At 43.8% G+C, this 288,358-nt stretch overlaps 1 protein-coding gene and 1 long non-coding RNA gene across 2 annotated transcripts; one reads left to right on the forward strand and one right to left on the reverse strand.

Annotated features, from left to right (window-relative positions):
* The first annotated feature begins 7,000 nt into the window (after positions 1-7,000).
* SDC3 (syndecan 3) lies at positions 7,001-164,455 on the forward strand. The gene is made up of 5 exons (XM_068269146.1): positions 7,001-7,397; positions 128,312-128,432; positions 135,627-136,153; positions 155,306-155,600; positions 161,898-164,455. Exons 1-5 carry the CDS (start codon positions 7,329-7,331, stop codon positions 162,062-162,064), a joined length of 1,179 nt encoding a protein of 392 aa, XP_068125247.1. The 5' UTR covers positions 7,001-7,328; the 3' UTR covers positions 162,065-164,455.
* LOC137544387 (uncharacterized) lies at positions 36,974-39,066 on the reverse strand. Its single transcript, XR_011025851.1, has 3 exons — positions 38,991-39,066; positions 37,480-37,586; positions 36,974-37,027 (listed from the first exon to the last, which is right to left on the reverse strand). It is a non-coding gene; the product is annotated as an uncharacterized lncRNA (long non-coding RNA).
* Positions 164,456-288,358: the final 123,903 nt, after the last annotated feature.

The following is a 288,358-nucleotide window of genomic DNA, read 5'->3' on the forward strand; positions in this document are numbered from 1 at the left end:
GTCAAAGTTCACACACTCAGAGATTTCACATTCAGTTGCTTTATGTACTGAGACATTAAACTGATTGTCACACTGAATGGTTTTGCATGGAAGGAATAGAACAGCTGACTGATTAGCAGGTACACAGTCCTCAAGAATAGGTGGTAAGCAAGGCAGCTTAAACCAGTGGGAAAAAATCAATGTAAGAAACTGATAAGGATTATCATTCCAGGAATTGCCTTTCAAAATCTCATGAGCCCACGAAAACAGATCTCTCTGCAATAGAATACAAGCCAATTGGAGAGCCCACGTGGACGAATCAGTAATTTGAAAGGTAGGATTCAGAAAAAATCTTACACATTCAGAAAGGAAGTCCTCTTTGGTTTCAGAGTCTAGTTTTTTAAACCTCTTAAAGGTATAAGAACCCTATTAGACAAAATCGTACAAATCAGAAATTCCCTCTACACTGGGAATTTTGGTTTGGCTGGTCATACTGTAATGAATGGGGAATTATCTCCATGGTCAGCGCACAAGATGTGCGCTGACACTGCGGAAATCCTCCACAAGCATTTAAATAACAGAACCCAGCTTTGGTGCAATGCACCTGTAGAGAGGAGTTCCCACCGGCAGGTGGAGCTGTGGAGTGCAGAGGAATAAACCCTCTGCACTGCCACAGATGCCAGATGGAAATTGTACGAGGTGAAGCAATACAGGGCAAGACAGCCCCTAGAGAGAGAGTGAGCACAGAGACAGAATGTATGTATGTCCACCAATCCAGTTGCCACCCGGCGACGGTTGACATACAACAGCGAAAACCGAAGTGAGAAAACAATCGCAAGAATGGAGATTGCTAGATTGCTAATAGAGACACAAGACTGAATAAGACAGAGCGTGACTGAGTAGGGAAGACACAACAAAGAACCACAATCTGAATGTCAAAGAAAATAACAAACGAACTACCTAAACGCGGTCCCCGCACAATATGCGCAACAGAGACAAGCGCGTTAACGATATGGTCACCGCACGAAAAGCGCAACAGTGACAAAACGCACCAACCCTAACTAACACATGAACCTAACAATGTCGATAGACAAATAACGCGAACGCTTGCTAATCGGTTGCCTCCCACCAGACAACAGCAAGCGTTCGTGCTGGACAAGACAGACTAAAGGAGTAACCAGTAGCAACCGCAGCTAGGGGTATACTCCAAGACAGACAAAGGAGATCCACCGCCTCTACCGCCAGGGCGAATGCGATCTAGGAACGAGACCAAACGATTTACTGCCAGCCGCCGCAGGCGACAATACAATCGGAGGGACCAGACAAAACAGCACAGGAATAAACAGTACAAATAATACAAAGCCTGACTGCACTATAGAGAATGCAAGATGCACTCCCCAATAATTAACTACACTAGAATATTCGCAAACAATCAGCAGAGGGGCTGAAACTCAAGGTAAGTCCAGCAGAACCAAACCTTTATGACCAGCAGGGAATTCTGGGAGGAAATGGTATTTATACTGCAAGCCTTCAAAGGCTGCAGCTAGGCAATTTGCATGACAAGTGGATGCAAATCCCACACCAGCACAGCAACTCTGAAACTTGCAGAAAGAAGACAGGCTTCTTTTTCAGGGACCTGCAGCAATCAGACCTAAAAAATGGTCAAAAAGCTGCCTGCCTGTGCAGACAGCAGAGCAGATCATTACATTTCCCTAGTTCAGGCATGGACAAACTTGGCCCTCCAGCTGTTGAGCAACTACAAGTCCCACAATGCATTGCAGGAGTCTGAAAGCCACAGTAATGACTCATAAAAGCAAATGCATTGTGGGATTTGTAGTTCCTTAACAGCTGGAGGGCCAAGTTTGCCCACGCCTGCCCTAGTTCAATGTATGGTGGCAATATTTTATTTGGAAATAAAGGTGTATTTTTTTTTCATTTTGTACTCGGTTTTCTCATTGTACTCTACAAGCCCTTATTTGCAAAAATAACAGTAATACATTCTTATAGCATACATATTTAAAAAGCTAAGTTTCTAAGGTAACAATTTATGTATTATCATTCAAATTCTCTCATTTAAGCTTTTTTTTTTTTTTTTTTTACAAGTGTTTTATATGGGGTAGGGAGCAGGAAGAAGGGGTTAATAGGCTTGTTATAGGTATACAAAATTTATTTTGTAATATTCTTGTAATTTTGGGGTGGCCACTAAATGTCCGCACACAGTCTCCTGTCTGGTTACAATGCTGAATCGCAGCATTCTTTTTTTTCAATTGAATGATCACTCTTGCTCATTGCGACAGTGATCATTTGTTAGACATATTGTTTGGCTTTGGAAACTTATGTTCCCATTCACCAATCTGTGCACTACCGCGTGATGCCGCGGGCGTGCATGCCACTTGTAAACAGTAAGGGACAAGTACAGTGTATTTATATAGCAGTGACATCTTCTGCAGCACTTTACAGAGTACATAGTCATGTCACTGACTGTCCTCAAAGGAGCTCACATTCTAATCCTACCATAGTCATAGTCTAATGGCTCTACCATATTGTTATAATATATTTTTACAGCGTTGACATCTTCTGCAACACTTTACAAACATATAGTCATAATGAGAGACAGCCAGATAGGGCAAAATGACAAGCTACGTGAAGGACAGAGACAACTTCTGAATGGGCCGGCTGCCAACACATACACAAAACTAGAGGATAATCTGGACCTGCCTGGTCCTATGTCCACCCCGCCTCTGTTGCCTGCTTCGTTTCCTGTTCGCAGACTGAGTTCTTGCTCACCACCAACTTGTGAATTGCAACTACCATCTCCTCATGTAAACACATTGGTTCTCTTAGAATGCAGGGTCACTGGAAAATGTAGTCATCTAATGTTACTAATTTGGGTGTCACATGGTCACACATGACTCCCTCACCAGCTGAATCTAAAGAGGAGAGAAACCCGTGAACGCCAAAATCATCTGAACAATAAAAGTTACAGACGGCGACCGACCTTGGAGTCCGCAGTAAACATACATCTGGAGGAGCTGGAGGAACTTGGGGAGCAAGTGGGGACGCCCATGTGCTTCAAACCTCGCTCCTTGCTACAGCAGAGGTTGGTAAGACTGTTATGCATGTGATGGATGTGGCGGAAGGAACTCTGAGCAATATATGACCCTAAAGCAGACTACGGTTGGCAAATTGTTTTAATGGACACTGTCATTCCCGCTATAGATAATGCCTTATGAGGTCAATGAACGTTGTTATATTGAAGTGCAATAATTTAAGTGGAGACAGAATCTGTAACGGACTGTTTTGATGGCCAATCAGTAATTTAAGAGTCTTAAAGGTTCACCAGCGCTGATTCAAAAGACTTGTACATTATTCAGGCCTGCAGGCATAGGTAGCAGGGGTGTAATTGGGGCGAGTGCAATGTATGTGGGTTTTCATGTGTACAGTATTGGAATAGACATATAAATGCACTTTAGACGATGACTACCTGTCTCATAGTGGTTATTATTTAGAAGATGACTACCTGTCTCATAGTGGTTATTGTTAGAATTTAAGTAGGCCTCAGTTACTTGGCCTGAGTTTAGGGAAAAGGCTTGTCCGCAGTGTATACCTTTAAAATAAATAGAGGTTTTGTGATGCAGGCAGAGGCATCTCAGTGTCTGCTTGAATAAACAAGCAGATACTGAGAACATCGTAGAACATGTTCCTGAAAGAAGGCCACAGGCCTACACTGACCTCAACATGTACACCACAGGAACAGTAAACATAGGCCATGTTTTCTAAATACCAAATTCTTGTAAGTATGTCAAGAGCCTCATTAAATATTAATCGAGTAGGTGTGTATTATGACACCACGAGGGGGCTAAGCCAATAGTCGTGGCGAAGATGATGTCACATTTAACTCTTTCCTATCCGCTATTAAAGATGCGGGACGGGCGGACAGAGGGCATTCTCTCTCTGATTCCTGCTATGCTTCCTACTTTAATGCTGACTGGAACCTCTAAGTATTTCATTCCTTGCTGTAATCTGATATAATGTATGCTGTACAAAGGTAGTCTAGAGTAACGTAGTCTAGAAAGAAGGTAACTGACTAACCCTCAGAAGGAGGGTTAGCCACGAGCTGAAACGCCAAGACCTTAAACATGAGGATCTGCTTTGCTAGGATATGATGAACTATATCTGTATATATGTTTCCTGAATAAATAACGTGAATACTGAAGAAGCCTGAGAAAGTCTATCTCCTGCTTGCTGTGATGAGTCGTGTGTGCAACTCTTGCTGATGAGTTTGCTGGTGCCGGAAAAAAGGTGATTTATAACAGTTTATAACAGTTATTATTTAGAAGATGACTACCTGTCTCATAGTGGTTATTATTTAGTCCACCCCGCCTCTGTTGCCTGCTTCGTTTCCTGTTCGCAGACTGAGTTCTTGCTCACCACCAACTTGTGAATTACAACTACCATCTCCTCATGTAAACACATTGGTTCTCTTATGCGTGCGATCTATTAGCCATTTGATCCTCTGCTCAATTCTCTTATCTTCTGCTCGTTTTTCTTATCTTTTTTCCATTCACTTCTGTGAGAAATCGAGCGGAACAGAATCGAGCGGAGAATAGGACATGTCGGAATTTTATCATCGAAGGCATCTATCGGAACGATTCTCCACAAAAAATTTAATGTGTATTCCCAGCATTATAATGCAGGTTCACTGGAAAATGTAGTCATCGATTGTTCCTAATTTGGGTATCACATGGTCACACATGACTCCCTCACCAGCTGAATCTAAAGAGGAGAGAAAGCAAGCTGTACTGGAGTGCCAAGTATATGACCCATGAAAAGTTATTCTGTCCACTCCTTTGCTTCTACTTGCTACCTATGTTCGGTTATCATCCTGGTAGATAATAGGACTAGTGTTGATCATAAAGTGAATGAAATTTTGCAATTACAAGTAATTTTGATTTCAAAATGTAATTGATTTTGCATTAACCATTTGTAAGTTTTGCATTTTACATGAAATTACAAACGCAACAGACTCCAAAATCTGGCTATTACAGCCTGCATGAGTGACAAGGGGTTAAAGAGGCTTAGGAGAGTGGACCTCATGCTGTCCTTTTTCTTTATATGTATTGATTGTGTATACAGAACTCAGAACTCGCTATGTATTAAAGTTTACTGCAGTAAAATGTTATTAGTAATGTTATAAGTTTAAAAAACATTTTTCTTTAAATTTTGTTTAAATCAATTTTCTCAGAATTAAGCAAATTCAGCATTTTTGAGTAACTGCAAAATTACAGAACATAATTACAGTTATGGCTTGATAGTGTACTGGTTAAGGGCTCTGCCTCTTAGGGCCAGTGCACACCAAAAAGAGCTAGCATGAAAGCAAACGCTAAGTGTTTTTTTTAAAGGCAATTCTAGGCACGTGCCTAACGATTTTCTAAGCCTGCCTAGCGATTTTTGAAGCATTTTGGTGTAGATTTTTTATTTTTTGTTACAGTAAAGCTGTAACTGAACAAAAAACGCTTGGAAAATTGCTCTGATCTAGCAGTTTTCCACTTTCCTATACTTAACATTGAGGCTGAATTGCCTCATAAATCAGCAAAAATGCTGCAGGACCCGCATTTGCGTTTGGGGAAAAAAAAGCACATCGCTCTGCTGTGCTCCATCCCATTCAAATACATTAACCAAGCGCTTTTTGAAGCACAAGCATTTTAACCTTCTGCCGCCCGCGTCACGCCAGTAGGCGTGGCCGCGGCAACAGCCCCAGGACCGCCTAACGCCAATTGGCGTAAAGTCCTGGGGCTCTGTTTTGCATGAGATCGCGCGCATGGTGCGCGCGCATCTCATGCTCGGAGGGCGGAGCTCCGCCCCGCCTTCAGTCTCCGAGCGGCTATTGCCGCTCGGGAGACTGTTAGACGGCGATCACGCCGTCTATTTACTAGGTGCAGCGCTGCGATCAGCAGCAGCGCTGCACTGGGGACAGCCGTGTGACACGGCTGTCCCCATGGGGGACAAGAGAGCGATCGGCTCTCATAGGCAGAAGCCTATGACAGCCGATCGCCATAATTGGCTGGCTGTGGGGAGGGAGGGAGGGAGGGTGGGGATATATTTAAAGAAACAGTTTTTTTTTATGAAAAAACGAAAACAATAATATTTATACAAATAAAAAGAAACAATGTGGGAGCGATCAGACCCCACCAACAGAGAGCTCTGTTGGTGGGGAGAAAAGGGGGGGGGATCACTTGTGTGCTGAGTTGTGCGGCCCTGCAGCTTGGCCTTAAAGCTGCAGTGGCCAATTTAGCTAAAAATTGCCTGGTCACTAGGGGGGTTTAGCCCTGCAGTCCTCAAGTGGTTAAAAAGCACTCAGAAGCGCTCTTGGTGTGCACCAGCCCTTACATTAGAAACCTGTGTTTGGCTCTTCCTAATTCAGTAAGCCAGCACCTATTCAGTAAGGAGTTCTTGGGTGATACTCCCTAATACTGCTACTGCCTACAGAGCGCGTCCTAGTGGCATCCTTGCAAGCGCTTTTAACTTACTGGAAATGTAGCAATATGATTTTGCATCGTAAGTGTGAACTTTGGTGCGAAATTGCGATAATGTGAAATTCAAGCTCAACACTAATTAGGACATGTCTAGTTCTAAAGCCTATGGACCCATTCTCATTGAACTTCCTGCATTGTTTTCTTCAACACTCACGTGATATAAAATGTAAGGGATAAAGAAGTACAGTGAGCACAAACTGCAGAAATATCGCCTGTTATACACCATTTGTGCCATTCTATTTCTAGACTACCCCCAGCCTCAGTGAACATGAAATGCCATTTTAAGAAGCTTGTTTCCCTTGAGGGCCGCGATCTTTTATATCCTGGGGATGAGGTCAACCTAGTGAGGGACAGGTATTGTATCATGATGAGTAATGACTCGCAATATAACAGCATCCCCTTCTGTTGTAGCTCTGCTAAATGTCCACAAGATGGCGCGGCGCTCGCTCTGCCTCGCCTGTACCTTCTTCCCATCGATCTAGGGAGGGGAGACGTTTCCTGCTGAAGGGAACAGAGGAGAGCAGCGAGGGGTGTCAGAGGAGAGGGGAGAAGGCGATAGCGGCTAGGAGAGGGTGATCGCAGTATAGGAGGAAAATAGGAGGGACGGAGAGGAGCAGGAGAAGGCTGCAGGCTATAGGCAGAAGCAGGAGACAGCAGGGTGGAGTAGAGAAGAAGGTGGGGAGAAAGGATTTGTCATAGCAAGGAGGCTAGCCTGGCCCTATGGAGGAATAATAGGGACCCGGGGCGAGCAGCACGAGACAGGAGGGCTATATAATCGGGTTATTTGTAGGGAGATCTTCAGCCAAAAGGAGGATGCATTTTGCCTTTGGAATTATACATGGTGCGGGGCTGCTGCTGCTTCTCATCACACAGGCTGCTCTGGTAAGATCATAGAAATCCTCATTTATCAAGTCATATTCACGCTCTGAGGTTCACCCCTAACCCTCCATCCCATTAACCTTTCCATTGCTGCGCGGGGCATGCAGACCTTCCCGAGAGCTCCTTCCCATCAGCAGCATTGCTGGCATCACAGTGTGATTGGAATCCACAACACGATCTCTCTGCTCTAAAGTGCATTTTCATTATTTCTTTCCTCTGTGGGTTGCCTCGTGTCCTGTGGAACACGCCAATCTATTTGTTATAGTGCATATTTACATTGATGGCTATTGTGCTGTTTCATGTGATGAAATCGTCCTATCTCTGTGGGTTCTTACTGATATTTTAATGGCTATTCTTACTTCATTCAGAAATGTGTATGAAAATAAATCAGGGCTATTGTGTGGCATAACAGTGATTTAATGAAGCAGGTGCTGTACAGTAGTTGGGCGTGTGGTTATAAAACTGCAGTTAAATAAATGCATACTGTGGTTATGATATTGTAACAAAAGGTCAATTCCCCACATCAATATTAAATTGGATTATTTGCACATGGTTGGGGGACCGTTATTTCTTTTTCTTCACAGGAGAATTTTTTTAATGCTTCACACACTGACCATTAACGGCAAGAAAACTGCATATAGCGTATTTGCAAACGCATGTAAACCAATAGTGAATTGGTTATGAAGTGGTTGTCAAGCTCTCGTAAAATGCCCCTCTTCGATGCAGAAAATTCCACCATGGCCTGTACACATGTATGCGGTGTAGTGAGGTTGGCGCAACTTGGACGTTGCATGTAGCTTTCATATCACCACGCTCAACTCCGCCATTCTCTATCTTCATAGCTGTGTACAGGCCCTAGTGGTTATAGAGGGTGTGAAATGCTGGGTTGCTGCCCTCAGAACCGCCAGTGTGGCCTAAGCCTGAGCAGGTAGCTTTTTTTAATATCATTTTTATATATTGAACGGCAGCAGTTTACATGTTTATGGGTATTAGTGAATTTCTTATGTAGGGTACCAGGAGAGGAGAATGAGTAGCCGCAAGCAGTAATTCTCTACATCCAGCAGTGTTTCATTTTTCTATAGAAAAGATAATGCAGCCTTAGGTGTTGGATTGATTGTACACCCTGAGCATGGTAGGAATGGGTGCACATACTTTTCTTACAGCTTCCATTTCAGTATTGGCGGAAGAAGTGATATTGGGCCTCGTGTATAAAAATGCCTGATGGAACTGTCTTTGTTGTCCTTAGCAACTAACAGAGCATCTGTTTTAGGTTTGCAGAGATTTTTTTTTAAGAAAATGTGAAAATGTTGTTGCAGTAAAAATACAGATGGTTCAGTTTTCAGATACTTGTTATTACCGTGTGCTTAACATGATTAATATTTGCTGTTAAATTAGTATCACATAACTGGACAGTTGTGAGAATAGCATGAAAAATATTTCATGTCAGTTCATAGATCTCTATAATTTGAGGCTCAGTTACCCAGTGGCCTCATAGCTCCATATATACGGTAAATAGTTTATTTATGATTCTGTTCTTTTTGGATAGGTGTGGTGGTTGGGCCTTGTTTTTCTATGCTTTCTGTGCTACATAAAGGTACTGTTGCTGGAATCTGATTGGTTGCTGTGGGTAGCAGATCGACATTCCTCACTCACATGGTCCTATACGATTGTTCAGCAATTTAAAACTGTTTGATAAAATATCATCTGTACTGAGTTCATCTGCCAACACTTAGATTGAGGATGGCTGGGAAGAGGTATGCAACACAGATCTACAAGGTGAGACTTTTCTGTTGTAGGTTGGCACTGTTTCTTTCAGGCTTCTTGCACACGGCCTGTACACACTGCTGCGCTTGCGTTGCGTTTTTAAAAACGCATGCGTTTTTAAAATCGCAAGGTCTTTTGAAAAAGAATGAAAATCGTGATGACTTGTACACACTGGTGCGATGCGTTTTTAGAAAAACGCAATTGCAGTGCCTGCTGCGCTTTTTTAAGCGCAGCGCATGAAAAACGCATTAAAAATGCGCTTGCGTTTTGCCTGCGTTTTTCAGAAGTCAGTATCCCAGAAGACTCTGCAATCTCCTGATTCCTGTTGAAATGTAAACTAGAAAAAAAACAAAGGATTCTTTAGCCAATCAGCAATTACAAGGAAAACGCAAACGCACAAAAAACGCAGGCAAAAGCGCATGCGTTTTTAAAACTACAGGCACTTTAAAAACGCATGCGATTTTGCTTGCGTTTTTCAGTGTGTACAGGCCCTATGGAGACTTGCACACTTCATGTGATGCGTCGCAGTGCGCTGGAAGTATCCAAATTGCCACAATGCCAAAGAAAAGGCACGTTATCGCATGATCGTTGCCTACCGCACAGATTATGCAGGAATGCAAGTCAATGGGCGACACGGTAAGTGTGCATGACGGGAGCGCGGTGCAACGTGGCATGCATGCACAGAAGGAAGGGAATTACATTGATGTACTTCCTACCCAGCTACGTACTTCCTGTTGCCGCATTCTGGCACAAGGTCATATAAAGGCTGATTTATACAGTGCAACCACAATTAAAAGGTGTGCAACCGGCCTCAAGGTAAGAGCAATCTATGGAAGATGCTGATGTATGTTTGGGAAACTTTTTCTAGGAAGTGTGGTGCAAAAACACTGCAAACGTGCAATTCAGTTTAGGGTTTGCTCCTGATGCTGCTCGTTGTCCTCGGGGTCACCCTAGTTCCTTGTGCCTGGAAATCCCCCCAAGCGGTGCTGCGCAATTTAGAACTACGCAGGTGCAAGCTCCAAACCGCGCACACATCGATAGTAAGTATTTATCCACGACCCCTTTCTTTCATTGCATATGTGCAGTGTGAAACGCGCACATGCACAGTTCAGAATCACTCTGTGCCACTTGGGGCAATTCCGGGAGGCTGGGGCAATAAGAGGATCAGGTGCGGGAAATTGGAGGACCCCAAGGAAAATGAGCAGCATCTGGACACTCAGGAGAAGGTAATCAAGCCCACCATGGGCTTCATTCTGTATGCTTTCCCTGATTCAGGGATACTGTAAAACAGTGTCACATTCAGAGAGCATTATAAGGCGTAATAATAATAATAATTATTGAGTATTTATATAGCGCCGATATCTTCTGCAGCGCTGTACAGAGTCTATTGTCTTGATACTAACTGTAGTGACATATGTTTATGTTCTCTCTGCCTGCATTCCATCTTTGAAACCTTGCTAAAGTTATATGTAAATAGTGATCCCTCTGTGGTCTCTGTTTGCATAAGCACCAGTGATTGAACCCTCAGAGCCCTATACAAACACTATGGAGTGAAATGCAAAATGCACAGGAAAATGCAACGCATTTGTATGCATTTTTCTGTGTGTTTTCAGATCTTTTACAGTTACTCTGGATGAGAAGCACATGGAAATAGAAACAAATGCATCAATCGGTGCTTTTGAACATTACAGTGAAAATGGACTTTAGCATATAGTGGGAAAGGTACAATGAAAGTCTATGGCAAATCACACATATATAATGCAAAAATAATGAACCCCAAATGCATTAAGAATGTGCAAAAGCTTCAACCAGAAAGCTCATGCCTGTAGCTGGGGATTGTATCCTATGCTGTGCTAAGCCCATTTGAGGCCTTCTGCAGACAATGATAGTGTATGTCCTAGCAGCAGGTCTTTATGTCAGAGCAGGGATGGGCCATAACCATTTTAAGATATCGGTGACATTCGTAATGTCTGGAGCTGTATATCATTTTGACGATTGTCTAATTAGGAACTGGCATTGGTTTCCTCAAAGAAACGTCTACGGTGACCCTGAGAAAACTGTGCGCTATAGAAAGTGATCATATAATGATAAATGATGTCATTCCAGATTACTATCACTGAAAACTGCACATCTAAATTTACAGCAATTCAAATAGATTTGAGCTGATGTAATTGGAAGTGAGAGTGGCGCAAGATGAGTATCCCTGTTGGCAAATGCAACATTCTATCACATTAAAGGACCAATAGGGAGGCTTGAAAGGTCAAACGGAAATGAAGTCCTCCTGATATTGGGGTACTCCCTCCTGAGAGTCTATGCATCTGCAGTTCTTCCTTTGGCAGGGCTGGTTTTCTGGAAAGGCCCAGGTCGTGAGCGGCTGCCATCCAAAGGAGTGGCTGGACATGGAAGAGGGTTAGCTAAATATGGAAGAGGAGGATGCAAATGGGGAACAACACATGGAAGAGGGGTGCTGCTGAGCAAGGTTGCTGTACATGAAAGAGAGGAGCTGCTGTATATGGATGTTGCACATGGATAATTGGTCTGCTCATGGATGGGAGGGGCACTATTGCACAAGTATGGGGAGCAACAAGAAACTTGCCTTGGGTGGAAAAAGTATAACTCTGACCTTGTTCTTTGAGCATACTGTAGTTCGGAAGCAAAAGAGTGTTGAGTTATGTCGTTTTCACTGAGGAGAACTTTTGATCATGTATTTTAGCTATGTATGCTACATTTATATTGCCCGATTTTAGCTAAGGGTTACTTTCGAACAGAAATCCAGCAGACCAGCAGAACACTTGTACATCTGTGCAGCTTTTCTGAGGATTTGTTAAGCTGTCTGCCACAGCACATAGCTAGAGGAGCCACCCATCGTACAGAACTCTCTACTTCCTGAGCCTACTCCATGCATTCTGCTCATTGGACTATGAATAAGCATCAGCAAACTGTAGAGGTCCTCTCTGTTTTCCCTCCCTTAGTGCTGATTCACATGGATGCGCCGGTAAACGACAGCCCCAGCGCTCGTTGTTTAAACGTTGTCAATTGAGATGAATGGACAGATGTCGGTACAATTGCTTACTGGTGTTTACCGTTGTTTGCACAAAAGCCGTGTTTTGATCCCGGTTTTTGCCTCTGTCCACCTGGCACCTACCCAATCCTGGAAGCAACATGTAGCTTTCAGGAATGTTTACCCCAATGCTTCCGTGTCCCCTGCGGGGATGAAATATGCTTCTCGCTGGGAAGAGCCGCTGAAAGACGACAAATGCTTTTCTGCACGCTTGCAGGAAAGCATTCGAATAGAGATGCCGGGCTGCCAAGGACGGCTGGTTCAGGTGTCGATCTGAACCAACTCTTGCTATAATCCTAACCATCAGCTCCTGGGTCTAAAACATGTTAGCATTGGATCACTGTGCTGTACTGTAAGCCTGATTTCCTTACTGTGCCAGCACTTCCTCTTTCACCCTATAATCCAACATTCCAGTGGATTATCTATAGATAGGCGGTTTTTATACTAGCTCTATTTAAAAAACGAATTTACAAGTTTTCATTTAATAAATAGCTACATTGTACTGCATCAATCAGTACCTATCATATAGTAAGTAGCTAGCATAATGCCTATGACTGATACACAGGCCATGTTATAAGCATTGTAGAAGCAAGCCTGGCAGCAAGCAGACTGTGGGGAAAAACTGTTGACTGCTGTAGCTCTAAAGAGAGTCACATGATCAGGTGATTCTCTAGACCTGTAAATTCCTTCTATGCTTCCTCCCAACCAGTCAGGTTAGGGAAACACTAGTTTAGTATTGAAGCCCCTTTCCACTTTCAAAATTTCTGTCCTCCTTTCCAACCCCCACCTCAGTAATGTTTCAGACTGTGAATGGATATGTTAAGTTTTTATAGTTACTGTAAATATCTGTATCTAAAAGAGAACCTGAGATGTTAAAATAATAAAGTAAATACTTACCTAAGGAGAGGGATTCCCCTGGATCCTCCAGAGGCTTCCCACGCTGTCCTCTGCTACTGCCCAGGACCTCCCTTAACATTAGAGCTGTGCTCCTCTGTGTGATTTTTATACCTGCGCTTCGGCTCAGGTACACTTTAACACTCAGCAGTGAAGTCATGTGATTGCTGCTGTGCCTTGTTGTCTCTGTCTCCTCCTCAGTCAGAGGAGCTTTGCCTTCTGGGAGACTACTGACCAGTCCTTATAGAAGCTGCATCTCAGCCCCCTATTGGTTGAAATGAATGGAGGGGGTAGTACCAGCATGTTCTCAGTGGCAGGCTCACAGCAAGTGTCAGAGCCTGCCAGTCTTCGGGAAACAGGAGGCTGCAGCGGCAATCACATGAGTGCGTTGCGTCAGTTTAAAATACAGATATTTTCAGCAATACTTTTATATTAATAATCTGTCTGTTGTTAGACCTCGTTCACATCATCACACGCAGAGGGCCGTGCGATCGGAAAGCAACGCTTACGATCGCACGGCATCTGCGTTTCCATGCGTCACGTGGCTAATCCCATTCACTGTAGTGTATGGATCAGCTGCGCATTTGCCAAAAAATGCGTGCAGCATGTGTTTGCGCACTGGTATGCAACACATGCAGTGTGAACATCAGGCAGTGCAGTCTATGTACTTCTGATGTTCGTGCGTGTCTGCCTCCTACACATGTTGCCGAAATACGGACAGCAACTCGTGTAATGTGAGGCCTAAGGATGGGGAGTTGGACTGCATAAAGGGGATTTAATAGAAGTCTTTTGATGATGATTGTCCTTGTAATCTGCAGAACATTTTGTTACAGTAAAATACCAAATTTCCTTTGTGCAGTTTTAGCCGTACTTTGCTCCCTCTTATCTGCATCCTGTCACGGTGCCAACAAAAATTCCACTTGATGTACATCATTATCCATGATGTAATAGCATATTCTTATATCATGAATGACTTTGGATTTGAACTGGATCCAGATTCATCACCTGCTTGTGTATAAAGTGGGAAGAGACTCGTGAGCGACACTGCTGAGCATCTTGATGAGGCACTTATGTGGCATCGCAGTATATGGAGTACAGCTGACATCAAATTATATATTTGGAATACCAGCGTTGCTAACACCTTCATGTGACAGCTTAGCAGTAAATAAACATTCTGCATTGGCTGGTTACTTAGCGAGCACTTACATCTTGGATATTAAGTCTGGCTTGGTTTTGTATATTCATTGCAAACTATCTCTATGCGATACAAGAAGTAACTTATTGCTTCTAGCTTTTAATTAGGCCTTATTAACACGGCCTAAATAAAAAAAAGCTGGAAAAAATGCATACAGAGTTTGAATGCATTCATCCAGGCTTTTTTCCAGGGCTGTGGAGACGGAGTCTGAGCAATTTTGGGTACCTGGAGTCGGTGGTTTTATAAACTGAGGAGGTGGATGTACCAACTCCACAGCTCTGGGAAGTATTAGACTAAGGAGTTGGAGTCAAAGAGTCAGAGTCGGAGCAATTTTGGATACCTGGAGTTGGAGTCGGAGGTTTCATAAACTGATGAGTAGGAGTCGGAAGGTTTTTGTACCAACTCCACAGCACTGCTTTTTTCAGGTTTTTACTGTGCATTTGGTAATTGTTTTCTACGCATGTAAACCAGCTGTTTTAAAGAGACACTGAAGCGAAAAAAAAAATATGATATAATGAATTGGTTGTGCACTATAAATAATTACTAGAAGATTAGCAGCAAAGAAAATATTCTCATTCTTTTATTTTCAGGTATATAGTGTTTTTTCTAACATTGCATTATTCTATAATATGTGCAGATTACACAACACTCTGCATTCAAAATGAGTCTTTCAGAGCAGTCTGTGAAGTAATGACCTCTCCTCTAGCAGAGAGAAAGTAAATAGTCCAGGAACAGTTGAGATAATAAAAGTCAGATAACAGCCCTCTCCACGACTAACTTAGTCGGAGAGCTTAATGGCTTGTTTGCATAGAGATAACAACTGGAGTTTCTTAACTCTTCCTGTACTGGAAACAATTAGACTGATGTATCTGATCTTAATGTTTTATTTCTTAGCTGTACTACACATACAAATCATAATATCATAATTTTTTTTTCGCTTCAGTGTCTCTTTAACGCCTGAAAAAATGCTATGGATATGCATGTGCAGAAGTGACACTTGCACACATTCATCTGTGTATCCCTGCATGCCGTGTTCACATGACCGCCCTCAAATCGGACTAATGTACAAGTTCACTTCTACATGACTGGAAACTTCACACAAGAACGCTGGTGGGATGTTAAGATGCTGCATTTTAGTATAGGCACCATCTCTTTACATGTGGCCTCTGAGCAGCTGCCATTCTGATAAACATTTTCTTGTCTGCTCAATGGTAAAGCCGGGAAAGCTAAATACAATCTATTGCACTAATGGAGAAACAAAAAGCTTGCTGGCAGAAATGGTCAGGTGAGCTAAACTAAACTTAAAGGGGAACTGAAGTAAGAGGTATACGGAGGCTGCCATATTTATTTCCTTTTAATCAATACCAGTTGCCTGGCAGCCCTGCTGGTCTACTTCTCTGCAGTAGTATCTGAATAACACCAGAAACAAGCATGCAGCTAGTCTTGTCAGATCTGACATTAATATCAGAAACACCTGATCTGCTGCATGCTTGTTCAGGGGCTATGGTTAATAGTATTAGAGGCAGAGGATCAGCAGGGCTGCCAGGCAACTGGTATTGCTTAAAAGGAAATATACATGGCAGCCTCCATATACCTCTCTCTTCAGTTCCCCTTTAACTGAAACATTCCAGCAGTTGAGATGTGTCAGGATAGTGTCTTGCTGTACCATGTTGCAAGAACGTGGACCAGCATGTAAAGCAGCCATGCCACATGCTCTTAACAAAATGTCCCAATGTGATCATATCCCTGCATTTCATGAACAGAAAATCAATTGATAGAAGAATATTTAGATAATTCCTTAAAGTGGTCCTCCGCTTTTAATTCCAAAAAAACTGAATGACACTTACTATGGTGTTTTTTTTTTAAAACCAATGCAGCACTGGCTGACTACTTCATTAAACAGCAGGGAAGCACTGTGGCACCACACACAGTAGATGCCTGGAGAACACATGTAACAGGTCAACTGAACCTGTATATTTTGCCAGTGCCTTGTCTCAGTGGCACCTCTGGAATGGAACATACCGGTACTTTGACTGGTGCTGCACTACTTCTCTCTGTCTTCACCTTTCCTATCTGAGATAGGCTGCCTCAGTGGCACAGGTACAAACAGAGTACCCCTCAGGCCACACTATGAGGCTCCGCCCACCCACATATCACACCAATTTTTCAGATAAGGGTATAGACAACCAACAAAACCTGGGTTTTATGGCACACGTGGTCAGTTTTCAGCCATTTTTTCCTGCTACTCTGTTATTACTTCTGAAGCCTGTGCTGATAGCATGGATTTTATTTTTACATCGAAAGGTCCACTTTTTAAGGGTCTTTGATATAAATGCATAGATAAGCCTGGTAAATGGATCCAGCATGTCAGAATATTAGGTTTAAATCTATCAGGTGACAATAATATCTCTCTGTGATGTGATTCAGTATGTAGCCGCTGTGTGGCCGGAATCACTGTGGGTCATTCTGGGTCTCGGACGTTTATTAATCAGCATAGTCATTGTCAGCAGCTACCGGATTTCCCCACCTGTACAAATATTTCAGTCATGTTTCCATCCCCTCCCTCGTCTGGTCAGTTTTCTACACACAACACCATTAGACCATTATCTTCTGTATTTTGTCAGGTTTTCCTGCAGTTATTTCATTCCCAACAACTACTCATTTCCACTGGTGGAAAAAGTGTTTTAGGAGCACAAATGCAAAGGAAATGTCACACACAGGTGGAAGCTAAGCTACAAAACAATATATAAAGCTAGGGATACACTAGGCAATATTTATCTTTTCTAAATTACCGGTATGTCTGGAAATATTGATTGATTTACTGGCTTTTAGCACTCAGCTTTGATCAGATATCAGCACAAATGTGCTGTAAACTGAGCAGGAGTTTACTGCTGCTAGGCTGGTGCAGCTTTGTGCAGTACGAAGCTATGCCAGTATTGATTGCCTACCACTCCCTGCTGTGCCCTGTCTGCACTCAGTCCATTTAAGGATGCACACTCTTATTAATGTTTTATCAGCATGTTTTTGAAATGGATTAAGAGAGCCCTGGTTATTTTTACTTTGTATTTATCGATTTTTTTAATGAAATTTAGTTTGATAGATTTTTTTTAATCAAATCCCAGATTTGACCTATTAACCCTTTAGCAGCCAATTTATTTAGAGGCTTGCAAGTGCTCCAGGCCAATTTATTTTAGCACATTTTTTTTTATTTCTTCTTTGTTACAGTTTCTTGCTTCAAATTAGTACTGCTTTAATGTGTATTTATGGCCACTTGTCACTAGGGGGCAGTGTGAGACAATAACAGAGGACTTCTGCTTTCAGTTTTTATATTTTCTGCTAGTAGAAAGAGATCAAAGCATTCAGAGAATTTACAGCATATTGAGTTCTGCCGACTGAGGTAAAAAGCAGTGCACGTATCTCAAGCGAGATAACTCTATTGAAGCTGCTAATAGATGCAATAGATTGCATAGTGTACACCAGTATTTTCAGATAGAGAGAAGGAGGGCCAGAACAAGCACTGGTAAGCACGCAGCTGGTATTCAAGAACAGCTGACAGGTGGTGGTTTTACCGCCTTCAGCCTCCAGTGTGAAAGAGGCCTAAGTCTAGTTATTTGCTCTTGGGTAACCGCACCGTGTGTCAAGCGCTGACATGTGTGATTACAAACGCTGCGATTTGGCTGCATCAAATTGCAACTGGAAAGCATCTGCTAGCGAGCAGAAAAGCATTTGGCAACCTTCTGTGGCTTTTGGCAAAGGTGTCACTTTTTAACACCCGCAGGATGACATGGAAAAGTCACAATTAGCTGATCCTGGACACTACTACTAGCATCCAGGATGAAATGAGATGACGGGATCAAGAGCGGTATTTGAGTGAACAGCAGTAAATGATCGTGCTGGCGGCTTTCCATTCACTTGAATGGAGAGCGCTTAAACGAAAAGCACCACGACCATTGCTTCACGACCTCCGTTTGAACTGGCCCTTAGCTGCTAAATAAATAAAATTCAGATTTGTTGCTCTAGGAAACGTGAAGTTCACTTCACATTAGCCACATCTCCTTACCTTATTGGATTGAGGGTTGCCATACTTTCTGAAGATGAGAACGGTTTGATCAGTATATGCATGACATGGCCAGTTGCAAACACAATTAATGAGGTATTTGCATTATTATTTTAGTGTGCTTTATGTCTTGATTGTTTGAATACGTGTATTTCTGGTGGGAATATGATGTCATAGTGGGTGATAGATAAACTTGTACATAAACATTTAGGCTGCTTTCACAGTGCGACGCACAGCAACACAAAATATGTTTGACATTCACAGTGCTCACGTTGTGTTGTGTGTAACGTGTAGCAATATTTAGAAAGTGCTGCATGCTGTGCGTTAGAAGCGTTATTAGCTGCGTTGGACTGTTTGCACATGCTCAGTAATGTTCAGTTTTAAAAAAAAAATGTGACGCATGCGCCGTTTTCGTTCCATCAGTATGTGACGAAAACGGCGCACCGTGATACACATAACGTACCTTAAAACAACATCCAACTTCAAAACCCACATGCGTTGCATTAGGGGCACGTTGTGCGACCATAACGTTGCATCAAACGCAACGTCTAAGTGTGAAAGAGCCCTAAATCTTGCACTATTTTCTTATGGTTTTTTTTGTTGACTTGACTTGACAAAGGGTAGCCTCTGTGACTCTGGAATGATCATGGGTTACATAGGTTTGACAAAGGTTATGACACCCATAGTCCTATATTGGTAAATGGGGGGGGGGGGGCACTTTTTAGTGTGGGGGTTTCTGGTTTGGGGCAGTTTGATCAGTGATGAAGAGGCTTTGAGGATTGTGGTTACCTGCCCCTTCGACACCTATTGAAGCAAGAGTAGGTAGAAAGAATTAGAATATTTATTTCTGGAAAAGGGCATTGAGACCCTTGGGTAGTTGATTTCATATGAGCCACTTTAAAGTACCCAATCAGGAATCCCTGCTCACTCATTTCCTGTACTATGGACTTTAGATCTTCAGAATGCTGTGTTCTCAGAAGCTACGGGCTCTTCCCTGGCACCTTGTAGGCTAAATATTATGATGATGCCCAGACATGGTTTTCCTTGATAATGCCAACCGATCATTGCTGTATTAATTTGTCTTATATTTAGTGCCACATCTCAGCATTTTCCATTTTGATGCACATAATAGATTTTTGAGGATTTTATTTATGTGTTTCTTGGGCTACTGCTATTTATAATTCTTATCTCAATTGATAAAGTTGAGTAGTTTTTGCCTGTAGAAGAAGGTTTAGAACAAAATGAAAAAGCCATAAATCTTAAAAAAGTTATATATTTTTAAACTGATAATGTCTTTGTTATATATTATTATTATTATTATTTAGTATTTATATAGCTCCGACATATTACGCAGCACTGTACAGTGTATATATATATATATATATATATATATATATATATATATATATATATATGTATATATATATATATTGTCTTGTCACGAACTGTCCCTCAAAGGAGCTCACAATCTAATCCCTACCATTGCCATATGTCTATATTATGTAGTGTGAGTAGTGTAGTCTAGGGCCAATTTTTTTTCTTTTTTAGGGGGAGCCAATTAACTTATCCGTATGTTTTTGGAATGTGGGAGGAAACCGGAGTGCCCAGAGGAAACCCACGCAGACACGGAGAGAACATACAAACTCTTTGCAGATAGTGCCATGGCTGGGATTTGAACCAGGGACCCAGCGCTGCAAGGCGAGAGAGCTAACTACTACGCCACCGTGCTGCCCAATATATATATATATATATATATATATATTATATAATTTTAGGGGCTTGTTGACACAGTTAGGTGGTGTCATTATACAGGGGTAAAATTGCTGGGTGCAGAGAGGGCACATCTTTGCCGGTACTTCCGTCAGGTAGGCAGGGAATGTTGCGCAATTAGCAAGACTTGAGTTGTCTATGTTGCCATGGTACTGTGCTCTGCATAATGTGCAGTGTATAAGAGATTTATTATTATTATTGATTTATAAAGTGCCAACATATTCCATGGCGCTGAGATTGCATGGAAAGCAATGTCTGACATGTCCACTTATGTGTGGCAGTGATGTACTGCTGTATGCTGCCAGAGGCTCACCTACAGGATCCAGCGCCGTGACCGTGGACGGGTTCCTGCACTCCCTGGTCTGCGTGGTCCTTGCGTGCGTCGACCCCAGCGCTCTTCTCATTAGGGCTGTCAGGATGGACGCACATGATCAGACATCCATTCTATACACTGAGTGGAGGTAATGTCATCTGACCCAGCTACCTCTTTACTGGATTGGGTGAGTGTGTGTGGCCGGCCACTGATTAGATTGTATTTAAAGCCTGCTATGTCATTCATGCTTTGCCAGTTATAGCGTTTGTTGCCTTAGGGCAGTGATCTGCAAACTTGGCTTTGCAGCTGTTAAGGAACTACAAGTCCCACAATGCATTGCAGGAGTCTGACAGCCACAGTTATGATTCATAAAGGCAAATGCATTGTGAGACTTGTAGTTCCTTAACAGCTGGAGAGCCAAGTTTGCAGATCACTGCCTTAGGGTACTGCTGGGTGCTCTCATACTACAGTATATTGGATTCCTGTGTTTAACCCTTGCTTGTGATTGACCTCTCTTAGGATTGCTGCCTGTATGAACTTGGGTTGTATTGACCTTGCCTTGCCTACTCTCTTGTACCATATTTCTGATCTACCATGTATAACCCTCGATTGTTACTGAACTTGCTTACGGCTCTGTGGTTCTGTACCTTGCAACTTTGATCTATCGTGTATGACCTTGGATTGTCTCTGGCTTAACTTACTACCTCTTCATGTCAGGTTATCAGTTGCTGCTTAGACTGTCCTACTCCTGTAGTGCCCAGCGTGGTCCTGTTGGTACCTCCTCCTTGCCCATTTCAGTTTCTATACCCTGTGCGCATGAAGGCCTGAGTGTAATTGGGTGTTGGGACGACGCACTTTGTCATCCCTTGGCTGACCGGAGACACGCCATACAAGGTGAGGACAGTGTAGGAGATTAAATGGGGTCAGCATCACAGTGGACAGCAGGGCAGGTGACGACACATTGTAGTGTACCATAAAGCCCCATATAAGCCTAGTGCGAACAAGTCCTTGTTAATCTCTAGATGATACAGTATTTGCTAATTTAGCCTAAATGAGGCTTGAAACTTTATGCTGGTAGCACACTTGTCGCTGCAGGAAAGGAAGCCACAAGTTTTCTGCCATAGACGGTTCTACGTTGTTTTTCTTTCTGCATTTGCGTTTTTCGTACGTGTTTTATGTGCTTTTTATGTTTTTGCATTTTTTTGTAAAGGTTTGTGTTTAATTAGTGAAAAAATGCATTATCAAATCATTGTTTTCTGTGATTTGACAAAAACTGATTCTCCATAGAAAACCATTATGTGCGGGTTTGTTGTGGTATCATGTTTTTTTCCATTTGAAAATGATGGATTGATGGTGCTCTGAGGCATGTTGAAAGCTTTGGATTTCTTTTTATAACCCAACCCTGACTTGTACTTCTCAGCAACTTTGTCCCTGAGTTGTTTGGAGTGCTCCTTGGTCTTCATGGTGTGATGCCTCTTGCTTAGTGATGTTGAAACCTCTGGGACCTTTCTTAAAAGGTGTGTTCATACTGACAGATCATGTGACACTTCAACTGCACACAGGTGGACTTCATTTTACTAATTATGTTACTTTTGAAGGTAATTAGTTGCACCAATACATATGCAGATGCCAATTTTCCCTTTTTTTTTTTTTTTAATTTGTTTTTACATTTATTTTTTTCATTTCACTTCACCAGCTTAAGATTATTTTGTGCGGATCCATCATATAAAATAAGGATATGAAATATTAAAATTACTGGATAAAAAGTAACAAAATAGGTAGAAAGCCTAGAAGGGTGAATACATTTGCAAGGCACTGTGTAAGACTGGTAGTTTATAAGGCTGTCAGCGATGACCAATTATTAACATCTGGGAGACAAGGATGCAGCATCTATCAAAATACAAAATGGATTCCATTATGGAGATTGTCTAGTCTTGTGGTTTTGCTGCGCTTTTCATTTACCACATGGATGTATAAAATCCTGTTATGCTCTCTAGCATATTATATTCAAATGATATAATAATCAATTTAATATGTCTACATTTGAAACGTTGGTATTGTCTTTTTCTGTTCCGTCCTCTATAAACATTTGGCTTGCTGTGAAGTAATCCTTATTGTAAAGATTGCAGCACAAGCAGCTAAAGCACGGCAAGCTCAGACAATGCTCAGATCAATAACATGATGGGCTGATAATACAGCATGAGAAGACTTCTGTAATGCTATGTTTATGTGTTCTCAGACATTGCTTCATATACAGCACAACATAAAAGACCTAGGTAACGTCTGTGACTGATTTTACACATAATAATGATGCTTCAAGCAAGACTGCTACCTCAGCTAACAGAATGTGACAGCAGTGGATATGATAGGCTGTAATTTCTTCTCTGTATGTCCAAAAGAAAACATGTAGTTGCTTTATGAAAAAGGACTTGCATTCAAAAAACGAGGAACTGGAATGCTATTAGTATCACAACTTTGTAGAAAAACTTTATTGACACGTATTACAAAAACATTAAAAGAGATTCCTCAATTCCACATAATTAGTTTCCAATAAATGGTACATCAAAATACATCCAAAAGACTGGAGCTGATGGAGCTGATAGGAATTGTAGCTGATAGGAATTGTATTCTGGCTTGATTTAGTTGTAACTTTAAATGAGCATTGTGTCCTTAGAGGCAACGACACATGTTCGTTTCGGGCCTTTTATACAATACATATGCCCTTCATCAGGCCGTAACACAAAATTCTGTATGGCTCAGTCAATATGGAGGCCAGAAAAAAGTAGAAATGGCATCTGACCCACCAGATGCACAAATTGGCCTTTCCACAGCGTAGTATGAAGAGAACGCTGCTATGATGGATATGATAGGCTGTAATTTCTTCTCTCTATGTCCAAAAGAAAACATGAACAGCACTAGCATCAGGGAGCCACAAAGCATAAATTACTATATGTAAAAGACTGCGTGACAGAATTCACAGAGAAATAATGTTAACATGGATTTTTTCTACATGGAACTACAGGTACATTTTTTTTATTTTGGCTAGCTTGGGGAATAGTCAGGTTAGAACCTCTGTTAGGATTTGCTGTCTGGATTCCAGCTGAGGAGATTACCTTTTGTCTCCTATTCCAGTGACAAAGTAAGGCAAAATCTCCTCAGCCTAGGCAGATGTAAAAAAACCTATTAGATGTTATAATCCTTAGATCCTTCAAGTGCGCTCATAAAGGACAATTGAAGTGAGAGGGATCTGGAGGCTCCCATAATTATTTCCTTTTAAACAATGCACATCACCTTGCTGTACTGCAAGTCCTCTGTCTGTACATGCAGATCAGATGCTTGACAAAAGTCTGACTAGATTTGCCTCCAGGTCTGTGGAGTCGGTACAAAAATCATCCGACTCTGACTCCTCAGTTTATGAAACCACCGACTCCAACTCCAGGTACCCAAAATGGCTCTTACTCCTCGACTCTGACTGCTTAGTCCAATACTTACCAGAGCTGTGGATTTGGTACAAAAATCATCCGAGTACTGACTCCTCAGTTTATGAGACCTCTGACTCCAGGTACCCACTCTTGACTCCACAGGCCTGTTTGCCTCAAACTTGTTTCGGGAGGAGGGTGATTCAGACACTACTGATGCATAAGATCAGCAGGAAGACAGGGAACTAGTATTTAATTGTAAGGAGATAAATATGGCAGCCTCCATATCTCTCTCACTTCAGGTGTCCTTTAAAGTCCCAGTTCAGCCACAGCTTTTGTAATTGCATTGCATTTTAATTCATTCAAACAAATGTACTGTACTTAAAGAGGTCTGAAAGTCATCATTTCTACTTAGCTCTTAACGATTCCTCACAGCTTTAAACCTACTATCCCAGATTTTTTCTTTAGCAGAACATCACTGAAATGGTTAAACAAAGCACTTTGTCCTGCAATTCAGCTTCAAATCCGCATCCAACTGGAGATAACAGTAACTTTGTTTGCATTCTAATGTTGATACATGTGTGTAAACACAGTGTAACAAGTGAAAAGGAGCTCTCTGTGAAGCTCTCTGTGCTTCAAGCACACAAACAGCTCAGAACAGCTAATTAGAAGATGTTGATATATAATAAAAAGCAGTTTGAATAAAATACAATGGCAGGTTTCAGGGCAAGATAAACTATACTTTGGAGACTTGTAATTTGTAAACAGACAATATTACTTATGCACAAAAGCAAATATGATAACTGTATAAATAATAAAAAGTAGGAAAACATTTTGATTCAATGTTATGCCGGAATGTTATGTTATTGAATGTTATGTTTCAGACCACTTTAAAATGTAGTCTTACTGAGTCATTGGATACCATGTGGCCATGTTGTGATAGAGAAGTCGGAGATCCATATAATTGGGGAAATAATAATATTGAGTAAGTATTTGTATAGCACCAACGTCTTCTGCAGCGCGTTACAGAGTATATATAATATTATTATTTAAATGTCCCTCAGAGGAGCTCACAATCTAATCCCTACTGTAGTTATATGTCCATCGTAATCTAGGGCAAATTTATGGGGGAGCCAACTAACTTATCTGAATGTTTTTGGGATGTGGAAGGAATCAGGAAAATCCACTCAGACAAAGGGAGAACATCCAAACTCTGTGCATAGAGTGCCCTGGCTGGGATTTAAACTGGGGACCCAGCACTGCAAGGCGAGAGTGCTATCCAATATGCCACCATGCTGCCGTAGTGGTGACAGTAATTATGAATGCAAAGTGAGGACTAGGTCTCACTCCTCTATTCAGATAAGCAACCAAGGACATACAATTCAGCCTATGGGAAAGCCCTGCTCCCTGAAGAGTCAGATGCAGTATGTCTGATTTACTGAGGCATCCCCAGAGGTCCCCAAGCATCCTCAATGGGAAACAGTGACCCAGCAAACCTGGGCCGGATTATTATTTGTATTGTCTTCTGTTACATTGCAAACAAGTTACAGTTCATGCCTGAGTTATACTGAAACACGGGAACAATTGCTGAGATGTTAGTAAATTTGCAATTGTGTGACATTTTATTTATTTATTGTATTTCTAAAGCGCCAACATATTACGCATCAGTCTCACAGTCTTTTCCTTTTGTTTTAACCAACCCAGGCAATGTTAGTTTTACTAAACAAAAACTCTTGCGTTGTGCACAGCATTTAGCTGCAATCCCACAGCCACTAATTCACAAACCACTTAGCAATCCTGACTGTGATCTGATGTGACCCACATGAGGGTGGCAAAGCCTTAATAGCAGGCAGTACGGGTTTGATGAATCACTTATGATTTCATCTCTGGAAATACTTTAGAGATGCCTTAGTAAAACTGGCCCATCAACCTGCATTCAACAGATAAACAGCTTATTCACTGCCTTACCTCTTGTGTCTTCCCCCATCCTTTTAGGTATTACCCTTGTTGGGGTGGGGTCCTTTTCCTGTGAGTTATTGTCATTTCTGCGTGTTTTATTAGAAAAGGGTTTTATTGCTGGAATCAGGTAAAAAGGGCGCTAAGAGTAAACATTTTAACCGACACAAATGAGCACAAAGCACAACATATGCTAATATTCAAGACCTTCTGAGGTTCAACACAGGCAAAATATACACTAGAAAAAAAACGCCTATGGTCTATAATATTAGAGTCATCATTACAATCCACACGTCCATAGTGAAAAATGTCAAAATGTATTGATGGACCGTACCAGTGGAGAAATAAAACATTAAAATCAATAATAAAATATCCCTGGTCACACTGAATGTAATCAGCAACCTCGGTTCCAACAAGAAAATTCTAATGGTATATCATCTGATCAGGAATAATAGCTTGAATCAGGTAAGTAGCAGGAAAAAAGAAAGAACAATCCTGTGCTGTAAAAAAAAACGTATTCAAAAACACATGAAAAATCCATAACAGTGCTAAAAGGAGGCCCCCTTCAGAAGCAGCCGCCCGCTGCGACCACGTCAGGCTGTCTCCCGGTCCTCCAGTTTCCCATTCCTTGGGTAAGCTAGCACATTGCACACAGCACTTTACCTTGGTGCAATTGGTTACTACCTCATCTTGTATTTATGACCACTATTGGGAACAATTTTGTCTGTGTGTGTATGTGCCCTCCCATGTGATTTCATATGGGGATGCATATGCACACGCCCTCCATTGTTGCATTTGGCACTTTTTTTGATTGTTATTTATTATTGGGGCATGTTTTAGCACTGTTATGGATTTCTCATGTGTTTTTGAATAAGTTTTGTTACAGCCAGGGCTGTGGAGTCGGTACAAAAATCCACCAACTCCGACTCCTCAGTTTAGGATTCCACCGACTCCACGACTCCGACTCCTCTAATTTGCATATTACAATCTTGTTTATTAAAAGTATGTAACATGAAATTTGTCTCTTAACTGCCAACGCTTAGGAATTTTAAAAGACAACTGAAGTGAAAAGGATATGGAGACTGCCATATTTATTCCCTTTAGTCGTAGACAAAAACTAGTCCTTGGTAAGAGTACTTGTAAAAGGTACAGACCAGAACAAAGAACATGGATCAGGCCCTAGGCAATGTAACTGTGGGTACATGTAAGAGTGATGTGCAGGTACTCTGCAGGGGAATAAGGGGATTCTTCCTCTATTACACATTCTTCATGCACAATCTGAACAAGGTTTATGGGTGATATACAACACCTCTGTGTTCAATGTGCACAACATTCTCAGTGGATTCCCTGCAGCTCTGTGTGGAGTGCATATGTAGAGTATAGTACTACTGTGTAACAAAGTAAACCTGAGACAGATGAAATTAAAGTTTTATACATACCTGGGGCTTCCTTCAGCCCCCTTCAGGCTAATCAGTCCCTTGCTGTCCTCCTCCACCACCTGCATCTTCTGCTATGAGTCCAGGTACTTGAGCCAGTCTGGCATAGTGCACATGCACACACTCCGCCGCCGGAAGCGTACTACACCTGCGCAGCACTATTGCGCAGGTGCAAAATGTTCCTGGCTGTGGGAGCGGCATGTGGCTGGACTGTGCTGACTGGCTGAATTACCAGAACTCATAGCAGAAGATCCAGGTGGCGGAGGAGGACAGCGAGGGACTGATTAGCCTGAAGGGGGCTGGAAGAAGCCCCAGGTACCGTATGTATAAAACTTTTCTTTTCATCCTTCTCAGGTACCATTTAATTTGTAGTCACCAAACCAAATTTTAACAACGTATCAAATTATTTGATTTCATGAGCAAAGTACATTTGCATAAATCAGAATCAACACAGAATTATTTCCATCTCATTGACCATCTCTATTAGTGGCATGGCTACACATCGGGCTTTATTCTTACAGCATAGATGTTATTTAGTATATATAAGAGATTCCTGTGTACACATCATATATACAGTCACAATCAGATCTGTATATCTGACTTTAAAAACACGGGGACTGCTTTATTGAAGCATCACAAGTAACTAATTTTGATTGGTTTATTTCTTACTGTATATATAAATTACTTATGATGACTATTATCTGAGAAATAGAAAATTTTATCATAATTTCTATTTTAATTACAGTTTAAATTCATTGGGAATCGGAGTCGGTGCATTTTTTCCCGACTCTGACTCCAGGCACCCAAAATTGCCCCGACTCCACGACTCTGACTCCGACTCCACAGCTCTGGTTACAGCACAGGATTGTTCTTTCTTTTTTCCTGCTACTTACCTGATTCGAGCTACTATTGCTGATCAGATGATATACCATTAGATATTTCTTGTTGGAACAGGTTGCTGATTACATTCAGTGTAACCAGGGATATTTTCTTACTGATTTTAATGTTTTATTTTTCCACTGGTATTGTCCATCAATACATTTTGACATTTTTCACCTTGGACGTGTGGATTGTAATGATTACTCTCTATAGACCATAGATGGTTTTCTTTTTCTAGTTTATAAGATAAAAAATGTTGACGCCAGGAGACAACCTATTAGTTGCAAGCAGGTAAAAATGTCTGCATCTGGAGGCTCCTGAATGTAGCCGGGGGTTCGTGGAAATGCAGATTGCGGCATTGCATAGTGGGTGCGGAGAACAACTGTCTTGCCCGAGTTTTTTCCAGCATGTGTAAAAGCCTTTACTTTAGTTCCTGTGCACACTGATAATGCCATAAATAATGCAGACCTGTGGCAGGGTGTAAAATTTACATACTTACCTCAGTAGTGTGACACCTCTGGATGGTCCAGAGGCTTGCAGGCTCCTCGATGAGCCCACAGCTCCAGCACAGGACCCTCTTCCTTTCCTGGCCGTACTCCCAGCTGTGGAAGAGTGCATTCCTACTGGGTGTTAGTGAGTAATGTCTGCTAATGTTCAGTAGAAGGAAGTCCATCGTACACAGCTTTTTTTCTCCATGCAGAAGTGCTTTGTTCTACTGGGCATACGCAAACCTTACTCACGCATGCTAAGTCTGGATGTGCTCATACGCATCGGGAGCAGACACCTATGTGACTAAGCTTTTGTGGATCAGGTTTATAGGGACCCAGCACTGGAACGGTGGAGTAAAAGGGTCAGGGAAGCCTTTGGACTATCCAGAGGCTTCCGATATTACTAAGGTAGTATCTAACTTTTTCTCTGCCTCAGGGTTAGAGGCAGTGTTCACAACATGCAGGTCATTCCATCATGCCTTGTAAGCCAGGTATACATTCAGAGGAGCTGGTTTATAGCATACATGGCTAACCATTTTGCAGAGTCGAAAAACCCAAAATGTCACATACATTTTCAAAAATACTAAAAAAAAAAATGGTAACATGGGACTGTGATGTGCCTGTTATCAGGATCATCAGTCCAGTTATATCTTGTTATAATTTCGCAGAATGTGGGTTACCATGAGTACTACCAATAGTGGGCAGCTCTCAGATTTATATTCTTGGATGGCACATCAGAATGCAGGAAACAGTGAGTAAAAAGCGTAATATTTTATCTGCACGCCTGAAAGATATCTTCATGAGAGGCTGGGGGATTACCGTTAGTCTTTATTGAGCTGTAAATAGCTTTATATTGCTACACAATCACTAGGAACCTGTCTATAAACACTACTGCTGGCATTATAGTCTAGCAGGTGCTACCTAGCCATGTTTAGAGTCGTAGTGATGAGATATCAAGCCAAATCTGACCCTTTCTGACCTGAAAGGGGAGGGCGGGGGGGGGGGGGGACATCCATCCCAGCCCATCAAGTGTCTTTCATACACATCTTCTTGGCATTAGTGACAACTATCATCAGATACATCCCATCTATTCTGCCTACATTCTATTCTGTCACTGGATATTACAATTGCTTCCAGTCATAAATGTATGTCATTGTGTTGTAACAAGTCTGACTGTAATCCAACCTATGACTTTCCTGCTTTCTGTGCTAATGGAAGAGCAGCATTGACTAAATGATGCCATTGGTATATTACAGCACATGATCCTCATGATGCTAGACATGCTTGGCTCTGTAGTGTTATCTGTAGCAAGAGTACTACTATTGTACAGTACGGTCCAATTCTCACTATATGCGTGTATCCAGAGATAGGTTGAGAGGTTTCCTTTACATAGATAGTCAATGATGGTCATGCTAATAAATTCGACTGGTATGCAAATTGCATGCAGCTTGAAATTAAACCAGTACAAATTGTCAGGAAGGGTATTTTATTGGTCAAATTCCAAGCTGCATACAAAATCCATTGAATTTGCATGAAGACTGGAAAATGAGCATCTTATTGAACATTTCTATTTTTTTATTTATAAAACACCAACATATCCCACGTATGCCCAATAAACAGAAGGGTTATTATGCTTAAGATTGGCAGGAAGTTGAAGGAAATAAGATATTTTCTTTCCATCCTCTTTTGTGAAAATGTGGCCCTAATCTCTCATTATTGCATTACAGTGGTTTGCAAAAGTATTCTGCCCCCTTGAAGTTGTCCACATTTTATCATATTACTGCCACAAACATGAATCCATTTTATTGAAAGACCAATACAAGTGGTGTAAACGTGAGAAGTGGAACAAAAATCATACATGATCCCAAACATTTTGTTTTACAAATAAATAACTGCACAGTGGGGTGGGCATAAATATTCAGCCCCCTTTGGTCTGAGTGCAGTCAGTTGTCCATAGACATTGCCTGATGAGTGCTAATGGCTAAATAGAGTGCACCTGTGTGTAATCTAATGTCAGTACAAATACGGCTGCTCTGTGACGGCTTCAGAGGTTGTTTAAGAGAATCTTGGGAGCAACAACACCATGAAGTCCAAAGAACACACCAGACAGGTCAGGGATAAAGTTATTGAGAAATTTAAAGCAGGCTTAGACTACAAAAAGATTTCCAAAGCCTTGAACATCCCACGGAGCACTGTTCAAGTGATCATTCAGAAATGGAAGGAGTATGGCACAACTGTAAACCTACCAAGACAAGGCCGTCCACCTAACCTCACAGGCCGAACAATGAGAACGCTGATCAGAAATGCAGTAAAGAGGTCCATGGTGACTCTGGACGAGCTGCAGAGATCTACAGCTCAGGTGGGGGAATCTGTCCATAGGACAGCTATGAGTTGTGCACTGCACAAAGTTGGCCTTTATGGAAGAGTGGCAAGAAGAAAGCCATTGTTAACAGAAAAGCATAAGAAGTCCTGTTTGCAGTTTGCCACAAGCCATTTTAGGGACACAGCAAACATGTGAAAGAAGGTGCTCTGGTCAGATGAGACCAAAATGGAACTTTTTGGCCAAAATGCAAAATGCTATGTGTGGCAGAAAACTAACACTGCACATCACTCTGAACACACCATCCCCACTGTCAAATATGGCGGTGGCAGCATCATGCTCTGGGGGTGCTTCTCTTCTGCAGGGACAGGGGAGCTGGTCAGAGTTGATGGGAAGATGGATGGAGCCAAATACAGGGCAATCTTGGAAGAAAACCTCTTGGAGTCTGCAAAAGACTTGAGACTGGGGCGGAGGTTCACCTTCCAGCAGGACAACGACCCTAAACATAAAGCCAGGGCAACAATGGAATGGTTTAAAACAAAACATATCCATGTGTTAGAATGCCCCAGTCAAAGTACAGATCTAAATCCAATCGAGAATTTGTGGCAAGATCTGAAAACTGCTGTTCACATACGCTGTCCACCTAATCTGACTGAGCTGGAGCTGTTTTGCAAAGAAGAGTGGGCAAGGATTTCAGTGTCTAGATGTGCAAAGCTGGTAGAGACATACCCTAAAAGACTGGCAGCTGTAATTGCAGCAAAAGGTGGTTCTACAAAGTATTGACTCAGGAGGCTGAATAATTACGCACACCCCACTTTGCAGTTATTTTAAAACGTGTTTGGAATCATGTATGATTTTTGTTCCACTTCTCACGTGTACACCACTTTGTACTGGCCTTTCACATGGAATTCCACTAAAATTGATTAATGTTTGTGGCAGTAATATGACAAAATGTGGAAAACTTTAAGGGGGCCAAATACTTTTGCAAACCACTGTAGTAAACCATTGCAGGAATTGCAGGAAAGTGGTCTGTTAAAACCAGAAGCCTGATTTACTAAAATTCTTCTTAGATTGAGAATGTTATGAATCCAAAAAACCTGTCCTGGGTATATCTATATAAAAAAATTTGCTGGTAGGGCCGGTTCTGCCGAATGGCCATCGGTGATGCCAAAATGACAAAAACCAATATCAAACGCTTTTCTGCTTGGCAGCATACCAAAACAACCTGCCAGCAGCTGCCCGTGTGAACTGGCAATTAAACGGCAAAAGGTATTTCACCGTCCCACATCCCCCTTGGGCATATCAGATCATCGTGAGACTTGCTGAAAAAGTAGAGAATTAGCAGGTTGAGATTTTTTTAAACAAATCTAAGCTTTCAAAACACAGCCTTCTCACTGCTTTGGACTTTGTGCTAAATCACTAGCCTTTATAATGTGGATATGACCCAGGCAAGGGTTACAAACCTTTGTCACCTAATAAATCCAGGCCGGTTTTATAGGAGGACATATGTTTGCTCTCTCGTGTACACCAGTGTTCTTATACTCTGTTCTTCTGAATCAAGCCCAAAAGACTTTACACACAAAACAGTGACACAAGTACAACAAGCATAAAACCCCAAATGGGCCCAACCATTAATCAGAGTCACAGATCTTGCTGCTTAATTAAACAATGTTTGCCAGAACAAAACAAACAAATACAAGAAGGCAGAAAAAAAGAGCACAATGACACAAGCAGAGCACTAGAAAACTGGAAAGTGCTGTATTCCTGCCAGTTTGGGAGATAAATGTTCAGAAAATTCACAGATTTAAAATATATACTCACTTTTTCTAAAAAAAAAACAAAACGGTCACGTCATCACTAGTTCAAGTAAAGACAGTACCTTTACTTATAAACGACTCGAGTTACAATGTTTCATACATACAAACAAAGTTGTCTTCGTAGCAACCAAAAACGTAATAACAGAAAATTGGAAAACTTCATATATACCTACTGAACAAGAAATAATCAAAAGAACTGATTTCCAATTACATGCAGAAAAAATATGGTCAATACGTTCTGATAACATAATCTCTTTCCTAGATAAAGCAAAACAATGGTCTTCTATATACCCGAGTACCAAACTCTTTTGAAATACACTCTCACATTCATATTGGTAACAATAATAGGATTACTTGTTCTCTTCTCCTATAAGCTTTAAGAAACCGCTACAGTCATTTAACTATATAAGACCTCTATGTTTAGCTACCCAGGTAATAGTTCTTTTCTTGTTCTTGTTTCTGTAGTTTCTTTACATTGTTCATTTATGACAGCCATTAGGCTCCACTGAAATTGGGTAACAACATTGCATTTTATCTAAACTATCGGAGTAGTATATCTAGATTATTACAGATACATTCTACTATATATAGGATGCGACTTTTGGGGCTTAGCAGGGGGTCTCCTAGGCCCCAGGCTCCAATAGGAATCGCTCCTAGTTAACCTCTGATTGTGCATAATTGCTCCTACTCAATATACTACTAAAATATGATGTTAAAAAACCTGATACCCAAATATCCATGTATACTTTTTCTTGGTCCATTATATGGAAAGATCACAAGCTTTATTGTATACAATTGTACTTATGAATATATTACAATTATTTGTTATTTATTTTTCTCAAAAACCCAATAAAAATTATTGAAACACAAAGCTGTCTTTGTGTATAAAATATACAATACTGTTTTTTGTTTTTACATATTACTGTTGTTACATGATACAGTATTGTATACATTGTTAAAAGTAGTTAAAACCAAGTAAAAGCACATTGAAAGCATCCAGAAAACATTTATTATACTATATGTCTAAATTCAGAGTTGTCCAAAAGTAAATTAATTATCCAAGTTTTACTATTTATAACACATGATTTAGGTTACAGCTTCAGCTTACAAGCAAGCTTCTGGAATGAACCTTTTTGTAAGTAGGGAACAGTAGGTCATTGCTCTTTAGCTCTGTTGGCTTCATTGGGAAAGCTCCCCTGCTTAGCTGTTAGCTGTTAGTGAGATAGGAGTGAATCGCAGATGTGTTTAATACTTCCTTTATGTGCAAAGGTACTTTTTGTGTCACCATTGTGGTGTGGAGTAACGATCTCTTTAAAGTGTACCTGTGTGAAAATATAGATACTTACCTCAGGTAGAGGGAAACCATTGGATAGGGCAGAGGCTTCCCGCATCCTCCTAAACCATGCTGACCCAGTGCTAAGACCCTCTGGACATATTTGAAGAGCCTTGTCGAATATGGTCTCGCAGCCGGGCTTCTGTCCGTGTACAAGTGCATGCCGCACTGCACAGGTGCAAGTAAGGACCTACCTGCACATTAGAACCAGTTGTGCACAACTTTTTCCTCTGTGCATGAGTGGCTTTGTGCTACTGTGCAGATGCAGGCCATACATGTGCCTGTTTAATGCGGCCGCACGTGTGCACGGAGAGGAGTGCGGCTGCAAAGAAGAAGAAAGTCCCAAAAAGCAGCAGTGGAATAGAGGAGGAACGGAGAAGCTTCTGGACCATCCAGAGGCTTTCCTCAACTGAGGTAAGTACAGTAGAATCTTGTTATAGTAAACTCTGATATAGTAAACCTCTGGATATAGTAAACTCAGTCCCCAGGTTCCAGCAAATGCGTCTGTATAAATATTCATTGTATGACCAATTCTGATATAGTAGACTTCTGATATGGTAAACTATTTTTCCTCGTCCCTTGGAGTTTACTATAAAGGAATTCTACTGTGTTAATTTTTTTCTCCAACACAGGATTGCTTTAAAGAGGAACTGTTGTGAAAATAATGTAATTAATAAAATTGCTTATTTTTTTTACAGTATTGATTTATAGATTATTTAGTCAGTGTTTGCCCATTGTAAAATCTTTCCTCTCCCTGATTTACATTATAAATGTATCACTGGTGATGGCATCTTTAGTTTTGCCAGGTGATCTGTACGAAATGTTCTTTACTGAAGGTTCTATGCACAGCGGGAGATATTGCTTGCTTGACAGTTGGAAGAAGCCATTATTTCCCACAATGCAATGATATTCACAGACAGCAAACTGTCAGGACCATGGTCATGACATCACACTGTGGGAGGGGTTTCACTACAATATCAGCCATACAGATGTCCTTGTTAATCTATTAGAAAAGGCAAAGATTTCTTGTGGTAAAGCGGTTGTCAGTTACTGATTGGAATGATGATCAATCCTGGATTAAAGTTCCTCTTTCAAAGCCTTGTTACATTGTATTGTTAGGGCAGGAAGCAAGGACAAGTTTTTGCAACAATGAAGCAAACAACAAAAACACCTTTTCAATGTTATGTTGTTACTGAATTAGTGCTTACTCTTAAAGGAGTTCTGTGTAAGTAAAAAAGTAAAACAAGCTGACACTTAACTGGGGCTTCTATCAACCCCCTGCAGCGGTAATGTCCCGTGCCGTCCTCTCCCGATGCGCCGTTCCCTGCCGCCGGTCCCCATGTAATCATGCAAGTGATTACACTTCGGCTGCGCGGCCGAGCTCTCTCTTCCGCACGCGTCATCAGAGGAGAAAAAAACTTCGTCCTGCGCAGTAAGCTCCTGATGACCCGAACGGGAGCATGCATTATTCGGCTATGCCAGATGAATAATGCCCGGTGCCGGCGACGGGGAATGGGTGATCAGAGGAGGACGACGTGGGACATCACCGCTGCAGGGGGCTGATAGAAGCCCCAGGTAAGTGTCAGCTTATTTTACTTTTTGACTACCACAGAAACCCTTTAAGTTGCAATGTTTACAGAAACAATAGCAACGCCGACCAGCACAGTTTATGTAACAAGTATTATAAAGCTTCGTAAATTACAAGCTAATATTTAGTGAATCTTACGAGAATAGCATCTAATCCTCCACCGTACTATTAAGCAGTGATGAGGCCTATATAAAGTGCAAACAGCAACCTTAGCAGTAAAATCATGTATCGGTTCAGTGATCCCATCCGGAATTCTCATAAAAATAATTATGCAAGTAATGTGCCAAAAATTAACCTTCACAACTGTTAACTTAAAAAAAGTCTATCACCAAAAAATAATTTCTAAAAACACGTACTAAAATTCAAGCTGTTTCTTCCCAATGATTGGAGAATTTGTGATGCTTCTTTTGGCAAGTGGGCGGGCTGTAAGTTGGATAAGAGACATGAGACATGCTTTGTAAATTCTTGCTAATACTGCTCCTCACCTCCACTGGGATGATATGTGTATACATAGTCCAAGTCAGCAGCTGTTAATGAGTTTCTGCGCGGAAGACACCGTCACGCTCCCAGGAGGGCTGAGCAGCCTTTCCTTTATGGATATATATGGTAAGCTCATAGTGTCTTATGCACACTTGTGTAGAAGCACTTAGCTAGCTGGCAGGATTCTTTCATATTAGAACACAAGGCTGAATGTCAAATGCATTGCTACAGGAAGCAGAATTACACAGCAGCTTCCTGGCATGCATTTCTTGTTGAAGGTGGCAATATAATCTGCTTTTACTGGGTGACACAAAATCCAAACTATTTACTACTTCTAGTAAAATAAAAACTCTGAGCTGCTGACATTAAAGTAAAATTGACCTAAAATAAAGTAATAACAATAACTTAACCTGCTCTAGTTAATGGGGGTCAAACACTTAGCGTTTCCTGTACCTCTGGTTCATTTCTGTATTAGTACCTTGGTATCCCCAGAAGCTTGTGGCACTGTGTGTGCAAGTACAAATCTTCCTCAGGAACGGATCAGACAAAACCAGCGGATCAGTCAAAACCAGCCTTATCAGTCTTACGACAGCTTGTATTCAGGTGTAACTGTCGTCAGAACGACCGTTCCCGCAGGCGGATCTGACAACCTGTAGTTTGAAAAAGTCCAGTGTGTGTACGCGCCTTTAGGACAATTTTGGGGGTAGCCAATTAACTTATCTATATATTTAGGTTCATTAACAGTTAAGTTCATTAATTCTTGCTTTATGTGCCTGTGAAACAAAAAGAAGTAGTGAAGCTCTCCTCACCTGTGTGATACTGGTAATTTATCTGGTCAAGCCTCCTTATTGTTATCCTGCTTGCTGAAAAATAAAGAAAAAAGTTGAATCTTTCTTCCACCAGAAGACGGACAGTATGAGATGAGGACAGGTATTCCCTAATGTAATAGAGAGACAAAGTACCCACGGTATCTGACAGCACTTTTAGTGGCTAGAAGATATAAGGGCCTATTTATAAAGAGTGGGGGACCGGATTACAGGTGGCTGTCAGAATGCCCCTTTATAACTGTTATATTTTAAAGGGACAATCTATTGTTTTACAGCAGTGATCAGTGCATTGATCACCTACAATGATTACCCTAAAGTTCTCCAATGAGAGTGGAGATTAGTGCTTGAAACACTGAGAGCGATCAGCAGATCAACACATAGGTACTGGTATTTCTGCAGCAGATGCCCAGCAAGTTGATTTAGAGAATTAGGGATCCATTAATGTACACCTCAATCTATTACACGAGGCCCATGGTGGGTGCGATTACCTTTGTAGAAGTGTCCTGGTTGTGCTCGGGGTCCCCCCGTTCCCTGTCCACAATCCTCGTAGCACCTGCGCCTCTCTAAAGGTTCCTCCAAGCTGTGCAGAGCTATTCTGAAGTGAAAGAAAATGCTTATGAATGAGCACTTGCTTTCTCTGTGCTCGTGCAGTTTGGGGCTAAGGCTAAAAAATGTTTTCTATACTGTATAAACTTGAACATTAACAAATTCCAGTATAAACCAAACCTTCATTTTTACCTGATGGAACAGGGAAAAGAGCTAAATCAACTATAAATCGAGGGCGGTCCCCTCACACTGCTCCACTGTCACTACTGCAGTTACCCAGTTCCCATATGCAGGCATGCTGGGTGCAATAGAACACATTTTGCTCTCCTGCAACTGATTAAACTGCTGAATCCCCCTATGGCGTTCCCCATAGTGTGGTGATGTTCCCCATACTACCAATTCTAGGGCAGTAGAGTGTGCTAGAGAGGTGGGTTATAGCTACTTCTCCTAGATTCTGAGTTACTGTTCTTTCCTAGGTTCTTAGTCTGCTCTTCAGCCAAAGCCTCCCTCTCATCCTACATCCACCACTGTGTTTCTGTGCCTGTAGCCATTGTGTCCCCCAGCTTCATTCTGGATTGGCAGTGAAGAGCGGGACTGAGAGTAAAGGCTGGACTACACAGTAACAACAGACACAGCAGGATACAGCAGCTTCAGGCAGCGCAACAGACAGAGCTTGTTTGGGGAAGGGGAAAAATATTTGGGGATACAGTATTCATAACTGAGTCAGAAAGCCTCAGCAATTCTTGGCATTGCTCTTGTGTATTTGAGGATGCTTGCCTATTAGCATAGCCATAGCAGCTATAGTGAGTGCTAAGGGGCCCTGTGGAAAGAGATCTCAGTCCACTATCCTTTTACTGTCTATGTCATTCCTCCATGTAACCACTTGTGGTATTCTTCAACATTGAGATTAGAGGATGCACTGGATAACACAGGTTCAGAGACTGAAAAGGAACTATGATTGGTACTACAGCATGTCTAACAAATACACTGATTGAATAAAATGGAACCTTGCATCTTCCATGAAGGGAGTGATGTCACTAATGCTTTGAGGTCCATCATATTTTGTATTCTGAAGGCTACTGCAGTATCTAGTGCAGCTTCCCTGCAGCCTTTGCATCTGTGGGCAATGCCCATTGGTTTTAGCAGTGCCCATACTACACTCACTTGTGAATTGGACTTGGACCTGTCAGGGTTGAGGAAATTACATTACTATAGTCTTTATTCACATGCTGCATGCATGAGGGAGGACCGTATGTTGTCCTGTCCATTTGCACCCTCAGGGAAAGGAATTTGAGAGGTCATTACTGTCAGTGTACTTGGGCACAATGAGTCCATCAAAAATGTTACCATGCAGTTCCCCAATTTGAAATTAGAACTCTGTGTCTCTCCGAAGGTCTATCTAAGTGACACATATGTCCATCTACTCTGTATTGCCAGTTGGTATGTAATTTACCTTATATCATTTAGTGTTAGGCTGTCTGTCTGCAAGCTGCCTGATGGAGGAAGGAGGAGGAGAGTTGGATGAGGCTGCAGAAGAAAATAAAAACTGTTGCCAGGCAGGGTTTTCCAGTATGTCCACTCGGTAAAGCAACCGCTGTGTGGACACCGGGGTCCAGGGACTCCTGTACACACACTGGATAATCACACGTAAACAATCTTAATCAGTCCTCATTTTTTTTTTGGGGGGGGGGGGGGAGAGGGCAACAAAAGTTTAGGGACTATATGGCTGATGTTATCAATATCAACAACAAACAAGCAAACAAACACAGAACATTTATATCGCGCTTTTCTCCTGGCAGACTCAAAGCGCCAGAGCTGCAGCCACTAGGACGTGCTCTATAGGCAGTAGCAGTGTTAGGGAGACTTGCCCAAGGTCTCCTACTAAATAGGTGCTGGCTTACTGAACAGGCAGAGCCGAGATTCGAACCCTGGTCTCCTGTGTCAGAGGCAGAGCCCTTAACCAATACACTATGCAGCCACCGCCACATCACAGTCATGGCTACCCCCTTCCCCCCCAGCTCCAGAAATCTCTACTTTAAGACTCTAGCTTTATGTTGAAATGTACCACTTCCTCTAGTATAGTTCACAACTCACAGTCAAGGCCATGCACCCCATGGCCCCTGTGGAGTAGAATCATTAATCAGGAGGCAGCGGCAGCCTGATGCATCAGCTTTTGTGTCATTTCCTTGTTGACTCTGATCTTTTTCTGAAAGAAAATATAGGAACCTTTTCAAAACTAGCATAGGCTGACTAGCTTATTTCTGCTTTTTGCATATTTTTCTTTTAGAAAGGAAGATTGTTTTCTGTAATGTAACTTTGAACTGTTTTGTAACAAATGAACAAATTTGTGTGTTTGTAAAGAACTGAATTAAGGCCATATTGAGCCCTAGGAAAGGTAGCAGCTTTGGGACCTCTGCAAAAACTATTTTCAAAGCACTATTGACTTGCTTGACATCTCTGCTACTTGCCTATCTGTCTTCTGTTTCATACTTGATACGGCGTAATGTACAGTATGCTTTTGAGCTACTGTATATAGTGCCAGCATTGCACTCAGTGTTTGAACCGGTTCAAAGAAAACTGGTGCAAAAGTGATGCAGTTGTCCCGAGCAACAAGTCCGAATTTTTCACTTACAGTATGTAAAAGCCTGATTAGTTGCTTTCAGCAAGGCTGAATGTTACTTGTTTACTTGTTTCTTGCATATATGCAGGCAATGGTTAGTAGTGCAGTACTAGCGATTTGCATATATGCTGACCATTACTACATGTATGCAAATCACATGCACTAACCATTAGCGCAGTGTTGATGGGAAATGCATCAGCCAGTGGGTAACGGATGCAGGTGGTGGCTGTAATTAATTATATGGAAGGGAGGAGCACAGGTATGCGCCAGCTTTACATAGGTGATCTTATGTGCCAGGTAGGGATGCTCAATGATCAATGATAGGCAATTTTTCCCAAACTGATGCAAATTTATGCTAATTTTTATGCAAATACATGCAGTTTGAAAATGGACTAATTAGTTTAAACCCATGTTTAAATTGATAAACTCAGAACTATTTACATCTCTTTGATCATCCCTAGTGTGTGGGTCTGAACTTGGCTACACCAGCCAATTTGTTGCTTGCTTACTGTGTGTCATAAGGGAGCCTTTGAGAATGTGCATTCAGGTGGGGGTAGTAGAGTCTGAGAAATCAGCGGATTTGCTGTCTTGACAGTTGCCAGACAGGTGTCTTTGTTGCCTAGTCTATAATCTGGCTCTGTTGGAAGAACAGAAATTACCAGATTTAAAGTGAAAAAAAACAACAACACTATTTCATCCAGTAGTGCACTCATTTTTAGTCAGTAAAAGATCTTACACTAAAATACACCTTTTCAGACAAGTCTACAAGTTGCTATAGGTAGCATTGGAAGTTCACTGCCTCATTCACTAACCCTTGTGTCTCCTTCCCCATTGTTTTTAACCCTCTACTCTCTAGATTGTAAGATCGCAAGAGCATCACTTTGATCACCGGTGGCTGAATGACACAGTTCAGCCACCCATGTGAATTAGTCCCTTACATTTCCACAGAATGCTGACTAGACAGCTGCTCTGCACGGCATCTGAACATGACAGGTAGCAGAAAGCCACAATACTAAATTGTTTTTTATGAGGGCTGCTGACCATAATAGACACAAACAGGGAAACCAACCATGCACCTGAATAGTGACACTCATAAAGTGATGATGGTCAGCTAAGACCATGATGTATTGTTGGATATAACTACAGATGTTCTCTTTCTGTAAGCGTGACATCATCAGTGCCTATCCAGCTAAATGTAGAAAATGATGGAAATAAACTTAACACTACTAAGGAGCTAATTAAAATAATACACCTACACACAGCATATGCACAGTTTGCAGCATATGTTGTGTAGTCAGACTCACATACTGTATATAGCGTCATTTGCAGCAAATTTTACAACCTTATTTGGTTAACTGTTGTCACTACGTTGAAGTGCACACACCATTATATAGCTATTACTGTATGATACACCTTTTACTCTGTTATCATCTAATGTTCAACTGCAATGATGTGATGGCAGTGGGCACAATTGTGTATTTGAAAAGCTGTTCCTTTGTTTTATTGGATAGGATATAAAAGCTCTCCTTACACTTCATCAGTCAATTCTCTCTGATAAGAGCAGGAGCTGATATGGTATCATCTGAATTAGTGTTTCCCAGTCACAGTCCTCAGAGACTGAGCTGTGCATGCTCTCAGCTTTTCTCACAGAATAAAGGTGCCCATACACTCGTCAGATTGGCAGCAGACAGATAAGAAATGCATCTGATGATCTATCTGATGCGTTTTTAGAACATTTTTTACCAGGATAGAATTCCAACAGATTTCAGTTTGAAATCTGTTGAAATTCGATCTGATGGCATTTTTTTGCCATCAGATTTCCATTAAGGCCAATGCAAACTGATAAGCAATCTCATCAGATCGACCTAAATTTTCCACCCTGCTAGTTCGATGGAAATCCATCGAAATCGATCGAAATCGGCCGTCGATCGGTCGATCGGCCAACCGATTTGCGATCGATCGATCGATCGATCGACCGCGATCGATCGATCGTCCAGAAAATCGGCTGAGTGTATGGGCTGCTTAACAAGTGAAAAATGTCTGCTACTTTTTGGTATCAATTCAGTAGTGGAAATCTAACTGAAATGTCAAACAATCAACTTATAGTCCTGCAGTAAAATCAGAGTAGCAAAGAAAATAATAATAAAAATGAAAGACTGACTGCAATGTATCCTATATTCTTCTTTTAGCTAAGGCAATAGTGGCACTGCCTAATGCTGGTTGTGCAGTGTGCCCTAAAGCAAGGAGCAATTGTTGTTCTAAACCAGCAGTGCAGCGTTTCACTTAAATGCTTTTCTGCTAACGAGCAGAAAAGCATTTGGCAACCTTTGGCTGCAATTCTTGTCATTCGGCTATTCTCGTCATGGCGCCCGCAGGGAGACACGGAAGCGCTTAAACGATCTTAAAAGCTACGTGTAGTTTCCAGAACTAAACAAGATCATAGGAAACAATGGGATCGAGTGTGGCCTCTTACCAACGACGGTAAATGATGCTACTGAGCACTACTGAGTACTATGGTACCGTCTTTTAATGCCAGTTCAGTGCGCATCTCATCCGGCAGAAAGGAGCAGAGTGCCTGTTGTTGTGCATATTAGGGAAGTGTACATTATTTCATGTTTACCTGCATAAGAACTTAATCAAGTTACTTCAGCTTATTTACCCACTCATCACTCTATACTCTTTTTAAAGCCCACCTGACCCCAGGCAAAGCTACTTAAGGTAAACACAGAGGTATGTTCATACTAGATCCACATCAGTGTTCTCCCCAGGCACTTTTAGCCGGGTGCTCCACCTGGCTAGTTTTGGTGAGCAACCGGCTGTCATCGGCTCACCTCCTCTGCTGTAAGCAGAAATGTGCAGAGAAGCACCAGCCCTGCATTCTCTCATCTCACCCCCACCTGGCTACTTTTTCATGCCACCCGGCTTGAAAAAAATTGTGGGGAGAACACTGCACATATGGTAACTCTGTATGTTGTTCGTTCCTTTCCTCATTACTCCCAGCCCCTGTAATCACTCCTTAAACATTTTTTTAGACAGGAAGAGGCAGGCTTTCTGTGATGTTCCCTCTTATTACCTTTGAGAAAAGAGACGGTGGCTTACCTCAAAAATGGCAAATTTGTTTAAGAAATTACAATTTATTATGCAGTCTAGTGTTGAGAAACTGTTGCCTGACTTTCTATTATGCTAGTAAATGCAGGTTCTGGAATATAACCTAGATCCTTTTCCATCATGTATTCTCACATTTAACATGTAGGTTGTATAGTTCATACATAATTATAATCCTCAGGTGAATACCCTCACATTTGTCAAAACTGCAGCTTGCTTTGTGTGTAATTGCCTGAATATTTATTATGCCTAGATCAGCTTTTATGTTGGCATCTTCTTAGGAACATATTACACTATGAAGATTAGTTCCATTTGCAAACACAGAAACCTCACTTCGAATAGTAATAGTAATTTGTATCAATTATACAAAAGTTGAAGAGTAATAGTCCTTAAATTGAACCTTGTGGTACACCACTTATATGACCCTAGACCACTCAGATTATGAATCATTGATCACCACTCTTAACCTGGTCTGTAATTTAAATATTTTATATTCTAACTGAATTAGTGGCAAAAGGTAACATAAGTACACAGAAGGACTTATGCATTTTCATGCCTGGTAATGTACTTTATTTGTTTTGCAAAAGCATACATACATAATGGTGATTATGTACAGAAGAACTATGTCTGGCAATTTTACTAGGGTTCACTGTAACTCAGACACAGATAAATGACGTACGAGCCTTTAAGTGGGGGAGGGAGAAGATTTTACAACCTGCCTACTTTTCCCACCTAATAAACATAACTCCTTAAAATAATTACTGCATCTCCAGGTGACATCAACTGACCTAATTTGACCATGGCCCTAGAATCTTCAGGAGTCTGTTTGCAGCATCAATCTCTGGCCTCCTGTATTGCCTCCTGTGAGAGTGAGTGGCACATGATCTCTCTCTCTCTATTTCAGACACTTACCCTCTCACACTCTGTTTTTAGTTTGGGCGTGGCCATAACTGCCACTTGCCCTCCCTCAGTGGCATTTATGACGTGATGACGTGGAATTGTGATGGGCCATAGAAGGTGGGTGTGGCTCAGGAGACTTGAGCAACATCCAGACTGCCAAATGCCCTGTGAATGCGAGGAGACCCTGGCATTCCACCAGAGACTTGGTCCCATGATTACTGGGGTTGAGGGACCGGTTGAGTATGAAGTAGCTTTGGAGGCATGAGTGCCTTTCTTTTTTTTATGGAGCCACCAAAGTGAGGAGTAGGGAGAAACATTGATTTGGTCCAATTTTTACAAACAAATGTCACAAATGTTTACTTAAGATGACCACTTTTATGAGGGACAACTTAAAGTATCCATTAAAAATATATAAACTCAGATTTGGTAATATTGTACAAAAAGATAGTATCATTAGTGGGCACCTTTAGTCCTACGGAGTGATCGTTTTGTTCTCTGCATAAGTTCCCTTATTAACAGATGTCCGGTTACTTTTTAAGTACTTGGTCAGGAGCCCCTTTAAGGACTATTCTCACCATGGGTTATATGTTGCAATTCAGTGCAGTGCATACTACAGAGCACATAGTGCAGAATGGACCCCTTGTTGTAAATGGGTTCATTTTAATTTCCTTTACTGCAACCCACAATGAACTGCCACGTGCATTTTTGATGACAGCTCAAATGTTGTCATTCATCATAAAGAACAGTTATGTTGTGTTAAAGTACAACACACATGTCCATTGAGTTTGGACTTTTAGCTGTTTAGGCACTGTACTGTGCTCATTACACACATACATTGTAATTGTTGTACTTCTCAGTGTTCCTCCCCTCATTAAGTGCTCCTCATTTTAGTGCCCTGAAATACTTTGGGCCTTATCATATTCTCAAATCCACTACTTCTTTTAGTACTGTTTGGTATCATGCACCAAATTACAGCACTTGTAATTTTAGCATAGTATATTAATGTACAGGTGCACCCTATTGGAGAGTATGGCATGAGAACATTGGTTGTAGTTGTAGCTTTATTTCTCTTCCTGGACATCTGTCCTCATTTCCAGGTAGCTGTGTGCGCAATCATCACCACAGCACAATGTTCATGTGTCATGCAACACAACAGTCACATAACTATTGTACCATTGTTGAAAAAGTAGGGAGGCTGGAACTTAGGATGGGCAGATCATGAGTGAAGAGAAGCTGAGCAGTTGCATGGTAAACGTTCTCCCTCCCCAAAAAGGAAAAAGCCAGGGACCCTTGGTTGAGAAAGCCTGCTCTAACTAGTATGGTCAGGCACTTGAGAGTCAAATTAGACTCCAGTGCAGAGAAATAGGGTTAGGGAGGTGGGTAGGGGAAAACAGAAATAGAAACAACTAAGGGAGTTGGAAGTAGTTTAAGTTGGACACGTAAAAGCCAATATACTGTTTGATACAAAATATGTGCCCATGGTTTTCAGAATTCTTAACTGAAATGACACTACCAACAATGTAATGATAAAGTTATCTTGTTAAAGACAGCTAAATCTCTAATAAAATATTTGAAAAAGCTAACAAATAGACACTTTGCTTAGTGATATACCAGACATTTTGTTTATAACTTTGTTTGGAGCTGAGAATTAATAGCCAGCAGTAAGTTCCAATGTTTTTAAATAAAATCGGACACCTGCTGCACTGTGTGATGATGGCAAGTTAAAATGGAAGAAGGCGCCATTGCAAAATACTTGACTAATAATGCCCTATAACTGTTCTGACACTTTTTTGACTTAATATTAGCTGATTTGTGATATATTTGTGGGATATGTTTTTTTTTGCACATTATAGATATAAATGACCCTATAGTATTATAGAGTGCAGTCTGTCAGTTCCCAGGTTCCACGTCTAGTATCAGAGTAAATATCAGGCACTGTATTAGTATTCAGTAAATCACTGCCTAATGTCAAATGAAAGACACAAATCACAAAGAGCAAACTCAGTTGCAGTCAGGTAAGCACCCGACTGCTGATAAGGGTCTGTCCTTCCGTCCATGATCCTTATTGACAGCTGTTGTTTATTCATCTACTTAGCATCCTATTTTAAGGCAAGCTATTATTTTATTTTTGCCTTTACCAGGTAGGTGCTTAATATGTTGTTTGTTCAAAAATAAACAGTGATAGTCATTACAGCTGGCGCATAAGGATTATTTAAAAGTTAATTCTGTTTGATACATGGTACATTTTCTAAATGCATAAAAAAATCAGAGGTGTGAGTTTTGCTTAGGAAATAGAGCATTGGTAATTCTATAAATTATACTCTATTTTGGGTTTGTGATGGTGTTTTCATTGGTATTTCAGTACATGTCTCTCATTGATTGCCTAACCTGACCGACCTTCCTACTGCTAAATTCCCTTCCTGATGTCTGGCACTATCAAGACAAGACACAGAACATTTATATTGCGCTTTTCTCCTGGCGGACTCAAAGCGCCAGAGCTGCAGCCACTAGAGTGCGCTCTATAGGCAGTAGCAGTGTTAGGGAGTCTTGCACAAGATCTCCTCACTGAATAGGTGCTGGCTTACTGAACAGGCAGAGCCGAGATTCCAACCCTGGTCTCCTGTGTCAGAGGCAGATCCAGCTACTATCCTCCCCTAAGATTAACTGATGCCTAAACGCTAAAGATAACCACTTTCTGACACCTCTCCTATCCTGCCCCCTTATGATAACCCTTACTTTCTAACTATAAACACTGATGGGAGCCTCCTCCGCCCTATCCTCCAGCACTAGCTCCTCTAATATTGGTGCATAACCCTAACGAAATGCTCTTTCTCTCCTCTTGCTTCAATGTCCAGGCAGCTGAGGTCAGTCCCAGTCCCTGACAATGGCAGTGTAATCTGATGTATAAAGTGTCCTATATTGATACGTTTGCGCACACAGTCATACGTAGTATTAGATTAAACTATTGGCTTCTTGACAACAAGCAGAATGACGATAGCAATAATGATGATGATTTTCAGCATTTGCTTTAAAAGGTTTAGTTACTTTCAATGTAAAAATAAAGACATTACATCCCACTGAATTTCATATGGATGAACACAATTGTATGGGTCATTCAGCTGTATCATGTGAAGCTGATAATACCTATACTGTGCAGTGATTTGGATTACCTATAGAACATAGTAGCTCATTGTTTTATAAACAGTATCAGTAACATAATAAAGTACAGTGATATGGAAGACATTATGAGTAGATATAGAATGCTATCAGTCACGTATAGTGTGTAAGCACAGTAATGTGGCTGTAGATGAATCTGAGTCTTCTATTGTGCGCTGCTTCCCCTTCTGCTGGTGTGCGGTGACTGCTCTAGACCTCCCTGTACATGACAGCTGTGAGAGTGCTTCTCCCCCCTCTGCACAATGCATACTCACACTGAAAACTGCAGGGAGGAGACTCTTGATAAGGAGATTTAGAGGATTTACATCTCACATGGAGGAATCAGATGTGTTTAAATGTGAGAGTGTCAGGGATATTCCAGAAAGGGAACATGATCATGTATTTGCATTGACTTTTTTGCACCTTTATGTAGTATACAACCAGATTAAATAGACCTAATGTAGTATAAAATATGCATTATTACCACATAGAATCTTATACTCGTAAATGTACTAAGCAGCAGAGATTTATTGCAGCCTTGATTTGCGTTCTTATACTCCATGCTGTCACGTGGGCTTAATGCTGCACTTCCCGTAACATAATGATTCCTATCACATACATATGAGGAGGCTGCATCACTTGCATTATGAAACCTATCAGAAATGGCTGAGTATGTAGTTTATGTTCCCAATTATCATGACAAACCTCCAGCCAGATACGGCCTATAGTGAACATAATGGAGCAACATATATTCCATGGAGTCTCATAATGTCTTCTTGTCCATAGCAGACCGTCTTTCCTTTCCAATGCTGTTCCTTTACTACAAACATGAAAGAGAAATTCTGTTGTGGGCAACAAGGATACCACTCCCTTTAGAAGCTTCCAGTAATCACCATTCTGTACTAGATCACAGCTCTGGTCTGGCTGTTGCAACTATTTGATGGAATATCCCTCCCATGTTATTAGTTTTTTTGCCCCTTGCTGTGATAAATCAAAATATATGGACCCATGTATTTGAGCTGGCTTTGCAAATTGTATTTGTGATGCCTTTTCTCTGCTACAACATATGTTTGGCAAACATTTCAAAGCTTTTTGCTACTCGAATAGAAATTTCTCTCTAGCAGTCTCATTCCAAGTTTTGTAAGTATCCCCCCCCCCAATACTTCCTTCATGGTACTCAAATTCACTAGTATACTTCATTGTTGTATGTCATTACATGTCTATGCTTAAATATTCTCTATAATTTTTTTATTGTCTTATGACTATTTGTCACTAGAGATGATTGCTTGTAAGAGAAATCATGAAGAGGCATGTGATTGCTTTGATCATGTGATGCAGTCATAAACCCCAGATTTGCTAGTCAAACAGGAAACAGAAGTGGCATCTGAGGTTGTTATCACGAGCAACCAATCAGAGATTTTAGCTGCGCACATTTGTGAATAAATGTATTGGTACCCCTGCAATGAAAAAAATAACTCAATAAGACAGTTTTTTTGCCTCATGCAAATTCATTAAATGAAAAGCATTTGTCCCAGTATACCTGCATGCCATTGCAATGGCACCCCAAAACCCAGATTAACCCCCATGGTGTAAAACAATACCATCACTCTCTTCTCTTTCCTTAAAGGGAACCCGAAGCAAGAAGTATATGGAGGCTGCCATATTTATTTCTCTATAAACAATACCAGTTTCCTGGCAGCCCTGCTGATCTGTTTGGCAGCGGTAGTGTCTGAATAACACCAGAAACAAGCATGCAGCTAATCTTGGCACATTTGACAAAAATGTCAAAAACACTTGATCTGCTGCATGCTTGTTCAAGGGCTGTGGCTAAAAGTATTAGAGACACAGGAGCAGCAGGATAGCCAGGCAACTGGTATTTGCTTAACCAGTTCGCATTCAGTCGTTTTTCGCTTCATGCATCCGAACAATGTTCACCTCCCATTCATTAGCCTATAACTTTATTACTACTTATCACAATGAACTGATCTATATCTTGTTTTTTCCGCCACCAATTAGGCTTTCTTTGGGGGGTACATTTTACTAAGAGCCACTTTACTGTAAATGCATTTTAAAAGGAAGAATAAGAAAAAAACGGAAACAAATCATTATTTCTCACTTTTCGGCAATTATAGTTTTAAAATAATACATGCCTCCATAATTAAAACCCACGTATTGTATATGCCCATTTGTCCCGGTTATTACACCATTTAAATTATGTCCCTATCACAATGTATGGCGACAATATTTTATTTGGAAATAAAAGTGCATTTTTTCCGTTTTGCATTCATCACTATTTACAAGCTTATAATAAAAAAAAAGAAATATTTCATCTTTACATAGATATTTAAAAAGTTTAGACCCTTAGGTAAATATTTGTGTTTTTTTTTTTTTTATTGTAATGTTTTTTTGTTTTTTTTAATTAAACATTTTATGTGGGTATTTTTGGGAGGGTGGGATTGAAATTGTATTTAATATATTTTTATTTTTATTTAACATTTAGATGTAGTTTACTTTTTGGCCACAAGATGGCAGCCATGAGTTGTTTACAGTGACGTCACTCTAAGCGTACCACGTACGCTTAGAGCGACATAGGAAGCAGAAAAAGCGTAGCTTCCGAGAGAAGCTGTCGCTTTTTCTGCGGGGGAGAGGAATCAGTGATCGGGCACCGTTGCCCGATTCACTGATTCACTGGCTAACAAACCGCCGGCCGGGAGCGCGCGTGCACGCGCGCGATCGGCCGCGTGGACGCGCAGGAGCGCACATGGCTTCCTGGACGTGAGTTTCACGTCCAGGAATGTCAAATAGTTAAAAGGAAATAAATATGGCAGCCTCCATCTACCTCTCGCTGTAGGTTCCTTGTAAGTTCCTGTGCTGAGAATATCAAGCTGAGATTACTCAGATAAGTGAATAATCTTGACACAGTCCTCTTGCCACCCTTGATGTTTTCATCTGGAATGCAAACTTTTATGGAAAAAGTCCCCACTTAATAATTATATACTGTATAGTACAATGATTTCAGCAGACATAACAGTATTTACATACCTTGTCTTGTGGAGATAGATATGCCACATATCTACTATCTGTGGTAGCTGAACTGGCTGAGCACCTGATTAGAAGGAGGAGATGTTCTGTTCACCAAAGAGCTGTCTGCTTGGTTTTAATTTAATGTAAGCACATTTTGAAGCATCTCCCAATATCTGGAAATTGGAACCTGGCTGCAAACTGAAATCGAAAGATTATTTTTAATAATATTACTCTACAAAATGGCTAGAGTTGCACTCTTTTTTTTAGATATATTAAAAAGTGTATCTTCATAAAATGGTATTACATTAAATTGACCCAAGTTGGCTGACCCAAAAGGAGGCTGACCCTACAGTGAGTTTCCTTGAAACACGAGCAAGAAAGAATTTGTGAAAACAGTGTTTCAGACACTTTGTACAGAGATCTGTGAAGTCAAAGTGATTTTGCAAATGTCTTTTAACTGTACTTGGAACAGAAAAATACTTAACAAAAATTCAATTGGGAATAGACGTTAGGAGCAGACATACAGAGTAGAAGTCATGATTTTGCAACACAGGAAAATAAAAATTTGAAATGTTTATGCATGATCTGAGACCATGCCAGTTGTTCTCACCACTTCTATGTCCGTTACAATGAACATGTCATAGATAGCACAACTTTTTCTGCATGTGTTAGACTAGGTCTGTATGAACACTATACTTAACATAATATCAGTTCATTCTTGGAAAATTGTATTGTACGTGTATTCCAAAATGTGTAAAGATTTGTGATGAATGTGTTGTTTTTTAGATAGCAGGGCTGATATACATTTGGCCATTGTATCTTTTACATCTGAATTGCCCCAGGCTGTTTAAAACAAGCCATTTTGCCAGTTACAGCAAGTTAGATTATAGGTAGTAATTGTGAGCAGTACTAGCAAGGGCTGTATCTGTGACTAAAATCTGCTGAGAATGAGATTTTTTAATATCATATTTGTTTTAATGAGGGTTGCTTGCAATTAATTACCCACAATTTATGCTGAAATTTGTATTGGAAATTATCGGCAGGAATACTGATAGAGGCAATTTGCACCAGTCTGTCTTTATATCAAAAATTTCAATCTGTGTAGATTTTTTTTTTCCAGAGGAAATGTGTTTGCTAGAGATAGTTAATTAGAGATAGTGATGCTAATACAGCAAAGTCCCCGTTTTCCGGAACTCAGACAACCAAAAGTCTCAACTAACTGGCATGCCTGAGGAGATAATGGGGGCTTTTTGGGGGGAGTTTTGGGTGGGGGTATCTGGCCACAAAATAATCACTGGGCCTGTAGCTCGTAGCAGCTTCCCGGCGTTCGTGCATGGCTCCCGGTGTGTCATGTGACCTGTGGGTCAAGTTGTGACACGCTGGGAGCCGTACGTTGAAGACACCAGAAAGCCGCTAGGAGCTACAGGACGTCACTGGAGGCTCAGGGGTATTTTATCCTGCTGTGTCCTTTTTTAGCCGGTTACTCAAACAACCGGCAAGCACATGTAGCAGGTGAACCTCGCTGGTGGCGGATACTAGGGACTTTGCATTTGCATTGTCTGCAGCTCAGAATTGGGCCATCCAAACTGGTCTTTGAGCCTTCTCTGAAATCCTTGTATATTCTGTGACCCGCTCATACCATAAAATATGGGAAATAGAAATATGGAGGATTGGCTTTCCTGTGGAGAGAGGCTAAAGCCACACACCTTCTGGTGCTGATAAATACAACAGAGATCTGCTGGGGAAATCCAGTCGGGCTAATCTTTATTTCTGCCATGTAACGAGAGGTCATCCCAGGGGTCTGGCACACATACAGACATCTACCCTGTTTCCCTGAAACTAATGCCTACTCCAAAAATAAGCCCTAGCGGGATTTTTCTGGATTTTTGAGTGTGCTTGAAATATAAGCGGTTACGGTACACATGCAAAAAAGTAATGGCTATTGGTAATAGAATGCAGCAGGATAGATAGACCCTTCGAGCAGAGCAGATACCCCCAAAAGAATCACACTCAAAAGACCCCACGAGACCCAAAACAATAATAGTTGGCAAGTGCCAGGCTCTCAGTAAATGCAGCTTGTTATACATAGAAAAAGGAAATTATGAGAAATTCATGATGGAATTCAAGGTTTGGAGAGTTATGATGATGATCCAGAATGTGATGACATTACTATATTTGAAGACATATTGAAATTCGTTTTTGTTAAGAATAAATGTAGACTGTTGCTCATTAAAAAAAATAAGACATCCTCTGAAAATAACCCCTATGCATCTTTTTGTGCAAAAATTCATATAAAATCCTGGCCCACATGCAATTAACTTTTCCGCTTGAGTTTTCTCCTAAGATATACTTTTTCATCTTTTCTTTAACCACCCTGGAGTTACATTTATTGCGGCCACAGGTGGCTTTTTTTTTTTAAATGTGTTTAAGTTAGTGTAGCTAGCAAGAGGCTAGCTACACTTTCCCCCCCAAGTTGCCCGGCACTGTTCTCTCCCCCCTCCGATCGCCACCGGCGATGTTTACTTGGCCGCAATCCCGTGAGAGCCACAACTTCTCTATCCGGCTTCAGGTGTTGCTATGGGGACGATCGGGCATGGCGTTTGACGCCATGCGCAGTTCCGATCGCCGCCATAGCGACCCCCGGAGGCTATGGAGACGCTGCGCCTGCAGGGGTGGGTATGCAATCGGGGGGGGGGGGGGGATCAGAGCGTGCCGGCGGTGATCGGGGGGGGGGGGGGGTTGATGTAGCTAGCATGAGCTAACTTTAAAAAATTTGGACTTACCTGGGACTTCCTCCAGCCCGCGAGATCCCCCGGTGTCCTCCTGGCTTCTTCCATGGTCCTGGTCCCAGCTCCGTTAATCAGCGACTTTGGCTTGAAGTCTAACATGCATGCCCCCACTGTGCACGCTACACGTCACCTGCACTGGCCTGCATGAGAGTCCTGCGCATGTGCGGTTCTTTAAGACCTAACCTTATTTTCTTGCTTGCTGGTGGTTTTATAGGCATTTTATTGACAAGTTGTTAAAATATCAACTAGGAGAAAATTCTGGAGAAAAGGAAAATGCATATGGGCCCTTCTTATTTTTTGGGGTAACACAGTAGTTATTTATCCACACAAATATTCCCATAGCAATCCAGTACTCTTTTACTTACATAATGTTAGACTGATTCCCCTGTAATTGTTTTTTCTCCCTCATTATCTCAAAGCAGGGAAATATTTTCTGTATGTATGTGTGGTTAAGCTTTGTACAGACAGAAAACATTCCTCATCTGAAATAATTTGCTGTCTGTACAGGGATTTTCTTACCACTGTCCCGACGCTGGTGCAAGGAATAGCAATAATCCATATTGGATTTTATTTATCTAATTGCAATTGTTTCTTCCCGCTACACCCACTGCTCTTATCAGAAGATAACTTGAAGGCCTATATGGGCATGACTGTGCAGAGCTAAAGTAATATTCTGTGTTTAGGCCTGACTAAGTGGACCATAACTCTTGCACTGCACACAATGAAAAGTTAACATATAGTTGCTGAAGAAATTCATTTCTTGGTGTTCTTTTGTTTGTTTAAGGAGATCAGAATGTCTATTTGGTCTTATCAGCAACTGTGAAGCCAAGGCGGCTCTCCATACTGTAAACATTGAGGCTTAACCCTTTCAGTGCCCCCTTCAAAGGTGAAACAATGTAAAACTTTCGTGTTTTTTTTAAGGATTTCCATAAATTGTAATAAAGATATTTGTTTTCCATAAAGGTTATTATGCTGTGGCTAATCTTTTAAACTTGAGAGGAAGTTCTGTGCTAAGTTCTGCTTTAAAGGGAAGGTCCAAGTAAAATAAAAAAATGAGTTTCACTTACCTGGGGCTTCTACCAGCCCCATGCAGCCATCCTGTGCCCTCGTAGTCACTCACTGCTGCTCCAGTCCCCCGCTGGCAGCTTGCCGACCTCGGAGGTCGGCAGGACGCATTGCGTACATTTTTACGCATTCCTGCTAGTGCATGAACATTAACACATACATTTTTACGCATTACTGTTTCAATGCGTAAAAATGTACGCATTGAACCAGTAATGCGTAAAAATGTATGTGTTATTGTTCCTGCACTAGCGGGAATGCGAAAAAATGTACGCAATGTGTCCCGCCGACCTCCGAGGTCGGCAAGCTGCCAGCGGGGGACTGGAGCAGCAGTGAGTGACTACGAGGGCACAGGATGGCTGCATGGGGCTGGTAGAAGCCCCGGGTAAGTGAAACTCATTTTTTTATTTTGCTTGAACCTTCCCTTTAAGCCTGTATACAGCTTTTCTTTCCTCCCTGTATTTTTATCTGGATTTCTTAAGTTATTCATTGAGAGTGTATAGAATGTACATGTATAGAATTTACAAAATCTAGTGGGATCAATTCTAATTGCTTCCCATGCTAACAGATGTAAGAAACCATTTTAGAAATTTCCCAATTCACAAATGCTAATCCCACCACCAAATTCTCTCAGGAGTGTTGCAAATTCTTATGAAAAGCAAATGTTGGGGTGGTCCCTAAAGTACTTGTGACAGATATCTGTTCCTCTCTTCCATACTTGAGTGGGTGAAGAAGATAAGTCATTTAGCAATTGCTCATTTCTGAGAGTCTTGAACAATTTCTTCCATCTTACTTTGGGAAATGAATCGCATGAGACTAATCTCTGAGCAATTGTACTAAAATCTCCAACAGCACCACTTAAGGGGAATCCTGTCTGGAGATGTTTTCAGATTCAGAAGTTCAGACATCACCACTGTAGCCCTGGGCTTACGTTGCTTAGAAGTTATCACTAGGGATAACCGTGCAGCTTTTAAAGTAATAACAATGTGGCTGAACTCCTGGCTGTCTTATTATTGTTTGGATGACTGAGGAGAAATGTCAAGGCAGGCTATAGATCTTATTTTTTCTGGCTGGCACTCATATGTCTGATGTGAAGCCAGAACCTTTTCTTTTGTACATTTTTGGGTTTGTTCAGTAAGGCAGATTGGAAAGGTGAAATACAGTTTTAGCTACGGTATTTACAGTGGCTTGCAAAAGTATTCAGGCCCCCTTGAAGTTTTCTACATTTTGTCACATTACTGCTACAAACATGAATCAGTTTTATTGGAATTCCACGTGAAAGACCAATACAAAGTAGTGTACACGTGAGAAGTGGAACGAAAATCATACATGATTCCAAACATTTTTTACAAATCAATAACTACAAAGTGTGGTGTGCGTAATTATTCAGCCCCCTTTGGTCTGAGTGCAGTTAGTTGCCCATAGACATTGCCTGATGAGTGCTAATGATTAAATAGAGTGCACATGTGTGTAATCTAATGTCACTACAAATACAGCTGCTCTGTGACGGCCTCAGAGGTTGTCTAAGAGAATATTCGGAGCAACAACACCATGAAGTCCAAAGAACACACCAGACAGGTCAGGGATAAAGTTATTGAGAAATTTAAAGCAGGCTAATGCTGCATACACACTTGAGATAAAAGTCTCTGGAAAAGGCAAGATCACAGACCAATTTTACCCCCTTCCATGTAGTATGAGAGCCATACTCTACACAGTCTTTTCTATGGAGCTGAACTCCCCATCAGATAAAATCTTTGCAAGATGCTGCACACAAACATGCCCGTACACACTCAAAAGATCATTATCTGCAAAAGATCTCTTCCTGCAATAGATCCATTCCTGCAAAATGCATTCATAGTCTATGAGATCTGCAGATCCTCATACACACCTTGTTTAACAGACTTCATCTGCATATCTGGCAATCATCTGCAGATCTGAAAATCCATCCTGGTGGATCTGATCTGCAGATGATTGCCTGTTAAACAAGGTGTGTATGGTGATCTGCAGATCTCATAGACTATAAATGCATTTTGCAGGAATGGATCTATTGCAGGAAGAGATCTTTTGCAGATAATGATCTTTTGAATGTGTACGGGCATCTCTGTGTGCAGCATCTTGCAAAGATTTTATCTGATGGGGAGTTCAGCTCCATAGAAAAGACTGTGAAGGTATGGCTCTCATACTACATGGAATGGGGTAAAATTGGTCTGTGATCTTGCCTTTTCCAGAGACCTTTATCTCAAGTGTGTATGCAGCATTAGGCTACAAAAAGATTTCCAAAGCCTTGAACATCCCATGGAGCACTGTTCAATCGATCATTCAGAAATGGAAGGAGTATGGCACAACTGTAAACCTACCAAGACAAGGCCGTCCACCGAAACTCACAGGCCGAACAAGAAGAGCGCTGATCAGAAATTCAGTCAAGATGCCCATGGTGACTCTGGACGAGCTGCAGAGATCTACAGCTCAGGTGGGGGAATCTGTCCATAGGACAACTATTAGTCATGCACTGCACAAAGTTGGCCTTTATGGAAGAGTGGCAAGAAGAAAGCCATTGTTAACAGAAAAGCATAAGAAGTCCTGTTTGAAGTTTGCCACAAGCCATTTGGGGGACACAGCAAACATGTGAAAGAAGGTGCTCTGGTCAGATGAGACCAAAATGGAACTTTTTGGCCAAAATGCAAAACGCTATGTGTGGTGGAAAACTAACACTGCACATCACTCAGAACACACCATCCCCACTGTCAAATATGGTGGTGGCAGCATCATGCTCTGGGGGTGCTTCTCTTCAGCAGGGACAGGGAAGCTGGTCAGAGTTTATGGGAAGATGAATGGAGCCAAATACAGGGAAATCTTGGAAGAAAACCTCTTGGAGTCTGCAAAAGACTTGAGACTGGGGTGGAGGTTCACCTTCCAGCAGGACAACAACCCTAAACATAAAGCCAATGGAACAATGGAATGGTTTAAAACAAAACATATCCATGTGTTAAAATGGCCCAGTCAAAGTCCAGATCTAAATCCAATCGAGAATTTGTGGCAAGATCTGAAAACTGCTGTTCACAAACGCTGTCCATTTATGGTAATCTGACTGAGCTGGAGCTGTTTTGCAAAGAATGGGCAAGGATTTCAGTCTCTAGATGTGCAAAGCTGGTAGAGACATACCCTAAAAGACTGCTAGCTGTAATTACAGCAAAAGGTGGTTCTACAAAGTATTGACTCAGGGGGCTGAATAATTACGCACACTACATTTTGCAGTTATTGATTTGTAAAAAATGTTTGGGATCATGTATGATTTTCGATCCACTACCCACCTGTACACCACTTTATATTGGTCTTTCATGTGGAATTCCCCAAAAATTGATTTATGTTTGTGGCAGTAATGTGACAAAATGTGGAAAACTTTAAGGGGGCCGAATACTTTTGCAAGCAAAACTGTAGATTGCAGATTACTGAGATCAGATCGGGATGACTCAGATACACAGATATGTTTGGTTGGAAGGGTTATATTTATGGAGCTTCTAAGTGTGTTTGTTTTATTACATCTTGTAAAAGATTTGGGGAGCCTGTCAGGTAACACAAGGAATGAAGTGAGCACAGCAGGTGGATTTGGCTTTTTAATTTGGCCACTAGTGGTACATTCAGGGCTCATAAAAGACCCTGCAGAAAGTAGTTTGGCTGAAGTTTGGCACTTGGTTTGGTTTGGCTTGTAGTGGAAGTCTCAGTGAAAATAATTATTTTTTAGGTTCAAGCATTGTTTAGGAGGATTATGGGAAACTGAAAATAAACTTGAGATGATCAATATGTGTAGTAGCAATGGTATATAGAACGTTCCTGGTGTCTCTTATTTATACTTCCAGTTTAAGAGTTTACATTTTATGGTCCCATGTCAGGCAGCACCTCTGAGTCCCGGCAGTGAAAGGACCAGGATGAAAGGCACTAGTGGAAGTGGAGGGATTACAGCAGCACGCTGAGCCAGCTGTAATGACAGCCCAGGTGAGATCACACCACACATCATCTGGGCTGTCATTACAGCTGGAGCAGCATAAGGCAGATAGAGGGATGCTGGAACTGTGGAGGTAGGTTAGTCATTTACCCACCCATCACTCTCTGTGCCGATATCTGTATATGGGGGAGGCAGAGATGTTCCAAACCACCAGGCACCAGGAAACTGTATTGGAGAGGGAAGGGGGGCCACTAAACAGGACAACCAAACACAAGAGAACTGTATGGGGGGGGGGGGGGGGCGTGTGGTATGTAAGCTTGGGGCATGGCTAAAAGTGTGGCAGGGGCCTGTCTTAGTGTCCCTTTTTTGGGGCTCCAAAAGGTATTGGGGAGGGCAGCCAAAACAATTAAAAGTGTATAGTATATTGATTTTAAAATTAGGCCACAAGAAGAGTAATTTAGTTAAGGGGAAGATTAGATATAGGTGTCAGTTGAATAATAAGGGTTAGGTGAAGGATGAGGACGATGACACTACACTCTACATTTTACATACAAAATCCCTGTGAACCCAGGGGAAGGATTGTTGTTTTTATAATTCAAGCGACATCCATATTTGAAAGGTAGAATACTACAGCATAGCATTACACTCATTGATGCAAAATATCAGTAGACTATTCAGTGGTAAAAATAAGCTTTTTGTCATCTAATAGATGCAAAATTATATATCTGTGCCTGGAATTGATCATTATTATAATAAAGAAAGCATAAATGTGGAGACAGCACATCATTAATGTGTGCAATTTCTGTAATAGTGGAGTAAATGATGCTTAGGTGTGGCATAAGTGCCCTGTCCTCTTTTGTTGGTGCATAATGGTCATCTAATAACTCAGTGATGATGTCGGGAATAAAAGAGATGACTAATATGACTCTGCGTCTGTCGTTTATGTTTCATGCACTCCATATCAGACTCACTGTATTACTCATTGCACGGCCTGCATGGCCTCTTACCTCACTTGTCTTCTACTATTAACCCTTTCCTTTCAGCTTTCACAATAGTTAGAGGTTCTTCTTAAATAGTCTATAACGTTGATTTGGTTGAAATAAACAGACTTTTCCAGCAATACAAAATACAAGCAGCCAGTTATTGGTAGATGCACATAAGCACATTTGCTTTTAGTGATTTTAAATGCCTTACTAATCATCATGTGACTTACAAGAGGAAGCAATGCATATTTTATAGCAGCATATGACACAGGCCGAGGGAAGACAATGCGGTAGGTGGTATGAGTTTCGTCTTGGCAATGGCAGTGACAAACAAATTATGGAAGGATACAGTTGTAAACAACCCCATCATCCTTAAAGCGGAATATAACCCTGCATTTCAACTTTGCTCTAAAACATTATTTACAGTATATTATATGCAACCAGCATTTTTTTTTTTACTAGACCAGCATTGGAAGGGTTACACAGTGCTTTAAAGTTCCTGGAGATTTCTGCAGATGCATCCGAAGCTGACATAGATACATTTTGTTTACATAAATGTATCTAAGTGTGGCATGTGACTCATCTCTCTGACTGAGAAGGAGCTGGAGGACAGCCAAAGAGTGTGTAACATTTCTCAATAGATACATCTAACTAAATAGAATGTAACAATCTGAACTTCTGCATATCTCTCCATGGAACTTTAAACCTCTGTGTTTAACCCTTCCAATGCTGGTCTAGTAAAAAAAAAATGCTTTTTGCATATAATATGCTGTAATGTTTTAGAGCACAGTATATGTATAACATGTATAACTTCATTATTCAGTGTTTGACTTCAGTGACTCCACTGCCTGCATGCTTGTTTCCGGTGTGACTCAGGTTACTGAAGCCCAGATCAGCATGATAGTTTAGCACTGGGCATTTTTTTCAATAGGAAGAAAGATTATACCCTCCCACTACAGGCTCCCACTATTGTATTCTACTCTACCTGCAACAGGCATACTTTTAACGGTAGATGATCACTACAACTTATTTCTTATAGTTGACTTCTACTGTTTCTCGCATACATGGTTACTGCCATCTTGCTGTCTGATGTCTGTGGGTACTATCCGATTCAAAATGTTGTGCCTGGCCTACAAATCAATATATAACACCTGCCCGTCCTACATCTCTGAGCTCGTCCATTGACACATGGCTGCCCGCCCACTCCAATCCTCCACCGACCTGTGCCTGACTGCCCTGTGCATTTCTCAGTCCCATGCGCAACTGTAGGACTTCTCTAGAGCTGCCCCCACTCTCTGGAACTCCCTTTCACCACTAGTAAAGATCACCCCCTCTTACAACACTTTCAAACAGGCCCTCAAAATACACCTCTTCAAGATTGCCTAATCCACCGCTGCCCTAACGTGCTCTGTTAAATATCGACCCTACAGCCTCTACCCAGTGTGTCCCTACCCCCTCCATTTAGTCTCTGGCAGGGACCTCTGCTCCTAGTATATCCAACTTTGTCAAGCACTGCCATCAATGGACACCCTTCTCATAGACTGACTTAGGCCTAAACAGTGGCCAGCACCTATTCAGTAAGGATTTCTTGGGCAATATTCGCTATCACTGCTACTGCCTACTGAGTGTGCTCTAAAGTTTAGTGTGCCTTGAAAGATTCTGGCAGTAGCAAAGCGCTATACAAATATTGGAATTATTATTATAATACACGGTCTCTAAGTCTTTAACCTCCTTGCTTTATCTTCTACCATGTATCTTGTACTTTGTTCCATATTGTCTGTCACCCTGTGTATTTTATTGATTGTACAGCGATGCATAATGTGTTGGCGTTTTTATAAATACAATAAATAATAATAATACTATGCACAGCAGCTTGGTAAGATGCTGTACTTTCATTTTTTCCTTTGCACAGTGATCATAGCTTTTTTGCTGAAGTGTTTGTTAGTCACAGAGAAGTCCTTTATTTTGAAATCATCTCCTCTCTCTGCTGCTGACTGATTAACTCTTTGTGGTTAGCACTGCAGCCAGTACTTGTCACCTGGTCAGGTGATTTGTGCTGACAGGTAGACTTGTTTATGTCCTCTCCCTACCTCTCCCTACTACATTGTGGGTAATATTAGAATAGAGGGAGGAGCTTGGACAGCTTTTTATCCAGGAAGATTCCATAGTTTCTCAACAGTATATGGGACTTTAGGAGCCAGTCAGGCACATTCAGTATAATTATTGCAAACAATTGTAGAGCATTTGCTAATTACATGCATTTTATAAAAATAGGGTCTGAACCACAATTTTAAAAATAATGTCAGGGATTCCAAAGATATCTGTGCATGGTGCAATTCCTTCTGGGAGGATGCCTTCACCACATGTACATTCTGTACATCAACATGAAAGAGCCCTAATATCAAAGAATCTTTGGATTTCTGTAAAAAAAAAAAAGAGTCAGAAACGTGATAAATAAAGATATGTCAGAGTATCTTTTGTTCCAGTGAGAGACCCCTTTTTCTGCGCACAGAAGATTTCCTGTGTCCTGGCCCTCATTAACGCTCTTGTAGAACAGTGAGAAAGAGAAGTTGGTTATGTAGACAGTATGGCATAAGACAGAAGCTTTCTGTTTACATTTTCATACCTCCCCCCCATCCTTTTATTTTCAGTACAAGTGATGGGCCCCGTTCTCCCTCCTCCTTGTTCTCTTATGACACTTATTTCAGTTTTTGCCTTCTGCTTCCATTCTTGGTTGCGTTTTTCTTTCATACAGCCCCCGTTTCATTACTCACTACTTCCCTTCTTCTTTCAGCTGTCCTGCCATGTGGTGTTAAATTGTGTGTTTTCCATGTGCTCATTCGCACCCAGTAATCTCTTTCCTTTGCTTTTCTTTCTGTCTTTTCTCCCCACCAGCCTTTATTAAGGCACAGTCTGTTACAGTTCTGATGTGTGTGTGGCTGGGGAATGACCCTCACCCCCTCTGAATCCAGGCCTGGCCTCCCATCTGGAAGTGATTGTGGGCCTCTGAATATTGGATAAAGGGGAGGTGTGGAGGATCTGCATAGCCCTAGTGGGAAGGGGAGTTCAGGATCTCATTTCATTACTTGATCATTTTCCTTCATAGCATTTTTTATATATATATATATATATATAGATTTAACAGACATTACCACATTTCTTTTTATCTTTAAATTTCCATTACACTGCTACAGTATTTTCTATTTGACAACATTTTCTATTTGATATTTATACCTTTTAACGTTGCACTTTCAGCTTATTCTTACATATTTCTTGGTCCCACATTTTTAAAAGTTGTTGTTATGGGATTATTGTGTTTTATCATTGCAGCAGTGTTACAATTGTTTTGGTAGTTCTCTTCTAGACACGGTATATATGATTGTTTGGTAGCAGTTGAAATATTTTAGGCATATTAAAACTAGAATATAGGTTGATTTTTTTTTTTTTTTTGTAAGCATGCTACCTTGTGTTTTCTTGCTGTCCTTTTAAATGGTGAATCTGGTAGTCAGAGTTGGTGCAGTTATATGCAGGTTGTTTAAAGAGAAACTCCGACCAAGAATTGAACTTTATCCCAATCAGTAGCTGATACCCACTTTTACATGAGAAAAATAATGATTTTAACAAACAGACCATCAGGGGGCGCTGTATGACTGATTTTGTGCTGAAACCCCTCCCACAAGAGGCTCTGGTACCGTACGGTACTCTGGGCAAACTGTCACAATGTAACAATGTTCAGACAGGAAATAGCTGTCTGTTAAAGCCAGACCAGCTAGAAACAGCTCCATAATCTGCCCACAGTAACAATGTCACCATGTAATACAAGTCAGAATGTGAATCTGGGAGAGGAAAGATTTTACAGTGAGCAAACTCTGACTAAATCATGTATACATAATTATTGTAAAAATGAAGCACTTTTTTTATTACATTATTTTCACTGGAGTTCCTCTTTAAGGCCAGTTTTACACTGAATGTGTGTGATAGGTTGCGGTACGTCACTGGAATTCCCGACAGTCAGCACATGCACGCTGTGTTTCTTCGTGCGCCTGTAGTGCACACTGCCTGCATCACTCATTGACTTGCATTACAGCATAATCTGTGTGGTAGGCACGGTTCATGCAGTAGCACACTGCGGACTTTGCGTTGGGATTGATGCAATTTTCATACTTCCATCGCACTACATCACATCCCGTGAACTGTGCAAGTCCATAGTCTCCATAGACTTTCCATAGCATCTCCCTTGCGACGAGCTGTGGCGTGGGAGAGTACCAAAGAGCGACACAACTTGGCCAGTGTGTAAGGGGCCTCAAGTGTGCCTGTAAAAAAATACTTCCCTCACCAGAGGGTAAACTCTGGCTAGTCCAGGGGCTTCCCCATCCTCCTTACCCCCACTGATCCAGCGCTGGGACCTGCCACACAAGGTCTTGTCAAATATGTTTGTGTATTCACACTCTCGCCCGCGTACGAGCTTGGTCGCACTACGCTGGTGCAATGAAAGCCCCGTGCCTACAAAGTAAGATTTTATGGGATACATGCCTGGCGATAATTGGTTTTACCCTTAAAGAGATTTGAGAGCCCATGACTGCTTCTGGTTTACAGATGCTTTACCTTTTTTAGCAGCAGACTGTACACATATAGCAGTGCTGCTGTAGACCAAGCCTGCTTATCTTATGCTGGGAATACACAATTATTTTTTTTCGGCAGATTTACTGTCCGATCGATTCTCAGATCGATTTTGTGACCTTTTTTATCGATTTCCATTCACTTCTATGGAAAAATTGATCATAAAAAGATCAAAATCACATCGGACCTGTTGGAAATTATCTATCGAGTCCTCTATCTGCTGAAAAAATTCATGGTGTATTCCCAGCATTATAGCTTCTCTGGACCTTCCTTTGATGTCTGCTCCCAGCAAACCTCCCAGTACTGCTCATTCATGTGTGTGCCATCATTGTTACTTATCTTGTTAACAGATCTGTTGAATACTCATAAAGCTTCTTACATATGCTAGATCATACATGTCTAACTCTGGCCCGTGGGCCAAATTTGGCCCTCCAAGCCATTAAATTTGGCCCTTAAAGGGAACCTAAACTGAGAAGGATATGGATTTTTCCTTTTAAAATAATACCAGTTGCCTGACTCTCCTGCTGATCCTGTGTCCCTAATACTTTTAGCCACAGCCCCTCAACAAGCATGCAGATCAGGTGCTCTGACTGAAGTCAGACTGGATTAGCTGCATGCTTGTTTCGGGATGTGATTCAGCCACCACTGCAGCCAAAAAGATCAGCAGGACTGACACGCAACTGGTATTGTTTAAAAGGAAACATCCATATCCCTCTCAGTTAAGGATCCCTTTAAGTGGTTTCCTAACTCTGCATTATGTTTGGCCAATTCTAGACCACCAGGGGAGCTATACTGGATGTGAAGCCCTAGAACACCAGGGAAGCCATATGGGGGAGGTAGGCGTAAAGCAATAAACACTAAGGAACTGTATAACGGGGTAGGGGCCTTTAGACACAGGGGAACTGTACAGGAAAGGACAGGGCCCACTAGACACCAGGGAATTGTATAGGGAAGCGTGGGGACCTCTAGACACAGGGGAACTGTACAGGGAAGGATGGTGGCCTCTAGACACCAGGGAACTGTATAGGGATTGGAAGGTGAGCATTAGACACCTGGGAACTTTATATGGGAGGGAGGTGGACAGGATACATTGATGTTGGCCCACCACTAGGTTCCAGTGTACAATTTCGGAACATTTTGCATTTAAGTTTGACACCTCTGTGCTATATGGTTTTTAGCTAAGGTTGCCGTCTCGCTGAGAATCCAGCATGTCTCCTCCATGCACTGGCCCAAGGCTAATTTTCTCCTTCTTACCCTTCCCACTCCGTTGCACACTGTGACATCATCCCTTCTCCCCCTCCATAGCAACATGTATGTCTGTACAGAACTCGGACGCAAACTGTCCCTATCTCTGTGGGCGGCAGCCCTCGTATTTGTTTGCAAGGCCTAAAGTCTGAAAGACTCTGCTCTCTACACTACATCCCTTCTTGAGGGCTTCTAAATCACTAACCTATTATGCATATGATGGATCACAGATATAAACAAGTTCCCTTATCTTTTAAAGTGATGTTTAGTTACTCCTACTATATGTTATGGATTTTGGAATTAAGATAAATAGTAGTCAGAGGCTCTTAATGTTGATAGCAGCACTGAATAGCTTCCATCTGTTGTCATCAACTAAAGCACTTCTTATCCATTTCCATAATGCCGTTGTACCGCACATCGTATGCCACACTGGTAACCTTTTATAGGTGGTGCATTGCAGTGCAGCAAGCCATGTTACAATGTGGCAGTTACACCACACCAAAACTAGACTTAGGTTTGACATTCCCTTTTTAACCTACTTTTCAGCTGCACTTGCAAGGTGTTGAAAATGATTTTGTTGAGTAGATAAAATCATGTGGGACAAAACTCAGTAAGCAGAGCTCTTATAGGTCAGTTGAGGCCTTTATCCTTTTTAAGACCCATACAAATTCTTTCTGTTTTAGGAATGCAAACTTTTGTTTTTCTTAACATCTTAGTAAGGGGGCTTTTAGGACCATTGTAGTCCCTTACACACCCCAATGAGTTCTGGGTCACCATGAGTTTGCTGGTTAGTCTGTGCCTCTCGGATTCACAAGCCCTACTCCATAGAGCCAAATTAATCCATGCCATGCACTGATGAGGATCAAACAATCCAAAACAGCCTGTATGCATGTTGGATTATTATGGCTCTGTACATATTAACAAGCTGACACATCATTGCATTCCAGCGGTTCTGGAGGTGTGTTTAGCTTCTAAGGGTACAATGGTTAATTTGCATATATTCAGCAGTGGTGCCTGGGAGACATCTCAAGCTCACTCCAACCTGAATTATCGCAAATTCTTTCTGTTTTAGGAAAGCAAACTTTTGTTTTTCTAAGACCCATACAGAAAGATAGGCATAGGGGTCTTAGATAGGCTTTTTATGCTCTGGTATTAGAAGTTAGTAGTAGTCTATGCCACAGGCCAGGCCACAGTGCACGCTCTCCAGTGGCAGAGTAGGACCAGAAGAAAATGGAAATTACTGGGATTTATTCTTTAGGCAATGTTTCTTAAAAAAAATATTGGTGTAGTATCACTGGTGAGACTCATGAGTTTCGGTGGAGTACAGCAGGGCTCAGGACTAATGTTCAGGGTTGTCTTGTAGGAAAATACATTCACTCCAACCCAATTTATGGGTTATAATAGCCTCTAAAGGTATTTTTACAGAAGTCCAGGTTCCTACTGTGTGGTAAACTTGGTACTTTGAGGAGCACATGTCATATGTGGATAATGAAAACTGTGATGGTGAAAGTGGTGCACAAGGGAACCAGTTTGGTAACAGTGACTTAGAGCTATGAAGCCATTATGGCCATCTCTTACTTCAGTGCCTGAAGACGGAGTGGTAAGATAGAGAAAATGCAATGTAATGTGTAGTTAAATGTATGAACTAGAAGTGTATGTGTAGGGAAAAAAATTGCCCAAGGCAGATACTCACCTCAGAAGATGTAAGCCTGTGGATAACAGATTGAAGACAATATTTAAACATATACCGTAGTGGTCCATTGTTTGACATCCAGTCCAGTTTCCTGGATCACTTATGATATTGTTACTGAGTATCCCAAGTAATTCCTGGAGATTCCTTAGTTTGTTGACACTATTATCTTCCAGTTCCTGGGCTTTAGTCCACTAAGAGCAGCAAGTGGTGATGAGATGTGGGTGGTGAGGGTTTATGTATGTCACCATAGAGAATGATCCTATGCAGACAGGGGATTTCCAGTTAAAGCATATGTGCACAGATGTTTGCATGTGTTTCCCCCTCTGCATGAGCAATGCAGTGTTCTCTGGTGGCTCATCAGCATTTTCCTAATTTAAATAGACCTGAAACAAGAGGTCAGACAGACAGACATCTGTGATCAATGCAGTGCTGACTGTTCACATGTCCATTTAAGGTAGTCAAGACTTGAAAATCCTGAAGCAGCAGAACAGTAAAAAGAATTGACAACATTTATTTTTTCTCAATACTCTGTCTCGTAGCTATGTGAATGTTCTCTGTTATTGTCTAAAGGGATTATGAACCTCAACTATCGGGTCCAGCTAACCCAAGGGAATTGTGTTGAAGCACAACAAGAAGATCGAGATGTTTCACACATGTACATCCTTATGGCAGCCACACTCCTACATAAATGTACCTTGTACCTTGTCCTGTTGCTGAAGATTGACAGATCTGCTAGAAAGCCCTTGTGTGCTGGTACCAATCAAAATGTTAGAGCCCAATGGCTTGTCCAGATAAAGAGCACCGAGAGCTGAACGATACTCAGTAGCTAAAGGCACAAATGTTGTCCAAGCTCCGTATAGATGCTCAGACTTCCCTACCTGCAGGCTATGATTTTTTGGATGTGCCCTACTCACAGAGCCTGCTGTTACTATTTTCATATTTCTTTCTCCATTTCACATTAAATCATTTTTAAAATGTACTGTGAACTGTAAAATGTGTGCTTTAATTGCATTTTCATCTAAAACACTATCTATAATAACAGCATCTTTGTAAATTAATTAAAACAGATCTGAACTGCAAATAAATGTATGATATGGTGGCGTAGTGCATAGCACTCTCGCCTTGCAGCTCCGGGTCCCCGGTTTGAATCCCAACAAGGGCACTAACTTCATGGAGTTTTCATGTTCTCCTGTCTGTGGGTTTCCTCTGGGTACTCCGGTTTCCTCCCACATCTCAAAACAGATAAGTTAATTAGCTTTATCCTTAAATTTGGCCCAAGATTACAATACATAAGCTACATGATACATACATAGAGATATGGCTATGGTAGAGATTAGATTGTGAGCCCCACTAAGGGACAGTTAAATGACACGACAATGTACTCTTGTACAGCGCTGTGGACGATGTTGGCGTTATATAAATACCAAATATACCAAATAATATTATTAATAATATACGGTAATTAATTGTATGTGTAGAGCTAATGGTAAATTTTAAGACTGAATTCTAAACACCTGCCATGATAGACTATAAAATCTGCTTAATTCAGTTGTAACACAAACAGAAGTAATGACCCTTTGAAGTTCCCAGCACTAAAACCTTACCAGCAATGTTTCTTCTGTCAGATAAAATGCTTTTGACTTCTATTTAGATTGCAGGACATAAGGATAAATTTGACTTCCTGTTTGACTGCCCAAATTGCATAGATTACAGCTCTGGTTTTTAACTCCTGCTTTACAGGAAAACAAAGGAATTCCTTCTTAGTAGGACTTGTACAATATATACTTATCTTTATCTCATCATGTCACATGTCAGTTCAAGTATCCTTTTAAGTAAAATGGGATAGCTCTTGCAGAGGGTAGCAATCATGTTGTATTGCCTCCATTTGTACTCAAGCTGCTTTACAGTAGATTAATAGTAATTTTAACATTTGTATAGAGCATTTCTTCTGTCAGACTCAAAGCGCTTCTAAGGGCATGATCAGTAGACCATCCTGGAAAGTTAGAGAGTTTTGCCCAAGGACACTTTACTGAATAGGTAACTGGCTCGAACTCTGTTCTCCTGTGTCAAAGGTGGGGAATTTACACTAGTCTCAACTCTTTAAAGAATAGTTCTGTAATTTTTTTCTAACCCGCTAAGCTTTAATGTTCTGGACACACTTCCACAGACCTGTAGACCTGGGTAGGAAAGACACAGATTTCAGTTCTTTTAATTACCCATGGCCTCCCAGTTATTATAGTGTTGATTGAAATGCCTGGCTCAAGGGTCCCATACAAACACTGGATTTATGTTGCCTATAGCCAACATAAACCTGTTACTTGTTAGCGCAAGATTAGGAATAAGTGCTGTACAGACACGTTCCTCAGCTATCATGTAGTTTTAGTGGAGAGGAAAGGAGGTATGATGGGATGGCGCATGTGGGAACAGCTTCTGCTGGACAGGTAAATCTGTGCACAGTGGGCTTTTTTGTCACTCGTTTAGTGTTCCAACCATCACTGTGGACGATTACCTAATTATCTAACCTGTGTATGGGACTTTAGTTCCATTTCAATTAAACTGATAATCCTAATGATTCACTTACTAGACACAAATATGTAACCTTGGATACATTTCATCAGTAAATAAACAAGCAATTTTTTTGATCATTCTTTTAATTAGCTACTTTTCACACTTGTGTGAAAACAGGTTTAGTTTTAGGTCATATTTATACAGAAACATTGAAATTCAATAGGTCTCACACACACTGCAGTATAATAGTAATATGAAACTAAAACAAACACTGCTTCCCCAAGTCCTTCTGCATGTAGAGGACAGCTGTCACCAGATCCAGAATCTTCACCTCAGTAACTGCAGCGATAGCAGGTCTGCATTGTGAAAGGATCATTTGTTTATAAGATTGAGGAATTTTCCATTTATGTAAATAGAATTCTTCTACAAAACCTTACAGAAGAAAAGTAAGAAAGTCCTAGATTCAGAACTGCAAAAATGCAGGTAATGTATTTTATATTATTATTATTTAGTATTTATATAGCGCCGACATATTACGCAGCGCTGTACAGTGTATATATATATATATATCTTGTCACTAACTGTCCCTCAAAGGAGCTCACAATCTAATCCCTACCATTGCCATATGTCTATATTATGTAGTGTAAGTGCTGTAGTCTAGGGCCAATTTTAGGGGGAGCCAATTGACTTATCTGTATGTTTTTGGAATGTGGGAGGAAACCGGAGTGCCCGGAGGAAACCCACGCAGACACGGAGAGAACATACAAACTCTTTGCAGATAGTGCCCTGGCTGGGATTCGAACCAGTGACCCAGCGCTGCAAGGCAAGAGAGCTAACCACCACTTAATCCGCTATAAATAACTATAGCGGTATGTTGGTGCTAGTAACAGGTTTACTTTAAAGAGGCACTTTAACCCACGGTTGAACATCATCCCAATCAGTAGCTGATATCCCCTTTCCCACGAGAAATCGTTACCTTTTTTCGAATAGATCATCTTTTGGGGTCTGTATGCCTGATATTGTGGTAAAACCCCTCCCACAGTGTGATGTCATGACCATGGTCCTGCGCAACTGCAGTAAGGTCGACCCCGCAGTCGGCCTGAATAATGAGCGGCGAGACCAGGACAGCGTCGGGGAGTGGAGCGGTCGTCGTGGGACAGCCGGCTGCAAGGGGCTGGAGAAAGCCCCAGGTGAGTAAAGCCCATTTGGGCTAGTTTGCCTGATAACTCCTTTGACGTGTGCTTGCCGATTGGTTCAGACACCACTCTGCTGAGCAACAAACCACATCTGATTGCTATGTACTGTAACTGAATGGCAGCATTTCTAGCCAGCAGTTAATATGGTCTGGTTACCGTACCACTTGCTCGAATGTACATGCAGTGGACAAGAACAAGAACCACCCCCCTGTCTGTACCAACCACCTTCAGCTCCCTACAAGCATTGGGGAGATCCACTAGAGAGGTTGACAGGTAGTGGAAGATCCAGTGCGAACAGCACATATGAAAAACACCATAAAAAAAGTCTAAAGTGAGAGTAATATGGGGGCTCCTATTTATAACCCGTTTTCACAAATTGCAGCTGTGTGAATGCAGTGTTGATCTTTTGGCTTCAGCAGTTTGAGTCACCCACCTGCACAAGCATGCAGAGAATCAGCACAGCGGATGGAAAATATAGTTGCACAACAGTGACTGCTTATGTATTCAGTCACCATGCAGGTATTTTCTGTGCATTGCTGACTTACCCTAGGAGAGTTTTAATCGCTTGATATCAATAGATTTAACTCCTTACTTTCACCTACTTCATTTAAAGGAAACATGAGGTGAAAATAAACTGATGGGAGAAACAATTGTATCTATCCTCCTGCTTCTAAAAATGCCTTTTTTACATATCCCACAGTTACATTTCATATTTAAATCTATTTTTTAAGTTTTTACTTTTCATTGTCTCTGCTCAATGACACATTCATTGAAGTATTCCAGAGCTAATATCTATGAACTATTGACTCTTTGGGCTTGATTCACAAAGCAGTGCTAACATAGTTAGCACGCCTAAAGACTTTTGGGCGTGATAAGCATTGCACTAAGTAGGTTAGCACCATTTTGAGGGAAAAGCAAAGTCCGGTGCGCGCGAAACGTCGCATAGGGTTTAATGGCGTTGCGTGCGTAAACTTTGTGCGCGAGTTTATTTTATCATGCCTAAATAGTTGTTTCAGGCGTGATAATGGGCTTTTCACCAGCATGATAGCATTTAACACGGCTTTGTGAATCAAACCCTTTGTAACTCTTTCCTGCTCTCAAAAGCCATTTTCTACTAGGAAAGTGTTTTATGTTTGTAATTCCTTATCAGCAACGGTTATGCTATAGTCCGATCAGGTTCTGACCCGATCCTTACCCAGTCAGAAACTGTCACTTGCATACCTGATTTTTAACTCCTTCAGGCAAAAAAATAAATCAAAGGAACACAGCTTAGTTATTTATGTGCTTGGCACTGTCCATACAAGTGTTTATCATGCCACCTTGTGTATCCTTTAACGTTGACGTGTTGAAGCTAAAGCAAATTTTGATGATCTTGCTGTGAACAGACTAATCTTGCTCATGTAAAGACCTATACTGAATGGTACACTGTTCTCAGTTGAGAAGGCGGGTGAGGGCCTTGCCTCATTCAAGAATTTAGTGAGAGCTCAGGGGTACCCTGAGGTCCACAGAAGTCTTTTACTGATCCGGCATGCCAGATCTTTAAACAACAATTGGTGGTCAAGTTCATTGTTCCCCTCCTTACCCTGTCCACAGAAGACAGTCAGTCATGCACTGAACCATTGTTCCTCCTTTCCCATCCATATTAACAGAACACATTACTTGGCTGTTGATGGAGCTCCATCTCAGTGCGCAATACAAAATGTGTACATATTGTATGTTTCTATGCAGTTTAACCCAGGCCTTAAAGTGGAACTAAATTCAGAATGCCCTCTTTGCTCTAAAAGGTTAGCCACAGCATGATAACCTTTATGGAAAAAAACTTTATTGCTATTTACGGAAATCCTAAAAAAAACTGAATTTTTAACTTGAATTCACTTTCCAGGGATCACTGAAAGGATTAAGGCTCATTGAGGTTGATTCACTATAACAAATAGTGTGCCTTATCAGAGTTAACATGCCTTATTTGAGTTAGCATGCCTTATCAGAGTTGATGTGCCTTATCAGAGTTGGCATGCCTTATCAGAGTAGCATATCGAGCGCTACGAACTTATGCCTGCTAATTGGCAATGACGAGCGCTCCACTCATCTTGCCCTGAGCCCCTGCGGGTCCAATTACTTTAAAGGACATTATCCCTGCACTTTGATTGGCCCAATAGGCTGCCTGTCACTTGACAGGAAACTTGACAGGCAGCCTATTGGCCTATTGGGGCAATCAACCCCATTGTTTACTGTATGAGGAGACAGCCATGGCAGAGCTAGAGACAGAGCTCCTGCAGTCTTAATCACAGTGATAAGAACTAATTAGACACTTTTATCTGGCTAAATAGAACGCAGAGTAGTGAATTTCTTCAACATCTCCAGCATATGTGGAATAAAGATTTTTCATTGTGTGTTGTGCAAGAGTTCGGGTCCAGTTTAATCCAGCAGAGTGGTCAAGCCACCAATATGACTAGTCACCACTATATGATGACGGCCTAGAATGCTAGATATGTTCAAAAACAGTAATGTGCAGGGGCTGATCAGTCTGGAACTCACAGTCACTTGTCCGGAAGCCGTATACTTTAAATGGCTGCCAGTTAATTTGTAGGCAGCCCCTGATTTTGATCAGCCCTTACACATTTCCGGTTCCCATTAAACTGAAATGTGCATAAGAATGTATTTTTGCTCATCAGTGATGGTAATATGTCAGTCGGTTACATACTCCCCATTTTCTATTTTACTTGCAACAATGAAGAATGTCTGTGTAGCAAGCGCATACATTTATCCTGCCATCATTCCACTTGACCTTTAGCTTCCTTTGTAAGAGAAGCCTTATAAAAGTCTGATGAGAGCTTTGATATATTATATGTTTAACATTTTCACTGAGTAAATATTGAAAAAGAAAAAGAAGAATTTCAAGCAAAATACATTTTATTGTCAAGGAAACGGCATTTGCTGCCCACTTCCAGCCACCAATTGCTGAGATGATAGAACGGATGAAAGGCGATAACAGTCCCATTTATGCCTCTCAGAAGCATGAATAGATGCCTTTGTGCCTTATTTGTCATATGTATATCCTATCTCTGTATCCCCTAGCTGTTCAGAATCATTATATATATATATATATATATATATATATATACATATATATATATATATATATATATATATATATATATATATATATATATATATATATATATATATATATATATATTCTCATTAATTGCAAGTGACAGAGATCCTGGCATTTAGCTTTGGCTATGAATGTCAGAGCTCCCGCTAGTTTCAGCTTCTGCAGGAACTTTCTAAGCTGTCTCCTGAGAGTCTGTTTTTTATGTTTGATTTTAGAGATGTAATCCTTGTTTGCTGAAAGTAAAATATTAATATAAGCAACATAAACTGTCTGTGTCATCCGGCAGCATATGGTGATTATTTTATGGATTACTCATCATGCCGTTGTGTTGATGAATACATACATTTGCACATATGGTAGCAGAGTGGCTCCTTTGTGACTATAAATAGCCTTTGTGTCAATCTTCTAGCACATTGTTTTGTGTGTGTCTCTGTGTCACCCCATAGCATGGCAGACATGCTGCATGCGCTATACGGCTTCCTTCTATCAGTCTGAAACACACAATTTCCCATGTCTTTTCTTCCCTGTCATTCTGCCTGCTATCTTCAAACATAGAGCTTCAATGGCTTCTTTGTTTCATGGCATTGTCGCTCAGAGTGACAAAGTCACTTGAGACGACAATGCTAGACTGTGTCCTCTTCCTCCGTGCCTACAAAACCCTCGCTTCCACTGCAAAGCAACAAGAGCAGCATGGGTTTACTGCCACACATCACGTGACTTTAGCAGCAGAGATTTGTTTACTGGGTTAATGGGCCAACCACACTGGGGAGCAAAATTATATTAACGGCTGTACAACAGCATCTAAATGTCAAGAGCTTTTTGCAGATCACAACACTGTCATTGCTATAACCCTCTCAGTCCCTGCTGGGCCACTTCCTGATTCCATGCTGGGCCCTGACTTCTCTCAAAAGCACCCCTTGTCCTTGTGGTTAATTCGCAGAATGCTTCATATTTTGAAACAGGACAGGGTTTGGGATAAAAGCCAGAGAATTTAACTTGTAAACCTCCAGTGCTCCGTTTCCATGATATTTGGCAAGCCGTTCTGCTCTGACACTTGATATTCTTCTAAAATGCAGATATTTTCCATTTAGAGCCGTAGATCCATCTAATTTTTGCTCATGGGTGTTATTTCACCACAGATCATTTTGTTGCACTTTCAGTATGTGAGTACTCCTTCTTGAAGGTCACCGAAGCATTATATTCTGTGTAGATGGTATTATTCTACAGAAAAATCAAAGCCACTATTACACAGCTGGAAAAATCTAAGATCTTTGGTAGCCATGGCAGCTTCAAAAATATGTTTAAAAAGCAAGTGGTTTAGAGTGGTGAGAGGACGTGAGATTTTTGAAGAGAGATGTAGCTGGTAAAGCAACCCTGAAGCAACCTACAAAACAATAGCTAGATACCTATTGAAAGGCTAGACTCTGCATTCCATAGAGCCTTCCCAGTCCTTGCTATGTCCCCTCATTCCACCGCTTTCTCCCTTTCAAATTTGCTGCCTTCAGCACTCCTCGGAAAGCTTCATAAGCACTGGCATTACCCAAGTGCTCCTGAAGATGGGCGCAACCGTACTGCTCATTGGCGAGTTCCGACTCAGGCAGATGCAGTACGGATCCACTTGTCTTTGGAAGTACCCAGTGACTTGAGCACTTCTGAAGGCGGCCCAAAAAGGGCTGAAGACGTATATGAATTCATTTTCCAGTGGGAACAGTGGGGGAACAAGGACATGGAGAGAGGACCGAGAAGGTGCTATTGCAGTATTCCCCAACCCTGTCTTCAGGGCCCACCAACAGTGCATGTTTTGCAGAAATCCAAGGGTGTACTTAATCAGCTCTGGTGAGACACTAATTACCTCACCTGTGAATAATTGTGGTTTCCTGCAACACATGTACTGTTGGTGGGCCTTGGGGACAGGGTTGGGAAACTGCCCTATTGGATCCAAAGCTTTCACACTCCATCGGTGAGTATCTAACACTTTTTTATAGGTCCGTAGGGTTGCTTTAAAATGTAACTCTATTTTTATTAAAAACTGAAGTAAACCTTTGATACCCAAGCCATTTTGTAATTTTGTGTTATTAAAAATGACATTTTATTTAACTCTGCAGCCAGCTTTGTTTTTCTACTTGTGCTGGTGGTGTCAAATGATGCATCCTTTAAGCATGGCAACTATCCAAAGTTTGCTGGACAGATAGACCTCAAACATGTTTGAGTATGCAGCCAACAAGCTAGAGGCTTTCTGCTGGTAGAATGACATTTACATGGGTAATGTGTGTGCATGTCCCAGGGGAGTCTACATACGTCAAATTTGTGTTTGCAATCCTGAGTTGATCCTGTGCAGACACAGCCAGTTACTGCTTTCTACAATGGTTTGATTAATTTGTATTTCTGCTTTGAATGGACTGAACAAATATTTTTAATGTAAAGTGAGAAACAGAAAAGGGCCCTTAACCTCCCTGGCGTTTTGATTAATTGCAGCGCACGGCCGTGGGAGGGTTTTTTTTTTAGCAATTTTTTCTTTTAACATGTAGCTAGCCAAATGCTAGCTACATGCTTCCCCCCTCCCTTCACTATCCCACCCACCCCTCCAATCGCAGCCGGCGATCATACCCAACAGGAAATCCTGTTCTGAATGGGATTTCCTGTATGGGCTTCCCCATCGCCATGGTGACGATCAGAATGACGTCAACAACGTCGTGACGTCAGGGGGAGTCCCGATCCACCCCATAGCGCAGCCTGGCAGTGATTGGCCAGGCTGCGCAAGGGGTCTGCGGGGGGGGGGGGCCTCTTTCGTGACGGATCGCCGGCGATCGCAACAAACACGCAGCTAGCAAGTTGCTAGCTGCGTGTTTGAAAAAAAATTATGCAAATCGGCCCACCAGGCTCTGAGTCCTAATGAGACTTCCGTCTCCTCTCCCGGTGCCCGGTCCCGCTCAGAATCCCCCGTAGCAGTATTCGACCAGTTCGGTCAAATACTGCCACTTCCGCCGCCGAAGGGAGGTTTCGGAAGTCTTCGGGAGCACTCAGGCTCCAGAAGACTGGCTGCTCCATACTGCGCATGCGCAAGCGCCCTCTATGATGCACTCGCGCGTGCGCAGTATGGATTCGTCTGTCTTCAAGAGCCCGAGTGCTCCCAAAGACTTCCGAAGTCCCCCTCGGCGGGGGATTGGAACGGGGGAGCCAGCGCAGCACGGAGGGCATCGGGAGAGGAGAGGGAAGGCTCATTAGGATCAGAGCCTTCCCTCTCCTTAGGTGAGTATCTGACTTTTGTTTTTTTGATCGGGTAACAATGGCTTTAAAGGGAACCAGAGAGGAATACAATGTAAAAATAGAAAAAGGCTTTTATACATACCTGGGGCTTCTTCCAGCCCCATAAGCCTGGATCGCTCCCACGCCGTCATCCTCCGCTTCCTCTATCGCCGCTACTGGGTCCCGTCACTTCCGGCGGACGCAGCCAATTGCCTGCATCACAGGGGCTCTCTTCATGCCCTTACGCATACGGCTGCGCAGTATGCAGCTGCAAGCGTAAGTGTATGGAGGGAGCCCCTGTGATGCGGAGAATTGCCCGCGTCCGCCAGCCGACTGGCCGACTGGCGGTAATGACGGGACTCGGTACCGGCAGATCCAGGCAGCGGAGGACGGCGGCGTAGGAGTGATCCGTGCGTATGGGGCTGGAAGGAAGCCCCAGGTATGTATAAAAGCTTTTTTTTTAATCATCTCTGGTTCTCTTTAATCAATTACCTTTTTTTCTGAGTTTTCTCACAAGAGATCTTTTCACACCTTGCTCTATGCAATTCACTTTTTCTCCTGAGTTTTCTCCTGGGTAGTATTTTCACGCCTTATCAATAAAATGACTTAAACCAGCAGCAAGCAAGAAAATACTTTTCAATTGCAGAGTGCTGAAAAGATATTTTAAACAGAAGATGAAATATTATCTCTCAGACCAGGTTCACAGTGGTCCGTTGGAACTCGATGGACGTATGTCTTTTTTCAACCAAAATAACTATGTAACTATGTATGTAACTCACGTGTTACATAGACTTTAATAGAAAGTGAATTAAAATAACCCGATCAGTTACAACATAGTCCTGTGAACAGACCCATGGAACTGTATGGACAGTGAGATGACATGTATAATTATTCTTCAACGCAACTGATACACTGTGAACTAGACCTTAGTGAAAAAAGTAGGAAAAAAAGTGAATTGAATAAGGGCCCTTATCTATAAATTATGATTTGAGCCACCAGCACGCAAGAAGATACTCAAAATGAGTTTTGACATTATTTGACATTATTTTTTTTTACCTGCTTTTTAGTACTTTTTCAGTTGATAGGTGCTAAGGAGTTATTTTGGTAATCGTGGCCCTTAAACCAGTACACTATAAACCAGCTGCCCTGGGTTGTCTATGCAGCCAGTTGCATGGGTCACACCGAGAGGCTGTGACAGAGTTGCCCTGCTGCTCACCTAGCTTGTAGTATTCACTTTTATATTATACCAACTGTGTTAGTCATATTTTACATTACTTTGCAACTTCCACTGCTGCTTTGGGTTGTTGGGTGGATCCGCCTTATGTGCCAATGGATGGAGAGACAAGTCACCTCTCATACCTCTAAGTTTACCCTGTACAAACCCACTGCCTATCCAATTAAGTCTATACCCCGGGGTGTTGGGGAGCTGTCACTAGGCCATTAACCCCTCTTTTCTATTACTCTTGGCTGTCTCTCTTTCCTGCGGTGTGAGGGCTGAGTCTCAGGACTGTGCAGCATTTACATAGCCAAAGTACAATGCTATACTCATACCCATATGTCTTGAGAAAACACTGTTTTTATTAGTTGCCTATAATTACCCTAGTGTGTGTCCAAACGGATATCAAAATGTCAAATTTTAAGTTCAGCAATGGGCCTAAATGTTGACTAACCCCTTACTTTCTATGTGCTTGGTTGATGGTTATATTAGCTTGTAAGCTTGTTTTTGGTCCTTGTAGCTGAAATACACCTTTTGCAAGCAGATTATAGGGGCTGCATTCCAGTACCAAGGCATTCATTCATGAATCCCTATGTGCAGGAAGGCAGGAAATTGCTCTTGTTTGGCTCTTCGCGACAACAACACCCCCCCCCCCCCTTCCTGATGTTTGCCCGCTAGGTAAAAAGGTTGGATAATAGTCCGCCTTATAAAAAAAATTGGTGTATTTACATAGGATACAAGTTTCGGCAATTACACATTCATTTGGGATAAATGGAAGGAAAGGACTTGAGCTGTAACATTTCTCTAGCGTATATACTTTATATGTCCATTAAGCATTCTCAAAGCGGACTGAGCAGTAACTAGGGGATTGTCTGACATCACTGGGTGCTGCGCTCATTTATCCTAATGGTGGCCATACACCGTACAATAAAAATGTTAGATTTTCCTAACCTTTGAACTAAAATGATCGAATTGTATGAAAGTCAAAAATAATCTTTTTTTAGATCAAGAAAAACGAACGATTATCCCATTTTTTCAATAAAAATCCAAACGGACATGTTAGAAAAATCTTTATAGTTGATCTAACAGAATAATCGAACAAAATTATCTAATTGAAAAAATTGTACCATGTATGGGCACCATTATTTGTGTAATAAAAATTACAATTTGTTATTATATGCTGCACACCGCGTTCTGATGTTGTTTACTGTACGCACATTTCCTGCTGATTATACTCACTGTAATTTATAACTAATGCCCATCAGTAAGGTGAACGTCTTATTCGCTGTGTTGTACAAGACACATTGTATACCTCTATATGTCATATGTTGTATGTCACGACCATTTATGCCAAATAAATACTCTTGTTTAAAAAAAAAAAAGCAATGAGCACACTTTTGATTTTTTTTTCTTTGTTCAATTACTCACGATTATTCTGATTACCAGCCAATTACTTCTGTGTTTGGCTTCTTTCCCACATTTGTGGCAATGTGGTCACCATAGATAGCTTCAGCAGGATAGTGTACTGGTAAAGTGTACTACCTTTGACATAGGAGACCAAGGTTCTGATCTTAGTTGTAACCAGCTAGGGCACTTTTCCTCTGAAAATTGCAATCAGCATTGCAAATGCACTGCAATGAGATTCTGTATTTCCACTGAATGCATTTGCCACTGTGCTTTTTTCATTTAGCTAATTATAGTCATATTAAAACACACAAAAATACAGAATGCAGCGCTTTTAATCTGGCTAAGATCTAAGGGCTTGTTCACACTAAGGACGTTTTCAGGATTTCTTAAGTGTGGCCGATTTTCAAAATCGCCCTAAAAGCGCTTGTGCATTGACTCCCTATGAGAGTGTTCACATATGAGCGGTTCGTTTCCGATCCGCTCAACAAAGCGCTGCCTGTAGCATTTTCAGGGCGATTTGCTTCAATGGAAGGTGCTTTCATGAATAAATACATTGTATTTATTTATTTCCGGGTTAAAGAGTTCAATTCCTGACTGATGTCAGGAAGTGAAAAAACAGATTCGCTCTGCAAAAGCGCTTAGAAAAGCGCTTTATAAAAAAATCGGTACACACAGGTAAGCGCCGCGAGGCACTAAAAAAAAAAAATCACACACAAAATCGCAAAATGTTGGTGTCAGCGATTTTGATTTTAGATGTGAACAAGGCCTTAGTGCACCATTGAAAAAAGGGTACAGCAATTGCCATGTAATTACCACGCTTGCGATTTGCAAGTCGCATGTAATCCAAAAATCGCATGTAATCGGTGTAAATGGGCCCAAAGGAGTCTTCTCTAATGTTCCATATGCCCATCAGGGTGGTTACTGAGTGCACTGTAAGTGGCTGCAGCTCTCCTTAGCTACCCATGGGCTTTGAATCTCATAGGATTCATGAAAAGTGCTTTTACAAATGTTAGCATTTCATTTCTTGAAACACATGGGCGTCAATTCACCAGAGAGGATTTACTAAGAGAAAAAAGGTAGGTAGTTTATCTCATGAGGTATTTTAACACTCTGGAGTCAATTCACCAGTGTGAGAGGACAGAGAGAAAAGTGTTAGATAGCAGGGGATAATGGAGAGATATGCATGAGGAAAGTGTGAGAAAGCAGAGATTTAGGTAATCGGTAATAATGATTTACATGGGATACTTTTCCTCTCTGTAAGCTTGAAAGTGAAGCATTGTGGGTAGGAGGCGGAGTTTTACCACTCCTGACCAGAGTATTCCTGCCTTTTACTGCCGGATCATATCATAAATCATATCACGAGTGAGTTTGAACTTCTTCACCACCTCTGTCTCAGTAAAATTATCAAGAACTGTTCTCTCACGAAAAATACGAGGGGCGATTAAACAGACCCTCCTCCTGCGCCTTCGTCTCCTCATAATAGAAGCAAGCTCTAAGGCCTAGTGCACACCAGAGCGGTTCGGCTGCGTTTTGCGATCCGCTTGCTGCTGCGGATACGCTTGGGTAATGTATTTCAATGGGCTGGTGCACACCAGAGCGGGAGGCGTTTTGCAGAAACGCATACTCCCGGGCTGCTGCAGATTTTGGATCGTTTTTTGTTACAGTAGCTGTTCAGTAACAGCTTTACTGTAACAATACATGAAATCTACTACACTAAAAACGCTTCACAAAACCACAAAATGCTAGCTGAAACGCTACAGAAAAAGAAGAAAAAGCGTTTCAAAATCTGCTAGCATTTTGCTGATCTGCTAGCGGTTTTTGGTTTGCAGCAGGCCTAACAGAGTAAGCTCAAAAGGCTCCATCTTCCACAGCAGCAGCTGCTGTGTGAAAACCACGATATCTCCAGGTTCATTCAGGGGATAAAGAGATGAAAAAATAACGAATGGCCACACCCCCTTTCTTCCCTGGTGAATTGTGATTTGGAGAAAAACTAACTACTAACTATCACTTATTTATCTCATACTTATCTCACATTTATCTCTTGCATTTCTCTCCGTCGATATTTTCCCCTATACTTCTGGAGAATTGCTATTTGGAGATATCACAGGAGGTAAATTACCTCCCAGGAGATAAATAGGTTGGTAACCTCTGGTGAATTGACGCCATGGTGTGACCTCAGATAGCACATTTACTAAGCTGCAGAATTTGCTTGCTAGTTTTACCAAGAGGAAATCCCTTTTCTTATTGTAAGCAATTCATCACTTATTTGTATCATGAGATGCAGTAAAGCTAAACTAGTGTGATGCAGAGTGATATCACAATGTTACTGGATACATTGCATTGTAACTGTATGGACAAATAAGGGCAGATTAACTTTTCCTGCATGTAGACAACAGTTATATTGCTTACTATTATAGAGTTCCTTAATTATTTACTATTCACTCAGGAGCAAAGGATTTTAAACGTAGGAGGTCACCTGAGGCAAAATCTTGCTTTTTCAGTTCGACTTATGCTGACCACTGGGAATTCGACCCAACAGATTTTTATTAGATCAGCCAAAATGCAAAAAAGTTAGCACTCACAAAATATGAAACAGTTTGGTGGTATTTAATCCATTATAATAATTGAAGTCCTACAGATACCTCATGTGGTGGTGTTTCTTTAAAGCAAACCTGTGACTTTAAAAAGGAAAAAAGTTAGATACTTCAGTAGAGAGGAAGTCTCTGGATCCTCCAGGGGCTTCTCCGATGTTTCTTGAGCTCACTGCTGGTTGCCGGGACCCTCTTATTCTTCTCAGCTGTACTCTCAACCCCGAACAAACGCAGGCGCAACTATGGCGTACGCCTGTGCAGAACCACCGACCAGCTTGTGCATGGAAGAAAAAGCTTTGCATGAGTGGCTCTGTGCTACTGTGCAGGCACGGGCCTTTGTGCGTTTTGCACTGTGCAGCCAAACTTATAAATGGATGGGAGTGGGGCTGTGTGACTGGAAATCAAATAGGTATCCAGAGGCTTTCCTTTACTAAGGTAAGTGACTTTATCTCCTATTTTGCCTTCTGGGTACACTTTACATCCTTCTAGATTGGGTAGGGGATTATTTCTCACCCTAGCACCCAGGAGGAACATTAGATTGTGCAGCTTCCTATACAACTTCCGGTACATACCGTACCTTTGTGTCCTGTAAAAAGCTCCAGAAGAAGTGAAAATTGTACGACAAAAGACTTAGAGGAGCTGTGGTCTTATTTTTATGAAAACTATTTGTACAGTTTGTTCTTGTTCTTGTTCACCCTTTAGGCAGCGTGGCACAGTCCGCAATGTTTCCAGGACCATTGGTGCTTACATTGTCAACTATAGGTGATCTATTTGTACATAATTTTATTATATCTGATTCTGATATGTAAGTGCCCTACTAAGGTAGCTGAATTGACCTTTTTTTATCATGAATAATAATAAAGGTATTTTTTTATATATTAAGTCCCAAAACAAAAGACCATATTTTTCAAATGTTGTGGTATTTAATCCCTCAAAAACAAGTAGCTAGTGTTTAGAGCTGCTGATAACCCCATAAATCACAATGGCTAATATAAACATAGCACTTATTTTTTCCCAAGAGGATTGGGGATTTCTTTGTCACCCAGAGTGATCACAAATGTTTATTTTAGGGGTTAAAAGACTACTGAGTGTAGCTGAAGTCATTCAGAGTCCAAAATAATTGACACTACTTCTCACTTCAGATAGCATACATGATAGCAAAAATATAAACATGTCAGATGATGGGTTGGGAAGAGATACTGGGGAGACAGTATCCCTTACCTAATATGATGGTCTGTAAGGGGTGTGACTATTAGTTCAAGGAATACAAGAATGCGGCATGGAGAAGATGGGGTGTTGTAGGACGAGGACGAGCTAGAATACAGCAAACAGAGCTGCACACACTTTGAGGATCTTCGTTGTCCCAAAAGACCCCTGTAGGTAAGTACATTACTGCATATGTTAAGATTCCAGGGGCTTCCCTTTACTGAGGTATCTAACTTTTTTTTACTTTTTACAAGTCACAGGTTTACCTAAAGCTTGATAATGACCTAATGAGTTAGCTTGCAGGCTTCAGTGCTTCAGCTATCAGCTGAGTAGTATGGCTGTAAACAGCATTTAAAGGAGAATATATGTGTTGAAAGAATATGGGTTACTCTTATCCCCTACAGGAGATAACATTACACTGAAAATGTTACTACCCTATTATTGGTACTTGCTTGTGTATCACTGCAGATACAATGTATATACCGTATATATTCGCATATAAGCTGACCCGCGTATAAGCTGAGGTACCCACTTTTCCCTTAGAAACCAGGAAAAAGGGATTGACTCGCATATAAGCCCCCTCCCCAGTATAGCCCACTCCACAGTAACCAGATGTGCCCCCAGTACAAGTCACCACCCCTCCCCATAGCCAGATTTGCCACAAGGATCATAGTTGTGTCTCAAGACGCCATTAGATGGGGTCATAGATATGAGACATAGCGATTACCACACAGGAAGAATCCTTGATCATTGCACCACTGACACGTTGCTTGCGCGCTCCGCTTCACAAGACACAGGTAGTCTTAAGCAGCACATACTGCATACCATGTTGCAGGGGATGGTGGGTATGGACACAGCAAGGAGCCAGCTGGCAAGAGCAGGATCACTTACGATCCTTGCGCACCTCTGCCAGTAACAAAGCCTGCTCCACCATATATTCCACTCAACTGACTCGCGTAAGACAAGGGAGTAACTTTTCAGCACATTTTTTGTGCTGAAAAATTAGACTTATACGCGAGTATATATAATGTATACTACTGTAAAGCGCTGTGGACGATGTCAGTATTATTTAAATACACAATATTTTTTTCAGAGACTGCTTATAAAAGGGTAGAGTGACATTTTTGGAGGCTCCACCTGGGGATGGAGGACTAGAAATTCCAGAGAAAACATAGTGCTGCTAGCAGCCAGTAGAATTGAATACTACAAACATTGTTGAACCAGGAATCGGCAGCATGGCATTCCAAACACACTGTGGCAGATTTATCAAGACAGGTGCAAAGAATATTAGAGCAGAAGTGGAACAGATGTTGAGTGCAACCAGTCAGAATGCTTATTTTATGTGAAAGGTGAAACCTGATTGGTTTTCATGGGCACATTCTTCTCTCCTCTTCCATCCTTCTTGCCAAATGATTCCACTGACCTGCTAAGCTGAGATGTGGAAAGCAATATTTACAGGAACACTGCCCTGCTGGGCCAAAATTTTAGACAGAGATTTTTCCAAGGAGATTACATTGCTTTTCAACAAATGAGTTAGTGAATGAGAGACAGGACAAATTGATATTGCTGGGGTGCTGCTATATGAAGGATTGGAGAACGACTATTTCAGGGATAGAACAATACTGGCTGTACTGGATGATATGTGGGGAGATAAGGGATTCCAGGTATAATGTGCTGCTGAGCCTTTAGGCTGCTTACACACCAAGACGTTACGTGCGCCTGTAACGCTCCCCCAACGCACAGCAATGTAACACAAGTGGGCTGTTCACACAGCCCACGTTGCGTTACATGTAACGCTGCACGTTCTGTGCAAAGTGCAGCATGCTACGGCGTTGGAGCGGCTATAGCCGCGTTAGACTGTTTGCACGTGCGCAGTGGGGGGCGGAGAGGAGGCGGGGAGAGCCAGCTACAGTAGCCGCGCACATGGCTACTTAATATTCACTGCACTGGCGGGCGCTGATTGGCCGGCGGGACCACGTGATGCAGAGTGTCTCGCTCCGCATCACGTGGTCCCGCTGGCCAATCAGCGCCACTCTGGGAGACATTATAGGACTCGAGCCGCCTAACGCGGCTCACTCTACCGTCGGCTCTTGCAGCACCATACGTTGTGTTAGGTGCACGTTATGCGACCTTAACGTGGCACCTAATGCAACGTCTTGGTGTGCAAGAAGCCTTAATGGGACAAGAAATAGGACAGAGAGGAACTGCTGAGCTCAGGAAAGTAATATATAAGTGTATAAAATGCTGCTGGGTTGAGAACTGAGATAGAGATGCAGTATTTCCAGTTGTGTTGAGATGGGCAGCACAGTAGTAGTGGTTAGCACTCTTGCCTTGCAGCACTGGATCTCTGGTTCAAATCGCAGCCATACTATCTGCATAGAGTTAGGATGTTCTCCACATGTATGTGTGGGTTTCCTCCAGGCACTTCGGTTTCCTCCCACATCCCAAAAGCATACAGATAAGTTAATTGGCTTCCTCCTATATTGGCCCTAGACTATGATACATATATAGACATATGACTATGCTAGGGATTGGATTGTGAGTTCCTCTGACGAACAGTTAAGTGACAAGACTATATACTCTGTACAGCGCTGCAGAAGATGTTGGTGCTATATAATTAATAATAATAAGATAGGAGCGGGCCAGCAGTATTTACAAAAGCCTTGCTGAGTATCCATAATGAAGGCATGTCCCCTCAAATAACAAAATGATGTAGCATTTTTAATGATTCATGCTTAACCACCTTAGCGGTATGGACGAGCTCAGCTCGTCCATTACCGCCAGAGGGTGCCGCTCAGGCCCTGCTGGGCCGATTTTGATCAAATAAAGAGCAGCACACGCAGCCGGCACTTTGCCAGCCGCGTGTGCTGCCCGATCGCCGCCGCTCTGCGGCGATCCGCCGCGAGCAGCGGCGAAAGAGGGTCCCCCAAGCCGCCTGAGCCCTGCGCAGCCGGAACAAATAGTTCCGGCCAGCGCTAAGGGCTGGATCGGAGGCGGCAGACGTCAGGACGTCGGCTGACGTCCATGACGTCACTCCGCTCGTCGCCATGGCGACGAAGTAAACAAAACACGGAAGGCCGCTCATTGCGGCCTTCCGTGTTACTTTTGGCCGCCGGAGGCGATCAGAAGAACGCCTCCGGAGCGCCATCTAGTGGGCTTTCATGCAGCCAACTTTCAGTTGGCTGCATGAAATAGTTTTTTTTTTATTTAAAAAAAACCCTCATGCAGCTGCCCTGGCGATCTTAATAGAACGCCAGGGTGGTTAATCATTATACATTATTCATTGTTGCTTGATGATGAACACATGCATTTATACATGTTTAGCATGACCTTGCGAAAAGTGATCAGCTATAAAGGGCTCTGGATAGTTTCTGCATGCACTATGTGTACAGCTGCGATCCAGTACTCTTGTACACAAGCACATTTTAGCCAATTTTTAACTTTTCACTCCTTTCTTCTCTTTCCTTTTGGCTTTTAAAATTGTTATGACATACTTCCTGTTTTTGAACTGTTCTAATTCTGGTGGGGCAGGAAAGATTTTGTGATCCTGAAAAGCAGAGCATAGAGAAAAAGGTATTGTTTTGGCCAGGCTAGGAAAGATCAGGGAAGTTAAAAATCTGTTGCCAGAAAAATGTGACAGTGCAGCAATTAAATAAGTAATATTTTTGCTGTTTTTTAGTATTCTTGAAAATATTTTATTTATGTGCTGGTAAGAATAATCGTGCAATCTTTTGTTGCACAATGTGTATGCTCAATGTTGATTTTCTTTTGTAATCCTGTTAAGCAGGATTAAACATGTATTGATGGCATTGCACTGAATATTGGGGACCAGGGCACTGCTGGTGTGTGAGGAGAAACTTTATGTAAAATTGCAGTATTGTTAGCATTAAATAACCATCCATGTTTGGCTCCTCCCTATGACTTTAGACTGCCATGGAAGTGGCCTATGGGGCTGGATTAGTCCAAGCCTTCTTCCTCCACATGACCACATTTTTGTTTTTGAATTGGTGCAGCTTCTTAACAGTCTGCTGACCCTGCTGTCACCTTGCATGGGACCACACAGTGGCCTAAATAAGAGATGTGGCCATGCTTTCACAGTGTGTAAGACATGCTAAGGTTCTCATCAGACAGACCAAGGTTTTAGGAACAGCAAGGGCTTGATTCACAAAAGAGTGTTAACTGATAGCACGGCCGTGCTATGCAGTTACCACGCGAGGTGACGCATGCAAAGGCTTACGCCCACGTGCTAACTAATGTTTGCGCGCAAACGGTCGCGTGATCGCGTGCAAACCTTTGTTTAGCACTCGGGCGTAAACTTTTGCGCGTGCAAAGGTGCGTGCGCGTCACTTCGCGTGTTAGCTGCATAGCACGGCCGTGCTATCAGTTAACACTCTTTTGTGATTCAAGCCCCAAGTCTGTAATGATGTTATGTTCAGTTCTGCTTTAAAAGACTCCCGAGGCGAAGCAATAAATCTTTCTTTACTTACCTGGGGCTTCTCACAGCCCCTAGAAGTCCTTTGGGTTCCTCCCGCAGCTCAGGTCTTCCTCAGTGTCCAGCTGGCCAACTGTAAGTATCGCCGACCCATTGGTAGGTCAGCGCTTCTGCACATGTGCGGGTGTGTCATTGTCACCGGGCACGTACTGTGCCTCAACACTAAAGATTGGTAAGCTAAAGAGTCCTTTAAGCAAATGTTTTTATAATTTCATGTATTAATATTAATTTTCCTCAAAATTGCTTTCCAAACTTAGTGATACAAGCCCTGTATTTAGTCCTTGCATAGCATTTAAAGGGAACCTAAAGCGAGAGGGATATAGAGACTGCCATAGCTATGTCCTTTGAAACAATGCATATTACCTGGCTGTCCTGCTGATCTTTTGCCTTTAATACTTTTAACCATAGTCCCTGAACAAGCATGTAGATCAAGTGCTCTGACTGAAGTCTGACTGGATTGGCTGCATGCTTGTTCAGGTGTGTAATTTAGACACTATTGCAGCCAAAGAGATCAGCAGGATAGCCAGGCAACTGGTATTGCTTAAAAGGAAATAAATATGGAAGCATCACTTTAGGTTCCCTTTAAGCAGATCTAAACTAAAAGCAAACCTGAAGTGAAAATGAATGCATGAGATAAGTTACTGGATTTGTTAATCTTCAACATAACTTCCATATACTTATTTTGGTTGTAAGGGTTAAAAATTTAGGTTTGAAGTTTGAACTAGATTTAATGTCACACTGACATGGTAGTTCCAACACAGAGAACTGACGACCTTTTGAACTGTAGTCTGACTTCTTGCTGTGCAGGTTTATTAACCTTTGCAATTAAAAAGGAACACAAGCAAGTTCTAAGTAGGGTTGGTAGTGTACATAGGCACGCATATTTATATCATCATGCCATATGTCAGTTCTGGACTGCAGGACTGCCAGACAACTGGTATTGTTTAAAAGGAAAGAAATATGACAGCCTCCATATACAGTACCTCTCGCTTCAGGTTCCCTTTAAAGATACTCGGTATATAAAGGAGTCTTTATTTTTGATTCATTGCTTTTTACTAGTCAAGTATGAAAAAACACAGAAAGCTGTAAATGTGTCCTTCACAGGGGGGGGTAGTTATTGCTTCTGAGAAAAATATAACATCTTCTCCAAAAAGAATTTAACACACACACACACACACACACACACACACACAAAAAGCAACAAAGTTATAAGGGAGTTCTTTAAAAACAGTTTTTTCTCCACAATACTTATGATTAAAATAGTTTCTACAGCTTTGGAGGATAAACTATTAAGGGAGAAGTTTGATTTAGAATATTTTGTTGTTATTATGCATTGATGTAGTCCTGGCATTCTGCTTTCCTCTAACCCTGCAATAATATGGGTGTCGGAATTTTTACCAGGACTCGCTATGGCTTGGGGGGTGTTCCTAGCCATGTGAGACGGGGGATTTGGATAGGACCAGCAATAGGTAATAGGTCAGGCCTACAATCTTGTTGCTTTCATATCATCAGAATAAAGGAGGGCACGCCGGTACAGACATTTCATGATGTTATAAAAATATATATACTGTATATTTTTTTTCTATTTTTATCTTTAGTCTGCCAAAAGGATACTTAATAATTAAAAAAAAATGATGTTTAATAATCTGGTTATTTGAAGCATACAGGCAGGTATAAGAATTATGTTTATAAAATAATATCATTTGTATACTATGGCTGTGTGTGGTATCATACAGTATATATCACAGCAGTTAGCATAAAAGAAAATTATATTATGTTATACATTATTAATTGTATACTCCTATGGAAATTGTCACGGTCCATTAGTTGTTTGGCTCTGCTTATGTTATACTACTTTGTAGACACAATGCATATTGAATTTACCTCAATTTCAGTAGATTACTTTAGATATCTGTAGATAGATGTGGTGGAGGAGGTGATCTACTAATTCTGGCATTAACCTGCGCGTGGTTGCAGATTTGATATCCCAAAAGACCTTGAGTGTGCGGGTGGACAAGCAAACATGAGCCACAATGTTACTCGCCTGAGGAAACATGTGACAAAATGAGATAGGCATGTGTATGTATAGTGCTAAACATATTAATAACTAGGCAGTGTTCCTTTTTTATATTTTTCTGTCTAAAAAAAATAAACACAGCAAAGAAATGAACAGCGCTACTTAAAAACACACAGGTAGGTTTAGTTAGTGTTAGGTCCCCTCCCATGGAGGAAAGACTTCTACGACAGTGGGAGGGACAAGTACCTAACAATTGCAAATTGTTAGTGAAACTAACATCCTCCAAGTGGTAGACAGGTCATGTGTATGCTCATTGTGTATTTGAATCCCATGAGTGGGGTGTGCACTTTTTTGCAGGTAAGCACTCATCTGTTTTTAAGTAGCGCTGTTCATTTCTTTGCTGTGTTTGATTTAATTCTGGTCAGCTGCTCCCACTTGTTAGTGTTTCTTTGGTGTATATGCAGAGCCTCTGTTTGGTTCAAGGTGCGTTCGTAGTTCCTGGGGGGGCTCAGCGCATCTCTGAGCTGAGGCCATTCAGGGGCGGCCTGGTGATGCGCTGATCCCACTTTTTCTGCGCAATTCTTAATTTTACTGGTAGCGCGCCCAGGCTATGCATATGCACAGGTAGGTTTAGTTAGTGTTAGGTCCCCTCCCATGGAGGAAAGACTTCTACGACAGTGGGAGGGACAAGTACCTAACAATTGCAAATTGTTAGTGAAACTAACATCCTCCAAGTGGTAGACAGGTCATGTGTGTGCTCATTGTGTATTTGAATCCCATGAGTGGGGTGTGCACTTTTTTGCAGGTAAGCACTCATCTGTTTTTAAGTAGCGCTGTTCATTTCTTTGCTGTGTTTGATTTAATTCTGGTCAGCTGCTCCCACTTGTTAGTGTTTCTTTGGTGTATATGCAGAGCCTCTGTTTGGTTCAAGGTGCGTTCGTAGTTCCTGGGGGGGCTCAGCGCATCTCTGAGCTGAGGCCATTCAGGGGCGGCCTGGTGATGCGCTGATCCCACTTTTTCTGCGCAATTCTTAATTTTACTGGTAGCGCGCCCAGGCTATGCATATGCACAGGTAGGTTTAGTTAGTGTTAGGTCCCCTCCCATGGAGGAAAGACTTCTACGACAGTGGGAGGGACAAGTACCTAACAATTGCAAATTGTTAGTGAAACTAACATCCTCCAAGTGGTAGACAGGTCATGTGTGTGCTCATTGTGTATTTGAATCCCATGAGTGGGGTGTGCACTTTTTTGCAGGTAAGCACTCATCTGTTTTTAAGTAGCGCTGTTCATTTCTTTGCTGTGTTTGATTTAATTCTGGTCAGCTGCTCCCACTTGTTAGTGTTTCTTTGGTGTATATGCAGAGCCTCTGTTTGGTTCAAGGTGCGTTCGTAGTTCCTGGGGGGGCTCAGCGCATCTCTGAGCTGAGGCCATTCAGGGGCGGCCTGGTGATGCGCTGATCCCACTTTTTCTGTGTAAAAAAAATAAACATTCAGGTATGCAAGTGATAGTTTCTCTCCATTCGGGATCTATTGTAACCCTCATTGATAAGGAATTACAGTTATAAAACTCTTTCCTGGCAGAGAGCAGTTTCTGAGTGCAGTGGATAGATTAAAAAAAGGAAATAATTCATATATTTTAGCTCTGGAACACTTGATAGACCATGCCACTGAGCAGAGACAATAAAACATTAAGTGTACTTTTTTAAGTTTTTAAGCATAAAATAAAACAGGGATATCTAAAAAAGGATATCTAAAGTTTCACTTTAAGGAGTTAATCAAGTAATTCCCGGCCTTCACTGCTTTATGCTAATAGTTAACAATGCTGTTTATCTTTTTTTGTGGCAGGAAAAAAACTGCATTCTTCACTAGCATTTAAGGGATAGAATGAAAATAAAAAACTAGACACAATGAAGAAATGTTTTAATAAAAGAAACACAAAGAATAGTACAATTATTTTATTAAAATTTAGTTGCATAAACTCCATCAATATTCCAAATATTCTTTTATCTTGTTCTAATCTGTTCTTCTTTACCAGAACACCACCCTGTCACCAATATCTCCCTCTAGACACTGACTGGGACCCCCAGCCTTTGTATAAGCAAATTTGTTCCAAGGCTTCCCATTGGTCCATTGGTTTGAACCCAAGGGAATCAAATTCAAATAAACCCCAGCAAGAAATTCTAATTTCCATCTGGGGCTTATTTGATTTGGATTTTTGTTTGGATCAATGGTATTATTTGGCAGCAAATTCAAATATATTACCATAATAATATTATTCCTGTACAGTGTGCATCAGGAAAGAGATAGTGGGGTGTCATTCTGCAGTAAAGCAAGACAGACAGATGAACAGAAGAAAAAGATAATTGTAAATTTGAAATGAATTACAATGTTCTTCGTTAATAAAAGCGGGTTAAAAGACAGCAATAACATCCTCAATCATTACTAACCCTTTTCTCTTATATTCTGAAAACTGAAAAAAACAAAGAACATCTTGACGTAAGGAGTCCATGGAAAACAATGACACTAGAATCTACCTGACATGACATAAATCCTTTTTCAGCTCTATCCAGAACTAGCTAAAAAGGTTTGTATGAATATCTTGTGAGAGTAGCAGAAGATATAGCCTGCTGATCGTAAGCTCTTTGTTCCTGGGGGAAACGTGCAAACAGAGAATCATGTGACTAGAAGCTGCTGTCCTATCTTGCAGCAACTGTGAAAGCATTTTAAGTAGGTAACATACTTTGTTGTTTCCAAGAGTTGGTCTTTTTCTGAATGCTTATTTGCCTCAGGAATTAAATTTAAAGGATACCATAATTAAATTTAAAGGATACCCTAGTGCAAAAAGAAGTTAAAAACGGGGGAAGCAGGCATGTTTAGTGGGCTCTCCTCATGCCCACTGTTCCCCCCATTGTCCTCCGTCCCCCTTCAGTACTGCCTACTGACCCCCCGAACTTACTTCCTGGTCAGTTTTGTCGCAGCTGACTGCAGACACTGCCTGGCGGTGTGCGTCCAGTGATCGCACGCCCGCGGATGGGAGCGCTCTGACAATTTCGCACTACATGGTTGTGATGTAGTGCACATGCGCAGAGTGCTCCCGGCCACATGCGCGTGATAAAAGGACATGCAGTGCCTGCGCAGTCAACCTCGACCATAAAGTATGTTTAGGGGGTTGGTAGGCAGTATGGGAGGGGGACAGAGGAGAACGGGGGGGAGCGGTGGGCATGCATGCATGCTCCCCCGTTTTTTTAATTCTTTTAAGCTAAGGTATCCTTTAAGCACGAGTTAGAACTGGAAAACAAAATGTAGAATGTGACCAATAGCTGTGGATTGATACAAACTTTTCTGATTAAAGACACCAATAAAGCTTGCATAAACAAAATTCAGCCTCTTATTTGGTTTGTGTCCACATTGATTTTATCACCTCAGAACTGTCTAGCAGCAGTTTGAGCTGCTCCAAATTGATCTTCATGATTACAAACATGATATAATGTCCTACTATCCTTTTATTTTATATAAATCATAGTCATCTCCTAGTCAAATTCCCTCTAAATATTGTTATGCCATAGAATGCATCCATTCAGCTTTTGCAGCTCCTTTCTCCTGCATAATTACACAGTCCTTCCTTGTTCTACTGTACTAAGTGATCCTGTTGTTAGGTAAGGAGGTCTTTAATTATTTCAAACACTTTGCCCTTCACAGGCTGCCTGTTGTTCCATTATATGTTCTACTCTTCCCGATAGCTCTCTTGTACGAGGAATGTGCAGGTGTAGTGGAAAACAAGCAGTTAAGATCAACTCCCCACCACACACATGCTCATAGCATACAGGAGGCGGTTGCCATGACTATGATCACCATGGAAACGGCACTAGGGACCCAGGCCTAGAAAAGGATGCTCAACTTGTAATCTAGAGATAGAAATGGCACCTGAAAGGAGGGGGGAGACATTGGAGAAAGGTGTCTCATGGGGAGATTTAAGTAGTTTCCTACGTGCTTGTCTGTTGTGTGTTTTTTGCTTTGTGATCAGCTAGAAATAATGATTACAGCCACAGTTTTATTGCTGAAAATAACATTTACATGATTTTCTGTCATGGGATATGCTTGTGTTTGATCCCTTCACCTGACATACAAATGAACAGGCAGAATGCAACATAGAGATACATACACAGCACAACAAATATTCAAACGACATCTTCTTGTGTTTATTTTAGCTGCCGATAGATGAATATAGACAGAGTGTAATCATTTATGTTGCCATGCAAACATTTTACTCTTTTTTTGTTGTTGATCTTTGTCAGTTTTATTTTTAAATAGCTTTTTGAAAAATGTGTCATCTGAGGAATGGGATATGCATTTGTGTACTCAGACTAAAGTGCTGAAAAAAGCTTGAAATGGGGTGTGATCAATAATACAATATACTTGCATTATTGATCTCAGCCACATTTTATAATATTGCATTATGTACAGTAAAAGCTGTGTATGCTGTTTCCTGTTTGAAAAAATGTGCTCCTAAATGCTGTCTGTGTGCTCCTTGGTTTTAAATCACCCCCCTACTCCCTTTATAATCCCAGTGCTGGTCGTATCCGCACTTCAGTAAACACGGAGTATAAAGGAGTATGGGCTAGTGATTTCTAAAGTTAAACCATAGCAATAACATGCTTATAATTTAATAAGCAATGCCAATGTACTGCAATGTTTACCAGTGCCTCATTTTTATACATTTAAAGGACAACTGACCCGGTAAAGACTATTTAAGCTAGGCACAGAGGTATGTTCTTTCTGCTGGTACATACCTCTGTTATCTGTCTGCTGCGCTGCATCCTCCCCCTTATTCCCAGCAGAAAAGTTTAACTTTAAGAAAAAGTCAAACTTTTAAACAGAAAAGGCAGGCTTCCTGCATCTGTCCCACTCACTCCCCTTTCCCACCCGCTCCATTCACGCCTCTCACTGCCCCGCCAAGCTTGCTCCCAAGTGTCCTTAGCTAGCATTTTGGCGCTGATTTAGTGCTGCTAGGAACTTCTGGGGACATTTTCAATATGGAGGTGCTGGATTTATCAAATAAACCAGTTGCAGGATTTGATTGGCCCACTTCCAAGCTGCCGCCATTTGCATAATATTTTCTCATATTTTTCAATCAGAGAGTAAAGAACACAGGTAATTTGAACAGAGAGGCATATTACAGGCCAGGACTGGACACCACTTGACACATACCTTTGGTCCACCCCAGTGGTCCATGGACCAGAGCTTCAGAACCATCTGTGCCAAGGGTCTCATCTCTCCAGTGACTTCTGAGCAGATAATGTGCTTTAGCACACAAGTTTTCATTACAAAAGTGCCTGCTAGAATGGTTCTGCATGATATGTTGGCATTAGATAATTATATAAAAAGAAGTGGCATCGACCCAATAATAAAAATAATCATCCCTATATTTTCTCAAATACTGAAAAATGCTGCAACAGAGAGGATCATTATTTGCCACTGTAGATAATAAAATAACCTATTTTTACAGTACAAAGCCCAGTTTCACCAGCCTTAGCAGCACAATGATCAGAGCTGCACACACAGGAATATCATTTAGGGCTGGTGCACACCGAGCGGCTTTTTGGGCGTTTTCAGATCCGCTTGCGGCTGCGGATCTGCTTGGTCAATGTATCTCAATGGGGTGGTGCACACCAGAGTGGCAGGCGTTTTGCAGAAACGAAAAATGCCTGGGTGAGGCATTTTTTGGATTGCGGGTGCGTTTCTGCCTCAATGTTAAGTATAGGAAAAACGCAAACCGCTCTGAAAAACGGCACTTCAGAGCGGTTTTGCAGGCGTTTTTGTTACAGAAGCTGTTCAGTAACAGCTTTACTGTAACAATATATGAAATCTACTATACTGAAAACCGCAGCAGCAATCCGCAAAACGCTAGCAAAACGCCTCATAAAAATAAAAAAAAGCGTTTAAAAATCTGCTAGCATTTTGCGGATCTGCTAGCGGGTTTTGGTGTGCACCAGCCCTTATTTAGGCTGAGCCTGATATTCTCACCCTGCAGGTGCCATAGGAATGAAAGTCAGTGTTAATATATTGATGTATATTGAAGGTTAATAATATGAATATATTAAAGTATATTGAAGGTTGTTCACCCATGGAGCGGTGCCATAGTAGTGAGTATTGGGAGGAGCAGTGCATTAGCCAGATGCCTACATCTTACCACAGTGCAAAACATCGAAGATGTCATCATGTAAAGAGGTGGACTGCTTGGTGTTTGTGGAAAGTCGGCAATAATGCTGTGCATATTTATAGGCATTTAAAGAGGCACCATAAGGATAGACGGTATAGTAGAATGTAGTAAATTATTCAGGATACCCACTTTTACGTGAACTATACTGGTTACAGAAGCACTTCCTATATTTTTATATTGCTGTATATTGGTATGTAGTAAAACGGAGGACAACAAGACACCAAGCATTACTGCAATGGATTCTTCTTTAATTGAGCAAAGGCTTATGCAAGATGACAAACATCAACAATGGCCCGATATACGAAGCAGGTGGTTTCGGCGCACAGCGCTTACCGCTGGGGGGTGAAACCAGGTGCCCCGTAGCTGCAATGTAATACTGTGTGGGACGTATACGTGTAATTTGGGGCTCTGGCGGTTTCCGGACCCCGAATTACACCTCCCTTCGAGTTGCGAAAACTCGGAGGGAGAATAATATTTAACGCCGCCGGGGAGTGTTGCACCAGCAGGGAGAGACATCATATGTACGCTTGATATACCCATCCTGTGGGGGCTGTGGGGTAGCATCAGTGGGGCAGTGAAGCCACCTTTCCTCCATAATATCATTATGACCAAATCATCAGAAAATGGCATGCCAGGAGAAAGTGCTCACCAGCAATGAGAAAGACATGAGGGCTGCCATATTTGTTTTTGACCAAGCCCATTACCTGACTGTCGTAAATGTGTTTTTGACTTCACTATTGTCTGAATCACACCTGAAACAAGCATATGGTTATTGTAGTCATACTTTAGTCAGATTACCTAATTTGCATACCTCTTCTGGATCAGTGGCTGAAGGTATTGTAGGTGGAGGATCAGCAGGACAGCCAGGCAATATGCATTGTTAACTACTTCAGCCTTCAGTGTATTTTCACCTTATGCATCCGAGCAATTTTCACATTTCAGTGCTCCTCCCATTCATTTGCCAATAACTTTAACATTACTTATCACAACAAAATTATCTGTATCTTGTTTTCTCCACCACCATTTAGGCTTTCTTTGGGTGGTACATTTTGCTAAGAATTATTTTTTTTCTTAATGTATTATAACAGGTAAAAATTGAAAAAGAAAAAAAAATTGAAAAATATCATTGTTTCTCAGTTTTGGGCTATTATAGTTTTAAAATAATACATGTTACCATAATTAAAACCTACGTATTTTATTTTTGCTTGCAAGTACACAATACGCGTTGACACAGGCGTTGGAGAAAAACCAGTTCGCCCACTCTGTTTAAAATATGTAAATCAAATCACCAGAGGTGGCGCTCACAGCAATGTCACATCTATATTACAGTTCAGATGCCTAAGGCAGATATAAGCAGAACGGCGCAATTCCAGAGAAACATACACCCCACAGTTTCTGTGCTTCACTGAGGATATATACATACACCACCTATCACAGAGTCAATGATCAAATAAGGTAGTCCACTTCCAAACTCCACATTAAAAAGCTAAATTTCGAGAGAAGCATATTGAGTCTGTATGTTTCGCTGGATCAAAAATTTTCATATTCAGCATATAATTCCTATTTTTCCTTGTCTGTGCATAAAGTTTGACCACGTAGATGGAATAAAACGCCCATCATTTAAAAAAGCAACAGTAATATACCCTCTTGACATACAGTGCATAATAAAAAAAAGTTTAGTCCTTAAAGAGGAACTCCAGTGAAAATAATGTAATAAAATTTTTTTTACAATAATTATGTATAAATGATTTAGTCAGTGTTTGCCCATTGTAAAATCTTTCCTCTCCCAGATTCACATTCTGATATGTATTACATGGTGACATTTTTACTGTGGGCAGGTTATGTAGCTGCTCCTAGCTGTTTTGGCTGTTAGAGACAGCTGTAAACAGCTAATTCCTGTCTGTGAACATTGTTACATTGTGGCAGTTTGCCCAGAGTACCGTGGTACTCAGAGCTTCTTGTGGGAGGGATTTCAGCACAAAATCAGTCATACAGCGCCCCCTGATGGTCTGTTTGTGAAATGCAATAGATTTGTCATGTAAAAGGGGGTATCAGCTACTGATTGGGATAAAGTTGAATTATTGGTCGGAGTTTCTCTTTAAGGTAACTATGTATTTACTTTTTTATTGTCATTTTTTTTAATTTATGATGCAAAAAAATGTTTTGGATACCTTGGGGAGAGGGTGGGAGGGAAAGAGTTAATTTAAATGTAATTGTGGGTCTGTGTATAAAAATAAATATATGTAGGTATAATTTTACTATTTAGCCACAAGATGTCCTTACTCGTTTTTTTTCTATGCATCCTGTAAGCGTACTATTATGCTTGCAGAAAGCAAAGTATGTGAAGTTTTTTGTTTTTGTTTTAGAATGATCGCGGCTTCTGATAGAAGCCAGCGATTATTGCAACAGGGACTTAATCTCCGGGCTAACGGGCGGTAAGGCTGATTCCCGCAGTTGCATGCGCTTGAGTGGGTGGGAGCACGGGCGGTGGCGGCGGAGTACATATAGCTACTCCCCTGAGGGGTAGAGGAAATTTTTAGGTACGTAGATATACTGTACTGAAAACAATAAGTGGTTAAAAAGGAAATAAATATGGCAGCTACCATATTCCTCTCACTGTAGGGTCACTTTACACCCTAAGTTCAGGCTAGTAGAAAATAAATAACTTTTGTCCCTTTAGATTCCTATTCTATTGCAACACATTTGAGCTGAAATAAAGCAGCCACCTAACCACATTTATTGCTCTGTCCTCGTGTTCAGAGTTCTTTTTTTCTTAATTAATGTAATGCCGTCTAGGAGCAGAAAATGTGTAGGCTGCAGACAACGCCAGTTTTTCTACATTCAGGGAATGGGGAACAATTTTCAGACAGCAGCACACTATCACTCACAAGACTAGCCTTTTGTATAGGTGCTGAACTCTAACTCATAAGGGAACACTTACTGCTCCCCATATACTCTACTCCCATCATGCTTTGCAGTGTAACAGCAGCAAATCTGGCACCACTGTAGTAAATTCAAGAAGCCAGTATGTATGGATGTCAGAAATCTGCAGGTTTGGACCAGCAAACAGTTGAGATGTTGAGGAAACTTGGATTAAATTATTATTTACAACTTTTGAAGCCAAAAAAAAAACACTTAACAGTGTTGACAACAACAGATGCACATTTCATATTCTAAATGTGTTCTTTGCCAGAAATTGGTCTTTAGCAGGCGGTTCTCTCACTGAACAACCACTGATCAACTGCCAACTTCTATCCTGACGGTGTAATCAAGTGAGAATATAGAAGCAGGTAGCTGATGTCGGTGCTTGTACGGTAGTCACAAATTGTGTGTACTGAGTGCATGTGAAAATCATTGCAAGCAACTGGTATTGACTTGGCTCAACTGTGTGCCTAAAGCCTTTTACACACATACAAGGCATGTGGCCCTGTGGGGATGCAATCCATGGGGTGGGGGGGGGGGGGGAGTAGCCAGAGGCATTTATGAGTTGTGAGATCCTTTTCCCCACACACACACACCTCACTACAGTACTAGTAAGGATGGGAAGAGGATCAGTATTTTCCCCCTCTACTTGGTAACCACTTTAGTTTACCAGTTTTGTGTTCATTGTATTGTCTCCTTAATGTTAAAGTAGTATTAATTTTAATCTTTGTACTATATTAAAAAAAATCCAATTTCATACTTTTGTACACATCACACTGTGATTAAATGGCAGAAAACTATTTTTAAGACTGTAGACCTTAAAAAGCTTTTTTGGCTTACACAATGCAGGCATTTCACTATCCAATCATTTTCTGTGTATGCCTAAAGGGGACCATTAATGATACAATCTTTTTTGTATAATTCTACAATTTACCATTTCTATAAATATAAGGGACTGCCTTAAAGGGACACTATCAATAAAAACAACCTTTTTTTTTAATACTCTTTATTAGGGTACACATTACCACTTTATTTATTCACCCAGTTCTCTCTCCCTCTCTTTTCCTGCTTTAAAATCACCCTTCATTTCTCACACAGCTCACAAATATACTTCACTGTGTCACAGCATGCAGGAAAGTCTGAGGAGGATGCTGATCTGAAGCCTGTTGCTGTATTATAGCTAGTAGGGAGATATGTATACACTACTCCTGACTGACTGGCTGCTTGTGATGTTACCCTCCTGGCTGCATTTACTTTCTAGGCTGCTGTGTGCTGTCCATGCTGGGAGGGAGAGACACACTGATAAAGACCATGATAATGCCTTTGTAAAAAGTCAGAGAATTGAAGACAATAAACACACATTGCTGAAATCTTAACCCCTTACCACCATCTGAATTATACCTTATATACACAATGAGATTTTCTGGCAGATTTACTGCCAGATTGATTATTTCCAACATGTCCGATCTGCTTTCCGGTCGTTTTTCTGATCGATTTTCCGTTCACCTTTATGGAAAATCGATTGGAAATAAGATTGGAGATGTCGGAAATAATTTATCTGGCAGTAAATCTCCCAGAAAATCTCATTGTGCGTACCTAGCATAAGATTCTTTCAGCAAGTTGATTAATAAACAATACACTGAGGAGTTGATAGCAAATCCTCTGTGCAGAAACATGATCCAGTCCTGCAGATCTCAATAGTTTTTGTACCTGGAACTAACAGGATGATTTTACAATAGAGAGGCGGAGCTGTGTGAAGAAAGAAATTGCTCCTAGTTTTATTTGATAGTGTTCTTTTAAGTATTTATTCAATATATTCACTCAGTTTACCCTTCTAGTACATAGCTTTGATAAGATTGGACAAAAAAGATTGGATCATTAGTGGCAACCATTACTCAAGTCTGCTGCCAATCAATGTATTAGCCTAGGGCTTTTGGCCCTATAGCCCGAATCTGTGCCTAATCTGCAGCATTTCCCTATATGGCCGAGATGGGTGGGGAAACACTGCCTATTTCTACCATCGGCTTGCCGTCCAGATCGCACTGCACTGTAGCACGCAGCCAAATCCCTATAGCTGTGCATGGCACAACTTAGCAATTTGGAATATGGCAGCACAGCCAGACTGCAAATGGCTGCAGCTCCCAATGGAAACCAGCCCTTAAGGTGTAACAAGGACTCCTAGATTCTCTACCTACACTCATTTCTTGCAGTGGAACGTTCTGGGAAATCCTTCCTCCAAAGAGAGTACTGAAGCCATGCTGGCAAAGAAGTTTTTGCTTACAGTCAGTCTTGCAAAGTCATAGCTGATTGCAACTCGGCATGAAAAGCTCATTTTAATAACACTCAGTTATAAAAGACTTTGTTTTGACTACAGGACAAACATGTTTTTACAGCAATCTTCTAGCAAAAGTTTCATTTTACTTAAAAGTACCTGGTTAGGCGTTCTTTCTAAGACCTATTCATTCCTTCTGATAGCTTTTGTGGGTTACGTGATCAGGTTTTCCAAACAGAAATTTTAGGTGCTGATACCTCATCATTTGAACAAAAATGTAATGCTTTGGCTCTCTCCTTTATATGCTGTCAGATAGTATATTTAGAGTTGTGACTGAAAATGGGCTTTAAAAAAGGCAAAGTCTTAGTCAGTTTTATGGTTACCTTTACAAATAACAATAAAACATTTTGACTAGAGAAAATACTCTGAAATGGTCAAAAGGCAGTCCAAGAAAACATAGTGAACCGAGGACCGTAAAAAGGTGTTCCTGTATCACAAATACACTTCTAAATACAGCATGCTCCAAATTTACTGCAAACTGGGAAATCCCATCCAGTTAAAATATAGAGTTTGGGATATACTTGCCGTATAAGACTACCCCTCTTCCAACGCACACCAAATAAAAATTAAAAAAACATCATGTACTGGTGCTATGTATGAACAGGTACTGGTGCTGTATTGTATGTGGTATCCAGTATATAACAGTATAAAGGTGATTGGTTGGATTGGTCAACTTTCCCTCTCCATAAGCGGATTGGTCAGCTCTACCTGTTTTAACCACTTGCCGACCGCCCACAGCCGGGCTGGCCCCAAACGACCGCAATACGACCATCGGCGGCGGCGGGCGTGGTTATGCGCCGATCGCGTCACGCGATGAGTTGCCGGTGACAGGCTCCGCCCCCCTTGCGCAGTAACCCGCCGGCCGTTCGGAAGCGCTGGCGGGTTACTAGCTCCGAGATCGCCGCATGCAAAGCGTATAATACGCTTTGTAATGTATACAAAACGTATTATACAGGCTGCCTCCTGCCCTGGTGGTCCCAGTGTCCGAGGGACCACCAGGGCAGGCTGCAGCCATCAAAGTAAGCACCCAAGCACACTGATCTCCCCCCCCCTTCCCTCTGATCGCCCACAGCACCCCTCAGACCCCCCCCCCCTGCCCACCTCTCAGACCCCTGTTTGCACACAATCACCCCCCTAATCACCCATCAATCACTCCCTGTCACTATCTGTCAACACTATATTTTAGATTGGTCCCTAAACTGCCCCCTGGGGGCTCCTGATCACCCCCAACACTCTCAGATCCTCCCGCCCCCCCCCCCCCCCTGTGTACTGTATACATCTATCCTCCCCTGTAATCACCTGTCAATCACCTGTCATTCACCCGTCAATCACCACCTGTCACTGCCACCTATCAGATCAGACCCTAACCTGCCTCTTACGGGCATCTGCTCACCCTCCCAAACCATCAGAATGACCTTAGACCCCCCCAGACCTACCCTCAGATCACCTCCAAAGTGCATTGTTTACATCTGTTCTGCCATCTAATCACCCACTGATCACCCATCAATCACCCCCTGTCACTGCTACCAATCAGATCAGACCCCGATCTGCCCCTAGGGCACCCAATCACCCGCCCACACCCTCAGAATGACCTCAGACCCCCCCCCCCAGACCTCCCCCTGTGTACTGTATACATCTAGTCTCCCCTGTAATCACCTGTCAATCGCCCCGTCACCACCTGTCACTGCCTCCCATCAGATCAGACCCTAACCTGCCTCTTAAGGGCATCTGATCACCCTTCCACACCATCAGACCGCCCGCAGACCTACCCTCAGATCACCTCTGCCATCTATTCACCCACTGATCACCCATCAATCACCCCCTGTCACCACCTGTCACAGCTACCCACCAGATTAGACCCCTATCTGCCCCTAGGGTACCCAATCACCTGCCCACACCCTCAGAACGCCCTCAGACCCCAGCCCTGATCACCTCGCCAGTGCATTGCTTGCATCTATTCCCCCCTCTAATTACACCTTGAGACACCCATACATTACCTCCTGTCACCCCCTAGCACACCTACCCATCAGATCAGGCCCTAATTTGCCCGGTGTGGGCTCCTGATCACTCGGCCAAACCCTCAGATCCCCCTCAGACCCCCTTCCGATCACCTCTCCAGTGCATTGATTGCATCTATTTTCCCCTCTAACCACCCCCTGAGACACCCATCAATCACCTCCTGTCACCCCCCTAGCACTCCTATCCATCAGATCAGGCCCAATACAACCTGTCATCTAAGAGGCCACCCTGCTTATGACCGGTTCCACAAAATTCGCCCCCTCATAGACCACCTGTCATCAAAATTTGCAGATGCTTATACCCCTGAACAGTCATTTTGAGACATTTGGTTTCCAGACTACTCACGGTTTTGGGCCCCTAAAATGCCAGGGCAGTATAGGAACCCCACAAGTGACCCAATTTTAGAAAAAAGGCACCCCACGGTATTCCGTTAGGTGTATGATGAGTTCATAGAAGTTTTTATTTTTTGTCAAAAGTTAGTGGAAATTAATTTTTATTGTTCTTTTCACAAAGTGTCATTTTCCACTAACTTGTGACAAAAAATAAAAACTTCTATGAACTCACCATACACCTTACGGAATACCTTGGGGTGTCTTCTTTCTAAAATGGGGTCACTTGTGGGGTTCCTATACTGCCATGGCATTTTAGGGGCCCTAAACCGTGAGGAGTAGTCTAGAAAACAAATGCCTCAAAATGACCTGTGAATAGGACGTTGGGCCCCTTAGCACACCTAGGCTGCAAAAAAGTGTCACATGTGGTATCGCCGTACTCAGGAGAAGTAGTATAATGTGTTTTGGGGTGTATTTTTACACATACCCATGCTGGGTGGGAGAAATCTCTCTGTAAATGGACAATTGTATGTAAAAAAAATAAAAAAAATGATATTTACAGAGATATTTCTCCCACCCAGCATGGGTATATGTAAAAATACACCACAAAATACATTATACTACTTCTTCTGAGTACTGCAGTACCATATGTGCGGCACTTTTTTGCAGCCTAAGTGCGCTAAGGGGCCCAAAGTCCAATGAGTACCTTTAGGATTTCACAGGTCATTTTGCGACATTTGGTTTCAAGACTACTCCTCACGGTTTAGGGCCCCTAAAATGCCAGAGCAGTATAGGAACCCCAAAAATGACCTAATTTTAGAAAGAAGACACCCAAAGGTATTCCGTTAGGAATATGGTGAGTTCATAGAAGATTTTATTTTTTGTCACAAGTTAGCGCAAAATTACACTTTGAGAAAAAAAAACAATAAAAATCAATTTCCGCTAACTTGTGACAAAAATAAAATCTTCTATGAACTCACCATACTCCTAACGGAATACCTTGGGGTGTCTTCTTTCTAAAATGGGGTCATTTGTGGGGTTCCTATACTGCCCTGGCATTTTAGGGGCCCTAAACCGTGAGGAGTAGTCCTGAAACCAAATGTCTCAAAATGACCTGTGACACTCATTGAAAAAAATCAAAAAATTGTCATTTACAGAGATATTTTTTCCACCCAGCATGGGTATGTGTAAAAATACACCCCAAAACACATAATACTACTTCTCCTGAGTACGGCAATACCACATGTGTGGCAATTTTTTGCAGCCTAACTGCGCTAAGGGGCCCAAAGTCCAATGAGCACCTTTAGGCTTTACAGAGGTGCTTACAATTAGGCACCCCCCAAAATGCCAGGACAGTAAACACACCCCACAAATGACCCCATTTTGGAAAGTAGACACTTCAAGGTATTCAGTAAGGATCATAGTGAGTGGAAACTTTTTTTTTTTTGTCAAAAGTGTCATTTTCCGCTAACTTGTGACAAAAAATAAAATCTTCTATGAACTCACCATGCCTCTCAGTGAATACTTTGGGATGTCTTCTTTCCAAAATGGGGTCATTTGGGGGTTATTTATACTATCCTGGAATTTTAGCACCTCATGAAACATGACAGGTGCTCAGAAAAGTCAGAGATGCTTCAAAATGGGAAAATTCACTTTTGGCACCATAGTTTGTAAACGCTATATTTTTTTTTTTTTATCAAAGACATGTAGCACAATAAATTTGGACAAAAATGTATACAGAAATTTTACTTTATTTGAAAAATGTCAGCACAGAAAGTAAAAAAATCATTTGTTTGACAAAATTCATGTCTTTTTTGATGAATATAATAAAAACTAAAACGGTATGGAAGAATAGATTTCGCTGTGCCCTTAAAACACGCCTCTTTCACCCGTCTGGCCCACCCTTGTATCCTATTTACCTCCTTCTCTGCCCCTCAGATCTCACACATGTGCACCTGCACCGCTTCACTACAGTCCTCAGCAGCGTGGTCTGAGAGGCGGTAACAGGATAGGGCGGGCCAGAGGTGTTGAAGAGGCATGTTTTATGGGTTATATGGGAACAGTGGATCTCTTTCTTCCATATCCTGGGCGTCCCAGAACTTGCAGCATGAGTGATGAGCTCTTCCCCAGCATATGCAGCGACCGCCGAATCTCCAGCACCCGGTAATTAATCACCAGCATGTCGCATATGTGCATCACGTATCAGCATCGTGTATCACCCGGCATCAAAGACGACCCTCGACTTTTCAGAAGATTTTCAAGGGTTAAAATGTAGTCTTATACGCCAGAATATACAGTAATTAGTTGCAATCTGCAAACATCAAATCAGAAGGCTTTGCTAGCATGTGCACATTACAGCATTTGTGATCAGTCCGACTATCCTGTTGATGGGATTGCGTGGTTTGAAGAGCACAATGGGGGTGGGGGTGGGGGGGTGCAGTAATTAGATTGTGCCACAGAGCATTTCTTCACAGAGCGGCATCCCCTGTGTTGATGGGCTGTTCTATGTTAAAGGAAACCTGTAGGGAAAAATTTGAATACTTAACTTGAGAGAGTGTAGCCTCTGGATCCTCCGTCCCACAGCTATTTCCTCGCAAAAAACATTTTTACATGCAAGGTATCACAGACCTGAATTGGAAGATTTTAGTGCCAATTTATGTAGCTTGAAATGGACCTATCAAATGCTGCAGCTGCAATCATTAGAGCATAAATGGCATTACTGGTAATTATAACAATTGGTTTTCTTGGGAATACAAGCAATTTACCATTTGATCATTCTGATCAAATCGTAAAGTCCATCATTTTAAAGTGTTAAGGTGGCCATACACTCATCGATTTTCTTATTCGATTCCTTGCAGATTTAATTCATTTGCTGGCAGTCGATTCCCCAAAATGTCAGATCAATCGATTTTTGATCCATTTTAAACAAAAATTGATTGCAAGAATCGATCAGACAGTATGGAACATTTAACAAAGGGGGCCAGTGCAAGAGCATTGGCAGATCGATGGCCTATAGCTTTGCAATGCATCAAACAGTGCGACTCTGCAGTTCGATCGATTTTCAATAGATTCCCTCCTGGAATCTATTAGAAATTGATGTGCAGTGAATGGTAGAAAGCGATTTCTTCACAATCGATTCTTTTCAGAAAGGAATCCATGGCTTTGGAACATTGGGAGGAAGTCTATAGGTGTATGGCCAACTTTAGTTTACTTATGTATGCATCAACTGTAGCTAAGAGCTCTGGTCAATCATTTTAGCTGTCTTTTTAAATATAAGCCTGTCACTCCCATTGCTTACATTGCAAAAATGTAATTATTTATCACTAATTTATACATTTATAATCAGCTTCTTGAAATCCTGATACCGTAATTTTTGCTCAGGGATGATATAAAGCAGAAAGAGATTAATTACATCCAAGGAGGGGAGGGCAGAGTATTTATAAAGAAATGAGAATATCAGGAGTCAGCAAACCCTGTAGCTGGTTTGCACCGAGTATAAACAGTGCGACAACCTATTCAGGACATGCTAGAGTTGCCATGCCAGGGTCAGGTAAAATCAATCATGCAAGTATTTGATAGTTAAGTACATTAACAGTTTACAGACCGCATCTTGTATTAAAGTAGCATTAGCCATGCTTGGATGCGGCACTGAGCCAAGATGCAAAGCTATGAATTGTTCTATTCAGATCAATGCTGCAGCTCTCGCTGTGCAGTTTAGGTACCGCTTTTATGAGTGGGAAAATTTGCCTAAGCAGAATCGTGTAAATGAGCACTAAGCGACTGAATGCTGGTTTGGGGCTGGATGCTGCACATGGCTGTTTTATGCAGAACATTATTCAATAAATGTAGAAGGATACACAGAAAGAATTGAAGTGCTTTGTATGAATCGGCGTCATACAATAGACTTCCACCCTACGGTCTGTCCTCTGCAGACAGTTTCATTATGTGCTGCTTTCAGCTCTTTGTGTTTCTGCAGCTTCAGCAGATTATATATCACGGAGGAAATGACCCCCGCGCAGAAAGAATCATGGATCCCCGCACATTCTCCTGCAGATCCTATTCCTTTCTGTCCCACCTGCAGTGAGCTGCTCCTTCTGGCATCCTTGTTGCTAGCCTGCTCCTCTGATAACCCTGGTTTGCAGATTGCTTTGCACCCATAATTGCTCTACTTCTTCTTCATCTATTCCTGGAAAGAGCTGCAGGCATTACCTATTACCTCATCCTACATCTCCTGCACCGAGCTTAGTGGATTTGACGGTGTGACATTGTAATGGGGCCAATTTGTGAAGGACCAAACGGCATGTTTGATGTAAAATGTGCCAGATTTTTGCTTTTTAAACACCACATTTTTTGGGATTGCCACATTTATGAAAATGGTGATCAGTTGCCATATTTCAACATAATCACCACTTTTGCCGCAATTGCCAGTGTCACGTTATTTAATGGTATTGAGATTGCCACATTTATTATGTATCGGTCTGACTAATGCCTCTGTAATAAAGGGCTTGTGGTGTTCTATCGCTTTTAAAGCACAGTGGTATTTGTTCTAACAGCCTGTTTGCTACTTTTGCTGCAGATCACCAGTTTATAAAGCAAGGGTGTGTGCATCAGTAATGAAATAATAGGCTGCTTATAACTGTTTATATATAAAACAGTTACAGTGAGGGTCATGATCAATCAACTGAACGGTGCTTCTGGTCACTACTTTAGAATAATCATGGGACAGATAATTGAATGGCGCAATTAAATGTTAAGCTTTACACTATTTATTAACACACTGCATTCTCATGATTGGTATATACGTACTACATGGCACAGGTATTTGATAGTTTTGTCACCACAGAATAAAACATGTTCCCACTTTTATAAATATACAGTATATAAAACTTAGGTTAGTATATAAGTGCAGTGGCTCCACCTGCTGTATACAATACAATACAATACAATAACATTTCTATAGCGCTTTTCTCCCATAGGACTCAAAGCGCTTAGGCTCTCTCAGATTCAGTAATTCGTAGGATGAAGTATTCACACAACAAAAGTTATATTTCTGCAAATGCCAAACTGAACAGGTGGGTTTTCAGTCTGGATTTAAACACGTCCAGGGATGGAGCTGTCCTGATCTGTTGAGGTAAGGAGTTCCAAAACGTAGGGGCAGCATGACAGAAGGCTCTGGGACCAAAAGTTTCCAAGTGGACTCTGGGTATGACTAGATTATTAGAACCTATTGATCTGAGAATGCGGGGATTGCTACGCAGCTGCAACATATCTTTCATGTATCCAGGGCCTAAATTATTCAGGGATTTAAATGTCAGTAGGCCGATCTTGAATAGGACCCTCCATTCTATAGGTAGCCAGTGAAGGGAGTGCAGGACTGGCATTATGTGGCAGTGACGGGGTTGGTTGGTTAGCAGTCTGGCAGCAGTATTCTGTATCAGCTGTAGTCGGTACAAGACCTTTTTTGGAAGGCCAGTGTAGAGAGCATTGCAGTAGTCCAGTCGGGATGTGATGAAGGCGTGGACTAAGGTTGGCAGATCTTCTGGGGGTATGAGGTGCTTGATTTTTGCAATGTTCTTCAAGTGAAAATAGGATGATTTCACCACAGCAGAGATTTGAGTTCTGAAGTTTAAATCCCAATCAATTAGAACTCCCAGGCTACGCACATGATCAGAGCTGCGCAGATCCGTGCCTCCTATTCCCAGTGGTGAAGACTGCAAGTTAAGTTGTTTTGTTATCATGCTCTGCCCTCCTATCAGAAGGACTTCAGTTTTGTCTGCATTTAGTTTCAGCCAGTTGTCATTCATCCATTGCTGTAGTTCACGTAAGCAGGCGTTTATAGTTAGAGTTGGGTCTGTCACACCAGGCTTGGAGGCAAGCACTGCGGATTGCAGATGGGTAGGATTTAGCTTAGTGAATTCCCATACAACCATCACCAATTTGCACAGCCTAAGGCCTGTTACACACATCCAATGTTGACTGGCCAGTTTTACCCGTTCCATGTAGTACGAGAGATTACCTATACAATCTGTTCATTGCATTCAAAATCTGTTGGCCCTCCACACTACATGGGAGTGGTAAAATTGGCCAATCAAAATTTGATGTGTGTACCAAGCTTTAGTGTGTGTAAACCAGTTTTCCTGTATACACCTTTATGGTGCTCCAGTGAATTACCTTTGCGATATTCAAGTGATTGTGAAGACACCATAGAGGAGGCTATTAACGTGTGGAGTCATGAAGCTAGTAAACCAATCCTAGAAGAGGCTAGCAGTATATGATGTTTTGAGTATGGTGAACCTATGGTGGAGGGGGAAAGTAACATGCAATGTTATAGAAGAGAAAATCAACATACAGTGGTGTGAAAAACTATTTGCCCCCTTCCTGATTTCTTATTTTTTTGTATGTTTGTCACACTTAAATATTTCTGCTCATCAAAAACCGTTAACTATTAGTCAAAGATAACATAATTGAACACAAAATGCAGTTTTAAATGATGGTTTTTATTATTTAGTGAGAAAAAAACCTCCAAATCTACATGGCCCTGTGTGAAAAAGTGATTGCCCCCCCTTGTTTAAAAATAACTTAACTGTGGTTTATCACACCTAAGTTCAATTTCTGTAGTCACCCACAGGCCTGATTACTGCCACACCTGTTTCAATCAAGAAATCACTTAAATAGGAGCTATCTGACACAGAGAAGTAGACCAAAAGCACCTCAAAAGCTAGACATCATGCCAAGATCCAAAGAAATTCAGGAACAAATGAGAACAAAAGTACTGTAATTGAGATCTATCAGTCTGGTAAAGGTTATAAAGCCATTTCTAAAGCTTTGGGACTCCAGCGAACCACAGTGAGAGCCATTATCCACAAATGGCAAAAACATGGAACAGTGATGAACCTTCCCAGGAGTGGCCGGCCGACCAAAATTACCCCAAGAGCGCAGAGAAAACTCATCCGAGAGGCCACAAAAGACCCCAGGACAACATCTAAAGAACTGCAGGCCTCACTTGCCTCAATTAAGGTCAGTGTTCACGACTCCACCATAAGAAAGAGACTGGGCAAAAACGGCCTGCATGGCAGATATCCAAGGCGCAAACCACTTTTAAGCAAAAAGAACATTAAGGCTCGTCTCAATTTTGCTAAAAAAACATTTCAATGATTGCCAAGACTTTTGATAAAATACCTTGTGGACCGACGAGACAAAAGTTGAACTTTTTGGAGGGTGCGTGTCCCGTTACATCTGGCGTAGAAGTAACACAGCATTTCAGCAAAAGAACATCATACCAACAGTAAAATATGGTGGTGGTAGTGTGATGGTCTGGGGTTGTTTTGCTGCTTCAGGACCTGGAAGGCTTGCTGTGATAGATGGAACCATGAATTCTACTGTCTACCAAAAAATCCTGAAGGAGAATGTCCGGCCATCTGTTTCTCAACTCAAGCTGAAGCGATCTTGGGTGCTGCAGCAGGACAATGACCCAAAACACACCAGCAAAACCACCTCTGAATGGCTGAAGAAAAACAAAATGAAGACTTTGGAGTGGCCTAGTCAAAGTCCTGACCTGAATCCTGTTGAGATGTTGTGGCATGACCTTAAAAAGGCGGTTCATGCTAGAAAACCCTCAAATAAAGCTGAATTACAACAATTCTGCAAAGATGAGTGGGCCAAAATTCCTCCAGAGCGCTGTAAAAGACTCGTTGCAAGTTATCGCAAACGCTTGATTGCAGTTATTGCTGCTAAGGGTGGCCCAACCAGTTATTAGGTTCAGGGGGCAAATTCTTTTTCACACAGGGCCATGTAGGTTTTGAGTTTTTTTTCTCACTAAATAATAAAAACCATAATTTAAAACTGCATTTTGTGTTCAATTATGTTATGTTTGACTAATAGTTAACGGTTTTTGATGAGCAGAAACATTTAAGTGTGACAAACATGCAAAAGAATAAGAAATCAGGAAGGGGGCAAATAGTTTTTCACACCACTGTATAATACAACAAGGGTACTTAACCTTCCATACAAGAGGCAAGTGGGATACGGTGTTACAATGACAGTGAGCCCTAGAAGCTAGTAAAAGATGATGTTTCCAGGGTGATGAACTACCATGAGAGAGGAACATTAAATGTGCATTTTTTCTACTTTTTTACACATATGGGAAACATTTTTTCCCTAGATAATGCATACAAAAATGTATGTACAATGTGCTGCAAGAAACATTTGCAAAACACATTCAAACATAAGCGTGGAAAAGGCACACATTTTGAATGAACTGAAGTTGAAATAGGCTTTTGTATTAAAGTATATTCACACAGGGTAATCTGATGATGCAGTTCCCACAGTCTTGCCTTGCAGCAAGGTGAATAGGATATAAGTCACCTTTCTGCAAGGCCTGTATTGACCTGAGAAAGCGGGCTAGTACCTGTGAAACGCTTTGTGTATTGTGTATTTTTAATAAATACTTTTCCAGTACTACTAGTGTTTTTATTATCAGGAGAGGTAAGAGATTACCTCTCATTCTTATTTTAACCATTAGAAGTTTATATATATTTTTACACTTGGGCACCTCCATCCTTCCAATTCAGGCTTTCTGGCTGACATACTTTTAGTATTGGTAACACACCAATAAAATTGGTCCCACAAAGTTCATATTTGATTCAGTATTCACTTGACAGTAATACGTTAACCACTATCTGTTGTCTTACAGACAAAATGCTAGTGTTTGCCCTCATCATACCCCAACTAGATTATTGTAGCACCTTTCTCTGTTTTCTCTCTTTTCTCCCAATGAATTAGCTGGCACCTGTCCAGCCCATCCTAAATTCTGTTGCTCGACCCATTCACTCTTTTCTTACTACTCATATATTTTTTCCTGGCCGGACCCTCATTGGGTCAAACAAAGAGTACAGTTCTAACGCTGATAGGAAGGAGGACTTTTTCTTGTCGAATACTGCTTAATTATTTTTCAGAAAGATAAGGGAATGCTTGTCTTTTAGGGACTGAGATTTGTCACTGATAGAATTATCATACCAGTGTGCATTATGTTGCAGAGTAAGGCCCGATTCACACTTGAGTTAAAAAACTGTCTGTTCCCGGATCGGTAGGGAACGGACTGTAACAGATGGGAACTTATCCAATGTTAACCTAGGGGTCCATTCACATTCATCCGTTTGAACGGATCCGTTCCGCAAAATCCGCTGAAGTTTGCTGTTGGACCAATTTTTCCGGACCGCAGAGCCCAGCGGAACGGAAGAGGACACTGAAGTGATGCTCCGGGGGCAATGAGAGAATGAAACATTTCTGCACACTAGTGATTAAACAGAGCTTTCTAAGGTACAAAATTCACTTTGTGTGTGGGTCCGGGGGGGGGGGGGGGGGGGAGGGGATATGGGGAAACTGAAGTAGCGGAAGGCAAACAGAGTGAAAATAGATCTGATCAGATCCTTTTTCACAGATCCATTTGCCACCTAACGCAAGTGTGAGCCGGGCCTTACACATTTGATGTACAAGGGGTCGGTGGTGTCAAAGACAGACAACACATAACAGTTGTATTCGAGGACCATGAAGTCACAGTCTAAAGGTGGGAACTCCTGTGTGCAAGAGTGGAGAATGCATTAAATAAAATACTTATAGGCACACCTAGCTCCTCAGCACGAGACAACAGCAGGGAGGGCATTCAAGGGAACACTATAAGTGAAAGTTATCTTAACTTAGAAGAGTACAATATGATAGGGTATTTTCAGTGAGCCACTAATGGGGAGCACAATTGCAGGGGTAGCACTAGAAGGAAAAAGAGACACTTTGAGGGTTGCACTAATGGGAAACTATAGTGGGTAGTACTCGAAGGAAGATAACTTTAAGTTGGACACATATAATGAAGAGAAATATACGGTAGTAGTGGGAAGTATAAAAAATGTTGGTTAATATATTGAATACAGTATTAATTTCTACCAGAAATTATTTATTCTTAAGTAACCCTGTATTTTTTTTATTTGTATTTATTTTCCCCTAGCAGCACACGTGACAATGTTGAATGAAGGATAGTGATCCCTGCTTGTGGTCCAGTAATACATGATAGTGTATAGGTGGGTACAGTAAGGTGTGACATGACGGATGGTGTATGGGTAGAGTAATGTGACACTGACATGAGAAACAGGGATATTTACTGTGGCCCTTTATTGTATGAGGTTTGCGCTCCAGTAATATGTGAGGTATAGTGTAAGAGTACAGTAAGGTGTGATATTGTGACATGATGAGCAGTAATGCTTGCTTGTGTTGTGACCTTGTAATATACAAGCTTAATGTATGATTGCAGTAACTTGTGGCATGAGGGGCAGCAGGGGAGGACTGGGACCTTTTAGCCTGGGGGGAAAACAAAACCTAGAGGCCCTTTTACGGCAGCCCCAGCCCAAATGTACCGTATATCTATCTTGTGTACAAATATATTTAGTATAAATATATGTAGCATAAAGAAGCAATACATTTTACAGTTACATTAACTAGTTCTTGCAAAACCGACATTTGAAAATGTCCTGTTTTTGCACTTTTCATTGCAAAACAAACATTTTAAAATAAGGGTCGGAAAACTCTTTCAGGTGCTGCTTGGGGTGGGGGTGGGGGGAGTGTGTTTCATTCGGTCGCTTTCCGATGGGCGGTCGGGTTAAAAAAGCAATAAGATTGATCCTGGCTGCTGGTAGTGGTGTAATGGTGTGGGGGATATATTCTTAGCACACTTTGGGCCCTTTAGTACCACCTAGGCTTTGTTTAAATACTACAGCCTACCTGAATGTTGTTGCTGACCATACCCATTGCTTCATGACCACAGTGCACCTGATGGCTTCTGAAGGATACTTCCAGCAGGATAATGCATAATGTATGTCACAAACCTCAGATCATCTAAAACTGGTTTCTTGAACATAATGAGTTTAGTGTAATTCTATGGCCTCCATAGTCATCAGATCTCAATCTAATAGAGTACTTTTGGGATGTGGTGGAATGGAAGATATGTATCATGGATGTGCAGATGGTAAATCTGCAGCAACTGTGTGATGTTAATATGTCAATGTGGAACAAAATCTTTGAGGAATGCCATGAGGGATTAGGGTAGACTGGATGCAAAAAGGGTTCCAACTCCGTACTAGCAAAATGTATGGTTGTGAGAGATATCAATTTCTCCCATCATTGTGTTTCTTTTGGATCATGTATTAGACTGTGCTTCAGTAACTGTGATTATGGGCCCCTCAATGACAAATGCTGAAACAACTAAAAAATATCAAATGCAGCAGTCACTTCCCCTTATATATATGAAATGCAGAAATGCAGCAAGCAGTACCCCATATAAGAAATGCAAATGTATGCCCACATGTGGAAGCAACAGTCATTACCCACATGAGAAAGCAGTAGTCATTGTGCCATATATGCAAGCAGCAGTCATTACCCCACATATGAAAGCAGCAGTCATTACCCTACATATGAAAGCAGTAGTCATTACCGGACATGTGAAACAGCAGTCATTACTCTGCATATGAAAGAACAGTGCACTCACTGTAGTGCACAACATCAATAACAAACATCCTAACTTTTAAAGACAGAAAAAAGAGAGGCTTTAATACATGCCACTGCCACACCTCCAGGCACCGCCCAAAGTAGGCTAGTGTGAGGCACTGCGAGGTTAGTGTAAGGTGCATGGTGGTGAGGTTAGCGTTGGGCACAGTGAGGTTAGTGTTAGGTGAAGCAGCAGTGAAGTCAGCGTTAGGTGCGGCAGCGACCATAGCCTTAGGTGCAGCGGCGGTGAGGCTAGCAGCGTTAGGTGCAGTGGCGGTGAGATTAGCGTTAGGTGCAGTGGCAGTGAGGTTAGCGTTAGGTGCAGCAGTGACCATAGCTTTAGGTGTAGTAGCAGTGAGGCTAGCAGCGTTAGTGCAGTGGCAGTGAGATTAGCGTTAGGTGCAGCGGCAGTGAGGTTAGCGTTAGGTGCAGCAGTGACCATAGCTTTAGGTGCAGCGGCAGTGAGGCTAGCAGTGTTAGGTGCAGTGGCGGTGAGATTAGTGTTAGGTGCAGCGGCAGTGAGGTTAGCGTTAGGTGCAGCAGTGACCATAGCTTTAGGTGCAGTAGCAGTGAGGCTAGCAGCATTAGGTGCAGTGGCAGTGAGATTAGCGTTAGGTGCAGCGGCAGTGAGGTTAGCGTTAGGTGCAACAGTGACCATAGCTTTAGGTGCAGTGGCAATGAGGCTATCAGCGTTAGGCGCAGTGGCAGTGAGATTAGCGTTAGGTGCAGCGGCAGTGAGGTTAGCGTTAGGTGCAACAGTGACCATAGCTTTGGGTGCAGCGGCAGTGAGGCTAGCAGCGTTAGGTGCAGCGGCAGTGAGGTTAGTGTTGGGTGCAGCGGCAGGGAGGTTAGCTTTAGGTGAGGCATTGACGATAGCGTTAGGTGCAGCGGTGAGCTAGTGTTAGGTGCAGCGGCAGTGAGATTAGCGTTAGGTGCAGCAGTGACCATAGTTTTAGTTGCAGCGGCAGTGAGGCTAGCAGCGTTAGGTGCAGCGGCAGTGAGATTAGCGTTAGGTGCAGCAGTGACCATAGCTTTCGGTGCAGCGGCAGTGAGGCTAGCAGCGTTAGGTGCAGTGGCGGTGAGATTAGTGTTAGGTGCAGCGGCAGTGAGGTTAGTGTTGGGTGCAGCGGCAGGACGGTTAGCGTTAGGTGGAGGCAGTTACGATAGCGTTAGGTGCAGCGGTGAGGCTAGTGTTGGATGCAGCGGCAGTGAGATTAGCGTAAGGTACAGCGGTGGTGAGGCAGCAGTGAGGTTAACGTTAGTTGCAGCGGTGGTGAGGTTAGCGTCAGGTACAGGCTAGGTACCAGAGAGCCCCCCCAAGTATAGGTAGCCACAGAGCCCCACATAGAGGAAGCCAGGGAATCCCCCCAAGATAGGTACCAGAGAGCCCCCCAAGTACAGGTAGCCACAGAGCCCCACATAGAGGAAGCCAGGGAAACCCCCCAAGATAGGTACCAGAGAGCCCCCCAAGTACAGGTAGCCACAGAGCCCCACATAGAGGAAGCCAGGGAAACCCCCCAAGATAGGTACCAGAGAGCCCCCCAAGTACAGGTAGCCACAGAGCCCCACATAGAGGAAGCCAGGGAAACCCCCCAGGATAGGTATCGGGGAGCCCCCCCCCCCCCCAAGTATAGGTAGCCTGTGAAACTCCCAGGTTATGTGGTTGGAGAGAGGGAGCCCCCCAATACAGAGTTTTCAAGTAAAAGAAGGGTGATGTAACTCACCACTACAGACAGAGTTGTTCAAGAATACCTCCAAGGTTTGGAACAAAGCATTGACCCGGTTTGGGGGCGGAGCTTCGCGGTATTTTTGGGGGCGGAGCTTCGCCGCGATTTTGGTGGATGTTCACAGTTTCCCTGCAGCCAAGGTTCGCTTCCAATTCCCTCAGCACATGGTGTGTATTAGCACTGCTGCGGCCTCTCCTCTGACAGCTCCAGGCCAGGGGCGGAGTTAAGACTCCAGAGCCATCCTGGACCATTCTGCATCGGGGAGGAGCTGGAGGTCTCACCCAAAGCCTGGACACTGAGGAACAGCTACTGCTGGGGGCGGGGCTTAGTCTGCATATCCAGCGGTTGCAGCACTGCAGTTGCTCGGCAGCCAACACTTGTGTAAACACCAGCGGCCCTGAATGTGTGAGGAGGCGGCGGCCTGGGGGGCAAATGCCACCCGTCCCCCCGGGTCAGTCCGCCCCTGAGGGGCAGTCATTCTTGCTGACTAGTAATCCATGAGGCTTAGCATATTAGTACAGTATGGTGTGTCACTAACATAAGGAGCAGTGGCTGGATTGTGTAATGGTTAAGGGCTCTGCCTCTGACACAGGAGACCTGGGTTCAAATCTCGGCTCTGCCTGTTCAGTAAGACAGCATCTATTCAGTAGGAGACCTTGGGCAATTCTCCCTAACACTGCTACTGCCTATAGAGCGCGCCCTAGTGGCTGCAGCTCTGGAGCTTTGAGTCCGCCAGGAGAAAAGCACAATATAAATGTTCTGTGTTTGTTTGTTTGTTTGAGTATAGAGAATGCATGTGGCCCAGAAATATCAGGCACCGTGTATTGGTACAATAAGTTATGACACTGTGACATGATAAGCATTGATGCCCGTATTGCAGTACGATGCATGTATTATGGACGCAGCAAAGCTCCTCAGCTGACTGACATGAGGGGCAGTAATGCTTGCCTGTGACCTAGTACTTTATGGGGCCAGTTGTATGGATAAAGAAAGTGTGGCAGATAAAATTAGTGACAGAATCATGGAACCTTAGCTTCATAAAATGTTTATGTTGTACTCATTATTTGCCCCAGCCACAATCTATGACCCCACCCATGTTTTGCTGCATGCGGCTGCACATAATCCCTCCATGTCACAGCTCACTTTTGCTCACAAGGATGACGAGGGAGAAATGTGCTTATATCCACACAGATTGCTATTTAGCCTAGAAACTGCCTTGAACATGCATACAAAATTAGCCCCTTATTTTTTTTATATACAATTCTAGCTGTATTAGTAAAAATGGCAGTTTTATCAAACATCTCACATGTAATGCCCATGCATGTGTCTAACACATCTACCCCAACAGCTTCCGTGTTAGCGCAGCCTTATCTTCTGCAATTCTTTGATCAAAGAACACAGGGAGAGCCAGTGTGCCAGAGTTCCTGTCAGCTCAGTTACTGATATGGCTCCAGGGAGAAAATGAATCTAAAGTCTCATTAACCATTTCAAGCACTTAAAAAAAAAAAAGTTGATGTTTCCTTGGTAATTACACTAGTGTGGCAATTCTATTAGAGAAGAGGGGATAGTTTGATTGCAATCCTGCTTTAACGATTATGTCTTACTGCTGTTTCTGTTACTAGGGCAGAATAAACTGCAGTCCATGCAAGAGCTTTGGCGTCACCCTTCCACTAATGTTAGTTGCTGAACAACTCACAATTCAGAATTATGATGAGCTGTCTGCAGCCACTAGCTTCAGCAGTTATCTATGTCACCAAATGTAGCTCAGGAGGCTCATGTCATGCTAGTGATTTGTTACTACACAAACCGACATTGCAGAGGCTTTAGATTACCATAGCAAAATGTGACATTGGTTTATATCTGTAGCAAATCTCACCGAACAAATTGGTGGTGTGAAATTGTGCATCCTCATGTCATAATGATGAAGCATGAGTTCATGGTGACATTGATTTACAGAAGTGAGAGGTCTCAGGCCCACAATTGCAGTCCCTGCCCTTAGTGCTGCTACGATTACCTACACACTAGGTTAATGACAGCGTACAGCCCAGTACAAGCTAGTGCAATTTTATAATCACTGCCATCTGCTACTGAAGCCGCAAAAAGCCTAAGTAAACTGAATAGGGAAACCATGCACACTTGACCAAATTTCCTTATACACCAGATGGGGGCCGGCCCAAACTTTATCACATATGGACAGTGTGATGAGTGGCAGTGTCTCTTGCTAGTATTGTGCAGCATGAGAATGTGCAGCATGTGAACTTATATACTGCAGCAGAAGCATCACATGCAGTTGAGTGGGGGCATCTCAGGGCTCTGGAGTCGGCATCAAGTAATAGGAGCAATTTTTGGGTACCTGGAGTTGGAGTCTGTGGTTTCATAAAGTGGGGAGTTGGAGTATGCATTCCATAGCCCTAGAAGGGCTGTGGAGATGGGGTCATGGAGTCCGAGCAATTTTGAGTACTTGGAGTCGGAGTCGGTGGTTTCATAATTTGAGGAGTCGGATGATTTTTGCACAGACTCCATAGCCCTGGCTGAGCCATTGCCGGTCACCAAGATACAGTTAGTGAATTCTCATACAGCCATCCCTGTTCTCCTTTGTATTTGGTCAGTAAACGTGCGCACGCCAGTTTTTAAATTGCACACCTTGATGGTGCATTTGGAAATCACGCTTGGTGAATGTGTGGTATAAAATGTGAGTCTGATTCCCTTCCCCCCATCTGCTTCTAATTGGAAAGGATAACTTCTTTATGAAAGGAGGGAAAAGTCTGCAGCTCATTAATCAAACACCAGAGCCCTATAACTTTTCTTCTGAGCCTTCTATATCATGGTTACTACTGTGATTTACCCTTCAGTTATTTCCTGCATGCTTGCTTTGATACATTTTTTTAAACTCCAGCCATAAAAAAGAAAGAAAAAAATGCAGGTTTTCCAAGGCTTCCTCACCCCAGGGGTCGGCAGCATTTCATATGCCCACAAAACATTGATTGCACTTAACCATTCTAATGCCTGAACAATCCACTGAAGTAATACAATTCTATTATGTTAGAGCTGTTTAATACAAGCTGCTAGAGGAAGTACTCCTTATGCTCAATGTACAGAAATGGCATAACGGTAAATGGGGTTGTGCAGACGTTTGCTACGCAAGCATATAGCAGTTACATTATACACTCATTCTGCAGCTTTTAATCAGGTGACCGTTCTTGTAGAATCCAGTCTGACACCGGTCCATATTTTTAGCAAAAACTATTTACAAAGCACACTCATCCTTTACGCATCATTCTCAAATATCCCTCTTTCGGGAAGAAATGCCACTGCTTGCCTTCTTCTCTGGTGTATATCTTTATATGTGGGTAAGTGATGGAAGACCAGTGTTATGTGGGCTGTAAATGGTAGATGGCCTCCCAACTGAAATAAGTCGAAAAAATGGTTTTGGACTGTCCTAACTGCTGAGACAAATAAATCGATAAAAAAACAACGAGAAATATTGTAGTAATTATACATAAAGTTGGGAGCCATTTAAAGCGGACCCAAACCAAACATTTTTTCAATTCAAAATATTTAGTTGCACCACTCTGACACATACAAAGATAAATAAACCCTCCTTCAAGCCTGTGAGCATTTCAGCGCATGCTTTTCACCCTTCTGTTTTCATAACTAGGGTTATACAGGTGGCAGCCATTAGCAATTCCTCCTTTGCCAGACACCACCTCCTCCACCAGTCTGCCGGATTCTGTCCCGTCAATATGAAAGGAAGGGAGTGGTTCCTCCAATAAATGTAAAATATTTTATATTTGTCATCATGCAGCTGAAAAAAGGCTGATATTTATTACTATAATTTAGAAAATAATTTTATTTCTGAAATCTTGTATTTTTAATTTGGGTCCACTTTAATCTGCATCCCGCACCATTTTCTCACTGCAAGTTTAGACCACACAGGGAGCTGAAGGAAGGCAATGCACTGCCTGTCAATTGCTCCTGAACACCGGCTGGGTACTTGTTAGTGTTCAGCATGGGCAGTATAGAGGCAAGCACCGCACTGACTGACATCCGTGTTTGGCCATGCTCAGACACCACATGCTGGCATGGTTTGTGACAGGGCTGTGTAAGGCAGCTTTGCAGTCTTGCCTCTGCATCCATTACTTCCTACTTGATTTGTAACAGTAAACAGTTTGTAGTTATATACATTGATAAATAAATAGAATTTCATTTGAAAAATTAATAACAAGATCAAAAAATGTCAAGTAAAACTATTAACAATTAAATGTTACTGTAAAGTTACTGTATATATTTATGCACAACTTAACCTCAAGTATAAGTCTGCTGGCTCCAAAGTTGTTTCTCTATTTTAGGGCAGAACCACATAGGCAAACACAGGGGGGGAGAAGGTTTGGAGGGGAGGACAGCTGCCCAGAATCCCCCCTCAGACCAGGGCAGTGTCTGGGGACAGGCACAAGTTGAGACACCAGAATATCTGTAGGCATCGTGCAGCTCACAGTACTGCCCCTTTCTTTCTCTGCTACAGTTGACTTTCAATGTAGCAGCAGTGTTTGTACAGAGCATGGAGCAGCTCTGGGGAACGTAATAGAGTCAGGTATGAGCAAGCGCTGTGCCCTGAATGCTTCTCTTTCCCCTTCATTACCAATGTCGACTGTCCTCATTATTATCTGTATCCAAACTGTTCCTGATTGATTGTGTGGCTGAGGGAGACCTTTCAGGAATCCCCCCCCCCCCCCGTGAAAATTCTGGGTTTGCCCCTGAACCACTGTCTCATGTATAGAGGGGTGAAATGCTGTGATTATGGGAGTTTGCAGGTCCCCGCCCCCACACACACACACACACGCACACACTCCCCACAAAATCAGATGGTCCATTATATAATTGCATCTTAGCAATGTGTGATGCTGCAAACAAATAGACATTGAAGAAAATGTATTTTCTTTCTAGTATTTGCAAGATTTTTCCTAACTAGTAGGTATTTTTTTTTTTTTTACAAAATATGTTGACAAAACAAAAGTCATCTTCTAAAAAAGCAGAACAAAATTTGTGTTGGTGCACAAAGCAGTTAAAATGTGATTAGTAGTTGAATGTGTACTGCAAAATGGCAAATTTTGTTGTAGTCACCAAGGTAAAAAATACTTTCAGTGATGAATAGTCCAATCCTCTTTTCATTAGATTATTACAATTCTTAGAAGCTGCAGGGCTTTAGGAAGACGTTACAATAAAAAATACATGGTTGCAAAGTAGCATCGCCTGCTATTTCCTGGGAATTACTGCAAGCATTGCCTGGATTATATTAAGAAATAGCAATGGCTGGCATTTGGTTAGTAAATGTATGATTATATGGTCATGCATGGGTGGGCCTGCTGACATTTTTTTACTTATAAAAGGAGTAAACAGGATTTTGCCCACATCGCTGTTCATTGAAGTTTTAGAAAATGAGTGCCATTGTGTTGTGAAGCTAACTCCCTCATTGAACCCTTCTTCAGAATGCCGTGCCCTGTGCTTTTGGAATCCTTAAAGTGACATTGTAGTAAGTTCACCATGTAAAATGTGGTGGTAAGGCTGCATGCTAGATAGCCCTACTACTTTAGCAGCACTAGTTGTTGTCATAGACAGGTTTCTGCTAGACCTTGACAGGTCCACATAGTTGGATAGCAATCTGCTTATGGGCTTGTGCTCTACCTCCTTCCTCCACACCTGATGCTGTGATGAGTCGCAGGGGTGAGTGGAGGATCAGCATGTGACAGGAGAGTCATGGTGGTTACAAAAGAGATAGGTCTGAGCATCCAAACTAAGAAGTCCAACCAACCACTGGCACTTTCTAGGGCTCCGTAGAGCACTATTCATGGCAGCAGTCTGTTCTGTGAAGGTGGTAAGGCTGTGTAGTATATATAGAGCTTTTCCAACTGTTTATGGGCATGCACGTCTCTGCAGGGATTTGGTGCTAGGAAAGCTCCAAGCTCCTCTATTTACATTAAAGCCCCAGTTCACCCTCTCTGATTTTTCATAGTAAAGTTGAGTAGAGGACAAGTACATTACTCACACAGGTTTCATATCTGGTGCAGCCGTTCCAGAGTAATTCCCTTAGGAAAAGTCAGTCATGTGACCTAGAGCTTCAGGAAGCATAGAGTGGCTGATGTAGGAATCTAGTGGAAGATTCCGTCAGTTTGTACCCTCTATGCCGTACCACAAAATCTCAGTATCAATACATCTGGTGCATGTAAATGCAAAGAAGATCACTCAAAACTCCAAAGCAAAGATAATGGGTGTTATTGCACCAGTCTGTTTCAAATTCAGAAAGATCCTTTCTCAATGTGAGGGAGTAGCTGAAGTGTAATGAGAAAAACTAACACATACACTATTAGTACTTTGTCCTGAAGGAGTGATGTATGATGTATAGAGCAGCTTGCATTCTTCAGCTCCTCCCTGTCTATGCTCCTGAAAAAATGTTCACTCTGCGGCCAGGACTGCATCTCATTAGATTCTTATTATTATGGGATTGAACTGTAGTTGCAATGCTAGCCACAAAGACTTAATCACTCAGCACTAGGAGAGGTTGGTGGGGATCAGGTGATCTGTAGTCATTGGCTACTGTAGCCTTCCAGTCCTCTCTGACTACTTCATGTGTGGATGATGATGGGATAGGTAGAGCAGTGTGGACAGCACTCTATTCACTAAGACTGTAATGTCCTTTAGTTGCAAAATTTAGCTAAAGAACTTGGCTTGCCAGGTATTTTAAATTTTAAATATATTTATTGTAAAACACTACAGACTAGAGATGCCCAAAACATTGTGCATTGCTAATGCAAATCACCTATCATGTGCATTTACAAGATGGGAGGATAACCTGTTATTTCTTATTCTTTCAAGTGCTTGCCATGCCATATTTTCCAGTCAAAATTTTACTTAGTCAAACAGTCAAATATTCTTATGAAAAGAGCAGGACCAATACACTTTGGAGGTGAATGTACCTGCAGCTTAGCAGGTTGATATTCGCTATGCTGTTGAGGACCGTTAGTCAAATACTGCTAATTAAGCAGATTGGCTCAACTCAATTCATTCTTTTTCACCATTTGGTTGGGTGTTTTTCTGACTAGCAGAAATGCTCACTGAGTGCCCTTTTTAATCACACATCTGAATTGGCCCTAAATAAATGCAGTTGATGTTTATTAAACAGATCCAAGTGTTTTTTTTACAAATGACAAAAAAAGACCCTCTGGATCATTTTGTAGGTTTTATGACTCTATATGAAAACATAACATAAAGGACTGCTAACAATTCAATTTCATTTTCTCCTTATTCATTATGGAATGGCAATGTGCCGTACAGAGGAGTGAATAAGACTACCATTTGATATTTGCACAATATTCTGAGCGCTGTTGGTATGGAAATAGAATGATCAGTACCATACCTCAGACCTTTTTAAGAGCCAGCAAATTCTGATTGGAAAGGCAATGTAAATGTCACATATTAACATCAATATGGATATTGTTGAATTAAAGTGCACAATCCTCAATATAATGTAATACCTGAACATATTAAAGGGATTATCAAAATGCCTTTTTTATTCTTTCATCTAGGAGTTCTGGTTCACCATGAGCTTGCTGGGTAATCTGTAGCTCAGGAGACACAAATAGAGAACTGACTAAAGCGGATTCTTAACCCAGCATGCTATGTTTGTACCCAACAACCCTAGCAGGAGTCCACTTTTGCAACTGCCAAAATGTGATAGTGAGATAATGTGTCCTTTCTGCATTCTGTTTTAGCAAAAATGGCAGATGAGAATGTGACTGAGGCGAGTCAGAAGACGAGAGCTCTGGCATTTGGCTACAGCACCACTGTTAGTTGTGCAGCGGTGGATTGAAAGCAACGAGCAGGCTTGCAGAATTTAGTGGTGCTTTTGCAGTCTATTGAATGCTAAAATGAAGATGACAAAATATGAATATTGGTAGGGTTAGGCACCAGTAAGAAGGGATAAGGTTAGGGGTGGTTATCGGTTAGGTTTAGCTATCAGGGAGGGGGAGTTTGTTAAAGGTTAAGTATTAGACAAAAGAGAAGTGTTTAGGGCCGTTCCACACTGGCTTGTTGCCTTGGCCGGAATTTACCGCAGGCAACGCTACGCCTGTGAAAGTCTATGGGGCCTTTCACACCGATGTGATGCAATGCTCCTGCCGCAACCCACTGCAATGCAAAAAACGACCCAAATGACCCTGAGTGCGCCGACAGGGTCATATGCATAGTGCCACCCCCCATTCAGTGACGTACTCCCTGCTGGACCGCAACGCACCGCAATAAGTGTAAAAGTCTCAACAGACTTTCATTGCTTATACGGCCCCTTGTGGTAAAATATGGTAACACAAGTGTAAAAGGGCCCTAAAGAAAATGATTGCTGAGAGGAATACTGAAGCTGCCATCTGTACTCTCTTGGCAGAGGCTTAGCTGTCCATCCTTTGACTTAAAAAGAGTGGACAGTTCATTGATTCTGAACATATTTTAGGGAAGGGATCAGTTCAGCAGCTATTCAAGTGGCATTTTTTTACATAAAGATTAGTTTTTTTTAAATGAAGCCTTTTTTAGTCCTCTCACTACATGTCTTTTTCATGAAATGACCACACTTATTCTCTAAATCTCTTTAACGCGGTCTGCTTTTTGTCCCTACATAGGTCATTGGTAACTGTGGAGGTTTACATCCATATGTTTAAATGCTATTAGTAGCCGTTATATATTTTACTGATATTAGAGGGTTTTAATAGTCATTCTTTTCCCAAGTAGATTGAGTAATTTGTTTCAGCGTATCTTTATATTCAAAGCAATCCTTATCAAAAGGCTCCTTTGTCCAGCATGAATTTCAATGACTGCAGTTGTAGCTTGAACAATGCTGTAATGATCCGTTTTACTTTAATTTTATTGTAAAGAATAGAACTTTTGTATGAATACATTTTAAGTTTAAATTATACTGTTTGGAGGTTTTTCACAATAGCACCTTTTCACCACCAATCACTGAAGACTGAGGCTATTCATTGCAAATATAATTTTGTTTTTACTTTTTTTATTTAAATGAGGGCTGCGTCCAATCCTTTCTGGACACAGTGTATAATTTCCCCTTGCATACACAGAATCTCCTTTTAAAAAGTACCTGTCTTGGGTGTTTGTAGGGTCAGACAAATGTATTAATAGTCCTTTGTAGTTTAATAAAAAAAAAGGATGTGTTGACCGGAATGACTACAGTTCTAAAGATATATAAGATTACAGGAAGCAGCATCATCTTAGTTAAAGCTATTTTCCCTGACCAAGAGATCCTATTTGTCTGGTCCTACAAACGCCCAAGACTATGCTCATCTATAATTACAAAAAGTACCTGTCAACTGGCTGTGAATTTTGGAACCGTTAGTTGGTATGGTAAGCTTTAGTTCCCTGGTACTTAGGGTCACATATTCTATAAACCTAAAACCCTGTACAAAATTCTAGTGTTTTTGTAATCAAAAGAATCGGTTCATCCTTGCTGTGGTCAGCCAAACTGTATGTACTATCCCATGGAGTGTAGAGGGAAAGGAGAAACAGGAGGGCTCCCCATATCTAGTTGCCTAGGTTTTGATGAGCACAGAGGATTAAGGATAAAGGCGTCAATAGTGATGTCACCTCATATCTACCTAAAGAAGGTAGACAAGGCAGTGGGCCTCTGATAAGGGGTTGGCTGTATCCAGTCAATAACTATGATGTTGAAAGCCCTGCACTGAGCAGCAGAAGCCCCACTCCCGACATCAAAAGGGTCTCATCTGCCTTCTGTCTAGCTTATTTTGTTAAGCAAGAGATGGCATCAGAATTGTTTACAATTGCCAGTGTGGTTTGGAAGGAAACCTGTGGCTAGATCTGGGGATCCCATGTAGTTCCAATTTTATTTTTTAATGGGGGGTGGGGGGGGGGGGCAAACAGATAACTCTGTTTTAGTATAGTTTTGCTTTAATGTCCGTACAAAACTCATGTCAAAACCAAAACTATTATGGTAATTGTGGATAGAATGGAGGCCACAGAGAGCTGAGAACATAAATAAAGACACTTTATTAAAATGGTAATGAAGAGAAAATGGGTTGAGGGCTGTTTGTGTGCCACTAGTAGTTATCACCAAGAACAGGAAATGAGGTGAAATCTGCCTAGTGGGGAAGAAGACAGCAGTCAAAAAGCTTGATATTATACCCCACCTCATGTTTGCATTGTTTTAAGTGGTGTTTGTGGTTGTTAGAGATTATACACCACTTCATTCCCTCGGGAACATCTGACCCTGGGACATCAATAATACAATATAATACAATACAATAACATTTTCTATAGCGCTTTTCTCCCATAGGACTCAAAGCGCTTAGGCTCTCTCAGATTCAGTAATTAGTAGGATGAAGTATTCGCACAACAAAAGTTATATTCCTGCAAATGCCAAACTGAACAGGTGGGTTTTCAGTCTGGATTTAAACATGTCCAGGGATGGAGCTGTCCTGATCTGTTGAGGTAAGGAGTTCCAAAACGTAGGGGCAGCATGACAGAAGGCTCTGGGACCAAAAGTTTCCAAGTGGACTCTGGGTATGACTAGATTATTAGAACCTGTTGATCTGAGAATGCGGGGATTGCTACGCAGCTGCAACATATCTTTCATGTATCCAGGGCCTAAATTATTCAGGGATTTAAATATCAGTAGGCCGATCTTGAATAGGACCCTCCATTCTATAGGTAGCCAGTGAAGGGAGTGCAGGACTGGCGTTATGTGGCAGTGACGGGGTTGGTTGGTTAGCAGTCTGGCAGCAGTATTCTGTATCAGCTGTAGTCGGTACAAGACCTTTTTTGGAAGGTCAGTGTAGAGAGCATTGCAGTAGTCCAGTCGGGATGTGATGAAGGCGTGGACTAAGGTTGGCAGATCTTCTGGGGGTATGAGGTGCTTGATTTTTGCAATGTTCTTCAGGTGAAAATAGGATGATTTCACCACAGCAGAGATTTGAGTTCTGAAGTTTAAATCCCAATCAATTTGAACTCCCAGGCTACGCACATGATCAGAGCTGCGTAGATCCGTGCCTCCTATTCCCAGTGGTGAAGACTGCAAGTTAAGTTGTTTTGTTATCATGCTCTGCCCTCCTATCAGAAGGACTTCAGTTTTGTCTGCATTTAGTTTCAGCCAGTTGTCATTCATCCATTGCTGTAGTTCACGTAAGCAGGCGTTTATAGTTAGAGTTGGGTCTGTCACACCAGGCTTGAAGGAAAGATATAGTTGGGTGTCGTCTGCATAGCAGTGGTATGTCAGGCCATGTCAAGACAAGACAGTGACACTAGTCAGAATGAAGGAATGATGGGCAATATGTATTGCAGATAGTTGTAACAAGCATTAAAAAATCACCTAATTTTCTCTAATAGAAACCATTTATTGTTACAGTGCCAATTTGTTGCAGTTATCCCGTGAAACGCATTGCTATTGTGATTGCTAGCACAAACCTGAAGGGTAACAAGACGGCTTAACCCAATGGATAACAATGAGCTATTTGTTCTTTGTGAAAATGTTCATTCCTTTTATCTCTCTCCCATAGGGCCAACGGTGGCGCAGAGAATCTGAAGATGTGAAGCCATTTGATTTAGAAGGCTCTGGAGATGATGACTTCATTGATGACGACGATCCTGACACTGTATATTCTGGATCTGGATCTGGTGGTAAATAAGCTCTTACTGGAATCTTTCCTTTGTCTGTTCTTCTCCATGACATCCATTTTTGTTACTAAAACCTAGCAGAGATCTGGAATAATATCTAAAGCTGAGTTGCATTTGTCCCTCTGACATCTTGAGACTTTCTATTTTAAGGTCATAACTCTGCCACAAGCATTTTCTCTTGTATGCAATATGTTTATAATAGTGATGCTAATGTTTCCATAGTGTTGAAATGCAACATCTATTGCATAGTGTAACTAATATATTTGGTGGGTTTTTTTTTTGCCCTGATTTATTTTCGTTTTTTGAACCAGTGATCTTCAGAGTGATCATTCATTTCTGGCCTGGCTTTGTTAACAATTCATTGTGTTGGAATTTGGGAAAAGTCAGTAGCCTTTGCTATCAGACCACAGTGAGGTCTCATTCACATGGATAGTTAATGGTAAATGTCTGCTGTCTCGTAGCCAGGGATTAGCCAACACTAAGGGTCCATACGCACATCCAATTTTGATTTGTCCATGTTTGAGTGGACAATTTTACTTACCTACCCAGTCTGTTCATAATATTCAAAATGTGTTGGCCCTCATACTATATGAAAGTGTAAAAATTCAACAATCATTGGACAATCAAAATTCGCAGGTGGGTACATACCCTCTAGTGTTCTCCCCAGAATTTTTTTCCAGCCAGGTGGCATAAAAAAATTGCCGGGTGGGGCACTATAGGAAATGCAGTGCTGGCGCAACTCTGCTTACAGCATTGGAGGAGGATGGGGAGGTGACAGCCGGATGCTCACCAAAATTAGCCGGGTGGAACACCAGGCTAAAAGAGCCTGCGGAGAACATTGCCCTTTAAACCTCCTTGGCAGTATGATTATTTTTGGATTTTAGGGTCTTTTCAGCAAATTTTCAGACCCTAAAATCAGGAAAAAATCATGCCACCAGAATGCCTGCAGCAGCCCCTGCACTCACTCAACTCCCTGGGCTGCAGTGCAGAAATTTTCCCTCTGTCCTGCAGATGGCGCTGTAACCCTATGGTGAGCTCACCGATGATGATCTCACCAGACGGATCCAGAGCCTCCGGGGACTGGAAGGAGAATGACCTGGATCCCGTGGGATGTGAGTAAAAACCTGCTGCGTGCTATACTCTGCATTGAGCTCTGGGAGCCAGGGAGGTTAACTAAGTACACTCCTGTGGCCCAGCAGGGATCAGAGCTTGATCTCTCAGGCGACAGACTGTAAGTTCTATACAAAATAGCCTGCAGGCTAGTAACATATCTGTTGCTATGGAGAGAGGCAGAGGAACAACGAGTGGCACATACAGAGAGAGTTATGAGAACAATGTGATCGGAGGTCTCTCGGGGGCCATCCATAGCTTCCTCCAGTCCAGTCACTTAAATCTGGTACACACTTTCTATTATGATTGATCAATCATGGACCAGTTGTACCACTTCCATGTAGTATGAGGGGCAAGAGATATTGAATAGTATGAGCAGATTTTGTAGGTAAACCCTCATACTACGTTGAAGGTGGTGAAATTGGTCAGCGATTGGGCATACAAAATTAAAGTGTGTATCATGCTTTAGACTATGTTCACAGTGGGGTTTTGCAGGGGAGGGCAAAAGGGCCGCTTTGTAACATGGCTTGCCACACTGCAATGCAACACTTACAGTATGTGACATTCACAGTGTGGCAGGTAGGTTGCAATATAACAGTGTGTGGCATCGTAACGCAGTGCGTGCAGTACACCATAGTTTTCATTGACTGTATGCTTCACTGTATATGACACAACATGAAGATAACGTGCAGTGCCACTTTCCTGATCCATTGCGTTGCATTCCTACTATTTGGAATGCAATGCAACAGCCACTGTGAACCTAGCCTTAGAGAATTAGTACTTCTGCAGCATAGTGCTTACACTAACAGAGAAAAGTATTCAGATGGCCCTATTTGTGTTTTTAAGAAAGTTCTTGCAGAAGATATTTTTAAGTAACAGCAGCAGTAAGTAAAAAAGTGATTTTTCTGCAACTTTTGGTATACGCTAATATGACCCAGAATCCCAGATAAGGGTTGAAAACTTTTACCCTCTGAAAATGGGGAAATTTAAGCAATCCAGGCCTGGTGCACAAGGTTTACTGTATGTTCACCAATGATCTCCTGCCCAGGAAAGTATTAGCAAAATGCCATACACACTTAAGATTTTTTCTTCAATCATGATCGTCTTGGCAGAAAATCTAGAGTAGCACAAGTTTCCGCAACATCTTTGGCCTCCCTTCCAGTGGATAAATTGCACTTGTCTGACCGCTGTTGTTAGTGTTAGAAATTCCTTTAAAGTTCCAAGAACACAGAGCAGCCCGTTGGTCCTTCCCTCTCTCTTCATAGAATAGAATGTGTTGCTCAGTAGAGAGCTGAGCAGGGTGTCTGTACAATACTCATTCCTAATCCGCTGCCCAGAATTATCACTAACGATCATTTCAGATGACAATTATTTGAAGTGTGTATTAGCCCATTTTTTATATATACAGTGGCTTGCAAATTACTGCAAATTACTACAGTGGCTTGCACATTACTGCCACAAACATGAATCAATTTTATTGGAATTCCCAGTGAAAGATCAATACAAAGTGGTGTACACGTGAGCAGTGATAAGAAAATAATACATTATTCCAAACTATTTTTACAAATCAATAACTGAAAAGTGGGGTGTGCGTAAATATTCAGCCCCCCTGAGTCAATACTTTGTAGAACCACCTTTTGCTGCAATTACAGCTGCCAGTCTGTTAGGGTATGTCTCTACCAGCTTTGCACATTTAGAGACTGAAATCCTTGCCCATTCTTCTTTGCAAAACAGTTCCAGCTCAGTCGGATTAGATGGCCAGCGTTTGTGAACAGCAGTTTTCAGATCTTGCCACAGATTCTTGATTGGATTTAGATCTGGACTTTTACTGGGCCATTCTAACACATGGATATGTCTTGTTTTAAACCATTCCATTGTTGCCCTGGCTTTAGGGTCGTTGTCCTGCTGGAAGGTGAACCTCAGCCCCAGTCTCAAGTCTTTTGCAGACTTCAAGAAGGTTTCTTCCACGTTTGCCCTGTATTTGGCTCCATCCAGCTTCCCATCAACTCTGACCAGCTTCCCTGTCCCTGCTGAAGAGAAGCACCCCCAAAGCATGATGCTGCCACCACCATATTTGACAGTGGGGATGGTGTGTTCAGAGTGATGTGCAGTGTTCGTTTTTTGCCACACATAGCGCTTTGAATTTTGGCCCCAAAGTTCCATTTTGGTCTCATCTGACCAGAGCACCTTCTTCCACATGTTTGCTGTGTCCCCCACATGGCTTGTGGCAAACTGAAAAAGGGACTTCTTATGCTTTTCTGTTAACAATGGCTTTCTTCTTGCCAATCTTCCATAAAGGCCAACTTTGTGCAGTGCATGACTAATAGTTGGCCTATCGACAGATTCCCCCACCTGAGCTGTAGATCTCTGCAGCTCGTCATGAGTCACCATGGGCCTCTTGACTGCATTTCTGATTAGTGCTCTCCTTGTTCGGCCTGTGAGTTTAGGTGGACGACCTTGTCTTGGTAGGTTTACAGTTGTGCCATACTCCTTCCATTTCTGAATGATCGCTTGAACAGTGCTCCGTGGGAGATTCAAGGCTTTGGAAATCTTTTTGCAGCCTAAGCCTGCTTTACATTTCTCAATAACTTTTCCCTGACCTGTCTGGTATGTTCTTTGGACTTCATGGTGTTGTTGCTCCCAATATTCTCTTAGACAACCTCTGAGGCTGTCACAGAGCAGCTGTATTTGTACTAACATTAGATTACACACAGGTGCACTCTATTTAGTCATTAGCACTCATCAGGCAACGTCTATGGGCAACTGACTGCACTCAGACCAAAGGGGGCTGAATAATTATGCACACCCCACTTTGCAGTTATTGATTTGTAGAAAAAATGTTTGGAATCATGTATGATTTTCATTCCACTTCTCACGTGTACACCACTTTGTATTGGTCTTTCATGTGGAATTCCAATAAAATTGATGCATGTTTGTGGCAGTAATGTGACAAAATGTGGAAAACTTCAAGGGGGCCGAATACTTTTGCAACCCACTGTATGTTGCTGTGTAGTCCCTTAAAATGGTAGCACCTAATTAGCACCCATTACTTTTACATTGTTGTGTCTATTACCTTTTCATTGCCTGGTATACATATCTAACATACTGTACTAATAATAGTTAAAAGGAATCTGAAGTGAAACTAAACTTATGAGATAATGATTTGTATGTGTAGTACAACTAAGAAATAGAACATTACTAACAAAGATATGAGTCTAATATTGTTTCCAGTACAGGAAGAGTTAAGGAACTTAATTTGTTATCCATGCAAAAGGGCTTCTCTGAGGTCTCCGACCAAGCTTGGTCAGCTACATTGCTGTTTTCTGAAGCACTTATCTCAACCTGTCTCTCACTGTTTCTTGTTTAAGGTTTTTCTGCCAGGAAGTTCAAAGGGTTATTCCCTCTGCTCTGTATCCTCATGTAAAATACAGAGTGTAATTTGTAAACTGCAAATATAAGAGAATGATGCAATGTTATAGAAAAACAGTTGTATAACTGAAAATAAAAATATGAGACTCTTTTCTTTGCTACTAATGTTCTAGTAATTATCCCTACTACACATACAATTCATTATATCATAAGTTTTTTTCGCTTCAGTGTTACTTTAACCACTTTAAGACCACTCCACGTCGATTGGCGTGAACGTGGCAGAACCGCTCAACGGCAATTGCCGTGAAGTCCTGGGGCGGGGTTTTGCAGGAGATCGCGCATGCTGATGCGCCTGCATCTCCACTTGAATGCTCCGCTCCATCATCAGTCTCCCAGCGCCGCCGCTAGGAGACTATAAGATGGCGAAACCACCATCTATTTACAATGTACAGCGCTGTGATCTATGGCAGCGCTGTACTGGGGACAGCCGTGCGACACAGCTGTCCCCCTGGGAGGCTCAGGAGTGATCGGCTGTCATAGGCTGATGCCTATGACAGCCGATTGCTGTGATTGGCTGGCGGGGGGAGGGAGGCAAAAATATAATTTAAAAAAGGGCAAATTTATTTAAAAAAACAACAACAAATAGAAAAAAAATAAATAAGCAGACAACCCAGCAGCGATCAGAGTCCAACAACAGAAAGCTCTATTGGTGGGCAGAAAAGGGGGGGGGGGGGGTCAGTTGTGTGCTGAGTGAGCCGTGCAGTGAGCCCTTAAAGCAGCAGTGGCCTGAATTGTAAAAAATAGCCAGGTCAATAGGGGGGTGTAAGCCTATGGTCCTGAAGAGGTTAAAAATGTCCCATAACACATCTGTCACTTGATTCTACAACAAGATCTGACAGTCCTCCTGTAACTGCCCAGTGGAATTTCATTGACATGTTCTTGTAGCATCTATCAATTTCTTGATTGGCTTTATTCGTGCTAAGTAGTCAAGCAGTGCTTTGTTTACATCTGCCATTACTCCATGAAGTTGGAGAGGGAGGATAACTAGATGACTAAATGTCCCAGGTGAGGAAATCTTGATGGGGACAGGGAGCAAATTTGGGGAGTCTTGTGTAAGAATGTGTCTGATAGAGCACTGGCTAAGAAAGGATGGTTTTGGACAGAATTGCATTTGGTTGATGACTAATTTCACAGAAAAGTTTTTGGGACAAAAACTTGTTGAGAGTAGTACTAGGGGAATAACACATAGCAACTGGAAACCCCTATTAGTACAGTCCAACTTAACCTTTATTATATAAAAGTTAAAACACAGCCTAGTAGGCCAAACAATATGACAAAACTTATGGGGATTGGTGATTAGATAAGCGTCCATTTGAGTAGAATGTCTTCTGGGGAACTGACATAAACTGATCCAGCTCTCCTGGCATCTACCTCAGTATAGCTGGCAAGGAGTCAACACGTTGGGCATGAAGCAGCGTGAAGCAAATGTGTGCTTCATCATTGTAAGACACAGACCACAGTGTACTATGTGGCTAGTGTCATTCGCAGGTTATAAACAAACATGAACCCTGCAGGAAGTCAAAATTTGCTGATCTCCCCTGGCATCTACCACAGAATTGCTGGCTAGAAGTAGAACACTGGTCTGTGGGACAGTGTATAGAGTGGCTAAAGTGCTAAACGCGTGAGCCTGACATGTTTCAACATCCTAAGAGAGGGCTTTGTCAGAGGAAAAAGTGAGTAGAGCAAAGATGAAGAAATGACCCCTCTCCACCAAAACAATTAACTGTCACACAGGGTGATGTGGCTTAGATAAGAGCTAAGGCCTACTAGGGAGTCCATTCAGTATCAGTGCAGGCAATTTGGGCACAGGATGAACCCGAAAAACAGCTCACCCTGTTTCTGCACTAAGTCCCAGCCTGCGCTAATTAGTATTCCCCACATAATTCAGACACCAGCTATCGCTGGTGACCGAATTACCTTTTTTTCTTTGCTAATTTGTGCAGCGCCCAAGGTTTCAAATCAGCCACCCAGCACTGGTGCCAACACAATCAGCACAGCGCTAACTTTTATACAATATAGGTTAAGTTTTACTGTACTAATAGGGCTTACCAAAAGCATTGTGAGGCGTTCTAAAAATGATGGAGTGGTGTCCAGCCCCAGCTAGGCTGCGGACGGCATTACTCCCCATGTTCTGTATTATTGCTCTTCCCTTTTGTCTCTGACCCCCAGAGGAATTTCTCAGGGGTTGGATGAACAATGACATCTATTGCCCAACTGATTTAAACAGGATCAGTAATAATTTGGGCTCATATAGAAAGACGGTATAGCCATGATGTTTTCCTACCTCTGTACTGCCTGTTCCCTGCTGCTCCTAACTTTGCTGCTAACTACTTGAATTTTCTGTGCAGCTGGTCAGAGCATTTGTTCATAATGAATAACATGCTTACTGGGTGCAATGAGCCATTGCTACTGCCAACTTCTCAAAGCTTGTTTTTATTTTTTTTCCAGCTGTTTTTCTAAAAATTAACTTTAATAGGTTTTCCTTGATATATACAAGAAACATCTCAAGTATAGCACAAGTCACAATTTTTAACATCAACGTTCTTTTCTTGGAAATAATGTTTCTGTCATTTACCTATTAGTCTGATGTGTAAATGTACATATGATACAGCTTTACATTTACTCTTATTTAGTCATTTTCTTTTCATCTGCTCACAGATTTTGAATTAGAATCCAGGTTAGATTTTGGGATCAGATATACAACAGAGACACCCATTTTACCTCCCACCGCTACAGCACTGAAGCCTGCACCTACAATACGTTTAATTCCCCCAATACAGACAACTTGGATGCCCCCTACAACTCAAGCCGCAGATGTACATAGACACCATCAATGGGCTCCTCCCGAGGATCCAGAAATGTCATCCACATCTGCTGCTCCTACTCCTACTAGTCCTTCCAAAGATACTGCAACCACTGCTGGTGTAACACCTGGAACTGTTAGGGGTACAGAAGTACGCAAGTTACAGCCCGTGGTTGTTTTCACATCAACAACACTTATGCCTACTACTACAGAGGAAGAGACTGAAATGTGGGAGGATACGACTGAAAGGGTAGTGACTGTTCCCACTCAGGATATCAGTAAGCTGTGGCCTACTGAGGATGTGAGGACTGTACAGACTACAGCTACAGAAGAAAGCATGATTGAGGAACTGGACAATGTTACTCCTACTCAGCAACCACTGGTAAGGTCAAACCAACAAGTGTGAGCAAAAAGACTGCTGCATATATCTCTAAGGGTAGGAACACAGTAGGCAGAATCGCATATGCGTTTCCCATAGCCCATAGTGGAAAATGCATATGCGATTCTGCCAAGTGTGTTCCTACCCTAAATCTTCAGTGTCCTAAAAGGCAAAATACTGTATAACAATCCAAGACTTTGGGATGCTTTTTATAGTCAATGGTTGGATATGTTTATTTGCATATACAAATATGGGCAAGAAGGAACCACGGATATGGGTGTAAGATGTGGTCAGACTTAGTTTTATATGGAGATAATTTACCCTGTCTTACATTCAGAAAATCCGTTCAGAACAATGGATCATGTAGCTCTGTTTATCTATTATATGAATTGCAAGGAAACTTTCCCATACATCAAGCCTCTGTTATCTGTAGTATTTCTTCTAGGAGCTGATGTGTTTGACATATAGTTATGAACATCGGTCTGCTTCAGTATACTAACTACATATATAAATATACTAATATGGCCGTCATAAGCAATGCAGTAATAAATTGCAAGTAACTTTGCCAACCTGAGAAAACCTTTAGCCACCTTTTGTATACATGTGCTTCCTATTTGTCAGTAGTCTGTACAAGTATACTGTATACTTAAGTACTTCCCTTGCGATTTTTCAATCAATTTTCTCGACGACTGGCACATTTTAAAGTGACGAGTGGTCATTTCCATGATCTCGCAACGTGGGTACAGGCGTACCATCATGCGAATAACGTTTAGCGACTCGCGACAATAACGACCATTACGGTGGATTGGATCTTAACAATCCCCAATAACTCTGTGCAAAGTATCGCAATTGCTTGACTTCTCGATTGCATCCGTCGTGTAACGTCATGTGACGTCACACATACGTGCCGTCAGGAAGATGGATCAGGGATTGCTCATGGTCGTGGGACATAGCTGTAATCCATCTTTCTTCATCACAAAGTAACTATTCATCTTAGAAGCTTCCCCAGCTTTTGTCATTGAAAACCCCCTTCAATAAATCAATTTGACTTGCCTAGATTTTGTCTTTAAGGGAGGGGAATGTGGGAAGAGTCCAAGAGCCAATATAGTGTAGTATGTTAATAAACCACATGAGGGAGATAGATGTGAACAACTATGCTTACAAATGTGTGCCACAGCAGTGGCTACACAGTAGGCAGGTGGGGAGAACAAACCCGACCCCACTAGGGTTAAAAAATTGATCTCTGTAGGATAGTACAAAATCCGGGGAAATAAATCATGCACTTAGGGTGGTAGAAAATGGACACTTAAGTTTCAGAGGCGCCAAAATGAAATAGTTGAAAACAATGTAAAAGAGTGAGATAAATAAATATGGCATGACACATTTCTCGAGATTAGGCTTCCACTTTATTAGTCAAATACTGAGAGCAGTATCTCCAAGCAAGCCCATCGCCTCAGTGAGACAATAGTTGGAGATGTTCTCAAAAAGAGCAGTAAGCAAGCCAAGCATTGAGGTTGCGTAAAGGGAATGTTAAGTAAAAAATTGTCACCAGTTAAACTTACCTAGGGCTTTTTCTGGCCCCCTGTAGTCCTCCTGGTCCCTCAGCATCATTGCCTGCTGCTCCAGCTGCTGTACTACCCGGAATGCTGCATGCTCAACCCTGAGCCTGGTAGATTTATGCACTTGTGCAGTTCATAAAAACGCATCAGTGTTCTAGTCAGAATTTTTTTCCAACCCGGGTGGCATGAAAAATCAGCCGGGTGGGGCGTGATTAGAGAATGCAGGGCCAGTGCCTCTGTGCGCAACTCATCTTACAGCATAGGAAGAGGCGAGCCGATGACAGCCGGGTGGTCACCAAAACTAACAGGGTGGAGCACCCGGCTAAAAGAGCCTGGGAAGAACACTGCGCATGTGTCGAACGCTCCACGGGAGCGAGATCGAGCAGGCGCAAAGTGGCTGGCGACTGGTTGAGTGGGCTAGCTTTCCAAGGGGCACATCGACTGAAGGGAGCAGTGCGGAATGATGTTGAGGGACCAGGAGGACAACAGGGGACTGGAAGAAACCCTAAAAAACTGGTGAAAACTTTCACTTAAAGCTCCCTTAAAAGCTCTTTTGCGCTAGATTTTGCTCTCAATGTTTGCTTAATGACAAAGGAGCATAGGCCCGAGAATTGCTTTGCAGTCTATGAGATTTTTTTTTTTTTTTTTTTTTTTTTTTTTTAATATTAAAGGGAATGTCCAAGCAAAATAAAAAAATGAGTTTCACTTACCTGGGGCTTCTACCAGCCCCATGCAGCCATCCTGTGCCCTCGTAGTCACTCACTGCTGCTCCAGTCCCCCGCTGGCAGCATGCCGACCTCGGAGGTCGGCGGGAGGCATTGCGTACATTTTTACGCATTCCTGCTAGTGCAGGAACATTAACACATACATTTTTACGCATTACTGGTTTAATGCGTAAAAATTTTGTGAAACTCATTTTTTTTATTTTGCTTGAACCTTCCCTATAATTATTTATTTCACTCTTGAGTGTCTTTGTTTAGGGGAGGTAAGTTCATATCTACCTCCTCTTTTTAAACAGTTTTTAAGTACCGTATTTTTGGACCATAAGATGCACTTTTTCTCCCCCAAAAGTGGGGTAGAAAAAAACCTTACATGCCATACAGGGTAACACCGTTTTGCCAGCCGCTAATCCAATGGCATCACAACCTTTTCGGAGCACTAAGTGAAGATTCCTGCTGACCCAGGGGACACCGAGTAACTTGGGAGTTCAATCCGATGTTTTCCTGCTTGTTAATGAGTGGTGAGTGCTGCGTGTGCAGAAGGCTTCTTTCAGCGTGTTTTTACTATAGCAGAAGTTTATGGCTGAATCCATCAAGTTGTTTATACCGGCTGGTGAGCTAAAGAATAGGTTTGGAAATTCCTGAAGGCTGTTTGAAGTTTTAAGGTGCGTACACATGCCTGAATTCTTCAAACAACAGGTCGGCGGATCAGTCAAAACCAGCCTTATCAGCCTGCCGACAGACTGTACACACGGGGAAACTGTTGTCAGAAAGCCCGCTCCGCAGGCGGGTCTAACGACCCGTCGCTTGAAGAAATCAGGCGTGTGTACGCGCCTTTACACACTGGGACTTGGTAATGCCTGTGTCTGCTGCCATTCACGGAGGCCATAAAAGGCTATCAGATATGGCGCTTTATAAATACAATAAATAAATAAATAAATATGCAAAGGTGATAAAAAGCTATAAACTTGAGCAAGTCTGGTCTGAGCTAGGTTAATTCATGTGACTTTGTTAAACGGCATCACTAGTAGTCCTGTGAAGATCTAGATTAGTATTTCACTTGGAACTTTGCTGTTCAGATCTACACTAACTACAAAATGCATCATAATGCAAGCAAGTTTGCTTTGATGGCTGTATATGTGGTGACCTGTAGTGTATGTGAGGTGGTTTGCTGAAAATGATGAGGAGTGTGCTTCACCTATAACTGTCTGCTGGATTACTGTGGCTGCTAACTGCATATTCTGCTTTAAGAACTACATGTGCTGGCTTTACCATTTACCTACCAGGTGGTCCATGGGTCTAACTGTGCTTGGTAGTGCATGTTACTGGGTGCATCTGTGGCTGAACATGGCTTTTGGAACTTTGTTGTGCATCCCCTTATTGCCCTAAAGCTCCACAAGACGCCCCTGCACTATAGCTCCCAGGTTTAGTATTTTTTTCCTGGTTTTTGCCCTCTAAACCTAGGTGCCTATTATAGTCCGGAGTGTCTTATAGGCACCTCTGAAACTTACGTGTTGTAAATGCCTTTATTAAAGCTCATTCTTGCAGTGGAGCAATGAAGGTCACTGCATATGAGATTGGAAGACACCAGCTCTTGGCATGCCCAGAACTTTACATATGACGAAGCCACAGTCCAAGTCTTCTGTATTGTAGTGTGTGAACCATCTCCTATGGGGAATGAGTATGCATATGGACAAATCCAACAACAGGGCACACAACAGAACACATCAGCATTCTTAAAAAAAAAACATTGAATAACATTCAAAACATTCAAACAAAGATGATGCAGCAAAGCTCTAAACACTACACACCATTCTTAATTTACAAATCAGCACAACACACACCTACACAGGCACATTAATATGCAAAAACATATCAGAGCACAAAAGAGTACACAGTGAAACTCTCAGGACTACACGGCATTATTAATTAAGTAAACAGCACAACAGGCATAATTAATATTAAGGCAACTGTGATTAATAATTAATATCAGAATACTCAATAAGAAAATTGAGCATCCCATCAAAAGAATTTATAATTACTATCAAGTACAACAATGCACAATATTATATGAAGAAATGTCACAATAGTTCATTTTTAATATCAAGCACAATAATAATGAATGTTTGATGTATTAATGTTATTAAAAAACAAATAACGTAATGCACAGGTACACCACACCACAGTGCAGAAACAGTAAATGGTTTTCACATACACCAATGGCTACAGTATATTGTAGAAGATGACACCACCTTAGAAACCGCCACACAGCAAAAATGGTATACAGCATTATCCTCCAAGCAGCACAGTACATGGCAATGTGGTACCACAAATGAGAAGGGTGCCACCACAGCAAACATTCAGAGAATCAGACTGTACTGCCTAAATACCAGCTTATTTTGCAACAGTCGATTCTTCTTTTCTCCTACTGCCAACACCCGCTTAAATACCAGCTGCTCATCCAGGCCCAGCCACTCCCACCACTCTACAGGATGGCGCTGAACACCTGCCACGGCACATAGCTCCACACTTTCTTTTGTTATTTTGGTATCTTAGTTTACTGTAGCTTAACCTCCTGGGCGTTTCAATTCCCGCGGCCGCATGGAGGTTTTTTTTCGCCTGATTTTTTTTTTATCATGTAGCTAGCCTAGCGCTAGCTACATGATTGTCCCCTTTCTGCTGCCTCCCTCCCACCCTTCCGATCGCCGTCGACGATCACGCCCATAAGGAAATCCCGTTTTGAACGTGATTTCCTTTAGGGCTTCCCCCGTCGACATGGCGACAAACGTAGTGACGTCATCGGCGTCGTAACGTCACAGGGACTCCCGATCCACCCCAAAGCGCAGCCTGGCAGCGATTGGCCAGGCTGCGCACGGGGTCTGCGGGGGGGAGGGCCCTCCTAGCGTTCTCGTCCAGAACGCTAGGGAGGTCAATGTATTTTGTTTTCTAGATTAGTTAGATTACACTGTTGCAAGTCCCAGCGAACCCCGCTTACCTCTGACTCAAGCGGTACCTGCACGGACTGCACGGATCCCGATGCCGGCCGCAAGACCCATCTCCTGGATTCCACTGCTCACTGCCAGACACATTTCCGGCCACCCACGTGGGAGAGCCGACTACGGAACACGCACAGGTCGCACAAGCTCCGACAGACTGCGGGGGGGGGGATTCCTTTCTCCTGGAGCCTCCAACTTCCTGTTCCCGGAACTCCGCACCTGCTGGGGCAGACTGAAGCTCTAGGGGAACCGCCGGCTGATCCCCGCCAGCTTCAGATAGCACCACCAGGGACCATCCTGCGGCCACGTCAGGTCCCTGCTGCGAAAGCCGGATGATATAACCTCAGTTGGCAGCCACCCTCTGCTCACCGCGAGCCACTGAGCTAGACCGCTCTGGCCTGCTAGGCCCCCACGTGGACCTGCAGCAGCAGAGAGGCTCCCGCATGCATGCTGCAGCTGTCTTCCAGGGCTGCCTCTCCTGCAAGCCGGTCAACAGAGATCAAACGCCCTTCAACTCCTGGTGCCCCAACAGAGCCCTGATTCTGCAGCTGCGGTAGGACAAGAAGCACCCAGACCCACATGGCACCCGACCATTAGACTGCCACTCATCAGGGGTAAGACCTCGCCCTCTACTCTGCCTGTCTGCGGACTGTCTGCCTATCTGCTGACCCACAGCGGTACTGCTTACCTACCCTGCCAACCTCTGGGCCTATCCTGACTAGGCCTTGCCTGCGTGCACTCCTGCTGACCCACAGCGCTACTGCTCTTCTGCCCTCCAACTCTGCCAGTCCCTGGCCTAGCCCTGCCAATCCCTGGGCCAATCCTGCCTCACGACTTCTGGGAGTGCAATGCTAGACTTTGGGGTGCTGTGATTGACCGCGGGGTGCTGCGACTAACTGCGACAAAGGATCATTGGGTGACTAGCTGGTATGCACTCCTGCTGAGCAAGCTAGAGGCACAAGAATGCCATGCTCCTCCACCCCCCCCCCCCACTGGCGTCCCACCACCCCTCGCGCCGGCAGCCATGGCCTGCCCATGCCGCTCCCCGCCACACGCACCACCTATACCAGGGAACAGTTTCTAGAGTGGAAACCACGTGCCCCCCCCCCCATCCACTGAAGCCAGGCTTCTGTCCACTCTAGTCTGGGACAACACACAGCAAGTCCTGGACCCAGCCCTGAAACGCTGGTCAGGTCAGCGGCGGAGAGGATGTCGTGCCGGAGCCCGCGTGAGGCTATGGAAGAAAGGCCTACGTTCAGCCATACCCTCAGTCCTCCTGGCAAATGTCCAATCCCTCCCTAACAAAATGGACGAACTGTGCCTCCTCTGTGACAGGAGAGACCTTGTCAGTAATACCCCGGCCCTCTGCTTCACAGAAACATGGCTACATGAGGGCATCCCTGAGAACGCCCTCCTTCTCCCGGGCTTCAGTATTGAAGGAGCAGACCGGGACCCTGTCCTCTCAGGGAAAAAAAGAGGTGGTGGCATTTGCTTCTACATCAGCTCCTCATGGTGCCCCACCTCGATGATACTCGACAGGAAGTGCTCTCCAGACCTTGAACTACTACTAATCAACTGCAGGCTGTCATACTCACCCTGGGAGTTTTCCTGTTACGTCCTTGCTGGAGTGTACATCCCTCCCGATGCCGATGTCAAATCTGCTCTACTGGTCCTAAGCGAAACCATATCGCAGTGAGAGACATCCCTCCTGGATTCACTGTTCGTCGTTGCGGGCGATTTTAACAAGGCCAACCTGTGCCAGGAGATACCAGGCTATCATCAGCATGTAGCCTGCCCCACCAGTAGCCCAAACACCCTTGACCACTGCTACACGGCACTGAAGGATGCATACAAAGTGGTTCCATTGGCAGCCCTGGGCTCCTCTGAACACTGTCTCATCCATTTTATCCTCACCTACAGGAGGCGCCTAGAATCAGCTAAACCGATCGTTAAGTCTGTCAAGGTGTGGTCAGAGGAGGCCAAACTGAAACTTCAAGCCTGTTTTGAATGCACAGACTGGAAGTCCCTGGAAGCGCCAAACCTGGCTGAATGGGCAGATACAAATTTTGCCTCAACATCAGTTTCTGCGAGGACTCTTGTGTACCAACAAAATCCTTCAAGGTGTACCCGAACAACAAGCCGTGGTTCACCAACAAGCTATGGCAACTGCGGAGGCGCAAGGAGGCTGCACACAAGTCCGGCAACCAGGAGGACTACAGAAGGGCAAGAAACGACCTTAATCGGGAGATGAGAGCTGCCACAAAAAGAATATGCTGAAAGAATGAAACACAACCTGTGCTCAAATGACTCACGTGCTGTATAGAAGGGGCTGAAGGCCGCCACGAACTACAGGCTACAACCCCAGCATGCAACTCCCAGCCCGATACTAGCAGAAGAACTCGGCAGATTCTACTGCAGGTTCGAGAACCAGGAAGCACCGGAGGAGAACCTGGAACCAGCTACCCCTCCTCTGGGCACTGCAAACAACATCCTGAGCCTGCCCTCTCCCTCGGTGGTGTGTGAGGCCAAGGTCCTGCGCCTCTTATCAACACTAAATGCCAGGAAAGCCTCTGGCCTCGACGGAGTATCTCCAGTCTGCCTGAAAACCTGCTGTCGGCAACTTGCTCCCTTCCTCTTCGCCATATTCACCAAGTCCCTAAAGGAAAGCAAGGTCCCCGCATGCTTCAAGAAGTCTACCATCATACCTGTCCCTAAGAAACAAGGGGTCTCCAAACTTAACAACTTCAGGCCCATGGCCCTGGTGTCCATCATCATCAAAACCATGGAGCGTGCGGTCCTAGCCTACCTTAAGCTCTCCACTTCGCCCCTCCTAGACCCCTACCAGTTTGCCTACAGGGCAAACAGGTCCACCGATGATGCGATCAATATCTGCCTGGAGCTCATCAATGACCACCTTGACAGGCCAGACATGTATGTTAGGATACTGCTCCTGGACTTCAGCTCGGCCTTTAATACCATCTGCCCCCGCATTCTCCAGCGGGACCTAGCTGCATTTGGAGTCCACCCAAGTCTACAACTTTGGATCACGGACTTTCTTACCAACAGGTCCCAAGTCGTCAAACTGGACGATATCCACTCTCAAGCAGCGACCACGAACACTGGTGCTCCTCAAGGCTGCGTTCTGTCTCCTGTCTCCACTGCTGTTCTCCCTCTACACCAGGCATGGGCAAACTCGGCCCTCCAGCTGTTACGGAACTACAAGCCCCACAATGCATTGCAGGAGTCTGCCAGCCACAGTCATGACTCATAAAGGCAAATGCATTGTGGGACTTGTAGTTCCGTAACAGCTGGAGGGCCGAGTTTGCCCATGCCTGCTCTACACGAACAATTGCAGATCAGAGGTAGACTCAGTCAAGGTCATCAAGTTCGCCGACGACACCACTATCATTGGCTTGTCACCAAGGATGATATCCAGGAGTACCGTCAGCAGGTGGAGAGAATTTGCAACTGGAGAAAGGTGAACAGACTGGTGCTGAACACTGCAAAAACCGTAGAGCTAATCATTGACTTCAGTAAGTCTGCCCCCACCCCACCTCCAATTTATATTGATGGCACTGAGGTAGCCAGAGTGCCCTGTGCCCGGCTTCTGGGTACTACCATCTCCAGTGATCTCAGCTGGAAGCCCAACATCACTGCCACCCAACGGAAAGCCCAGCAGAGACTCTTCTTCCTTCGCCAGCTGAGAAAGTTCGGCATGACTCAAGGAATTCCCCTCGGTGGTCAGCCTCCTAAATTCCCTCCACATACTACCATCAACACAAGCCCCATTGAGCGGCAGGACTGGCCGTGCTATGACTGATCAGCAAACCGAATCAACCAGTCCACAAGACGAACTGTCAGTCATCTCAGTGCCACACTGTGAACTGTGATGTATATTGCAATGTTATGTTAACTTGATGCCTCTGCTGTTCGCTGCTATTTATCTATGTCTCTATATATCTATGTTTTCTTCCTGAGCTATATGTATTGTGCCAAAAACAATTCCGGGCATGACCTAGCTTGGCGAAATAAAATGAGTCTGATTCTGATGATTTGTATTGCAAGGGGGAAGATGCTTTGTACATTCCATATGGCTGCATCTTCAGAGAACATGTGACAAAGAGGCCAGGGTGTGGTTAAAAATGGGGCTGCACTAAGGGCTGATTTACACTGCACAACACAATCATGAACGTGATTTTGTGCATGCATTCCAGCGGCACTGCACGTGTGTCGCACTGCTATATAGTGCAGATGTCGGCAACTGCAACTCAATGGAACCTCATGGGAAATTGTGTGCGTTATGTGATAAAATGCCATGTTAGGACTCGTTTCCATTATGCAGAACAGGAGCCGTGCAGCTCTGCATTGCACGTAATTCCCCCCGGGGCTGCGCTTGCAATGCCCTTCTTATAATGAATAAGATCGCGGGCGCAATCGCCCCAAAATGCAGACAACCATGTGCTGCGATTCAGTGGTGAATCACAGCACATGTACGGAAACATGCAGTTTATGCACTCCCTGATGTCCCTGTTATTGCGTTTCCATAAGCGTGACTAAAAGCGCGCATATGGAAATGATCCCTTTCATCCTAATGTGTGGAAGTGCGCAGCTGTAATGTGCTCAGTGACATGAAAGTCTATGGACTTTCATGTTACCATGCGGATCACATACTATGCGCAGTGCGTCATGACTGACAGCAGCACACATAGGGCTTGATTCACTAAACCATGCTAATTTATAGCAGGGCCGCACTAGCGATTGTGCTCGTTTTCCTGCACAGTCGCAAATTTTCACGCGCAGTAGCGAATTTTCGTGGGCGAAAAATTGCACGTGAATATATGCGATTGCACATGAAACCGTGAAAACGCACGCAAAATGCTAGCGCGGCTGGAGTTAGCACGGTTTAATGAACCAAGCCCACAGTGTGAATGGGCCCTTAGGGAATTTGGCAGAAACAGAAGAACCATACTGTTAGCCAGCCATCATAATGTACCTGCACTTAGTCAGTGTGACAGAAGGGGAGGGCCATAGTATTTTAGCCAGCCTTCCAACTTTCAGTTCCAGACTGGTGTAAGGTGTTATGGCTGCTAATTTAAGGCTGTATAACATGATGTCATTGGCCACACCCAGAACTGACCACACCATGTAGTCCTGTGAGAAGCTCTTTTAGCAGCGGTACATTGCACAGCATTGGTGGACAGATGAAGAGAGGCAGAAAGAAACCACAATACGGCAATACATAAAAAATGAAAGCATATTACACAACAGCACAGTGGTCACAACAAAACTTAAAGCACAGTATTAGTCTTCACAACAGCACATAGCTGTGCAGTCCCCCAACAGTGCATGGATTGGAGATCAAGAAACAAAGCACATATAGGTAGCACAGCAATAACATTTCTTTCCAATGCAATCTGGATGCGCTCACCAAAACAAAGTAACATATAAACTATATGGGCCCCGACACGCTTATACTTCTGTTTTCATTCATCTCCTCCTGACACAGCCACAGTCTTTAATCACCATCAGCCCATAAGATCTTCAGATGGATAATGATTAGTGTGATCTGAAAGTGCTCACCAAGAAAATAGACTTTCATTTTTTTTTATATCAGCTGATGTGATCACACTTTTATTTTTTTTACATCAATTTACACATGCCACAGACCATGCATCATCTGTCTCCCAGATCTTCAGTTGGACTGGGATCACTGCAGTTTGCAAGCACTCATCAAATAAAGGAGTCTTTTTATCACCCAACGAGGGTGCACTTCTGTTTTCACCAGTTACCCATATGTCTGCAGGACCTTCAGTTGAATTATAATCATAACAACGTGAAAGGTGTAAGTAAAAAAAAATAAAAAATTGGCATCTATATTCACTTGACATAATTGCATTTCTACTTTCTTTAATTTCCCTCAGCAACAGGTCTTAGTTCCCATAGATAACATTAGGCATGCCCTACCTAGTGTGAATTTATGGGGGCAGTATTGGCAGGCCTAGGCAGCAGCAGCGTGGTACAAACTCCTGGCAAACTAACATGCGCTGAAATGGGGAGGAGGCAGCATACCCCAGGATATGGGAAGGGCACCTGTAAGGCCCGGTGCACATTAGCGTTCCCTGTCCGGATTCGCCGGGCCGGATCCGGACCGTATACTGTACAAACGGAACGTACGTTCCGCATAGCAATGCGTGTCCATTCCGTACAGTACGGAGCCGGACCGGATCCGGACACTTTTCCAACATGCGCTATTTTTTGGGTCCGGATCTCCGGCCCACGCACCCGGACCGGAGCCGGACCTGAGCCTGACAGCACCATCTGGAACACAGAAACCAATGGGAAACGGAAGGCACAGAACACACTGCCTACAAACACCTGACGTTCTAACCCACTTCCTATGCGTATCCAAGCGGCCATTTCGGATGGGGACACATGGGCCAAGCATGTCTGGAGTGGAGCAGCAGTGACAGACGTGCTGGAGCTGTTTGGCAGAATGTCGGAGGTGGAGGTGAGGCCTATAGCGGAGGAATCTGATTCTACAGGTGCACCTTCTGCTGACCCCAACATTTTTTTATTTAAATTTCGCTATTTTTTGCCCACGGATCCGGATGGCAGCCTGATGCATGCCTGATGCAAACGGACCGGATCCGGATCGGAACCATACGGTTCCGATCCGGATCAGGTCCTGATTTCATCAGGATCCGGTCCGTTTGCATGGCAAAACGCAAGTGTGAACGGGGCCTAAGCTGTGAGCTATACAGGGCAGTGCCAAACTAGTCAGCACTATCCCTGTCTGAAAAATTCCCAAATTAAGCTGCGCTCCAGGGCCAATTAGCTAAAAGTCACAACAAAACCTGATAAATGTCCACCATCAGCAACAAAAGTCTCTTTGTCTGTGGCCTGATTTTCTGGTTTCCACTGTTAAACTCCGCTCAGGACCAACACGTCATGTGAAAAAAATGAGAGAAAGGGCCAATAGCGTAAATCCGTATGACTATTTTAAATTCACCACCACCTTTCCCTTATAACAATATCCGTGTTCTTTTTATTGCTATTAATACACCTTCTGTGAGCACCACAACACACCCCCACCGTGTGTGCACTCACCCAATAAGCCTCCTCAGATCTCCGGAGGTAGGATTGATAACATGTGGGGAATATATGCAGACTCCAGGAATCCAATTCCAATCAATAGCACTATAACTGAGAAAGGTCTATATAGTGTAAAACCATTTATTCATAAAAAGTAAAAAATCAGACCGCACTCACAATTGGTTGACTTGGGAATAGCGCATATAACAAAGTTGGGTCCATGGGGGACCACTCTGTCAATAGCCGCCTTGAATCCCCTCGTCTCTGCTTGCCTGGTCTGCTACTTCCGCATCTGCCGACAGCGTCTAGCGTAGCTCCGCCCTACGCGTTTCGTCATAAGTATGACTCATCAGGGGCCCCTGATGATATGCGCTATTCCCAAGTCAACCAATTGTGAGTGCGGTCTGATTTTTTACTTTTTATGAATAAATGGTTTTACACTATATAGACCTTTCTCAGTTATAGTGCTATTGATTAGAATTGGATTCCTGGAGTCTGCATATATTCCCCACATGTTATCAATTCTACCTCCGGAGATCTAAGGAGGCTTATTGGGTGAGTGCACACACGGTGGGGGTGTGTTGTGGTGCTCACAGAAGGTGTATTAATAGCAATAAAAAGAACACGGATATTGTTATAAGGGAAAGGTGGTGGTGAATTTAAAATAGTTATACGGATTTACACTATTGGCCCTTTCTCTCATTTTTTTCACATGACGTGTTGGTCCTAAGCGGAGTCTAACAGTGGAAACCAGAAAATCCAACAGGCCACAGACAAAGAGACTTTTGTTGCTGATGGTGGACATTTATCAGGTTTTGTTGTGACTTTTAGCGAATTGGCCCTGGAGCGCAGCTTAATTTGGGAATTTTTATACGGTACTATCATACATCAGGTGGTTTAAAGCGCGCACCACGCATCTGTGAAGTGTCTGATATACACTTTTCCTAAGCGCAATTGTTCTGTTTTTATTACTATCCCTGTCTGGTTCCTCTTCACATCCCAATAATGTACTGCTAAGTTAATTAGTTGCCTCAAAATCGTCTTTAGACTATGGAAGGGACATTAGACTTTGACTATGGTAAAAATTAAATTGCAAGCTCCTCTGAGACATAGTGATCAGAATGTGTACTTGTGAGGATCCGCTCGGCTGCCTGCGCAGGCAGCATTTTGACCACTGTTCAGGTCTGCATTCTGCAGGTCTCTGGAAGAGAGATCTTTTGTCAGTTTTGCAGCTTGCTGCTGCTGAGAAATTTGCATACGTTTGTCATGCAGATTGCCTAGCCACATCCTTTGTAGGCTTGCTCTATATATACCATGTGATATCACAGACCTGGGCTGGTCATAAGGGTTAGTCCTGTGAAACACTCCTGGAGTGTCAGCCTTGCTCATTGTTTAAAGATTAGCTTAGAGTAATTCCTGGGACTGCACTAGGCAGATTCCCTAGTGCAGTTAGGATTGCATATCTGTTTTGTTTGTCTGTTGCGATTGTTCTGTCCCAGCGGTGGTCGACAGGAAGTCGTTCTGATCTTTGTTCTTGGAGTATAGCTGGAGCAGCGGTTGCTACCAGCTATCTCATCTAATCTGTCTTACCTGGATCGCACTCACCTGGCGCTAGTGCTGTGGATCCGTCTCTCTCACTTATTCCTGTTTTCGTGTATCTGTCTTGTCTGCTACGAACGCTTGCTGGAGGCTTGATGAGATAACCGTTAAGCAAGCGCTCGCGTTCTCTGTTTTATGTTTGTCTGTCGGTGGTTAGTTAGGCGTGCTTGTCTCTGTTGTGCTTAACACGCGGAGACCGCGCATAAACACGTGCACTGTTGCGAATGAGTGCGGTGTTCGCGTTTAGTTAGTGTTTGTTATTTTCCTTATCTTCTCATTGTATATTTGCTGTGCCTTTGCTACTCTCGTGCTCTGCCTTGCTGTAGCCTTGTGTCACCTCTGGCAATCGCCTCTCTCGCGATTGCGGTTCTACTTCATATCTGCTGTTGTGTATGCCCCGTCGCGGGTTGGCGACTAGTTTGGTGCACACACATACAATCTGTCCCTTTGCTCAATCTCATTCGCAATCACTTCTCAGGCGATTGCGTTCTCACTCAGTTTCCTTTGTTGTGTGTCCACCGTCACAGGTTGGTGGCTAGATTGGTGGACATACATACATTCCTCATCTGTGCTTATTCGGTCTTGTGTCGTTGTTAGCAACCGCCATCTCCGGCGATTGCCTTCTCACTTTATCTTCCTGGTTGTGTGTTCATCGTCGCAGGGTGGCGACTAGTTTGGTGAACACACATACCCTCTGTCGCTTTGATCTCTCTCTTTCAGGGCTATGTTGCCCTGCATTTCTTCCCTTCGTGCAATTCCTGTCTGGCGTGTGTGGCAGGGCAGAGGAGCTGTTCCTCTGCACTCCACAGCTCCACCTGCTGACAGGAATTTCCCTCTACAGGTGCATTGCACCTTTTGCTGGGTTCCCTCAAATTATACGCTTGTGGAGGATTTCCGCAGTGTCAGCGCACATTTTGTGCGCTGATCACGGAGAGAATTCCACAATCGTTACAGTATGACCAGCCCAGGTCTGTGATATCACATGGTATATATAGAGCAAGCCTAAAAAGGATGTGGCTAGGCAATCTGCATGACAAACGTATGCAAATTCCTCAGCAGCAAGCTGCAAAACTGACAAAAGATCTCTCTTCCAGAGACCTGCAGAATGCAGACCTGAATAGTGGTCAAAAAGCTGCCTGCCTGCGCAGGCAGCCGAGCGGATCCTCACAGTACTCTGTAGAGGATATTAGCACTGTGTAAATACAAAATAATAGTAATATGTTCTAAACCTCTGAAACATATAAACATGTAAAGAGTTAGGACCTAGAAGGAAGGCTGGGACACTTAAATTGGTATGTGGACATCATGGTGGCTACATATAGTTTGTAGGTTCTAATAGTGGTTTTTTTTACATGTAATTCAGAGTCACTTTAAATGGCTCATAAATACTATAAAAAGGTGGAATAATAGACGTTCATTAATGCATACCTGACACATTCATTTACTAAGATTCTTCAGGACTTTGGAAAGAATAGTATACATGATAATGAAAGCCTTTCCTGAATTCAATAAAAACGATCTGCTTTTAGATGGAAAGTGTTTGCATCCCTCATCTTTACCATATCAGACCACAGTGAGAGTTGTGCAATACTGGTGAATTTGCAAGGTATCCAACATCAACTTGTTTTTGCTGTATCCTTGTGCAAACAACTGCAATGTCATAACTGTTAATTTCCTAACCCTTAAGCAACCCTCACTGTGGTCTGATATGGCTGAGATGCAACCTAACAACAGACAGAACACTACTATATTGAAACTCAATTGCAACTTATTTACTGGTCAATTCAAGAAGCTAGATAATAAGGGTAAAAATAGCTTTCCAAATATGTTTTGTAAATCAGAGTCTTTGGAGATGCAGGATGACCTGAAAACTGGTAAGAAGAAAAGGAATTGTCATCTCTATCCTAGTGTTTTCTGGCAGCAGATGTATCATTTATTTACCCTCTCATTACATGACAGAAGAAAGAAATTATACAATGAATTTTAAATAAAACAGCTCAGATGCCGTTGAAGTGCAGACTTCCAGCTTTAATTCAGTGGGGTGATCAAAACAATTGCATAAAAATGTGAGTTAACGAAAGCATTTTTTCACACAATCGCTTCATTTGCTTGGCTCAAAAGTAATTGGACAAATTAAATAAGTGGAATTTAAATGTTCATTTATAATACTTGGTTGAAAACCCTTCGCTGACAATGACAGCCTGAAGTCTTGAACTCGTGGACATCACCAGATGCTGGGTTTCCTCCTTTTTAATGATATGTCAGATCTTTACTACATCTGCTTTCAGTTGCTGTTTGTTTGTGAGCCATTCTGTCCAAAGTTTAGTCTTCAACAAGTGAAATATGTGCTCAATTGGCTTGGGATCAAGTGACTGACTTAAAGAGGAACTTCAGCCTAAACAACCATACTGTCATTAAGCTACATTAGTTATGTTAATTAAAATAGATAGGTTATATAATCTCTTACCCACCCTGTTTTAAAAAGAAAAGGCAAATGTTTGATTTCATGAGGGCAGCCATCTTTTTGGTTGAAAGGAGGTGACTGGGAGCATGAGACACAGTTCTAACTGTCTTGTGTGCTGATAACCCCTCCCAGTTGCTAGGCAACGTGAATAACAACATAGGAAATCCCATCATGCTTTGCACAGCATCAGGGAAAAAAAGCTGGGCAGTTTTCTTTGATGGGTGGAGCTTTGCTAAAAATGCAGCTAAAAATGATGCTTTGGTAAGAAAAACAAAGTTCTGATGCTGTGAAACTGTTTAAGAAACACCAAGCCTTTTCAGTTCTGCTGAGTAGATTTTTAGTCCGGAGGTTCACTTTAACCATTCAAGAATTGTACACTTCTTTGCTTTAATAAACTCCTGGGTTGCTTTGGCTGTATGTTTTGGGTCATTGTCCATCTGTATCATGAAATGCTGCCCAATCACTTTGACTGTATTTAGCTATATTTGAGTAGACAGTATGTCTCTGAACACCTCGGAATTCATTTGGCTGCTTCTGTCCTGTGTCACATCATCAATAAACACTAGTGTCCCTTTGCCGCTGGCAACCAAGCACGCCCACGCCATCACACTGCCTCCACTGTGTTTTACAGATGATGTGGTATGCTTTACATAATGAGCTGTTCCACACCTTCTTCATACCTTTTTCTTGCCATTATTCTGGCAGAGGTTGATCTTGGTTTAATCTGTTAAAATGTTTTTCCAGAATTGTGCTGGCTTTTTTAGATGTTCTTTAGCAAAGTCCAATCTAGCCTTTCTATTCTTTAGGTTTATGCAGTCTTCTTTTCATGGTAGATTTGGGTATTGATGGGCCTACCCCCTGGAGAGAGTTGTTGACTTGGTTGGTTGTTTTAAAGGGGTTTCTCTCCACCATGGAAATGATTCTGCGATCATCCACCACTGTTGTCTTCCGTGGACTTTTTGCATTGCTGAGTTCACCAGTGCTTGCTTTCTTTCTCAGTATGTACCAAACTTTTTTGCCACTTCTAATATTCTAGGAATTTCTTGGATGGGTTTTTTTCTGTTTTCGCAGCTTAAAGGGAACCTGAGATGAGAAGCATCTCTGGTTTCCTGTCGCACTCCCGTCCTTGGGAGCGCTCTTGGCCGGGCTGTGCATGCACAACAAAGCGGGACTGGCTTTTGGGCTGAATTGCTGGGGACCGGAGCTACCAGGAGATGTGGCGAGGGACGAGCGGCCCTAAGCCGGTTTAAGGGAGCCCCAGGTAACTATGGTACTTGAGACGCTTCTCATCTCAGGTACACTTTAAGAATGGCTTCTTTCACCTGCATGGAGATCTCCTACTACTGCATGTTGTCTGTTCACAGCAAAATCTTCCATATGCAAGCACTACACTTCCACATGCAAGCACTAAACAACTCGAGACCTTTTATCTACTTAATTGATAATGACATAATGATGGACTTGCCCACGCCTGCCCATGAAATAGCCTTTGAGTTGGTTGTCCAATTTTGAGCCCCTGAAATTGAGGGATTGCTTTAAAAATGCTTTTGTTGCCTCACATTTGTATGCAATTGTTTTCTTCACCCCACTGCATCTAAGTTGTTTCATTTAAAATTCAATGTGGTAATCTAAAGAACCAAAATTTTTTAAAAAAATTTGTCTCTGTCCAAATATTTATGAATCTAACGCTCAGCTCACATTTCCTCCAGGCAGAATTTAAAATGTACCAAAAACATTTTAAAAATAAGATCGCAAACACAATACAACTATTGCTGAATACCTTCTGCATTAATGGCTTGATAATTAAGTATTTTTATCCTTTTCTCAAAGCACAGAACTTTATCTCTTTGCTATAAACAATAAGCTAATAATAAAGCAATTATTTGTGACTAAAGCCTTGTACACTTGCTAAACAAAAGTTTGAAATGGCTAACAAACTACAGATTTCCCCATATTGGACGACAATCATGTGCAGAAATGTAGCCAAATGACAATAAAAAGTGACCAATATCAGGCATTTTGCCCTATACATCCAGCTGATCAACTAAGACAATTGTTGGACAGATGGAAATCTTGCAATCAGCCATGTGTGTACTATGTCTTTTGAACAACATTGTTTTACTGTATGGGTGCATGTCATGCATAATGTAGTTTCTGCTTGCACACAGTATTTAAATGAGTTGGTCGTTAGCAGAGTCAGTTGCTGCTTGTAAAGTGGCTTCTACTATGTTGGTCATTTGTTTTCTGCGACTTTTGTTCGGTGTGTACGGAATATGTAAGATATTTGAGTGAAATTACCATGCAAAGAAAGAGAAAATGTATACCATTTTACTAAGTTTCTGAGTGTAGCACTCACACATACAGCAGAGCTAGTGCTGACTAGTTCAGTGCATGCCTGAAATTCTCACGGCCTTCCACTGCCCTTTACTAAAATGTTGAAGGGTGGTCAACTCTCTCTCCCCCTTTGAAAAAGAACTAAGGATGGTAGGAATCTGCACTACACTATGAAAACGCTCAATAAGAGCATTAAGATTCGTAGGCTAGTTCTGTTGTAGCCAGTACTAGCCCTGTTGTGTATTAGTAGCTATTAAAAAGTGAAGTTTACTTCAATGTAATTTTATTGCCTCATATCAACATATTATCGCCTTACATTTTTGTCCATTTTAGTATTTGTTCCATGATCATGGTTTTCCTATTTCAACGTTTACTAATTTTCTCAATTACAGACAGAGATCTGGGAGGTGATTTTAACTACTGCTGCTGATAATGAAGTAGAGATACCAGTTAGCGGAGGGCCAAGTGGAGACTTTGAGATTCAAGAAGAGGATGGCAAATCATTGACACAGCCACCTACAATATTTGATCTGGGCAATGAAGTGTTGCCGCCAGGCACAGCACCCACTGACCATGGCCGAGGAAGAAAGGCAGACACTGGCCTCATTGACAATACCATTGATTCCGGAAACACATTGGCACAAATGCCACAGAAAAACATCTTGGAAAGAAGAGAAGTATTGATAGGTGGGTTTAATATATTTGTTTGTGTGGTGTACAGTTGCTCAGATTATACTTTATTTTATTTTGCACATTTGTTTACAGCCGGCAAGTGTTATTCAGCACTTTGGAAAGAACAAATAACCTAATCAGATTACTTACCATCTCATAAAAGAGACTCGCAGCCTGGTATCCTTATATTCTTATGCTGGGAATACAAGGATTCAATTATGCGCCGGATCGAGCCGCTGGCTCGATCCCGGTGCGTCCCCGCTCGTCCCCGGGTGCGCCCGGTTCGATTCCCGCTTGTCCCCGCGGGCGCTTCTTATTTTCCGCTCGTTATTGTCCGGCCGCCGGGATCGAGCGCAGTATCGATCCGGCGGGTATCAGACACGTCGGAAATTATCAATCGAGCCATCAGCGGCTCGATTGATAAGAAGCAATCCATCCGTGTATGCCCAGCATTATGCTGGGAATACATGGTTCGATTCTGAGCCATTTAGATGGCTCGATAGATAATTTCCGACATGTTCGATCTCCTGCCTGATCGTTTCGCCGCTCGATTCTGCATTGAAGACAATGCAAAAAGATAAGAAAAATGAGCGGAAGATAAGAGAATCACCTGTGGAATCGAGCGGGGAATCAATTGAGCAGGAGAATCGAGCGGCAAAATCGAGCCGTGTATGCCCAGCATTAGGAGTGAAAGTAGATACTCTTTTTGTGATGACTTTTATTACAGAACAGTCCAGTAGCAATCTGAGATGATTTTTATTGGTTTTCTATATAATATGACTATGTTAACTGAAATGTGGAAGTGTGAGCAAGTTCTTCAGTTTATGAAATCTGCAGGCACTGTAGCCTCTGAAGAAGTGGATGAGTAGGGATGATCACTGAGCTACTTTTGAGTATCTCATGTACTTTTAATTTTGTGTTGGTGCAAATTTTTGTTTAAACACTGACTTACCTTCTTAATGCATTGAAGCTCTAGAACTAGTATTTGGCATCCTGTTGTTGGAATGTCTTCTTCCATCAGTGCTTAATCTCTCAGTTGTGTTGGTATAGCTGCTCCTAGGACCTTCCCTGTAATCTGTATTACTGTTTCCTGTGCCTCTGGGTGTATACGGCATATAAAATCCTCGCCAAATGCACTGTTAACTGCATATCTGGTATACACATTGCACTGATAGTGTGAACCTATGTTCAAAACATTCATCTACAGATTGTTTTACGGTTTTGCAGTTTTATAATGAGAGCTGTACGGACAAGCTGCTCGAGTCCCAGCTTTGTGAAGGGGGATATTGTGGTGGGGGTGTCGGGGCACCCTGTAGAAAAGGCACAAGAGACAAAAAGGCGGGAGCCCAGTAGTGCAATACGTTAATGCAAGGATGGAAGAAATTGGTGAGAATAGGAATGCTACTCACAAAGGAGGGTTGCAAGGGGCAACCAACCGCAGGAAGCAGGTGGAGACCATAAACCCGACTCCACTCGGGGCGGTCCCAGGGGGACCCGGTTGTGGTCGCTCTCTTGAAAAAACGGAGACAGATGTTCACTGTGGTGGCAACCACGGGTATACTGTCACTACCCCTCCAATAGGAAATGTTGGGGGGTGTACTAAGCACAAATAGGGGGAAAGAGGCGCCCTGGGTTGTATAAAAGCATCTAACAACAGTTTAAAATGAAAAGGATAACGAGGTGTCTTACCTCAATGACGAAATCTTTGTATCATACAAAAGATTTTATTTAGCACAGGCAACGCGTTTCGCGGGTCTAAGCCCGCTTCCTCAGGCCAATAACAGTGCCAAATGATAGATACCAGTCGGCGTAGGGAAGGCACATCAGCAGCACTAGGCTGTGTTAACTGCCTTTTAAGTTTCCACAATAACAATAAGCAGTGGGCAAGATTGATCTGAACAAATAATCCAGATCCCTAAATGGGAGGACAACACTGTCAGGAGACAGTTATACACACTTTAGATTGTCAACCAAGATGATCTTAAATGATTGTCTCAGCCAAGGAAAATGCAAAGTGTATCAGGAGCTTTAATGCAGTCATACTGAAAAGTCTTGAATTGAAGCTCTGTTCATAAATGCAGCACTTGCACTACTTATCTTAGTTGTGTTTTAAAGATTACCTAATGGGATATTTAAAATAAGATAAACGTGTATGTAACGTCCCAGTTCTACTTAGTACAGGCTGTGTTCCTTTTTTATCCCTACAAGCGTTAAAGTGGACCTGATCTCTTGCACAGGACAGAAGGAAAACATAGAGAAATGCCCCCTGTATGTATTTAGAGAGTTTAGCCTAATTCCCCATCATCTGTGACTAATCACAAGTGTAATTTGATCTCTCAGCTTTGTCAGCGCAGGAATCTCGGCAGGCCTTGGCAGAGCAGCGAATTTGTAAGCACAGCATGTTATGTCTGCTTCCATGAAAGCAGGAAGTAGAGACATTGCAGATTTATTGCAGGATTTCTTTCAGCTGTAACAAAGAAATGTTTTTCTTTAAAGGTTATTATGCTGCTGCTTACCTTTTAGAGCAGAGAGGAAGTTCTGAGTTCAGGTCCCCTTTAATAATCCAAGTTCATAAATCAGAGTATCTATGCTTTCCCCCCTGACTACCTCATGTGGATGATAACGATGATGAGACAGGGCATGGGGTTTTGACAGCTGTCTGTCAAGTAAAATTGTACTGCCATCTCAACAGAAAATGCAGGAGCCAGCCAGCTGGGTATTTAAGTGCGCTATTTGTATTGCTAAACGTACAATCATGCAATGCACAAAACTGTATGCATTGCTGATTCATGCACATTTACTAATACACAAAACTGTATGCATTAATAATGAGGAAGAACTAGGGCTTTATGTAGTAAAGGCACAGTCTAACATCTTTTATTGAACATACTAAAGTGACATGCTAGGATCTTAAAAAAAGGGCTAAACTCATTACTGCAAGTATTTTGCATTATAAGTCTATCACAAATATATTGTTAGTTAACTGGCATCTCCCGAAACTAGCCCAGACAGTTGAGGGGCTATTATTGATTGTAGTAGGGATATTAGATTGCAAGCCTTTCTTGAGGGTAAGTTAAGCTGGCCATACATTATACATTTTTTTTTGCCCAATTGGACGTGCGATTAGACAAAAAAAGTCTAACTGTGCAAAAATTGTGTTTTCCACCGGCAATGTGATCGACTCGCAAACTACAGCACGTAATCCGAAATTGTGGTTCTTGGTGTTGTTGATCTCAGTTCAATTGTAATGCCAATTGTGGTATGGATCATATAGTGTGTGGCCTGCTTTAGTGATGTTTATAGTTCAATGTATGCTGTAAAGAGCTGCAGAAGATGTTTGCCAGTCAGATGCTGGTGAAGTGATTCCTATGCCCTTGCAGTGCTTTGTGACTGTATAGTATTAGAGAGAGGTAATAACACTTTTCTGGGCATGTAGTTCTGCTAGCATTCCCAGCCGTGTGAATAGAGATGTATTTTTATATGAAACCTGGAAAAACAAAACAAGGATTTATGTAGAGAAAAAACATTGTTCCTGCTGTTTAAAGTACGCATAACTACACAACCACTAAAAAACCTTCCTGCAACTGTCTGACATGGCACAGGTGAGTGTTGCAGGGCTGTGGAGTCAGAATTAAGGAGTTGGAGCACTTTTGGGTCGGAGTCGGTGGTTTCATAATCTGGAGTCGGAGTTTGAGTCGGATTATTTTTATACCAACGCCACAGCCCTGGTTGCACGTCTTTGCAACTGTTAACATTTTTATAAAGTGAAGACTACATTTTCTGTATTCTTTCATGTCCTCCATAACCTCCTAAAAAAATAACGCCCTTTATTACTTATGTTCTGGGATGGGCTCAAATTTCAACTCCAAGTAATTTTATTTCTCTGCAAGCAGCAGGGATTATCATAGCCAGAGCTGGACCCTTGTACAGAGCTAAGGGCTCTTTCACATCAGAGCTTGCGTTGGAGAACGCTCAATGCATACGTTTTGTTGTATGCGTTTTAATGCGTGTGCAGTGAGTGTGCGTTTTTAATGCGTTTTCAATGCGTTACAGCACATAGGAAAACCCAGGTCATTTTTTTTCTTTTAGTTTTCAACTTTCTACATTGTTCCTCTGTTGCATTCTGGGTCTGATTGCCTGCGTTAACGGATTAAAAATGCGCATAGTGTGCGTTTTACATTGACTAACATTGTAACGCATAAAGCTAGCGTCGGCCGAAAAACTGCGCCTGGGTGCAGTGCAACGCAATGCACAAAAAGGCTGCGTTATATGTGAAAGCTAAAATGAAAGTCTATGGACTTTCATTTCACCTTGGGTAACTCAAACTTTACCCGTTGCGTTGAAACGCAGAAAATCTGCCCTAATGTGAAAGAGCCCTAACCAGATTCAGAAACGATTGACTAATTATCTGACAGCTGATTAATCAATCAAGCGGACAGGTATCAGTCATTAGCCTTTCTGAATCGGATTAGTCCTGTGTAAAGATCCAGTTCGGCCCATGGAACTCTTACTGTGGAGCAAGAGTTACAGCCTTGTTGAGTTTCACATCATGTCTCTACTCATGACCAGCATTTTTAAATAAAGGTCCTTGCCTTATTACAAAGGGTGACATTAGATCACAATTAAGCATGTCCTTTTGATCAGTACTTCAAAGAATAATGAATATTGCAATTTAAGAATGAAATCACAATGCTTACATCACTCCTGTCTCTGCTATTCATAGAAAAGACTGACATCAAAGATAAAGCAGGTGTCCTGTCCCCTGGCTAAATTGGGCAGGTGTATACCACCACCTGAGGTGCATTACTGTAGACTGAAATATGACAGATAGGTGTGATTCACTACAGCCTTTGTCACTGATACTGCAAAAGCCAAAGCAGTAAAGTAGTCTACTTGCAAATTGGAGTTTTCAAAGCATGGTTTGTTTCAAAAGGCTCAGCTGCTTACATTTTCTTATATGCTGGAACATGGCCCAAAGCACTTCCATGGAAATCAACATTTTGTCTCTTCTTCTTCTTCTTTAAACTTTGGTGACCTTTTGCATCCTGTTTTGCACATCCTGAATGTTAATATCCTTTTCTATAACTTTCCTACAGTGGATGTTACTGGAATTTGAAAGTTAAAATTGAATAATACATATCATGTATGTGTGTGATAATGGAGTGGGTTTCTTTATTCAGCGCAAATTTCATGTGAAATTGCAGATGTGTAATTATCACTTTTTGGGATTAGTTGTAGTAAAAACCTGGAAGTAAAACGCATTTATTCTGTGATCTTTGTGAAAATCTTGCTTCTGAGATTAGGAGTCAAGGGGGGCCACAGTGCACTCATGGGAATCATTTATTATGACCAGTCTATAGAAAAGCGGAGAGGTTACCTTGCAATGGGTTGGCCTGGGGAACTGATCCTTTTTTTCTCAGGTTTCCTTTGCACTCACCTTGATAAATTAACCCCATAGTGTTTTTGAACTGTGAATTGACCTTATACCCCCACCCATCCCATTTCTCAGCACCCATGTCATGTTAAGGATCACTAGCTATTTTCTGCTCTTGGATTGGGGACCCAGTTAAGTACTGGTTTAAGGTACCCATACATGTACTAATAGATCTGTGGTAGATCAGGTAAACGATCCACATTTATATATAGATATTCATGTTTCCAACTTTATCATCAACCACTTCCTGTCCTTTCTGAGTGCAGCTGCACTCAGATGTGTCTCCATGTGATGGATGCCTCTCCCCACCCATGCCAAGCAAGTCCTTGGCCAGGCAAGCAGGTGCTTTTTTCACAGTCCTGGCCATGTACCGCCTGACTTGGCGCCCCTACGTTCACTCCGCACAGGGGGTAATTCTGGGTTTCATTGGCCAGGACTGCCTCTCACCTTCCTATGGTCAGAGCTGTACGGTTGGGGTGACGCAGAAGGGAGTTAGGTAGCCCACTAGAAGAAGAGTCCTGAAGTCATCACATGACTATCTTGTAAAGCTAGAATCACATTATTTAGAGGTGTTGTTTTTTTTACATCATTATCGGCTTTGGAATATTCAGGGGGTAGGGGAGGTATTGTTATTTATTTTTTTTTTTTTAAAGGAGGATTTTCACTTCTAATAACATCCTGTTACATTTTTTTTATCTGGGCTAGAATTATTGCTCTGAGGAATGATTCCCATTATCTTTGCTAGTGTTAGAAGAAAGTCGACAGACTATTGTTATCTTTAATGGGTTCTTCTTTTACTCACACAGAAAGGGAAAATATAATGAATGTGTTTTCCTGTTAAGAACATATAATGAAACGTTTTTTTTTTCTCTTCTTAGCGGTAATAGTTGGGGGAGTAGTTGGAGCTCTGTTTGCTGCGTTCCTAGTGATGCTTCTGATTTATCGCATGAAGAAGAAGGATGAAGGAAGTTATGCTCTGGAGGAGCCCAAGCCAGCCAGTGTCTCATATCAGAAACCGGACAATCACGAGGAGTTTTATGCATAGTAGGGGGAAGCTATCCTTTTCCCTTTCACCAGTCACAATGATCATTGAGCCTGTGGACGGATCCTACAATCATGGCTCACATCTTGGATGTGGGCCTTTTCTGTTTCTAAATCTCAGCTACCTGACGTTTGATAACATAAAGTCTTATCAGATTGAGACACTCCACCAACCTCTGGAAATAGAGAATGTTCCTGTTGTGCGATTTCTTCACTGTTCATTATATCTTGCATCTGTAAGCTGATAATGGCCACAACTGCCACGTGCCTCCTCCGGGGTTCTTCTAACACACTTGACTAGTTTACCTCTCTGTGGCTGTCATGTAGCAGATTCTGGGATCCACAAAAGCACAAGTGATACCAGTTGGGTTACCTTGTATTTCAGTATTGGCGTATGGTTTGAAATACTGTCTGCCTCGAAGGGACGTTGTTTTTTTATTTTCATTTCCAGAGTAGGATGAATGTGTAGATCCTAAAGGGAATTCGGAATATCGTTTATAAGTGTATTTATCATTTTAGTACATTTATATTGGTAAATTTCCAGTCCGACCACAGGCTCTGCCATCAAGCTGTAAATAGGATCTTGTGTAAATTAATAAAACACTAGGGAGTCTAATTAGAGAAGAGACGACAATACTTTTAACGTTTAAACAAAACATTCTTCAGCAGATATGTTATTTCGTGGGTGTGAAGAGTAATTATGGATAAAAGCTTTTTGATTTATTATGGTACAGTGATGGAAAGGGGTGATGTAGGTGCTTCAGTTACATGCAGTGCCATAAAATGGGGCTTTGGTTAAACTGATCTCATACCTCCCAACAAAATATATCAACCAATCCCAGTCCTCCCAAAATTTGCACCAAGCACAGCAAAATTTGGTCAAATCCTACCTATATCAATTTTCCTCAACTTTTACTGGACCAAAAATGTGGATAACCCTAAAAATAATGACTGTATGGAGGTATGTGTATTCCCAAAGAGCCTTGCTGAATAAGCCCCAGCTCCATCATGTGTAGTTTTCTTAATAAAATTAATTTAAATATTACATCACTCACATCTTTCCTTCAAGGTGAGTAAATACACCCAAATAGTTCACAAAGAAAATAAAATATATATATAAAAACATAAATGGCAACGTGTATATAAAGTCTTTCCCTTACCATGTGTTCATCAAATTGCAGATAGGAAAACTGAGTAAGTGCACTGCTAATTTGAAAATGATTCTAAACTTGTAAGTTTTATTGGGTTTGGACATTTTTAGAGTTGGAAATAGCAGGTTGGATCTCCGCTGGCTTTTATGTACGCAGTGGTTTATTGGTAAGATCTATGCTTCTAATCTCATTGGTACACTTACATACTATAGAACTCATTCTTCCTATTCTTCATTTCATTTATTAGCTCCTTCTTCGCTCCATAGTTATCCAAAATCTTGCTTTAGAGTAAAAGCATTTAACTTATTATCATTTCGTTTGAGTGACTATCATAAATGTACCTACTGCATACATCATTCAGCATGACATATAATGCTCTTGTGGCGACTGGGCAATGTTTTCTTTTGTTTGGTCAGGTTTTTTGTTTCCCCTTCATTTCTTCTAGGCAAAATAACATCCACAATGAACGGGTAGGATAATGTTCAAATGGAGGGGTAACATTAAATTTGGGCACACAATTAATTGTCTTAAGTCATCCTAATTTTCACCGTGCAGAACATATAGGCTCTGGCTTGGTAGAATGCTCTTGAGAGATACGTTCAAGAAGAAAGTGGAATATTATGTTTGTATCCATTTAAAGGGTTTAAGAAATACAGAGTTTAAAGTGGAAATAGAGTTCCTCTCGATCAAGCTGAATGTCATTGTTATGGCAGTGTATGTTTTTTGTTGATCTCCCTGTGAATAGAGACTGAATGTAAAAATCCATGGGGAGTTGTCTGAGTCTGCTGCAACTGCATCAACCAATTGAAAAACACGCCTTTGCCTGACTTCAAAGAATGGAATGTCATGAATGGTCAATACCAAGACCTGATATTTCTTTTTTACATCCATTCAATGTGGTATAAATAAAATACTTTCTAGATCAAGGGGTTGGGTAATTGGGTTGTACTGTAATAGCGCATTTTTTGTATGTACAGTATGTAATTCACTAGGATTTTAGCATTAAAAATCTGCTTATTAAAGTCTGCTCTGAATGTGTTCTGAATCTCAAAGCACAGACTTTAAAGCCAAAAGCTGACATAACTTAAGCATCAAGCAAAGACAAAATAATTCACTTAAAGCAAATAAGACTATCTTTGCCAATGATTCTTACACAATGTTGCAGTAATGTATCTTCCTAATTTTATAATTATTTCTGTGATGTACCCATTAAGGACAATAAAAATGAAAACAATTTGAAATTATTTTGATTGTTTTTGATTTTTTTTTACCTTAAAGAGACACTGAAGCGAAAAAAAATGATGATATTATGATTTGTATGTGTAGTACAGCTAAGAAAAAAAACATTAAGATCAGATACATCAGTCTAATTGTTTGCAGTGCAGGAAGAGTTGAGAAACTCCAGTTGTTATCTCTATGCAAAAAAGCTATTAAGCTCTCCGACTAACTTAGTCGTGGAGAGGGCTGTTATCTGACTTTTATTATCTCAACTGTAATTGAACTGTTTACTTTTCCTCTGCTAGAGGAGAGTTCATTACTTCACAGACTGCTCTGAAAGACTCATTTTGAATGCTGAGTGTTGTGTAATCTGCACATATTATAGAGTGATGCAATGTTAGAAAAAACACTATATACCTGAAAATAAAAATATGAGAATATTTTCTTTGCTGCTAATCTTCTAGTAATTATTCATAGTACACAACCAATTCATTATATCATATATTTTTTTTCGCTTCAGTGTCTCTTTAAAGGACAACCGAGGTGACATGTGATATGATGAAATAGACATGTGTATGTACAGTGCCAATCACACAAATAACTAGGCTGCGTTCCCTTTTTTCTTTCTCTGCCTGAAAGAGTTAAACATCAGGTATGCAAGTGACAATTTCTGTCCGGGTCGGACTGAGTCAGACTATAGCATAACCCTCACTGATACTGAACTAGATTTAAATATAACATAAAACTGTGGGATATCTAAAAAAAATTCATTTTTAGTAGAAGGAAGATAGATACAATAGTTTTTCTCATCAGTTTATTTTCACCTCGGATGTCTTTTAAGAGCTAAATAATTGTCATACACAAAAATGTTGTAAATGGAGGTTTATGCAAGGGATGTGCTCAAGAGGGGCTAAGAAACGCAAATACTGAGCAAATTAAAATCGAGTTCTTGGCATAATGCAAAGAGGAACTTTGCTGAATGTAAATTAATGATTAAAATTGCTTTTATTTTTTTTTTCATATTTAGACGTTATTTAGTCGATATTTGCCTATTGTAAAATGTTTTCTGTCCCTGATTTACATTTTTCAAGTTATCTTAGGTCTGCTTGCATGGAGTATTACTGCGCAGTGTTTGTTTTGTGTCCTGCAGTTAGAAAAAAACGGCTGTATAGTCGAGGAGTTGGAGCAATTTTTGGGTACCTGGAATCAGAGTCGGAATTGGGAAAAAATGCACCGACTCCTAATGAATTTAAACTGTAATTAAAATAGAAAGTACGATAAAATGTTCTATTTCTCAGATAATAGTCATCATAAATATTATAATAACTCTGCTTTGTCTACAAAAATGAAATAAACCAATCAAAAAATAGTTACTTGTACTGCTTCAATAAAGCAGTCCCCATATTTATAAAGTCAGATATACATATCTGATTGTGACTGTATATATGATATGTACACCGGAATCTCTTATATATAATAAATAACATCTATGCTGTAAGAATAAAGCCTGATGTGTAGCTGTGTCACTAATAAAGGTGGTCAATGAGATGGAAATAATTCTGCGCTGATGCTGGTTTATGCAAATGTATGCACTCCCTTTGCTCATGAAATCAAACAATTTGATATGTTGTTAAAATTTGCTTTGGTGACTACGAATTAAAGGGTACTTGAGACGAATGAAAAGACAAGTTTTATGCATACCTGGGTCTACCTCCAGCCCCCTTAAGACTAATCAGTCCCTTGCTGTCCTCCTCCGCCACCTAAATCTTCTGCTATGAATCCTTGTAATTCAGCCAGTCAGCACAGTCCGGCCATGTGCCGCTCCCAGAGCCAGGAGCATTCTGCACCTGCACAATAGTGCTGCGCAAGTGTAGTACGCTCCCGGCGGCAGAGTGTGTGCATGCGCAATATGCCCGACTGGCTCAAGTACCTGGAGCCATAGCAGAAGATCCAGGTGGCGGAGGAGGACAGCAAGGGACTTATTAGGCTGAAGGGGGCAGCAGGAAGCTCCAGGTATGTATAAAACTTTAATTTCATCTGTCTCAGGTTTACTTTGTTACACAGCCGTACTATACTCGACATATGCACTCTCCACAGAGCTGCAGGGAATCCACTGAGAATGTTGTGCACATTGAATACAGAGGTGTTGTCTTTCACCCATAAACCTGGTCCAGATTGTACCTAAAGAATGTGTAATAGAGGAAGAATCGCCTCATTCTCCTGCAGAGTACCTGCACATCACTCTTACATGTACCCACAGTTACATTGCCTAGGGCCTGATAGATGTTCTTTGTTCCTGTCTGTACCTTCCACAAGTACTAGTTTTAGTCTATGACTAAAAGTATTAGAAGCAGAAGATCCGCTGGATATCCAGCTAACTGGTATTGCTTAAAAGGGAATAAGTATGGCAGTCTCCATATACCTCTCACTTCAGTTGTCTTTTAAAATTCCTAAGCGTTGGCAGTTAAGAGATACATTTCATGTTACGTCATTTCAATCAACAAGATTGTAATATGCAAAATAAAGAAGTCGGAATCCTAACCTGATGAGTCAGAGGATTTTTGTACCGACTCCACAGCCCTGGAAAGAACAACATCCATTTGCAATTCACTTTTTCTCCTGAGCTTTCTCCTAGGAGATAATGTTGCATCTTCTATTTAAAATAACTTTCCAGCACTTTTCAACTAAAAAAAGTACCAAAAATTAGGTGAAAAAGTACTATCAAAATTATTTTGAGTATGTTCTTGCTTTCCAGTGGCTTAAAGAGAACCCAAGGTGGGTTCTAAGAATGCTATCAGCACACAGAGGCTGGGTCTGCATATCATGCCCAACCTCTGTTGCTATACTGCTCCCCCTCAGGGCCTCCTTCCCCCTGCGCTCTGCTGTGCCCACATAAATCAAACGCCGCGCTAGCGACACACAGCATGTCGATAGCAGGCTGTTTACCTCTGCACTGTCACTCTCGCCGCTCCCCCGCCTCCTCTATGTCACCGCTCCCCGCCTGCGTCCCTTCCCTCCAATCAGCGGGGAGGGAAGGGACGCAGGTGGGGAGAGCCGACATAGAGGAGGCGGGGCAGCGGCGAGAGTGACAGTGCAGATGTAAACAGCCAGCTAGCGATGTCGCCAGCACAGCGTTTGATTTATGGGGGATAGCAGAGCTCAGGGGGGTCCTGGGGGTAGACAGTATAGCAACAGAGGCTGGGCATTATATGCAGACCCTGCCTCTGTGTGCTAATAGGATTCTTAGAACCCACCTCAGGTTCTCTTTAAAAGGCATTTTATTGACAAGTTTGAAAATATCACCTAGGAGAAAACTCAAGAGAAAAAGTTAATTGTTAATGGGCCCTGGGCTCATGTAATTATCTTTTTCTACTAAATTTTCTCCTAGGTGATATGTTCACACCATGTCAGTAAAATCCTTTTTAAACCACCAGAAAGCAAAAAAATGCAAAAATAAAATCAATCAAAAGTTGATCGATCTGACATTTATATGTATATATAAATATAAATATATTCAAAACAGATTACTGAAATCTACAGGGAATAAAGCAAGTCAATCAATGAGTGTACCTTGGACATAAACCAGCAAAGATCTATTATAATTCAGTGCATGACATGTTTGATATATATATATATATATATATATATATATATATATATATATATATATATATATATATATATATACAATATGTATGTGCAGTGTATATATATATATATATATATATATATCTATCACCCCCTTAATCCATCTCCGTGATTCTGTTATTTAGCATTGTCTATTATTCCTTTCTGATGCCAATACAGGTTTCACTTATCACTTATCTGTTGTAATTTACATTGGGTAGATACAGCTGTGAAGACTGTACTTTTGCTGGAAAATGCATTTTTGTAAATGTTCGTTTCAGGCAGCAAAGAAAAAAAAATTGTTGGCACCCTCACAGATCATTGAAAGAGTGCTTTATGCCTCCTGAGAAGCGATTAAATGGCAAGCATTTGTCCATGTATGTCTGCATGTCACTGATATGTCACAGAGTAAAGCAAAGCAAGTGTGAAAGGAGATGAGGTATTGCTCATTCTACAAAGATATTCTAAAATGTCCTGGGAACATTTATTTGTTCTTTTAGAGATGGATTACAGCTATTTTACAAATTAGCAGCTTTCTTTTACTTGATTACCCATACAGTATCTCCAATCATTCAGGCAGCCTTTCAAGTGAGCCCGAGATGAAAATAAACTGATGAGATAAACAATAATATTAATCCTCCTACTCCTAAAAATGACTTAGTATCCCGAGGTTTTCTTTTATATTTAAACATTTACAAAGTAGTTTGAATGTTTTACAGTCTCTAATCAGTGGCAGCCTATTAAGTGTTCCAGAGTTACAAAAAGGTCAATAGTTCATGTATTTTATCTCTCGCTGCCCTCACAAAAGCTGTATTCTACCAGGAAAACCTTTATGGCTGTAATTTGCTTATCAGTGATGTGTACCGTATTGCCGACAACGTACCACCGACAAGACAGAAGCTGTCACTTCCTTGCCTAAAAATTAACTCTTTCAGGCAAAATAAAACAAACAGCCTGGTTATTAATATGTTTTGTACTGTAAATACACATGTTTACTTCATCATGTCACACGTCGCCTCGGGTACACTTTCAGCTCATTTAAATGGTGAGAAGTAGTCACTCTGCTGCTGGTGTCGTGTGTTTCATATTGAGCATGTACCAGAGAAAGCAAAAAAGTTGTAGGAGGAGATCAGAAACAAAGTTATAGCCAAGCATATTGAAGGCAAAGACTGTAAGATCTCCAAGCAGTCTGATGTTCCTGTAACCACAGATGCAAATGGATGTTTAAGGTCAACATAATCCACCCCAGGTCTGGCAAAAGGTTAGTGAGAATGTAAAACAAAATCCAAAGACAGCTTCAACAGAGATACAAATTAAATTCCAAGCTCATAATCAACCAATGAGTGATTGGGTATATCATATTTTGAGTGCCAATGGATGAAGATGCTGGATGCCAGCTCAGAATTTGTTAATTTGCTTATTGACAAGCCACAATGCTTCTGGGACAATGTTCTTTGAACATGTGAAACAAAACTGGAGCTTTTCATCTCAGCAGCTAGAAGTCCACATATTAAGTATTAAGCTTTGGAGGAAAAGAACACCATACCTACCGTGAAACATGTAGGCAGCTTGATTGTTGTGGGATTGTTTGTCACATCTGGCATAGGGTTTCTTGAGGAACAATACAATTTCAAGACTAGCAGAGAAAATGGAAACAAAACAGTATCTTTGATCTGTCCCCTTTTCATATAGCATTTTTCTACCATAAGAACAAATGGTATTTTTGGAGCACAAATCGTACAATATTATCTTGGCTAAATCATAGTCTTGAATGTGTCATTTAAAATCCATACAAAGAATGGGAGACAGATACACGCATATGCTTAAAACAAACAAACCACCTTATGTATGCATTGATTTCATCTGCGTATACAGTCTGCTGCGCGTTCAAAGTCGTCCGAAACTCTGACCTAACATTCAATAAAAAGGTGTTTTCCTGCTTTTTATTACCCATACAGTTACAATATTTGCTTTTGCGCACAAGTGATATAGTCCATTTACAAAGTACAAGTTCCAAAGTACAGTTTATCTGCTCTGAAAGCTGTCATTTCATTTTATTTAAGATGCTTTTTATTTTATATTAAAATCTTCTAGTGGGCTCTTTTGAACTGTGTGCATGCTTGAAGCAGAGAGAGCTTGTTTTCAGTTGTTACACACAATGGCCCCAATTCACTAAGATCATACTGGAGCTAATAGGGCAAGATAAAACTTACCACCACACATCGATGGTATTTTCAGTGGTAATTCACTAAAGAAGCCTGCTTTATTAAAGGAATCATCAGGCAAAAAAAAATGAGTTTCACTTACCCGGGGCTTCTACCAGCCCCATGCAGCCATCCTGTGCCCTCGTAGTCACTCACTGCTGTTCTGGTCCCCTGCTGCCAGCTAGTTTCATTTTTGCCGACCCCCACGTGTACATTTTCACGCATTCCCACTGGTGCATGAAGCTATCGTGGACATTAACACATACATTTTTATGCGTTAGTGGTTCAACGCGTACAATTTAGGCGTTGCATCACTAACGCATAAAAATGTGGTAGACTCCCTGGTGAATAAATGTTGCAGTGAGAGCAGCAGGGTCACTCTATTCCTTGGACTATTCTGAACTGTGTATGCTTGAAGCAGAAAGTTTGTTTTCAGTTCGGAATGTAAACAAAAGATAATGTTATCTCTTCTCTGTATGCAGATCATAAGCTGAAGGTGCTTTCCTCTGCAAGACAAACTGTTGTGTTTAACTGTTTGAATGCTGTTCTGCTACCAATTTTCTTTTTTGTGATAGTAGGTTTAAAGTTATAAGGAATCTTTTAGAGCAAAGAAGAAATGCTTAGTTTCAGACCACTTTAACGACACAAGGTCACTTTTTCTGAGGCAAGTTTATTAATTATTGCATACTTGCTAACTTTCATCCGAAGAAGTCCCACTATTGCCATTGTTGGAAATATTCTGTTATATATATGAATGTTTCTAGGGAAGATGTGTACTTGGAATATTTGTATTAAGGAAGCTAGAGAGTGGCCATTTTATCAGATATTCCTTTAACACATCTATTTGTGCTTTTGCTGTTATCTTGCTCTAACTTCACTTTTAAATGTCCTAAAAATATGAGTGGGAAGGTAGTGAAACAATTTGACCGTGTTCATGCTATGTGATACAAGATATGTGAGGCAAGAATTTGTATGCTTATGCCATACCCATCTGCATTGTCGTTCCTTAGCACACCTTATACTGTAAATAAATATTTAACCCCCTAGGCGGTATGAAAAATACCGCCAGGGGGCAGCGCAGCAGTTTTTTTTTTTATTATTTTTTTTTTAAATCATGTAGCGAGCCGAGGGCTCGCTACATGATAGCCGCTGCTCAGCGGCATCCCCCCAGCCCCGCCGATCGCCTCCGGCGATAGGCGATCAGGAAATCCCGTTCAAAGAACGGGATTTCCTGGAGGGCTTCCCCCGTCGCCATGGCGACGGGGCGGAATGACGTCACCGACGTCAGCGACGTCGGGACATCATTGGGAGACCCGATCCACCCCTCGGCGCTGCCTGGCACTGATTGGCCAGGCAGCGCTCGGGGTCTGGGGGGGGGGCGCGCGCCGCACCGGATAGCGGCGATCGGGCGCGCGGCGGCGGCGATCGGGGTGCTGGCGCAGCTAGCAAAGTGCTAGCTGCGTCCAGCAAAAAAAAAAATTAAGTAAATCGGCCCAGTAGGGCCTGAGCGGCACCCTCCGGCGGCTTACCCCGTGTCACACACGGGGTTACCGCTAAGGAGGTTAAATATCATTGGCCTCGATTCATCTTGTCTTTGAGATAACTTTTTCCAGTTTGTTAAATTACCTAATTCGAAGTTTAGCGATTTCTAGTTGTATTCATCAAGGTTTTTCCGCATTCGGTGTGAATTCGATAAAATATCGATAACAATTCGGTAATGTGTCGATATTTCCATTTTACAGCGGTAATTTAACACAAGGCCATAAGATTCCCATGGAATTGTGGGTAAAAGGCAGTCCTTTGAACACTACGTAGCAACATTCTGAATAGGGCTTAGCACCTGGACCAGGATTTTGGAAGTGGCTTGGGACAATCCCACAATTTCGCCAGCTGCGACTTGATAGGAGCCTTTTCTAAAAAAAAATATAGTGCCGCTAGCAAATTAGTTAACCCTGGCACGGCCTGTGTTCTCTTACAAGATAATTTAAGAGAAATGCAGATGTCCTGTTATAGAAAATAAATATATTCTCTTGCAAATTGATATGGTTCTAGACCTTATTCTTGCCCTTCTGCGCCTTTAAATCACTCTCAGCTGATACATAACCACTTCAAATGGCTCCATCTTCTCTGTCAGCAATGATCTGACAGGAATAAGGACAAAGCATTGAAGGAGATAACTAATCCTAAATGTAATGCTAAACCACGCCCACTTTCATTTTCATGAATTGCACTTTCTTCCGTTTTAACGCATCACTAACGAATGATTACCGAATTATTATCGAATGCTCGCTAACAGCTGTAGATAAATTTGATGAATCCTGAAATCAACTTAACGAGTTTGGTATTTTACCGAACTGTCATTAACCAATTCGATAAGTCTTGATCAATCGAGGACATTGTCCTGCAAATGATCTAGTAACTGCTCAATATGTAGATTTTGTTTGAGGGGGTACAGTTTATGAAAAAAGGGAAGTTACTGACATATTAGTGTGAGGTGTTTGGTTTTCACACCTGACAGAGGGCTAGGGCAAGCTCTCAAGTGAAGATCTAATCCAGAGCAAAACAAAGTGGTGATAAGCAAGAAGCTCCAATTTTTAAAGTGACAGGTAAATATAATCATAGGGCAAGTAAGAAGCAGATGTAATCATATATAAAGCAGAAGGTCAAGACAGACGGACAATAAATGTGCAGAAACAAAGAATCAAGCCAATGTCAAAATGCGTGTAGTATGGCAACAGCACTGAGCTTCAGTATGTCTGCAGTATTAGTATGTGGAATACACAGTAGCTATTAACAGATGGCGAAGATGAGCACCTACAATTATATTTACTTAGGTTAAGGAACAACAGGAGAGTATGTGGAAGCTACAAGCTTATTAAACTGCAATTTCCACCAAAGGACATGGTCTTGAAGATTCCTAGAATTGGATAAAACGAACAACAGCTGAAACATATAATATTTTTTGTCTTTCAAAATGTTGTGTGCGTGTGTGTGTATATATGTGTGTGTAAATATGTGTGTGTGTGTGTGTGTATATATATATATATATACCGTATATACTCGCAAGCAAGCCGACCCGCATGCAAGCCGACCCTCCAACTTTTACCTAACAAAACATGAAAAAATGATTGACCCTCATGCAAGCCGAAGCCCTGAGGGGAGCAAAGCAGGGGCAATGAATGGCCACACAATGCTGGTAATAGAATGCAATAGAAAAGGTGACCACCACTCGGTCACTAAAGTGCAAAAAATAGGCAGGTCCATAACAAAATGTAAGTGCCAGTCGCATACAATAACCACAGTGAGCAATGCTTTAGCGTCAGGCCGCCGCCGACTACCTGTGTGTGGGCCCCAAGCGTCCAAGCCACCATTACGCCGCAGCCACCCTGGAGGAGATAGGGTCTCACATGTGTGTCGCCGGCCGACTGCCGGCTTCCTCAGAGACCACCAGCTGATCGGGGCCGAAGGGGAGCGGGCAGCTGAGAGATCGGGTGTCCGCGGCGAGAGCAGAGCGGATAGATGGCCACACAGAATAGATACACAGCAGGAGCGCTCTTCCGTGTTCATAATCTCGCGCTTCCTGCTGTGTCTGCACCTTGTGAGCTCATTGGCTATTATTACCAGCCAATGGGCTCACAAGGTGCAGACACAGCAGGAAGCGCGAGATTATGAACACGGAAGAGCGCTCCTGCTGTGTATCTATTCTGTGTGGCCAACTGGCCATCTATCCGCTCTCTTGTGGCTACAAGCACTATTAGGCACTGCTATTTGGCCTGAGGAAGTGGGTATGCACCCACGAAACGCGTTGCCAGTGCAATAAAATTCTATTAATACGGGAATTTGTCTTCATTGAGGTAAGTCACCTCACTTTTTTCATTTGATTTGTTTTTAACGTATTTTATCTGCTCTGGGCGCCTCTTCCCCCTTTACCTTGTGCCTTCACCCTCCTTTTGGAGGGGGATCAACCCTCTTTGACCAGTGTAGGTCATTTGAGGTTTGCTTTTTATCAAGAGTGCGACCATCACCAGCTCTGTCTGGTCACCCGAGTGGAATCGGGGTTATACATCTCCACCTGCTTCTAGTGGTCGGTTGCCCTTCTGCAACCCACCTTTGTGAGTATAATACATTCGCATATTTTACATGCTTCTGGTACTGTGACATACTGCACCATTTGGGCTCCTGTTGTCTCTGTGTTTTCTTCCTGCAGGGCGCAATTTTTATTATCCCTACTTTTTGTCTGCTGAAGAGAAGCACCCCCAGAGCATGATGCTGCCACCACATTTGACAGTGGGGATGGTGTGTTCAGAGTGATGTGCAGTGTTAGTTTTCTGCCACACATAGCGTTTTGCATTTTGGCCAAAAATTTCAATTTTGGTCTCATCTGACCAGAGCACCTTCTTCCACATGTTTGCTGTGTTCCCCACATGGCTTGTGGCAAACTGCAAACGGGACTTCTTATGCTTTTCTGTTAACAAAGGCTTTCTTCTTGCCACTCTTCCATAAAGGCCAACTTTGTACAGTGCATGACTAATAGTTGTCCTATGGACAGACTCTCCCACCTGAGCTGTAGATCTCTGCAGCTCGTCCAGAGCCACCATGGGCCTCTTGACTGCATTTCTGATCAGCGCTCTTCTTGTTCGGCCTGTGAGTTTTGGTGGACGGCCTTGTCATGGTAGGTTTACAGATGTGCCATACTCCTTCCATTTCTGAATGATCGCTTGAACAGTGCTCCGTGGGGTGTTCAAGGCTTTGAAAATCTTTCTGTAGCCTAAGCCTGCTTTAAATCTCTCAATAACCTTATCCCTGACCTGCCTGGTGTGTTGTTTGGACTTCATGGTGTTGTTGCTCTCAATATTCTGTTAGACAAGCTCTGAGGCCGTCACAGAGCAGCTGTATTTGAACTGACATTAGATTACACACAGGTGCACTCTATTTAGTCATTACCACTCATCAGGCAATGTCTATGGGCAACTGACTGCACTCAGATCAAAGGGGGCCGAATAATTACGCACACCCCACTTTGCAGTTATTTATTTGTAAAAAATGTTTGGAATCATGTATGATTTACGTTCCACTTCTCACATGTTCACCACTTTGTATTGGTCTTTCACATGGTATTCCAATAAAATTGATTCAAGTTTGTAGCAGTAATGACAAAATGTGGAAAACTTCAAGGGGGCCGAATACCTTTGCAACCCACTGTATATACTATATATATATATATATATATATATATATATATATATATATATATATGTATATATATATATGTATATATATATATATGTATATATATATATATATATGTATATATATATATATATATATATATATATATATATATATATAGTACAGACCACAAGTTTGGACACACCTTCTCATTTAAAGAGTTTTCTTTATTTTCATGACTATGAACATTGTAGATTCACACTGAAGGCATCCAAACTATGAATCAACACATGTGGAAGTATAGTACATAACCAAAAGGTGTGAAACTGAAATATATATATATATATATATATATATATATATATATATATATATATATATATATATATTATGATTTTACTCACCCCACATGTGAGGTATGTGTTTTTCAATATCTTAGCTCTTGCCGGCATTGCACACTTCTGGGCAGAGATTTCTGATGTTCCTGCCTCTTTTGGAGCTCCTCTAGCGCAGGAGTCACCACATAATGTGCTCCTACCACTACTAGAACCATGTTTTCCTTTACTCCCTATACCACCCTCCAAAATATGTAATTAGTCTCTTACTTTATCTGTTATAGTATAGATGTGCTAGACAACAACCCTACTAATGTGATTAAGGGAGTAAGTGGATTTTCCTGCTGATGTAATAAAATTGTGTGCGCCTTTCGGGATATTATGTACCAGTTGTCCTCTTTTCAAGTTAGGATTGCAATGAACGGTACCATATCACCAGTAGCATTCTTACAAGGTAATCTGACACATTGCTGAGGTAATGGGCTCATGTGAATGGGAACATTGCATTGCATTGCTGCGCAATTATAACGTGTCATAATGCACCGTGGCACACATATGTGAACATACCTTAAACCTTACAGCCTAATAATGATATTTGTTATGATGTACCTTTGAAGTTAAGGGTTGCTTGCAGTTGTCTGTGTACAGGGCATTAAAAGATATCCTCATAAATTCTAAGCTATGTGTTAATACATTTCTGGAAATGTATTTCATGGTGAGGAAAAACAGGCAATATGTACATGATAGTGATGTTGATAATTTACACACTGTTAATGGATACAGATGTCTCTGAGCACATACAGGAAGTACATAGCTGTGCAGCTGTGTATTCACAGAACTAGAGAACTATACGCATGAAGACTGTAATGCAAGCTGCATGTATTTGTATACGGCACATCTTTCTCTAGTCCTGTGTCAGGAGAAGCAGTACTGGGAAATTACTGGGAAATAAGGCTGAGAGCTAATTAACAGCTCATGCAATTAGCAGCGTGTCAGCCTGCCAGGGGCTAATTAACTGGTTTGGAAAATTACCACAAGATGTGTTGGAGAGAAAATAAACCTTATTCAGTATCAGTGTAGATAGTGATGACTGTCTGCAGCCTAGCCATTCACCATAATTGCGTAGTAACTGAGCATTATTCTATTGCATGAACTGTTTCTTACTTGCGCATAGACATTCTCCTCACTCTGCGAGACAGCTTTATTATCTTTGTATGGCTGCTCATCAATATTTAAATGTTTGCTGTGTTATTCCCTGAAGAGGAAGCATGAGTACGCACTTTGAAAAGCTTTACTTTATGTTTAAACTATAGCTTGGGATATTTCTCTGAATCAATGCTTATGTCGGCATTCATTTGGCGGACAGAGATTATACTAATCGGGTATTTTGCGAGGAAACCGGTAGATCAATATTTCTTTTTTTTATTTTTGGAATACTAAATTCTACTCATAGTTTGCTAGCAAAAATTATTGATGATTTTGTTAGTGTTCATAAATTACAGCTATTCCGCTGTATCTGCCTGTAGGTTGTAATAAACCGAGAAATATATTAATGTTCTACTATTTATGGTTTACTAAGGTATCTACAGTTGGCTGTGATAAATGATTTAACGGGTACCTGAGATGGCGTAAAAGGAAGGAATTATACATACCTGAGTCCCCCTCCCCGTCACTCTCCCTTAGCCGGGAGCACACTGCGCCTGCGGGAGCGCGACGGGGGTTCCATTGAGTGCACTGACTCTACCCGGATGAGCTTTGGAGCTTGCAGTCAAAATGTTTTATCCACCAAGTCTTCCCATTCTCAACTGCAGGAAGAAGTGTGATTAGCATGCAACTACTCTTGGGAGTCCACTGTCCAGGGCACTGTATGATGGCATGGTGACCCACCTCCACAGAAGATTGTGACCCGAGCCACAAGTGTCTGTGTGGTGTCATTGTTGAATCTTTTCTAGAAAAACTGGCATGGGGGTTTTGGTGTGTGTGTTTCATTGGTGGAGAGAAGATTGTGATGAAAAGACGAGGGTGCTTTAAATCGCTGCAGAGTTGAACACTGTTTGTACACCATCACAGTAGCACTATTTTCTGAAACTTTTAGGACTCTTCCACACTAATAGTGGTATACACTGCTCTCACTGCTGCAAGCAGCAGTGCTGTGTGATGCGGTATTAGCACGTTCTATACATGTGTATAGAGCCACCCCATGCTCAGCATCAAAAGACAGAACTCAACTCAAACAAATATTAACTGTGGATACTTGTGGCCAACCTTACTTAGTCAGATCATGAAAACCATCTTACACATTACTCATACTGAAATATGACTGAACAATCCTTGTACATTAGAGATATAAGGTATGGACAGGGCGCTCAACAGTTTAAATACAGCTTAATACACATGGGTACATATAACACTTTTACAACCTAAAATTAACATTCAGCATTGCATCAGCTATTAAAAACAGGCAAAAAGTCCCATATCTTCCTCCAAGCTTTGTCAAAAGGATGACACTTTGCACCTTTCTTGCCACAAGCAGTTATATATACGCTCACCAGAAATATAAGCTGTCCCTCTCAGGATCAGCCCACAACACTTTTGGCCCAGCCAGCAACTCCTCGATATTCAGGATCTCTTTCACCTAGTTGCTCCAATCATAAGAAGAGAGAAACTCCAATAGTGTGATACTGTATAGTAAGGGTATATCACTACACCAGTGCGCCCTATTCACACAGCGGCACCCAGTGCTCCTCTACCAGAAATCAATAAAGCCTCTCACCGTAATGCCTGGCTGACCCAGCACAGACCAGCAGTAAACACTTTGTTGATGACATCAAACTTTCTCCATGCAGTAATATTGCCCTAGGACTCAAAGAGGGCCAGACATAGTGTAAAACCTTCTTTATTTAAAAAGTTTAAAAGTAGTGCACTTACAAAAAGGTAGATTCAAATGCGCATATCAGAAATATCCATCGAGCTCGTGTTAGCGTTCCTCGCTCCTTAGGCCACGCCCAACTAGTTTCGTCCTATGACTCATCAGGGGCTTGGGCCAATAGGGGCGAGGGAACGCTTTATTCTCCCTCCCCTGCATCACATGACCCGTTACGTACGGGGATATTGCAAAGTTCATTCGCCGCCTATCCAAATCAGTTGTATTGGCTGACGGTCACCCTGTCATAGCCGATTATGGCCAATAGGACGGCTCCTCTATCTCCCCATAGCGTCACAACGCCGTTAGACCTACATTGATGGAACCTCCCCGAACTACAATACCCATAATTCCTTTATGGCTGGCAACAGATCAAAACAAACCTCCCATCACATTATGCGGCAAAGTTAACACTGCACAAAGCTTTTAACCTTACCCCCAAACCCTTAATTAATTTCTATAATAAAACAAAATAAAAACAAATAAAACAAATATAAACGGGCTTCCTCCCCGCAGCAATCCTATGCGCAGATCGGACTACATTTCCCAGAAGTCCCAGTCTGTCTAACCATGAATCCTACGGATGCTGGGCAGATCCATGCTTCTAAAACCCTAAACACATACTAAAACTTTTGACTATAGCCAAATACCGGTCACACAGTGCCCCATATATTAGGCCATCTAAGTTTAATTAGCGGAAAAGGTATAATTTTATGTTTTTTAATAATAATAGGTTTTAGTCTGTTAGCCCCACGTATTTGACTGCAGACCAACTGGTATACATGCCACCTAGGAGAAAATTTAAACAGATTCCATGGGATCAAGATTCATCTTTAGTTTTTATGTTATTTAACAGCTGCTCATGAACTTTGCATGGTCCCCTTTACATTATTAACATAATATGCATAACCTTCCCCTACTTACAGCATCCCTTCATAGATAATATTATTAAACCTATATGAATCATTCGCCACATTAACAACTTACTCATATAATCATACTTAACAGCTATACCCCCTATTAACCATCCCAACACACATTGCAGACGGTCCACAGGTAAAGCCATAGCAAGTACAATCACCCTAATCATCAGCAATAAAACAGTTGACATCCAGTTCCACGTTCAACCCCCTCGGTGCCATCGTTTGTAAATCATATATCCACCTAGTCTCCATTTGTGAGATTTCTCTAATTTTATGGCAACCTCTCCATTTAGTAGTTAATTTTTGAATACCACAGAAACTCAGCATTCCAGGGTTTCGTTCATGCTTTTCCAGAAAGTGCTTCGAGACACTATGTCCCTTGAACCCTCTGCTAATGTTGGCAATGTGTTCACCCACACGTTTTTTTAGGGTTCTCTTAGTTCAGCCCACGTACTGCAGCCCACACGGGCACCATAAAAGGTACACCACATGTGTGCTGCAGCAGTGAATGAACTCATTAATTTTAAAGTTCCTTCCTGTCTGATTGGAGACTACTTCTTTACGTCTTACTCCCAATGCCAGCTCACATGTAGTGCATTGCTGACAGGGATAGAATCCCACATTTCCCCATGCATCCGTTTTGTTATTGACCCGGGGCCCATCCACATATGTTTTTACTAATTTTTGTTGCAAATTCTGCGCTCGTCTATAAATGAACTTAGGTTGCTGTGGGAGCACTTTCCCCAAAATGGGATCATTTCTTAACAGCCCCCAATGCTTTTTATATATCTTTTCCACCTCCCTATACTGTGAATTAAATTGTAATAATACCGCATGTTCAAAGGGATTGGCCCTGCCCTGATTCTTTGTGCTAGTACCCCTAAAAACCTGTAAGAGTTTATCCCTTCCCCCCTGTATCACTTCTTCTGATACCGCTTCTAAATACTGTCTACTGTATCCTTTTTCAACAAACCTTTCTATTAGCATTTCTGCTTGTATGATATAGTCACTTATATTCGAGCAATTCCTCCTAATCCTACTCAGTTGCCCTTTAGGAATGTTAGACATCCAATTGGGATGATGACAACTCCGCGTAGGGATGTAAGAATTCCTATCAGTTTTTTTAAAAAAGGTTTTGCTCCCCAGGGTACCTTCCCTCTTCAAAACCACAATATCAAGAAACTCAATCTCCTCATTACTACATTTCATGGTGAGGTTAATCCCCAGTGGATTATCATTAAGCCACTGTACATATTGGTTCAACTGTTGTTCATCCCCCTCCCATATCCAAAATAAATCATCTATGAAACGTTGCCAATTCCTAACCTTTCCACTCTGTACCATACCCAAAACTTCTCTTTCCCACTGATCCATGAAGATATTAGCAACGCTGGGGGCATATTTTGCCCCCATTGCACAACCAACCACCTGTAAATAATATTTCCCATCAAACCAAAAGTAATTGTGTGATAACGAAAATTGTAATAACTCCAAAATAAACTTAATCTGCTCCTTATCCAATAATTTTTGTTCCCCCAGTGCTCTCTCGACAGCCTCCAATGCCTTCTCATGCGGTATTATAGTATAAAGGGCCGTTACATCCGCTGTAACTAGTATGCTTCTCTCATCAACCTGAATACCATTGATGGTCTGCAGAAAATGTTTCGTATCTTTAAGCAAATGTGGAAGAGCCCCCACAACCGGTTGTAGAAACTGATCCACATATTCCCCTAATCTTTGATTCAATCCTCCTATCCCACTTATAATGGGCCTGCCAGGGGGGTGTGTCTGACTTTTATGGATTTTTGGATTGATATACATCACCGGTATCCGTGGTGCATCAATCATTAGATATTTGAACTCAGCATCATTCAGTATACCTTTTTCAAGCCCTCCCCTTAAAATTTTCCTCATTTTCTCTTTATACTCACCTGTTGGGTTACTTCTCAACTGCTTATAAGTAACAGTGTCCCCAAGAATATTATATACCTCTTGCTTATACTGTAATTGGTGCATAATAACCACCCCCCCACCTTTATCTGCTGGTCTTATGAGGATTTCCTTCCTCCTACTCAGTTCGTTAATTTGCTTAATCTCAGTTCTATTAGTATTGGTTCTTACTGCTTCTAGGTCCTTCAATACCATATTTTTAAAGCTTTTAATGGTGCTATCTTTCATTGGGTCCGGTGGATTGAACGTGGAACGGTTCCTTAAGTTAGTGTGGACATATTGCTGTACTGCTCCCCCTATATTGGCTCTATTTGAAGGGCCCTCTTTTGACAGAAAATATTTTTTTATATTCATTTTCCTGATAAACTTATGAGTGTCAATATAGACATTGAACTTGTTTACCCCTTGTTTTGGGGCATATTTCAAACCTTTGTCTAGAATCTTTAACTCAGCTGGGGTCACCTCGACCCCACTGATATTAAAAATGCCTGTATTCTTTACTTCCTTCTTTTCAGATCCGCCCCCACTGTGTCCTCTTCTATTTCTCTTTTTCTTGTACTCCTTATCTGGTATTCTAATTGTTGCCACTGATCCAACTCCCCTCTCCTGTCCCCTAAAAAATGGTGGTGAACTGTTTCATCTGTTTCACGCTCAAGTGGTTCATATCTATTATATGTTGGAGGTATCCCGATTCTTCTTTCTCTCTCTTCCCAACTGCCTTTGGCCGGGTTCTTCCTATATGGACTGTACATTGGCATTATGGGCTGGTTCCGAGGATTCCCCCCATAGGGCCCCCTGACACCTCTCTGACCCCTCCCTCTATTGTACCTGGGAGCCTCCCACTGTTCTTCCCTCTCCACCCTAGGGATCCTTCTAATAGGTGAACCATAAGCTCCTCTCCCCGTTCTCACAACCGGGCCCCCCCTGTTCCAATGGCTGACCCCATAATCCTGTAATCTTCCCTGATCACAATTGGGCATACCTCCCCCACTGGCCTCCATTTCATCAGTGATATCTTGATTTTTTTTTGTCGGTTTTAGTTGATTCCTCCTCTTTCTTTTTCCTTTTACTATGTTCCACTTGCCATTTATAGGCCACCTTTTTCTTATAATCCTGCCAGTCATTTTGAAACCTATTAATCCTGATTTCACATACTTCTTTCTCACACTTTTGTATTATTTTACTTAAATTATTTGCACTGGTATTAAACTCCTCCTCTTCTTTGAAGGGTTCTAACCTACTTTTAATGTTATCAATCTCTTTACCCAACCTATCAAGCCTATTTTGTTTTCTTTTTGCTAATAGTTTTAACAGGTTGATGCCACAGTTATTCAAAAATTCCCCTAACTCCCTATCATTTTCATCATTTTCTTCCCCATCATTAGGCAAGACATCCCATCTATATCTCCTAGGGATGATTCCTTCTGCTGCCTGCTTTTTGAGGCTCGCCAGATCCCACCAGGTGTTGGTTTCTCTTATCATCAAATGCTGCAGCTGCTTAAATAAGCCATCTGCACTTTGATGATTCGGATCTGGTTCTTTGACAAAGATTTTATCAATGTCTATGATTCCTCTATTCCTTATATTGAAGACCTCCATATTGTACTGAGTTTGCCGCACAGGTGACACAATGTAAATTTATAAAACAAAAAACCTTGTACATTCTTAAATCTTAGTCATGTAGTATGAGCAGAGCCGGATTAAAGCTACATGGGGCCCTAAGCAAAGTAACTGATTTGGGCCCCCCATTATGTCGTAACAGAATCAGAAGATGCAGCTGCACAGCAACATGCCACACAAACCGGGACAGCCGAGCTACTGGTTGCTATGGGCAACAGCCCGCTTTCCTCTGTGGGTGCACAATGCAGGGAATAGCAGCGGCAAAATGCAGAGTGAGAGATGAATGGCTGGGACATTTGCACCCAGGGGCTGGGGCACCCCTGTGAAGAGGGCGCCAGATATCACAGCAGCAGCACTTTCCCCCTGCATCTCCAGCCTGGCAATAGCCGAAAGCTCTGGACACCGCCAAACCGGAAGCCGTTCCCCAGACAGAATTACATAACCACCCCCACCACCGAACAACCGATTTCCTCCCAAACTGGACAGCCACCATGCAGCCTCCATCCCAGTGAATACGATAGTCCAGCAGAGAAGGCAGCCGCAGGGGGGGGGGAGAATGACAGCACCAGATGACTCACATTCACCTATTGCGATCCAAGCAATAGAGGTCCCGTCATCCGGAGCCCATCTGTATCCTCTAGAGTGCTGCTGCTTTGTTACTACCACTATTACTACTTCCTACTTCCTGTCTGATCTGAGAATCAGGAAGTTCAGAGCGAGCGGCTGCACTGTAGAAGAGACAGATGGGTTTCAGATGATGGGATCTCTATCGCTTGGATCATGGATAGGTCAGTGAGCGTTTGCCATCTGCTGCTATCATTCTTGCTGCAGCTGTGGTTCTCTGTGGGAAGGGAGGGCGGAATGGGCAGCGGCAGAATGCACAGTAGCAGGAGGGGGACCTAGTAGGAGAGCCTGGCTCTGAAGACAATCAGCAGCGCACAGCATCATTTGACAAGACAAGACAAATAACATTTTTATCGCGCTTTTCTCCTGGCGGACTCAAAGCGCTAGAGCTGAAGCCACTGGGACGCGCCCTATAGGCAGTAGCAGTGTTAGAGAAACTTGCCTAAGGTCTCCTACTGCATAGGTGCTGGCTTACTGAACAGGCAGAGCTGAGATTCGAACCCTGGTCTCCTGTGTCAGACGCAGAGCCCTTAAAGGGACTCCGAGCAGTGCCTGTGGGTATGCCTTTAAGCATACCCACAACTAATTAATTACATCCTCACACCTACCAGCATGATTTTTGTAATTATATCCCCCTGGGTTCCTTATATTTCATTGCATTGTGCTGAATCGAGCTGCCGACTTTGGAGAAAAGTTGTCCTGTGGCCGCAATTTCGATCGCGAATATAGCGAAAACTAAAAGGCATAGGGCGGCCGTTTATATATCATTGGAAAGAGGAGAAAGAGAGCTTTAAAATGATATGCAACTTTCCATAGTTACTGCACTGCTCAGAGTCCCTTTAACCATTATACCATCAAGCCACCGCTGACAGGATGGCGAGGGCTGGTTTATGTGCTGATGGGGCCCCTTTAACTCTGAATGGGGCCCCAAGCGACTGCTTTTGTTGCCTGGTCGGTAATCCGGCCCTGAGTATGAGCCTAATTTAATAATCTATGAAGTCTAACTTACTTCACAGTCCACAGTTGTTGTAAGGCTGCCCAATAAATGTTCCCTAAAACAGCCAGCTTCAACCTTTCTTCTCACTCTTATTGTCATTGTATATGGATATAGCCTGACATCTTCTACAGCACTTTACATATAGTCCTGTCCCTCAGAAGAGTTCACATTCTAATCCCTACCATAGTCATTGTTTTATGTTCCTCTTGTAGTCTTAGGTCAGTTTTTTGGGAGAGGTGAGGGGTGAAATGCGAAAGGAAACCCACACAAATACAGGGAGAAGGTACAAACATTAACCCTCCTGGCGGTTTGCAAAAAAATCGCCAGGGGGCAGCAAATCTTTTTTTTAAAATTTTTTTTTTTTTTTTCATGTAGCGAGACAAAGTCTCGCTACATGATAGCCGCTGCTCAGCGGCATCCCCCCAGCCCTTCCGATCGCCGCCGGCGATCGGAGATCCGGAGATCCCGTTCAAAGAACGGGATCTCCCGGAGGGCTTCCCCCGTCGCCATGGCGACGGGGCGGGATGACGTCACCGACGTCATCGATGTCGTGACGTCAAAGGGGATTCCGATCCACCCCATAGAGCTGCCTGGCACTGATTGGCCAGGCAGCGCACGGGGTCTGGGGGGGGGGCGGCTGCGGCGCGACGGATAGCGGCGAATCGGCGGGTAGCGGCGGCGATCGGGCACTGCACGCAGCTAGCAAAGTGCTAGCTGCGTGCAGCAAAAAAAAAATTATGCAAATCGGCCCAGCGGGGCCTGAGCAGTGCCTTCCGGCGGCTTACCCCGAGCTCAGCTCGGGCTTACCACCAGGAAGGTTAATGCAAATATTGTCCTGGCCTGGATTTGAGCTGGAGACTGCTGTGAGGCAAGAGTGTTAGCCACCATGCTGACCAATAAACCATATGGACAGTTTCCTGTTTTTTGTACCTTTCTCCCTCTGCTCTGAAAAATATAAATAGACCATGTTTCTTTGACAAAAACTTTTACTTCACCCCCTCTCTTTTTTGTTTTGTTTGTGTTATTTTTACACTATCAAGACTGCTGCTTTCTTGTTTGTTCTCTCATGCGTGAAGAGTTTGTACAGTACCAACGCTTTTATTTATTTACACAGTGACAAAGCACAACTGTCACATATCTTGCTTTATAGATGTAGACTCACCGGCGTACCTACCGGGGATGCGACCCCCTCAGCCGCAGGGGGGCCCGGGGCTGCTCTGGGGCCCGCTCACTGTGCGTGGGGGGAGCGCTGCTCTGGACCCCCCAGCAAGGTGCTCAACTGGCCGCAGCGTCTGCGCCAGTTCATTCCCCGCAGCCCCGCTCCAGCAGCCTGCATAGTCTCCGGCAGGCAGAGCAGGGCTACGGCAAGATGGCCGCCGAAGAAGCCCTACACTGGAGACTATTTGTGTCTCTAGTACAGGGCTTCGGCAGCCATCTTGCCGTAGCCCTGCACTCTGCCTGTCAGCACGGGAGATGTGCTGCAGGAGGACTCGGGGAGCTGCGAGCCAGATGCCGGGAGAGGAGAAGACTTCTGTCAGGTAAGTGAATTGTTTTTTTTTTTCACAGGTGCATTTTTTTTTCTAGTGTCTGCTGCCTACATTGTGATTTTCTGGTGTCTGCTGCACACATTATGATTTTCAGGTGTCTGCTGCCCACATTACGATTTTCTGGTCACTGCTGCCCACATTGCGATTTTCTGGTCACTGCTGCCCACGTTGCGATTTTCTGGTGTCTGCTGCCCACATTGCGATTTTCTGGTGTCTGCTGCCCACATTACGATTTTCAGGTGTCTGCTGCCCACATTACGATTTTCTGGTCACTGCTGCCCACATTGCGATTTTCTGGTCACTGCTGCCCACGTTGCGATTTTCTGGTGTCTGCTGCCCACATTGCGATTTTCTGGTGTCTGCTGCCCACATTACGATTTTCAGGTGTCTGCTGCCCACATTACGATTTTCTGGTCACTGCTGCCCACATTGCGATTTTCTGGTCACTGCTGCCCACGTTGCGATTTTCTGGTGTCTGCTGCCCACATTGCGATTTTCTGGTGTCTGCTGCCCACATTACGATTTTCAGGTGTCTGCTGCCCACATTACGATTTTCTGGTCACTGCTGCCCTCATTGCGATTTTCTGGTCACTGCTGCCCACATTGCGATTTTCTGGTGTCTGCTGCCCACATTGCGATTTTCTGGTGTCTGCTGCCCACATTACGATTTTCAGGTGTCTGCTGCCCATATTATGATTTTCTGGTGTCTGCTGCCCACATTACGATTTTCTGGTGTCTGCTGCCCACATTGCGATTTTCTGGTGTCTGCTGCCCATATTACGATTTTCTGGTGTCTGCTGCCCACATTGCGATTTTCAGGTGTCTGCTGCCCACATTACGATTTTCTGGTCACTGCTGCCCTCATTGCGATTTTCTGGTCACTGCTGCCCACATTGCGATTTTCTGGTGTCTGCTGCCCACATTGCGATTTTCTGGTGTCTGCTGCCCACATTACGATTTTCAGGTGTCTGCTGCCCATATTATGATTTTCAGGTGTCTGCTGCCCACATTATGATTTTCTGGTGTCTGCTGCCCACATTGCGATTTTCTGGTGTCTGCTGCCCATATTACGATTTTCTGATGTATGCTGCCCACATTGCGATTTTCAGGTGTCTGCTGCCCACATTATGATTTTCTGGTCACTGCTGCCCTCATTGCGATTTTCTGGTCACTGCTGCCCACATTGCGATTTTCTGGTGTCTGCTGCCCACATTACGATTTTCAGGTGTCTGCTGCCCACATTATGATTTTCTGGTCACTGCTGCCCTCATTGCGATTTTCTGGTCACTGCTGCCCACATTGCGATTTTCTGGTGTCTGCTGCCCACATTACGATTTTCAGGTGTCTGCTGCCCATATTATGATTTTCTGGTGTCTGCTGCCCACATTACGATTTTCAGGTGCCTGCTCCCCACATTACGATTTTCAGGTGTCTGCTGCCTACATTATGATTTTCTGGTGTCTGCTGCCCACATTGCGATTTTCTGATGTCTGCTGCCCATATTACGATTTTCTGGTGTCTGCTGCCCACATTGCGATTTTCAGGTGTCTGCTGCCCACATTACGATTTTTTGGTCACTGCTGCCCACATTGCGATTTTCTGGTCACTGCTGCCCACATTGCGATTTTCAGGTGTCTGCTGCCCACATTACGATTTTCAGGTGTCTGCTGCCCACATTACGATTTTCAGGTGTCTGCTGCCCACATTACGATTTTCAGGTGTCTGCTGCCCACATTGCGATTTTCAGGTGTCTGCTGCCCACATTACGATTTTCAGGTGTCTGCTGCCCACATTGCGATTTTCAGGTGTCTGCTGCCCACATTACGATTTTCAGGTGTCTGCTGCCCACATTGCGATTTTCAGGTGTCTGCTGCCCACATTACGATTTTCTGGTCACTGCTGCCCACATTGCGATTTTCTGGTCACTGCTGCCCACATTGCGATTAATCAGGTGTCTGCTGCCCACACTACGATTTTCAGGTGTCTGCTGCCCACATTACGATTTTCAGGTGTCTGCTGCCCACATTACGATTTTCAGGTGTCTGCTGCCCACATTGCGATTTTCAGGTGTCTGCTGCCCACATTACGATTTTCTGGTATATGCTGCCCACATTAGGATTTTCTGGTGACTGCTGCCCACATTGCGATTTTCTGGTGACTGCTGCCCACATTGCGATTTTCTGGTGACTGCTGCCCACATTGCGATTTTCTGGTGACTGCTGCCCACATTGTGATTTTCTGGTGACTGCTGCCCACATTAGGATTTTCTGGTGTGTGCTGCCCACATTATGATATTCTGGTGACTGACTGCTGTCCACATTAGGATTTTCTGGTGACTGCTGCCCACATTACGATATTCTGGTGACTGCTGCCCACATTAGGATTTTCTGGTGACTGATGCCCACATGGCGATTTTCTGGTGACTGCTGCCCACATGGCGATTTTCTGGTGACTGCTGCCCACATGGCGATTTTCTGGTAACCTCTGCCCACATTACGATTTTCTGGCCCACATTACGATTTCTGGTGAACACTGCCCACGTTACGATTGTCTGGTGAATGCTGTCCACGTTGCGATTTTCAGGTGTCTGCTGCCCACATTACGATTTTCTGGTCACTGCTGCCCACATTGCGATTTTCTGGTCACTGCTGCCCACATTGCGATTTTCAGGTGTCTGCTGCCCACATTACGATTTTCAGGTGTCTGCTGCCCACATTACGATTTTCAGGTGTCTGCTGCCCACATTACGATATTCAGGTGTCTGCTGCCCACATTGCGATTTTCAGGTGTCTGCTGCCCACATTACGATTTTCTGGTATATGCTGCCCACATTAGGATTTTCTGGTGACTGCTGCCCACATTGCGATTTTCTGGTGACTGCTGCCCACATTGCGATTTTCTGGTGACTGCTGCCCACATTGCGATTTTCTGGTGACTGCTGCCCACATTGCGATTTTCTGGTGACTGCTGCCCACGTTGTGATTTTCTGGTGACTGCTGCCCACATTAGGATTTTCTGGTGTGTGCTGCCCACATTATGATATTCTGGTGACTGACTGCTGCCCACATTAGGATTTTCTGGTGACTGCTGCCCACATTACGATATTCTGGTGACTGCTGCCCACATTAGGATTTTCTGGTGACTGATGCCCACATTGCGATTTTCTGGTGACTGCTGCCCACATGGCGATTTTCTGGTGACTGCTGCCCACATGGCGATTTTCTGGTGACTGCTGCCCACATGGCGATTTTCTGGTAACCTCTGCCCACATTACGATTTTCTGGCCCACATTACGATTTCTGGTGAACACTGCCCACGTTACGATTGTCTGGTGAATGCTGTCCACGTTACGATTTTCTGGTGAACGCTGCCCACATTACGATTTTCTGGCCCACATTACGATTTTCTGGTGAACACTGCCCACGTTACGATTGTCTGGTGAATGCTGTCCATGTTACAATTTTCTGGTGAACGCTGTCCACATTACGATTTTCTGGTGACTGGTGCCCACATTACGATTTTCTGGTGAACTCTGCCCACATTACGATTTTCTGGTGAACTCTGCCCACATTACGATTTTCTAAAGGCCCACATTACGATTTTCTGGTGAACTCTGCCCACATTACGATTTTCTGGCCCACATTACGATTGTCTGGTAAAATGCTGCCCACTTTACAATTAATTTACAGTGAAACGCTGCCCCATTACGATTATTTGGCACCTATGGGGGGGGGGGGGGGCATCCAAATATTCGCAGGGGGGCCCAGTGATTTCTAGTTACGCCCCTGTGTAGACTTGCTCATTTGTTCTAAAAAAGAAAAATGTGATTAAAAAATCAAAATAGTCGAGGAAGAATCAGTTGGGTTGGTTACCGTAAGTTGTAACTTATCTAGATGCTGTTATCTTAAGTTCCCACAGCAATAGATTTCCTAGTTTGGCTATAGTAGCCATGCACTGATGCATAGATATGGTAAAGGAGTCTTCAGTGAATGATTACTGTTATGTGTCCATCCATCAGTGCTACCACACTTGCACAGCAGCACAGGTCCTTGCGGAGGCAACAGACATACTGTAGGTATAATGATGGATGATTAGCTGTGTGCTCACCTTAAAGCATTTTTCATAAAATGTTCATTATTGTTAAAGTAATAATCTCACATCGGACCATTTTTTTTTGGTCAATGATAGAATTTGGCAGCACACTATATTTTTCCCCTTCATACTTTTTAATGTGAGATGCATGGAAAAAAATACCTTCTGATTTTCATCATGTCCAAACTGAAAAACTTCAGTGACGGATTTGTTTAACAAATATACCAGTCCAGAGCAAATAGGCCCAATTATGTTTAAAACAGTATCATTTTCACAGACAAGGCTTTAAAGTAAACCTGAGGTGAGGGGCTCACTTTTTGCAATTGCTTCTACCGGCATGTCAGTGCTAAGAACAATGGGCTCGATTCACAAAGCGGTGCAAAGTGTTTGCACGCCAGTGAAAAGCCCCTTATCACGCCTAAACTCACTTTAGGCATGATAAGAAGCAACTCGCGCGAATTTTCCGCGCGCAAAGTTTTGCGTGCCCAACCGCTTCGCGCGCACGCGCGCGCAGCGGCGCCCGCTTCGCGCGAAGCTCCCATTAAGCCCTATGGGACTTTGCGCGCGCACGTACGCGCGGAAACTTCGCGCGATAAAGAGCAAAAATCGGTGATAACTCAGTGGTGCAAAGGTTATCACGCCTAAAGTCTTTTAGGCGTGATAACTGGGTTATCACCGCTTTGTGAATCAAGCCCAATGTGTTTACAAGGCCTAACAAAGGGAGCCAGCAAACCAAAAGTCACAGCAGTTACAATGTTTAAAGTGAACCCGAGGTGAGAGTGATATGGAGGCTGCCATATTTATTAGCTTTTAAGCGATAACATTAGGATTGTAAGAACAGCAAGCCCGGCCAAGCAAAGAAAATAAAACAATAATAAAAAACCACCTTACCAGGCTCACGCTTAAACAATGTAAGGCCTCAATCACACTTGTCTGCTTTTCAGCAATATGTACAAATCTGTAACAGTGATGTGCTGATAAAAAGCTGACAAAAGTGTGTGAATGAGACCTTACACTGTGGATCACATCAAGATCTTAAAAGTGAACTATTCAGAGGCAGGGGACCACTGCTGTTGGCAGGTAAAAGAGCATGAATGCATCTAGATAAAAGGGACACATATGAAAGATAGGTTTTAATACAATGTGAAGAGCCAAAAGTGGCATACTTTACTCAAAGTGTCTCCACTGCCATATTGGAAAAGCACTGATGTGGGTGATGAGTGCCCAGACCTGAAGGGAGGAGGTGGTCAGAGACTGCGAACTACTCTAAGTGACATGAATTGCATGATCTACTGTGAAAAATGGAGCAGAAAAGCCAGCACTATATAAATGCATAATAATAACATTTAGCTGGTCGAATGAATCAAGTTCAGAAGCTGGAATGCTGACATATTCATACCCGCTCACTCAGTGCTGAAATTATATATCTTATAAATCTTTTCTGAACTCAGATCTGCTGTACATGACCGAGTGGTTTGATAAAAAAATAACCCTGATATGTCCATAAAACCCTGGGTATTAATACATTAAATATGAATATATGCATATATTACCAAAGTCATAATAAATAGGAATATAAATTATAAATAACAAAAGCTGTTTTACTGAGCAAACGTAAATCACTGAATACGATAACAATTTCATTAGTTTTGTAATGGAGTATTATATTAATTATTTAGGGAGGAAAAGGGGGATGGGAAAGAAAAAAACACTTTTGTTATTATGTATTGTGGTAGTAAACTGTATATTTTCTATTTACTAACAACAGATAAGCAGGCTTTAAAATACTATAAGATATGATAATGTGCTTGTTAATATTTCTGTGTAAAAAATGTAGTGATCATGGAGTGAACATAAGGGCTACTCTTAGATAAAGAAATATAAGGCATCAGCTTAGAGAACTATAGGAATCAATGAATCAGTAAAGCCAGGGGTCGAGTCCTGCGTGGACGCGGGTGGACGGCGTCCACTTACTTTTTCCAGAGAGTGAACGCCGTCCACCCTGGCTTGTGTGGAGGGGAGCAGCTCAGAGAAGGCGAGCTATGGGGACAGCGGGGAAGGGCGGACGCCCCCCCCCCCTTCCCTCACCTTTGTGCTCCCATTCCTGCCTCTCCCCTCCGGTGTTTTCAAGTGTCGGGCCGGCGGCAAAAGTGGGCGGAGACTTACCGTCTTCTTCCAGCCGCAAGGGACGCTCCGTTCTGTGTGCGGCTAGAAGACCAGACTAGCCGCACACAGAGCGGAGCGTCCCTTGCGACTGGAACACGGTAAGTCTCTGCCCACTTTTGCCGCCGGCTCGACACTTGAAAACAGGGGAGAGGCAGGAAGGAGAGCACGAAGGTGAGGGAAGGGGGGGGGGGGACGTGCGCATTTCCCCGCTGTCCCCATAGCTCGCCTTCTCTGCGCTGCTCCCCTCCTGCTGGGGGCACACCTGGCTAGCTGGGGACATATACCCCTGCCTTACATATAATGGGGACATATCCCACTGGCTACATATACTGGCACATATACCTCTGCCTATATATACTGGGCACATATCCCACTGGCTATATATACTGGGCACATATCCCACTGGCTATATATACTGGGCACATATCCCACTAGCTATATATACTGGGCACATATCCCACTGGCTATATATACTGGGCACATATCACACTGGCTACATATACTGGGCACATATACCACTGGCTACATATACTGGGCACATATACCCCTGACTACATATACTGGGCACATATACCCCTGGCTACATATACTAGGCAACTATACCTCTGGCTACATATACTGGGGACTACTATACTAATGGCTACTTATACTGGGGACACCTATAGACCTGGCTACCTATGCTGGGGGTACCTATTTTGGGGGAACTGCTGCATTTTGTGGAACCGCTGTTATGTATTTTGAGTAACACTGGTCACATATCCCACTGGCTACATATACTGGGCACATACACCTCTGCCTATATATACTGGGCACATATCCCACTGGCTATATATACTGGGCACATATCCCACTGGCTATATATACTGGGCACATATCCCACTGGCTATATATACTGGGCACATATACCCCTGGCTACATATACCCCTTCCTATATATACTGGGCACATATCCCACTGGCTACATATACTGGGCACATATATCTCTGCCTATATATACTGGGCACATATCCCACTGGCTATATATACTGGGCACATATACCCCTGACTACATATACTGGGCACATATACCACTGGCTACATATACTGGGCACATATACCCCTGGCTACATATACTGGGCACATATACCCCTGGCTACATATACTAGGCAACTATACCTCTGGCTACATATACTGTGGACTACTATACTCATGGCTACTTATACTGGGGACACCTATAGACCTGGCTACCTATGCTGGGGGTACCTATTTTGGGGGAATTGCTGCATTTTGTGGAACCGCTGTTATGTATTTTGGGTAACAGCTGCCAGATTATGTGTATGTTAGGGGACCACTGCTGCCAGATTATATGTATTTTGGGTGTTACGTGTATGTTGGGTGTTCCGCTGCCAGGTTTCGCGTATTTCGGGGAACTGCTTCCAAATTATGCGTATGTTGGGGGAACTGCTGCTGCCACGTTGTCTATTTTGGGGAAACCACTGCTATATTATCTGTATTTTGGAGGAACTTCTACCAGATTATGTGTCTTTTTTGTGAAATGCTGTCAGATTACATCTATTTTTGGGGGATACACTACGGCAGAGCTCAAACTTCCTCGGCAGACCTTTTACATCACTACTAAGGTCATGTATATTAGGTCCCACCCATGACCACGCCCACGGTATGCTTGACCACACCCATTTTTTGGCGCGCCGCGCTACGTGCGGCGCAGGGGTTTTTCAAGTGAGTCCATTCACTTCTTTTCCCAGGAGTAGACCCCTGAGTAAAGCCATGTGAAGATCATCCGAAATGGCAAGGAAATTGACAGAGATCACATCAGGGACTAAGGATATATTTTGTTTAGCTTACTTTAAGCAAAGGCTGATCAGTTGCTTATGGCCAGAGTTTGTCTCAACCTCCATGGCATTGTCCTGGATCTCCACTTCGTCCCTTCTTCCTGGATCTCTAGTGGCCATATTGCTCCTATTTCTGTTTCTATTCTAAGGTATTTTACTTACTGTTTTCAGTCTAGATGCACACCTAGTAGGTGTTACTACCTATTAGTTACCAGGGCCGTGCAGAGGGTCCTTAAGTGGGGGTTGCTCAAATTTAAAAAAGGGGCCTTGCAATGCTTTCCCCCGCATGCCCCCCCTTCCTCGTTTCTGGCAAGGGGGTTATTGATTGTCATGCTGCTGAATGCAGATGATGGGTGCCATGTGGGTTCTGGGTGTAAGTACTGAGTGTCATGTGGGTTCTGCCTATGGTTGGGTATCGAGTGTCATGCAGGTGTTGATTGCAAGAACTTAGTGCCATGTAAGATCTGGGTGCATGTACTGGATGTCATGTGGGTGCAGGGTGCAGGTACCGGGTGTGACATGGGTGCGAATACTTGGCACCATGCCTATACTGGGTGCTGGCTATGGGTGGGCTTTGGGCATCACATGGGTTTTGAATGCAGGTACTTTAGGTGCGGGTACGGGTTAAGTGGATACTTGGTGCAGATAGTGGGTGCCATGTGGAAGCTGTGTGCAGGTGTGAGTACTGGATGAAATTTTAGACCTGGGTGCAGATACTTGGTGTCATGTGAGTGTGAGTACTGGGTGCCAGCTATGAGGGGAAGGGTTGGCTGATGGGAAAAGTAGAGATCAGTGTGGGTGCTGCAGGAAGGGGCAGGGCCATGCAGAGGATCCTCAAGGGTGTGGTGCTCAAATTTGAAATCAATAAATTGTGCTAAATTGTGTATGTAATACCCCCTTTCCAGAAAGCATAAGGCAGTCTTAACCCCCAAGCCTCTTTTCAGGCAAAGAAGTGGTTACCAACATGCAGTGGTTGCTAAGCATTAGTAGATGCAAAACTGCAGTAAGTGCCAAGGTGCAGTGGGTGCCCAGATGCAGTAGATGGTAAGACGCAAAGGTTCACTTTGTGGTAGGTTGCAGTGGGTGCCAAGATGCCAAAGTAAAGTCTGTGTCAAGCTGCTTTGGGTACCAAGGTCCAGTTTGTATTGGGTGTTTATTTGCAGTGGGTGCTATGCAGTATTGGGTGCTGAATGAGTAGCAGATGGTGATAAACAATAGTGGGTGCTATGTGAGTGCTAAATGGTACAGGGAGCCATGTGAGTGTTGGACATGAGTGAGTAGGGAGTGCCATGTGTGGTCTGGATGTGTGCCATGGGAGAGTACTGTGTCTCATATGGGTTCGGACCAAGGATGGGTACTGGGTGCTATTTGGGTGCTGGCCATGGACGGGTACTAGGCGCATATAATGGATTTGGAACTTGGTGACGTGTGAGTACTGTGCCATGTGGGTGTTGATTATGGGGATATGTGGGTCTTAGGTGCAAATACTGAGTTCCAAGTGGGTACTGGGAGTGAGTACATGGTGACATATGGGTGATGGGTGCTGACTAGTGGGGTATTTGTTGTCATGTGGGTGCTAAAGGCAGATACTGGGTGCCATGTGGGTTCTGGGTGCTGGCACAGGGTGTCATGTGGATTCTGGCTGTATGGGTGTGTATCAACCATCATGTAGGTGTTGATTGCAGGTACTCAGTCCCTTTTGAGTTCTGGGTGCAAGTACTGGATGTCATATGTGAGTGCTTGCTGTGGGTGCTGGGCACCAAGTGGAGGCTTAGTGCAACTGAAACTACTGCAGATGAAACATGTGGGTGTTAGGTGCAGGTACTGGGTATCACATGGGTGCAAATACTTGGTGCCATGCCTGCACTGGATTCTAGCTCTGGATGGGTGTTGTGTGTCACGTGGGTTCTGAGTGCAGGTACTTCAGATGCTAGTACTGGTTATGTGAGTGGGTGCCATGTGGAGGCTGTGTGCAGGTGTGAGTAGTGAGTGACATGTCAGAGCTTGGTGCAAGTACTGTGCCATGTAGGTGTGAGTACTGGGTGCCAGCTATAAGGTGAAGGGGTGCAGGTATTGGGTGTCATGTGGCTGTTTGATGCAAGTACTAAGTGCCATATTGAGGCCAGATGTGAGTATTGGGTGCAGGGTGCTTGCTGCAAGTACTGGGTGCTTGCTATAGTGGGGGTTACTGGTTGAGTGTAATGTGGGTGCTGAATATTGGTGGGATTGTTGTGGGTGCAGGGGGTGGGAGGTCACTGTGGATACTGCTATGAATGGCATAGTTGCTACTAAAGGAGGTAGAGGTCAGTGTAGGTGCTGGGGGAAGGGTAGGCCACTGTGGGTGCTGGGAGAAGTCAGTGTGATTACTGGAGGAGGGAGTGGATGTTGGGTGTTGGGAGAAGCCCCTGTGGGCGCTGGCAATGGGAGAGGTCACTGTAGGTGCTGCTTTTGGGATGAGAGGTCCCTGTGGGTGCTGCAGGGGACAGGAGGGTAGCCACTGGGGGGAGGGAAAAATCACTGGGTGCTGGGGGAGGGATAGGTCAGTGTGGGTGCTGGGGTAGGCAGGATCACTGCTAGAGCTGGGGAGGGAGAGGTCACTGTGGGTGCTAGGTGGAGGGAGAGGTCACTGTGGGTGCTGGGGGAGGGAGAGGTCACTATGGGTCCTAGGTGGAGGGAGAGATCACTGTGGGTGCTAGGTGGAGGGAGAGGTCACTGTGGGTGCTAGGTGGAGGGAGAGGTCACAGTGGGTGCTGGGTAAGAGAGAGGTCACTGTGGGTGCTGGTGGAGGGAGAGGTCACTGTGGGTGCTAGGTGAAGGGAGATGTCACTGTGGGTGCTGGGTAGGTAGAGGTCAGTATGGGTCCTAGGTGGAGGGAGAGGTCACTGTGAGTGCTAGGGGAGGGAGTGGTCACTGGGTACTAGGTGGAGGGAGAGGTCACTATGGGTGCTGGGGGAGGTAGAGGTCAGTATGGGTCCTAGGTGGAGGTAGAGGTCAGTGTGCCACACTAGGATTCATGTCTGGGCCTCTTCACTTGAAAGTGTCCGAGGCGGGGCGGAGCTTCCCACGGGTGGGTGGGGCTTATCGCGGTCGGGGGTGGAGCTTATTTTGCGCGGAGAGAGGGGCCTTTTTTGAAGATTTTAAAAAGGGGGGTGCCTGGGCACCCAGAGCACCCCCCTGTGCACGTGCCTGTTAGTTACTAATGTCTACCAATAGTATTTATGCCACATTGTTTTAGTTAGTCTCTATCCAACTTTAATGCCCAGGCCTTTGCAAGCCCCCAGTACTTGAGGTTCCCACAAAGATAATGGTCTTATATCAAGAGTGGCAGGGGTGCTGCTAAGGTTTTTGTGGCCCCAAGTGGAACATATTTTGTGCCCCCCTTCCAACAAAAGGCGTGGCCAAGACATGATGGGGGCAGTGTGGACCAAAAATCTCTGAAGAATGCCATGAAGAATTAAAGAGAACCTGTACTGAGTAAAAATATTTAAAATAAACACATGAGGTAACTTCTAATGAATATTGCATAGTTACCTTGCCATCAGTTCCTCTCAGAAGCTCACCATTTTCTTCTGACAATAATCCCTTCCAGTTCTGACAATATTTTGAAATATATCAGTTGCTGTCAGTAAAATATCAGTTGCTGTCAGTTATAGCTGAGAGGAAAACTGATGTACCAGGTAATGTCCATGTTTCCCTACATTAGTTATGTTAATAAGAATAGATAGGTAATATAATCCCTTGCCCACCCTGTTTTAAAAGAACAGGCAAATGTTTGTGATTCATGGGGGCTGCCATCTTTGTCATGGGGGCAGCCATCTTTTTGGTTGAAAGGTGGTGACAGGGAGCATGAGACACAGTTCCAACTGTCCTGTGTCCTGATAACCCCTCCCAGCTGCACATGCTAGGCTTCAAATGTCAAATTCAAAATGTACAAAATAAAAAAATTACTCCAAAACAGCAGAACGAGAACAACAACATCAGAAATCCCATCATGCTTTGCACAGCATCAGGGCGAAAATGCCCGGGCAGTTTTCTTCTGTGCAGCTAAAAATGAGACTTGTATAAGAGAAACAAAGTTATGATGCTGTGAAACTGTTAAAGAAACACCAGGCCTTTTCAGTGCTGCTGAGTCGATTTTTATTCTGGAGGTTCACTTTAAGGCTGTTCTGATGGCAAAAAGGTCATACTCAGTGCTAGCAAGAAGTACCTAATAAAGTGACTAGAGAAATATAGGTAATCCCCAGTTAATGAACAAGATAGGGACTGTTAGTCCGTTCTTAACCTAAATCTGTTCTTAAGTCGGAGAACTGTCACCTCTGTGCCTCTTTTTTCCTCCTCTGTGTCTCCTCTGTTCCCCCTGTGCCTCTTGCCCCCCTTTGTGTCACTTCCATTCCCCTGTGTTAACTCTATTCCCAGTGTCTCTTGTCCCCGTGTTACCTGTTCCCCCTGTATCTCTTTTGTCCTCCTGTGTCACCTCTGCTCCCCTTGTGCCTCTTTTCTCACCCTCTGTGTCACCTCTGTACCCCTTGTGCCTCCTTTGTCCCCTACTGTGTCCCCCTCTGTATGCGAACATCCTCCATCAAGTCCCAATCACATGATATAACTTGATTGGGACCTGAAGGAGGATTTCAGAATACAGCACCGCTCTGTGGGGGAAGAAGTGACCCGATTCAGCGCCAATAATAGGTAACTATCAAAGCACTACTTGCACTTGTTTGCATACATAGGGTGGCAGACTGGGGAGGCAGAAAAGTATATGGCACTGCAGCATACAAAGAGAAAAGTAAAAGGGGTGGGGAAAAGGTTAATTGAAAACAAGAATATTAGAATACTATTACTACCACATCTAAAATGAATTAGATCATAAGTCAGTTCAGGTTTGCTTTAAAGAGAAACTCCGACCAAGAATTTAACTTTATCCCAATCAGTAGCTGATACCCCCTTTTACATGAGAAATATAATGATTTTCACAAACAGACCATCAGGGGGCGCTGTCTGCAAGGCCAGAACAGCTAGAAACAGCTACATAACCTGCCCACAGTAACAATGTCACCATGTAATACATGTCAGAATGTAAATCGGGGAGAGGAAAGATTTTACAATGAGCAAACACTGCCTAAATCATTTATACATAATTATGGTAAAAATGAAGCACTTTTTTTATTACATTATTTTCACTGGAGTTCCTCTTTAAAGAAAACCTGTACTGAGTAAAATTATTTAAAATAAACACACGAGGTAACTTCAAATGAACATTACATAGTTACCTTGCCATCAGTTCCTCTCAGAAGCTCACCATTTTTTTCTGACAATGATCCCTTCCAATTCTGACAACATTTTGTCAGAACGGAAATATATCATTTGCTGTCAGTTATACATCAGTTGCTGTCAGTTATAGCTGAGTGGACAACTGATGTGATCGGTAATGTCCATGTTTCCCTATGGCTCAAGTGGACGATGTTACAGTTTAACAGTGTGCTGACCAGAAAGCTGTTATGGGTAATGGCCATTTTCAAAATAAAGGACGGAGAATTCCCTTGATCTCAGTGGACAAACAGGACGCAGGCGAGGAGAAAGAGATTGAGGAGTAGACTACACAGGAGGTAAGTGTGATTTGAGTATGTTTATTTTGACGTTAAATTTTCAGTTCTGGTTTTCTTTAATAACAGGAAGAAGTAAAATACTATTAGGACAACTGAATTGCCCTCATAGATATGTTAAGAAACTCTAGACATGGCCAACTTACTATTGCTGTGAAAAGAGAAGCAGAGATTAAAGAGGAGCTACATTTTCATCTTAAACTGATTTTGGAGTGAAAAGACAATTTCTCATTTTTGTGAAACAATTTTTCTCAGGTGAAATTTACTCAGAGATAAAGCCCGTCAGCTGACTTAACCATCTTCTGCTGTCTGCAGGTTTATTAAAAATGGTCTATGAAAAAGCACTTTGCTTTCTTCTGAAAACATGGTTTGAAGGTCCTATAATCAGTAGTTACGTAAAAGAACAATTATTAATGATTTTAAAGTATACCAGGCAAGGGTAGATCATGAGGCATCCCGTTGGGCGGGAGACGATGCTGATAGCTGTAAAATCAGTAATACTGTGGGATGCGAAAGTTTGGGCAACGTGGTTAATCGTCATTTTCCTGTATAAATCCTTGGTTGTTACGATAAAAAATGTCAGTTAAATATAGGAGACACACACAGTGATATTTGAGAAGTGAAATGACGTTTATTGCATTTACAGAAAGTGCACAATAATTGTTTAAATAAAATTAGGCAGGTGCATAAATTTGGGCACTGTTGTCATTTTATTGATTCCAAAACCTTTAGAACTAATTATTGGAACTCAAATTGGTTTGGTAAGCTCAGTCACCGATGACCTACATACACAGGTGAATCCAATTATAAGAAAGAGTATTTAAGGGGGTCAATTGTAAGTTTCCCTCCTCTTTTAAATTTCTCTGAATTGTAGCAACATGGGGGTCTCAAAACAACTCTCAAATGACCTCAAGACACAGATTGTTTCACCATCATGGTTTAGGGGAAGGATACAGAAAGCTGTCTCAGAGATTTCAGCTGTCTGTTTCCGCAGTTAGGAATATATTGAGGAAATGGAAGGCCACAGGCTCAGTTCAAGTTAAAGCTCGAAGTGGCAGACCAAGAAAAATCTTGAATAAACAGAAGCAATGAATGGTGAGAACAGTCAGAGTCAACCCACAGACCAGCACCAAAAACGTACAACATCATCTTGCTGCAGATGGAGTCACTGTGCATCGTTCAACCATTCAGCGCACTTTACACAAGGAGATGCTGTATGCAGGACAAGCCTTTTCTCCGCCCACAGCACAAACAGAGCCACTTGAGGTATAAGCCAGGTTCATTTTGGAATAAGGTGCTGTGGACTGATGAAACTAAAACTGAGTTATTTGGGCATAACAAGGGGCGTTATGCATGGAGGAAAAAAAACACAGCATTTCAAGAAAAACACCTGCTACCTATAGTAAAATATGGTAGTGGTTCCATCATGCTGTGGGGCTGTGCGGCAAGTGCAAGGACTGGGAATCTTGTCAAAGTTGAAGGACGCATGGATTCCACTCAGTATCAGCAGATTCTGAAGACCAATGTCCACGAATCAGTGACAAAGCTGAAGCTGCGCCAGGGCTGGATCTTTCAACAAGACAACGACCCTAAACACTGCTCAAAATCCACTAAGGCATTCATGCAGAGGAACAAGTATAATGTTCTGGAATGACCAGCTCAGTCCCCAGACCTGAATATAATTGAAAATCTATGGTGTAAGTTAAAGAGAGCTGTCCATGCTCGGAAGTCATCAAACCTGAATGAACTAGGGATGTTTTGTAAAGAGGAATGGTCCAAAATACCTTCAAGCAGAATCCAGACTCTTATTGAAACCTACAGGAAGCGCTTAGAGCAGGGGACCCCAACCACTAGGCCGCACCCCACTGCCGGTCCGTTGGCAGTTTTCCACCGGGCCACGGCGGGTCTGTCATCTCGCCCCTCTCCCCCCGCAGCCGCCACTCCTGTTGCCTTATGAGCTGGCGGCCGCTTGTTCTCTTAGATTCCCCGTAGCCGCTCTCTTCTTAGCAGCATCTCCTATTACAGCAGCGTGTCTTGCGGCTGCTGTAAGGAGGGAAGGAAGCAGGATAGCGGTTCCCATGGTGACAGCGATGCATACTGCCACTACAGGAAGCCGCTGTCCTACTTCCTTCCCTCCTTACAGCAGCCGCAAGACGCGCTGCTGTAATAGGAGATTTTGCTAAGAGGAGAGCGGTTACGAGGAATCTAAGAGATTAGCGGTCGCCAGCTCATAAGGTTACAGGAACGGCGGCCGCGAGGGTGGGGGTGGGCACTACCTACCCATACTAAGGCCCTATACTGGGCCCTATACTAGCTATAGTGGGGCATTACCTACCCATACTGGGCACTATACTAGCTATAATGGGCACTATACTAGCTATACTGGGGCACTACCTACCTGTACTGGGAACTATACTAGCTATACTGGGCACTATACTAGCTATACTGGGCACTATACTAGCTATACTGGGGCACTACCTACCCATACTGGGCACTATACTAGCTATACTGGGCACTATACTAGCTATACTGGGGCACTACCTACCCATACTGGGCACTATATTAGCTATACTGGGGCACTACCTACCCATACTGGGCACTATACTAGCTATACTGGGCCACTATACTAGCTATACTGGGCGCTATACTGGGGCACTACCTACCCATACTGGGCACTATACTAGCTATACTGGGCACTATACTAGCTATACTGGGCACTATACTAGCCATACTGGGCACTATACTAGCCATACTGGGCACTATACTAGCTATGCTGGGCACTATACTAGCCATACTGGGCACTATACTAGCTATACTGGGCACTTCACTAGCTATACTGGAGCACTACCTACCTATACTGGACACTATATTAGCTATACTGGGCACTATACTAGCTATACTGGGGCACTACCTACCCATACTGGGACTATACTAGCTATACTGGTCACTATATTAGCTTTACTGGGACACTATACTAGCTATACTGGGGCACTATGCTAGCTATACTGGGGCACTATGCTAGCTATACTGGGGCACTATACTAGCTATACTGGGGTAACTATACTAGCCATACTGGGGCAACTAAACTCCCTATACTGGGGCAACTATGCTAGCTATGCCGCTGCACCCCAGCAAACCCCCCCTGCCCCCCCCCCCCGGCCGTAACCCGCTGCGCACAACACTGTACACTAGGTTTGGTCAGAAAGTGGTCCCCGGGCCGGAAAAGGTTGGGGACTCCTGGCTTAGAGGCTGTAATTTCTGCAAAAAGAGGATCTACTAAATATTGATTTCATTTCTATTTTGTGGTGCCCAAATTTATGCACCTGCCTAATTTTGTTGAAACAATTATTGCCACTTTCTGTAAAAGCAATAAACTTAATTTCACTTCTCAAATATCACTGCGTGTGTCTCCTATCCTCTATAATAATAGCAGTAGGGTATTGTACCGTGTTAGCCATCAGTAAAAGCAAGACGTTTTGAATTAGGATGATACCATTTATTGGCTAACTAAAAATGAATAAAAATAAGCAAGCTTTCGGCCTTGCAGCCTTCGTCAGGCTTATATCCTGTTAGTTTGCAGGCTGGTGGTACAGACAGCTTTATACATGCAACATCAAAAGGGAAAACAGATATTTCTTTCAAGCATAAATACATGTCATTAAGATGCCTTAATTCAAACAGACCATGTAAATGGGGTCAGAGGTTGTTAGCTAAGATAAGGATCCTTGTTTACTCCATGCTCACAGACATGGGATTAGGATTGACCCAGAGGTATCGTAAATTCTTAGTTCACAAGTTCAGCTAGAATGGCTGAGAAAGTTCAAATATCATCAGCCTCATACCAATATAAAACGTGTGAACGTGTCCCTTTGGTTGTCACCTACAACCCACACCTGGAAATCTTAACCACTTGAGGACCTAGGGCTTTCTACCCCTTAAGGACCGGCCACTTTTTTTCCATTCAGACCACTGCAGCTTTCACGGTTTATTGCTCGCTCATACAACCTACCACGTAAATGAATTTTGGCTCCTTTTCTTGTCACTAATAAAGCTTTCTTTTGGTGCTATTTGATTGCTCCTGCGATTTTTACTTTTTATTATATTCATCAAAAAAGACATGAATTTTGGCAAAAAAATGATTTTTTTTAACTTTCTGTGCTGACATTTTTCAAATAAAGTAAAATTTCTGTATACATGCAGCGCGAAAAATGTGGACAAACATGTTTTTGATAAAAAAAAACCCATTCAGTGTATATTTATTGGTTTGGGTAAAAGTTATAGCGTTTACAAACTATGGTGCAAAAAGTGAATTTTCCCATTTTCAAGCATCTCTGACTTTTCTGACCCCCTGTCATGTTTCATGAGGGGCTAGCTAACCCTACCCCCCAAATGACCCCATTTTGGAAAGAAGACATCCCAAAGTATTCACTGAGAGGCATAGTGAGTTCATAGAAGATATTATTTTTTGTCACAAGTAAGCGGAAAATGACACTTTGTGAGAAAAAAAAAAAAAAAAAAAAGTTTCCATTTCTTCTAACTTGCGACATAAAAAAATGAAATCTGCCACGGACTCACCATGCCCCTCTCTGTATACCTTGAAGGGTCTACTTTCCAAAATGGGGTCATTTGTGGGGTGTGTTTACTGTCCTGACATTTTGGGGGGTGCTAAATTGTAAGCACCCCTGTAAAGCCTAAAGGTGCTCATTGGACTTTGGACCCCTTAGCGCAGTTAGGCTGCAAAAAAGTGCCACACATGTGGTATTGCCGTACTCAGGAGAAGTAGTATAATGTGTTTTGGGGTGTATTTTTACACATACCCATGCTGGGTGGGAGAAATATCTCTGTAAATGACAATTTGTTAATTTTTTTTACACACAATTGTCCATTTACAGAGATCTTTCTCCCACTCAGCATGGGTATGTGTAAAAATACACCACAAAACACATTATACTACTTCTCCTGAGTACGGCGATACCACATGTGTGGCACTTTTTTGCACCCTAACTGCGCTAAAGGGTCCAAAGTCCAATGAGTACCTTTAGGATTTCACAGGTCATTTTGAGAAATTTCGTTTCAAGACTACTCCTCACGGTTTAGGGCCCCTAAAATGCCAGGGCAGTATAGGAACCCCACAAATGACCCTATTTTAGAAAGAAGACACCCCAAGGTATTCCGTTAGGAGTATGGTGAGTTCATAGAAGATTTTATTTTTTGTCAAAAGTTAGCGGAAAATGACACTTTGTGAAAAAACACAATTAAAATCAATTTCCGCTAACTTGTGACAAAAAAATAAAATCTTCTATGAACTCGCCATACTACTAACGGAATACCTTGGGGTGTCTTCTTTCTAAAATGGGGTCATTTGTGGGGTTCCTATACTGCCCTGGCATTTTAGGGGCCCTAAACCGTGAGGAGTAGTCTTGAAACGAAATTTCTCAAAATGACCTGTGAAATCCTAAAGGTACTCATTGGACTTTGGACCCTTTAGCGCAGTTAGGGTGCAAAAAAGTGCCACACATGTGGTATCGCCATACTCGGGAGAAGTAGTACAATGTGTTTTGGGGTGTATTTTTACACATACCCATGCTGGGTGGGAGAAATACCTCTGTAAATGGACAATTGTGTGTAAAAAAAATCAAAAGATTGTCATTTACAGAGGTATTTCTCCCACCCAGCATGGGTATGTGTAAAAATACACCCCAAAACACATTATACTACTTCTCCCGAGTACGGCGATACCACATGTGTGGCACTTTTTTGCACCCTAACTGCACTAAGGGGCCCAAAGTCCAATGAGTACCTTTAGGATTTCACAGGTCATTTTTGTTTCAAGACTACTCCTCGCGGTTTAGGGCCCCTAAAATGCCAGGGCAGTATAGGAACCCCACTAATGACCCCATTTTAGAAGGAAGACACCCCAAGGTATTCCGTTAGGAGTATGGTGAGTTCATAGAAGTTTTTATTTTTTTGTCACAAGTTAGCGGAAATTGATTTTAATAGTTTTTTTTCACAAAGTGTAATTTTCCGCTAACTTGTGACAAAAAAATAAAATCTTCTATGAACTCACCATACTCCGTACGGAATACCTTTGGGTGTCTTCTTTCTAGAATGGGGTCATTTGTGGGGTTCCTATACTGCCCTGGCATTTTAGGGGCCCTAAACCGTGAGGAGTAGTCTTGAAACCAAATGTCGCAAAATGACCTGTGAAATCCTAAAGGTACTCATTGGACTTTGGGCCCCTTAGCGTACTTAGGGTGTAAAAAAGTGCCACACATGTGGTACCGCCGTACTCAGGAGAAGTAGTATAATGCGTTTTGGGGTGTATTTTTACACATACCCATGCTAAGTGGGAGAAATATCTCTGTAAATGACAATTGTTTGATTTTTTTTACACACAATTGTCCATTTACATAGAAATTTCTCCCACCCAGCATGGGTATGTGTAAAAATACACCCCAAAACACATTATACTACTTTTCCTGAGTACGGCGGTACCACATGTGTGACACTTTTTTGCAGCCTAGGTGCGCTAAGGGGCCCAACGTCCTATTCACAGGTCATTTTGAGGCATTTGTTTTCTAGACTACTCCTCACGGTTTAGGGCCCCTAAAATGCCAGGGCAGTATAGGAACCCCACAAGTGACCCCATTTTAGAAAGAAGACACCCCAAGGTATTCTGTTAGGTGTATGACGAGTTCATAGAAGATTTTATTTTTTTGTCAAAAGTTAGCGGAAAGTGACACTTTGTGGAAAAAAAACCAATAAAAATCAATTTCCGCTAACTTTTGACAAAAAATAAAATCTTCTATGAACTCGTCATACACCTAACAGAATACCTTGGGGTGTCTTTTTTTCTAAAATGGGGACACTTGTGGGGTTCCTATACCGCCCTGGCATTTTACGGGCCCAAAACCGTGAGTAGTCTGGAAACCAAATGTCTCAAAATGACTGTTCAGGGGTATAAGCATCTGCAAATTTTGATGACAGGTGGTCTATGAGGGGGCGAATTTTGTGGAACCGGTCATAAGCAGGGTGGCCTTTTAGATGACAGGTTGTATTGGGCCTGATCTGATGGATAGGAGTGCTAGGGGGTGACAGGAGGTGATTGATGGGTGTCTCAGGGGGTGGTTAGAGGGGAAAATAGATGCAATCAATGCACTGGGGAGGTGATCGGAAGGGGGTCTGAGGGGGATCTGAGGGTTTGGCCGAGTGATCAGGAGCCCACACGGGGCAAATTAGGGCCTGATCTGATGGGTAGGTGTGCTAGGGGGTGACAGGAGGTGATTGATGGGTGTCTCAAGGTGTGATTAGAGGGGGGAATAGATGCAAGCAATGCACTGGCGAGGTGATCAGGGCTGGGGTCTGAGGGCATTCTGAGGGTGTGGGCGGGTGATTGAGTGCCCTAGGGGCAGATAGGGGTCTAATCTGATAGGTAGCAGTGACAGGGGGTGATTGATGGGTAATTAGTGGGTGTTTAGGGTAGAGAACAGATGTAAACACTGCACTTGGGAGGTGATCGGACGTCGGATCTGCGAGCGATCTATTGGTGTGGGTGGGTGATCAGATTGCCCGCAAGGGGCAGGTTAGGGGCTGATTGATGGGTGGCAGTGACAGCGGGTGATTGATGGGTGGCAGTGACAGGGGGTGATTGATGGGTGGCAGTGACAGGGGGTGATTGATGGGTGATTGATAGGTGATTGACAGGTGATTGACAGGTAATCAGTGGGTTATTACAGGGGAGAACAGATGTAAATATTGCACTGGCGAATTGATAAGGGGGGGTCTGAGGGTAATCTGAGCGTGTAGGCGGGTTATTGGGTGCCCGCAAGGGGCAGATTAGGGTCTGATCTGATGGGTAACAGTGACAGGTGGTGATAGGGGGTGATTGATGGGTAATTAGTGGGTGTTTAGAGGAGAGTAAACGCTGCGCTTGGGTGGTGATCTGATGTCGGATCTGCGGGCGATCTATTGGTGTGGGTGGGTAATCAGATTGCCCGCAAGGGGCAGGTTAGGGGCTGATTGTTGGGTGGCAGTGACAGGGGGTGATTGATGGGTGATAGGTGATTGGCAGGTGATTGACAGGTGATCAGTGGGTTATTACAGGGAAGGATAGATGTAAATAATGCCCTGGCGAATTGGTAAGGGGGGGGGGTCTGAGGGTAATCTGAGCGTGTAGGCGGGTGATTGGGTGCCCGCAAGGGGCAGATTAGGGTCTGATCTGATAGGTAACAGTGATAGGGGGTGATTGATGGGTAATTAGTGGGTGTTTAGAGAAGATAACAGATGTAAAGAATAGATTTGGGAGGTAATCTGACGGCGGGTTTGCGGGCGATCTAATGGTGTGGGTGGGTGATCAGATTGCCCGCAAGGGGCAGGTTAGGGGCTGATTGATGGGTGGCAGTGACAGGGGGTGATTGATGGGTGATAGGTGATTGACAGGTGATCAGTGGGTTATTACAGGGAAGAACAGATGTAATGAATGCACTGGTGAATTGATAAGGGGGGGTCAGAGGGCAATCTGAGCGTGTGGGCGGGTGATTGGGTGCCCGCAAGGGGCAGATTAGGGTCTGATCTGATAGGTAAAAGTGACAGGTGGTGATAGGGGGTGATTGATGGGTGATTGATGGGTAATTAGTGTGTGTTTAGAGGAGAGAATAGATGTAAACAATGGATTTGGGAGGTGATCTGATGTCGGATCTGCGGGCGATCTATTGGTGTGGGGGGGGTGATCAGATTGCCCGCAAGGGGCAGGTTATGGGCTGATTGATGGGTGGCAGTGACAGGGGTGATTGATGGGTGATTGATGGGTGATTGACGGGTGATTGACGGGTGATTGACAGGTGATTGACAGGTGATCAGGGGGGATAGATGCATACAGTGCATGGGGGGGGGGTCTGGGGGGGGGGTCTGGGGAGAATCTGGGGGGTGATCAGGAGGGAGCAGGGGGCAGGGGGGGGGTATAAAAAAAAAATAGCGTTGACAGATAGTGACAGGGAGTGATTGATGGTTGATTAGGGGGGTGATTGGGTGCAAACAGGGGTCTGGGGGGTGGGCAGGGGGGGGGTCTGATGGGTGCTGTGGGCGATCTGGGGCGGGGGGGGGGAGAAAATCAGTGTGCTTGGTGCAGACTAGGGTGGCTGCAGCCTGCCCTGGTGGTCCCTCGGACACTGGGACCACCAGGGCAGGAGGCAGCTTGTATAATACACTTTGTAAACATTACAAAGTGTATTATACACTTTGTATGCGGCGATCGTCGGGTTAACATCCCGCCGGCGCTTCCGTATGGCCGGCGGGATGTTGCGGCGAGTGAGCGGCGACAGGCGGAGGCGGAGGATCACGTCACGGATGACGCGATCGCTCCGCCCATGCCCAAACAAGGACCACCGCCATTTGTCTATACGGCGGTCGGGAAGTAGTTAAGGAGGATTGCTAAGGGACTTCATCCCATTTTACACAAGGATCACAGACTGAGAACAATATTCCCTAAACCTCCATTCTTGTCATATCGGCAACCACACAATCTAAAACAGATGATTGTCAGGAGTTCTTTGAATAGGCCTCAACAAAACGGAACATCACCCTGTCGACAAAAAATATGTGGGACCTGCAGACACATTTACTCCACTGACAGGGTAACGATACTAGGTTCACAACAGGAGTACAGAGTACAAGGTACATTTTCCTGTGGTTTCACCAATCTGGTATATCTGAGCATGTGTGCTAAATGCCCCAATGTTATGTACAGTGGAGGAAATAATTATTTGACTCCTCACTGATTTTGTAAGTTTGTCCAATGACAAAGAAATGAAAAGTCTCAGAACAGTATCATTTCAATGGTAGGTTTATTTTAACAGTGGCAGATAGCACATCAAAAGGAAAATCGAAAAAATAACCTTAAATAAAAGATAGCAACTGATTTGCATTTCATTGAGTGAAATAAGTATTTGAACCCCTACCAACCATTAAGAGTTCTGGCTCCCACAGAGTGGTTAGACACTTCTACTCAATTAGTCACCCTCATTAAGGACACCTGTCTTAACTAGTCACCTGTATAAAAGACACCTGTCCACAGAATCAATCAATCAAGCAGACTCCAAACTCTCCAACATGGGAAAGACCAAAGAGCTGTCCAAGGATGTCAGAGACAAAATTGTAGACCTGCACAAGGCTGGAATGGGCTACAAAACCATTAGCAAGAAGCTGGGAGAGAAGGTGACAACTGTTGGTGCGATTGTTCGAAAATGGAAGGAGCTCAAAATGACCATCAATCGACCTCGCTCTGGGGCTCCATGCAAGATCTCACCTCGTGGGGTGTCAATGGTTCTGAGAAAGGTGAAAAAGCATCCTAGAACTACACGGGAGGAGTTAGTGAATGACCTCAAATTAGCAGGGACCACAGTCACCAAGAAAACCATTGGAAACACATTACACCGCAATGGATTAAAATCCTGCAGGGCTCGCAAGGTCCCCCTGCTCAAGAAGGCACATGTGCAGGCCCGTCTGAAGTTTGCCAATGAACACCTGAATGATTCTGTGAGTGACTGGGAGAAGGTGCTGTGGTCTGATGAGACCAAAATAGAGCTCTTTGGCATTAACTCAACTCGCTGTGTTTGGAGGAAGAAAAATGCTGCCTATGACCCCCAAAACACCATCCCCACCATCAAGCATGGGGGTGGAAACATTTTGCTTTGGCGGTGTTTTTCTGCTAAGGGCACAGGACAACTTAATCGCATTAACGGGAAAATGGACAGAGCCATGTATCGTGAAATCCTGAACGACAACCTCCTTCCCTCTGCCAGGAAACTGAAAATGGGTCGTGGATGGGTGTTCCAGTACGACAATGACCCAAAACATACAGCAAAGGCAACAAAAGAGGTCGCTCAAGAAGAAGCACATTAAGGTCATGGAGTGGCCTAGTCAGTCTCCGGACCTTAATCCAATAGAAAACCTATGGAGGGAGCTCAAGCTCAGAGTTGCACAGAGACAGCCTCGAAACCTTAGGGATTTAGAGATGATCTGCAAAGAGGAGTGGACCAACATTCCTCCTAAAATGTGTGCAAACTTGGTCATCAATTACAAGAAACGTTTGACCTCTGTGCTTGCAAACAAGGGTTTTTCCACTAAGTATTAAGTCTTTTATTGTTAGAGGGTTCAAAAACTTATTTCACTCAATGAAATGCAAATCAGTTGCTATCTTTTATTTAAGGTTATTTTTTCAATTTTCCTTTTGATGTGCTATCTGCCACTGTTAAAATAAACCTACCATTGAAATGATACTGTTCTGAGACTTTTCATTTCTTTGTCATTGGACAAACTTACAAAATCAGTGAGGGGTCAAATAATTATTTCCTCCACTGTACGTGGGAGAAACTGGACAAACTCTGCGCAAACGTATGAATGGACACAGGCACACTATTAATAGTGTAATAGATACCAAATCTGGACTCCCAGTTGCTACACACTTTCGGTCCAACGGACACAGCCTGGATGATCTACGTGTCACTGCCCTTAAGGGTGGCTTCAAAACGTCAAATGATCGATTAATAGCAGAAACAAAATTTATAAATTGGTTCAAAGCTGTGCAGAACGGTTTGAATAAGGACAACAACTTTTCATATTGGTATGAGGCTGATGATATTTGAACTTTCTCAGCCATTCTAGCTGAACTTGTGAACTAAGAATTTATGATACCTCTGGGTCAATCCTAATCCCATGTCTGTGAGCATGGAGTAAACAAGGATCCTTATCTTAGCTAACAACCTCTGACCCCATTTACATGGTCTGATTGAATTAAGGCATCTTAATGACATGTATTTATGCTTGATAAAAATATCTGTTTTCCCTTTTGATGTTATATGTATAAAGCTGTCTGTACCACCAGCTTGCAAACTAACAGGATATAAGCCCGACGAAGGCTGCAAGGCCGAAAGCTTACTTATTTTTATTTATTTTTAGTTAGCCAATAAATGGTATCATCCTGATTCAAAACTTCTTACTATAATAATAGGCAACTGTCCCTGCGTAGCAGGGACAGTTTCCTCAGTGTAGCTGGGTCCATACTTTTTGCTACTGCGCATGTGCGCAGCACGGACCCAACCTCACACAGGGAGGACGAAAGGGACGCAGCCAGGCAAGCGTGCGAGCGGGCAGCCGGGTGTGCGCGCGCGGGTGTGCGGCGGGTGCGTGCGTGGGTGTGCGGCAGGTGCGCACACGCGACGGGCGGGAGCGCGCAGGCGCACGGAGACAGACCTAGCCCACTTTTAAACAGGCTAAGGTCACGTATGATATATTTAACTGACATTTTTTTATCGTAACAACCAAAGATTTATACAGGAAAATCATGACGATTAACAAGGTTGCCCAAACTTTCGCATCCCACTGTATTATAATACCGATGTTCTCTAGCGCCTGTGTAATACAAACCCAGTTGCCTACTTTCGGCTAAATGTTTGGCTTATACTCAGCCAAAAGTCTGCCTCTGCCAGTAACAAAACCTGCTCCACCATCCGTTCTGCTCGACTGATTTGCATATAAACCGAGGGAATAACTTTTCAGCACATTTTTTGTGCTGAAAAATTAAGCTTATATGCAAGTTTATAAGGTATTATTTGTTAGTACTTTTTCAATTACAGATTGCTGAAAGGTTATTTTAAACAGAAGATGAAAATCATTTTCTTAGAGAAAACTTAGGAAGAAAAGTGAATTGAATAAAGCCCATTGTCTGTAAACTATTCATCTGGGACAGCTCTAAGTTGCAAGTGCATGAGGATAGGTTTAGAGATGGTTTCTTGCATTATTACAGATTAAGGATTAAAAACACATTTGTGACTCTAATAACAACCACAAGATTTTTTAAAATAATAAAACGCTCAATGTGAATTTGGGTAGCCATTAAGTTTACCCTGAAGATGTGTGATTAGGCCTCTCACACCCACATCCTGTCACAGGATAACCAGTAGTTAGCCTGGATAACCCAGGATAACTTGTGACAATTGTACAGCACTGATCATGTCTCTTAACAGGAAATTATTGCTCCTGGTCACCACTGCTTCAGAATTACTGGCAGACTTGTTGGTTGCTAAGCAACAGAAGCTGGGCATCATTCTATACCCAGACCTGTGCTTCACACAATGGATACCTCACAGGTCTAATTATTATTCCTTTGATATCTGCACAAAGAGAACCTGTAATGTATATTGTCATAAAAGGGCATGTTTTCCTCACTGGTAAGAGCAATCAAAGATATTAACCCTCATCTAAAGTAAAACAAAATACCATTATGTTGTACTCAGTATGGTATGCTATGAAAATTTCCCCTTTAGTCTGACATAAAAAAGTCAATTTTTTGAATAAATGTACCAGATGTAAGGCTCAGGCCTACAATGTGCTTTATCAAGGCTATGCCTAGTGGGCAGTACTTTTAAATCTTATTACTGTCAGGTAGTTATATTTGAACCACATTTTCATTATTCCTACTGGCATCCGTTGTAATAAAAATCATGGGGCCCACTTTAGACCTTTGTTTCTGTCTGTGTTCCTGTTGGAGTTGTCCACTCCTATCTGGAAAGGTAGTAACTTAAATTGGCGCATTGTGTTATAATTAAAGAAGAACTTTTTTTTTTTTACAAAACAAAGGTAAAGAGAATGTGTTATTTAAAAAAGAAGATATAAACAAAAGAGAGGAGAAAAATCCTCTTACCCTGTCAGTGTGGTATTGAAAAAGTGCCTCACGCAGCATGAGAGGAATCATGTTTACTACTGGCGCAAAGAGCTGCAGGGTTTTTTTTTTATTCCCTTAGGGCCTGAGCCCACTAAGGCAGTTGTGTTCACTTTTTAGTTACACATCAATGTTACAGAAGTTGAAAAGTGGACACAACTGTGTTAGTGGGCTCAGGCCCTCACTGTAGATCTCCAAGTTTATCCAGATGGTTTAGGGACCAGTTTCACACTGAAAATTGCTGCAAAATCCCCACTGTTTTGCCAAAACTCTGTTTGCAATTCTCATTTAGAGATCGATTCTCGTTCCCTGAACAAGAATTGCAAATGCAATGATATTAAAGGCTGGCTATCTCAGCACTCATTGCTTCTACACAATATACATTTTGAGGATACCAAACCACCCGCCCACCCTGATCTACCCCTGTGCCACATTGCCCCTCAGTGCCGCTTGTACCTGAGATAGGGTATATCAACACTATCTCGTGAACCAGTGGGGCTGTGGGCTGTAATTTTGCACAGAGATAGTTCTGTGCAGGAGCTTTGAGTGCTGAGATATCCAGCCTTTAATATCAACATATGCAAATCAGGAATGAGCTGCATTTGATGCCATTACCCACAAGGCTGTGCATCAGTAGGCCAAATTTTAATTAGATGTGACTTTCCAAAGTAAAGACTCAATGCCTTACCTCCCTATTCATTTTGATTAGAGTAAAGAAGTCTGGGAGTTTATTGGGGACCAGTATATTAAGTGTACAGAAAGCCACATGGCATTGCTCAGCGTATAAAAACATTATTTATTTTAAACATTACATCTCTAAAATCACATAAAGACAAACATATATAAAAGAGAAAAAGATCTGGAACACCCAGATCTAGAGAGTTCAATACACGTTATATCCATTTGGTTGGAGAGCGAGGAGAACGCCAGCGCATACCGCTAAGGCTGCATCTGAAATGACCACCAGCTCAGTGTGCAGCATCTAAATAGACTTTCTGCACATTTCGCATTTAATTCAGATGCAAATCATATGCAAATCTGCTACTACTTATTATGCAAACAGGAAACTCAGGAGGAGGGGCTGGGAGCAGCTAACCTGAGTAGGAGTAGTGACATGTGGCCCTGGCAGCAGGCAATGCATAGTGTGGACCGTGGCGGTGGGACCACTGACAGCAGGAGGATAAATACAGCAGCAGGAGGAGGAGTGACGTGTGGCACTGACAGCAGGCAATGTATTGTGTGGACCCTGATGGTGGGACCACTGACAGCAGGAGGATAAATACAGCAGCAGGAGGAGGAGTGACGTGTGGCACTGGCAGCAGGCAATGTATTGTGTGGACCCTGGCGATGGGACCACTGACAGCAGGAGGCTAAATACAGCAGGAGGAGGAGTGACGTGTGGCACTGGCAGCAGGCAATGTATTGTGTGGACCCTGGCGGTGGGACCACTGACAGCAGGAGGATAAATACAGCAGCAGTAGGAGGAGGAGTGACGTGTGGCACTGGCAGCAGGCAATGTATTGTGTGGACCCTGGCAGTGGGACCACTGACAGCAGGAGGATAAATACAGCAGCAGTAGGAGGAGGAGTAACGTGTGGCACTGGCAGCAGGCAATGCATAGTGTGGACCCTGGAGGTGGGACCACTGACAGCAGGAGGATAAATACAGCAGCAGGAGGAGGAGTGACGTGTGGCACTGGCAGCAGGCAATGTATTGTGTGGACCCTGACGGTGGGACCACCGACAGCAGGAGGATAAATACAGCAGCAGGAGGAGGAGTGACGTGTGGCACTGGCAGCAGGCAATGTATTGTGTGGACCATGGCGATGGGACCACTGACAGCAGGAGGCTAAATACAGCAGGAGGAGGAGTGACGTGTGGCACTGGCAGCAGGCAATGTATTGTGTGGACCCTGGCGGTGGGACCACTGACAGCAGGAGGATAAATACAGCAGCAGTAGGAGGAGGAGTGACGCATGGCACTGGCAGCAGGCAATGTATTGTGTGGACCCTGGCGGCGGGACCACTCACAGCAGGAGGATAAATACAGCAGCAGTAGGAAGAGGAGTGACGTGTGGCACTGGCAGCAGGCAATTCATAATGTGGACCCTGGCGGTGGGACCACTGACAGCAGGAGGATAAATACAGCGGCAGTAGGAGGAGCAGTGACATGTGCACTGGCAGCAGGCAATGTATTGTGTGGACCCTGGCGGTGGGACCTCTGACAGCAGGAGGATAAATACAGCAGCAGGAGGAGGAGTGACGTGTGGCACTGGCAGCAGGCAATGCATAGTGTGGACCCTGGCGGTGGGACCACTGACAGCAGGAGGAGAAATACAGCAGCAGTAAGAGGAGGAGTGACGTGTGGCACTGGCAGCAGGCAATGCATAGTGTGGACCCTGGCGGTGGGACCAATGACAGCAGGAGGATAAATACAGCAGCAGGAGGAGGAGTGACGTGTGGCACTGGCAGCAGGCAATGCATTGTGTGGACCCTGGCGGTGGGACCACTGACAGCAGGAGGATAAATACAGCAGCAGGAGGAGGAGTGACGTGTGGCACTGGCAGCAGGCAATGCATTGTATGGACCCTGGCGGTGGGACCACTGACAGCAGGAGGATAAATACAGCAGCAGGAGGACTAATGACGTGTGGCACTGGCAGCAGGCAATGTATTGTGTGGACCCTGACAGTGGGACCACTGACAGCAGGAGGATAAATACAGCAGCAGGAGGAGGAGTGACGTGTAGCACTGGCAGCAGGCAATGCATAGTGTGGACCCTGGCGGTGGGACCACCGACAGCAGGAGGATAAATACAGCAGCAGGAGGAGGAGAAGTGACGTGTGGCACTGGCAGCAAGCAATGCATAGTGTGGACCCTGACGGTGGGACCACTGACAGCAGGAGGATAAATACAGCAGCAGGAGGAGGAGTGACGTGTGGCACTGGCAGCAGGCAATGTATTGTGTGGACCCTGGCGATGGGACCACTGACAGCAGGAGGCTAAATACAGCAGGAGGAGGAGTGACGTGTGGCACTGGCAGCAGGCAATGTATTGTGTGGACCCTGGCGGTGGGACCACTGACAGCAGGAGGATAAATACAGCAGCAGTAGGAGGAGGAGTGACGTGTGGCACTGGCAGCAGGCAATGTATTGTGTGGACCCTGGCAGTGGGACCACTGACAGCAGGAGGATAAATACAGCAGCAGTAGGAGGAGTAACGTGTGGCACTGGCAGCAGGCAATGCATAGTGTGGACCCTGGAGGTGGGACCACTGACAGCAGGAGGATAAATACAGCAGCAGGAGGAGGAGTGACGTGTGGCACTGGCAGCAGGCAATGTATTGTGTGGACCCTGACGGTGGGACCACCGACAGCAGGAGGATAAATACAGCAGCAGGAGGAGAAGTGACGTGTGGCACTGGCAGCAGGCAATGTATTGTGTGGACCCTGGCGATGGGACCACTGACAGCAGGAGGCTAAATACAGCAGGAGTAGGAGTGACGTGTGGCACTGGCAGCAGGCAATGTATTGTGTGGACCCTGGCGGTGGGACCACTGACAGCAGGAGGATAAATACAGCAGCAGTAGGAGGAGGAGTGACGTGTGGCACTGGCAGCAGGCAATGTATTGTGTGGACCCTGGCAGTGGGACCACTGACAGCAGGAGGATAAATACAGAAGCAGTAGGTGGAGGAGTGACGTGTGGCACTGGCAGCAGGCAATGTATTGAGTGGACCCTGGCGGCGGGACCACTCACAGCAGGAGGATAAATACAGCAGCAGTAGGAAGAGGAGTGACGTGTGGCACTGGCAGCAGGCAATTCATAATGTGGAACCTGGCGGTGGGACTACTGACAGCAGGAGGATAAATACAGCGGCAGTAAGAGGAGGAGTGACGTGTGGCACTGGCAGCAGGCAATGCATAGTGTGGACCCTGGCGGTGGGACCACTGACAGCAGGAGGATAAATACAGCAGCAGGAGGAGGAGTGACGTGTGGCACTGGCAGCAGGCAATGCATTGTGTGGACCCTGGCGGTGGGACCACTGACAGCAGGAGGATAAATACAGCAGCAGGAGGAGGAGTGACGTGTGGCACTGGCAGCAGGCAATGCATTGTATGGACCCTGGCGGTGGGACCACTGACAGCAGGAGGATAAATACAGCAGCAGGAAGACTAATGACGTGTGGCACTGGCAGCAGGCAATGTATTGTGTAGACCCTGACAGTGGGACCACTGACAGCAGGAGGATAAATACAGCAGCAGGAGGAGGAGTGACGTGTAGCACTGGCAGCAGGCAATGCATAGTGTGGACCCTGGCGGTGGGACCACCGACAGCAGGAGGATAAATACAGCAGCAGGAGGAGGAGTGACGTGTGGCACTGGCAGCAGGCAGTGCATTGTGTGGACCCTGGCGGTGGGACCACTGACAGCAGGAGGATAAATACAGCAGCAGTAGGAGGAGGAGTGACGTGTGGCACTGGCAGCAGGCAATGCATAGTGTGGACCCTGGCAGTGGGACCACTGACAGCAGGAGGATAAATACAGAAGCAGTAGGTGGAGGAGTGACGTGTGGCACTGGCAGCAGGCAATGTATTGAGTGGACCCTGGTGGCGGGACCACTCACAGCAGGAGGATAAATACAGCAGCAGTAGGAAGAGGAGTGACGTGTGGCACTGGCAGCAGGCAATTCATAATGTGGACCCTGGCGGTGGGACCACTGACAGCAGGAGGATAAATACAGCGGCAGTAGGAGGAGGAGTGACATGTGCACTGGCAGCAGGCAATGTATTGTGTGGACCCTGGCGGTGGGACCTCTGACAGCAGGAGGATAAATACAGCAGCAGGAGGAGGAGTGACGTGTGGCACTGGCAGCAGGCAATGCATAGTGTGGACCCTGGCGGTGGGACCACTGACAGCAGGAGGATAAATACAGCAGCAGGAGGAGGAGTGACGTGTGGCACTGGCAGCAGACAATGCATTGTGTGGACCCTGGCGGTAGGACCACTGACAGCAGGAGGATAAATACAGCAGCAGTAGGAGGAGGAGTGACGTGTGGCACTGGCAGCAGGCAATGCATAGTAATTCTTTTTATTAAAAGACTGCAACATATAGACAATGCATTGTGTGGACCCTGGCGGTAGGACCACTGACAGCAGGAGGATAAATACAGCGGCAGTAGGAGGAGGAGTGACATGTGCACTGGCAGCAGGCAATGTATTGTGTGGACCCTGGCGGTGGGACCTCTGACAGCAGGAGGATAAATACAGCAGCAGGAGGAGGAGTGACGTGTGGCACTGGCAGCAGGCAATGCATAGTGTGGACCCTGGCGGTGGGACCACTGACAGCAGGAGGATAAATACAGCAGCAGGAGGAGGAGTGACGTGTGGCACTGGCAGCAGACAATGCATTGTGTGGACCCTGGCGGTAGGACCACTGACAGCAGGAGGATAAATACAGCAGCAGTAGGAGGAGGAGTGACATGTGGCACTGGCAGCAGGCAATGCATAGTGTGGACCCTGGCGGTGGGACCCCTGACAGCAGGAGGATAAATACAGCAGCAGTAGGAGGAGTGATGTGTGGCACTGGTAGCAGGCAATCTATTGTGTGGACCCTGGCGGTGGGACCACTGACAGCAGGTGGATAAATACAGCAGCAGTAGGAGGAGGAGTGACGTGTGGCACTGGCAGCAGGCAATGCATAGTGTGGACCCTGGCGGTGGGACCACTGACAGCAGGAGGAGAAATACAGCAGCAGTAAGAGGAGGAGTGACGTGTGGCACTGGCAGCAGGCAATGCATAGTGTGGACCCTGGCGGTGGGACCACTTACAGCAGGAGGATAAATACAGCAGCAGGAGGAGGAGTGACGTGTGGCACTGGCAGCAGGCAATGCATTGTGTGGACCCTGGCGGTGGGACCACTGACAGCAGGAGGATAAATACAGCAGCAGGAGGAGGAGTGACGTGTGGCACTGGCAGCAGGCAATGCATTGTATGGACCCTGGCGGTGGGACCACTGACAGCAGGAGGATAAATACAGCAGCAGGAGGACTAATGACGTGTGGCACTGGCAGCAGGCAATGTATTGTGTAGACCCTGACAGTGGGACCACTGACAGCAGGAGGATAAATACAGCAGCAGGAGGAGGAGTGACGTGTAGCACTGGCAGCAGGCAATGCATAGTTACTCTTTTATTAAAAATACTGCAACATATATACAAAAATTATAAAATACCCAAGTAAATAAATAACAAAACATTAGGCTAACCGCCTTAAGTACCTTAGTTCTTTAGTCCATAATAATTCCATACCTGGAAAAGAACTGAAAATTCAACACAACTTAAATCATGCCACTCTGGCTTCATTATTTAGTCCATATCAAGTGCAACTGAAAGACTGAAACCATAAATCATTCCACTCTGGCTTACTATATACACTATATACAACAACACTGCACCCTATTTACATATTACAGCAAGAAAGACTAGGCAATCTTACTCCTCCTTATGCTTGCAAACCATTCCTTATTTTTAGGTCATCTAACTAAGTGGAAAGAGAAAGAAAAGCTCACCAAAGAGAAGGTTTGGCCAAGTCATGGAGGCTTGATGCTCCGCCAAAGCAGACACCACTCCCCCCGACTCAACCTTCCCTCCTCAAGACCCCGAATTTTCCCAACCTCACCAATAATGCCATGCACCACCACCTGGACAGGGAGGACTTTCTGATGGATCGCAATTTGACACCGTGCATTCCAAGTGTAATACCGAATCACTAAACTGACTAAAAATAAAGTGTCCAAATTAAATGACCCCCGGTTATTGAATGCTCCATAAGTCCACTCCGCGTAACTAAGCCGCTCAAGGAAAGGAATACCTAAAGCCCTACCCACCTGTTTGTATACTTCTTTCTTAAAGGAACAGTCCACCAGGAAATGGTCCATGGTCTCCTCCACACCACCACACTCCTCATGAGGACAGCCACGATCCCTATCCCCAATGAACTTCAAATTTCCTCTAACAAAGAGTCTGCCATGAAAGGAAAGCCAAGCCAAGTCCCTGAATTTGTTAGGAATCCTAGGAGAACATAGCAAGCGCAAACCCTCCTCCATAATTGGGCTTGGGCAATCTTTCAGGGCCAATGGGTCCTGAAAAACAGTTTCAATCACTCTCTCCTCTAGGGCTTTCCTAGGGATTGAGATAATCTCCTCCTTAGTCAGTTCCCATTGCCTCATCACTTTCAGACAAGGTGCAACATAGGCCGGGAGATAATCAGGACCAGCTCTCAGTCTTTTCACCAAACCACCACTTTCCCATTGCCTGAGAAAAGGTTTAAACCATGACTGGAAGATACCCATCCATCCAGGCAGTTCCTCCGCATACATTTTACCAAGATTGTGCTTAATAAATAACAGAGAAAAGAAAACCACTGGGTTGACCATCCCTAGGCCACCCTTCTGCCTTGATCGATAGGTGACATTCCTCTTAACGTGGTTCATCTTATTTCCCCAGAGCATCTGAAAAAACAAGCTGTAGATCCTTGTGTGAAGAGACACTGGCAAAATACAGACAAAACTGACATACAACATAATTGGAATCAGATAGGTTTTGATTATGTCAATCCTTTCTCTGAAAGTCAATCGCCAACCTTTCCAGCGGACAACCTTAGCCTCAGCACACTTTAGTCTGCTTTCCCAATTTTGGTGACCATAATCACCCGGGCCAAATTCTATACCGAGTACTTTGATCTTTTCCTTTGGTGCTGGAAAAGAGACCGGAAGCAAGAAGCTCTCATTTTCCTTACCCATCCAGAAAATCTCACATTTGTCCTGATTGATCTTGGAACCTGATGCCAACGAGTAACGGGCAATCTCTGCACAAACGCCTTCTGCCTCCTCTTGCCCAGAGACCACCACAGTCACATCATCAGCATAGGCCACAACCTTGAGAGGAGGCACACCAGCAATGCCCGACGGCACCCCACACAAGGCTCCACCCTCAATCCTTCTTATGAAAGGATCAATGGCAAAAGCATATAGCAGGGGACTCAAAGGACACCCCTGGCGCACCCCAGATCTAACCTCAAAGGTCTGTCCAACCCAACCATTGACAAGCGGGAAACTTTCAGCACCTTTGTACAAAACTTTAAGCCAATTGATAAACCTCCCCGGCAGACCATACTTACTAAGGAGCATCCACAGATACTCATGATTGACACGATCAAATGCCTTTGCCTGATCCAACGCCAGTAAGTACTTTCCCCAACCAGCAGCCCTGCATCTCTCCAGAATCTCCCGAACCGTTAATACGGCTGAAAAAGTGCTTCTCCCCTGGACAGAACAATGCTGCTGGCGAGAAAGCACCTCATTTGCCACCTGACTCAGACGCCAGAAAATTATTTTGGCCAGAATCTTTCGGTCAACATTGAGAAGGCTGATAGGACGCCAATTCTCAATCCTTCAAGAATCTTTACCCTTTGACAAAAGAATAACTGCTGATTCTCTCATAGAGGGAGGAAGCTCATCCTCTGCAAGACTGCGATTGTAAACCTCTGCTAATTCAGGTGCCAGAATGTCCTTGAAAACCTTATAGAATTCAGCCGTCAAGCCATCAGGCCCTGGAGTCTTTTTAATAGCAAGCTGCTCTATGGCTTTCGCCACTTCCTCAGCAGAAATTCTTTCTGTCAAAAACGCAAGAGGAACATCTAAATTCACCAGTCCTGGAATATCACACAAGAAAGATTCCATCTCTGTCTCATCAAGAGGTCTGCTACCCAACAGTTCAGCATAAAAGGATCTCACGATTTCCAGAATCCCTGCTCTGGACTGCACCAGAGATCCTGTACTATCCTTGAGACCATACACGACCTTAACTGCTACACTTTGTTTGCAATTCTGATAAGGGTCCGGCGAGTGACTTTTACCGTAATCCCTTTCCAGAAGCAAAGAAGCATGCCGGTCATACTGACTCTTGCGCAACAAATCCTTGATCCTTTTAATCTCACCGGGATCACCATCCCCTGAGACAGCGATTTCAAGTTTCCGCCTCAGACGCTGGTAGGTAACATATTTACCAAAAGCTCTCTTTTTTGCTATGTTCTTGAAAAGGCCTACTGCTCGCCTTTTAACCATCTCCCACCACTCAGACCTACTGCTGCAGCAGTCCAGCAAAGTGACCTGTGCCTGAAAAAAATCCCTGAAAGATTGTCTTACACTTTCCTCTTCCAACAGCAACGAATTTAATCTCCAGATACCCTTTCCTTTTGGAGGGACATCTGCAACATTCAACACCATAGACAGAATACAGTGATCAGAGAACTCCACCACCTGCACCCTTGGGGATGAGGTAGCAGAGCTCTCCTTAACAAAAAACCTATCTATCCTACTCCTACGCTCTCCACAGAAAAAAGTGAACCCTGTGTCATCTGGAGTGTGCTTTATATGCACATCTACCAGACCAGCATCCCTTACCATATTATTCAAAAAATTGCTATCGTAGCCCAGGCGGGTCTTGGTACCTCTCCTGTCCCTTAACCTGACTACAGTATTGAAATCACCACCAAAGACCACCTCCTGGGCTGTAAACAAGAATGGCTTGATCTCTGTGAAGAGGCGCTTCCTCTCCCTCTCAGACTGAGGCCCATATATGTTAATCAGCCTCAAATTCTGCCCCCTCACAGAGACGTCCATGACCAAGCATCGCCCCATCTCTACTTCACTTACCTGCCGGAAAGTTACCATGTCGGTCTTAAAAAGGACCGCCACCCCAGTGTAAGGCTCAGCCGCAAGAGACCAGTAAGAGGGACCATGGTGCCAATCCCTCTTAGCCTCATGTATGTCACCTAGCGTTTGCAACCTGGTCTCTTGCAAAAATAAAATGTCGGCATCAAACTGACCGAGAAAAAATATGGCTTCCCTTCGAGCACTCACAGATCTCATACTAGCAACATTAATGGTTGCCAGTTTTAAAGGGGGGGGAACCTCCATCAGGGCAAATGAAAGAGATTGCCTAGCCTTCCTTATACTGCACCACCCACCTCCATATCCACACTTTCCCCTTCACCATCATCACTATTTACAATATTTCCATCAAACATTTCAGACTGGTCAGATAACGCATTAAACTTATTTTTTACAATAACAGATTTTTTCTTCCTAATCTCTTCTAGCTTTTCACTAGCTTTCTTTTCCGTCACCATTTTCCTTCTCTCCTTCCTTCTTTCTTTTGCTGGCTTTACTTCTATAAACCTTTCTGACTCCTCCACTTCTTTTTCTTCCACCTCCTCACTCTGTTTATTCCTCCCTTTACCTTTATTTGCAACTTCTGTCTTTGTTCCTCTCGGGAGCTTAGTATTAACATTTTTTCCTTCCCCACCCTCCTCCATCTTTTTACCTTCAGGGGGTTTTTCAGAAGGGCTTTTATTCTCCTCTTGAACAACATCCTCTTTATAGACAGAAAATACATTTTTTCCCTCCCCAGGAACAGCAATTTTAAAAATTGCTTCAGCACCCAATCTCACCTCCGGTATTTTTTTAATTACCGGGACCAAGGAAGGGGGAGGGGAAGGTGGAGGCATCGATTTTAACACAGACAGGAAAGGCGGCACAATAGTCTTGGGCTCCAAGGCAGCAGGCCTCGAGTGTAACGGTCCATCACCAGAGGCCTCCTCTTCACAATTTTCCTCTAAGATTTTCTCCATCTCCTTAACAACTTCTTCATCCACATTAGCCCATGCTTCAGGGCACTGCAAATACGGATGACCCAATTTAAGACAAATACTGCAACGGATGTCCTTGCAGTCCTTTGCTAAGTGCCCCAAAGCATGGCAACGTGAACATTTCACCTCCTTACAAGAAATGCTATAGTGGCTGCGAGAACCACACTTATAGCATACACGAGGCTGCCCCTGGTAGTAGACCGCCACCCTGTCTTTTCGGATAAAGACAGAAGTAGGGATATGTTTGACCACATTCCCCACTCTGTCCAACCTCACCATCAGCTCCCATCCTCCCCCCCAGATCCCGAACTTATCCATTACCTTCTTTGGCTCATTCAACGGTTTTCCATAATTCCTCAGCCAAACCATGAGGTCATGTACAGGAATGGACTCGTTCGGGACCACGATCGTCACCCTTTTGTCCAGCGAGCGACCAGACACAGACTGGGGAACTAACCCAGACCACTCCTCACTTGCCTTCCAGGTTTTTTCATACTTCTCCCAGAATGTGTCTAAGCCAGTCGGGGACAAAAAGCTGACATCGAAAAAAGAGGGGGGGCTCTCAGGGGCCAAAATGGCATAAAAGTCCACCGCCTTGAAGCCCATTTTCAGCAGCAGCTGAATAAAAGTCTTCCGTGTGTAAGTCACACTATCACCCTTTCTGTAACTCACCCTCACCACATTTCTTCTGTTACTAGCTGATTGACCAGCCACATCATGCACAGACTGTTTTACACTTTCATTGCTCACTGCTTTCTTTAACACATTAGCATATGGCACATTTTTCACACCAACAGCAGGCATTGCAATTTGTTTGTTGACAGGCTTTTTCCCAGAGACATTTAGCACCCTCCCATCCCCCTGCACACTTTCTTCACTCACCATACTCACTCTCTCCAAACCATCCTCTCTTCTCCTTTTTGCAGCAGTGCCTGTTACCTTATCCTCCCTGTGTGTCTGTAGAGCAGTGCTAGATGACGCTGCCCTATCAATACCTCCATCTTCTCCCTTCTGGTCAATCCTGCCAGCATGACCTTCTGGGGCAGCATCAGATAATGTCGCTCCACCAGAAGCACTTCCTGAAACATCAGCCATGCTATGTGGCTGGCCAGCCGACCCGAAAGTGACCTGTGGGGTCACGCTGACATCACTTCCAGTTTCAGAGCACCCATCCACCGCCTGTTTCGCCGCTGCTGGGGGTTTGGGGGAGCTCTGCCCACCTGCAGGCACCTCTGCAGAGGCTCCCCCAGCCCCAGGAATGCCTAAAAATTGTTTTTTCCCACCTTCTCCGTCGCACCAGTTAGGCCACGCCCCCTCGCCGTTAGGCCACGCCCACTCCGTTAGGCCACGCCCCCACGCCGACTCCAGGCCCCAGCGCCATCTTGGGTGAGGGCAAAGCTTGCCCATAGACATTACTTGACAAACTTGGAGTATTACAGACAAGGGAAGGACTGACAAGGTAGGGATTTGAAACATTTGGGAAATTTACACTGGGAAAAAGGTTTGGGGATACATTAGGAAAGGAGGAAGGGGATTGGGATAAAGACAAACTCTGCTGCTGAAAAAACGGGTTATTCATACTGTTTGCAAAGCTTTGATAATGCATATTGGGATACAATCCATATTGCTGTAACTGTCCAGGGAAATGTTGCACATTTTGTCCATACTGTGGAGGGAAAACATTGTTAAAGCCCTGTTGCATAAAATTTGAATTAGCAGTCTCCTGCACAACCTGCGACTGCATACTGCTGCTTCCAGCCATCACAGGTAATCCAGTTTCCTCCAAAACACCTGCATTCTGCACAGCATTTGTCTTCTCTACTCCACTTGTGCCCTGCACACTTTCATCCACTTTCCCAGTCTCTATTGCCGCAAACCGCCTTTGGTTTTTCAAACCTTCAGCAAACACACCACCACTTGCAATTAACTCCTCCAGTTGTTGCTTCTTCAGCTGTATCTGCTCTTGCAGCTTCAGTAGCTGTGGATTTGATTTTAAAAAAGCCGGTTTTCACGATTGACCGTACTTATTAATACGCTTTTTCAAGTCATATTGCAGGGAGTCCAAAGTCTCCTGTACAGATTTGACACTCCTGTGCCACTCTACAACCGTACTCACAGTTCCACCTGCCATTGGAGCACTGTCCTTAGCTTCATGAGCCTCCATCCTGGAGGACAGGGATGCCTTCTCAGGGCCCAGGCCCCCCAGAGCCGTCCAGCCCAGGGGAGCCTAAACCTCCACACGAAGTCCTACTTCCCTCCTCCTTCTCTCAGCCTTGACAGGGTCCTGGGTCTTAGACAGGAATCACTGGAATCCACACCAGCAGTCGGATCTGCTGGAGCTCAGCAGGAGAGGTCCTCTCTCCTCAGCAGCCACACACACACTGACCTCCAAAGGGGCGGGGCCAATGCATAGTGTGGACCCTGGCGGTGGGACCACCGACAGCAGGAGGATAAATACAGCAGCAGGAGGAGGAGTGACGTGTGGCACTGGCAGCAGGCAGTGCATTGTGTGGACCCTGGCGGTGGGACCACTGACAGCAGGAGGATAAATACAGCAGCAGTAGGAGGAGGAGTGACGTGTGGCACTGGCAGCAGGCAATGCATAGTGTGGACGCTGGCAGTGGGACCACTGACAGCAGGAGGATAAATACAGAAGCAGTAGGTGGAGGAGTGACGTGTGGCACTGGCAGCAGGCAATGTATTGAGTGGACCCTGGTGGCGGGACCACTCACAGCAGGAGGATAAATACAGCAGCAGTAGGAAGAGGAGTGACGTGTGGCACTGGCAGCAGGCAATTCATAATGTGGACCCTGGCGGTGGGACCACTGACAGCAGGAGGATAAATACAGCGGCAGTAGGAGGAGGAGTGACATGTGCACTGGCAGCAGGCAATGTATTGTGTGGACCCTGGCGGTGGGACCTCTGACAGCAGGAGGATAAATACAGCAGCAGGAGGAGGAGTGACGTGTGGCACTGGCAGCAGGCAATGCATAGTGTGGACCCTGGCGGTGGGACCACTGACAGCAGGAGGATAAATACAGCAGCAGGAGGAGGAGTGACGTGTGGCACTGGCAGCAGACAATGCATTGTGTGGACCCTGGCGGTAGGACCACTGACAGCAGGAGGATAAATACAGCAGCAGTAGGAGGAGGAGTGACGTGTGGCACTGGCAGCAGGCAATGCATAGTAATTCTTTTTATTAAAAGACTGCAACATATATACAAAAATTTTAAAAAGAAATCAATAAATAACAAAAACATTAGGCTAACCGCCTTAAGTACCTTAGTACTTTAGTCTCTGATAAGTCCATACCTATAGGGGACTAAATCAAAATGCATTAATCATGCCATCACATAACTTGATCCCTTCCAAGTTTATACTTCTTAACTGAGGACTTCAGTTTAATCTTGCCACCTGGGCTTACTATACACTATATTACAATACTATATACATTTTACCTTACCGCAAGAAAGGCTAAGCAACCTTACACCACCTTATGCTTGCAAACCATTCCTCAATTTAGATCATCTAACTACGTGAAGAGAGAAAGAAAGCTCACCAAAGAGAAGGTTTGGCCAAGTCATGGAGGCTTAATGCTCCGCCACAGCAAACACCACTCCCCCCGACTCAACCTTCCCTCCTCAAGACCCCGAATTTTCCCAACCTCACCCAATATGCCATGCACCACCACCTGGACAGGGAGGACTTTCTGATGGATCGTAATTTGACACCGTGCATTCCAAGTGTAATATCGAATCACTAGACTAACTAAAAATAAAGTGTCCAAATTAAATGACCCCCGGTTATTGAATGCCCCATATGTCCACTCCGCATAACTAAGCCGCTCTAGGAAAGGAATACCCAAAGCCCTACCCACCTGTTTGTATACTTCTTTCTTAAAGGAACAGTCCACTAGGAAATGGTCCATGGTCTCCTCCACCCCTCCACACTCCTCATGAGGACAACCACGATCCCTATCCCCAATGAACTTCAAGTTACCTCTAACAAAGAGTCTGCCGTGGAAGGAAAGCCAAGCCAAGTCCCTGAATTTGTTAGGAATCCTAGGAGAACATAGCAAGCGCAAACCCTCCTCCATAATTGGGCTTGGGCAATCTCTCAGGGCCAATGGGTCCTTAAAGAAGGTCTCAATCACTCTCTCCTCCAGGGATTTCCTAGGGATTGAAGTGATCTCCTCCCTCGTCAGTTCCCACTGCCTCATTGCTTTCAGACATGGTGCAACATAGGCCGGAAGATAGCCAGGACCAGCTCTCAGTCTTTTCACTAAACCACCACTTTCCCATTGTCTGAGAAAAGGCCTAAACCAGGACTGAAAAATACCCATCCATCCAGGCAGTTCCTCCGCATACATTTTACCAAGATTGTGTTTAATAAATAACAGAGAAAAGAAAACCACCGGGTTGACCATCCCTAAGCCACCCTTCTGCCTTGATTGATAAGTGACATTCCTCTTAACGTGGTTCATCTTGTTTCCCCAAAGCATTTGGAAAAACAAGCTGTAGATTCTTGTGTGAAGAGACACTGGCAAAATACAGACAAAACTGACATACAACATAACTGGAATCAGATAGGTCTTGACTATGTCAATCCTTTCTCTGAAAGTCAATCGCCAACCTTTCCAGCGGACTACCTTAGCCTCGGCACACTTTAGTCTGCTTTCCCAATTTTGGTGACCATAGTCACCCAGGCCAAATTCTATGCCAAGTATTTTAATCTTTTCCTTTGGTGCCGGAAAAGAGACCGGAAGCAAGAAGCTCTCATTTTCCTTGCCCATCCAGAAAGCCTCACACTTATCCTGATTGATCATTGAACCTGATGCCAATGAGTAACGGGCAACCTCCGCACAAACACCTTCCGCCTCCTCCTGTCCAGAGATTACCACAGTCACATCATCCGCATAGGCCACAACCTTGAGAGGAGGCACGCCAGCAATGCCCGATGGCACCCCACACAAAGCTCCACCCTCAATCCTTCGTATGAAAGGATCAATGGCAAAGGCATATAGCAGGGGACTCAAAGGACACCCCTGACGCACCCCTGATCTAACCTCAAAGGTCTGTCCGACCCAACCATTGACAAGCGGGAAGCTTTCAGCACCTTTATACAACACTTTCAGCCAATTGATAAACCTCCCTGGCAGACCATATTTACTAAGGAGCATCCACAGATACTCATGATTGACACGATCAAAAGCCTTTGCCTGATCCAACGCCAGTAAGTACTTTCCCCAACCAGCAGCCCTGCATCTCTCCAGAATCTCCCGGACCGTTAATACGGCTGAAAAAGTGCTCCTCCCCTGGACAGAACAGTGCTGCTGGCGAGAAAGTACTCCATTTGCCACCTGGCTCAAACGCCAAAAAATTATTTTAGCCAGAATCTTTCGGTCAACATTGAGAAGGCTGATAGGCCGCCAATTCTCAATCATTGAAGAATCTTTACCCTTTGACAGAAGTATAACTGCTGATCCTCTCATAGAGGGAGGAAGCTCATCCTCTGCAAGGCTGCGATTGTACACTTCTGCTAACTCAGGGGCCAGAATATCTTGAAAGACTTTGTAAAATTCTGCCGTCAGTCCATCCGGACCCGGCGTTTTCTTGACAGCAAGACACTCTATGGCTTTCACCACTTCTTCAGCAGAAATCTTTTCCGTCAAAAACGCAAGGGGAACCTCTATATCTTCCAGTCCTGGAATATTACACAAGAAAGATTCCATCGCTGTCTCATCAAGGGGTCTACTACCCAACAGTTCAGAATAAAAGGATCTAACGATTTCCAGAATCCCTGCTCTGGACTGCACCAGGGATCCTGTACTATCCTTGAGACCATAGATGACTTTAACTGCTACACTTTGTTTGCAGTTCTGATAAGGGTCCGGCGAGTGATTTTTACCGTAATCCCTTTCCAGAAGCAAAGAAGTGTGCCGGTCATACTGACTCTTGCGTAACAGATCCTTGATCCTTTTGATCTCCCCAGGATCTCCATCCCCCGAGACAGCGATTTCAAGTTTCCGCCTCAGACGCTGGTAGGTAACATATCTACCAAAGGCTCTCTTTTTTGCTATGTTCTTGAAAAGACCTACTGCCCTCCTTTTGACCATCTCCCACCACTTAGACCTACTGCTGCAACAGTCCAGTAGAGTAACCTGTGCCTGAAAAAAATCCCTAAAAGATTGTCTCACACTTTCCTCCTTCAACAGCAACGAATTTAATCTCCAGATACCCCTTCCTTTCGGAGGGACATCTGCAACATTCAACACCATAGACATAATACAGTGATCAGAGAACTCCACCACCTGCACCTTTGGGGATGAGGTAGCAGAGCTCTCCTTAACAAAAAACCTATTTATCCTACTCCTACGCTCACCACAGAAAAAAGTGAACCCTGTGTCGTCTGGATTGTGCTTTATGTGTACGTCTACCAGACCAGCATCTCTAATCATATTATTCAAAAAGTTACTATCATAGCCCAGGCGGGTCTTGGCACCTCTCCTGTCCTTTAACCTGACTACAGTATTGAAATCACCACCAAAGACCACCTCCTGGGCTGTAAACAGAAATGGTTTGATCTCTGTGAAGAGGCGCTTCCTTTCCCTTTCAGACTGAGGCCCATAAATGTTAATCAACCTTATATCTTGCCCCCTCACAGAGACGTCCATGACCAAGCATCTCCCCATCTCCACCTCACTTACTCGCCGGAAAGTTACCATGTCGGTCTTAAAAAGGACCGCCACCCCAGTATGAGTCTCAGCCGCAAGAGACCAGTAAGAGGGACCATAATGCCAGTCCCTCTTAACTTCATGTATGTCATCCAGCGTTTGCAACCTGGTCTCCTGCAAAAATAAAATGTCGGCATCAAATTGACCGAGAAAAAATATGGCTTCCCTACGAGCACTCACAGATCTCATACTAGCAACATTAATGGTTGCTAGTTTCAAAGGGGGGGGGGAACTTCCATCAGAGTAAATGAGTTTGCTTAGCCTTCCTTAAACTGTACCAGAGGATACTTCCATATCCGCCACCCCAACCTCATCATCACTATTTACACCATTCCCTTCTGACATATCAGATTGGTCAGATAATGCATTAAATTTATTTTTCACAGTAACCAATTTTTTCTTTTTAATCTCTTCCAACTTCTCATTTATTTTTTTCTCTGTTTGGAGCATCCTCCTTTCCCTCCTCTTTTCTTTTGCGGATTTTACTTCTATAAATTCTCCTTCATCTTCAACCTCCTTTACTTCCCCACTTTGTTTATACCTCCCCCTCCCACCGACACTTTCTGCTTTTGCTTCCTTTGGGGCTTTGCTGTTTTTCTTCCCCTTTTCCCCACCTTCTGTCTTCTTGGTTTTGGGAGCACTCTTCTCCCGGTTTGCTTCAGAAGGAGCTTCCCCTCCATCTTGAGAAACTCCCTCTTTGCATATGGAGAAAATATTTTTCCCCTCACCTGGTGCTGCAATCTTGAAAACCGCCTCTGTACCCAAAGTACCTTCCGGTAATTTGGCCACCACCGGTACCAAGGAAGGGGGTGGGGGAGGTGGAGGCATTGACTTTAGTACCGATGCAAATATCGGCACTTCCACCTGGGGCTTCAAGGCGATGGACTCTGGACATGACGACCCACCATCAGCGACCTCCCTCTCTTCACATTCTTCTTCTAAGATTTTTTCCATCTCCTTTTCTACCTCCTCGTCCACATTTGCCCATGCTTCACGGCACTTCACGTACGGGTGTCCCAACTTGAGACATATACTACAACGTATGTCTTTGCAATCTTTCGCTAAGTGCCCCAAAGCATGGCAACGCGAACATTTCACCTCTTTGCAGGAAATGCTATAATGGCTCCGAGAACCGCATTTATAACACACCCGAGGCTGTCCCTGATAGTAGGCCGTCACCCTGTCCTTTCCAATAAAGACAGACGTAGGGATGTGCTTGACCACATTCCCCACTCTGTCCAATCTTACCATTAGCTCCCAACCTCCCCCCCAGATCCCAAACTCATCCATCACCTTTCTTGGCTCATTTAATGGTTTCCCATAGTTCCTGAGCCACACCATGATATCATGCACAGGGATGGATTCATTCGGGACCACAATTGTCACCTTTTTGTCCAAAGACCGTCCAGACACAGGCTGAGGAATCAACCAAGTCCATTCCTCACTTGCTTTCCAGTTTTTCTCATATTTCTCCCAAAATGCATCTAGACCGGTCGGGGACAAAAAGCTAACATCAAAAAAGGAGGGGGGGGGGCTTCAGGAGCCAAAATGGCATAAAAGTCCACCACCTTGAAGCCCATCTTTAGCAGCAATTGAATAAACGTTTTCCTCGTATAAGTTGCACTGTTTCCACCTGGCTTGTAACTCACTCTTACAACATTTCTCCTATTTGCTGCGGATTGACCCGCCACATCATGTACAGTTTGCTTTAATACTCCATTACTCACATTTTTCTTAATCATACCTGCATAAGACCCATTTTTTTTTCCAATCACAGAACCTTCAATTTGCTTATTCACTGACACATTATCATCAGCTTTGGCCCTCCTCCCACCCTCCTTCTCCCCCTGCACAGTATCTAAACCAGCCTCAGATCCTTTTTGTTTAACCATATCAGATTTGAGCTTCCTCCCACCCTCCTCCCCTTTCTCATTTCTCACAGTCCTTTCTTCCCTCTTCTCCAGCCCCTCCTCCCTCCTTCTTTTTGCAGCCTGTGTGCCCCCCGTTTTGTTACCTGTTTGGTTGCCTCCTGCATTCTGCTGTGCTTTTGGAGCAGCATCTAGTGATGCTGCTCCACTTTCAATGCCTCCAGCTCCCTCACCTTCCCCTCCACCAGGGGGTTCAGCTGCAGCATCCATCCTGCTGACCCCCTGGGACTGGACTGGACGCTCCGAACGCACTGTCGCCGAACCGGAAGTAGCGCTGACGTCACTTCCGGTTTCGCCGCCGCCTTCCGCCGCCAATACCGACGCACCCAGGGCACTGGGGGAGTTCTGACCACCTTCGCCCACCTCCACAGAAGCTCCCCCAGCTCCCCCAATGCACGGAATCCGCTCGTGAACGCCTCCCCCGCCGCCGCCATTAGGCCCCGCCCCCACGCCGACTCCAAGCACAGGGGCCATCTTAGGTGAGGGCAAACTTTGCCCAAACATTCCACCGGACAATACAGAGGGATTACACACAGGGGAAGGACTCACCAGGTAGGGATTTGACACATTTGGGGAATTAACACTGGGGAAAAGGTTGGGGGACACACTGGGAAAAGGGGAAGGGGATTGGGATAACGCCAAACTCTGCTGAAAAAACGGGTTATTCACATTGCTTGCATAACTCTGGTAATGTAAATTGGGATACAGTCCATACTGCTGCAACTGTCCTGGGAATTGCTGCATATTTTGTCCGTACTGCGGGGAAAAAAACCCATTAAAACTTTGCATATTGCTTAATCCAGTAGAGTTCTGCATAACTTGCGCCTGCATATTGCTGCATCCAGGTACAACAGGTGAACCAGTTCCTTCCATTCCGCTTGCATTCTGCATTGTACTCTGCCCCTGTACACTTTTCGGGCTCCGCATACTCGCATCCATCTCTAATCCCGCCTTGTCACTTTCGAACCGCATTTGATTTTTCAATCCTTCAGCATGCATACCGCCATTCACTATTAACTCCTCCAATTTCCTTTTCTGCAACACAATCTGCTCCTGCAGTTTCACCAACTGCGGATTGGTTCTTAAAAAAGCCGGTTTCCATGACTGACCGTACTTGTTTATACGTTTCTTTAAGTCAAACTGTAATGAGTTCAATGTTTCCTGCACCAGTTTAACACTCTTGTGCCATTCCACAACATTACTCACAGTCTCTTCCACCGTTGACCCACTGTCCATAGCTTTATGAGCCTCCATCCTGGAGGACAGGGATGCCTTCTCAAGGCCCAGGCCCCCCAGAGCCGTCCAGCCCAGGGGAGCCTAAAACCTCCACACGAAGTCCTTCTCCCTCCTTAGGTGTTCTGCCTGGACAGGTTCCTGGATCCTGGGTGAAATTCAAGGGAATCCTCCCTAGCAGCTGTATCCGCTGGAGCTCAGCCGGAGAGATCCTCTCTCCTCGGCAGCCACACTCACACTGACCTCCAAGGGGCGGGGCAATGCATAGTGTGGACCCTGGCGGTGGGACCCCTGACAGCAGGAGGATAAATACAGCAGCAGTAGGAGGAGTGATGTGTGGCACTGGTAGCAGGCAATCTATTGTGTGGACCCTGGCAGTGGGACCACTGACAGCAGGAGGAAAAATACAGCAGCAGGAGGAGGAGTGACGTGTGGCACTGGCAGCAGGCAATGCATTGTGTGGACCCTGGCGGTGGGACCACTGACAGCAGGAGGATAAATACAGCAGCAGTAGGAGGAGGAGTGACGTGTGGCACTGGCAGCAGGCAATGCATAGTGTGGACCCTGGCGGTGGGACCACTGACAGCAGGAGGAGAAATACAGCAGCAGTAAGAGGAGGAGTGACGTGTGGCACTGGCAGCAGGCAATGCATAGTGTGGACCCTGGCGGTGGGACCACTGACAGCAGGAGGATAAATACAGCAGCAGGAGGAGGAGTGACGTGTGGCACTGGCAGCAGGCAATGCATTGTGTGGACCCTGGCGGTGGGACCACTGACAGCAGGAGGATAAATACAGCAGCAGGAGGAGGAGTGACGTGTGGCACTGGCAGCAGGCAATGCATTGTATGGACCCTGGCGGTGGGACCACTGACAGCAGGAGGATAAATACAGCAGCAGGAGGACTAATGACGTGTGGCACTGGCAGCAGGCAATGTATTGTGTGGACCCTGACAGTGGGACCACTGACAGCAGGAGGATAAATACAGCAGCAGGAGGAGGAGTGACGTGTAGCACTGGCAGCAGGCAATGCATAGTGTGGACCCTGGCGGTGGGACCACCGACAGCAGGAGGATAAATACAGCAGCAGAAGGAGGAGTGACGTGTGGCACTGGCAGCAGGCAGTGCATTGTGTGGACCCTGGCGGTGGGACCACTGACAGCAGGAGGATAAATACAGCAGCAGTAGGAGGAGGAGTGACGTGTGGCACTGGCAGCAGGCAATGCATAGTGTGGACCCTGGCAGTGGGACCACTGACAGCAGGAGGATAAATACAGAAGCAGTAGGTGGAGGAGTGACGTGTGGCACTGGCAGCAGGCAATGTATTGTGTGGACCCTGGTGGCGGGACCACTCACAGCAGGAGGATAAATACAGCAGCAGTAGGAAGAGGAGTGACGTGTGGCACTGGCAGCAGGCAATTCATAATGTGGACCCTGGCGGTGGGACCACTGACAGCAGGAGGATAAATACAGCGGCAGTAGGAGGAGGAGTGACATGTGCACTGGCAGCAGGCAATGCATTGTGTGGACCCTGGCGGTGGGACCTCTGACAGCAGGAGGATAAATACAGCAGCAGGAGGAGGAGTGACGTGTGGCACTGGCAGCAGGCAATGCATAGTGTGGACCCTGGCGGTGGGACCACTGACAGCAGGAGGATAAATACAGCAGCAGGAGGAGGAGTGACGTGTGGCACTGGCAGCAGACAATGCATTGTGTGGACCCTGGCGGTAGGACCACTGACAGCAGGAGGATAAATACAGCAGCAGTAGGAGGAGGAGTGACGTGTGGCACTGGCAGCAGGCAATGCATAGTGTGGACCCTGGCGGTGGGACCCCTGACAGCAGGAGGATAAATACAGCAGCAGTAGGAGGAGTGATGTGTGGCACTGGTAGCAGGCAATCTATTGTGTGGACCCTGGCAGTGGGACCACTGACAGCAGGAGGATAAATAGAGCAGCAGGAGGAGGAGTGACGTGTGGCACTGGCAGCAGGCAATGCATTGTGTGGACCCTGGCGGTGGGACCACTGACAGCAGGAGGATAAATACAGCAGCAGTTGGAGGAGGAGTGACGTGTGGCACTGGCAGCAGGCAATGCATAGTGTGGACCCTGGCGATGGGACCACTGACAGCAGGAGGAGAAATACAGCAGCAGTAAGAGGAGGAGTGACGTGTGGCACTGGCAGCAGGCAATGCATAGTGTGGACCCTGGCGGTGGGACCACTGACAGCAGGAGGATAAATACAGCAGCAGGAGGAGGAGTGACGTGTGGCACTGGCAGCAGGCAATGCATTGTGTGGACCCTGGCGGTGGGACCACTGACAGCAGGAGGATAAATACAGCAGCAGGAGGAGGAGTGACGTGTGGCACTGGCAGCAGGCAATGCATTGTATGGGCCCTGGCGGTGGGACCACTGACAGCAGGAGGATAAATACAGCAGCAGGAGGACTAATGACGTGTGGCACTGGCAGCAGGCAATGTATTGTGTGGACCCTGACAGTGGGACCACTGACAGCAGGAGGATAAATACAGCAGCAGGAGGAGGAGTGACGTGTAGCACTGGCAGCAGGCAATGCATAGTGTAGACCCTGGCGGTGGGACCACCGACAGCAGGAGGATAAATACAGCAGCAGGAGGAGGAGTGACGTGTGGCACTGGCAGCAGGCAGTGCATTGTGTGGACCCTGGCGGTGGGACCACTGACAGCAGGAGGATAAATACAGCAGCAGTAGGAGGAGGAGTGACGTGTGGCACTGGCAGCAGGCAATGCATAGTGTGGACCCTGGCGGTGGGACCACTGACAGCAGGAGGATAAATACAGCAGCAGTAGGAGGAGAAGTGACGTGTGGCACTGGCAGCAGGCAATGTATTGTGTGGACCCTGGCGGTGGGACCACTGACAGCAGGAGGATAAATACAGCAGCAGGAGGCGGAGTGACGTGTGGCACTGGCAGCAGGCAATGCATAGTGTGGACCCTGGCGGTGGGACCACTGACAGCAGGAGGATAAATACAGCAGCAGGAGGAGGAGTGACGTCTGGCACTGGCAGCAGGCAATGTATTGTGTGGACCTTGGCGATGGGACCACTGACAGCAGGAGGATAAATACAGCAGCAGTAGGAGGAGGAGTGACGTGTGGCACTGGCAGCAGCCAATGTATAGTGTGGACCCTGGCGGTGGGACCACTAACAGCAGGAGGATAAATACAGCAGCAGTAGGAGGAGGAGTAACGTGTGGCACTGGCAGCAGGCAATGCATAGTGTGGACCCTGGAGGTGGGACCACTGACAGCAGGAGGATAAATACAGCAGGAGGAGGAGGAGTGACGTGTGGCACTGGCAGCAGGCAATGTATTGTGAGGACCCTGACGGTGGGACCACTGACAGCAGAAGGATAAATACAGCAGCAGGAGGAGGAGTGACGTGTGGCACTGGCAGCCGGCAATGTATTGTGTGGACCCTGGCGATGGGACCACTGACAGCAGGAGGCTAAATACAGCAGGAGGAGGAGTGACGTGTGGCACTGGCAGCAGGCAATGTATTGTGTGGACCCTTGCCGTGGGACCACTGACAGCAGGAGGATAAATACAGCAGCAGTAGGAGGAGGAGTGACGTGTGGCACTGGCAGCAGGCAATGTATTGTGTGGACCCTGGCAGTTGGACCACTGACAGCAGGAGGATAAATACAGAAGCAGTAGGAGGAGGAGTGACGTGTGGCACTGGCAGCAGGCAATGTTTTGTGTGGACCCTGGCGGCGGGACCACTCACAGCAGGAGGATAAATACAGCAGCAGTAGGAAGAGGAGTGACGTGTGGCACTGGCAGCAGGCAATGCATAGTGTGGACCCTGGTGGTGGGACCACTGACAGCAGGAGGAGAAATACAGCAGCAGTAGGAGGAAGAGTGACGTGTGGCACTGGCAGCAGGCATTGCATAGTGTGGACCCTGGCGGTGGGACCACTGACAGCAGGAGGATAAATACAGCAGCAGGAGGAGGAGTGACGTGTGGCATTGGCAGCAGGCAATGCATTGTGTGGACCCTGGCGGTGGGACCACTGACAGCAGGAGGATAAATACAGCAGCAGGAGGAGGAGTGACGTGTGGCACTGGCAGCAGGCAATGCATTGTCCGTACCCTAGCGGTGGGACCACTGACAGCAGGAGGATAAATACAGCAGCAGGAGGACTAATGACGTGTGGCACTGGCAGCAGGCAATGTATTGTGTGGACCCTGACAGTGGGACCACTGACAGCAGGAGGATAAATACAGCAGCAGGAGGAGGAGTGACGTGTAGCACTGGCAGCAGGCAATGCATAGTGTGGACCCTGGCGGTGGGACCACCGACAGCAGGAGGATAAATACAGCAGCAGGAGGAGGAGTGATGTGTGGCACTGGCCGCAGGCAGTGCATTGTGTGGACCCTGGCGGTGGGACCACTGACAGCAGGAGGATAAATACAGCAGCAGTAGGAGGAGAAGTGACGTGTGGCACTGGAAGCAGGCAATGTATTGTGTGGACCCTGGCGGTGGGACCACTGACAGCAGGAGGATAAATACAGCAGCAGGAGGAGGAGGAGTGACGTGTGGCACTGGCAGCAGGCAATGCATAGTGTGGACCCTGGCGGTGGGACCACTGACAGCAGGAGGATAAATACAGCAGCAGGAGGAGGAGTGACGTCTGGCACTGGCAGCAGGCAATGTATTGTGTGGACCCTGGCGATGGGACCACTGACAGCAGGAGGATAAATACAGCAGCAGTAGGAGGAGGAGTGACGTGTGGCACTGGCAGCAGCCAATGTATAGTGTGGACCCTGGCGGTGGGACCACTAACAGCAGGAGGATAAATACAGCAGCAGTAGGAGGAGGAGTAACGTGTGGCACTGGCAGCAGGCAATGCATAGTGTGGACCCTGGAGGTGGGACCACTGACAGCAGGAGGATAAATACAGCAGCAGGAGGAGGAGTGACGTGTGGCACTGGCAGCAGGCAATGTATTGTGTGGACCCTGACGGTGGGACCACTGACAGCAGAAGGATAAATACAGCAGCAGGAGGAGGAGTGACGTGTGGCACTGGCAGCCGGCAATGTATTGTGTGGACCCTGGCGATGGGACCACTGACAGCAGGAGGCTAAATACAGCAGGAGGAGGAGTGACGTGTGGCACTGGCAGCAGGCAATGTATTGTGTGGACCCTGGCGGTGGGACCACTGACAGCAGGAGGATAAATACAGCAGCAGTAGGAGGAGGAGTGACGTGTGGCACTGGCAGCAGGCAATGTATTGTGTGGACCCTGGCGGTGGGACCACTGACAGCAGGAGGATAAATGTTTTGTGTGGACCACTCACAGCAGGAGGATAAATACAGCAGCAGTAGGAAGAGGAGTGACGTGTGGCACTGGCAGCAGGCAATGCATAGTGTGGACCCTGGCGGTGGGACCACTGACAGCAGGAGGATAAATACAGCAGCAGTAGGAGGAGGAGTGACGTGTGGCACTGGCAGCAGGCAATGCATTGTGTGGACACTAGCGGTGGGACCACTGACAGCAGGAGGATGAAAATGAGCGCGGCGTAATATGTTGCCAATTTATAAATACAATAAATACATAAATCAATTCATAAATTCATAAATAAATCAATGCAGCAGGCCAGCAGCAGGAGGAGTCACGTGGAAATACAATAAATACATAAATAAATTCTTAAATAAATCAATGCAGCTGGCCAGCAGCAGCAGCAGGAGGAGTCACGTGGAAATACAATAAATACATAAAAAAATTCATAAAGAAATCAATGCAGCAGGCCAGCAGCAGCAGCAGCAGCAGGAGGAATCACGTCACGTGGAAATACAATAAATACATAAATAAATTCATAAATAAATCAATGCAGCAGGCCAGCAGCAGGAGTCACGTAGAAATACAATAAATACATAAATAAATTCATAAATAAATCAATGCAGCAGGCCAGCAGCAGCAGCAGGAGTCACGTAGAAATACAATAAATACATAAATACATAAATAAATTCATAAATAAATCAATGCAGCAGGCCAGCAGCAGCAGCAGCAGGTGTCATGTGGAAATACAATAAATACATAAATAAATTCATAAATAAATCAATGCAGCAGGCCAGCAGGTGGAGGAGGAGTCGTCACGTATGGTAGGCAGCAGGCAATGTATTGTAATTTCCAGACAGACACCTCATGTCCTCCTTTCGCTGACAACAGGTGCCAGGTTAATCTTCAAAAATGTCAGTCTGTCCACGTCCTCTGTGGACAGTGGAAAGACGAGAGCGCTTCTCGGTGACCACGCCACCGGCCGCACTGAAGCACCTCTCAAACAGCACGCTGTAAGGGGGGCAAGACAATACCTCCAGGGCGTACTGTGCAAGCTCCCTCCAGATGTGCAAGCACTCCACCCAGTACTCCATGGGGTCCACAGGCTCCTCACTGCCAGTGTCAAGCCCACTGAAGGACCCCATGTAGTCTGCCACCATCCGGATCATGCACTGGCTGTGACTTTCAGCGAAGGTGGCTGCTGACCGCACCTCCTCTCTCGGCTGCATGTAGAACGCCTGCGTCAATGACAGCAGGTCTCCTGGGCGCCTGACGGTGCTGCTGGCCGCAGGCACTGGCTGCTGTGCTGGCTGCTGGAAAGGGACAGAGGGGGTGGAAGGCAGGGGGAAGGCTTCCTCCAGTCGCTGAACAAGGATCTCCTGCAACTCCCTTGCTCGCTGCTCATGGTCTCTGGCAGGCAGAAACTGATCCCACCTCCCCCTCAGCCGTGGGTCCAGGATCATGCTGATGCAGGCGTCCTCCCTCGCTTGCATCTGCTTGACCCTGGAGTCTGTGCGCAGGCAGCGCAGCATGTGCGCTGCCATGGGGAACAGGGTGCACCGTCTAACAGAGACATCAGGGTCAGCGTCCTCCTCCTCCTCTTGCCCCTGAGACTCTTCCTCCTCTCTCCACCCTCGCACCACTGCTGCTGCGCTCCGATGTTCCCCCCCAGCAGCAACATGCAGCACCTACAACTCCTCCTCATTCTCCTCCAGGGACTCAAATACCTGCGGAGCAGTGGACTGCGCAGGCGGCTGCTGTTCTAGCTGCTTCAGGGCCTCCTCTCCCAAATCCACAAAATCACCAAGTGCCCTGTCCAGCAGACAAACAAAGGGCACCCACTGGCAGAGGGATGCCCGTTGTTCATTTACCAGGTTGGTTCCCTGCAGGAAGGGAGCCAACACCAAGCAGACCTGCTGCATCTGCCCCCATTGTGCGTTGGTGAGGTGCTGGAGTTTGGTGCTGCTGCTGCCAGTGCTGGCGACAGTGGCATCATAGATGTACCAGTTGACAGCCCTCCTCTGCTCAACCAGCCGCTCCAACATCGCCAGGGTGGAGTTCCAGCGAGTTGGCACATCTATGATGAGGCGGTGTTGTGGCAGGCCCTCCTGCTGCTGGATTCCTGCCAGTTTTGCTGCGGCAGCTGCTGATTTACGGAAAGTGTGCACAATTTTCCGCGCCGCTTCTAACAGCTCCTCCATCCCCAGGTAGGTGCTGTAACGATTGGGGAATTATCTCCGTGGTCAGCGCACAAGATGCGCGCTTACACTGCGGAAATCCGCCACAAGCGTATAAAAATGACATAACCCAGCTTGGGTGCAATGCACCTGTAGAGAGAAAGTGAGCACAGAGACAGAATGTATGTGTGTCCACCAATCTAGTCGCCACCCGGCGACGGTGAACACACAACAGCGGAAACCAAGTGGGAACGCAATCGCAAGAGTGGCGATTGCCAATAGTGACACAAGACCGAGTAAGACAGAGCACGAGTGTAGCAAGAAAGACACAGCAAATAACAATGATCAGAATGCCAAGGAAAATAACAAACGCACTCGCTAAGCGCGGTCGCCGCGCAAAAAGCGCAACAGCGCCAAAGCACACTAATGGCACGGTCTCCGCACAAAAAGCGCAACAGAGACAAAGCACGCCAACCCTAACTAACCAATGTAACACGAAAACGAATAGAGAACGCGAACTCTTGCTAAACGGTAACCTCTCCGAGCCTACAGCAAGCGTTCGTTCCAGACAGACAGACAGATGGGGCTACCAGTAGCAACCGCTGCTCTGGCTTGCACACCTAAGGCAGAATACAGAAGGAACCACCGCCACTACCGCTAGGGCGAATGTGATCCAAACAGACAGAACGATTTCCTGTCGACCGCCGCTGGTGACAAGACAATCGCAACAGAGAGACAGTACAAGGCAAACAGATAATACAACCTGACTACGCTAGAAGGAATGCTAGGAGCACTCCCAAAGTGTAACTACTCTAAGGTAGCAATAATAGCCTACTATGAGCAGAGGGCTGAGACTACCAGGCAAGTTAGCAAGAACAAAGATTCTGGGAGAAAATGGTATTTATACTGCAAGCCATCAAAGGAAACAGCTAAGCAATTTGCATGCCAAGTGGATGCAAATTCCTCACCAGAACAGCAGCTCAGCAAGTTGCAGAGTGAAGACAGGTCTCCTTTCCAGAGACCTGCAACGCTCAGAGCTACAAAATGGTCAAAAAGCTGTCTGCCTGTGCAGACAGCAGAGCAGATCATTACAGGTGCGCATGAACTTTTGCACCACCAGGTTCAGGACGTGGGCCAAGCAAGGGGCGTGGAGCAAGTCTCCCCTGCTGATGGCAGTCAGCAGGTTGTCGGCATTGTCGGACACCACCAATCCCACAGTGAGGCCTCTGGGGGTCAGCCACGTCCTCTCCTGCTCCCTGAGGTACCGGAGCACGTTCAATGCCGTTAAGGAGTGTTTCCCCAGGCTTTTTATCTCCAACAGCGCTTGGCAGTGCCGGGCCTTCACGCTGCTGGAGAGACGGGATCGCTTGGCGGCAGGAGCTGCTGCTTCTCCCCTGAACTCACGCGGTGGCACCACATAGTGGGCCATTGGTGCCACTGCTGCTGCTGCGCCAGAGGGTGGACCTGCTGCTTCCTCGCTCGGGCTTTCCACCAGGCTGATCCAGTGGGCCGTAAAGGACAGATAGCGCTCTGTCCCAAAACGGCTGCTCCATGAATCCATGGTTATGTGGATCCGCGCACTCACAGCGTGATCCAGCGCGCGGCCCACGTTCGCCATGGCAGAGCGGTGCAGTGCTGGGATTGCCCTGCAGGAGAAATAGTGGCGGCTGGGGACTTGCCACTCTTGGATCCCAACCTGCAGCAGCGCTCTGATGTCACTCCCCTCCTGCACAAAGGAATATGGCAGGAGCTGGGAGCACATGGCCCGGGCAAGCAACCCGTTCAGCAACCAGATGCGCCTGTGGGCGGGAGGCAGCACCTTGGTCACACCAGGGAATGCTTCGCTGAGCAGTGTCTGGCGGCCTTTGCCTACACGAAAGGATGAGGAGGCTACTGTGGAGGGAGCTGATGAGGCCACTGAGGACTGGCTGCCCGGGGGGGGGGGGGCGGGGGAGGGGGGGGGAGTGAGTTGCTGCTGTGCTCCTGCTGCTGCTGCTACTGGATGGGCAGGGGGGTCGGCCACTGCTGCTGCTGCTGCTGAAATCTGTGCAGTGGCTGTCTGGCTCTGACCACTGCCTGCACCACTTTGCAGCAGCTTCTCTAACTCACTAAAGTCCTCAAAATGTCTGCTCTGTAAGCGGGTCTGCAGGCACGAGGTACCCAACTTGAGCAGATCGCAACCTCTGCTAAGCCTGACACTGCAACTGTTGCAAATTGCACGTGTCGCGTCCACTGGGCACTTGGTGAAGTACCGCCAGATTAGTGACTTCAACCTGCTCTTTGAGCTTGAGGGCTGGGGTTTTTGGGTGCCCTTGGAGGATTGTGCCTTTTTGGTTTTAGTTGGAGGTTTCCTGAGGGTGGTGGTAGCGACTGAAGCAGCAGGCTGTGGCTCCTGCCTTCCATGCCCTGTGCTGGCCGCCTTCCTGCTGCCGCGCCTCTGCGCCAGAGACGCCTCCTCCTCCGATGACGAGTTGCCTTCAACCAACTGTGCTGGTGGTACTGTTGGCTCATAGGAAGGATCCAGCAAGTCATCATCATCAACCCCAAACATATCCTGTGAGCCCGCCTCAACCAACTCCTGTACCCCAACATCCCCTGCATCACGCCCCTCCTCCTCAGCACCATCAACAAACTTCTGCACCTCAAACTCCTCCTCCTCCTCCTTGGAAGGCCCCATCATCTCCAACTCATACTTCTCCAAAACATCCCTGTACATGGTCACAGTCTCAGGGGAGAAGAGCGTGTTCATTGAGGGAAGGCTGGTCGATGGGGTCAACGTGACCATGGACTCAAGCGCTGGTGGAGGCCTGCTGCGGACCGGAGTGCTGGTGCTGGTGGCACTGGTCTCGCTGGTGCTGGAAGCCTGGCTGGAAAAGGTGGCTTCCTGCCCCGCCATCATTTCCACCACAGCCTGCACCTGACTCTCCCCAATGGGCCGTGGGTGACGACCCGTCTCAAAGATGGGCGCAACACGCTGCTGTTGCGCCTCTGCTCCCTCCTCCCTGCGGTCATTGGCTGGCGGCGGACCAGTCCCAGACCTGCTGTTGCTGCCAGTGGCTCCTGCAATGGCGCTGCCTCTCCTGGTGGTGCCTCACCCTCTACCTCTGCCAGTCATTGTGCACTATACAAATACTGTTAAAAAAAAAACGTAGAAGAGGGCAGGAAAGGGTGTAAACTTTAATAAAGTCTGTGTTGGTGGTGACTTGGTGGTGACTAGTAGTATCAGTAGTAGTAGTAGTACGCAGGCAGGGAAATAAGTAAAAAACACCTAGCGTACTACACTACAAGTAAGTTGTGCGGCAGACAGTCGGTGACAATTACAAACGGTCACACACGGTCAGGGCCGGATTACCGACCAGGCAACAAAAGCAGTCGCTTAGGGCCCCATTCAGAGTCAAAGGGGCCCCATCAGCACATAAACCAGCCCTCGCCATCCTGTCAGCGGTGGCTGGATGGTATAATGGTTAAATGGACTCTGAGCAGTGCAGTAACTATGGAAAGATGCATATCATTTTAAAGCTCTCTTTCTCCTTTTTCCAATGAAATATAAACCGCCGCCCTACGCCTTTTAGTTTTCGCTATTTTCGTGATCGAAATCACGGCCACGGCAATTTCGATCACGAAAATAGCGAAAACTAAAATGCGTAGGGTGGCAGTTTATCTATCATTTGGAAAGAATAGAAAGAGAGCTTCAAAATGATATGCATCTTTCGATAGTTACATTGTATTACACAGGACGACTTTTCTCCAAAGTCGGCAGCTTGATTCAGCACAATGCAATGAAATATAAGGAACCCAGGGGGATATAATTACAAACATCATGCTGGTAGGTGTGAGGATGTAATTAATTAGTTGTGGGTATGCTTAAAGGCACACCCACAGGCACTGCTCGGAGTCCCTTTATGGGCTCTGCCTGTTCAGTAAGCCAGCACCTATTCAGTAGGAGACCTTAGGCAAGTCTCTCTAACTCTGCTACTGCAAATAGGGCGCGTCCGAGTGGCTTCAGCTCTGGTGGTTTGAGTAAACCAGGAGAAAAGCGCAAAATAAATGTTATTTGTCTTGTCTTGTCAAATGATGCCGTGCGCTGCTGATTGTCTTCAGAGCCAGGCTCTCCTCCTAGGTCCCCCTCCTGCTACTGTGCACTCTGCAGCTGCCCACTCCTCCCTCCCTTCCCACAGAGAACCACAGCTGCAGCAAGAATGATAGCAGCAGATGGCAAACACTCACTCACCTATCCATGATCCAAGCGATAGAGATCCCGTCATCTGAAACCCATCTGTCTCTTCTACAGTGCAGCCGCTCGCTCTGAACTTCCAGATTCTCAGATCAGAAAGGAAGTAGGAAGTAGTAATAGTAGTAGTAACAGAGCGGCAGCACTCTAGAGGAGACAGATGGGCTCCGGATGACGGGACCTCTATTGCTTGGATCGCAATAGGTGAATGTGAGTCATCTGGTGCTGTCATTCTCCCCCGCTGCGGCTGCCTTCTCTGCTGGACTATCGTATTCACTTGGATGGAGGCTGCATGGTGGCTGTCTAGTTTGGTAGGAAATCGGTTGTTTGGTGGTGGGGGTGGTTATGTAATTCTGTCTGGGGAACGACTTCCGGTTTAGCGGTGTCCAGAGCTTTCTGCTATTGCCAGGCTGGAGATGCAGGGGGAAAGTGCTGCTACTGTGATATCTGGCACCCTCTTCACAGGGGTGCCCCAGCCTCTGAGTGCAAATGTCCCGGCCATTCATCTCTCACTCTGCATTTTGCCGTTGCTATTCCCTGCATTGTGCATCCACAGAGGAAAACGGGCCGTTGCCCATAGGAACCGGTAGCTCGGCTGCCCCGGTGTGTGCGGCATGTTGCTGTGCAGCTGCATCTTCTGATTCTATTACGACATGATGGGGGGGGCCCAAATCAGTTACTTTGCCTAGGGCCCCATTTAGCCTTAATCCGGCTCTGCACACGGTCAGACGCAATCAATCAATCAATAGGCTCGGGCAGGTGACAGACAGTCACAGGTCACTCACAAGGGATGCTGGTGGTGGTGATGGCCTGTGTGTCTTGTAACTCTTATTTATTACACACTACAGATGATAATAAAATCACACAGTAACAGTGAAAAAAAAAAATTAAGTGAACGGGTCTAGTAGTATGGTAGTAGACACTAGTAGTAGTATGCACGCAGGTAACTAAGAAATACCTAGCGTACTACACTATAAGTAAGTCGTGCGGCAGACACTCGGTGACAATTACAAATGGTCACACACGGTCAGATGCAATCAATCAACCAATAGGCTTGGGCAGGTGACAGACAGTCACAGGTCACTCACAACCGATGCTGGTGGTGGTGGTGGCCTGTGTGTGTTGTAACTCTTATTTATTACACACTACAGATGATAATAAAATCACACAGCAACAGTGAAAAAAAAAATAAGTGAACGCGTCTAGTAGTATAGTAGTAGACACTAGTAGTAGTATGCACGCAGGCAACTAAGAAATACCTAGCGTACTACACTATAAGTAAGTCATGCGGCAGACACTCGATGACAATTACAAGCGGTCACACAAGGTCAGACACAATCAATCAATCAATAGGCTCGGGCAGGTGACACATAGTAACAGGTCACTCACAACGGATGCTGGTGGAGGTGGCCTGTGTGTCTTGTAACTCTTATTTATTACACACTACAGATGATAATTAAATCACACAGTAACAGTGAAAAAAAATAAGTGAACGGGTCTAGTAGTCATGGCCGGATTTCTGGCAAGGCCACATAGGCCATGGCCTAGGGCACCAGATAAACAAGGGGCGGCCTGCAGACAGTGGGCATTATTTGCAGGGCATTATTTGCAAGTGTCCAAACAAATGAAAGGGGTCAGGATAACTGCACTATTAGTACCAGCTGGCATCTGCCTGTGCAGTGCTACAGGCAGCTGCAGTCCATTAATTAAATGTTTGTGAACAGTGTGTGACTAGCAAAAAGCCAGACCTTGTCCAATGACATAGCAGCAGCTCCAGGCAGTTACAGAAGGCCGGGTCTCACGCACTTGGTGTGGGGGATGAAAGGACCAGAGGCAGCACCAGCAAATAGTACAGAATACAAAAGGCAGCCTCTCACAGTACCCATTTCTTAATTATTGATTGGCCAGCGCTGTTACCCTGGAGACAGCAGGACTCACTTTTACGTGTTGCTGACCCCACCCAATGTCCAATTGTAAGCCACTTTTGACTATGTGTGTGTGGTGGACGGCTCCCACCACGCCCATCACCTGTAGATCGCTTGATTGACCAGTTCCCCCGTGTGACGTGATTGATTCACTTCATGTTGCCATGGAGACCTCGGCACTAGCCACAATAGTGGACACCAGCGGCCCCAAATTTTTTGGGTGTGTGTGTGTGGAGAGAGGTGGTAGGATACGGTTTCGGTTGGGGCGGCTGGTAAAAGTCGGCCTTGGGCGGTAAGAAGTACAAATCCGGCCCTGCTAGTAGTATAGTAGTAGACACTAGTAGTAGTATGCACGCAGGTAACTAAGAAATACCTAGCGTACTACACTATAAGTAAGTCATGCGGCAGACACTCGATGACAATTACAAGCGGTCACACAAGGTCAGACACAATCAATCAATCAATAGGCTCGGGCAGGTGACACATAGTAACAGGTCACTCACAACGGATGCTGGTGGAGGTGGCCTGTGTGTCTTGTAACTCTTATTTATTACACACTACAGATGATAATTAAATCACACAGTAACAGTGAAAAAAAATAAGTGAACGGGTCTAGTAGTATAGTAGTAGACACTAGTAGTAGTATGCACGCAGGTAACTAAGAAATACCTAGCGTACTACACTATAAGTAAGTCGTGCGGCAGACACTCGGTGACAATTACAGTCACACACGGTCAGACGCAATCAATCAATCAATAGGCTCGGGCAGGTGACAGACAGTCACAGGTCACTCACAACGGATGCTGGTGGTGGTGGTGGTGGCCTGTGTGTCTTGTAACTCTTATTTATTACACACTACAGATGATAATTAAATCACACAGCAACAGTGAAAAAAAAAACAAGTGAACGGGTCCAGTAGTATAGTAGTAGACACTAGTAGAAGTATGCACGCAGGTAACTAAGAAATACCTAGCGTACTACACTATAAGTAAGGCGTGCGGCAGACACTTGGTGACAATTACAAACGGTTACACACGGTCAGACGCAATCAATCAATCAATAGGCTCGGGCAGGTGACAGACAGTCACAGGTCACTCACAACGGATGCTGGTGGTGGTGGTGGTGGCCTGTGTGTCTTGTAACTCTTATTTATTACACACTACAGATGATAATTAAATCACACAGTAACAGTGAAAAAAAAAACAAGTGAACGGGTCCAGTAGTATAGTAGTAGACACTAGTAGAAGTATGCACGCAGGTAACTAAGAAATACCTAGCGTACTACACTATAAGTAAGTCATGCGGCAGACACTTGGTGACAATTACAAACGGTCACACATGGTCAGACGCAATCAATCAATCAATAGGCTCGGGCAGGTGACAGTCACAGGTCAACCACAACGGATGCTGGTGGTGGTGGCCTGTGTGTGTTGTAACTCTTATTTATTACACACTACAGATGATAATTAAATCACACAGTAACAGTGAAAAAAAAAATAAGTGAACGGGTACTAGTAGTATAGTAGTAGACACTAGTAGTAGTACGCACGCAGGTAACTAAGTAAGAAACACCTAGCGTACTACACTGTAAGTAAGTCGTGCGGCAGACACTCGGTGACAATTACAATCGGTCGCACACGGTCAGACGCAATCAATCAATCAATAGGCTCGGGCAGGTGACAGACAGTCACAAGTCACAAACAACGGATGCTGGTGGTGGCCTGTGTGTGTTGTAACTCTTATTTATTACACACTACAGATGATAATTCAATCACACAGTGCACACTGCATGTGCATTGTACCACACCTCAGGCCTCCATGTTCCTCACTGCATGTGCATTGTACCACACCTCAGGCCTCCATGTGCCCCACTGCATGTGCATTGTACCACACCTCAGGCCTCCATGTTCCTCACTGCATATGCATTGTACCACACCTCAGGCCTCCATGTGCCCCACTGCATGTGCATTGTACCACACCTCAGGCCTCCATGTGCCCCACTGCATGTGCATTGTACCACACCTCAGGCCTCCATGTTCCTCACTGCATGTGCATTGTACCACACCTCAGGCACAGTGAAAGCAGTGTAATCCCTCATGTCCACTCAATATATTGTACCGCCTATGTAGCTATGTATGATAGCTCATTTGTAATTTTTTTTTCTTTTTTTTTGTATTTCAGTAAAAATGGTGAAAAAAAAATGGAAATCAATCCGTGATCGCTATTCAAAGGATCTACGAGAGAGCAGACAAAGCAGAAGTGGACAGGCTCCGAATACTTATAAGTACCATCCACTGTTCGCTGAATTGAGTTTCCTGAGGAGCACCATGGAGAGCAGAAGGTAATAGAAAAAGAAAAATATGACCTGTCACATTGAATAGTTCTGATTAAAGCGAGCAATCAAACTTTGAATTAAAAAAAAAAAAAATTTGTATCTGAGGAATGAAAACAAAGTGCTAAAAATTAAACTCCCAAATAATTATGTTCATTTAAATTCAATACTTGCTTTGTAGTTCACAAAGTTCTACAATCGGTCCTTCTGCCCATTTTTCAAAAGACTCCGGTCATGTATTGTCATTGTACAGCATTTCTTTCAAACTTTCCCCTTCCCACTGAGGTGCCTTGATACAGCACTCTGGGAACAGCCTATTCGTAAATAAATGTCTTTGTGTGCCCTTCTGGACAGCAGTCAAGTTGGCAGTTTGCGGGGTTGAGTACAATTACCTGGCTAGTAGTTCTTAACATCCTAATGATTATTTTTCAGAAGTTTACAGTTGTTTACAGAACCTTACATGATATGGCAATTGTTGGAGTAGAGCATGTTTTTATGATAATTTATTAAACTATATTCTTTTTTGTTATGTTGCCCTTGCAGAACCACTACAAATGTCCAACGCAGTGAGGCACAGGAGGAACATGAGGAGGAAGAAGGCTTAAGTGTTCCATCTGCCAACACTTCTGTGAGATCCTCCACTGAGACCCAGGATACTGAGGAGGACTCCCTGGAAGACACCGGAAATAATACACAGAGCACAGTGGCCACATCATGCATTGGTCAAAGGCCAAGATCACCGGTAGTATCCACCTCCAGAAGAAACAGGTCCAGAAATGTCAGATAACCAGAGGCAAATGCGGATGTGTTGGCTATGATCAAGACTGTTGAAAGTAATGTTGCGCAACTGATTCAACCGGCGGACAGTCTCGGCACTTTTTTTAGGGCACTAGAAAAGGAAGCACGGGAGGTTCCCAGAGATAAATGGGACGAGCTGAAGCAACGACTGTTTAATTTAGTCATGAACATGAAGACTTCTAGTGTCCCTCCTAGGGAGAGTTGGGCTACAAACGTATTGCAGGAACCGGTGCCACCATATTATGCAACAGGGGGTTACAGCCACATGGTACCTCCACAACAAAGCTGGTACCCCTACTCCCAAATGCCACAAACTTGCAACACGCAGGGTCAAGGAATGGGACAGGCCAGTTCCTCATCTGTCACCGTCGCAAGCTTAGAGCGCAGCACAGCAGAGGCTGTATCTGCCTCGTTACAACTACAATCAAGAAGTTCAACACCTTTCATAGATGATATATGACTCTTTTCAGCATGTGTGGCTGAGGTGGAGATGGTCTATCCCCCCATGGTAGGACCATCTGTCTGTGTCTTGTGGTGAGACTCGGTCTTCCCCAGGCCACAGGCAGAGGGTCCCCCATGAGGTGATGGACTTTCTCTACCTCAGTCACAATTCTATCTGGCCTCTCCGTTTAAACTCCTGTTTCTGAAATGTATGTAGAATGTAGTATTTGGGTGCTATGTGCCCTCTGGGCCTATCCGCCACTAGCCTCCTCAGAGGCTCTCCGCCTGTGCCTCACTGTCCACTTTAAGTAGAATGTAGTATTTGGGTGCTATGTGCCACTAGCCTCCTTAGAGGCTCTCCTCCTGTGCCTCACTGTCCACTTTAAGTAGAATGTAGTATTTGGGTGCTATGTGCCCTCTGGGCCTATCCGCCACTAGCCTCCATAGAGGCTCTCCTCCTGTGCCTCACTGTCCACTTTAAGTAGAATGTAGTATTTGGGTGCTATGTGCCCTCTGGGCCTATCCGCCACTAGCCTCCTCAGAGGCTCTCCGCCTGTGCCTCACTGTCCACTTTAAGTAGAATGTAGTATTTGGGTGCTATGTGCCACTAGCCTCCTTAGAGGCTCTCCTCCTGTGCCTCACTGTCCACTTTAAGTAAAATGTAGTATTTGGGTGCTATGTGCCCTCTGGACCTATCCGCCACTAGCCTCCTCAGAGGCTCTCCGCCTGTGCCTCACTGTCCACTTTAAGTAGAATGTAGTGTTTGGGTGCTATGTGCCACTAGCCTCCTTAGAGGCTCTCCTCCTGTGCCTCACTGTCCACTTTAAGTAGAATGTAGTATTTGGGTGCTATGTGCCCTCTGGGCCTATCCGCCACTAGCCTCCTCAGAGGCTCTCCGCCTGTGCCTCACTGTCCACTTTAAGTAGAATGTAGTATTTGGGTGCTATGTGCCACTAGCCTCCTTAGAGGCTCTCCTCCTGTGCCTCACTGTCCACTTTAAGTAGAATGTAGTATTTGGGTGCTATGTGCCCTCTGGGCCTATCCGCCACTAGCCTCCATAGAGGCTCTCCTCCTGTGCCTCACTGTCCACTTTAAGTAGAATGTAGTATTTGGGTGCTATGTGCCCTCTGGGCCTATCCGCCACTAGCCTCCTCAGAGGCTCTCCGCCTGTGCCTCACTGTCCACTTTAAGTAGAATGTAGTGTTTGGGTGCTATGTGCCACTAGCCTCCTTAGAGGCTCTCCTCCTGTGCCTCACTGTCCACTTTAAGTAGAATGTAGTATTTGGGTGCTATGTGCCCTCTGGGCCTATCCGCCACTAGCCTCCTCAGAGGCTCTCCGCCTGTGCCTCACTGTCCACTTTAAGTAGAATGTAGTATTTGGGTGCTATGTGCCCTCTGGGCCTATCCGCCACTAGCCTCCTCAGAGGCTCTCCGCCTGTGCCTCACTGTCCACTTTAAGTAGAATGTAGTATTTGGGTGCTATGTGCCACTAGCCTCCTTAGAGGCTCTCCTCCTGTGCCTCACTGTCCACTTTAAGTAAAATGTAGTATTTGGGTGCTATGTGCCCTCTGGGCCTATCCGCCACTAGCCTCCATAGAGGCTCTCCTCCTGTGCCTCACTGTCCACTTTAAGTAGAATGTAGTATTTGGGTGCTATGTGCCCTCTGGGCCTATCCGCCACTAGCCTCCTCAGAGGCTCTCCGCCTGTGCCTCACTGTCCACTTTAAGTAGAATGTAGTATTTGGGTGCTATGTGCCACTAGCCTCCTTAGAGGCTCTCCTCCTGTGCCTCACTGTCCACTTTAAGTAGAATGTAGTATTTGGGTGCTATGTGCCCTCTGGGCCTATCCGCCACTAGCCTCCATAGAGGCTCTCCTCCTGTGCCTCACTGTCCACTTTAAGTAGAATGTAGTATTTGGGTGCTATGTGCCCTCTGGGCCTATCCGCCACTAGCCTCCTCAGAGGCTCTCCGCCTGTGCCTCACTGTCCACTTTAAGTAGAATGTAGTATTTGGGTGCTATGTGCCACTAGCCTCCATAGAGGCTCTCCTCCTGTGCCTCACTGTCCACTTTAAGTAAAATGTAGTATTTGGGTGCTATGTGCCCTCTGGGCCTATCCGCCACTAGCCTCCTCAGAGGCTCTCCGTCTGTGCCTCACTGTCCACTTTAAGTAGAATGTAGTATTTGGGTGCTATGTGCCACTATCCTCCTTAGAGGCTCTCCTCCTGTGCCTCACTGTCCACTTTAAGTAGAATGTAGTATTTGGGTGCTATGTGCCACTAGCCTCCTTAGAGGCTCTCCTCCTGTGCCTCACTGTCCAATGTAAGTAGAATGTAGTATTTGGGTGCTATGTGCCCTCTGGGCCTATCCGCCACTAGCCTGCTCAGAGGCTCTCCTCCTGTGCCTCTCTTTAAAAATATGTACATTTTCTTTTTTTTTAGAGTTTGTTAGTGGGTCTGCATCTGCACTTTTGGATTTTTGAAATGTACATTTGTATGGTTAACGCTTACATATTTTAATATTCTATTTTGTTACGTTTGTAATAAAAAACCTTTTTTCTCAAAGAACAATGTGTTTGTTTATTCAATGTGCACTGCTTCCTGAAGGTCACAAACACCCATTTCCTCTAAACAAGTCCTTTCCCTTTAAATACCCCCCAATTAAAGCCCTTTCCCTTTAAAAAACCAATTTCCCTTTAAAAAAAAAACCCATTTCCTCTCCATAATCACTTTCCCTATGTAAACAAGTCCTTTACCCTTAAATATCCCCCAATTAAAGCCATTGCCCTGTAAAAAAAAAAAACCAATTTCCCTTTAAAAAAAACCCCCATTTCCTCTAAATAAGCACTTTCCATATGTAAACAAGCACTTTCCCTTTAAAAACGCCCACTTCCTTTCCCAAACCCCACCTTCCTGTCAAAGCCAGCAAAAGCCCAGAAAATGCAACGCACACAAAACGCTTCTGGCTGAAAGCTATTAAACGCCTTCAAAAGCCATTGAAAGCTGAACGCTTAAACGCTAGCGTTCTTGGAACAAAAAACGCGGGCGTTTAAACGCGGCGTTTAAAAACGCTGCACAGACGTCCGTCTGAACCAGCCCTAACAGTGAAAAAAAAAAGTGAACGGGGTACTAGTAGTAGACACTAGTAGTAGTACGCACGTAGGTAACTAAGAAACACTTAGCGTACTACACTATAAGTAAGGCGTGCGGCAGACAGTCGGTGACAATTACAATCGGTCACACACGGTCAGACACAATCAATCAATCAATAGGCTCGGGCAGGTGACAGACAGTCACAGGTCACTCACAACAGATGCTGGTGGCGGCCTGTACAGTCAGTAACTAAGTAACACAGTACTGAAACTAATAAAGTAACAACTAATAAAGACTACAGCAGTAATAAATAATTAACTAAAATAGTACTACTAAGTACACAACTAACTAGAATCCCTAACCTACCTAAGCTAGTAGTAGGCTAAGGCTACCTAGGCTAGCAGGCCTATCCTGCACACAGACTAACACTAGCCTAGCACAGTAAACAGTATACACTAGCTGACTAAAAACAATCAAAATACTAGCTAACTATATAAGACAACAATAAATGTGTTTAGGAGGTGTTTAGGAAGCAAAATGGTAGGTTTAGCAGTGAAAAGCACTTGCTCAGACACAGCACAACACTGGAGAATCTCTCAGTACCAAGCAGTCACACAAGTGCGTGGATCCGCAAGATGGCCACCGCCTTATATAGAGGATGGAAGGGCCAGACTCCCCTCCTCTGATTGGTTGCTAAGGTTGCCTGGTCCTCGGCTGGAGGACTTCTCATTGGCCCAATGATGTCATCCCCGAATCCCGAAGCCGAACCTGAACCCACAGCTCCATCCGGCCGAATTCGAGCGCGCACATTCGGGAGACTTCGGATTCGGCATGGATTGCATTATTTGGGTTCGGGTTCGCATTCGGCAAACCTTAAAAATCACCCGAATTTTCGGGTAAACTTCGCATTCGGGGTCCTGCTGAGCACCCCTGCTGGGCATACACGGCTCGATTTTGCCGCTCGATTCCCGCCCGATTCTGCAGGCAATTCTCTTATCTTCTGCTTGTTTTTCTTATCTTTTCCCGTTGTCCTCCGTGCAGAATCGAGCGCGGAAACGATTGGGCCGGAGATCGGACATGTCGGAAATGATCTATGGAGCCATCTGAATGGCTCAGAATCGAGCCGTGTATTCCCAGCATAAGACTATAAATGCCTCATACAATCATCAGAAATTGAGTAGCAGGAATAAGTAGATCAAGGCCGAGCATGTGGCAGAACCACATTTCATCTTTTTAGCTGGATTTCCTTTGGCTGCAGGACTTTTCCCCCTCTAAGACCTGGGTTTTCCCTGACAAACCTATCATCAGTTGCACACTGTTGGTGAGTTTATTTCCACCCTACAGCTCCTCTTTAAAGGTGTACAGAAATCCTGGAAGTATAGTTCAGCAAGTACTTGGCCACAAATGAACTAAAAAAAATAATATACTGTATATCCCTGCATATGATGCATATTAGTATTGAAGACATAGGGCGGCATAGTGTATAGCACTCTCGCCTTGCAGCGCTGGGTCCCTGGGTCGAAGCCCAGCTGGGGCACTTATCTGCGTGGGTTTCCTCTGTGCACTTTGGTTTCCTCCCACATCCCAAAAACATACATTGTAGTCTACTTCCATCCTTAGTATGTCCTTCTTGATCTTGCAACCCTACCAATGACACCCTACCATGGACTAATTCGGACTTGATTTGCTGGGTCACTATAAAATTACATGACCATGCATCTTATACCCTGTTTGTATGTATAACCTTGTGCTATGTTGTATAACCTAGTGCTACCTCTCTGTCTGACACCCCTTGTTACAATGTATGTATCCCTTTTTAGTGTCTACTGCTGTGTAATATGCTGCGCTTTATAAATATAATAAATAATAATAATTCCCCATTCTTATATTTAACATTTTTATTATTGGTACAATACAGGGAGAAAGGTGTAAAATTATAATATAACTTTAGTATTTTAATTATGAAATGTTATTACTATACAAATTGTACTAACTACAAAGAGAATAATTAGCCAAGTACAATTCATGGTTTTTATCTACAGTAGAAATATGCTTGTAAAATATTTTCCCCTGACAAGCCAAATATTTTATTAAAAAACACCTATTAAATATAAATGAGATTATAACATTTTAGGTGTAATAAAGTTATTGCTGAAATAAAAGGCACATATTTCACGATAAAGGAGTGGTTTTCTATTTCCAGCGTTGGGTTTGTTGTGTGTAGGAAACTTTAGCTCTGCTTTCATTTATTATGCTGCAGAACTTGAAGTCATTTTGATCAAGTAAACCCTCCTCTTCTCTTGGAATGTCATCAATGGATCAAACCTTAATTGAAACCTGAGGTGAGAGACATAAGGAGGCTGACATATGTATTTCCTTTTAAGCAATGCAAATTGCCTGGCTATCCTGCTGATCCTCTGCCTCTAATAATTTTAGCCATACCTCCTGAACAAGCATGCAGATCAGATGTTTCTGACAAAAATCTGACAAGATTAGCTGCATGCTTGTTGCAGGTGGGTGAATCAGATACTAGAGACCATAAGATCAGCAGGACTGCCCAGCAGCTGGTAATGTGGCAGCCTTCATATGTCTCTCACCTCACGTTCCTTTGAAGAACTGCATATTACTAAACAAAGAATTAGGAAAACTGCAGACGAGGAATGCACTACAGAGCAATTTTTTAATGGGATACATGGCAAATGATTTGCTGGTTGCACTGTAAGTAAGGAATGCCTTACTACTGGGTGCCAGGCAAATGGAGATTGCAAAAGGACGTATACACATAGGGGAACATAGCAGTTAGGTCAGTTTGGCCTACTGTATTAGTTCATCATCTGAAAATGAAACAGAACCTCATTTTCAGAAGCACACATTATGGTTCCTTACATGTACACAGCACCCCCTAGTGTTTATCTGAGAGATGTTCACTTAATCCTTTTTTTTTTTTGTACAAAATAGTTTGATAATATCTAGGGACATATTGCGGCAGTACATGTTGCAAACTGATATTGGAGGATCAAAAAATGTAATACTTATAGTAAGCAAATGTTTTTTTAAATTAAAACAAATATTTTTTACATTTAATGTTACATTTTACTTTAAATTATTTTATGTATTTTGACTGTTGTTTAATGTGTAATTAATTCACAATAAATTTAATGATACAAAACCAGATCTTGACATGCAGTGTGGCTGGTGTGTGGTATTGTGTTATAGTTATCAATAAAAAGTTAGATATATTTTCAAGGTCAAATCTTTAGAACTTGAGGCAGATTCTGGTCACCAGGAGTGGCTGGTAACTCTGTTCAAAAAGATACAGAGATGCAATTTCCTCTACCTCAATATCATAGTTGCATAGCTAATTTGGTTGACAAGGTGTAATTTTTAGCCTGGTACACACTTTCAGTTATCATTGCTTGATCACTGATCAACCTTACCATCTTCATATGGTATGAGGGTCAACAGATTATTATTATTATAGATTTATGAAACGCCAACATATTAAATACTATGAACAGACTGTGAAGGTAAACCCTCATACTACATGAAGGTGGTAAAATTGGTCAGTGATTGGCCAGTTATAAATGAAAGTGTGTACCAGGCAGTAGTTCAGTTTTTCACAACTTTTGTACTAACGCCTGGCACACATCTTCAGTTTTGATTTGCCAATGATTAAATTGTGGGATTAAATTGTGAGCCCCTCTGAGGGACAGTTATTGACATGACTATCTATACTCTGTAAAGTGCTGTGGAGAATGATGGCGCTATATAAATACTAAATTATAAATAATAATACTACATGGAGGGGGTAAAGGTTTTGATTAGTCACTCAAAATTGAAGGTGTGTACCAGGCTTAAGGCAAGACCAAAAACACCGGTTGTTAATATAGCCAATTTTGCAAGTGGGAAAAATCCTTTCTGATCCCACAGAATATGCCCGCGTCACCAGGAGCACACTGCACCTGCGCAGTACAGTGCAGGCACAGTATGCTCTCGATGACGAGGGCGCGGTGCCGGCATATGCGCAGAAGATTCCGACCCATCAGGGGGTCAGCAATCTTCAGAGCCTGCCAGAGGGAGATGGGCGGAGACCAAAGTGGCAGCGAGGGACACCCGTGACTTGTAGTGTCTGGAAGAAGCCCCAGGTAAGTAAAAATTGTTTTTCTTACTCAACTGCTGAGTCCTTTAAGCCTGGTACACAATGATTGCCCAATGTTAACCCCTTACAAGTAATATGAGGGTCAACAGATTTTAAATACAATGATCAGGCTATGTAGGTAAGCTCTCAAGCTACATGGAGGTGGCAAAACTGGTGAATCATTGACCAATCAAAATTGGATGTGTGACTTAGAGGATACCAGAGCTGCAGTGGCTGGATAGTGTACTGATTAAAGGCACTGCCTTTGACATGGAAGACCAGGGTTCGAATCCTGGCTAGGGTCAGTAGCTATTCAGTAAGGAGTTCAAGGCAAGACTCCCTAACACTGCTGGATGGCCTCTTGAGCGCGTCACAGTGGCTGCAGCTCTTGAGCGCTTTGAGTTCAACAGTAGAAAAGCGCTGTACAAATGTTCGGATTATTATTATTAAACAAAAAGTATAAACGGGGGGGGGGGGGGGGGGGGGTACAGGCATGTATACAAAGTAGTCCTCATGCCCATCTCTCTCCACATTCTCCTCCGTCCACCTCCTTTCTTTTGCAAATGCTCCCCTCAGCTACTTCTTGGTCAGACGTGTCTGGCATTACTGTGCTGGCCCGGCTGCGCATGTCCTTGATATAATTAACATATTAGCAACCATGTATGAAATGCTTAGCTCCTGGGAGATGGTTTTGTATCCTTTATGTTTTGTATGCTTTACTACCTCCTTTTTCTTTTCCTCAGACAACTCTGCTTTTCTAAATTCAAATACAGTAAACTGAGTGACTGATTATGACATTGAAGACACCATTTAAGTATCCTTGAGGGACCACTAATATCTAATCATCTGTTTTAATTTCTTACAGCAACCGTTACATAGGTAGATATATCCTATACATCCGCAGATGCAGATGGTCTTGTCCATTGGCCATTGTCTATATAGCCATGTATTCCCTAACATTATGAACCCATTAACACTTTATTACTAAGATGACATATGATAACTATGGTACATCATCACATTGCATCCAGTAGTGAATCTCTTCCCAGTGAAAACTTGCACATTTCTGATGCCAAGAACGTTCCTCTATATTAATTCCACAGGGATTCCACAGGGATCTGGCTCTGCCTGGATCTTGACTAGGGCTACATTACTTAGCATTACTTAGCATCAACACTGCAGTTATATCTCGACTTCTGCAGCAGCAGCAATAAGGATGGATGGGAGTGGCCAGAATTCTAAGAAATGATTATACAGATGACGATTATATCTTGCAGGGAAATATATGATTACTTGTGACCTGCATTACGCAGTCTCAAAGGCTCTGGAAAAGAGGTGGGTTTTTAGCCTTTTCTTTAAGTGGTCCAGAGAAGGAGCCTCTCGCACTGACTGTGGAAGCGAGTTCCATAAAGTAGGGGCTGCATAGGAAAAGGTCCGAGCACCAAATGTTAAGTGTCTCTCGGGAATAACCAGATTCATCTTACTGTCAGAGCGGAGGGTGCGTGGAGAGGCATAAAGTTCCAATAGATCCGCTATGTATTTCGGTCGCATGTGGTTTAGAGCCTTGAGTGTCAGCAGGCAGATCTTAAAATAGATTCTCCATTTTACTGGCAACCAGTGAAGAGTTTGCAGTACTGGGGAGATGTGTGAGCTGCGGGGGGCAATGGTTAGGAGTCGGGCTACTGCATTCTGTACTAGTTGTAAGGGGCGCAGAACCTAATCCGGGGATCTGATGAATAGAGCATTGCAGTAGTCCAGGCTGGAGGATACAAATGCATGAACCAGGGCAGGTAGGTCTTCAGCTGGGATAAGGTGCTTGATTCTCCATATATTTCTCAGATGGACGAAGGAAGACTTGACAACATCTGATACGTGCTGTCTGAGTGTTAGCTTTCCATCAAGGATCACCCCAATGTTTCACACACAGTCTTTATGCTGTACGGTATCTCCTCCAATTGCTAGTTTGAAGTAGGGAAAGTTTTAGACTTTATCCATCATGTGGCCTGCCTACCACCAACACCTCTGTTTTGTTATAGTTCTGCCTCAACCAACTGGTGTTCATCCAATTTTGTAATTCCTCTAGACAGGCATTGATGGATACTGATGGGTCTTGAGCGCCAGGCTTTAAGGGCATGTGCAGTTGTGTGTTGTCTGCATAACAGTGGTATCCTAGGCCATAGTTCTGGACTATTTTGCCTACTGGGTGCATGTAGACCGCAAAGAGTAATGGAGATAGCACAGAACAGTGTGGAACTCCATAGGCAAGTGGCACTGGATTAGAGTAGTGTGTGCCCAGACATACTTGCTGTGTCCTGCCAGATAGGAAGGACTTAAACCAGTCCCGTATAAATCTGCATAAACAATACAAAGTGTATGTAGCTGTTGGGGGTGGAAAAAAGCACCCTACAAGGGAAAACTTAGAGACAATGGGAGCCCAAATGGTGCAGTATGTTACAGCAATTGGCAAATAAAGAGGTGGTGGGTAGCAAATACTCACAAAGGTGGGTTGCAGAAGGGCAACCAACCGCTGAAGGCAGGTGGAGATGCACAACCCCGACTCCATTCGAGTTTCTCAGTAAAGCTGGAAATGGTCTCTCTTGTAACAAATAAGTAACCTGATTGACTTGGAATGTGGTCAAAGCCACCGGGGGATCAGAAGGCGTTAACACCCCTCCACATGGAGGGTGAAGGCACAAGAAGAGGGAAGAGGTGCCCAGAAGTGATAAAACTACAATAAAAACAATAAAATAGAAAAGGTGAGGTGGCTTATCTCAATGAAGACAAATTCATGTATTGGATTCATTTTTATTATGCGCTGGCAACGGGTTTCGTGGGTACGTGCCCACTTTCTCTGGCCAAATAAAAGTGCCAAAGGGTGCTGACAGCCGCGAGTGAGGTGCCTTTGTGTGCCACACATGTATGACTTTTTACTGTACACTTGTGTATAACTTGTGTGTTCAGATATGATTTTTAATGAAATTTGAATACACAATGGGACTTATTCATTAACCGTCAGTGAAATTAGCATGCACAGAAAGTACATGTAAATTTTAATGGCGGTTACGCAAAGTTCATAATAGGCATTACCTAAACAGCATGTGCTCATTGTGTACATTACATGAATTGCAGCATTTGTGAAATGATCATTGCATAATTGACATGAACACAGTCTATGCATGTACATTTTACAAGGGGTTAGTGAATTTGCCCCAATGTCCTATCTTCCAAGGCAGTGCAAAGTGTAGAACTTGTACAAAATGTTGAAACTTACAGCATTCAGTTCAGTTTTACGTACAGCAAGCTCAAACCTAACTGGTCACGGCACTTTCAGTTGTCCGTTTTTGCAAAGATTTTTATGAAAACCAAAACGGCCTAAAGTAGATAGTTAATGACTCATCATTCTTTTAAAAAGTCATGTGTAATCACATCACAGAAATATTATGGAAATGTAAACTCTTCATACAGCTACATAATAAGTTGCTTTCCCTTTGTTTTGATATAGTGAGTTAGTTGGGATAGTCCATAATATGAAATTCACCACTAAGATTGCAGATTGCAGAACTATATAATGCACGTCTGAGATGCCAATACTAGGCACCAATTCTTTTTTTCAACTTTTTTTTATTAAGAATAAAATGAGCTTATCAAGATGTCAACCAATTAAAAAGAACAAAATGGTCAATATACAACAAAGTAAGACAATAAGTAGCAAAGTCTAAGGCAATGAGCTTGACATGTAGGTATAGCTTACTGGAGCCGCTCCTGCCATTGGACATTGGGCGTGAAACATTACATCATCCGACCGCTCATACCATAACAGAGAGTACCTAACCGTGACAACGACTTTTTTTCTACAGTATTCACCTTCTATAGGAGAAGCCTTGTCTAAACCAGGCACCAATTCTGTGATGGTAATCAGATTTTGTTTCTAATTGCAAGAACTGCTATTTCACATTCACTCTTTGCACTGGAAGTGACCCTGCATAGCTTCAAATTGAACCTGCCAGGTCCGTGGCATAGCTACAGAGTCATAGGCTCCAATACAGATTTTATACAGGTCCTTTCCTCCAGCAGAATGCTTCTATCTTCCCTAAAACCCGATTCCTAAAACCATTTTGTTAGCGATGCCGAAGCACAGAGTGAAAAACATTATTTTTTAAAAAATGATTCATCATTATGCAAACCATATACAGTTATAATCATCAGTGTATACCAACAAGGAACTGCTGCAGACCACACTTTGGCCCTCTGGAGCAGGGACTCATATGCACTAGCAACCTATGTCACTGTACTATGTTTTCATTTCTACTGATGAAGCAATCAAGCAATGATTTGTTAGTGATATCTGCTGTTTTTCATAATGCCTAGTAGAGCCATATGTAATTTTCATTTCACACCTAATTCATGAATGGTCTGTGGAATTACCTTTGAAGTATGTTTTCTATAGCTTATGACGTTACTATAGCAAAGAGGACTGCCTGAGAAAGTGATGTTTGTTTGTTTTTTATATAAAAAGTCAATCATAGGGGAGAAAATTTGAATACAACTAATTCCTGTGTTAGAGCTCACCTTAGGAATACCATTTTGGTTAGGATTGTGCACAACAAATGTCAGAATAGCTACAAAAGCCTGTGGTTGGCAATAAATGAACATAGTACACATTTTATAGTAAGCAGGAATACAGTATACACCTCTATATTCACTGCAGTTACTTTATGGCAATATGTGTGGAAGTGGCCTGATGACGATATTGTTGCTGGGCAGATGCTTCTTTTTCAGTTGCTTGTGATTAGTAAAGACTAACTTTATCAAGTCAGTCATTACATAAGTGGGGGGGAGGAAACTGTGAGTGCAGTATGGTGCAGTATGTATTGTTGATGGATACAGTGGCGTAGCAATAGAGGTAGCCACTGCATCGGGGCCCTTGGGCCAGAGGGGCCCCGAAGGGTCCACCCTATATCACAGTGTTAGCTCTCTATTGGTCCTGTGCTTGTAATAATTACTTCTATAGATGCTTTGAATAGTAGTCATCCTTAACAAACTGTTCCCCATCCCCTTCTTGCAACTCTGACACTGTGGTTGTCCTTGGCAGGTTTTGGTGCGCCATATTAATAGTTATGTATAGAGTGCTTGGGGGGCCCCATGTAAAACTTGCACCGGGGCCCATAGCTCCTTAGCTACGCCACTGGATGGATAGTATTGTTGGTTCAGTCACTAGAATAGAGCAATGCTCACAATGGTGTACAGGCAGGTGGGGAGAATAAACTGACCCCACTTGGGTTAAGAAGTCACTCTATGTAGTGCAGGAAGAAGGGGATACACCCACTCCTAAGTGTGAATATCAGCCGGACACAATAAACACAAAAAACAGAGGCACCAGCAAAAATTAAAATACTCTAAAAGCAGATTTAACAGGAGATAGTAGTGAACTTACCTCCAGGTAGTCAGACTCAATAGGTTTAATTTCAAAGACAGTTTTATTTTCACATAAAAAAAACTCCACATGCAACGCATTTCACGGGACACCTCAAAATATTGGAGTTAGGCGTCTCCACTTACATTAGTGTTCTTGAGTTCACAGTGAAAGAGAAAGTTACAGTTGGGTCCAGTGTCATTTGGCAAGCTCAAGCAGACTGCCTTTTCTCTAGCCGATTACCCTGTCAAAAGTAAAATAAATATATACAGGCTTAGCACAAAACACAGATTGGAAGGTACTTAACCCCTAGCTGTAGTTAGAACCATAATATCGATCAACCGGAGACCCCCTATATACACACTCTGTTAGTTAGGCCTCTTTTTCACACGGGAGCAGCTGACAGACAGTGAATTCACCTCCTGTCATCTGCTCCCATGCACTTGCTTGTGTTTGGCATAGGTGTTGGAGAGACAGTCCCCCTACTGAAGCACATCTGGTCGTGTTCAGACCAGAAATGCCATGTTTTTTTCATTGCTGCTGGGTTTTCTCCACTGCATGTCAAAGACTGACAGGAGTGGGGTTACAAATGCTGCTATTAGGCTGCATTTTAATTGCACACTTCCTGTAATATCACCCGTCTGGACAGATTGCACAGCAGCTGTTAGTGTTCTGGGCATGCATAAGAGAAATGAAGCTCAAATGTATGAGCAACACTTGTCAAGTACCCATAACACTCCCGGCCCTGGCTGCTGTGCCCATGTGGGCAGGAGTGCAAAATGACAGTGAGCAAGAGTGGGCAGAGCATGCACTGCTTTTTTGTCCGCTCTGCAGTCGGAACCACAAATGGGGCAGGACAGTGCAATAGAAAGAAGCCCATCCAAAACAGAGAACAGGTAAGTAGAAGGATCCCATAATACACACACCAGCATAGGTGTAGTGCCAACTCAGGTGTCCTTTAAACAGTGTAAATTTTACACTTAGGGGGTTCACTCCAAATACAAGTGCAGGGACACAACCTAAAAGGCAGGATGGGGTTAAACTTTAGAACAATGAAAATGGTCCAGACAGTGGACCAAGGGGGAGTCCTGGAGGGAGCTTCAAAGATACTTTGTCAGGGCTTAGCAAGAATTACAGCATCGGCACAGCTACGGGCCAGCTCAGCTACGGGGTCGGCTCAGCTTCAGCGATGTGTGGCAGCCCGACGAGGAGTTCTGGGGGTCTTTTTATTAAAGGAGACCCCCAGATGCAGCGGCCGAAGATGGCGGCGGAGGTTCAGCGGGTGCGCGCGCATCTCTGGGGAGCAAGGGAGCAGTGCTGTGGTGCTGAAGTACAACACCACAATGACAATGCTAAACCTCGGTCCCTATCACCAGGTATATGGGAGCACCGCTCAGGCTTTCGCCTGAGTAATGCTCCCTAACGATCAGCCATCGCACGAAGGAAACTGGCAATAGGATTTGCCAGTAATCCTCGAGTGGTGGCAAGGTGATAAGTACCTTGCAGCTGCTAGCTACTTATCACCTATAATAGGATATGGCCCTTTTTGTTAAAACTTTTATTAAAGGGCTATGCACCCCAGCTCAAATTGCACTAACAGAATGTTGTCCTTGATCATATCACAGGTCTCCCCTCATGTTTTTTGGTAACTGCACGTTAAAGGATACCCGAACTGAAATGTGACATAATGAGATAGACATGTGTATGTACAGTGCCCATCACACAAATAACTATGCTGTGTTCCTTTTTTTCTTTCTCTGCCTGAAAGAGTTAAATATAAGGTATGAAAGTGGCTGACTCAGTTCTGACTCAGACAGGAAGTGACTACAGTGTGACCCTCGCTGATAAGAAATTTCCCTTTTTTACCTTTTTCTTGCTCTCAGAAGCCATTTTCTGCTAGGAAAGTGTTTTATAGTTGGAATTTCTTATCAGTGAGGGTCACACTGTAGTCACTTCCTGTCTGAGTCAGGACTGAGTCAGCCACTTGCATACCTTATATTTAACTCTGTCAGGCAGAGAAAGAAAAAAAGGAACACAGCATAGTTATTTGTGTGCTAGGCACTGTACATACACATGTCTATCTCATTATGGCACATTTCAGTTCGGGTATCCTTTAAATATAATTACACTAGCACTTTGAAGCTTTGAGTTATAGTCTATAGCCCTTTTTCCTGCCACTACTGCCACTATGAAATGGCCCAGTTCTTATAACACTGTTGATGTGACTGCTTGACATTATTATTCCTAAATGAATGTTCACCCACTTAAAGTCTTCATTTATATGATTAGCTACTCATTTTTGGTTGAATTTCTTTCAAAATATAATTTTCCACAGGTGTCCTTTTTCTTAACTATGTTTCCTGCAGTTATGGTGATTTATGTTCGGGTGACATTAGCCTTTTAGCTATGATATTTTGTCGGAAATAGCACGCTGGCTTCTACAATAATCCTTTAGGAACCGTAAATAATTAATTTTGTTGAACGATCATTTAAAGCTCTTAGTTTTAGGATTACACGCTCTAATTAAATTAAATTAATGTGTGCATAATAAGCACACTTATCACCCAGTACATGGCAGATATCAGCAACATCACTCATTAAACACAAATTCAAAAGGCCAGACTGCGCACCTGACACTATGAGCCATTCATCAATCAAGTCCTCTTCAAACACTCAGACATCAACAATAGTAAAAAAAAAAAAGAGCACAATAACTTCCAACTGCTTGTTTATTCTGTAATAAGTACATTTCTACATACACAGCATTTCAGAGCCATGTTTCTCAATCTCAAGGGATGAATAAAGACAATGAGAAAAAAAAATATTGGAAACTCCATATAAGATGATCATATACACGGAAGAACCTGCACATGTTCAAAACTAGTTAGCGCCATTGATTTTATCACCTTGTTGCAGCTTTTAAATGAGTTTTAACCTGTATACTTGGATTGCTGTTTTAATGAAGCACCTGATCTGCTTAAAGAGGAAACGTAAGGACATAAAGTAAAACCTAATCGCTTATTTTTACAGTTATAATCCTGGTTTTAGTGTCTGATATGCTTCTTATTTCTACGTATTGTTGTATATTGACATGTAACCCTGCCCTCCCAGTGGTGTTTAGCCTAGGCAAGCGATCTGCAAACTTGGCTCTCCAGCTGTTAATGAACTACAAGTTCCACAATGCATTTGCCTTTATGAATCATGACTGTGGCTGCCATACTCCTTCAATGCATTTTTGCAGATCACTGGCCTAGGCTATGATGTCATGCAGTCTTCTCCCCCAGAGCAATATGGGTGATCATGTGACATTCCTGTTCATCCCACAGAGGAAAAATGAAAATTCCACAGTGATTTACCTTGCCAGAAGTAAAGATGCCGGAATCGCTGATAAATGTAAGAATGTAAATTGGAGTTAAGATTTTATGATGGACAAAGTATATTATCATAGTGTATTTTAATTCAGTCAATAATTTGGAGCAATTTTTTATTTTTAATGCTTCAGCAAGTGAGCACAGTGTCTAACCTAGATCAAAATGCACAGAGCTCAACATGCAGGGATTTGTATGCAATAATCACCCAACAGCTTGCACAGGAAGCCTAGGTCTCACCAGTTAATGCAGGTACAGTACTTGCAGTGTGCTCCTCTGTCCACATTTCTGTGCAGCCTGGATTATACTGTAGCATTACAGCCATGCACAATGGTTTACTATACCAAGGGTTAATCCCATATACTTATAAATACTATAATGGTGCTTGTCTGGGACCTGGACATATAGTTTTACTATATCAGAGTGTACTATAAGGAGATTATACTGTAATGCAATGAACCTGTATTTCTTCTAAAATTAAAGTTCTTTATCCAGTGTTTACTTTAGAAAAGTGATTTAGGAGCACTGTGATTGACTCTGCTGTGAAAACGTTAACGCAAATGTTTCATTCAGTCAATCTGTCCAGGCAGACAATTTAGCTGGACCGCCGGCGGGTCGGGAGCGTTTGGTTAGCGGCGTTTGATATGGCGATGTCTGACGCAGCTAAACATCAGCAGCATTATTGTGCACTATTTTTTATTCATTGGCATGCTGAAATACAGTGGGATGCGAAAGTTTGGGCAACCTTGTTAATTGTCATAATTTTCCTGTATAAATTGTTGGTTGTTATGATAAAAAAAAATGTCAGTCAAATATATGATATAGGAGACACACACAGTGATATTTGAGAAGTGAAATGAAGTTTATTGGATTTATAGAAAGTGTGCAATAATTGTTTAAATAAAATTAGGCAGGTGCATACATTTGGGAAAAAAAATGAAATGAATATTTAGTAGATCATCCTTTTGCAGAAATTACAGCCTCTACACGCTTCCTGTAGGTTCCAATGAGAGTCTGGATTCTGGTTGAAGGTATTTTGGACCATTCCTCTTTGCAAAACCTCTCAAGTTCATTCAGGTTTGATGGCCTCCGAGCATGGACAGCTCTCTTTAACTCACACCACAGATTTTCAATTATATTCAGGTCTAGGGACTGAGATGGCCATTCCAGAACGTTGTACTTGTTCCTCTTCATGAATGCCTTAGTCGATTTTGAGCAGTGTTTAGGGGTCGTTGTCTTGTTGAAAGATCCAGCCCCGGTGCAGCTTCAGCTTTGTCACTGATTCCTGGACATTGGTCTCCAGAATCTGCTGATACTGGGTGGAATCCATGACAAGATTCCCAGTCCTTGCACTGGCCACACAGCCCCACAGCATGATGGAACCACCACTATATTTTACTGTAGGTAGCAGGTGTTTTTCTTGGAATTCTGTGTTGTTTTTCCTCCATGCGTAACACCCCTTGTAATGCCCAAATAACTCAATTTTAGTTTCATTCGTTCACAGAACCTTATTCCAAATTCCAAAATGAAGCTGGCTTGTCCAAATGTGCTTTAGCATACCTCAAGCGGCTCTGTTTGTGCTGTGGGCGGAGAAAAGGCTTCCTCTGCAGAACTCTCGCATACAGCATCTCCTTGTGTAAAGTGCGCTGAATTGTTGAACGAGGCAGAGTGACTCCATCTGCAGCAAGATGATGTTGTAGGTCTTTGGTGCTGGTCTGTGGGTTGACTCTGACTGTTCTCACCATTCATAGCTTCTGTCTGTTCAAGATTTTTCTTGGTCTGCCACTTTGAGCCTTAACTTAAACTGAGCCTGTGGTCTTCTATTTCCTCAATATGTTCCTAACTGTGGAAACAGACAGCTGAAATTTCTGAGACAGCTTTCTGTATCCTTCCCCTAAACCATGATTGTGATCAATCTGTCTTCAGGTCATTTGAGAGTTGTTTTGAGACCCCAATGTGGCTACTCTTCAGAGAAAATTAAAAGAGGCGGGAAACTTACAATTGACCCCCTTAAATACTCTTTCTCATAATTGGATTCACCTGTGCATGTAGTTCAGGGGTCACTGAGCTTACCAAGCCAATTTGAGTTTGAACAATTAGTTCTAAAGGTCTTGGAATTAATAAAATGACAAATTTATGCACCTGCCTCATTTTATTTAAACAATTTATGCACCTGCCTCATTTTATTTAAACAATTATTGCGCACTTTCTGTAAATCCAATAAACTTCATTTCACTTCTCAAATATCACTGTGTTTGTCTCCTATATGATATATTTAACTGACATTTTTTATCATAGCAACCAACGGTTTATACAGGAATATCATGACGATTACCAATGTTGCCCAAACTTTCTCATCCCACTGTAGGTTAAAACAAAGAACATTTTAGCAAAGAAACAAAGAAACAGATTTTGGTGTATTGTCAATGCTGTTGTATAGCAATAGGCGGTATCACAAACTGGTCTTTGTCTATTGTTTGAATTCAATTCAGACCGGCAATTCCTGCTAGTTTTTCAGTGAGGCGGTTATAAAAAAAAGCTATTCTTGGGTTCAGCTGCAACAATTTCTTATTATAATATATATATATATATATATATATATATATATATATATATATATATATATATATATATATATATATATATATATATTGTTATATCTGTAAAATAAAATGGTCAGCTAATGTATTTTTACCAATATGCCTGAGGTGACCTGCTTGGAAAGTAAACAATTGCTTCATTCAGTTTAAGGCTATATTCGCAGTGGTCGTTGCATTCCCTGTAACAGCAGGAACGCAATGGATAGGGAAAGTGGCGCCACGTGTTAGGCATGCCTTGTGTCGCATACAGTGAAGTAAAGTGAAGTAAACAGTTAATTAAAAGTATGCTTCACTGTCATTGTTAATGCATGCATTTTGCGATAATGCACTGCATACAATGTGTTGGGATGCCTCACGTCATTATAGACACACCAGCCGGTTTGTTATTACCTAGATCAGGGGTGTCGAACTCAAATACAAAGTGGGCTGAAATTGAACTCTGGGACCAAGTAGCGCGCTGGCCTCAATGACTAGTGGCCACCTCTCTCCCTAATACAGTTCCCTGGTGTCTATTAGCCCCCCTCCATCCCCTATATATTTTCCTGAGGTTTAGTGGTCCTCCCTCCCTCATTTATACAATTCCCTGATGTCAAGTGGTCCTCCCTCCCCTATACAGTTTCCTGGTGTTTAGTGGCCCCCTGCTACCCCTATCCAGTTCCCTGTTGTATAGTGGCCTCCTTCCCTCTCCTATACAAATCCATGGTATCTAGTGATGTCTCCCTCCCCAAATGGCTTCACTGGTGATTTAGGGATTGCCTTCCAAAATAGCTTTTCTGGTGGTCTAGAGTGGGTCAAAAATAGTGCAAAGTGGGGAAAACCACCTGAGGGCCAAATCTGATGGCTCAGAGGGCCAGATTTGGCTTACGGGTCAGAGTTCAACATGTGTAGCCTAGATGATGCATTGCAGTTGGGCAAGCAGCCATTATGGTGCACCACAACACACCACTGTGAACATAGCCTTACCATTCTCTGTGTTGTCTACACAATGGTAAACCTCCTGACCTACACAGAAAGTGTCAATTATTGTGATTGTAGCTGAAAATGCAAGTGATTAGAGGATAAATTCAGTAAGGCTACCAAGAATACATCTTCAATGTTCTGGATAAAAGTGACTCTGAAATGGGTTTCTGTCTCTGGATGTAATCCTACCAGACCATGGGCTATATTCACTGCTCCACTGCTCCTTTCCCTGGCACCGGTCCGGTTGTAATACTCGTCTAACAAGACGAATAATGCTCGCTCCCACACACGTCATCGGGAGCTTACTGCGCAGGTGCAGTACGAAGCCGTGCCGCAGTCTAATCAGATGGCTGATTAGACCAGGATGGGCGACAGGAAACGGAGGATCGGAGGAGGATGGCGCGGGACATTTCAGCTGCAGGGGGCTGATAGAAGCCCCAGGTAAGTGTCGGTTTTTGTTTAACAGCCCACAGAACCCCTTTAAGATCAGTAAGGTTACCTTGTGCAATAAGTGCGACCTGCATTACCTGCATTACCTAAGAAATGCAAATGTTCTTAGAGTATTGCCTGCTATGCCTGTTGTGCAATATGCATTACCTTAGCAACGCTGGAATTACCTCAGTAACATAGGTGGTGCTAATTGTGCAGTCAGCATAAGCAGTGGTAAATTTACCATGCGCTCCCTGCGCACTTTACCAATCTTTAATGAATATGGCCCCATGCAAGGTTTTTGCTAATGCGGGAGAGAATTGTGTTCTCATAGACATTGCACTTTTTTGATGGCAGCTAAAATTCATCCAAAATAAAAAAAGTTGTGAGCTAGTCAGTAAGGACAACATTATTAAATATCAGTATTCAGCCCATTGTATACAGTGCAACCTCAGCTATACTGGCATGCCTGCTTTCCAGATTTTGTCCTGAATATAAATTGCCTTGATCATTGGTTTTTGACTCACATATAATTGCTGCATTTACAACCTGTGAAATTGACTTTAATGAAAGAATCATGTTTTTATATGCATATATTCCTCTGATCATGTTTAATTACAAAGACCATATAAAAACATCCGCTTTACGCAAAGCTTGTTTTTCTTTTGGTCTGTGCTTTATATTGCTGTATTGGTTATTTGCAGTGCTGACACTGATATAAACAGCATAGGCTATGTTCCAGTATGTTTTTTTTATTTTATATCAGTGTTAAAGCTATTTGCAGTTGTCATAATAACTCCCATTACAGTTAATTTAAAAGGTAACTCTACTTTGTTATATAGTCAGTATATCATACCATATGAATTGTACACAAACCATTTTATAAATGACTAAATTACATTTCTGTTTCAGCTTGCGGCTGCTATAACCTTCTAATACTTCTACACATTTCAAACCAATAAACTTTTATCGAATACATTTTACCTACTAGATATTTGTAAGGCTGCAGAACCCTTGCACATTATTTACTGCAGGATATTGGATCTTAAAGTGAACCTCCAGACTAAAAATCTACTCAGCAGCACTGAAAAGGCATGGTGTTTCTTTAACAGTTTCACAGCATCAAAACTTTGTTTTTCTTACAAAAACCTAATTTTTAGCTGCACAGAAGCTCAGCTCCACCCCATCAACGAAAACTGCCCGGGTGTTTTTCCTCTGATGTTGTGCAAAGTATGATGGGATTTCTGATGTTGTTGGTCTCACTCTGCTGTTTTGGCGCAAATGTTTTTATTTTTTTATTTTGAATTTGAGATTTGAAGCCTAGCGTGCGCAGCTGGCAGGGGTGATCAGGCCACAGGACAGTTGGAACTGAGCTCCCTGTCACATCCTTTCAACCAAAAAGATGGCTGCCCCCATGAAATCGCAAACATTTGCCTGTTCTTTTAAAAGAGGGTGAGTAAGAGATTATATTACCTATCTATTTTTTTTTAAAGATTTTTTATTTAAACATTTTATAACATTTTACAACAGAAAATAGAATAAAGACATCACAATGTGTTACAATGGGATATTGAATCAGCTACGGTTAACCACCAGTGTCAACCGAGATAATGCACATCACATTATGAAGTATAAGGTTATGCACAACAGGTACCAGGTAATAGAATATAGACTTGAAAACATGGTCACCAAAAAAGAAGTCTTACAAACACATGGTTATTTCCACGTATATAGCTATCAGACCTTTCTTTCTATCTCCATTAACCCTCGCAGCAGCCTTATTAAATTTTTTTTTTAAATCATGTAGCGACCCCATGGCGACGGGGCGGGATGACATCACCGGCGTCATCGACGTCGTGACGTCATTGGGAGTCCCGATCCACCCCTCAGCGCTGCCTGGCACTGATTGGCCAGGCAGCGCACGGGGTCGGTGCAGCAGAGCCGATAGCGGCGATCGAGCGCGGAGCGGCGGCGATAGGGGTGCTCACGCAGCTAGCAAAGTGCTAGCTGCGTGCAGAAAAAAATTATGCAAATCGGCCCAGTAGGGCCTGAGAAAACCTCCTGCGCGGCTTACCCTGAACTACGTTTGGGGTTACCGCCAGGAAGGTTAAGGAGATCAGAAGCATTATCGGTAGGGCTCAGGGCCCATAGGGAACATGCACCCGAGCCCCACCAGCCATTAAACAGAAAATTTCAAGATCTGGATACATGTGGTGGAGTTGCTTGTTACCTGAAAAAGCTTATAAGTGTAGAAAAAATTCTACAGAGCTAAAGAAGGAAAAATAAAAAGGAGGCGAGAAAATATAAGCAAATAACTATATAATAGAATAAATAGAAAGAGAAAGGAAAGAGAAGAGAGAAGAGAGAAGAGAAAGAGAGAAAGGGGAACCTGGTTAAGTCATAGGACCCAAGAAAAAAGGGGGAGGGGGGCACGGCCGGCGCCAATCCATAGAGGGACTCAGGAGGAATAACTCATGCACAAACTGATGAACGCCAGGGGGAAGGAAGTATCTATAAAGTTAAATTAGGAGTTCCATCTCCTGAATTCCTCAGACTCTTCAAATTCGAACCAGGGTCTCCAGGTGTGCAAATAGGAGTCTCGTCTATTATGTATAGAGAGAGTAAGATCCTCCATCAGGCTCAGGGTCTTTATTTCCTGCAACCACCCATCTCTACCCATCTCTTAAGGGAGGCGTGCCTGTGCCAGTCCACAACACGAATCAGTACAGCTGCACTATAATATAGTTGAAGACATGGCACGGCAAGCCCACCGCGTTCTTTTGGTAATATAGTCAGGGCGTATTTTAGACGGGGAGGTTTATTCTTCCATATGAATCTTCTAAAGCATAGTCTAAGTTCTTTAAAATATGAGTTGGGCACAGGTACTGGCAAAGCTTGAAAGATATAAAGAAAACGAGGGAGCACATTCATTTTAATAATGTTAGTGCGTCCTATCCAAGAAATTTTTGCCACATCCCACCTCTGCAAATCTGCCTTGATTGTGGTCAACAAGGGTAGATAATTGGGAAACAGTAAATTCGGGCGCCTGAGGCTAGTGGACAAATCGGGCGCCGCCATTCACTTCTATAATAAATATCGTTTAATGGGCGCCCGGTAGGAAAAAAGGGCGCCGGAGAAAATTAACGTTTTAAAAGCGGCGCCCGGAGACTTAGGGCCATATCCTATTCAAGGTGATAAGTAGCTTGCAGATGCAAGCTACTTATCACCTTGCCATCGCGCGAGGATTACCGGCAAATCCTATTGCCCATATCCTTCGCGCGATGGCCGATCGTTAGAGAGCATTACTCAGGCGAAAGCCTGAGCGATGCTCCCTTTTACCGAGCGATGGGGAGTGAGGTTTACGCTGTGGTGCTGTCCATCAGCACCACGGCCTCACTCCCCACACATGCGCACTCGCCCGCCGAACATCGCCGACATCTTCCGCCGCAGCATCTGGGGGTCTCCTTTAATAAGGAGACCCCCAGAGCTCCCCGTCGGGTCGCCGCACAGTTTAGAAGCCCCCGCGCAGCTCTGCCGGGCTCCCCTGTCATACGTACCGCCGCCGATCACCCGCCGCCTCTCGCCGCAAAATCCGTCACGTAATTACAGTGTATCTAACACTGTAATTACTGTGCGCATAGAAGGAGCCCGGGCAAAGCATCTTTGAATCTGCAGCCGGGCTCCCCATTGGTCTGCTGTCTGAGCCATTTTATTGGTTCAGACAGCAGACCAATGGGGAGCCCGGCTGCAGATTCAAAGATGCTTTGCCCGGGCTCCTTCTATGCGCAGTTGCGCACAGTAATTACAGTGTTAGATACACTGTAATTACGTGACGGATTTTGCGGCGAGAGGCGGCGGGTGATCGGCGGCGGTACGTATGACAGGGGAGCCCGGCAGAGCTGCGCGGGGGCTTCTAAACTGTGCGGCGACCCGACGGGGAGCTCTGGGGGTCTCCTTATTAAAGGAGACCCCCAGATGCTGCGGCGACGACATGCGTTAGCTAGTTTAGACCTGCTTTTTGCAGGTCTAAGCTAACGCTCATGTCTGCCGGGAAGCATCGCTTCCCGGAGACATGATAAGGGTAATTGGATTCTGTGTTAAGAACTCGCTGGGCGATTATATCGCCCAAGCGAGTTCTTTTCCGCCTGGGGGGGTCTAAAGTTTAATTAGATTAGGCGATGCCCCCATCGCCTAAGTTAAGAACTCGCCAGTGCTTAGCGCTGGCGAGTTCAGCAATAGAATATGGCCCTTAATGTTTTATTACTGTTTCTCATGATTACACATTATTTAATGATTTATACATGTTTAAATATTATTTTTAAACGAAAACCAGTACAATATTTTTTCCAAACATTATTTTTAAACGGAAAACATTACTTTTTTTTTTTTTTTACATTATTTTTAAACGAAAAAAATAACAGGGGGGTCTTAGGTTTAGGCACCAACAGGGGGGTCTTAGGTTTAGGCACCAACAGGGGGGTCTTAGGTTTAGGCACCAACAGGGGGTCTTAGGTTTAGGCACCAAAAGGGGGGTCTTAGGTTTAGGCACCAACAGGGGGGTCTTAGGTTTAGGCACCAACAGGGGGTCTTAGGTTTAGGCACCAACAGGGGGGTCTTAGGTTTAGGCACCAACAGGGGGGTCTTAGGTTTAGGCACTAACAGGGGGGTCTTAGGTTTAGGCACCAACAGGGGGGTCTTAGGTTTAGGCACTAACAGGGGGGTCTAGGGGTTAGGGGTAGGTACAGGGAGGGTTACTTAGGCACCAACAGGGGGGGTCTTAGGTTTAGGCATCAACAGGGGGGTCTAGGGGTTAGGGGTAGGTACAGGGAGGGTTACTTAGTAATTTTTTTTTAAACGTTATTATACGTTTCACTATTTAAACGAAAGATTAACGTTTTTACAATTGCCGATTTAATGCACATTATTTAATGATTTATAACGTTTAAAAACATTACTTTTAAACGAAATACATTTTTAAACGTAATCCATGCTTATCGTTAAAAACCCGGCGCCCTTTTTTCCCATCGCCCCTTTTTAACGTACGCAGATAATTGAGCTTAAAGACCTCTGAGATATTATCAGGGATTTTGGTTCCGAGGTATGTTAATGCCTTAGTTGCCCATTTAAATGGGAAATTGGCCTTAAATGTACGTCGCAGGGAAGGGTCTAGTCCTACATCAAGCGCCTCCGACTTATCGTAGTTTATCTTAAAATTAGCGATATGCCCATAGGTGGAGAACTCCCGAATAAGGTTGGGGATGGAAATATGCGGGCCAGTCAAGTAGAATAGCAAATCATCCGCATATGCTGCGATTTTGTGGATGGCGGATGGGAATTGAATGCCCTTGATATTTGGGTTAGACCTAATTTTGCATAGTAGAGGTTCTAAAGTCAATGCGAAAATAAAGGGGGATAGCGGGCATCCCTGTCTGGTGCCGTTCGATATTTCAAAAGCATCAGACAGTTCACCATTAATCCGGATGCGCGCCGAAGGTGATTTGTAAAGTGCCATGATGAACATCAGCATGTTTTGGGGGAGACCAATGTGCTGTAACGTGTTCCTAAGTAAGTCCCAGTGGACATGGTCGAAGGCCTTCTCCGCGTCAGTAGAAAGCAACATAAGGGGTAAGGCCTCCGACCGTGCCCAGTGAACAGCCGCCAGGGTTCGCATCGTGTTGTCCCTTGCTTCTCTAGTAGGGATGAAGCCAACCTGTTCAAAATGGACCAGGCTGGCCATTAAAGGGGACAGTCTGTTGGCCAGAATCTTGGCAAAGAATTTAAGGTCTAAATTAAGTAAAGAAATAGGGCGATAATTTGAACAAACCGGTGCATCTTTGCCCGGCTTGTGTATCCCTGTGATGTGAGACATGAGCATGTCCCTCAGAAAAGCAGTATGATTTGCTGGGTCTGATATGGAATTAAAAGCTTTCAGCAGAGTGGGATGTAGCAAATTCAGATATTTTTTGTAATATTCTAATGAGAAGCCGTCAGGGCCAGGTGCCTTGCCAGTGGGGGTCTGGGATACAGCTATCTTAAGTTCCTCATATGTGATCTCCTCCTCCAAGGCCTTTGCGTCAGCCTCGCTTAATGTTGGCATGCCAGAGTCTCTAAGATAATCTTTGATCTTGGTGGAAATTCGAGAGCGAGTAGAGTCTGAGGTATTGCTGGGGAGATTATATAGAGAACCATAAAATTCACGAAATATGCGTGCAATTGACTGGGTTCTATGATGTTTGCTTGAGCTCCCGTCATTAATGCTGAGTATATTGGACGTTGGACGTTTGCTGAGTGCGGAGGGCACGAGCTAACAATCTGCTGCACTTGTTCCCATACTCAAAGTAATGTCTTTTGCAGCGGGTTGCAGCATATCTCGATTTAAAGAATAATAGTGATTTTAATTTTTCGCGTTCTGTAGTGAGGGCAGTCAGATCAGAGGAAGACAATGATCCCTTGTGGAGCGTCTCCAGTCTATGAACTTCCTGGAATGAGCTCTCTATGGCATGGTTTCTCTCTCTCTTCAATCTGCTGCCCTCCTGAATCAGAACGCCCCATATCACACATTTGTGTGCAGCCCATAGGGACATTGGAGACATTCCGTCAACATCATTGGTTGCAAAATAAGACTCGATGGCCCTCTCTACCTTAGTTGCCACAGCTTCATCTTTTAATAAAGAGACGTTTAGGCGCCAGGTAGAAGATTTTTTTCCTGTTTCCGAGCACATCCAGTGTAGCCACTACAGGAGCATGATCGGAAAGAGCTCCCACAGTTATGCGAATGTCAGAGACCATCGAGAGCAAATTCTGGGTCCACAAGTTGACGTGAGCGAAGTGCATGTTTACATTTGTTAGAGATCCTATATGGTAGCGCAGATCTTCCCGACGATATATCTAATAACGGGTCTAATGTCACATTCATATCTCCCCCTAGTATCAAGCTCCCCTCAGCAAAAGAGTCTAGCTCGCTCAGGAATTGTTCTAGGAAGATATGTTGTTTACTGTTGGGGGCGTAAAATGAGCCAAAGGTCATCATCTGATTATTTAGCATACCCTTCACCAGCAGATATCTGCCATCTGAGTCACTCAGGTGTTGTACTTGAGTCATACAGATCGAGCTAGAGAACAGAATTGCCACACCTTTTGTCTTAGAAGGAGAATTACTAAAATACGCTTGTGGATAGTGTCTATTGCTAAGTTTTGGGTGTCTGTCTCCCCTCAGGTGTGTCTCCTGTAAAAAAGCAACCTGGATGCCGGACCTATGGAGATCATTTAACAGGGCAGAGCGTTTCTCTGGGATGTTCAATCCCCTGACGTTCAGCGTCTGCGCCCTAAGTGACGCCATTAGTTCTTAAAGATGAAGGGACCAGCACAGGCCCCGCCACAATGAAGAACCAGGTTAAGAAAGAGAAAGACAAGAGAGAGAGAAAAACAAAAATAACATAAAGGAGTATGAGCTCCACATCAATTGGGCACCGGGAATAATATCCCAGGGTCCACAGTATCCACATTAGGCCAGTCCTCTCATTCCGGCCGGAAGAGAGGATGTATCGTGTTCTGGCCATGGATGAGGGAGATAAGGAACGAACCATCGTAGCAGGAAGCCCCAGAACTCCCGGTCACTACACATGTCAAATATACAATGGGTTGCAAAAGTATTCAGCCCCCTTGAAGTTTTCCACATTTTGTCATATTACTGCCACAAACATGAATCAATTTTATTGGAATTCCACATGAAAGACCAATACAAAGTGGTGTACACGTGAGAAGTGGAACAAAAATCATACATGATTCCAAACATTTTCTTTACAAATAAATAACTGCAAAGTGGTGTGTGCATAATTATTTGGCCCCCTTTGATCTGAGTGCAGTCAATTGCCTATAGACATTGCCTGATGAGTGCTAATGACTAAATAGAGTGCACCTGTGTGTAATCTAATGTCAGTACAAATACAGCTGCTCTGTGAGGGCCTCAGTGGTTGTCTAAGAGAATATTGGGAGCAACAACACCGTGAAGTCCAAAGAACACACAAGACAGGTCAGGGATCAAGTTATTGAGAAATTTAAAGCAGGCTTAGGCTACAAAAAGATTTCCAAAGCCTTGACCATCCCACGGAGCACTGTTCAAGCGATCATTCAGAAATGGAAGGAGTATGGCACAACTGTACACCTACCAAGACAAGGCCATCCACCTAAAGTCCCAGGCTGAACAAGGAAAGCGCTGCTCAGAAATGCAGTCAAGAGGCCCATGGTGACTCTGGACGAGCTGCAGAAATCTACAGCTCAGGTGGGAGACTCTGTCCATGGGACAACTATTAGTCATGCACTGTACAAAGTTGGCCTTTATGGAAGAGTGGCAAGAAGAAAACCATTGTTAACAGAAAAGCATAAGAAGTCCCGTTAGCAGTTTGCCACAAGCCATGTGGGGGACACAGCAAACATGTGGAAGAAGGTGCTCTGGTCAGATGAGACCAAAATGGAACTTTTTGGCCAAAATGCAAAACGCTATGTGTGGCAGAAAACTAACACTGCACATCACTCTGAACATACCATCCCCACTGTCAAATATGGTGGTGGCAGCATCATGCTCTGATAGTGCATCTCTTCAGCAGGGACAGGGAAGCTGGTCAGAGTTGATGGGAAGATGGATGGAACCAAATACAGGGCAAACTTGGAAGAAAACCTCTTGGAGTCTGCAAAAGACTTGAGACTGGGGCGGAGGTTCACCTTCCAGCAGGACAACGACCCTAAACATAAAGCCAGGGCAACAATGGAATCTATGTGTTAGAATGGCCCAGTCAAAGTCCAGATCTAAATCCAATCGAGAATCTGTGGAAAGATCTGAAAACTGCTGTTCACAAACGCTGTCCATCTAATCTGACTGAGCTGGAGCTGTTTTGCAAAGAAGAATGGGCAAGGATTTCAGTCTCTAGATGTGCAAAGCTGGTAGAGACATACCCTAAACTGGCAGCTGTAATTGCAGCAAAAGGTGGTTCTACAAAGTATTGACTCAGGGGGCCGAATAATTAGGCACACCCCACTTTGCAGTTATTTATTTGTAAAAAATGTTTGGAATCATGTATGATTTTCGATCCACTTCTCACATGTACACCACTTTGTATTGGTCTTTCACGTGGAATTCCAATAAAATTGATGCATGTTTGTGGCAGTAATGTGACAAAATGTGGAATACTTTTGCAACCCACTGTATTCATTAATCCCCTTTAGGAAGTATAATCATTAATTAAACTTGAATAAGCATATATATATAAGTCATGGGAACACATAAACCAGAAACATTGCAATGCCCTCTAGATATGCTATAGAGTGTAAAGCATGAGTAACTCTTATTACTACAACCCCTTCCTCACCCCCATCCCACCCTCTAAAAATATCTGCCAACGCGGTGAAGAATCTCCCGCCAATTATGTTGTCTAAATTAGGTACCTATCAGTCCCCGAAGGGGGTCCCCTCTACTTCCTCCACCCCATTAGAGTATATCTATGCCAAGTATGACGTACGGCCGCTCCTCAGCATTCCTAAAAAGGGCTCACACTGGGCTATATATTGCTGGACCACGGCCCCGTCAATCCCAGGGATTCCGCTAAGTTTGAATGTTCAGCGAGTAGGGCCCCTCCACCCGTACAAGGTCGCAACATTTCTCACTCCCTCATCACCCATTATATATTACTGTAGGTATCTTTATCTATAGATTAAGTCAGATCTTCATACGATGATAGCAATGCAGGTGACAAACAATAATATCAGACATCAGATATACCAAGAAGCCATATTGGTAACGAGTAGGGCACTTATGTAAGCAACTTAACAGCACCTGAAGTGTCCGACATCAGGTTCGGTCCATTGAGGTGAAGTGAAAAAGAGAGGACTGTAGGCAGAGTCATGGGTGTGGGGGGGGGGGGGGGGGAACTTCACATACTGACAAGAGTGAACACTGCATTATCCATGCGGGGGACCGATCTCTAGGGCACAAGTGTCAGGTATCCAGATTCATTGTGCATCAAGTGGTGTACTAAAGGGGGGTCCATGTCTTTAAAAGTTAATGGTGGGGAGGGTGATATGGTAGACAGGGGGGTGTATAGGTAGTTCACCTTGAGTGATACTCACGAGCCAGCCTCAGAAGGGGTAGAGGTGCGCGAACGCTGCCTTCTTTGTGGTAGGGCAAATTCAATCGAGTCCGGGTTCCAGTTCGGCAGGGCCACTGTAGTGAGGCCCAAGGTCTTGAAGAATTCCGGTAGCTCCCTCGGGTGCCTGAGGGTTAAGGACTTATCTCCCATGCGCACCTGCAGCTGAAATGGGAAACCCCTTCTATATTCCACCTCAGCTTGTTGTAGAGCTGCTATGAGGGGTTTCAGCGCCCACCGTTGCGCCAGTGTTGAGGGCGCCAAGTCCTGGTATAGGGAGATGGTCGCTCCATCGAAATCAACGGTTCCCGCTACGCGTGCAGAATTCATCACAGCCTCTTTCGTAGGAAAGTTGTGGATGCGACAGATTACATCTCTAGGGGGAGCAGATCCACGAGGGGCCGCGCATAGGGCACAATGTGCACGATCGATTTTGATTGTTGTGCCAACGGGTCTGTTAAGAAGGCCATTGAAAATTGCTTGGAGGGTTGGTTTTAGATCCTGCGACCTCGTGGCCTCAGGAAGGCCCCAGACCCGCACATTATTCCGACGATTGCGGTTTTGGAGGTCCTCTACTTGTGTTTGCATTAGGCTCTGAAGAAGGGTTTGCTGTTCTCGGCTCTATTTTAGGCGCGCTACCTCGGATTGCAGTTCAGCAACTTGAGCCTCCAGGCCCGTGGACCTCTGGACCGTGGACGAGATGTCGGCCCTCAGCGCCGCGATTTCCTCTTTAGTAGAGCAGACAATCCGCTCCGTCTGCTGGTTCATGTCTGCCTTCGTCGGCATACCTTCCAGGTAGGACCATAACTCTTCCATCACTTTATTCTGCTTAGAGGAGCCCGGAGAGCTTGAAGGTGACTGGCCAGAAGTCTCGTCGGCCATCTTGGAAGCAGTACTTCGGATCGTGCGGGGCTGAAATTATTGCTCTAAGGATTCCTTGGAGTTGTTAGAAGCCTTTTTTTGTTGTTTCTTTCAGTTCCCTCGACCTGCCATGCCATGTAGGGCGAAAAATAGCGAGAAAAAGGGGTATTATGAGCGGTAGGTCATAGCCTGTGGCCGGGAGCTCTGTACAGGCACGTCACCAGTCCATGGCACGCTCCGTACCTTACCTATCTATTTTAATTAACATAACTAATGTAACTTAACCATTTCAGCCCGTGATGATTTTTCACCTTATGCATCAGAGCAATTTTCACCTCCCATTCATTCGCTAATAACTTTATCACTACTTATCACAATTTATTGATCAATATCTTGTTTTTTCCGCCACTAATTAGGCTTTCTTTGGGTGGTACATTTTGCTAAGAATTATTTTTTTATAAATGCATTTTAACAGGATTAATAAGAAAAAAATGGAAAAAAATCATTATTTCTCAGTTTTTGGCCATTTTAGCCTTAAAATAATCCAAGCTACCATAATTAAAACCTATGTATTTTATTTGCCCATTTTTCTTGGTTATGACACCATTTAAATTTTGTCCCTATCACAATGTATGGCGCCAATATTTTATTTGGAAATAAAGGTGCATTTTTTCCGTTTTGCATCCATCACTATTTACAAGCTTATAATTTAAAAAATGTTCGTAGTATACCCCCTTCAAATGCATATTTAAAAAGTTCAGACCCTTATGTAACTATTTATGTTTTTTTTTAATTATTGTAATTGTTTTTTTTCCATTAAAAATTGTATTTGGGTAATATTTTGGTGTGGGAAATAAACAGTTAATTGTTAATGTTATTATATGTGTAAATTGTAATGTAAAAAATATGTAGATGTAGTTTTACTATTTGGCCACAAGATGGCCACCTTGAGTTTTTTTCCCTCCTTGTGCTTCTTGCTAAACGGAAGCACAAGGGGGACATGGAAAATTTTACGTGCAGAAAGACTGAATCCTCTAGTAAGAGCGCTACGGTTTTCTGCTGGGGACACGGATCGGTGATCAGAATCAGAATCAGAATCGTTTATTTCGCCAAGCATGATTGCTCATGCCCGGAATTATTTTTGGCACATACATATAGCTCGGGAGAAAGACATATAAAGGGGACATATAATAGAGACATGGATCGATGTCAGCAACAGCAGAAGCAATCAATTGCATTACATTACATTATATAACATTCTAGTCCGTTAATTGACCCCGAGATGACCAGTGGTTAATCTTGTGGGCTGGGTGGTTCGGTCGACTGTTCGGCCATGGCCCGGCTTGTTCCACCGCTCGTTAGGGCTTGCACCGATGGAAGTATGTGGAGGGAGTTTAAGTAGCTGACCGCCGATGGGAAAAAAGAGTTCCTGTGTCTAACAGTCTTTGCGGGGATGGCTCGAAGTCTCCGGCCTAGCGGAAGCAAGCTGAAGTATCGGTGGCCTGGGTGTGAGGGGTCGTTAGCGATCCTCAGTGCCCTGGATTTCAGTCTTTTGTTGTACAGTAGTGCAAGTGAGGGGAGGGGGCACCCAATGATCCTCTCCGCCGACCTAATGACCCTCTGTAGTTTGAGCTTGTCACTGGCGGTGGCTCCAGCGTACCAGACCAGGATGGAAGAGCAGAGGATTGACTCAGTGGTGGCCGAGTAGAAGCTGGTCAGAATTTCTCGGGTCATGCCGACCTTCCTTAGCTGTCGGAGGAAGTAGAGTCTTTGCTGGGCTTTCCGTTGGATGGCAGTGATATTGGGCTTCCAACTGAGATCACTGGAGATAGTAGTGCCCAGAAGACGGGCACAGGGCACTCTAGCTACCTCAGTGCCATCAATATAGATTGGGGGAGGGGTGGGGGCCGACCTCCTGAAGTCAATTATTAGCTCGACAGTTTTAGCAGTGTTAAGCACCAGCCTGTTCTCCTTGCACCAGTTGCAGATTCTCTCCACCTGCTGACGGTACTCCTGGACGTTATCCTTAGTGACAAGGCCAACAACGGTGGTGTCATCGGCGAACTTGATGACCTTGACTGAGTCTGCCACCGATCTGCAGTTGTTCGTGTAGAGGGAGAACAGTAGTGGAGACAGCACACAGCCCTGAGGGGCGCCTGTGTTTGTTGTCACTGCTTTGGAGCAGATGTCGCTCAGCCTGACGACTTGGGATCTGTTGGTGAGAAAGTCTGTGATCCAAAGGCGTAAGCTTGAGTGGACACCAAGTGCGGCAAGGTCCTCCTGTAGTATGCGTGGACAGATGGTGTTAAAAGCCGAGCTGAAGTCAAGGAGTAGTATCCTGGCATACGCGTTTGGCCTATCAAGATGGTCATTGATGAGCTCCATGCAGATATTAATTGCGTCATCGGTGGACCTGTTTGCCCTGTAGGCGAACTGGTAGGGGTCTAGGAGGGGCGAAGTGTAGAGCTTGAGGTTGGCTAGGACCGCCCGCTCCAGGGTTTTCATAATGACGGACGTCAGGGCCACGGGCCTAAAGTTGTTAAGGTCTGAGACCCCCTGCTTTTTAGGGACAGGTATGATGGTAGACCTCTTGAAGCAAGTGGGAACCTTGCCTTCCTTCAGTGACTTGGAGAAGATATCAGAGAGGATGGGGGCCAGTTGCCGACAGACGGTTTTCAAGCAGGCTGGGGATACGCCGTCAGGGCCGGAGGCTTTCCTGACGTTTAGCGTTGATAGAAGGCGTAGGACGTCGGCCTCGCTTACTTCCAAAGGGGAGTGTGGACTCGGGTTGATGTCTGCAGGGCATGGAGAGGGGTTGGGTGATTCCAGACGCCCCTTCTGTGCTTCCTGGTTCTCGAACCTGCAGTAGAATCTGCTCAGATCTTCTGCGAGTTTCAGGCTAGGTGCTGCATGTTGGGGTCGGGGTTTGTAGTTAGTGGCGGCCTTCAGCCCCTCCATACAGCCCTTGAGTCCATAGATCTCAGGTTTTGTTCCATTTTTGCAGCGTACTCCTTTTTGGCAACTCTCAGCTCCCGATTGAGGTCATTTCTCGCTCTCCTGTAGTCCTCCTGGTTGCCAGACTTATGTGCCGCTTCCTTGCGCCTCCGCAGTTGTCGTAGCTGGATAGTGAACCACGGCTTGTTGTTCGGGTACACCTTGAAGGATTTTGTTGGTACGCAGGAGTCCTCACAGAAACTGATGTAAGAGGCGACATTATCTGCCCATTCATCCAGGTTTGTCGCTTCTAGGGACTTCCAGTCAGTGCAGTCGAAACAGGCTTGCAGTTGCAGCTTGGCCTCATCTGACCACACTTTGATAGACTTGAGTGCCGGTTTAGCCGTTTCTAGGTGCCTCTTGTAGGTGGGAATAAGGTGGATGAGGCAGTGGTCAGAGGAGCCGAGGGCTGCCCATGGGACCGCCTTGTATGCCTCCTTCAGTGCTGTGTAGCAGTGGTCGAGTGTGTTTGGGCCTCTGGTAGGGCAGGCTACATGCTGGTAGTAACGTGGCATCTCCTGTCGTAGGTTGGCCTTGTTGAAATCGCCAACGACGATGAACAGTGAGTCCGGGAGGGATGTCTCCCACTGCAAGATGGTCTCATCAGGAACCATGTTCCCATTCACTGATCCCAGGGCTACCGGGCGACAGCACGGGGGCGCCCCCGCGATCGCGCGCCAAAGCGCGGCACCGCAGCAGAGCAGCCGTACCTCTGATAGATGGGTTCAATAGATAATTTCCGACATGTCAGATATTCCTTCTGATCGTTTTTTGGTTCGATTTCTCATAGAAGTGAATGGAAAAAGATAAGAAAAATGAGCAGAAGATAAGAGAATCGAGCGGAGAATCAGCGGAAAAAACGTATCGTGTGTACCCAGCATAAGGCTGCCATACACTGGTCAATTGCCACCAGACCAACAGGTAGATCCCTCTCTGATCTAATCTGATCACAGAGGGATCTATTGGCTGCCCATACACTGCATGCAGATTTGAATCAATTTCAGCATGAATTCAATTCAAAACCTGTGAAGCCGCCACTGCTGCCTGCCTCACCGCCCCTGCTACCCAGGCCAACAGCAATAATATTACCTGTCCACCAGCGCGAGTCCCCGGGATCCATTCAGTCTCACTTCTTTCAGCGTCCTCCATGTCATCTTCACTTCCTGTCTTGTCCTGTGACAAGCGGAAGTTCAAACAGTAGAAGGCACTCTACTGTTTGAACTTCGGCTTGTCACAGGACAGTGAAGAGAAGATGGAGAAGGAGGTCAGCCGGAAGAAGTGTGACTGAACAGATCCTGGGGACTCGTGCCGGCCGGACAGGTGATATTGCTGCTGCTATGCTGCCTCAGTTGTCTCCGAATTGAACAGCGCTAGCGATGCACTCCTGACCCACCGGCGATTGAGCAAAATTTTTCATCTGGACCGATTGACTGAAACAATCGATATCGAATGGCAATCGGTCGATCAGTCAGCATTTGTGTTATCAGTTTCACAGCAGATTGATCACAGTGATCGAATCTGTTTTATATCGGTGGGAATTCAAGTTAGTGTATGGGTAACTCTAGTGGGAACTTGATTCATTTAATAAATTCATTTAACTAGTGCGAGATTTCTGATGTTCAAGAGTATGTGATAACACTCCTTATCCATTATCAGTTCAGTTACCATAGAACAGGAGTTTTCCAAGGCTACAGAAAGTTACTGCTACAGAAAGTTTTTCTTAATTTAAAGAAAACCTGTAATGAGAAAAGGTTCCCCTGGGGGATACTCACTTCGGGTGGGGGAAGCCTCTGGATCCAATCGAGGCTTCCCCATCCTCCTGTGTCCCACGGCAGTCTCGCTGTGCCCCTCCGAACAGCAGGGATGTAAATATTTACCTTCCCGGCTCCAGCGCAGGTGCAGTAGCGGCTCTCCGCTCGGAGATAGGCGGAAATAGCCGATCGCTGTCGGGCCGCTCTACTGCGCATGCGCAAGTCTCCTGCGCCTGCATAGTAGATTGGACCCGACAGAGATTGGCTATTTCCATCTATTGCAATGCTGAGAGCCGCAACAGCGCCACCCGCTGGAGCCAGGTAAGGTAAATAAATCTTGCTTGTCGGGCTTGTCGAGCCAGGATTGCCAGAGACTTTGGGGGAGCCAGCGCTGGATTGCCTGCAGCTACAGGGGAGGAGGAAGCCTCATTGTGACCCTAAGACTTCCCCCTCCCGAGCTAAGCACCCCCCAGGGGATGTTTTTTCAGAACAGGGTCTCTTAAAGCCCCCCACCCCCACCCAGTCTTGAATTAAACAAATACCCGTGGTCAAGCATGAGCAAGAAGAGACCTACCGAGTATGTGGGTCTTCTTTCTCTTGTACAACCTGAAGCGTAAAATAATATTATAATTAAAATAATTAAGTAGCCACATGCTCCAAGATAATAGAATCAAATAGTTATGTGCATCCAGATAACATAATCGAGTAGTCACTTGCATCCAGATAAAAAAAGAAAATCAAGTAGTCATATGCAATTAGAAAAAATAGTTAAGTAGTCATATGCCTCCAGAAAAATGAATTATGTAGCTAGATGCCACAAGATAAAGATAATTCAAGTAGTCACATTCATCCAGATAATTAAGTAGCTAGGCATGGGCGTCCGCACATATGGCAAAACCGGGCATCTGCCCGAGCCTGGCCGCCCGCTGCCCCCCCCTGGCCGCGTGCCCGTGCAGCCAGCAGGGGGGGAACACGCAGAGAAGAGAGAGAGAGCGCTATGGGCACAGTGGGGAAGGGCGGACGTCTCCCCCCCCTTCCCTCACCTTAGG

Source organism: Hyperolius riggenbachi, chromosome 2, assembly GCF_040937935.1.
Source record: "Hyperolius riggenbachi isolate aHypRig1 chromosome 2, aHypRig1.pri, whole genome shotgun sequence".
Lineage (NCBI taxonomy): Eukaryota > Metazoa > Chordata > Amphibia > Anura > Hyperoliidae > Hyperolius > Hyperolius riggenbachi.

What these genes read in the sequence shown, in the direction of transcription:
- SDC3 (XM_068269146.1), top strand. Translation starts at nt 7,329, where the DNA reads ATGCATTTTGCCTTTGGAATTATACATGGTGCGGGGCTGCTGCTGCTT. An exon ending in CTCCTACTCAGCAACCACTG is followed by an intron (nt 136,154 to 155,305) that starts GTAAGGTCAAAC and finishes TCTCAATTACAG; the next exon opens with ACAGAGATCTGGGAGGTGAT. An exon ending in AAGAAGAGAAGTATTGATAG is followed by an intron (nt 155,601 to 161,897) that starts GTGGGTTTAATA and finishes TTCTCTTCTTAG; the next exon opens with CGGTAATAGTTGGGGGAGTA.